This window comes from Pelodiscus sinensis, chromosome 9, assembly GCF_052426305.1.
Source record: "Pelodiscus sinensis isolate ZL-2025 chromosome 9, ASM5242630v1, whole genome shotgun sequence".
NCBI classification, from domain to species: domain Eukaryota; kingdom Metazoa; phylum Chordata; order Testudines; family Trionychidae; genus Pelodiscus; species Pelodiscus sinensis.
In genome coordinates, this window is record NC_143060.1 from 56,457,272 (window position 1) to 56,701,848 (window position 244,577).

At 43.9% G+C, this 244,577-nt stretch overlaps 2 protein-coding genes across 3 annotated transcripts; one reads left to right on the forward strand and one right to left on the reverse strand.

The window, feature by feature from the left end:
* Positions 1-38,999: 38,999 nt before the first annotated feature.
* Positions 39,000-158,359, reverse strand: PLA2G4A (phospholipase A2 group IVA). 2 transcript variants are annotated; one of them, XM_006110859.5, is made up of 18 exons: positions 158,253-158,359; positions 128,061-128,220; positions 121,198-121,279; positions 105,767-105,915; positions 96,941-97,054; positions 95,629-95,666; positions 93,256-93,397; positions 89,918-90,054; positions 84,403-84,625; positions 81,948-82,062; positions 76,935-77,072; positions 76,469-76,561; positions 72,504-72,575; positions 69,719-69,961; positions 59,976-60,160; positions 45,632-45,827; positions 45,225-45,382; positions 39,003-40,143 (listed from the first exon to the last, which is right to left on the reverse strand). In XM_006110859.5, exons 2-18 carry the CDS (start codon positions 128,091-128,093, stop codon positions 40,012-40,014), a joined length of 2,250 nt encoding a protein of 749 aa, XP_006110921.3. In that variant the 5' UTR covers positions 128,094-128,220; positions 158,253-158,359; the 3' UTR covers positions 39,003-40,011. The 2 variants fall into 2 exon arrangements, with proteins under 2 accessions (XP_006110922.3, XP_006110921.3); XM_006110860.5 differs by lacking the exon at positions 128,061-128,220 and having other exon boundaries at positions 39,000-40,143; positions 158,253-158,340.
* Positions 158,360-211,610: 53,251 nt separating this feature from the next.
* On the forward strand, positions 211,611-221,132 carry PTGS2 (prostaglandin-endoperoxide synthase 2). The gene is made up of 10 exons (XM_006110862.5): positions 211,611-211,877; positions 212,879-212,995; positions 213,130-213,273; positions 214,037-214,180; positions 214,726-214,907; positions 216,148-216,231; positions 216,507-216,753; positions 217,523-217,809; positions 218,500-218,647; positions 218,823-221,132. The coding sequence occupies exons 1-10, from the start codon at positions 211,664-211,666 to the stop codon at positions 219,230-219,232; spliced, it is 1,977 nt and encodes a 658-aa protein (XP_006110924.3). The 5' UTR covers positions 211,611-211,663; the 3' UTR covers positions 219,233-221,132.
* Positions 221,133-244,577: the final 23,445 nt, after the last annotated feature.

Genomic DNA, 244,577 nt, shown 5'->3' on the forward strand with positions numbered 1-244,577 from the left:
TGCATCTCATTGTATACACAGAGTCTATGCTGGGTCTGATTTTTATCTACACTTAGGCCATTTACACCATACATATAGTATAACGGGTTTTTAAGGGAGTTAAATTAACTTCTTTCAGCACTTATGTTGCCAGAGTAGCTTAAATGGGCCCTAGTTTAAAAAAGAATCAGCCCTACTATCTTTTGTGTACTAACTGACTCTTAACTTTTCAAGAGTATTCTGTGATATAGACAAGAAAATGAAACCAGCGATGTCAAACATATTTAGTTTCTGTTCTTTTCCCCATAAACAGATTAATAGATACCTCCTTCCTGAAGGGTGTCGGCTTATTCTCCATGTATAAAAAAAAGACAGTGATATTTTTCCTTGAAGTCTACCAGTGGGACAACAATGAACTTAAAAGAGACTCTCACAGGAGGCAATCGCCATGTGAGTAAGTTACAAATGGCGACATTTTTTTCAATGTTATTACACTGCTACAAATGGCTGGGCTTGAACTTTTGAGATGTATGTTTTTATCAGCAAGAGTCTGATTTAACTTGAAATACTGCAAAGAAAAGAATAAATTCATCCTCCCTGTGAAGCTTCACAATTGAGTGGGATTATTTATTTAAAAAATAATCTTTCATGCATAGATTAGTATGGCAAATGCTTATTAGGTTATTCCATTTCTGACTGCATGCTATTTAGAGCTAGTGTCTAGAATAACCTTAAGCTTTTATATTTGACGTGAGCTTCTGATCTGTAAGCAATCTGTGGAAATCCTTGTGAGTTTTTGTGCTATACGATCTTTTTGATAACCATGAATTACTTCCCATCTCCACCATGGGATATCTGAATATGTAAAAATTAAGCTTCAATACCACATAGAGTAGCACATTTATTATATCATCTATCAGGAAGTCTGGGTATGTCTACACTAGTCCCCTAGTTCGATCTAGGGAGGCTAACGAGGGCGACCAAAATTGCAAATGAAGTGGGGGATTTAAATATCCCGCGCTTCATTAGCATGTTCCCGACCGGTCGCCATTTTAGAAATTGACTAGCCCGAAGTAACTGCCCGTGTCTACACGCGGCAGTGAAACGGGATTCCGAATTAAAGCCCTAAATCAAATTAGGTGGTAAACCTCATTGTAGGAGGAATAACAGCTAATTCGATTTAGGACTTTAATTCAGAATCCTGTTTCACTGCCGTGTGTAGACACGGACAGTTACTTCAGGCCAGTCCATTTCTAAAATGGCAACTGGCCGAGAACATGCTAATAAAGCGCAGGATATTTAAATCCCCCGCTTCATTTGCAATTTCGGTCGCCATCATTAGCCTACCTAGATCGAACAAGGGGGCTAGTGTAGACCCCACTGAGTGGGATAACAGCTAAAAAGATTTCTTCAAAGGAATTATAGACTGACATTTGAATTTTAAAATAATATCAACCTACCTACACAACATTGCTACTTTTTCCATTTGTGGACCATTTTTTCCCACAGGGCTTATTAGGCAAGTGGGCCTAAATGCTATTAGTTGGGCTAGCAAAAAAGAAATGTGTCTGCTATATTAATCAATATGGAATATATGGGCTAAAGCTGTTAATGTAACTAGGACTGTCAAGTAACCCACGTTAACCCCTGCGATTAGTTCAGGACAGGATTAATTTGTTAATTTTTTAACATGTTAATTGTAGGTGCTAATGCTATGGTGCCCCTTTGAAGTGCCCCTCCAGTGCTTCAAAGGGGCTTTGCAACAGTGGAGCTGGGGATCAGCTGGGCATTTTGGAGCATTAGGAGCCAGGGGTCAACTGGAATGCCCAGCTGATCCCCGGCTCCATTTTTGCAAAACCCCTTTGAAGCACCAGAGTGGCACTTCGAAGGAGCTTTGCAACAGCAGAGTCAGGGATCAGCTGGAATCTCCAGCTGCACCTTCAAAACGCTGCACCTTTGAAATGCCTCTGCAGTTCTTCCAAGGGGCAGAGCTGCATGGAGCCCAGGGTTAGCTGGGGTATGTCTACACTACAGCACTAATTTGAACTAACTTAATTCAAACTAGTTTATTTGAACTAAGCTAATTCGAACTAGTGCATCTAGACCTAAAAACTAGCATGTTCACATTGAGTGGACCCTGAACCGAGATTAAGGATGGCCGGAAGCAGTGCCGGCAGGGCATCAGATTAGGACGTAGAGCGTGGAGCTTCTGTCTCAGGCTAGCCGAGGGTTGTGCTTAAAGGGACCCGACTCCCACCCCGGACAGACAGTTCTCAGGGTTCCCTGTTCGCTTGTCTACCTCGATGAGGGACAGCAAAGCAGTCCTGGCTTGGAGTGCCCTGAGTGCCCACACTTGGCACATCACAGCACTCAGCCATCAGCCCGGCTGCACTTGCTGCAGGCTTCCATCGGGGGGGGGGGTCAATCGGGGACTGCAGGAGAGCTTCCACCCCGAGAAGCCCGCAGAGCCACCCCAGTCCTCCCCATCGGGGGCTCGTACCCCATTCCTCCGTCACCTCCTTCCACTTACCCCTCCCTAGCCCCCCTTCCTGATGTACAAAATAAAGGACAATTGTGTTCAAAAATAGAAACTCTCTTTATTGAACAAAACTCGGTGAGACTGGAAAAAGGAGGTGGGAGAGGGGAAGAAAGAGGGTGGAAGAGGGGAGGGGGAAACCTGGGAGAAGGGAGCTGGAAGGGGGAAGCCAGGGGAAGAAGGAGGAGGGGAGGTATAAAACTATGGTACGCCACATCTTCAGTACTGTGTACAGATGTGATCTCCTCACCCCAGAAAAGACATTTTGGCCTTGGAAAAGGTTCAGAAAAGGGCAACTAAAATGATCAGGGGTTTGGAACAGGTGTTGTACCAAATAAAAGCAAGCAGAATCTTATGAGGGGGATAAGGCAAAAAGCCACATTTATTGTAAAGATAATAAAAAAAATAAAGAAAAGATAGAAGCAAACAACGTTGTTTAACTACTTATTCCTAACACTACTTAACCCTTATACACTTTTATATATATATATATATATATATATATATATATATATATATATATATAACCATTTATTTATACATCCATTTATTCAAGTTCTGTGTATAGTTACCAGCCTGGAAGTTGCTTGTGACAGAATACTGGCCAGGTATTCTGTACACAAGTGATGGTAGTGGGGAGCGAAGTCCTGATCAGATGCGCATCTGAAGCTCCTGGTGGGCTGGCAGCAGAACCTTGGACTCTGATTCCATAGTTTTTTAGTCCCGTTCTTATAGGAATTTCTTCCTATGCCAGTCTATGGAAATTGCTGCGTCATGCTGTTGTCTCCAGGGTGGCTGCCAGGTGCTCGTTAGTGATCTCATTGGGTGGACCTCCAGTACTTGGTTTTCTCCACTTGACACCTTTTGGTTGCACTGGCACCTGACGCCATCTTCAGCCCTTTGTTGCTGTATTCTCAGGCTGGCACCTCTCAGAACCATCATCCATCATCCATCAACCATCATCACTCATCATCCAAGCACTCTCTCTCTTACATACATTTCCTAATTAATGTTTCCCATACAATATTTTTGTATAATAATAACTTTACATATATCAGAGTTGTAGTTACAAAAGTTTCTGGGTGGTATTGCTTAAAACATTCTCTGAGTGCTGAGTAAAGTTACAATGTTTTAAAGAGAACAGGCGTCAATTAAGTAACAATGCCCTTAGTCAATTACAGGGCTTGGCTCCCATAGCAGAGTTAGTGGTTTGACAATGCATTGTTACAATGTATCTTTGCAATGTCAATTTCAAGCAGTCCCTTGCACAAACTTGAGCATGCCCTGGAGCACAGAGGGGGGGCTGTTTCTGGCTACATAGGATTATATTCTTAACAGTTCTAAGTTACATGACCTAATACATTATATTCTAAAGGGGCAATAATAATAATAAATCTAAACATTTAACAATCTTAACAAATAATAATAATAATAAGAAGAATTAATAATAAATCTAAACACTTTAAGTTGTGGGGAACAAATTATGGGGAGTCACTTCCATTTGGGGGAATCACATTTTTAATACATTTTAATACATTAATATGTTATCCCTACACAGGTCCCATATAAAGAGAGACTAAAGAGACTGGGACTTTTCAGCTTAGAAAAGAGGAGACTGAGGGGGGATATGATAGAAGTCTATAAAAGCATGAGTGGTGTGGAGAGGGTGCATTAAGAAAAGTTCTTCATTAGTTCCCATAATAGAAGAACTAGAGAACACCAAATGAAATGAATGGGTAGCAGGCTTCAAACTAATAACAGAAAGTTGTTCTTCACAAAGCAAATGGTCAACCTGTGGAACTCCTTGCTGCAGGAGGCTGTGAAGAGCACTTTCGAAAAAAGGCGTTCTTCCTCGTGAAATGAGGTTTTCCGCCCTCGAAAGAAAAGCCGTGTTCTTTCGATTTAATTTCAAAAGAACGTGGCTGTAGTCTAGACGCAGATGAAGTTTTTTCGAAAAAACCCTCGAGTCTGGACACAGCCTTAGATGGCAGCATACTGTCCTTTTGTAGAAAAAGGAAGTTACTTGTGATAGGTTTGTTGCTGCTGCTGTTGGTGAAAGTCCATTCTAGAAGGAAAAGCCTCCTTGTCTGACAGTCAAAGACGTTAACTGTTATCCCAGCTGGCATTTGGGACTCAGCTAGAGAAACCAGATGACAACACCATCCCCCTGTCTCTCAGGCCTATTCTGGTGAGCACATCCCTCATGATCAAGGTGATGAATTTGCCAATGGCTCAGTAAATGAGAGGATGACACTCACTCTGGTATCCTCTGCTCTTTCCATTCGTACATCCTTCATTGTTTCCCCCATAAAATCTCTTTTTTTTAAGGACCCAAAAAGAAAATGCTGGATGGACTAGCCTACTCACTCACTATTTGGTTGACTAATTAGGCCTAATATCATGGATAACAATTTTGGCTTTTTAACTTCTGGCTTCATAGCTCCTGTTTTTAACAAGCATAATTTTAACACAGTCCTTGAATTATACCAACTAGGCCTACACATTTAGACTGAGAAAGCAATTCTGTTTCCCTTTCAAATTGTTTCCCTCAACTTCTGTTAACAACTGTAACTTCTTACTAACTTTTATGTATTTTTCACAGTTGAGCTCGCCATTTGGACAAATTTGCAGACCCAATTATGTGTCTAAACCCAACTTATCAAACAGCACTCTCTCCTTTGATCCAAATTTTTATGTATAGAGACTTCTGCAACAAATTCTTCTTCGTTACAATGATTGGTTTGAAAACCAGGGTCAGCAAAGCTCCATTCAGCAAAGCATTTAAACATCTTTAAATCATTCCCTAATCAGCATGACATTTTAGTACATGCTTACATTTAATGTTTAAGTCCCATTGACTTCAGTGTAATTTAAGTACACACTTAGGTTAAGCTCAATGTGTAAGCGGTTTGCTGAACGTGACTCTTAGTTGGGTGCCTAAATGTGGAATTAAAAACCTACTTATAGGGCAACCACATATAAACATTTCTGGCCTTTTTTTAACTTTCAAACAATTTTCTAAAATTACTATTTTGTAGCTCAATTAAATGTAACTGGTTGTTAGCACTAGCCAATAAAACAATCGCTACGACAGTTCTCACTCATTTAATTTTTAATGTAATTAAAATTAATAAGTTACTTTTGTAGGATAAAATGATTTTTCAATTAATACTGAAGTCCTGCAATGTGCAGAGAATTTTAAAAACAGATGCGTATTATTTCTTAGATAAACATTCAAATGATAGTGTAGGTTGAACCTCTGTGGTCTGGGACTCAGTAGTCTGGCAACATCCTGAATGTTGCTGGGCCAGACAGCCCTAGTTTAAAGGTTGCCAGTGGCTAGATTAGGAGCTGGTGTGCGGGGCCAGTGGGGCAGTGGAGTTTGTGGGCCAGCGGGTCAGCAGAGCCTGCAGGGCTCCATAGTCCACTGGGATGCAGGGCCTGGAGTTGGCAGGGCTGCCAGAGCCGGCAGGGCCACAGAGCCAGCGGGGCTGCCAGAGTCAGTGGGAGCTGCTGTAGCCGCAGGGCTGGGGGCAGTGGAGCTCGGTCGCTGGGGAGAGGAGCTCAGAGGGGAGGCTGGTGCCTCTCCCTTAACCTCCTCTGTTCCAAAAAACTCCCTTGTCCAGGACTGGTTAGATCTTGAGGGTGCCAGACCATGTATAGACCAGACCTGTACAAAGACTGAGAAGTACAATTGGGAAGCAATAGTGGAGCAATTATTTAGTTTTAAATTACCCTTTACTGTGGCATTTTTCCATAGCGACACTGAAATCAGCTATATTCCTGTTTTTGCTTGTTTGCCATTTCCATCATAGGCATGTCCTGTAACAGCAAAGTCTCTGTTGCTGCAGTCAGCATTCAGCTGCAGCAACAAAAGACTAATTCCATAACAGCTCTGGGGGTTAGAAAGGAGCCTCTCACAGGCCATTCCCCCTATTGCTTGCAGGGTTGACTTTCTTATACTCAAAACTTCCTTGATCAACAGTCACTCTTGATTAGGTGTTGTTACTATTTCAGGTGACATTTATTCCAAACACTCTCGGAGGAATCTCATCCCAATGACTAACTGTTCTTCTAAGATAGCCTGTCCCACCACATTCCATCCTAGCTAGTGGTTTTTCCCAGGACCAGTCCAGGGTATTTGATCATTGCTCTCTATGATGAAACTAAGCCATAGAACCAGTTGCTTTGTGGAACATTTGACCAAATTCACTACATCCCACCAGGCATGTTGACAGATGTGCTGAAATATGTGACAAACTGGGAATTATGTGGCAACATTATTCTATACTGGACAATACAGCATTTCAGTACAGACAATTCTCATTTCTGCTGTGCACCCTGCAGACACCTTCTTCCTGAAAGATTCTAAGCCATGCAGAGTCTGAACCCCACAATGGCTCAGTAATAACAAATATACGTTTACAAGCCTATTGTTCCTGTTTTATTTGCCTTTGATAGCTTGCTTTCAAGTATCTTTTTGGTGCATCAATCTCCCTCCATTCCCAGCCCACATCGCTGTATGAAGTGATGTGATCGGTGAGGAGGGGCTGGTCTCCTGATACCACTGAAATACAAAGAATGCTAGTGAACAACAAAAGTGAGCGACTGGTTTCCTTTAAGTACTTTAATGCAAATAATTAAACTGTGGTACAACAGACCTGTACAAATCTGTCCACCGCACATACGTTGCACTGAGGACCTGATCCTAAGCTCACAGAAGTCAGTGGAGGTCCTTAGCTCTAGGATCCTAAACCTGATAACAAATATGAAGGTTATTTGGGATTCTCTTCCTATAGGTGGAAAATCTACAAAAATCCTAATCCAAATCAATGTCACTCTAATTACTTTCCAATAAAAAGGCAAAAAACTCACCTATACAAATTATTAAATATATATATATATACAGAGAGAGAGAAAGAGAGACATTTTCAACTTTACACATTCAGACATAAGTAATAAATAGTAACAACACATAAGCAGTATCTAATGTTGCTCTTTACTATTGAAAATGCTAGCAGGCAACTGAAACAACAAAGGGGAGTTAATAGCTTAATAACTGAATACTATTTTTAAGAAATGTGCATCTTACATTAATTCTGACTTGAAAGGCCACATCCTCAGCTGGTCTGAACTGAAACAGTTTTATTGAAGAAAACAGAACTATACTGACTCACATCAGCCACAGCAACTAAAACGGATTCAGAGCAACTGGCCTTTAGACTTCCCAGAAGCACAACAGTAAATTAAAAAAAAAAAATCAATGGTCAATAAAACCCCTCAGCTCAATGAGGAATCACTTAATGGGTTTTAACCATAGTTTACAACTTCATGTTAGCTATCGATATAGGCTACAGGCAGAATGTACCCAACTGGAGAGGTCTGGTAGAAGAGATTTTGAGTATTATTCAAGGTCAACTGTGACTTATTGATGGATAGCTTTGCAATGAGCCTCTGAATGTGAGTACATTTCTCCCCACATGACTCTCAATCCATGGTAACGTTAGAGTCCATAATGGAAGAGTTCTTGAAGCAAATACTAACCCATGCAAAGCACAAGATAAGACAGTCCTTCAACAAGCTACACACTGACATGGAAGAAACCCAAGATATGTGCAGATTTGGTTTGGGCATCACAATGGTTGAAATAACATATCAAATATAAGCACAAAATGTGAGTTATCTTTGATAAGTGCAGTCAGGGCCATCAGTCCATGCAAATACTGATTTAATTGTAATTGATTCCATGTGAAAGATGGTGCTGCCAGCTTTCTGTTTTAGCCTCCATTATGAAACTAACAGCAATTGTTTTCATGTGGCTATCCTTGCGCATAAAAGATAAGAGCTGACAACATTTCTATTAAGCTACCTACAGGGTACAACCAAGCAAGCAGCTTGAGATGTAAATTTTTTTGCATTGCATTGCAAATACAATCACTTCGGCTCCAAGACCATCTTGAGCAGCAGCCTACCACTGTGAGCAGCAATATGTGCCCTCTGTGGCTTGTGATAAAAGATAGGTCACACAGAGGCATTTTAGCCACTGTATTTGTAATGTTTTTTATAGGCAGAGCTACGGACTTCCCAAGAAGTCAATAATTCATCCTGTCCTAAAATATACCTCCCTTGCCACACATAAGCATGATTTCAGAAAAGCATCACCATTTCATTTCAAGCCCCTCTCTCTCTCTCTCTCTATCTATCTATCTATCTATCTATCTATCTATATAAGAAAACATGAAGGCAGAGTTCCATGTTCATTTTTACCTATGAACAATTTATGATTATTTTTCATTTGTACGTTGGTAGCTCCTAATGATCACAAAGAAGTGTGTGTGTGCGGGGGGGGCGGGGGACATTGTGAAAAGTGCTTTGCACTCACAGAACAATTAGACAGTTCTTACCCTTACCAGCTCAGAGTCTAAAAGGGTGTCAAACAATATAGTATGTTGCCCCACGTGTTTTACATGGTCATAGGGGAGAAACATTGAGAGAGTAAATAGAATCCAATAAACAATGTTCTGAGTACTATGGTGGCCGTCAGATAGCTAAGATGCCATCCCTTCTATGCGTTTACTGTTACATTGTGAAGTAGTAACATCAATCATTTGTTAAACTAAATGAACATGTCATATCTGGGGCTTTGCTTTCCTACTGAGTCTCCTCACATAGGAGAAAAGATCAGTAGCCACTTCAGGACTACACAATATGGAGAGTACTGGCCACCCAAGGGCCACCCTAGAATGGTCGGCATCACCCCATCACCAAATATGCTGATGTGGAAAAACCACTAGATCCACCAATCAGGGAAAGACTAGTGGTGACAGTCCCACATCCAAATGAGGAGTGAATTAGTGGCTTCTGAGGGACTTTTCACAACCTTTTTCTTCAACACCTTTGCAAATTAGAAGGGCTCTATTAGTAGTAAAGCTGGTCAAAATGTTCTGCTAAAACCAAAGGTGAAAGTAACCTACATTTCTATCAAACTGCTTCCCTTGGGAGGGGGAGCTTAGTGCAGGGGAGGGTGAGATACCTCAGTACTTATAAGAAATTGAAGTTGGACGGAGTGTGGGATGCTCTGGGCAAGAGTTGTAATGGAGGTGTGTGGGGGTGCTGGAGTCAGGGCAGGGGTTTGGGGTGTGGGGGCTCAGGGAGGCAGGCTGGCTGTGTGTGTGTGGTGGTGCAGGACTAAGGGTTTGGGGTGAGAAGGGGCTGAGGACAGGGGACTGGAAGCATGGGGGGGGTGCAGAAGAGTGTGGGGGCTGTAACCCCCGGAGATTCGAATCAGGATGCTGCTTGTGTAACCCACACACCTAAGCTAGGTCTACACTTGCGGCTTCTTGCTCAAGTATGGCCATTCTTGCACAAGAATAGGCAGAGCGTCCACATTGCCCGCCCACTCTTGTGCAAGGAAATTTACAGTATGGCATGGTAAGAGAGGGCTTCTTGCGCAAGAGCTATGCTCTTTTTTAACAGGTGTAAGCCCTCTTGAGCAGCAGGGGAGTGTGGACGTTCGGTAGAGATTTCTTGCGCAAGAAAGCCCTAGGGCTAAAATGGCCACCAGAGCTTTCTTGCGCAAGAGAGCGTCTACACTGCCATGGGCGCTCTTGCGCAAAAGCACTGGTCACACATGGTAGTGTGGATGTTTTCTTGCGCAAGAGTTCTTGCACAAGAACACTTGTGCAAGATGTTCTTGCGCAAGAAGCCGCGAATGTAGACATAACCCTAGTGTGGTTACTGAGCAATGCAGGGGGTGCCTAGACCATAACAACAGTTAAGACCAAGAGACCTCTACAGCACTGGCTGGGAAGCAACTGGCTTTTAGCTCAGAGGGTAGAGGCTCCTATGCTCAGCTCTAAACATCCCAGGTTCAAATCTACCTGGTGGTGATTATACTTGCTGTTGCCCTTTGTCACTGTCAGGAGCAAGAGGGAAGAAGGCAGCATGTTCCCCAAGAAGGGAGAGGAATTTACACACACTGTGGTGTTTCCTCTTGGATGCTGTTCCCCTTCTCTCAGAGAGGTTGCATCTAGACTGGCATGATTTTGCGGAAATACTTTTAATGGAAAAGTTTTTCCGTTAAAAGTATTCGTGCAAAATCATGCCAGCCCATGAGGAGTCTTTTTGCTAGTCCAGTGGAAGATGGAATACTTGCCAGTCCAGGTGGTGACTAAAGAGTTGAAATCACTAAGGCTACATCTACATTGGCATGATCTTGCGCAAATACTCTTGCAAGAGTTCTTGCGTTAAAGTATTTGTGCAAGAGAGCATCTACACTGGCATGTGCCTTTCCACAAGAGATGTGCTTTTGCGCAAGACAATCAGTGCCAGTGCAGATGCTCTCTTGCATAAGAAAGCTCCAATGGCACAAGAACATGTCTCCGGAAGAAATTCAGCCATGTCAAGAGGTCACCAGCAGCATCTGTGGGCATGCCTGGACCCCCACTGGGAAACGTACTTAAAGGGACTCCTGGATGGCCGTTTCCCTGTGGCTGCGTGCTCAGGCACCCTTTTCGAGGGAGTGAGAGCCACAACAGCGCCTGTCCTGTTAAGTGCCCCTAGGCATCCTCGCTGCCACCTTCACAGCCATGGAGCTGGAGGAAGACCCCAGCCAGCAATGTCCCCTCATGGCCATTATAGAGGCTGTGGAGCTCCTCCACCAGGGAGTCATATTGCTCCATCAGGAGCTGGAGACTGGGCAGCACATGCAGGACCTCACCACGGCTGCCGCTGGGCTCGGGCATCCACCCCCCACCACTGACAGGCGACTTTGGAGCTATGACACCAAAGGGGACTGATGGGAGCACCTGGTGTTGGGACAATGGGGTGACCAGCAATGGGTGCAGAACTTCCAGATGTGCAGGGGGACATTCCATGAGCTCTGCACCTGGCTCACCCCCGCGCTCCAGAGGCAGGACACCTGCCTGCGCCCCGCCATCCCCATGGAGAAGAGGGTCACAATTGCCGTATGGAAATTGGCCACCCCGGACAGCTACCGCTCTGTGGGGAACCAGTTCGGGGTGGGCAGGTCCACCATTGACACAGTCGTCTGGCAGATAAGGCCCTCCATGGACCATGGGCTCGTCCTGGGGGAGGGAAGGGGCCAGACTGGGTGGGAGGAGGCTGTAGGGGCAGGGAGAAGCCCCGCACCCAAGGGGTCATGCTGTCCCTCCTGCACATAGCCCCGCTGGTGGGGGGGAGGAATCCCGGGGGGCAGAGGGCCCTGGCCTGCGTGGTGGGAGAGGCCATCAAACGGAGGGTGAGCGCAATCCAGGGACCTATGTACACACTGGCTATGTCTAGACTGGCATGATTTTCCGCAAATGCTTTTAACTGAAAAGTTTTTCCGTTAAAAGCATTTGCAGAAAAGAGCGTCTAGATTGGCACGGACGCTTTTGCACAAAAGCACTTTTTGCGGAAAAGCATCCGTGCCAATCTAGATGCGGTTTTGCGCAAGAAAGCCCCGATCGCCATTTTCGCCATCGGGGCTTTTTTGCACAAAACAGTTTTTAGCTGTCTACACTGGCCCTCTTGCGCAAAAACATTTGCACAAGAGGGCTTTTTCCCGAGTGGGAGCAGCATAGTATTTGCGCAAGAACACTGACACACTTACATTAGATCGTCAGTGTTCTTGCGCAAATTCAAGCGGCCAGTGTAGACAGCTGGCAAGTTATTTCGCAAAAGCAAGTGCTTTTGCAGAAAATCTTGTCAGTCTAGACACAGCCAACGTGTCTCATTCCATGCATCCCCTGTGCTCTCATGTGCCCCTCTGTAGGTTGTCCACACCATCAATGTCATGCTGCTCCAGAGGGTGATTCGCCCCCGTGATGTGGACACCACCATTGCCAGCTTCGCCAGCCTCGGGTTCCCGAACTGTGGGGGAGCTGGAGATGGGACCCACATCCCCATCTGGGCACCAGAGCACTGAGCGGCCTGGTTCATAAACCGGAAGGGCTACTGCTCAGTGGTGCTCCAGGCACTAGTGGACCACCATAGCCTGTTCCAGGACATTTATGTGGGGTGGTCCAGCCAGGCCCATGACGCTCACATCTTCAGGCACTCAGGCCTGTGCCACAGACTAGAGGTGAGCACCTACTTTGCCCAGCGGGAATTTACCATTGGGGATGTCAGGATGCCGGTCTGCATTTTGGGGGATGCAGCCTACCCCCTGATGGTCTGGCTGATGTGGCCATACACCGGCCAACTGGACCACAGCCAGGCCACCTTTAGGCTTCTGAAGGCACGGTTCAGGTGACTCCTGACCAGCCTGGACATGGGGGTGCAGCACATCCCAGAGGTCATCTCGGCATGCTGCATGCTGCATAATGTTATTGAGGGGAAGGGGAAGGCCTTCCTCCCAGGGTAGATGGCAGGTGAGGACCAGGCCTACCAGCAGCCCCAAACGGCTGCCAGCTGGCAGACCAACCACCATGGGGTGCGGGTCCAGAAAGCCTTCTGGGTGATGCTGGACCAGGCCCCACAATAGGCCACCCCTACACCTCTGGACGCAGGGATGCCCCATGCCCCCACTTCCCACTCTCATCACCACCCCTTCCCGCCACCCTTCCCTCACCTCCCAATAAATTAAATGCACTTGCTTGATATAAGACACTTTTATTTACACGAGGAAGGGGGTGCACTGTGGGGAGGAGGGAGCCCTGAACTGGGAGGGCCTCATGGGTGTGAAGGGAGGCCTCTCCCACCCCCTTGGGTGCGGGGGCACCTCTGCCCCTCATGGCAGGTTGGGGCAGGCTGCACCAGGAGGTGCCGAGGGTGGGAAACCTCAGGAGGGGGCATGGGCAAGGCAGGGGGAGAAGCGGAGGGAGAGCTGGGGGTGGCAGAGGGGGGCCTGGCAGCATTGGGCTGCTGCACAGGGCCCATTTGGTCTGCAGTCATGCCCAGAATACTGCACACACAGTCGCAGAGCTCCAGGCACTGGCCCCACATCCACTTGCGCAATGCCATTATTCCTGAAAATAATCAGCATAGCGGCATTGCACAAGAGAGTTTTTCTTGTGCAAGAAGGGGCAGTGTAGATGCTCCTTCTGGTGCAAGAGCCTCTTCCGCAAAAATGGCGGCTCATTAGATATGCAAATGAGACTCAATGATATTCCACGCTTAGCCTCATTTGCATATCTCTGGAGCAAGATCATGCCAGTGTAGACATAGCCCTAGTGTGGTTATTGAGCAATACAAGTGGTACTTAGACCACATCAACCGTTAAGCCTAAGAGACCTCTACAGCAGGAGCTGAGAGGCAGCTGGCTTTCAGCTTAGAGGGTAGAGTCTCTCATAGTCAGCTCTCTAGGTCCCAGGTTCAAATCGGTCCAGTGGAGGTTCCATAAACACCCAGGATTTTCACCTCCTGAATTGGAAAACTCAGAAAATGTCAGACATTTTAGGTGTCCAGTATTTTCTGAATTTTTTTTACCAGACAGGAGGCAAAAATAGCAGACTGTCCAGGTCAATACCAGACACCTGGAAATCCTGCTCCCTGGCCAGAGACCCTGGCCCCCTCACCCCAGCCAGACACCCTGCTCCCAGCCTGTTCTTGTCCCCCTCTCCCCGGCCAGAAACCCTACTCCCAGCCTGCTCTTGCCCCCTTCCACTGGCCAGAGATCCTGGCCTGAGCTCACTTCTGTCCCCACCCCCCTGGCCAAACACCCTGCCTCCCCGCCCCCTCTCCCTGGCCAAACACCCTGCCCCCAGCCTGCCCTGCCCCCTTCTCCTGGCCAGACATCCTGCCCCCAGCCTGCACCTGTTCCTGCTCCTGCTCCCATCCCCCCAGCCAGACACCCTGCCCCCTCTCCTGCTCCTGCCCCTCCCCTGTGGCCAGACACCCTGCCTCCAGCTTGCTCCTGCACCCCACCTCTTGCCCAGATCCTGCACCCCCACCCCTATCCCACTCACTGGCCCACACACTGAACCACTGATTTTTGGCCCCACCCCAGAGCCTAGGGGGCCCACAAAATGGATCAATGGTCTCAAGTTGTGGTAGGAGAGGTCTAGGTTGGATATTAGGAAAAACTATTTCCTGAGGAGGATGGTGAAGCACTGGAATGGGTTACCTAGGGAGATGGTGGAGTCTCCATCCCTAGAGGTTTTTAAGTCTCGGCTTGACAAAGCCCTGGCTGGGTTGATTCAGTTGGGATTGGTCCTGCTTTGGGCAGAGGGCTGGACTTGATGACCTCCTGAGGTCTCTTCCAGCTCTATGATCCACTCACTCTGAAACTGCAGAAGAGTTAACCTGGCCTGAGGCCTTGAACCTCAGTCCTCTCCCCATCCCCTCCCCAAGTGAGGCGTTTCAGTTGGGGGCCACATCAGAGAGTGTTGGAAGTTTTTGGAGGGGCTTTTTTCCTTCTCACTTGTGTGGTCCCCAACTGATTCTGCTGAGGGTCAGTGGTTCCCTACGCCAGCCATAAATAAATGGAAACCTGGTTTCCTGTAGTTGCCATAAATAAAGACAACGATGAAACCTTTTTGTGTTGGACATAATATTTTACTTTATTTAAAATAAAGCCTGGCCAAGAAGGACCCAATTGGGTCCCAGTCCTCATTTGACCACAGCGTCCAGTCCCTGGTCTCCATCCTGGGGCAGGCCCCGCAGTCCAGCTGCCATCTGGCTACAGAAAGGGCTGGTGATGATCCCCCTCCTGCTATCTCCTCATGGATAGCAGGAGAGGCCACAATCCAGCTGTGGTGTTTGTGAGCAGGGGGCACAGTCTCCTAGTATGGGTCATTACCAGAAAGTTTTCATCTGACAAGGTTTAACATTTTGGTTTTATTTTAAAGATTTTTATTACTTGGATATTATCATATCATATGTCATGTCATATATCATACCAAAAGCAAAGTCAAAAGGAAATGCTTCCACTTTAATTAAACAAAGTCTTTGGGGAGATCAAATGAAATATTTTTTTTTCTAAACAACTCCCAAGATTTTGACTTTCCTTTCCAATTTGAAACAAAACCAAATTTTGAACTTTCACAACTTCTTGCAGGATTTATAGTCTCATTTTTTAACCAGCTCCAAATTATTAAAGCTCTATTGCTTTTCCCCAAGAGAACGAGAATTCTTTTATGCTCAATATTCATACATTTTGCCACCATGTTTCAATGTACAATAATGTAAGAATCAATTATATTTCACCATTTCAGGAGCATGAAAATTACAGATGGGACAAACCACCGAGTATGACAAGGCTTGAGAATAACTGCAAGCCCTCCACTTCATTCACTACCTACATTCCTCCACTTTTAATTAATGGGTTTTGGGGTCATCAAAACTAACATTCCCGTTTAGGTCTATTTTTGACAGGACACATTCTATCACTGTACAGACAGATTAAAGTGATTAGTAAGGGCCAAATCAAGATCAACTTCTGTGTGGTTATTTAAAGCAAAGGGCATAGATGTCACGTTCATCCCATTAAGCAGTTGTCTGCACCTGTCATTTATGATTCTCTTGCACCTGTCTGTCTACTGAGAGACACACCCAAGGAATTACATAGATGAGCTGTTCTATATACAGTTTGTTTACCTGCTCCACTCTTTTTTATCATCCTAATATATGTTTTTCAAACTAAAGCCTCCCAGACATCCAACCCCCTCCACAAACTCACCTTTTCCTACATCTGTGGCTGGGCCATCACACTTTGGTTTCATATTTCTCATGAGGACTCTCTCTGATAAGTAGTAGAATCACAGGATAGAATCATAGAACCATAGGGTTGGAAGAGACCTCGGGAGGTCACCAAATCCCAAAGTAGGACCAATCCCAACTGAATCAACCCAGCCAGGGCTTTTCCAAGCCGGGACTTAAACCTCTAGGGATGGAGATTGCACCACCTCCCTAGGGAACCCATCCCCGTGTTCCACACTGCTCCCTGTGAAATAGTTTTTCCTAATATCAAACCTAGATCTCACCTAGTGCTAACTTCCTGTTTGTCTTTTAAAGAGACAGGAAATAAATTGGCCCTACAGGTTTTTGTGTCCATACTTACATGAAATATGAAATAGTTACAGGATATAAAATCAGTGTTGACATAATAAAAACATTCGGTTAATCTTTCTACAGGATGTGGGCCTGGATTCTATAATATGTATTCCTTTCAGAGTAATGTTCATTACTGTGTATGTGGATCATGTTTTCTCTGTGGGGTTGATTCTGTTCTCACATATACTGAGGGTAAAAGTGGAACAAATCCATTGCTGTCAATATATGGGAAAGTACTTTTAAATTTGGAATCTTGTAACAGAAAAGGGTCACTTTGCAATTCAGTTGGGACCCTACAAGGAGCATGATAAAAAAACGCTAGAAAAATTAAAACTGCTTTAAAATCTCAGTGCAGGATTGTTGGTATGTTTCTAAAGAATGTTCAGAACATCATCAGTTTGGTAGTAGAGCGAGTGTCAGTACTGAACGGGTCTAAACATTAGCTTACTGAACTAATCAGTGCCACTAATTACTGCCACTAATCCCACACAGAATGAAATTCACATACTGTAAAATAAACCTTGTACTAACGCCTTACCCCATACAACCCCACTGAAGACACACAGATTGTGTGGACTGCTTATTGGTGCAGACTGGCCCTTTGCTGTTATTAGCAGAAGCTAATTAGTGCTGCAATTAGAGGGGTTATCTTTTATGATGTATAATATGCCAGACAATGTAGAACTAGAGATGCAGGGCCAGCCTCTGCCCTTAGTTACAGTGCATAAAATCTGGTGTAATAGACCAGAATTGATGGAGTTACTCTGGCTTAACCTGGCATAAAACAGATCCAAATGTCTATGTCTCAGACATTCTATAAAGCCTAAAAGCTAAACATTACGATTTCCTATAAGCATATCTGGTTAACATCTGCTCTTTTCACTGATTCATATCTCTCTGCTTAACTGCAATGAGTCAACCCAGCTCTAATTTACACTCCATGAAATTCAGATCACTTCAGTGAGCTATTCAGGTTACAGGGCCATATTTTCAGCCTGTGCAATTAGCTGCTATGTCAATAAAGTTACGCTGATTGACAGCAGCTGAGGATGTGACCTGCAGTCTACCTTTATCACCCAAGTACCAATTACTTTCTTTGTTTAACATGATGCAATCTGGCAGTGAGACAAAGTCGGTAACTAAATAACCCTTGTTAACCCATGAAAGCTGGTGACATAAGGCACCATAGCAGTAGTGCTAATGTACACTTCATTACGACCCACTCAAAGAGACTGCTGTTGCCTACATGGGGAGAATGCAAGGACCAGTTTCAGCCACGTTTTCAGGGCATGCCCAGATGGTGGGGATGAAATGAGAAAAGAGGGCCATCAAAGATGGCACTGTATTATTGTTTGTTTTTGGCAGCACCTGTAACCTCCTTTGTGCTAGGTGCTGTACAACACAGAACAAAACGCCTGCTTAGTCCCACTGTGTCTTGGGCTGCGCATAAAACACAATCCCTTCATGAATTTCTTATGGAGTGAGGAGTGATACACCATCTGCCATGACTCACGGCATTGACTATACGCCACACTATAGTCAAAACTATTTTCTCAGTTTTCCAGGCCAAAGGTTTTCAAAATCAGGTGCCTAGCATTGGACAAAATAAATGGGCTCATTTTTAAACACATGGAGAGCTCAGAAGTACGCTGAAAATTTTTGAAAATCTTGATCATACTCTTTTATTACACGTTTTCCCAGACACTAACAAAACAGAGCTGAAGTGCTCTCGTGTGTGTCTAATACCATCTGTACCAAAAGAACTGGGTTTCTGACCTGGAACTCTCCTCTCTCCTGTTTAGTCTTGTTATCATCATGTGGAAACAGGTTTCGAATTCTGCCTGTGTCACGCTGACACATAGCATGCTGTGTTTTTCATCTGATTGACTTGGAGTATGGTTCATTTGCCTCTAAATAAATGAGAGTTGAATAAACTGGGAAAAAATGTGAAACCAACTACACACTCATTTTCAGCTGGTAAATGGTGTTCATGAAACAGGCAGGGTGCAGCTAGAGAATCCCAAACAGCCGAGCTTCCAAACTTTTCTTCTTTACTATCTGGACTTGTAGACAGCTCAGTGCCTACAGTTGGCTGCCTTGCTGCTCTGGGCTTCCTGGTAAGAGACAGCCATTTTAGGCTACAGGCTTGCTGATACTATGGTAGTGCTTAAAGAAGCAGGGGGCATGTCTGGAAGGGGTCAGATGTAGGAGAAATGGAGACAGTCTTCTTCCTACTCTGCCCTCTTCTTTCATTCTAGTTTCTGTTGGAGAATTTAAATCAGGCAGCACTACAGAGAGGAGGGTAAGGGTCAGGTCGGTTGCACATCATCTGCCTCAGCCCTGTTGGATGTCTGCACAGGACATAATGCAGCCCTTCAAGAATGTCACTGAATAAGATTGAATAGTAATAGAGAGGTAGCTGTGTTAGTCTGATCTTGCTAAAACAAAAGGAAAAACTAGGTAGCACTAAAGACTAACAAGATGGTTTAATAGGTGATGAGCTTTCGTGGGCCAGACCCACTTCCTCCGATCATATTCTGGAAGAGAATTGACATGACCATATATACCAAAGGAATACAATGAAAAAAGTGAACACTTAATTAAACTGACAAATCAGATTTAGTACAGAAGGTGTGGTGAGGGAGAAGGAGGAACGGAATAGCTATTTGAGTCAATAAATGGCTAATCAGGGATGATAAGTAGAGAGCTTATCTTTGTAATGGTTAAGGTAATTAGCATCTTTGTTAAGGCCCATTCATAAAATGTCAAATTTAAGCATGAAAGAAAGTTCTGAAGTTTCCCTCTGTAATCTGGTGTTAAAGTCTCTTTGAAGTAAGATGCATATAGTAAGGTCGTTAAGACTATGTCCAGGTAGGCTGAAATGAAAAGCAACTGGTTTTTCCTTATGAAGCTGTCTGATGTCTGATTTGTGGGTATTAATTCTTTGGCAAAGTGTCTGAGAAGTCTGTCCTATATACATAGCAGAAGGACACTGTTGGCACATGATGGCATAAATTATATTTCTGGATGAACAGGAATATGTGTTCTTGGTCATATAACTGGCATGGTTAGGTCCAGTGATGGTATCACCAGAGTAAATATATGGACAAAGTTGGCAATGGGGTTTGTTGCAAGGGAAAGTTCTAGGGTTGGTATTAATGTGGTATGTCCTGTGGTTTTTGGTAAGAATCTTCCTGAGTTTGGGTGGTTGTCTATAGGAGACTATGGGTCTGTCCCCCAGAGCCTCTCTGAGGGTACGTCTAGACTACATGGCTCCGTCGACGGAGCCATGTAGATTTGTTTGTTTGGCAAAGGGAAATGAAGCCGCGATTTAAATAATCGCGGCTTCATTTAAATTTAAATGGCTGCCATTGAGCCGACAAACACCTGATCAGCTGTTTGTCGGCTCAGGGCGCTAGTCTGGACACTCCCCTGTCGACATGAAAGCCCTGTATAGACCTCCCCGGTAAACCTCATCCTACGAGGCATAACGGGGAAGTCGATACAGGGCTTTCAGGTTGGCGCGGGAGCGTCCAGACTAGCGTGCTGAGCTGACAAATGGCTAATCAGCTGTTTGTCGGCTCAGCGCGGCAGCCATTTAAATTTAAATGAAGCCGTGATTATTTAAATCGCGGCTTCATTTCCCTTTGCCGATCAGCCTAATCTACATGGCTCCTGAGTGTAGTATCCTGTTCCAGTATAGGTAGTAGGTTACTGATAATGCGTTGGAGGGGTTTAAGTTGGGGATGATAGGTGGTGAAAAGCAGTGTTCTACTGTTGTTTTTCTTGGACCTATCTTGAAGTAGATGGTTTCTGGGTATTCCTCTGGCTCATTCAATTTATTTTTTTATTTCCCCCGGTGGGTAATTGAGATTTACAAATGCGTGGTAGAGACCTTGAAGTTTCTGGTCTGGATCAGTGGGATTAGAGCAGATGCGGTTGTACCTAAGGGCTTGGAATTAAATGCATGGTCAAGTGCTTTGCTGAATTAGGGCTCTAATCTGCAGTAAGAGACAGAGCCTCGGGGTATAGCTCTTTGCTAGTAACCATTCATTACCCAAGACTGAGATACTGCCCCCAAATTCTAGCACTCCCTTACAAATTAATATCAGCATCTGACTCTATGACTCAGTCCAGCATAACACACTGCTCAGTGGTTTATTATTTGAGATTCTTTCATTGTCCCTGTCTTGAAATCTATATATAAAGCTTCATGTAATTAACTCAATACTAAAAATAACCCACATCTGTCCCCCTTCCGCTGCTACCCAGTGTTGTGTTTAGACAGACACTGTCAGGGTTTCTTTGATATCTCTCAGAATGTCTTACCAGATAATTTCAGCAAAAACATGAATCTTTTAATTTTGGAATTAGCAGACATGCATGAGGTACCTTGGGGTTTCTTGTGGGAAGAATTGTGCTGTGGCTTCCTCCTCTTTTTGTTAATCAGATTTGCTTGTGAGATCCAGAGTTCAATTAAATCTGCATTGCTGGACGCTAGCATTCGCATCACGTGTCAATCAGTGATACCTCCTAGTTAACCACTGTCTCCATCGCACTTCACTTACGCTTCTGTCAGTATCTCCTTTACTGTATTGCACCAAAAAGCATCATGGAGAGAAGAGATGATGCAGAAAAAACATCTCTCTTTAAAGGCATGAAAATGAGCCTAGTCAATGTTCATGAAAGGTAACAAACTGAGAAACCACTGAACCAAAGGAATCCCTTGACCACTCCATAGCGTAGCCAGTGGCTAAGCACACTCCTTCATCCTGAATGCTGCCGCTTAAACCTCTAAGGACCACTGGAGAGGCTAAATCAGCCTCCCATCCCCATTCATTGTTTGCTCCTTATGAGAGGGTGTTATGAAGAGCATCTAGAAGTGTGGGTGCTGATGTGGACACGAGCAAGCTTAGAAATGGACTCAGCCCCACAACTGGCTCAACATACCTCTACCATCAGCATTAAAGGTTATTAGTTTTTGGTCACAAACAGGCAGTGTAGATGAGAAAGACTGTAAATCAAACCCCTAACTGATCCAGGCCTCCTATAACCCAAGCATTATGGGCAGTCACGTTTTTAAGCCTCTTCTTGATATTGTTGTTAAGCAATGACAGTTTCCTTGGCTCTAAATAAGACATAAAGGAAGGAACAGAGCTTAGTACCTCCATCAACCCCAAAATGCCCTGGGATGTGCAGATGATGGGTCTGTCTTAGGAAAAAGTGACCTTTCTAGCTTAGCCAGAACCTAAAAATGGGGGGGGGGGGGAATCTCGTCAGAATAATCCTCGGAATGATTTCCAACCTCTAACATTGTTCTCGGTTGTGATGTGGCAAATGATAACCAGAGAGACTATCCGTTGTGTTTTGTTCTTTGCCCATTCTTTGTATGAAGATGGAGGCAGAGTTTGAAAGCAAGTTGGTATAAACAGGCAGGCAGTGCTTAAAATTGACAAGTAGTGACAGGGTTCCAGATCAAGGAGGGAAACCCAGTCCTTTTTTCAGAGGTGGGAAGATTTCTGGAGATCCCCAGTTACAGTTCCTTTGAGTGACTGAGGAATCATAGAACCCAAGGGCTGGAAGAGACCTCAGGAGGTCATCGAGTCCAGCCCCCTGTGCAAATCAGGACCAATCCCAACTAAATCAACCCAGCCAGGGCTTTGACAAGTCGAGAGTTAAAAACTTCTAGGGATGGAGATTCCATCCCCTCCCTAGGAAACCGACTCCAATGCTACACCACACTGCTAGGGAAATAGTTTTCCTAATATCCAACCTAGACCTTCCCCACAGCAACTTGAGGCCATTGCTCCTTGTTCTGCCATCCGTCACTACTGAGAACAGCCTCTCTCCATCCTCTTTGGAACCTCCCTTCAGGAAGTTGAAGGCTGCTATCAAATCCCCCCTCACTCTTCGCTTCTGCAGACTAAAGAAGCGCAGAACCCTCAGCCTCTCCTTGTAGGTCATGTGCTCCAGCCCCCTAATCATTTTGGTTGCCCTCCACTGGGCCTTCTTAAATGCGTCCACATCCTTTCTGTAGCGAGGAGCCCAGAACTGGACACAATACTCCAGATGGAGTTTAAGTCCATCAATGGCTATTAGCCAGTATGGGTAAGGAATGGTGTCCCTAGCCTCTGTTTGTCACAGGGTGCATATGGATGGCAGGAGAGAGATCGTTTGATCAATACTGGTTCGATTCACTCCCTCTGGGACACCTGGCATTGGCCACTGTCGGCAGACAGGCTACTGGGCTGGATGGACCTTTGGTCTGACCCAGTATGGCCATTCTTATGTTCTTATGTGGCCTCACCAGTGCTGAATAAAGTGGAATAATCACTTCTCTGGATCTGCTGGAATGCATCTCCTAATGCACCCTAATATGCCATTAGCCTTCTTGGCTACAAAGGCACCCTGGTGACTCATATCCAGCTTCTAATCCACTGTAATCCCGAGGGCCTTTTCTGTTAAACTGCTGCTTAGCCATTTGGTCCCCAGCCTGTAACAATGCTTAGGATTCTTCCATTCCATGTGCAGGACTCTACACTTGTCTTTGTTGAACCTCATCAGATTTCTTGCGGCCCAATCCTCCAATTTGTCTAGGTCACTCTGGACCCTATCTCTGCCCTCCAATATATTTACCTCTCTCCCTAGCTTAGTGGGGGAAGAAGCTGGCTCCAGAAAGCTCTCCTGCAAAGGAGCACCTTTGGACAGATTAAAACCCGCTAGCCACATCCTACCTATGGAAAGCCTTGTCCAATTTGCCCCTCTTCTTTCCTTAGGGACATGAAAGAAGGAGGAAGAAAAGAAAAAGCCAGCGGCATCAGAGGCAAGGGCTGAAGTAGGAGTGAGGCTAATACAGTGTGCTTTAAACCACAAATCTTTGCCTCTTTGTTTCCCAACAGGCAGAGCTACAATACCACAGTTGCTGGTTGCCTGAAGAGAGAGTGAGAGAAGAAGCAGAGTTTGAAGCCAAGGGAGTTTCTAGAGCAGAATGAAGTGGATGTTCTCCTGACAGGAGCAAAGAGGCCTAGGAGAGCAAGGCATAGAAGCCATAAAGCTCAGCATGAGAACCCAGATGTGGATGGGATGGGGGTACTACACTTAAAGCTGTAGAAGGGTATGAGAGCCCCAGAGCGCCAACCTGAGCCTGGAAGTCAACACTGCAATGAATCAGCCACCTGAAGGAGCCCTGTGAGCCCACATTGGTTGGCACCAGCCAGATATGAGATTTTCTTTGCTGTGTAAGAACATAAGAATGGCCATACTGGTTCAGACACATGGTCCATCTAGCCCAATATTCTGTCTGCTGACCGTGGCCAAAGCCAGGTGCCCCAGAGGGAATGAACAGAACAGCGAATCATTACGTGATCCCTCCCCTGTCACTCATTTCTGGCTTCTGGCAAACAGAGGCTAGCAGCACTTCAGAGCATGCTTTTTCATCCTTGGCTGATAGCCACTGACGGATCTATCCTCTTTTTTGAACCCTGTTATAGACTTGGCCTTCACAATATCTTCTAGCAAAGAGTTCCATAGGTTCCATTCGAGAGGGTCCAGTTGAGGGCAACAAAAATGATTAGGGGGTTGGAACACATGACCTACAGGGGAAGGCTGAAGGATTTGGGCTTGTTTAGTCTGCAGAAGAGAAGAGTGAGGGGGGATTTGGTAGCAGCCTCTAACTACCTGAAGGGAGGTTCCAAAGAGGATGGAGAGAGGTTGTTCTAAGTAGTGACAGATGGCAGAACAAGGAACAATGGTCTCAAGTTGCTGTGGGGAAGGTCTAGGTTGGATATTAGGAAAAACTATTTCCTGAGGAGGGTGATGAAGTGCTGGAATGGATTACTTAGGGAGGTGGTGGAATCTCCATCCCTAGAGTTTTTAAGTCCTGGCTTGACACAGCCCTGGCTGGGATGATTTAGTCAGGGTTGGTCCTGGTTTGGGCAGGGGGCTGGACTCAATGACCTCCTCAGGTTTCTTCCAGTTCTATGATTCCATGATTGACTTGTGTGAAAAAATACTTCCTTTTGTTTGTTTTAAACCTGCTGCCTATTAATTTCATTTGATCATTCTGGTGTTTTGAGAAGGAGTAAATAACACTTGATTATTACCTTTTCCCACTCCCATCATTATTTTATAGACCTCTGTCATATTCCCATTTGTCATCTCTTTTCTAAGCTGAAAAGTCCAGTCTTATTAATTTTTTCATGAAAGGTGTTGCATAATCCTAATTTTTTTCCATTTTTTAACCTTTTCCAATTCCAATGTATCTGCTTACAGCACTGAAGATGTGGGTGTACCATAGAGTTATATAGGTATTTCCTGTTTTATCTCCTCTCCCTTTTATAGTGATTCCAAACATTCGGTTTGCTGTTTTGACTGTGTCTGCATACTGAATGGATTTTTTCTAAATGGATTTTTTTTTTGAGTCCACGAGGACTCAAAGATCTTTTTCTAGAGTGGTAACAGCTACTTTAGACCCATATGTATAGACATACTCATAAATACATAATGAGTCTCTTATCCCACTAGATCAGCACTTATCAGCAGGTAACAGCACATCATGCTTGGAAAAAAACCCAGCCATAGAGGAAATGTGTTGAAGAAGTTGCATGGCAGCATCACTGAGTAGACTCTCCAGCTGGCTTTACTGGCTCATACAAAGGTGCATGTCATCACAAATGGGTAATGGGTTCACACTGTTTTGACAGTGACTTAATTTGCTTGTCCAGAATTTCTTTACAACACATTAGCATGTACATAGCACACAGAAAAATGGCTAGACTCAATCTTCTCAGCCATCCGTGGTGCGGGTATGTTTTCATGGTCTGCTATGAGTCTGAGTTTAGCACTAATATTTTAAACACAAGCTGTGCATTGTTATTGTGAGACAGACACATCCATATTGGCTCAGACAGCAGATTTCTGCCAGTAGGAGCTACTACCTCAGGGTATGTCTACACTACCTCGCTAGTTCGAACTAGCGGGGTAATGTAGGCATACCGCAATTGCAAATGAAGCCCGGGATTTGAATTTCCCGGGCTTCATTTGCATAAGCCACGCGCCGCCATTTTTAAATCCCGGCTGTTCGAACCCCGTGCCGCGCGGCTACACGCAGCATGAACTAGGTAGTTCGAACTAGAAAGCCTAGTTCGAACTACCTAGTTCGTGCCGCGTGTAGCCACGCGGCACGGGGTTCGAACCAGCCGGGATTTAAAAATGGCGGCGCCCGGCTTATGCAAATGAAGCCCGGGAAATTCAAATCCCGGGCTTCATTTGCAATTGCGGTATGCCTACATTACCCTCCTATTTCGAAATAGGAGGGTAGTGTAGACATACCCTCAAACACTGGAAAGGTGATTTTGGACAAGCCACATTATCCTCCTGCAACAGACTCACTCCCAACATTGCACCCCACAATAAAGAGATGCTATCTTGGCAAATTGGATCCTATCCATTTCTGCTGACTGCTAGTAGGGATGCATCATCATCATCACAGCATTTGGCAGAACTAGGAAATAGAATTCCCTTTTGCTAAGCCTCTGGATTAAAAGAAATTTAAAACAAGAGCAAATATTTATTTCAAATCTACAGCTGCAAAAAATCAGTCTCTCTGTTTTATATCTATTCATGCAAAATATTTGCTTCAATTTCACTTACTGCCATGTTGTTATTCTTTCTGTTTCCCATAGTCAACCCAACAGAACATCTTGGCAAAGCATGCGTTTAGCATATCTAGATGGTGAACTTCAGTTTTACATCTTCCTACTGAATGCAATGAAAAAACCTTCCCATTAACTGGCATATAAATCCATGTTGGGACATGTCTAACCTTCCTTAAAAAGCAGTTGGGCACCCACAGCCTTAGTCATTATTGTCTACAAAGCATCTGAGATCCTCAGATGAAGTGTCAAGTATTGTCACCATACAAGTGCAAAATGGCAAAGCTGGGAAGTGTTTAAAGCTTTTAGCATTAAAGTCATCCCACTTAGCACAAGCCATCTTTGAATAAAACCAGATCAATGGTTATAAGTTAAAGCTGCAACACTTTCATTCAGTTTTCTAAACTGATTCAAAACTAATGTTAGAACACTGAGTCATCCCTCCTTGAGATCTGATTAGTTCTTGGAGCATGTCACCCAGCTCAAATTCCGTATGTTTACAAACTCCATATGTTTACATCTCAAATGTAAGCATTCTGAAACTTCACACTATCAATTTTCCACAAATTTGGCTCATTTAGGAGAGCATATTAAGTTTAAAAAATATCAAACCAAACTTTGATCTGTATATGCTAAATTGCAACTGACTATAAGAAACACAAGAAATTCTAATTTCTACTATACAGAATGTGGTATTAACAAACACATAAATTGTATTTTTAAAATACTGTCTTTATAAACACAAAGGAGTAGAAATAAGGTCAAAGTTTTCACCCTTAAGACTGCATTTCTAGACTTCTAACAGATTGATTTATCAATCATTGCATTGACATAACTTTTTCACGTGGACTTTAGCCTATTTAATTCCTATGATTTATAGTCTTTTTTGTTGAATCACTATGAACTTCCCTTTTTTCCCTTGCGTGAGAAGGGCTAGTATACATATATAACTTAATTTGGTGACTCAGAAGATTAGTGTACACGTCTAACCCTTATGTAACTAAAAAAAGTAAGAGTGATGGTGAATCCACAGCTTCAGGAAATACCTACATGCTTTCAACTTGAGTGAGCAGCAGGGAAAGCATGTGTCATGTAAATTTGTTTGGTTGTATAACCTGTGTTGTTAACAGCAAATCTGTTTGTTGTTACAGACTGCTTTGAACATCATCCTCAAAAAGAATCCTTCCAGTGGCCTAAAAGCAGACAAATCCCTTGCCAACCTAGAATGCATTAGACAACAGCCTAGTGGTTTCCAATTCCTTTCATATTACTTAACATAAGAATGGCCGTACTGGGTCAGACCAAAGGTCCATCTAGCCCAGTAGACTGTCTGCCGATGGTGGCCAGCACCAGGTGCCCCAGAGAGGGTGGACCGAAGACAATGATCACGCGATTTGTCTCCTGCCATCCTTCTCCAGCCTCTGACAAACAGAGGTCAGGGACACCATTTCTATCCCCTGGCTAATAGCCTTTTATGGACCTAACCTCCATGAAATTATCTAGCTTCTCTTTAAACTCTGTTATAGTCCTAGCCTTCACAGCCTCCTCTGGCAAGGAGTTCCACAGGTTGACTATGCGCTGTGTGAAGAAAACTTTCTTTTATTAGTTTTAAACCTGCTACACATTAACTTCATTTGGTGTCCTCTAGTTCTTCTATTATGGGAACTAATAAATAACTTTTCTTTATTCACCCTCTCCACACCACTCATGATTTTATATACCTCTATCATATCCTCCCTTAGTCTCCTCTTTTCTAAACTGAAAAGTCCCAATCTTTTTAACCTCTCTTCATATGGGACCCATTCCAAACCCCTAATCATTTTAGTTGCCCTTTTCTGAACCCTTTCCAAGGCCAAAATATCTTTTTTGAGATGAGGAGACCACATCTGTATACAGTATTCAAGATGTGGGCATACCATAATTTTATACGGGGGCAGTAAGATATTCTGTGTCTTATTTTCTATCCCTTTCTTAATAATTCCTAGCATCCTATTTGCCTTTTTGACTGCCACTGCACACTGTGTGGAAGTTTTCAGTGAACTATCCATGATAACTCCAAGATCTCTTACCTGATTTGTCATAGCCAAATTAGCCCCCATTGTACTGTACGTATAGTTGGGATTATTTTTCCCAATGTGTATTACTTTACACTTATCCACATTAAATTTGTTGCCCATCACTCAATTTGGTGAGATCTTTTTGGAGTCCCTCATAGTCTGCTTCTGTCTTGAGTATCGTAAACAGTTTGGTATCATCCACAAACTTTACCACCTCACTGCTTACCCCTTTCTCCAGATCATTTATGAATAAGTTGAACAGGATTGGTCCCAGGACTGGCCCTTGGGGGACACCACTAATTACCCCTCTATTCTGAAAATTTACCATTTATTCCTACCCTTTGTTTCCTGTCTTTTAACCAGTTCTCAGCCCATGAAAGGACCTTCCCTCTTATCCCATGGCCATGTAATTTACACAAAAGCCTTTGGTGAGGGATCTTGTCAAAGGATTTCTGAAAATCTAAGTATACTATATCTACTGGATCCCCCTTGTCTGCATGTTTGTTAACCCCTTCAAAGAACTCTAAGAGATTAGTAAGACATGATTTCCCTTTACAGAAACCATGTTGACTTTTGTCCAACAAATTATGTTCTTCTACGTGCCTCACAATTTTATTCTTTACTATTGTTTCGACTAATTTGCCCAGTACTGAAGTTAGACTTATCGGTCTGTAATTGCCAGGATCACCTCTTGAGCCCTTTTTAAATATTGGTGTCACGTTAGCTACCTTCCAGTCATCAGGTACGGAAACCGATTTAAAGGATAGGTTACAAATCACAGATAATAGTTCAGCAATTTCCCATTTGAGTTCTTTTAGAACCTTTGGATGAATGCCATCCGGTCCCAGAGATTTGTTAACATTAATTTTTTCTATTTGTTCCAAAACCTCCTCTAACGACACTTCAATCTGGGACAGTTCCTCAGATTCATCACCCACAAAGGATGGTGCAGATTTGGGAATCTCCCTAACGTCCTCAGCCATGAAAACTGAAGCAAAGAAATCATTTAGTTTATCCGCAATAGCTTTATCGTCCTTGATTGTTCCTATTATATCTCGATCGTCATGGGGACCCACAGGTTTTTTACTTCTCAGAGTTTTCATCACACAGACAAAATACTTTAGGTCAAAGCAGGGATTTAGTGCTGTGATAATATTCTTGCTCCGCTGCAAAGAGTTAAATCTTGACATCAACATTTGTGTGGTTCCATTTCTCGTGCTTTCCAGATTAGTCAGAGTTCATCCCACAAAGCTGTTCTTGGCAAATAAGTGATACATAAATAATAAATAACAATAATGTAAATAGATATTTAATACATCTGATCTTCAAGCTGGAAATTCCACCATACATGGTCAGTATCATATCAACATGTCGAGACAAGGGATCTGAGAGATACCTCCAGGGATGCAAGTCACAGGGCCCAAACTCAGTAGGCCCTTCTGGCAACAGGGCAGTTGGTGGCTTAAAGCTGCCTTGAATTAGTGTTAGTTGACCCAGAGGGATTCCCTCCATGCATGGGGTAGCTAACGTAGCACCGAGCTGTTGTAGTGGCTCCTTAGTCCACTTCTGTTCCCTATGGATCATACTGAGGAAAGGCAACACAGCTGCACCAGCCCACAATCATTGTCATTAACAGCACTGATTTAAGAGGCTTCAGTCTTGCTGCTGGGGACCTGATTTGGTCTAGAAAACCTCCCTGACCAAAATGATGGGTGAGAAGGAAAGAAAATGGTGGCCCCTAGAGTGGGTATTTGGGGACGGGAGAGTATTTTGCTTGGAAACTGAGGAAATGTAATCTGAAAATCTGTGAGATACATGAATATTGATCTCTATAGTGCTATTTTCTTAAAGATACTTTTTATGGTAGAGCTACACTTCAACATTTAAACTTTCTGTTCTCAGCCCCAATCCTGAAAACAGGAGTTTGGTCCTGGACTTCAGTAGGAGCAGGCATTCACCATGAATTTTAATCAACAATCCAAATAAGACCAGTTTCCAGTAAATCCTAGAAAATTAAAAGCACAACCTGCCCCCCAAGCGTAGCTAGCTGCCAAGTGGAGCTTGTTGCAGAAAATGGCTTTTTTTAAATGTTTTCCTGCAGGTGGGTTTGTGGTTTTTGTTGTTGTTTTGTGTGTGTGTGCGGAGGGGGGGGGGGTTATTTATGTTTTTGTTAGGTTTTTCCTCCCAAAACTTTAAAGGATAACAACCCACTCTGGAGTTTGCTCGGGGAGAAAAAAGAGGCGTAGGTGAACATATGGGAGAAGGGACAGGCTCTTAATGTAGTCATTTTTTATTTATTTGAAAAATGTGGCCAAACTTTTATTTCATTTATTTCAGCCAGCTCGAAATGCAATTATTATGTTGTTAAACAAACAACCTACTTTCTTTCAAGAGGAATCACAACTAATAAACCATCTAAAGATTTTAAAAAATATTATGAATATTGTTGTGTGAATAACAATTAATTGGCTTGCTAGCAAATACAACCAAAAAAAAAAACTGTTTCGGATTGATCCAAAATTTAATATCCATGAGTTTTGGAGAATCAACACATAGAACAAAACCCATTTTGAGTAAAAACTGATATTAAAAGACATTTGAGAGCAAAAATAGTTTTGAATTAAAAAAAATTGGTGTTTCATTTCAAAACAAAACATTTTGGATTATTTGCCCCACCAAAAACAATTGAATTAACTCAACACCAGTCACAAAATATTTTAAGTTGATCCAAATCTGCAGGTTTCTGTCGAAACATTTTATCCAGCTGAAAGTATGAACCATGGGACTGGTTAATAATTGTTTTCTTCTTGGTTAAAGAAGAAAATAATTATTATTGGCTTCACGTCACTGTGAGGTGGGAGGAAGTTTACTTTTTTGTGGGCTACTGTTCATCTTTTATATAACTTCTTATATACGACCATTGGTTTAGCCTCTTGCGTGACAGCTGAACTGAATTAGGCTTGAATGCGTCACATTCTGAATGCACGCAGATAGATTTCCTCTTTTATATTAATGAATGTCAAATTATGAAAGATTTTCATTTGATTGCGGCAGCCAAGTGGAATAAACAAAACCAGACATCAATACACTAGCTAGAAAGACTGAGCCATGTCACATGTTTCTCTTGACAAAGAAACAGAGTATGCTTAAGTCCATTCAAGCGTTTAAAGATGACAGTGGGTTTTGTCCTAAAAGGGAGGGAAATAGCAGATATTCTGGGTCTGAACGGCTTGCTATTCATGCTGGCTCAAGAGCACTTGCAGCAGTAAGTATATTGAAAAGTTCTGCTCTGCACTCGTTCACGCCCTAAAATATTATTTAGCGTTTTGATGTGTCTAATATTTTGCTGCCCTATATAGGTTTCACCTCTATAAACCAGGACTCTCTGGATGTTCCAGGATCAGAGAGTCATGGTACCTTAAAGAAGTGTATTTGTGCAGGGAGGAAGCGGGGGCTCAGGAGCCTGACATGATGTGGGGGGTGGGGAGAGACAGAAGGCTGGCCCAATGCAGGGCAGGGGGGTGGGAGCCTGATGCATGGCCCAGCCGAACTACCATGGGGGCCAGAAGACAGGAAGCTGCTGGGCTGCCGGGAGGAGGGAAAAGAGCTGGAAAGGCCAGTGCACCCCAACACATGACCTGGCTGAGATGGCTAGCAGAGATGGTAGAGCACTATTGTGGGGAGCGGGAGGCAGACAGGAGGCCAGAAATGACCTCCCCATGTCCAGCAAAATCCCTTATCTGGTGCCACACCAGGGAGGTCCAACCTGTATGGATGGCCAATATCAGACTGCCAGCCTTGGTTGCCATACGGTAATACAGATTGAACCTCTCTACTCTAGAACTCTCTCATCTGGAAGCATCCATCATTATTTTAGTTAGCTGGATTTCCACTTTTCATGGGTGTAGCCAAGTTTCCTGCAATCCCATAAAGTTTGTTTACAACCCACAATCCTAGGTCTCAGTGTTGTGTTATTTACAACTAATTTACCCTTAAATGTCTTCTGACCACCCACTGCTTACTGGGCTTTGACAATGCTGCTAGACAATACTGACCTCCCATGGTCTGGAAAATTCTCTGGTTCAGAACCGGTCATGTCCCGAGTGTGCCAGACTAGAGAGGTTCAACCTGTAACATGATTCAAGTTCCTCGGGAAAAGATATACCACACTCAAAGGTTCCCTGCCCATTGGAAGAGTGAGTTGCCATGGATCCCCTGTGCTGGCAGCTCACCAGACTGCCGAGAAGGGATGCAGACACTGAAAACCTCAAATGTTTTAAACTTCCCAGGGTCACAGCAGAGTGCAGCTCTGTTTCCTCTCCAATACATTTTCTGGACCCCGATTCTTAGTCTATTATCCCTTCATAGAAAGGGAGCCCATTAGCCGCCTGCCTTTATCCCCCAGGATGAGGGCTGACTCCTCCTACAATTCCACCTGTGGTGTGAGCCTGAGAGGTACAGCACAGAATCTCCCCAGGGTGAAGTTTTAAAATCACTCTGAGACAGATACACGTGGGCCAGATCTATCCTTAGAAGTACTTGAAATTTTTCAAAAGTCAATTGAATTTCAACAAAAAATGACATTTTCGTTAACATTTTCACAAAAGCTACATCTTGGTATGGACCACCTGTACTTGCATGTCTTGCTCACATAAGTCCTATTGGTTTCCACTCTAATTAGTTCGGCACATCTGAGCCCACATCACGATGAATTATAAAGGACAGTGCAGTGTCTGAGGATTAGTGTGTGACTCCTGAAACAACGAATGCCACAACCAAGTTTTATTTATATATTGTCATCTGATAACATAATAATGTGGTAATATAAATCTTACAACGTGAGATACTTCTGTTGGTGTCACAAAATACATAGTATAAAATAAAATAATTATGTTAAACGAAAAAATATGTTTAGAGAAGAAAAATATTACAATATAGAGGTGGTACCAGCTTCTTCCTGTTTTCAATCATTTGCTGAAATTGTTTAAATTATGAATTGCTAGGATAAATTACCTTTATTTTCTCTTTTTATTTTAAACAAGTATTAACTCAAACATAAATAGAATCTGTTCCTCAATAAGGGTCACATCTGGAGTATTGCATCCATTACAGAAAGGATGTGGATGCAGTGGAGATAGTACAGTGGAGGGCAACCAAAATGATTAGAGGTCTGAAGTACTTGATTTATGAGGAGAGGTTAAGGGTACGTCTAAACTACATCCCTCTTTCGAAAGAGGGATGTAAATTAGACATATTGAAAGTGCAAATGAAGCCGGTATTTGGATGTCCCATACTTCATTTTCATAATGTCGGCCACGCGTTCTTTCAAAAACGGGTGTTTTGAAAGTGAAACCAGCATCTAGATGCGGGTTTTAATAAAAAAAAAAACCCCTTTTTCGAAAGATACTGTATGCCTCAAAAAACCCGTTTTCGAAAGAATGCACAGCTGCCATTATGCAAATGAAGCATGGGAAATTCATATCCCGGCTTCATTTGCAATTTTGATCTGCCTAATTTAGATCCCTCTTTAGAAAGGAGGATGTTGTATAGACATAGCCTGAGTGATTTGGACTGATTTAGTCTGCAGAAAAGAAGAGTTGATAGCAGCCTTTCCTTTAACTACCTGACAGGAGGTTCCAAAGAGAACGAGGAGAGGTTGTGCTCAGTAGTGACAGATGACAGAACAAGGAGAAGTGGTTTCAAGTTGCAGTGGGGGAGGACTAGGTTCGATATTAGGAAAAACTATTTTACCATAGGGAGGTGGTGGCATCTCCATGGGTATGTCCACACTACAGCGCTAATTCGAACTAACTTAGTTAATTCGAACTAAGCTAATTCGAACTAGTGAATCTAGACCTAAAAACTAGTTCGAATTAGCGTTTTGCTAATTCGAACTAACATGTCCACATTGAGTGGACCCTGAACCGGGGTTAAGGCTGGCCGGAAGCAGTGCCAGCAGGGCATCAGATTAGGTCTTAAGAATGTGGAGCTGCTGTCTCAGGCTAGCCGAGGGCTATGCTTAAAGGGACTCGACCCCCACCCTGGACAGACAGTTCTCAGGGGTCCCCGCTCGCTTGTCTAACTCGATGAGGGACATCAAAGCAGTCCTGGCTTGGAGTGCCCTGAATGCTCACACTCGGCAACATCACAGCACTCAGCCATCAGCCCGGCTGCACTTGCCGAAGGCTGCCATCCGTGGAGGTGGGTCAATCGGGGGGCTCCAGGAGAGGAGCCCGCATAGCCACCCCAGTCCTCCCCATTGGGGGCTCGTACTCCATTCCTCCCTTACCTCCTTCCACTTACCCCTCCCTAGCCCCCCTTCCTGATGTACAAAATAAAGGACACCTGTGTTCAAAAATAGAAACTCTCTTTATTTAACAAAACTCAGGGAGACTGGGAAAAGGAGGTGGGAGAGGGAAAGAGAGAAGGTGGGAGAGGGGAGGGCAACTAAAATGATCAGGGGTTTGGAACAGGTCCCATATGAAGAGAGGCTAAAGAGACTGGGACTTTTCAGCTTAGAAAAGAGGAGACTGAGGGGGGATAGGATAGAGGTCTATAAAAGCATGAGTGGTGTGGAGAGGGTGCATAAAGAAAAGTTCTTCATTAGTTCCCATAATAGAAGGACTAGAGGACACCAAATGAAATGAATGGGTAGCAGGCTTCAAACTAATACCAGAAAGTTCTTCTTCACAAACCAAATAGTCAACCTGTGGAACTCCTTGCTTCAGGAGGCTGTGAAGGCTAGAACTAGAACAGAGTTTAAAGAGAAGTTAGATCAATTCATGGAGGTTGGGTCCATTGAGTGCTATTAGCCAGGGGGTAGAAATGGTGTCCCTGGCCTCTGTTTGTGGAAGGCTGGAGATGGATGGCACGAGACAAATGGCTTGGTCATTGTCTTCGGTCCATCCCCCCCAGGGTACCTAGCGTTGGCCGCTGTCGGCAGACAGGCTACTGGGCTAGATGGACCTTTGGTCTGACCCAGGACGGCCATTCTAAGCTCAGGGCTCAGGGTCGGGGGTCTCAGTGGACCACCTTGATTTTCATGCAAACCTGCTCCTGGGTGGCCAGGCTGGCAGCTCTCCTGCCCTAGACGGCCACTTTCCTGTGCCTAGTGCGGACATAGTGGATGAGGTCCATGATGTCCACACTAGACTAGGCGGGCGCCCGCCTCTTGTGGACCTGGGCAGGCTCCCGGGAGCCGCCAGCCTGGTCCTGGGAAGAGGCGGAAGGCTGGGTGGCAGCGGGTGGCTGGCTCGAGCCGTGCCAGATGCAGGGTCTGCTGGCTGGGTGCTGGCAGGCTTGCACCTGGCAGGGGCACCGTAGCCAGCCCGTGCCCCTTTAAGGGCTCCGGGGCGGGGAGGGGGGCAGACGAGTTTCCTTGGTGGTGCCCAGAGTGGCCACCAGGGAAAGCTGGGGAGGGCTAGCCTCCCACTAGTTCGAATTAAGTGGCTACACAGCCCTTAATTCGAACTACTTAATTCGAACTAGGCGTTAGTCCTCGTGGAATGAGGTTTACCTAGTTCGAATTAAGCGCTCCGCTAGTTCGAATTAAGTTCGAACTAGCGGTTTGCCTGTGTAGCGCCTATCAAAGTTATTTCGAACTAACAGACTTTGTAGTGTAGACATACCCCATCTCTAGAGGTTTCTAGGTCCCGGCTTGACAAAGCCCTGGCTGGGATGATTTAGTTGGGTTTGGTCTTGCCTTGGGCAGAGGGCAGGATTCGATGGCCCCCTGAGGTCTCTTCTAACCCTGTGATTCTATGAAGCGAAGTGTTTATTAATCACCAAGTATCAGGAGCGGTCCGAGGCCAGCTGTGGCAGCTGGTGCCCCAGGTGGAAGGCGCGATCGGCGCCCCCCCCGCACGGTCGTCAATGGCCACAACGTAATCATCGGGCGCCTAGGCTCACAGGCCACCCCTGCCAAGTATTACATAAATTTAAGGAGGGACAATACAGTAATTATCAAAAAACATTCATTATAATTGCTTATTTCCTCCTGGGTATTAAAATCTTAGATATTTACAAATGTTGCTATATTTCACAATTAAAGGAACTGCCATTGTATTAACAGTAACCTCTTTCATAAATAAGCAGTGGCTGTAAAAATGTTTATTGTGAAAAAGTTTGAAATGAAGCTCCTTTCGGGATCTAATGTACTGTATTTTTGGCAAGGTCAGTCCGGCCGAAGAACAGCCGTGATTTGTTACCAAAAAACTGTTCCAGGGAAAGGTTACCTATAAAAAAGGTCTATAGGAAGAATCAACATTACTAGTCCTGTTAAGAACAACTAATGACAAACGGTATACATTAGAGCAGTGTTTCTTAAACTTTTTAAGACTGAGGAACACAAAGGATTTTTTTGTTTTTGTCAAGGGAGAGGAGGGGAGAAAAAAAAAGAGCCCCCAGGGAAAATTTGTGGAACAACAAAAACAACCCCAACCCAGTGGACCTGGGAGACCTGGGGGTCAAAATGCGTCACAGCCTCCCCAGAAAGACTGCCCTAATAACAGTCTGAAAATTAGACCACAAAAAAGTAAGGATTATAATAAACAAATGCTAAATAAGGTCATGTGGCTGGCCAGGAGGGAGGGTGCAGGAGGGAACTTGGGGCAGGGTGTAAGAGCAAGCTGGGAATGAGGGGTCTTGGCAGGCAGAGGAGAATGAGGGGGTTTGGATGCGGGGTCTGGGCATGAGGGGGGACGCTTACCTGGCTTCACACCCTGCTGCAGCAGGGAAAGCCTCCAGGGAGCATGCTCGTGTTCCTTGGAGGAGTGGGGGGGGGGGGGAAGAGCTCAGTTCCTCCCCCTCCCCGCCCATTCAGTGGGGAACCCAGCGCAGCTGTATCAGGCCAGGCTTCCCGCTGGCGGGGGGGGGAAAGCCCGACCGTGCCCACCAGATTAAACTCGGACACTTCCACAGCAGGCTGGGGAGGGGCGCGGGGGAGACAGAGCAGCAGCGCATGGGGGGCAGCAGAGCCCAAGTGCACCCCAGGTGGGGGGGGGATGGCAGAGCCTGAACCGGGTTCCCGGCAGGCGGCAGTTTTAAAATGCTGAGGTCTGGGAGCGGCTCCTTAGCTCCAGTCATCCCTCCCCGTCCCAGCAGCAGTGGCCACTGTAAAAGCAGCTGCTGCACACGTGGAGGAGGAGGAGGCTTAGCAGCACCGGAGGCCCCGTGGGACAGGGGCCGTCCTGCGGGCTGGGGTGGGGGGGAGGCAGCCACAGCAGGAGCGGTCTATGGGCTCTGCAGGGGCTGGGGGAGCAGATTTTGTTGTGTTCTCTCTGTGGCACACCTCTGACTGGAACATACTTGAAGAAACGCTGCATTACAGCGTAGGTTCCCAAACGGGGGGGCATGCCCCCCTGGGGGGCGTGAAGAAATTCCAGGAGGGGTGCGAGGCAACTCAGCCCCTCCTCCTCAATCCCTCCCCCAAGAAGGAGCCCAGTCCGTCCAGTGAACAAATTCAGAAAATACAGGACATGTGGAATGTCGGGTATTTTCTGTTTTTCATGGCTTGGGCATCCACCAGAACACGCGCAGCTCGGGCTGGCTGGGGTGGGGAGAGGATGGAGCATCCCAGGCAGACTTCAAAATGGCCACCTTAAAAAGGCAATGCCTGCTCTGCTCTTAAAAGGGCAAACTTTTTTTTTTTTCGCTCAACAAGTTTTGCTGCTATTTTTGGGTGGGGGCGTGAGGGTTTCTCAAAAATAAAAAAGGGGGTATGATGCCGAAAAGTTTGGGAACCACTACTGCATTAGAGGGACAGTTTGTCTCTGCAAGCTACCCATGCTCACAGCTCCCATTGACCAACTCCTGGCCAATGGGAGCTGTGAGGACAATGCCAGAGGGAGGGGCAGAGCATGGAGAGATGCTGTCCCTTTTCCTCAAGGGGAGCAAAGAGAAAAGCCTGGAACCAGCTGATTCTGGAAGCGGCATGGGACCACGGGAGGCAGGCAGCCTGTTTGAGCCCTGCTGTGCTGCTGGCCAGGAGCTGTTTATAATAAGTGCCTCCCAGCTGCAGCCTGCTCTTCATACATCCCTTGTACTTTTGTCCAGCCATGTCTCCACTCCCAGAGCCTGCACTGCACACCATCACCTGCACCCCAACCTGGGGCCCCCTCCTGCACCCCACACCCTGCCCCCCACACTCTGCCCCAGCCTGGAATCCCCTCCTGCTGTCAAACTGACTCTCAGAGCTTGCACCCCGAACTCCTTCCCACACTCGAACCCCTCAGCTCTGGCCCAGAGCCCACACCTCCTGCCCCGGCCCAGTGAAAGGGCGTGAGAGTGGAGGACAGCAAGTGATGGAAAGAGGGGGGGAATGGAGTGGGGAAGGGAAAGGGTAGATCCTGGGTTACCCTGCAATTGAAAAAGTGATCTTTGGTATAGAAAGGCTGGAGACCACAGACACACAGGGATCTGAGGGTATGTCTACACTACCACCCTAGTTCGAACTAGGGTGGTTAATGTAGTCAATCGAAGTTGCAAATGAAGCCCGGGATTTAAATATCCCGGGCTTCGTTTGCATCTTGCCGGGCGCCACCATTTTTAAATCCCCGGCAGTTCGGACTCCGTGCCCGCAGCTACATGCGGCACGGAGTAGGTAGTTCGAATTAGGCTTTCTAATTTGAACTACCGTTCCACCTCGTTCCATGAGGAGTAATGGTAGTTTGAATTAGAAAGGCTAATTCGAACTACCTACTCCGTTCTGCGTGTAGCCGCGGGCACGGAGTCCGAACTACCGGGGATTTAAAAAAGGCGGCGCCCGGCAATATGCAAACGAAGCCCGGGATATTTAAATCCTGGGCTTCATTTGCAACTTCGATCGACTACATTAACCACCCTAGTTCAAACTAGAGTGGTAGTGTAGACATACCCTGAGATATCTCCATTTTGCCTCTTTCCTTCCCTAATTATCTAGAATGGGAATTTATAGCTGAGCTCTGAACGGAGCACCGTCCAATGATTTGGAAGTTACAAGGCAGACTCCACAAGCCAGAGCCTACTCCACTACTGCGACAAACCTGACAAAGACTTTAAAAATATTTGTGTGTATGTGATCTATGAGCCATTTATAACTCTCCTTTGATTAATACAGCTTTCGTTTTTTTCCCAAGGATTGGCTGACCACATGGTATTTGGGTGAGATTCATATTGATCTGGGGATGCGTCTCATCGCTTGGGATTAGAAAGAACCTCACAACTGGGTTTTCAGTAACCCCGCACTGTACTGATTGGGTTTCCTGGCTGGGAGCCAAGCACTGGAACGCCTAACGGGGAGTTAATTTGACTTCCAGTTAACCAGTGTGCTACTGCAGAAGATCTTTTGTTACTACACTGATTAATCTAATTTTAGAATAAACCACCAGTGCCAGAGGACTGTCTGCCCTATGTCGTGTCGTCTGCCTTGCATGTGGCATTCTTGGGGTGGCCCTTCCAGGAATCCAAACACGCTCACCACTGTAACAAAATTTTAACCTGGCAAATATGCAGAGCAAATATTTGTGAAATTGGCAGAGGTTTTACAAAAATAGGAGCATTTTGAACTAAATTACTTTACACTCAATTCTGTATTTTTAAATAAAGGAATGGCAGTCTGTATTGGAGCTTTGTAAGTGTTTGTAGCTGCAAACCAAAAAATGCAAAAGAATACAAATCACAGTGAATCATGACATTTCACAATGTCAGTTTTGCATGGCTCCTTCACCTGAGCAATGATACGTTGCAACGTCTTGCGATCCAGTGACACTGATTTAGCAAATTTCCTGAAGGAGTGGCACCTGCAGTGCATATCCTATGTATGGTTACTGCTAGAAGAGTTCTTGTTAAAGTATTTCCTTGCCTCAATATTGCTGAGGGACACAGAACAGCGGGATGGATTCTGTCTTCTGTAGTCAATGCTTTCCACCACTGCTTGCTTGATCACCTGTAAAATAGAGACAAACAATGTATATTAAGGCCATTCTTTGAACTGGCACTGACCGTGGTTCTTTAACTCTTGGCAAAAAGCCACATCAGAATGAAGAAGTGGGTTTTGCCCATGACAGCTCACGATATTATAATATATATATATATATATATATATATATATATATATATATATTGTTAACCTCTAAGGTGCCACAGGATTACTCGTTTTTAACATTACAGACTAACACGGCTACCACTCTGAGACATCAGAATGTATCATTATTGCTTCCGTTACCAGAACCAAGCTAGTACGGCAGAGAAGAAAGGCTTTAAAAAAAGATAAACTGTTGAGATTTTTTAATAAAGAACATTGCTCCCCCTCCCAAGAAGGAACTCTACCTTCTTTTCAAGCTCTTATTGTCAGTTTGTAGTTTGCTTGTTTTTTTAAACAGCGGCATCTGATAAAATAGTTACAACAGGAAAGGTTGAAGAATTTGGAAATGAAAAGGCTGCATAATATGGTAGTTTATTATCCTAATACAGTGGCGGGTCTATCATGAGAACATCAAGACAAAAAGACTTGACAAAAACACTGAGGAAGTTTCTTACTTTGGGGCTCCATCCTAATAACTGACAACGGAAGAAGTTAGTATGTCCCAAGTACAAAGTCAGGAACTATTTTGTCGATTAATACCTAGGTCATCCCACCTCTACCCTCATTTGGTCACACACTAAGCCCAGGTCTACACTAGTGGATAAAGTCAAAGTAAGATACACAACTCCAGCTATGTGAATAGCAGTAGCTGGAGTCGACGTACCTTTGTTCCACAGCATCTCCTTTATAGCAGGTTGATGGGAGTAATTTTCCCAATGACTTCCCTTACTCCTCACCACCAAGTGGGGTACTACAGTTGACAGAGGCACAATCAGTGATTGATTTAGTGGGTCTTTGCTAGACCCGCTAAATCGACTCCTGGGAGATCTTCGCAGCATCAATCTTCTGGTAAATGGAGAAAAGAGCTAAAAGTCCCATATACCCTTGGGACTATGTTTTGGTCAAAAATACAACAACAAACTTAATGGCTGTGCAAACCCAACAGGGCTTACTAGTCAACAGCGGAATAGCCAGGACTGTCAGTAAAGAACGGTAAAGTTGGGGCAAATGTCCCATCTCAATTTAAAAAACAAATGAATGTATGTTGAAAGAGGACATTTGCCATGATACGCAAGAATCTGGAGAGACAAAAATGTCAGGTTTCTTTTGACTCTATATATCACTGCAAACTAAGTATTCAATCTGCGAAAAAAGGGAAGATTAGAACAGCAGCAGCTTAAAAGAAGAGAGAAAGCTAAATTCATCTACTTGATTTCATACTCTCTGGATGATCTAAAGAGCAGGTCTGCTCTGCTACCTGAATTAGTTGAAGAACCTTGTGAATACGTCATGTAAACTTTTCTCAACACCTATTTGAAGACCAGTGCTCCTGGGTATTCAGTTCTGCTGAGTAGATAATCTTGTTATGAAATAATGATCTAGGCCATCTATAGAAAAATATACAGTACAGAAGTGAAGAGAACGTCTTTAAAATGTTTATGTAAATATCCTAATTCTTTGATGTGATCAGTAAAATGCAATATAGCCGCTAGGTGGCAAACTTTGATCATGTACTTACAAGGATCTGAAATTTGCAGCAGAAAATATTTATAGCTGGTGAGTTAAATTGCTAGAACAAAAATATACTTGGGCTCTGTATCTGATCTTGTTTAAATTAATGTAAATCAGGTGTCATGACTGAAGTAAATGGAGAAAAGTCTCAGAGTGGTAATTGTGTTTGTTTATATCTGCAAAAAAATGAGGAGTCTTGTGGCACTTTAGGTGGTATCTAGATTGCAGAGTTTTTCAGGAATACTGGAGGTATCCTGGAAAAACTCTGCCGTGTCCAGGGAATGTATCTGCTTTTTCAGATCAGTTTCTGAAAAAAAAAACGGGTGCAATCTTTCAGAAGCCCCGTATTCCTCATTTTATGCTTTGGTCAAAAATACAACAAACCTCATTTTATGAGGAATAAGGGCTCTTCCAAAAGAGGAGGTTTTTCCAATATTTGGCCCTATGTAGATGGGCCAAATGTCAGAAAAGCCTCTGCAGAAAAAACAAGTGGAAAAAGGTATGCAAATAGCGGTTTGCAATTTACGCTATCTTTTTCCAAAAAACCCCGGCAGTATAGACATAGCCTTAGAGTCTCAGGGATTTTAGGGCTTATACTTTTGTGGGTAAAACCCATTTTATCAGATGAATTGGAGTGGAAACTGGAGTGGGAGCTTGGAATATATCTCATAGACGAAGGCCATCTGGTCCCCAGCAGCCCCCTCCTTCACATTGAACGCCCCCTTTGGATGATTGAGTTGGGGTCGGTCCTGCGTTGGACAGGGAGATGGACTCAATGACCTCCTGAGGTTTCTTCCAGCCCTAGGATTCTATTATTTATTTTTGTCTCTATCCCAGAGGCAAGGTGGCACCACAAAATCTACCAGCCCCAGAAGAGTTAATCCAAACTCCGACCCCCCAAAAGGTCCCAGGGTTTCCCCTTCCCTACTTCCCCCCAACCCGGATTAGATAATAATGCTTCTGAAAGGGATCTGGGATTATAAACTATGGAATAGGTTTACAAGAGAGGCTGTAGAATTCCAGAAGCCTCAGGGGTAGCTGAGTTAGTCTGTACAGGATAAACTTAAAAAACAACAAATGGTCTGGTAGCACTTTATAGATTAGCAAAACATGTAGATGGGATCATGAGTTTTAAAACTCTGGTCATTTGAAGAAGTGGGCTGTGCCCATGAAAGCTCATGATACCATTTACATGGTTTGTTAGTCTATAAAGTGCTACCGGACCATTTGTTGTAGAATCCCAGTCATTGGATGTTTTTAACAGGTTGGGCAAACACCTGCCAAGATGGTCTAGGCCTCCGCACAGTGGACAGGATTTAATAACTACTCAAAATACCTTCCAACCCTGTATTTCTATGGTTCTAGAGTTCCTGAAACATTCTTTGGCTGTTTTTTTTCAATGGAAAATATCTTGTAATTTCCGCAGCATGATTACCTCGATAATTAGAGTTACAGAAAGAGATTATCATGCATGACTATATTTACAGCAACTCTGGAATTCCAGACTTTTAAGAACAGATGCCAAAAGAAAGGGCAACATTCTCTCCCTGAATCTCATGGCTCATCTCATCCATCTCTTTCCCTGCTTTATACAGGACCCTATCAATGTAGTATCTAAGCAGCAAAATATAGAAACAACTACTTCTCTTCCTCCCTTCCCAGGCTGCAGGGGAAATAACTCCACCCAGTTCATAGTTTTCTGTGTGTAGGTGTGCATGGTAGGAAAGCACACGTTCATAAAGAACTTATCCACAAAAAACAAAATTTTCAATTAAAATGTAAGGGTTTGACCCAACTCCCAGTAAAATCAATGGCAGAATTTCCATTGATTTTTAATGGGCTTTGAGCCAGCCCTTAAAATGTGAAAGATTCGAAGTTAATTCCCTAGTCTTGTTCCAGCTGCTTCAGGGTTCAAGTGAAATGTGGCAACTGTGAAGCATCATGGTTCTGGAGGGTTTGTCAGTGAAGTGCTGCCATATCCCATGTGAGGGCTCTGAATATCAGGACAGAGACACCCGTCTGTATCTGGGGAGCCAGTAGAGAAGGGAGCGCTATTTGGTGTGTTACAGTTATCAGAGTTGTTAGGCAGATGGGATACTACTTAGTTATTCACTGGAGATTTTTCAGTGTGTGCCTTGCCACAGAATGCACTGAAATAAACAAGCTGGGAAGTAACAAATGAATAGATCACCAAGACCATACAATCAGCCACACATGGACACGGGCATTTTTGTCACCATGGCCAGTCTGTCTCTTTGCAGAACCCAAAAGATGCAGACAGATCCCATTAATAAAGGGAACCATAATGGAAAACGCAATCTATCTGCACCACTTGGTCTCATCAGTTGCCTTTAACAAGATGCTGATTTGACCACTTAGGGGGCGTCTACACTGCATTGTTATTTTGAGATAACGAATTTTATTTCAAAATAACAATGCGAGCATCTACACAGACATTAGGGAAAAGTTCCTAGCTGTCAGGGTAGTCAAACACTGGAATAAATTGTCCAGGGAGGTTGTGGAATCCCCATCTCTGGAGATATTTAAGAGCAGCTTAGTTAAATGTCTATCAGGGATGGTCTAGACAGAATTTGGTCCTGCCATGGGGGCAGGGGACTGGACTCGATGACCTCTCGAGGTCCCTTCCAGTCCTAGTATTCTATGATTCTATGATTGTGTTATTTCAAAATAATTTCAAATTAATGGGCAGTGTATTCTGAAATCTGTAAACCTCATTCTACGAAGAACAACACCTATTCCGAAATAGCTAATTTGAAATAAGGTGTGTGTAGATGCTTCATTTCTGTTATTTCAAAATAGCCCTTCAGCAGGGCCATTCTAAGTTATTCCTCCCTAGGGCCTCCTGGGGCTCTAAATCGAGATAGGACATCTACTTTAGGGAAACCTGCCTTGGACTAATTTTGAGGCTTCCCTAAGTGTAAACATGCTATTTCGAAATAAGTTATTTCGGAATAACTATGCCAGAATAGCTTATTTTGAAATAAGCGTGCAGTACAGACATACCCTATTAGTGAGGAAGCTGGGAAATGGTACTATTCACCTTCTCTGTGATAGGGAGTTGTCTTCATTCAAATTGATCTGTAGCACTTCCACTGAGATCCATGGGATTCTGCACACAAATCCAGGGCAGCATAGGATCCTTAAACAGTTAACTGGCTTTGTTTTTTGAAAACGAACTTTGCTATCGTACTAGTTGGGCTGTGCCATACAAATAAATGCAAAACCGCATAGCTAACTGCATATACAAATCTCTTTTTGAGCAAGCTTGTCACACAGGTAGGAAAAAAATCAAAGTTTTTAGCTAGTAAATTTAAGGATTTATTCTCATCTCTAGTTAATCCCATCACTATCTGGACTCCCTACATCACCTCTGAACTAGTGTAAATCAAATATTTTTATACTATACATACATCTAAGTTATTCAGAGTGTTGAACTCCATTAGGTCGTGAAGCCTTTTGAAAGCTTCATTGGAATATTGGAAGTTGAAGGTTGAGAATGGTGTATTAGGATCATCAAAAATATCGAAGTCAGCAAAGTCCTTCTCCTCCTGAGTTTGTCTTGGAACACCTACAGAGACAACGAAAGACAGAGGCAATATTTTTTCATTCTGAAAAAATAAAAAGGGAAGATTTAAGAGATGAAGTATCAAGTTCTATAATCATAACTTGCTTTTATATGGGTATTTGGAAATTCATGACCATTATGGAAAGATTTCTAGGTATTTCTGATACAAAGTATTCACCATGTAACAACTGATAGATTCATTTCTAGTTCCAGGAACACCAAGATTTAGTGTCTCAGCTATTATGAACTCACCTGGAGCTTTATATTCCCGGAAGTTGATGTTTGCCAGAACAAAATGGATGATTGTCGGACAGTCATTCTCTGTAGCAGTATTCTTTGGTTTGAAAACATAGCACTCCTTCAGGCCCTCTCGATCAAACACATGTGGATCTATTTTTGGAAAAGGAAGGTTGTTCATTTTGGCCCATTTTTCAGCAAGCAAAATTTCCTAAAAAAGGAAATAAAATTTAAAATGTTTACAACAGCCCTTGAATTTGGAGACTTTCTAATGAGGGTCTTGCAGATAAACAAAGATAACCAATGATAGGAACAATTTGAAAAACCATTGCTTTTTTACTTTAGTGAGAGTATTGGCATGATTTGCCAAACTGGTCTTGATGCTTAAATACAAACAATGAAGTGTAGGCTCTTCTTTAAAGACTGATCAATCCAAAATCCTTCAAGTGAAATTCCACTCTCACAAGAATCTCTCCAAATTTTATTTTCTTACGTAACTCAGTCCCCTGTTGTGCAGAGACTCATATCTGATGGTCTTACTTTAAAATGACATTTTTATTCTTCCAGGGCCAACTAGAAGGATCAAAATTGAATTCTACCTTCAGTATCATCATCAGAATTATTTCAAAAGCCACTTACACTTGTGTGAATATAGTGAAAATAAAAGGGATTTGCACAACTACAATTCAAGGCCCAATTTGGTCCACACAATCTTTATTACTCCTGATAATTTACAAAAAGGAGAGCACTCCTCTTGACTGTCAGATTTTAGGAGGAGTTTGTGTTGCTAACAGCTAAAAAAACCACACCCATAGTTTTATTTTTATATAGAGCACCACTGCTATGGAAACCAAAGAGATTTAAGCAACACTCATCCATGAACTGCTAAATTTACAGAATTTCTTCTCCGAGTAGAACTGCTTTTTAAATCATGCTACAGTAAGGATGGGAACCTGGAAAATAGTGTGTTGTTTTCTCACAACAGAAAAGTAAACAAAATAATTTGCAGACAATGACACAAAAGTACGTAATGTGGGTGTATTATTAGAGGGTAGGGATGACCAGTCTATATTTAACCATGCGTTAGCTAAATATAAGAGAATGAAATAGGATTTTCCTTTGGGAAACCATTTTGGACACACACGAGACTAAAAGGCAAGATATGAAATAATAAAGGGGGATTACAGTCATTATCTTCAGACGGCAGATTTCACTGTTTTGGACAGATGAGACCTATTTCAAATCTACTGCAAACCAAGGAGAAATTTTGCTGTGAAAAGCATGTCAGTGGGAGCTGCACAGCATGTACATGTTAGTGCAGAGTTTGGCTCGGGTCCTTTTTGGCAGAGGGAAAGTTGCTAGCAGAAAATTCATGCTTACAGATTATAGCTATTTGCTAGGTAGAAGAGTGCCTGTATTCAGTTACTCCTGGGGTAACTCTGTGCTGCTCATAATTAATGAGCTGTGAATACTTTTAATTTTTTGCACAGAAAACAGCTTTTGCTGGACTGTTGCTATAGAATCACCTCTTTGCCCACCCGAAAGTGCTGTGGTACTAAAACACGGCAGCAGCTCCAAACCAGCTAGGGAACAGAAAGAGCCTGAAGAGCTTTCTTAGCAGTGCCTGTCAGGACAGGTGAGGAGACTAAGTGAATTGCACTGGTGGGGGGTCATAAAGACTAGCAAGGGAAGACAGATTGGGGTAGGTGTGCAGGTGGGGGGAAGGTTTATAGAGCTACAGTGGGATGCAGGATAGCTGAGCAGGGGCACAGAAACAAATAGGGACAGGAAAGCAGAGCCACATAGGGCAGGGCAATGGCTTGGTGGGGGGCAGAGAGAGAGAGACACATGGGACTAGGAAGAGGGGTGCAGGGGTGCTGGGGATAGGAGAGGGAGTATCGAAGGTAGTGGGAGGGGGGAGTGGAGGGATACATGGGGATAGGCTGGATGTGCATGACTTGGTGGGAGAAGCTAGGGATAAGCCAGGGTCTGCATGGTGGAAGCACCCTAACAATCGTTCCCTGCCCCCCTCCCCAAACATGTTTCATACTTTTCCCACCCATATTTAACAACCCTCCAATTTCACACCCAGGCTCCTTCCCAATGACGAATCTCCTCTCCCTCAGCTTCTCCTGACTTCCCCTCAAGTCTTTGCATGACTTCTGAGGGAGGCAGGAAAGACAGTTCTGTATCATAATTTAAATAAAGTATTACTCTGAGTTCTGTATTAATATGCCTAGTAAGGGAGCTATTTGTCAAAAAACATTTTCTGGATCTTTTTTGTTGTCTATTTTGTTGCAGACATACTTTCTGACAAGATTTATAAAGAAATGACCAAAAATAATTGAATGTGGTGTGATGATAGAGTTATTTTGAGAAATAAAATAAGCAGAATTTTTCAAAATTTGAAAATATTGCGCACAGAATTTTTAATTTTTTGGCACAGAATTCCCCCACGAGAAAGTATTTCTATCAAATTCAGTGTTCACAATTATTAGCTTAGCCTTTTAAGAGATTCCTTTGAGACAAAATTGGATGCATTTTATTTTTGTTTTTTTCCAAGATTCTACCCTTCTGTCAAATGGTCTTCAGTGTTCTTGGGTTTTTTGATGGAATTTATATGAAGGTCTAAAAGTGCATGAAACCCTCTTGATATTTTTATTATTTTATGCTACTCCCAATCTTCCAGCCAAAAACCTACCAACAGAGAGAAACTCAATGCACAAAGAGCATTACAGGACTATGCCTTTAAAAGCTTGCACAGAGAACACTACTGGGAAAACATAAAAATGTAAGAAGTGTCTCAGTGGAGATGACATTACAAAGTCAATGATACTAGATGTTCACGGGAACGGATCCTGTGCTCCCTTAATGACAAAAAATGGGCCAAATCCGAAAGTGAATTTTGCCTAATTAAGACTTAGATTTCAGGATTCAGTCAGTTAAGTGGAGGTGGAGTGTTTATGAGGGAAAAATCTAAGAAGCATGACAAGTTCAGAAGTAGCCTGAGTTTGTTTAACTTTATTGTTAGAAATAGTACATGATAACTGGAGTCAAAAGAGAATAGAGAAGTGCTCTATTTTTTTCAGTTTGTTTACTCAGCAATTGTCTACAGATCTGTGGCGGGGTAGCCCCGCCCCTCCCGGAAACCGCCGGGACGCCGCGACTGCGGGGGGAAGGCTCACCCCCCGGAGGGGAGTGGATCACCGCCAGTTGTCCCCGAGCGGGGGGGCCGACACACCGGCCGGGTGACGAGCCGGGGCCGGCCGGCAGCGCAGAGAGGGGGCGGGGCCAAGCTGACGTAGTGATGACACCACGGGTAGGACGGTCCTGGGAGGGGCCGGAAGCCGACGAGGGGGGTGACATAATCTGCCTGCGACCGGCGGGTAGTTCAAAAGGTCGCAGTGGACCAGCCATAGGGGGGAACGCCGAGGAGACGCACCCCCCCCCGCGAACCGGCGAGTGGACGTTATTATTGGAGGCCCTGGGCAGGATCAGAGGAAGAGCCCAGGTGAGCCTATGGGTCCTGGGGGAAGAAGCAGCCCAGGGCAGGGACGCGGACCCTGAGGGCAGGGGAGTTTAGGGGTCTCGACCCCCCCTGCTAGGTGGGGGAGTCTTTTTCCCCGACCTTAGGGCCCTGGGCTGGGGACCGGAGTGAGGGCAGGCCCGGACCCCCTTCCCCCAACCGCCTAACAAAACCGAACGGAATCGGTCACTTCAAGGCGCCTATAATCAGAGAACTGAGGGGGGCGGACGTAAGCCCCTCCGCACAGGGGGAGAATCCCTACATGTGGTGGAGAATGTGGGAATAGTGGACCCCGAAACGGGGGTCCGGATAGGGGAAAGGGTTAACAAAGTCTTGATTGCCAGGAGACAATGGAGGCAAATAAAATTCTGGAGTGGTGGACGGAGACCCAGAAGGTGCAGCAGCAGCAACAGATGCAGGCGCTGCAACAGCTCCTCAACCAGTTCCAGGAGCGTCAGGAGCAGATGGCGTGAGGCGCACCAATGACGGTACCTGGGGCGGCAGCGGGGTCCGGAGGAGGAGAGGGGGTCGGCACCCAATTGCCCATATGGCTGACGAAACTAGGGCCGGAAGACGACCCTGAGGCATTCCTGGTTATGTTCGAGAGGGTGGCCGCCGCCGCAAAGTGGCCACCAGAGCATTGGGCTACCCTCCTCGCGCCCTACTTGTCGGGGCCGGCCCAGCTAGCATACCGAGGGATGTCCTCCAGCGATGCCTTATGTTATTATAAAGTTAAAGAGGCGATTCTGGACCAATTAGGGGTGACTCCAGAGACCCACCGCCGGCGGTTCAGAGAGGCCAGGTACGACTCCCGCGAGCGACCACGGGCGGTGGCGCAACGGGTTAAGGAAGCGGGGATGAGATGGCTTGAACCTGAGACTAAGACGGGGGCCCAGGTGGCGGATCTCGTGATACTTGAACAATACGTCAGCATCCTCCCCGCGGAAGGGCAGTGGTGGGTACGACGGCATCTTCCGGAGACCTTGGATGAAGCGGTGACCCTCATGGAACACTACTTAGCCGCAGAGGGGCCAGAGGGGAAAGGAGCTGCGGGGGCACCGAGAGAACCCCGAAGGAACGAGGCTGGGACGGGTAAGCCCGCGGGAGCCCAGCGGGCCGGGGAAGGCGCCGGGAGTTCCCTGGGCCCCCTCCCGACGAGGAGGCTGGCACCTCGGTGGAACCGGCCGATTGGTGAGGCCAGGGGAGATCGGGCGACCGAAACGAGGCCGGGCACCCCGCCACCCGAGGGAGCTCCGAAGGTGGTCTGCTATCAGTGCGGGCAGGAGGGTCATTACAAGAGGGACTGCACCCTGATGGACTGCACCTTTGGGCAGAGGCGCGCTGGGGGCACGGACAGGAAGGCAGCCAGCGCAGCTCAGGTAATTAAACGACTGTGGGTTAATGGGAACCCGGTGGAGGCTATTCTTGACTCGGGATGCGGGCAAACCATTGTCCGAAGGGACGTGATACTTCCGGGGCGGGCCCGGGGTGCCCCCATAGCCCTCCGGTGCGTCCACGGAGACATTCATTACTACCCTACGACCCGGGTACGGATAGGGGACGGGGAGTTGGAAGCGGAGTGTGTAGTCGCCGTCGGCCCTAAGTTAGCGTACCCCCTCCTGCTGGGACGGGATTGGCCCGGCCTGAAGCGACTCCTGGGACAGTGGGATAGCGGGAGACATCCTAAAAGGGAGCCAGAAACAGGGCAGGGGACCTTGGTAGCCCAAGGAGAGCAAGATGAGGGGGGGATTGTGCCAGCAAGGGCTCCGGACGCCGGGACACCGCCCACCGTCCGTCTCGACGTAGAAGAAGGGGACTTCCTCACTCAACACTACGGGAAGCCTGGGAGCAGGTGCGCACCACAAGCGAGCCACAGGAGGGGAACCCGCCCAATCAGCCGGATGGACCGCGATTTGAGGTAAAAGACGACCGCCTGTACCGAGTGTCTTCGGGGGAACTCCCTGGGGAGGAAAGATGGCAGCTGCTGGTCCCAAGACCGTACCGGTGGAAGGTCCTGGAATTGGCCCACGAACACCCGTGGGCCGGGCACCTGGGCAGGGAAAAAACTCAACAGAAGATACTCCAGAGATTCTATTGGCCCGGGGTGTACCAGGAGGTTAAGAATTTCTGTAACTCCTGCCCCCAGTGCCAAAGAACAGCCGGGGGCCGGGTCCCGCCGGCTCCCCTGGTGCCCCTGCCGGTGGTAGGGACCCCCTTTGAGAGGGTAGCATTAGACCTGGTAGGTCCGCTCGAGAAATCTGGGCGCGGACATAATTACATCCTGGTCATCGTAGACTACGCCACCCGTTGCCCAGAGGCGGTGCCCCTGAAAAGAGCCACCACCCCGGCCATAGCGGAGGCATTAGTCAAACTATTCTCATGGGTCAGGCTGCCCCGGGAGTTACTGACAGATCAGGGGACGAATCTAACGTCTAAGGTTATGACGGAACTGTGTAAGGTCTTGCAGATTAGGAAGCTCCGGACGTCGGCATATCACCCCCAAACCGATGGGCCGGTGGAGCGCTTCAACCGCACGTTGAAGGGGATGCTGCGGAAGTTCGCACAAGATGAACCCCGGGAATGGGATAAGCTGCTGCCTGCACTGATGTTCGCCGTCAGAGAGGTACCGCAGGCATCGCTCGGGTACTCCCCCTTCGAGCTGTTATACGGGCGGCGACCGCGGGGGATCCTGGATCTCGTAAAGGAGGGATGGGAAACGTCGGTTTCTCCCGCCTTGGGGGCCGCCCAGTACGTACAGAAACTGAGGTGAACCCTCCATGACCTAGCGGGCCGGGCCCGAGCGAACCTAGAGAAGGCGCAAGAAGGGCAGAAGGCCTACTATGATAGAAAGGCGCAGGTGAGGGAGTTCGAACCAGGTGAGCAGGTTCTACTATTGCTGCCTAGCGGGGAGTCCAAGCTCTTGGCCCACTGGCAGGGACCCTTCCGGGTAATCAGGAAACTTGGCCCGGTCGACTATGAGGTTCGGGTAGACGGTAACCGCCGGGCAACTCAAATTTACCATGTCAACCTCTTAAAGAAGTGGCATCCACGGGAGGCTCTCCTGATTGACCCTCGGGACACTGACATTGAGTTGGGTCCGTGGGGGGAGCCGGAGGTGAGGATCGAGGGCATACGTGTCGGAGAAGAGCTCCCGGGCCCAAAGCAAGAACAGTTGCACCACCTCCTCGACCAGTTCAGGACGGTACTAACCAGCCGACCCGGACAGACCTCGTTAGTACAACACAAGATCGAGACTGAACCCGGCAGAGTGGTAAGAGATAATATGCTCCCCCTTCCCCGAAAGTTATGGGGTACGGTGAAGGAAGAACTCCAAGCCATGTTGGAGTGGGGGGTCATACAAGAATCTCGTAGCGAATGGCGAAGCCCCATTGTTTTGGTGCCCAAAACAGATGGCTCAACGAGGTTCTGCATTGACTTCCGCAAAGTCAACGCGATCTCGCGATTTGATGCATACCCCATGCCGCGGATAGATGAGTTACTGGGACGCCTGGGGAGGGCCGCCTATTTGTCGACCCTCGATTTAACGAAAGGGTATTGGCAGATCCCACTCTCTCCCGAAGCCCAGGCGAAAACGGCGTTTGCCACCCCCTTTGGGTTGTACCAATTCAAAAACATGCCGTTCGGACTACACGGGGCCGCTGCGACCTTTCAGAGACTCATGAACCAGGTCTTAAGGGACCATCAGGACTACGCAGCGGCATACATTGACGATATTGTGATATTCAGTGAGTCCTGGGAGAAACACTTAGAGCACATTACAAGCGTATTAAGGGCGCTGAGGGAAGCGGGACTCACGGCCAACCCAAAGAAATGTCAATTCGGGAGGGCCGAAGTTTCGTATCTGGGGTACACTGTAGGGAGAGGAAAGCTGAAGCCCCTAGTAGATAAGGTCCAGGCTGTACGGGAACACCCCACCCCAACGACAAAGAGAAAAGTACGGCAGTTCCTGGGATTGGCGGGCTATTATAGACGGTTCATTCCGAATTTTTCCTCCGTGGCCGCGCCACTTACAGATCTCACAAGGAAAGGACAACCCGAGAGGGTGAGGTGGACCGCGGCGTGCGACGACGCGTTTCAGGAGCTGAAAGACCGGTGGGTCCGGGCCCCGGTGTTGGCCCAGCCCGACTTTAACAAACCTTTTACCTTGCAGACTGACGCGTCGGAGGTGGGGCTAGGGGCGGTACTGACGCAAGAGGAGGAGGGACAGGAGCACCCCATCCTCTGAGTCGTAAACTGTTTCCCCGGGAGAAGGGATATGCGACAATCGAAAAGGAGGCATTGGCCCTCAAGTGGGCTGTCGATTCACTAAGATACTTTCTTTTAGGCGATGAATTTACCGTGGTGACGGACCATGCCCCGCTGCAATGGATGCAGCAGATGAAGGACACTAACCCACGGATCTTGAGATGGTACCTCAGCTTGCAGCCATACAAATTCCGAGTCACACACCGCCCGGGGTCCACCAATGGGAATGCGGACTGGCTATCCCGTTTAGCGGAAAACCCAGAGACAGGAACGGCGAGTATGGTGCCAGACTTAAGGGGGAAGGTGTGTGGCGGGGTAGCCCCGCCCCTCCCGGAAACCGCCGGGACGCCGCGACCGCGGGGGGAAGGCTCACCCCCCGGAGGGGAGTGGATCACCGCCCGTTGTCCCCGAGCGGGGGGGCCGACATACCGGCCGGGTGACGAGCCGGGGCCGGCCGGCAGCGCAGAGAGGGGGCGGGGCCGAGCTGACGTAGCGATGACATCATGGGTAGGACGGTCCTGGGAGGGGCCGGAAGCCGACGAGGGGGGTGACGTAATCTGCCTGCGACCGGCGGGTAGTTCAAAAGGTCGCAGTGGACCAGCCATAGGGGGGAACGCCGAGGAGACGCACCCCCCCCCCCGCGAACCGGCGAGTGGACGTTATTATTGGAGGCCCTAGGCAGGATCAGAGGAAGAGCCCAGGTGAGCCTATGGGTCCTGGGGGAAGAAGCAGCCCAGGGCAGGGACGCGGACCCTGAGGGCAGGGGAGTTTAGGGGTCTCGACCCCCCCTGCTAGGTGGGGGAGTCTTTTCCCCGACCTTAGGGCCCTGGGCTGGGGTCCGGAGCGAGGGCGGGCCCGGACCCCCTTCCCCCAACCGCCTAACAAAACCGAACGGAATCGGTCACTTCACGGCGCCTATAATCAGAGAACTGAGGGGGGCGGACGTAAGCCCCTCCGCACAGGGGGAGAATCCCTACAAGGTCATATTACTGCTTCCTTATAAAGTCAGTGGTCAGTGTTGTTTGGGTGGCTCTTTTACATTGCAACAGAGATGAAAAAAAGCTTTCCTTTTTAATTGACAATGTGGCTGTAAAACCACAGTAATTTTCAGAAACAAGGTTCCCAAAACAGATGTATTCCTCGACATTACTTAAAACTCACTTTCGACAACTGACAAGAATTTCAAATTGATGGTGGCCCTTTAACTACTCCATGAATATTTCCTTGTGGTTACTGTTTTACCATTAGCTTTAACCATCGTTGGAAACATTAACCTTCCTTTGGTCTCTTAGAGCTATCTGCATGTTTTGTCGGTTTACACCAACAGGGCCCAATAAGCAGTCCCACGCTGCTTCCTGCAGCTCCCATTGGCTAGGAATGGCAAACCACGAAGAACGTGAGCTGCAAGCAATTATACCTTAGATTCTCAGGTAAATAAAGTGTTTGGCAGCCCACCAGAGGTTAACTCTGGAGAACCATGTCGGGCCCATGCACCGTTAATTGCCGACCCCTGGTTTAGATTGGGAAGCCAGTGGATCAGGGATTCTGCCTTCTACTCTTGCCACTTTTAAGAAATAATAAATGTCATTTAAACTTTAATGTGTACTATCCACTGTATTGCAGTGACTAAACACAGATAAATCTTTACCAGACAATGCAGAGACATTCCCTACGTCATATAATGGTGTTGCTCTATGAAGCTAGAGCATAAGAATTCTTATATTCATATTCCAGCTATTACATTTTTTCCAGCTACTAATGTGCATGTGTTTAATCTCAAGAATTCTTGTGCCAACTACACGGCAACCACCTTAAGTAGTTACAAATGCAGCGGTTATAAACTTGGATCTTTCTCATGCTATTTTTAGTCTGACCGAGACTGCGGCACAGTCAGACTGGCGTACACCTCTACTTGCTTTTCCCAAACACAAGTGTAGACTTCACCTAACTCCTACGTGAATACAAAGGTCCTGACTCTCATGTATATTGCAGCCACTTTACATCACTCTGGCAGAGTAAAGGGGCCTGAAAACGTATGTAAATGTAATGTACTGGAAAGCAGTGAAAAGGAAGATCAGGGCCCAACAATTTTCTAACTGCCATAATTCTCACTATGCAAACCCAACTATCAGCCTGGGCCACTTTCCTCACAGCACTTCCTAACAGAATATCAGATTCATTTTGGAATGACAGCATGCAATCCATTTTGTAGACTTCCTGTTACCTAATCATCATTATTGTAATGGATATGGCAATTTCCTCCACCATTTGAAGGAGTAATACTTACAGTACTAAGTCTGTGTATCATTGTGGGTCAGGGACTGTGCATCATTCTCTTGGGGCCAAGAACCTGGGAGGGAGGAGAATTAAGCAAATTCCCTCATCCCATATGAGAGCCCTGACCACTGGGAAACTGAGTTGTTAACTATGTATGTATATGCACATGCACGCAACCTCCAGCCTCATCGACCAGCCACCCCTCCTGCCAAATTCCCATCAGTCGGCCCTGGCTTTCCTCGGGGCAAAGTCTGATCCACTAGGTGTATTCTGAGCACTCCTGCTGGCCTTAATTCCCCTGCAGACAGTGTTAGATCAACAGAAGAGTCCATCTGTCAACCCAGCTATTGCCTCTTGAGAAAGCAAATTACTTCTGCAGATAAGAAACCAATCCTGTCAACATGGGTAGTCTATGCTGAAGTGCCACAGCTGTACTACTACAGCATTTCAAGTGTAGGCAAGCCCTGAGGAAGCTAGGGAATTTAGACAGTAGCTGGGTGAGGATTTGGGAGATCTCAATGTCACATAGATGCTGGGCCCAGCCACTTATGTCCCTTGGTGCATCCAGTCCTGAATGATCAGTCACGTCTGAAAATAAGACTGGGACTTCTGAAATTGTTACCCCTCTTAACTAATGTATTTACAACAACAATTTAGTAGTATTTAAACTAAGATTAACTTATGTTTACACTGTGCCACGAGATGGCCTATAAAAAGATATACACTGTGAAGCATGCACCAACGCAATGTGATCTAACTGCACTGTGGGAACATTACTGGCACAAAAATCAGTTCACGTTAGTGCACTCCTGTTTGAAAGAAGTTTACATTAATGTGAACTAGGAACCCTTTCATTTGGACCAGCAGCATCCATACAAGACAGTTAGACTGCAACTCTTAAATGTGTGCTGCATAGCTTGCACTGTGGTGCAGCATACACAAGCGCTAAGTATGCTGACATATATTCCATAGATGATCTAACACTGAGGTTCTGGCGAATAACAAAGAGTACAATTTTTCCTTTCTTACAATAAGAATGTATCTCATTGTGTTTTGTTTAACATGAGATACACATGACATCAAAAGAAGACAGGGGGTTGGGTCTGGAGCAGTCCAAATTCTGGGTGTTTTCTTATTGTTATTTTTCATATTATGGAAATTAGATATGGTATTTTCTGACATATATGTGGTTAGTAGTAATATTTTATAGTATAAATGCAAGTAACTTATTTGCTTGATATTATGGCTGTTGATTAATCATAGTTAACTCATGCAATTAACTCAAAGTTAACTGTGATTATAAAAAAATATTGCAATTCAATCACACTGTTAAGCAACAGAATATCAACTGAAATATTTGTAGATTATTTCTATATTTTCATTATTGATTTCAATTACAAAAAAGAATACAAAGTGTAAGTGCTCACTTTATATTGATATTACAAATATTTGCACTGCAAAAATGAGAAAAAAATATTTTTCAATTCACCTTATACAAGTACAGAAGTGCAATCTCTTCACTGTGAAAGTTGAATTTACAAGTGTAGATTTTTGGAGGGTTACATAACTGCATTCAAAAACAAAAGAATGTAAAACTTTAGCGCCTCGAAGCCCACTCAGTCCTACTTCTTGTTCAGCCAGTCGCTAAGACAAGAAGTTTGTTTATATTGATGAGAGATAATGCTGCCTGCTTCTTATTTACAATGTGTCACCAGAAAGTGAGAACGGGTATTTGCATGGGGCTTTTGTAGCCAGAGTTGCAAGATATTTATCGCCACATATCCTAAACATTCCTATGCTCCTTCATTCTTCAGCCACAATCCCAGAAGATATACTTCCATTTTGATGATGCGCTTTAAAAAATAATGAATTAATTAAATTTGTGACCGACTTCCTTTGGGGAGAATTATATGTCTCCTGCTCTGTTTTACCCATATATTTCATTTATAGCAGTCTCGGATGATAACTTAGCACATGTTTATTTTTAAGAACACTTTTACAGCAGATTTGACAAAGCACCAAGAAGATACCAATGTGAGAGTCCTAAAGACAGTTATAGTACTTGACCAAAGTTTAAGAATCTGAAGTTCTGTCCAAAATTTGAGTGGAATGAAATGTGGTGTGCGCTTTCAGAATTTTTAAAAGAGCAACATTCCAATGAGGAAAATACAGAACACAATCCATTAAAAAAAATATCAGCCTTCTGCTAATGTCATCTGACTCAGATGATAAAAGTGAACATGCACCAGTCCACAATGCTTTGGATCATTACCAAGCATAACCCATCATCACCATACATGTATGTCCTCTGAAATGGTGGTTGAACTATGGCCGTGTCCAGACTCAGGGGTTTTTTTGGGAAAAGTAGCCTTTTCCCGAAAAAACTTCCCCTGCATCCAGACTCAAGCCGCATTCTTTCGAAATTATTTCGAAAGAACGCGGCTTTTCTTTCGATGGTGGTAAACCTCGTTTCACGAGAAGAACGCCTTCTTTCGAAAGTTCCTCTTTCGAAAGAAGGCGTTCTTCAATGTAAAGAGGCCGTCTTCGAAAGAGAGCATCCAGACTCGCTGCTCTCTTTCGAAAAAGCGGATTTCTCTTTCGAAAGAAGCCTGCAGTCTAGACATAGCCTATGAAGGGACAGGTGAATCAAATCTGGCACATCACTATCCTGTAATGCCAGCTACATCAGTGCCATGTGAATGCCTGTTCTCGCTTTCAGGTGATATTGGAAACAAGAAGCAGGCAGCATTATCTTCTGAAAATTGTAACCAAATTTGTTTGTCTGAAAAAGTGACAAGGAGTCCTGTGGCACCTTATAGACTAACAGATGTATTGGAGCATAAGCTTTCATTGACAAAGACCCACTTTGTCAGATGCATGTCTGAGTGGCTGACCAAGAAGTAGGACTGAGTGGACTTGTAAGCTCTAAAATTTTACTTTTGAAGGCAGTTTTTTGGACATAAATCTATATTTGTAAGATCAGCTTTCATGATAAAGAGATTGCACAAAAGTATTTATATAAGATTATTGAAAAAATACTTTGTCTTTTACAATGCAAATATAAGGTAAATACTTAGTATTCTGTTTTGTAAATGAAATAAATATATATGAAATATTGAAAACATTAAAAAATTAAATAAATGGTATTTTATTATTGCTTAATAGTATGATTAATTGCACAATTAATTACAACTCGTTTTCAATTGTGATAAATTGCACAATTAAAAATAGTTTTGACTATTTGTGCAATAAACCATGATTCATTTTTAATTGCCAGACAGCCCTACTCAATACTGGTTATAAGCCTTTTTTTGCAAGAGGAGACAACAGATCATGAAATTTAGTTTCAATAAAAGATTTACATTCTTCTTAAAGGTCAAATTCTTCATATCATTGTGCAGGCAGGTTTTCCATAAAAGCCAGATAAGGAATTATTTCAAGTGACATTTTTGCTGAGGGTCAAATCCCACCACCTTCCTCATGGCAGCAGTCTTTTCTATTTCAGTGGAATTAATCTCCTGAGTAAAGTAAGTAGGATTGGGGGCAAAGTAGAAAACTGTTACCATGAAAGTCAATTACTGTAGATCTGGAGCCATCATGGCACCAAAGTAAGACTTTTGAATGGGAGGGCCTGGAATAGGGTGTAAGTGATTAGTTGATTATCCGATAAGAATAAGCTGAGGAAGCAAGGGGCAGGAGCTGGAGCCGGTGCTGGGGGAGCTGGCTTAAAAGCGTAGAGGGGAACTGGGCATGAGCTGGGAATCAGCTGATTCCCGGCTCACGCTGAGTCCCAGGCACCACGTCTCTGTTTTTTAAATGTATTAAAAGCCAGCAGGCTCTCACCACATTTAAAAAGCAGAAGTGCAGCGAGGGGAACCAGATGTGAGCCAGGAATCAGCTGTCCCAGTTCGCGCCTGGTCCCCACCACTGTGCTTCTGCTTTTTAAATGTGTTAGGAGCTAGCCAGCTCTTAATTCATTTAAAAACAAAGCTGCAACGAGGTTAGCTTCCAGGGCTAGGAGCTAACCACACTGCGACTCTGCAGTTTCCCCTGCTTATTGACTAATTGCTGGAAATTCCATCGACTAGTTGCTCAGTTGATTAAACACAATTTAACACCCCTCGCCTGGAAGCCACAAAAGAGTGGAATTTGCCACCAGCATGATGGGAGGATAAAAACGTACCGCCCAACTTCACAATGGGAGTTAGATGCCTACATACCTTTCAAGATCTGGGTCTAACCACCTTAAAACTGACAACACAAACTGAAGGAATGGCCTGGTTTACTTACTTTGAAAGGAGGACTGGAGTCACTTGGCCTCGCAGAGAAATCAAAGGAGATGATGAGATCAACGCCTCGCTGAGGTCTTAAGATAAGGGGATACGGCAGATTAAAGGTGAGCCCACTATCCACTATATGAATCTTTTTGCTCTTCACATCTAGTGGCTCATATATCCTCTCAAACTCATCGGGATCTAAGCAAAACCAAAACAAAAAACAAACCCCCAGATCCCCAATAGTTAGTAATTGAAATGATGAAGTACTAACGTAGAATCCCTCGGAGCTAAAGAAATGAGGTATGGATAACAATTGTATTAAGTAACTTACTAAATTTAAGCCTAATATGATCTACTCTAAGATAGGCAGTCTTAACAAAGAAAAAGTATTTGTGTTTTAAAAGTAATTACAGTAAGACGACTTGCAAAGTGACAGAAATTGCCTCCCCGGGGAGCCAAAGCAAATGATTATCTGAATCCAATATGACTGCAAAGTCATAAATGCTCCTTCAGTGTCAATCTGCACAGCCAAACACGGTTCCAAAATGCTAAGCATAATAGCACATTTTATTTCACATATGCAAGAGGGTCTCCCATCTCCAGGATGAGAATAAGCCAGTACTGACACCACTTGTACTAATCACATCCTGTATTGTTCTTAATGGGGTTATTCTTTATCTCGATCTCTCCATCTACATCAGCAAAAGCAACAGCTTCGAATGTTAAAATTGCTTCTTAAACAGCATCAACAATATAGGAAGAGGAAGAAGAGAGACTGTGATCTCTCTGATGCCTGGCAAAAGCAGTTACCCTTTGTACTCCTGTGCTGCTCTCCATCCAAGAGCTGGAGTAGGAACTGCTGGTTCAACTATTGTTTGGAACTTAAAGCAAGAGTGCCCAGGGTAACTGCTCTGTGCACTGCTGGCAGCCCTTGTAAGGTATGCTTTGTTATTCATCAGATGCTGACTGTTTCTGGGAAGCCACTGAAGTTTAGCCCCTGAAGGGCCTAATGTTTGGATCAGCTACAGCACTTGCCCCAAAGGCGTGGCATACCCAGCATGGATTTAGGGAGTATAAAGTCGCAAGGGACAATAAGATGATTTAGCTTGACCTCCTATGTTGCACAGGCCCTTGTACCAAGCTACCCCTATACTAAGCCCAGCCTACAGAATTATGTAGCACAGTGCAGTAACTCCATGAATTGGAGTCAATTACAGTATATTATAGGGAATTTTCACCTCTCAGCATTGGCCAGGGTGCCAGGTGAGATAGATCATTAGCTTACTCCATTTATGGCTGTTCCAGATCTTCTTTTAAAAAAACCCAAAAGTTTACATTCGTAGGAATTCTACATACTGTTCTCTGAAGGTACGTCTACACAGCAGCATTATTTCAGAATAACTAACGTTATTCCAAAATAAGAAAGAGTGCATCTACACCACAAGCCATTAATGTGAAATAATGTTGAGTTGGAGGACTTGTTACTTTGACTCCTGTAACTCTGATTTCACGAGGAGCAAGAGTGTTCCCTCCTTCACCTTCCTGCTGTGCAGACAGCACCAAAAGCCAAATTAAGCTATTTCAACTTCTGTTGCCCAATTGACGTAGCTGAAGTTGCATAGCTTAATTTTTCTTTTGCCCTGCTGTGTACACGTACCGAGAGAGGTAGGATAAAAATAGAAGTATTTATTACATGTGGATTCATCAAAGAAAGCTGCACCTTTCTTAAGAAATGCTCTTATCACATGAAATCTTTTTTATCAGTAAAACATAAAGAACAGTTAAAAATGAGCAGAATTGTGTGGGACCAGCACAGACTGACTATCTGATATATCGGAATTTGATTTAAAAGAAAGAATGTTTCAAGTATGGCTTATAAAACATGTTCTCATTTTTTATGTCCAGATGCTCCTTGTCACAGGGAGCAGCTTAAAAGGAAAGTGAGTGAGCTGTACAGGGCATTCACTACTGACGTGCATCTACTGTAAAATAGTTTCCATAAATATTGAAATAAGGAAACAAAGCCTATGAGATAATTTTTCCCCATTGTTATTCAGTTGGCATTTCCTCAAGAGTGTTTTAAAGGGTGTTGGAATGTCTCAGGAACAGAAATAGATCAACAGTGAGTCTTTATTATTCAGGAGTTTTCAAGCAGATTTGAGGTTATTTTTTAAAAACAAAAACAAAACATTTTGGACAAAGAATCAGATGGGAATTCTACTTAAAAAGAAAAGTGGAGCCCTCAAGCAGCACTACAGGACTGGATTCGGTGAAACTCCAGCCAGCGGAGGAAGCATATGTTTGAAAACAACAGAAATTGGATACAGAAGCCAGTCTGGAATTTTAAATGGAATAAAGCTCAAAGATTTTCAGCAGCTGAAATTCTTAATGGAAAAACAAGAAGAGACTCTGTGTGAGGACTTTCTGCTCCAAAGGGTTAGAGCCAAATATTGGTCTGTTTGAAGTCAGTGGCAACAGCCCCAGTGACTGACTTTAATAGTCCAGGACCAAGGTCTCTGAGAAGAGTTTGTTCTAGACAGGTAGCTCTTCCATGACCACGTGTGAGCAGGACATGAGCTCTTCACCCATCAGACTGCTGTGCTGGGGAGACTCCCTTTTTAACTCCACCAATTGGAACATGCTCGGGCCCAGAGTTGTCCTTGCTCCCCTGTCTCTCCAGATCATCAACTGCCTGGACTTTTGGCCTGCCAGGGAAAAATGTCCCAAAGAATGGCTCTCTTCCCAGTTAAATCTAGATGGTCTGAAGGAGCACAATACCACAGAGCAGGGGTCGGCAAGGTACAGCATGTGTGCCATAAGTGGCATGCAAGATGATTTTTTGTGGCCTGTGCAGCATGGTGTAGGGGCTGGGCAGCCGGGCAAGCGGAGCGTGCAGCACGACCCAGCGCTGGGCACTGTGTCCCTGCGGGTGTGTCTAGACTACAGGGTTTTGTCGACAGAAGTGGACTTTTGTCAACAAAACTATACCTGCGTCTACTGCTGCTGAGTTCGGTCGACATAATGTCAACAGAACTCAGCAGTTTTGTCGATGGCTGTAAACCTCATTCTATGAGAAATAACACCTTTTGTCGACAGAGTTCTGGTGACAGAAGGCGTTATTGCATCTGCACTGTCCTTTGTGTCTACACAGTCATGTTGACAAAGCGGCTTGCTTTGTTGACAGAACTGGATGTAGTCTAGACGCTCTTTGTCGACAGAAAGTTTGTCAACAGTATCTGTCGACAAAACTTCTGTTGACAAAAGCCTGTAGTCTAGACGTACCTTGGGTGTGCAGCTCCCAGGAGTTAAGGGGTTAACATCCCATCCCCTCGCTACAGGCTCTGCTTGCTGCTCCGGGAGGGGCCGGGGTTGAGGCTGCTCTGCAGATCAGGGTGGCATGGCCAGTCACACACTGCTGCCACCTCCGTGGGCTACCAGGGCCCAGGCTAAACTGCGGCAGGTTCCCACGAGCGGGGAGACTCTTCCCCAGCTCCCTGCTATGCCCGGCCAGGGGCTAGAGACAGCACTGGATAGCCCCGGGCTCTGACTGCCACAGCCCTGGAGCCACAGATGTCAGGTGAGGGGTGAGCCCCGGACAAAGGGCTGGGCTGGGAAGTGACCCTGTGCATCCCGGCTCCTCCTTGCCCCCGTGCTGCTCCTGGGGAGCTGCGAGTCCCAGTGTTGATGCCCTGCTGGTGTGCGCGCTTGGGGCACAGGGATGTGGGGAAAGGAAGGGGGAGGGGGGGGTGAAGAAGGATGCGGAACAGGATGGGAGGGGGCAAGGCCTGCACTGAGGGGAATGGGGAAAATTAAATCTTGGCACCCCTCTTCTGAAAAGTTGCCGACCCTTGACAGAGCATCTGTCCCTTTCTCTGCTCACACTCCTCTCTTGCTAGTCACTCCCAATAAAACCTACCTAGAAACAATGGCAGGAAGCAGCATTTGCAAGCCCACAAATGGGAAGGTAAAATATGTTGCTTGGCTGTTCTCCCAACCCCACCACTCTTCAGGGCTTATCAGTCAGATACGGCTTGTATTTAACAACATGATCCCTGCATGCCAGACAAGGGTAGGGAAAGAGGTAGAGACTCACATGATCCTCACTTGAAAATTTCTAACATACCTTGTGATTTAATGTGATTGTGTGTCTTCTGGTGTGTGGGGCTTTTATACATGTTTATATGTACTTTCAGGTAACTGTGTACATATAATACACTGCATGTGGTCATGGCTCCTTATTTCTTCTGCCAGCTGCTACTTTTAGCAGTAGCTTTAGAAGTCTGTACTTTGAGTGGGGCAGGTCCGGAGTTCAATGTTCACTGACGGCTGTCAAGTGCAATCAAGGCTCTATATGCGCACGATGACTTTATAGGTCTGCGAAGTGAGCAATGTGAGACGCACTACACTGTAATGTATGATCTGTTTCTAAGATGCCTTTATTTCTGGTGTTGTAGGCTTATATTAATAACCCAAACCAAACAATATTGCTATATTCTGGTCAAATTATACTAGATTTAAAATCATGGATAATAGCAACATAACTCGATGGTTAAAAAAAAAAAAAAAAGTCCAGTGCCTTGGTATAAAAGACATGAAAAATAATGTAATATTTTTCATTTATTTCAAAGGTTCCTTTGTAGCCTCTTCATTGGGCTCCTAGGCTCTTGTACTAATATAGACAAACCCATCACTATTACTGAAAATACTCTACTGAACAATTCATCTTAGTACTGCATATCCATTGATAGTTACTGTGGAGCAAAGTGCAGGGGTTACTTGTAATCATACACACTATGTTTGGTAGCTTGCAGGACTGGGTTGTAATCTTGTAATTTAAGCAAATAGTGAGAAGTGCAAAGATTTATCAACAGCAAAAAACTATTAGAACATGGCCATGGGAAAGTCCACATGACCCGTAGTCAAAAATTCCTCTAAAGCAGAAAATTTCTCCTTGTCTCTATGAGGTTGTTTCAATTGTTTCAATACAAAATAAAGCTCGGGGTGGGAGCGGGGGTATTGAGGATTGGATTTTATCTACTTTGTGCCTTTATAAAGCTCATTTTCATTACAAATCTACTAAGCACTTTACTGCCTGTTTTAGGCACTATAAATACCACTATAAATATTAAGATTACTCAGTTGTAAACACCTCTGAGCTGAAAAATAATATTTAGAAACTGGAGCACAGATGGAAGTTATGATAGAGCCAGTCAAAAAAGGATAGTTATGTTGACAAATACACAGTAGAGTCACTTTGTTACTTGTGCTTTTAAGTGACATCTGGTATTTACAATTCCATGACAAAAAGTTCAAACTTCCTTCTCCGATTACTAAAGAAAAGGAAAGTTGAGCAACTAAGATTATTATAAGAGTGGCTGGCAGTGCTACTTAAGAGTCTAGCATTGTTAATCAAGATTCATTACCATGGAAGGCCTCCATTTCTAGCTATGAACATAGAAACTGCAAACACTGCAATTCATATCACAGGGAGCCTACAAAGGGGTTTATTCAGGGCTGCTTCTCCACTTGGACACAATGTCCCCCAGGGGAGAAAGCTGCAACTTAGCTCAGTTTCCAGGATAGAATTGGTGCACATAAACAAAATGTATAAATGCCTAAAAATGTTCAGACACTAATGAATGGTTCTCTTTATACATCAAGCAAAAAACAAAAAAGGTATGTGACTAAGATAACTAGGCTCTATTATTTTCACAGACATCTTAGCTTTCACTGAAAAGTGTGAAAATTGGTATTTTCCCATGCAATTACAATTCTCTGAAATGAAAAATGTTTATTGGCTTTTTTGTTTCCTGCACACATATGGACTATCTCTGAAGTAAAGTGTGGGTACCCAATGAATTACTGATGCTGAGGTACAGGGAGTCCCCACTATCAGTCAACTAAAGTCATTGACATTTGTAGGAACTAATGCTTATAAGTCCTCCCATTCCCCGCTATAAGCTGTGAGAAACACTCCCCCCAATTTGCTTCAATGGAAGTCCGCTGCAGGAAAAAATTCCCCAATTTAAGTTGTTTTGCTATACGTCCACTTTTTTTGGAACATATCTTGGACTTATAGCGAGGGCGGCCTGTACAGCACAGAAAAGGTCCAACTAGCATAGTATCTTGTCTTCCAACAGTGGCCAATGGCAGGTGCCCCAGAGTGAATGAACAGAACAAGTAATCATTAAGTGATCCATCCTGTTAGCTTCGGGAAAACAGACGCATAGTGCATACCATCCTTGCCCATCGTGGCTCACAGTTATTCATGTATCAATTCTCCATGAACTTATCTAGTTTTTTAAATGCTGTTATAGTCCTGACCTTTACAACATCCTCTGGCAAGGAGTTCCACAGGTTGACTGTGCACTGTGTGAAAAAATACTTCCTTTTGTTTGTTTTAAATTGGCCACCTATTAATTTCATTTGGTAACAACCTTGTTTTGGTTTTTTTTTTTTTAGACGGAGCAACTAACACTTTCTTTTTATTTTCTCCACACCCATCATGATTTTATAGGCCTCTATCATATCTTTCCTTAGTCATCTTTTTTCCAAGTTGAAAACCTGGAATCTTATTAATCTCTCCCCATATGGAAGATGTTCCATGCCCTTTATAATTTTGTCGGCCTTTTCCAAACCTTTTCCAATTCTAGTATATCTCTTTTGAGATGGAGACCACATATGCACACAGTATTCAAGATGTGGGCATCCTATGGAGATAGAGAGAGAGGTAATATGATATTTTCTGTCTTGTAATATATATCCTTTTCTTAATCTCCAACATTCTATTGGTTTTTTGAATACTGCTGCACAGTGAGTGGATGTTTCAGAGAACTATCCACAATGACTCCAAGATCTCTCTTGAGTGGTACCAGCTAATTGGACCCCATGATTTTATATATATAGCTGAGATTACATTTCCAATGTGCATTACTTTTCACTTATTAACACTGAATTTCATCTGCCATTGTGTTGCCTAATCATCCAATTTTGTGAGATCCTTTTGTAACTTTTTGCAGTTGCTTGTGATTGAACTCTTGTTCACTCTCGTTGGTTTTCTTCAGAACTCTTAGCTGAATACTATCTGGTATTACTGTGAAGCTTATCAACTTGTTCCAAAACCTCCTCTAATGATATCTCAATCTGGAACTGTTCTTCAGATTTGTCACCTATAAAGAATGGCTCAAGTCTGCGAGTCTCTCTCAAATCCTCAGCCACAAAGACCAATGCACAGAAGTCATTTAGTTTCTCCACGACACATTATCGTTCTTGAAGTGCTCCTTTAGCATCTTGATCATCCAATGGCCCCACTGGTTGTTTATGCTTTTGATGCATTTTTTTAAATAATTTTAATTTTTGAGGTTTTGGCTAGCTGTTCTTCAAATTCTTTTTTGACCTTCCTAATTCTATTTTTATATTTCATTTGTCAGAGTTGATGTTCCTTTCTACTTTCCTCACTAGAATTTAACTTTCACTTTTTAAAGGATACCTTTTTGCCTCTCGCTGCTTCTTTTACTTTTCTGTTTAGCCACAGTGGCACTTTTTGGTTCTCTGTTTTTTAAATTTGGGTTATACATTTATGGTGAGCCTTTATTACGATCCCTTCAAAAAGTTTCCATGCAGCTTGCAGACATTTCACTTTTGGCACTGTACCTTTTAATCTCTGTTTAACTAACTTCCTAATTTTATATAGTTCCCCTTTCTGCAATTAAATGCTACAGGGTTGGACTGCTGCTGTATTAACCCCGCCATAGGTATGTTAAATTGAATTATATTATGGTCACTATTACCAAGTAGTCCAGATACATTTACCTCTGAGGCCAGATCCTGTGCTTCACTTGACTACATTAAGGATTGCTTCTTCTCTTGAGGGCTCCAAAAAGCAGTTATTTAAGGTGGCATGAAACTTTTATTTCTGCATCCCATCCTGAGGTGACATGTAGCTAGTCAGTCAATATAGGGATAGCTGAAATCCCTTTATTATGGAGAGGTTTTCTATATCCAATCTAATCTCCCTTAGCATTTCACAGTCACTATCAGCATCCTGATCAGGTGGTCACTAATATATCCCTACTGCTATATTCTTATTGTTAAAGCATGGAATTACTGCCCAATTTGGTCCATTTAAGATTTTTACTTCATTTGATTCTACACTTTTTTTCCCACATATAAGTGACATTCCCTCAACAGCGTGCCCAGTTCTGTCCTTCTAATATATTTTGTACCCTGATATTATTGTGTCCCACTTACTACCCTCATTCCACCACGTTTCTCGGATACCTATGATATGAGTATCTACATTAATGATAAGGCACTCTAGTTCACCCATTTCATTATTTAGACTTCTAGCATTTGTATAAAAACACTTCAAGCAATTTTCACTTCTTAGCCATCTGCCATTACATGAAGTAATTGAATGGGACTCTTCTTCATTTGATTGTTTCTCATCAGCTCCTTCCTATATTTTATCATCTTTCCTCCTCTCCTCCTTACAAGGACATAGGGAGCTCCATTAATAAAAGTTCCCCTAAAGGATGTCTGAATTCGAACTGTGAGCTCCGCCATACCGGTCAACCTTCCTCCAACCTTTAGTTTAAAAACTACTCTACAACATGGGAATTTTAATGAAGAGAATGGTGCATCTTAGTAGACTACCAGAGTAAGAATGTTCCACACAGGGGACAGTGTGGAGGAAACATCAGATACCTTGGAGAAAAATAGAAGAACAGGGCAGCAAGACTGGTATTAGCAATGCTTCAGAGGAGACATGGATGCAGGTCCTTAACAGAAAAAGAGGATGGAAGTAGGAAAAGAAACCATCTTGAAGGGCATCAGAGATGGATCTGGAGAAGAGGAACTCCAGGCAACTGTTGGTCAGATTTTGAGGGAAAGAGGAAAGTTGTGTGGCAACATTTAGAAAGGCAGAGGAGCAGGGGGAGGCTGAAGGACAATTCATTTTGAATGTGTGGAACATTCTTACTCTGGTAGTCTACTAAGATGCACCATTCTCTTCATTAAAATTCCCATGTTGTAGAGTAGTTTTTAAACTAAAGGTTGGAGGAAGGTGAGAGTACTATGAGAGCAGGAAGGAGATTGAGGCAGAAGTTGATACTTGGATTTCTGCAAATGAAAAATGCAGTGTGAGCTATCTGTTCTTGTTGCTGATCTACTATGAAAAATGCAATGTGGAGGAAGTTAATAAGGGACAGGGAATTGAAGAAGAAGCAATTAGGAAGGAACATCATGCTGTTTGGCAAGACTAATTGCTGACCCATGCTAATAAGAGAGGATGAAAAGAGTATGATGGGACGTGCCACATGCGTCTTTTGTAGGTCTTTCAAGAGAGCCAGGAGTGGCCAGGTATACAAATCACCTTAGTCTTCTCTACCAAGGAAAGAGCAACTCCTCTTCACCCTACCAGTAAGTATGTTGTTCTACTGAATCTGAAAGGCGGCCTTAGCAGTGGGCAACATATAGAACTAACACGATACTGCACTTCTGTGGAGTCAGTCCTGATTTAGCCAGACCTCACCTGGCCTCATTCAGGAATAATACATTGCACTTTATAGCACCAGTGATCTTTAGGATCTCAATGTGCTTGTAAATATTCAAGATTGCCCCCGTGCAAATGTGCTCTAGCTTTCAGAAGCGTTCAGCTATTACCATTCCAGTCTAATGATAGGTTCTCACAATTGCAATTCATGGTTTATTCTTTCACCAACAGAAAAGCAGTGCATGGATATTTTGTGAACCAACCTGCAACTGCTGCATCCATTTCATCCTCCTCCATAGATTCCTGAGTCCCTAGGCCCGATAGAGGGGAGAGCGGGTAACAGGTGTTGAGGTTCAAGCCCAGCATGAAGTTGTGTACTTTTCCAGCACGTCCTTCTCTGGTGTTGAAAAGGGAACTATCGCCCACCAAGGCCATCAGCATGCGTTGGACCCAACTTTCCTGGTTGCTATTTTGAAGTTCGTTTTCAGCCTCAGGATTTTCAGAGCCTGTGTGTAAAATAATGATCAGCGGTGAAACAGTTAACATGCAAAGTGTCAACATGAGGCCTCAGCTTCAACACCCCACTGAAGCGAAAGGCAGCTTTCCCATCTCATGTTAGGTAGGGACATGATGGAATCACCATCCTTAGAGGTTTATAAAGCCCAGGTTGACAAAGCCCTGGGTGGAATGATTTAAGTGGGTTGGTCTTGCTTTGACGAGATGGCCTCCTTACAACCCTAATATTTTCTGATTCTATGATCTCTCCAGGACCAACCCTGCTCTCGCACACAGAGCATTTAAGGGGAGCTGTAGGAATTCTCCCCTTTTGACTGCTGCTGCTAGTGCGACTTTGGAGATTTCAGGGATTCTGGATACCGTGGAGCCACATAATAGCAGATTCACTGGCCTCTCCAGTGCATCTCCCGGCCATGCCAAACCCCCGTGTTCCAAGGAGACCCCTGCCGCATGATCTAGACCCGGCTAGGTGGAACCATGTTGGTAGTGCTGCATTTTAGACTTCATATGCAGTTGAAGGGGTCAGCAGCATTTCACCTGTGTGAAAAGTCAGAGCTATATCTTCACAGCTCTAAGGGAGATACAGATATACATAAGGATGGAGCTACTGAGCTGAATCTTACATTCTACAAAGCGACGTAACAGAGAAAACTGAAAATTAAGTCACAAAAGTTTTTCTATTGATCTTGCTTTATTAAAAAATAATTCTTGAAAATCTAAATGTTAGGTCAAGATTGTACTGATAACCCACCCAAGTAAGCTATAAATGCAAGCAAAAAGCAGGGCTCCTATATATACGTAACCTGATGAACACCTCTAGCTTCCACTGAAACTTGCGAAAGGTCTTACTGCCTGTGGGGCATGAGCTGGAGCTCTCTGAATGCTCACCAGCTTCTACAGGTGTTTAGAGTGTTCAAGAAATTTAGGATCAGGCCTGATGTTCCAAGTCTAACGCTCTCATTTTTCTCTTTAATCCAGGCTCCACAAAGATGTGATTTCATTTAAATAGGAGTAGAGCAAGTGTCAGAATAGTCAGGAGGCTGATCTGCAGGTCCCATTGCACACCTGATCCTGGTCAAGTGGGAGAATCATGCCAAGCCCTGGTGTCTAGTGCCACAAATCAAGCGGCGTAAACCAATTAAAGACACACGTGGTGGTAAACAATTATTATTTTCTTTCTGCTGGTTACTGTGACACTGAAACAGGACATGTGCAAATAGACACAGAATTTGGTATCTTCCCTCTTCCCCACATTTCAAACCAAAGGAGAACTGATAAGCTTCCTTCTTGACTAGAGCTCTCATTCAAAGGTTGTGTTTTCTTCCTGCCAGCGCTGGCAGCATCATTAAACCCTAACCCAGTGCATGGGGCTGCATTCTCTTCATTGCTTTAGTTGTTAGCAGCAATGTCAATTCTTGTAGAAGAAATAGAGACACCCAAAACTATGATGAAGCAGGTGCGGGAAAGGATAAGGGATTTTACATAAGAATGTAACAACAGCAATCCTGGGTCAGACCAAAGATCCAGCTAGCCCAGTATCCTGCCTTCCAACAGCAACCTATGCCAGGTGGCCCAGAGGCAATGAACAGAACAAATAATCATCACGATCTCCCGTTGCCCATTCCCAGTTTCAACCGTTTCCAAGTATAAAAATAGAGACAAGCTATGTGGGCAAGATGGAGGTAATGGTTAAAATTTCAAAAGTGCTTAAGTGACTTAGGATCTAAATCCCATTTCCAGAAGTAACGCAGGCACATAGGAGCTGAAGCCCCACTGACTTTCAATTAGACTTATGTTCTTAAGTGTCAAAGGCACTTTGGGAAATGGTGCTTTGGAACATTTCACCCAATGTGTGGCATAGGGTCCAGAATGGCAATACCAACCCCACTCACACAGTCATCGGGAAGCACTGGAAAAGCTAATCAGAGACAGTGGACTCAAAGCGAGCCACACTCAGCAGAGCTTTTGATTAAGGACCCTTTGAAATCAACAGCTGACTGGGCGGATGACTTAGCCATACGCACTGGTGAATTTGCCAGCTCATCAACTTCAGCGTGCTGGGAAATGTGGCGTGAGGAGGTTACTGGCCCCACAACTCTCCTTTTCAAGGCTTAGGTGAAGACTTGGGCTTCAATGAGGATGATTAGAGCAGCACTGCCGGCTTTCTGAGCTAATGTTAAAGCATGAGTCTCTGAGAGATCATTTGTTTACCATCTTGAATAGTCTGGGCTGATATAAAGGGAAAGGCCTCTGCCAGGTCTATTGCCCTTTCTAAGCCAACACCAAGGCACAGATATTTTTAAGACAGCTGACTCAAGCACCAAACTTTTACCATGGGCATCAATGGGAATAATAAAGGACAACCTACATGGGTAAGGGTGTATCTATCTTACTGATAGCAAACAGAGGTCCCTTAATTTACTTTTGCCGTGACAATCACCTTGCTTTGCCTAGACATGCCAACATTAAACATTAAATTTTTAGACAGAAAGTGGAGTAGAGACATGTCCTAGACCATGGGGCTTTCCTTACCTTTTGGTGCCTGTGATTCATCTTCACTGTCTGAACTATCATTGCCCACAAGATGCTTTAGCCGAATATTTTCTGTTGGGGAAAAAACAAAATAAAATATCTTAAACTGGTAACTCTAACCTTAGAAAATAGTTTACTAGATCCAAAAAGTGACAAGGTGCATCACTGTGATAGATAAAAAGTGAAAACTAAGAAAGACCGCTGTAGTGTCTCAAATTATATTTGGACATAGCTGTGTGAGATCCAGCTTTGCCCTCTTTTGCAGGAATTCAGTATTACCCAATGGAATTCTCTTTGAAAGGCAAGAAATCCTCTGAAGAGCAGGTGGAATTTGAGGTGCAGGTCACGCATAAGCATGGGCGATGTTCACTAGGGATGTAAGGGACTAGTCGACTATCCGATAAGCATAAGCTTATTGAACAGTCGACTAGTCCCTTGACAAATCTCTTCTGACCCTCCCCCCACTTGCTGCGTCTATTAAAAGCCAGTCCACCCAGCACTGTCTCCGTAGGCGGCAGGGAAGGAAGAGGCGTAGCAGAGACCATGTACGAGCTGGAAATCAGCTGATTCCCGGCTTGCGCCCAGTCTCAGACACGGTGTCTGCTTTTTAAATGTATTAAAAGCCTGCTGGCTCTTAATATATTTAAAAAGCAGAAGCACAGCAGGGGGAGACCCAACACAAGCCAGGAATCAGCTGTCCTGGCTCACGTGCGGTCTCCCATGCTGTGCACCTGACTTTCAAACTTAAGAGCCAACAGGCTCTTAATGCATTTAAAAAGCAAAAGCACAGTGGGGTTAGTTCCCAGGGCCAAGAGCTAATTCCGCTGCAGCTCCCCCGCTTATTGACTAATCGATTAGTCGATGGAAATTCCATCAACTAGTTGATTAAACAAAATTTAACATCCCTAATGCACACTACCATCTGTTGCAAATTACAATTGCTTATCCTAGGGATGATTTCCCCAAGATATTCAGCAAACTAACAAAACTAATGATGGTTTTATAAGCCCACAAAATAAAACTACTTTAACCTGACCACATGGCCATATATTGTCCTCTGAATGTATGCCTCTAATTTGTGGTAATTGGAATACCATGCACATATCAAGACCTCTCCACTTTATGGGACATAACACAAAACAAGATAATTAAACAAATCGAATACAAATCAACTTGGGAGAGAAAAACAAAAAACCAGCAGTTAGGCCAAAGCAATTAATGTCAGTGGAGTAGCAGGCATTTCACATTTCACACCATAAATCAAGAGAATGAACACAAGATACCTATTTGGCAAAAATGTATTTTCCATCAGGATAACTTTTTGTACACAAAACACTCAAAACCAGCCTGAACCTGCAAATTACTTGGGATTTTCCCAAAACCACTAAAGAACATTGGGAAAAAAAAGTAAAGGATTCTTGAGAGCTGTGCAATTAAAGCAGTGATACATTTCACTGTCAGACCTAATAGCTCATAAAGGAGATTAATTTGTGTGCAAAAACTAATTTCTAAAGACTTAAATTGGGATTTTCAAAAGCTGTAAAAGGAAAGTAGCACCCAACTTCTATCTATGGGAATTTGGTGCCAGAGTCCTTTAAAAATTGCACCCTTAAAAATTCTTCCTCCCCAAGGTAGTCTGTACTAGAAATATGAAAACAAGTTATAAGTAACTGAAGCTGAAAGTTGAATGGATTCTCATAATTGTTTTGAACAGATACCATTAACCAAATGCCTTTTCCTAAAGAAAATCACCCATGTGTTTTATGACAAAGTAAATTTTTGTCACGGCAATAAAATGAAACAGTTCATTTTGGGCATAAAAATCTATGTTTGGGATTGGATAACAGACTTGATATAAATGGCAATCAAGGATAAAATCAACTAAACCATTAGGCAAGTAGAGACACTGTATTTCCAATACTTCTGCTGACTCAAAACAGAAAGTTTGGCTGGGAGAGATTCAGGCTAACAAAAGGCATGTGAAAATTTAATTTAAATGTGCTCTACATATAATGCTGTATCTATGTTGATTATGAGGACTAGCCCTTATAAAGTTAGATACTACTCTGCAGAAATCAATACACAAACACACAAGCCTTTGTCATTAGTTTTCCTCCTTAGATATTTTCACTCCTGAAAACCAAATATGCCATTTGGGCACTTTCTAAACTATCGTCAATGCTAAAATATGCAAAAAAGGCAAATGTACCAACGATGTCAAATAAAATCTGATAAGACAAAAATTATCAACAAAAAAAGGAAAATATTAAAAAACCACAGAGATTTTGGATGTTATTAATTTTCTTTACAAAAAAAAGATATGAGAACTAGGCTATTTAATTCTCATGTTAAGTGTGGCTTATATATTTTGGGTAAAATCTTGGTTCGACTGAAGTTTTGTCATTGATTTCAATAGGCCAGAACATTATCACAAAAGTTTTATGCTTTGGACACTATAATATAGTTCAGGTTTCATCACCTTTTCCATGATAAATTCTCACTTGAAACATCTCAAACCAAGAGCAAGGTCTGATCCCAAATATATTTTTCAATTTTTTTCATTGTAAGTATAAAAAACAGATACTCAAATCATGCTAAATCCCTATTCTAGTAAAGCATTTAGTACAGGTATAACTTAAAACAAAGTTAAGCATGCACTAGTTTGCTCTCTAATGCCTACATTTCTATGTTTCAATACCTTAATGTAATAAGTAATCTGGGTTCATTTTAACCAAATTACTTTTTCTTCATGAAGTGAGTTTTGCTGCTCATGACATATATCAGACAGAAAGCCCACTAGGCTGAATTCTTCTATTTGCCACAAGACAAGAGCAGCAGCAATAGTTCTAACCACTAGGTTGAAGAGATAGTTGAGTTTTTATTCCCAGCCAGCCCTCATCCTCACACCCATTCTATCAATCAAGGCACTAACTATTTCAGTTTATTCAGTGATTTAAATGCATTTCCATGTGTCCATAGTCTCTGGACACATTCAATATTTATTTGAATATCAACAACTTTTGCAAAACCCCAAACTAGCACTTTTGAAAGAGGTACCTCATAGCAACCATCAAGCTCCAACACTTCCCACCCTACAATGATGTGGGGAGTCCACTAGAAAGTAAATGGAGACCACTAAACTAAATTCACAGAAACTAAACCACCATCAGGCAGTAAAAATTTAGGGCACTCTAGAATGGAATGCAATGAAACTGGCAACCAAAAGGTGAAAAGCTCCATTAACCCTTTACCAATTACAGGGGCGGTCTCATCTTCCAAGACATTTTTTATAAGAGCACATAGCCCTAAGGGCAGGTTTTTAGACTGCTGGCTCCAGAAGTTGACCACATCAATCAGAAGAGCTTTTGGGGTATTTATATTTAAATCTTCACATTTTTAAAAAGTCTGCTTAAAGAATATTGATGTGTAAGAGCTCTTCTCCAGAGATCAGGTGTGGTGCCTATTCAAACTAGAAATAGATAGTAATGGGACATGTATTGAAAAAGTACAAAAATACTAATTCTATTCCCCGGCATTCCAACTTCTTGCTGGTGTCTATCAATATAAACTGGTGAAAGTAAGTTTCCCTGACTTTTGACATGCAAGAAAAGGTTGGCACAGTGCCTTATACCACAAACTAGAATGATAGCAATGTTTGAGTTGTTAATTCACTAAGGATACGTCTACACTGCAGGGTTTAAAACTCTGCCACATCAAGGGAATGCAACTGCTCTTCCGCAAAAAAAAAAAAAAAAAAAATGTGGAAGAGTAAACACGCTCTGTCAGAAGCCCCTGTATTCCTCGTTCCATAAAGAAGAAGGTATCCTCTGAAAGGGGGATTTTCTGAAGTTTGGCCCAGTGTAGACGGGCCAAATTTTGGAAAAGCCTCTTCCGAAAAAAAAAAATCAGAAAAAGCTGAAGTGTAACCCCAGCCTAAGAGGTTTATATTCGTTTTGTTACATTACCTAATTCTTCTTCCATGGTGGGACCTTTGTTATGAGAATTGGAAACTCCAAGTACTCTGTTGAATAAGATAGAAAATGCACTGCCCCAGACACCTGAAGGGGGAAGAAAATGAATAAATCAGTGGAAACGTACAGAACAAAAGGTATATGAAATTATTTACATAGATAATGTACTTTGAGAATGCACTGGAAGAACACAAACAATGAGATTTTTGAACAGTTCAGATCCTAAACTCGGATGTGCAGCTGTCACACTTTCATGACATTCCCAGCACTGAGTAGGGAACCATTCTTAGGGCTCCCACCTCACTCTTATCTATGACTTTTTGTACAGAGGTTACTGTTATGTCAGGCTATTTTCATTAAAGAAAGACTGAAATGTAAAAGCACTGGAGAAATGAGAACTGAAATGTCAGTTTTGTTTTATTTATTTATTTAAATGATTCACTTTCCATCATTCACTTACCCATTAAAAAGTGCAGGGGGTTTTCTTCATGCTTTTTCACCACTGTTCCCATAAAAAATTTACTTCCAAACAAATCAGGAGGCATAAATGTGCCATACTTCGCCATACCAATCTCATACGGACTGAATTCCACCCAATCTGCATGCATTACATAAAGGAATTAGCTGGCATTCGCCCTCTACACACAAGTACAGCATGAACAAAAACAATTCATCAGTAACACACACAAATAGCTGGCATCTTTCTCCAAGAAGAGCAAAAAGCATACAAGGAAATATACTTCATCGTAAATTGTCCCCTGTGCATCTGAAATAAAGTGCTGAAGATATAATTCAATGGAGACAGATTCTCCAGGATACATGTAATCTGGCTGTGAAGATAGGTCTAGGCCTCCTGGAAATGACTTCAACATAATTTGGAAGTCAAAACTCCCTTTCACATCAGTGGGAGTTTTGATCCTGAAGCTGAATAGGAAAACTCTCCCATTCCTACCATAACAAAATTTTCCAAAAAAAAAAAAAAAAAAAAGGCAAGCATTGAGGGCAGCGGGAGAGTGATTTTGGATTTGAAACAGACTGTACAACATCTGGGTTCTGTCTCATGCACCAGTGTGAATCACCAATATAAAGTCTGGCAGTGGCTGTGATCCTCAGAGATCACTGGATACACACAATTATGGGTTTATCTCTCTTTATTTTACTGAGTTTTCTGAAAATGTGAAGGATGGTGACATGTGTAGGGCAGATGAAATTGTTTTAAATTGCACAAAGCTTTGAAGAGATTCCAAAAGTAAAATCTGGATTTAACCAAAGACTAAGACTTATAATGAGATCCAATTAGAACAGACAGAGTAGGGAGCCAATTAAAACGTTTACTAACAGGAGCAGATGCAAAAACATTGTAACTGTAAATACAATTTCTTTTTTCTTTATAAAGTTTACATATACAAGGAGACTGTATATTTTCTGGATTGTACAACACTTATAAATTCATGGGGTAAACATTTCAAAAGCACCTGAATGATTTAGAATCTTAAGCACTATTTCCAAAAGAGATCTATGCACTTCAACATCTAAATCCCAAGGAGTTGCAGTAGTGGATGGACTCTGAATATCTCTTTTGAAAATGGAATTTAGAGGTTTTTGAAAATGTTACCCCAAATCCAGTGAAATGTACTCACAGGGCAGGATTCAGCTTTAAATCATGAATTAATAAAAGAAAAAAACATGAGTAGACAAAAACACAAGAAGTTGTAGAGAGTTTAATGAAATCCATAAGACTGGCAATATACCAGGAGAAGAAAGGAACACACACTGCTTGGCTAACAACATGCTGTCTGCAGATGTTATTTTTTAACTCATTCGAAAGAATTGATTCTTGCTTCTTAAAGATATGGCTTAGATTCCAGCAAAATACAAGATGTTATGCTTATTCTCAGATGCCGGCTAAAAAGAAAAGGCAACGGAAACATCTCTGTGTGAAAGGAAACATTTGATCATGACTATGGTCTTTCACACTTCAGAGACTGATGATTATGGGGGGTATGAGTTACCTGATCAAAGTACCATGCAGTATAGTCAAAGCAAATCACTTGAAATGCTTCACACATACAAGTACCGGCATGAGAGGAAACTTAAAAGAGCCAAAGACAGTAATTTGGAGGTTAATGCGCTTTAATAGTGTAACTAAATTAGGAACAGCATAGCCAGAAAACCAGCAAATTAAATCTATCTGTTATAGCCAAGACTTAGTATTTGCATAAAGGAAGATAATTTTTCTATTCAGACCCACAGCATAGGGAAATCATAGGATTTTCCCTCTATATTTAACTGATCTCACTTTTAGTCACTCATCTTGTGGGAGACAGGTGATGTCTCAGTGGCAGGACAGGACAGGACAAACGGTCCTGAGACACAAGCTTTGACGGGAAGAAGTTATCATAGTGTAAATAAGAACACTTCTATGTTCAGTACTCTTTGTAGTTGTATCAGTACCCTGGTAAGGCAATGAGCCCAGAGAAATCTTAAATATGGGATAACTGACCCCTTGTATTTTGTTCCTCTTATTGACTTCATAAATCTGATTTGATAATAATATAGCTGAAAATGGAATAGTCATTTGCCCCCTGTGGTGATTTGGTTTTGAGTACTTGTTACCTTTTTAAAGGCACTTATAGCACAATAAATTAGTTCTTCATTTGTGGCCTGATGCAAACATTACTGAAGTCACAGGAGGTATTCTGGCAATCTGGCCAATTATGATATGAAGAAGCAAACAGTGGGGAGTCCCATTGGATTCAGTGGGACTGCAGTAAGGAATGCGAAATTTAGCTTCTTGTATGTGATAATGCTGAGAAAGCAAGTGTGCCGAAAGAAAGCATTTCCAACTAAACCATGCAACGTGCACATTAATGCGAGGTAGTGCAAGCATGCACCTCCTTGTGTGTGAAATGCTGGTAACAATCATGGGTTTGCTATACTCAGTTTCAGGGGCAGCAGCTTGAAAAATCTACACTTGGATTGACCAAGCTTTAGTTCACTTTTTCTTTATGTTGCCATTTGTCTTTTATATGGGAAGAAATTTGGGAAATCCACCGAGGAGCTAGTACATATTTTGTGAACTCAAATGTGTCACCATAAGTAAATCTGTATAACTACAACTATGCAAGCTGGTGCTGTGAATCTGTCAGCTCTTACAAGGGTCCACTGTCTGACTTACTTTAGTAAAAATAGCTGGATAGGGATTTTTTTAACAAGTTATCTCAATAAAAACTTTCCTGAAATAAATCATATGAATTATGTTTAGTTAGTAATTATTACAGTTCTGGGCATGACCGGCGCCACTGGGGTCAGAAATAGTCTGAATAGATTGAACATTAAGAGCCTTGAGCATTAAAGTAGATAGCAGCTGCACGAAATCTTGTACCATCACCTTTCTGAGGAATGTTATCCTATACAATTAATGCACCTCAACAAGAAGGAACAAGACAGGATTTATCTTACATCCATACCCTAATAAGTAAAAAAGTGGAAGTATTTTTGTTCAACACCTACTGTACCTCAAGTCAAGACATGTTATACAATTCTATAAGGGGAAAGCTTAGAAAATTACTCTGAATGGAAAACTTCAAGACCAAGGTACACTAATATGCTGATAAGGATGACAGTCTTAAAAGAACACTATTAGTTAAAAATACTTAAAAGGAAAGATAGTCTTGCATTTCAGACACTAGCGTGCTATTTGTCAGTAGAGTTAATGGGAGACCTCCCTCACCTCTCTCCACTGGAAAAATTCAATTTGTCCTCCTCCCCCCCAAAAAAAACTCTGCTAAGAGCATCTTCAGTTTTCAGTGGAAAATGTTTCAATTTTCCATTGAATATAATATTTTCACAAAAACAGACACTTTCCACAAACATTACCATTTGGTTAAAAATCTAAATAATCTGGTTCATAGAATCATAGCACCTGAAAAGACCTTGGCTACGTCTACACTGGCATGATTTTCCAGAAATGCTTTTAACGGAAAAGTTTTCCGTTAAAAGCATTTTCGGAAAAGCGCGTCTAGATTAGCAGGATGCTTTTTCGCAAAAGCACTTTTTGTGGAAAAGGGTCCGTGGCCAATCTAGACGTGGTTTTCTGCAAAAAAGCCCCGATCGCCATTTTCACGATCGGGGCTTTTTTGTGGAAAACAGTACTGTGCTGTTTACGCTGGCCCTCTTGAGCAAATGATTTGCGCAAGAGAGCTGTTGCCCGAACAGGAGCAGCACAGTATTTCCACAAGAACACTGACGATCTTACATGAGATTTTCAGTGTTCTTGTGGAAATTCAAACGACCAGTGTAGTTTTTCCGCAAAAGCAGATGATTTTGCAGAAAAACTTGCCAGTCTAGACACAGCCCTTGAGAGGTCACCAAGTCTAGTCCCCTGCCCTCCTTCCAGGACCAAGCACCATCTAGACAAGTGTTTGTCTAACCTGCTCTTAAAATCGCCAATGATGGAGATTCCACAACCTCCTGAGGCAATTTATTCCAGTGTTTAATCACCCTGACATTGAGGAAGCTTTTCCTAATGTCCATACTAAACATGCTGCAATTTAAGTCCATTGCTTCTTGTCATATCCTTAGAGGTTAAGGAGAATACTTTTTCTCCCTACTCCTTATAACAACTTTTTAGATACTTGAAAACAGTGATCATGCCCCCTCTCTCAGTCTTCTCTTTTCCAGACTAAACAAACCCAATTCTTTCAATCTTCCCTCAGAGGACATGTTTTCTAGACCTTCAAACATTTTTGTTGCTCTTCTCGGACTTTCTCCAATTTGTTCACATCTTTCCTGAAAAGTGGTGTCTAGAATTGGCACTTACAACCCCTCCCAGCTTGATATCATCTGAAAATTTTATAAACAAACTCTCAATGCCGTTATCTCAATCACTGTTGAAGATACTGAACAGAACCAGTCCCAGAACTGATCGCTGTGGAACCCCACTCATTATGCCCTTCCAGCAGGACTATGAACCACTAGTAATCACTTTCTGGTGACTGTTATCCAACCAGTTAGGTACCCACCTAATAGTAGCTTCATCTAGATTGTATTTTCCTAGCTTGTTAATGAGAAGGTCATGCAAGACAATATCAAGAGAGTAATAAAGTCTAGATATACCACATCTACTGCTTCCCCCTATGCACAAGGCTTGTTACCCTGTCAAAAAAAGCTACATGATTTGTTCTTTACAAATCCATGCTGACTATTACTTATTACCTTATTATCTTCCAGATGTTTGCAAATTGATTCCTTAATTGGTTCAATTTCCATATAGTTATGAACTTTAATAGCTTTGACCATTGTTTAAAGTTAACCTAGTTTCTTTAGTAATTCTCACAATGGGACCAATAACTCAAGATTTAGCCAAGACATGGGATATAATTAGTCCCAAAAAGAATTAAGAAGAAGAGGGACTTTTTAAAAGGGGGGGACCCTTGCACATGACAACTAAATAAAGAGGTTGAAATAGTACCTGCAAACATAAGTTCTGACACGTCAGGTTTGACATGAAGGCAAGTAAAGAGTGGCAAAGCACATTGTGCCTCATTGATCTTCTCTTTCATTTTGCTCAGAGTAGTGTTCATCCTCTGCAGAAAAAAGAGAAGAGAGGTTGACTCAAAATCACCTGGAGATGGATGACCTGCTGCTAGGAAGACTTTTCATTTTGCTGAAATCAACACAAAAGAAAACCCCCCTGAAAAATCAGAATTCATCACCATAAAAGGAGCTAATCTCTATGAATTTGGACCATAAATATTAATCTACAGAAATTAAGGTAGTAAATCCAGTAGTAGGGGGATTCTAGTTCCCATGCTCACTGAACTATTTACCATGTTTGAGAGCAGGAGCAGACTTTTCAGGCCCTATTGGGTGTGTTTTGAGAATCTGGCAGATATATGAAGAGTAAAGGGTAAAGTTAATCTGGATTAAGAAAATTCAGAATATGCTACTCACAGTCCACTATAAGAACAACAACACATGAAGTTAATCAGGAATAGTTAATGTGGTTTAAATATATACCTGTCCTTATTTCAGATTAATTTTCCATGTGTAGACAAGCACCCAGAAAAGGTATCAAGAAAAATATCGCAGGGGGTTAGGAAGGTAATCAAAACCTTAATGCTTTCTCTTAGGCTGAACCACCATTTACTATAATATGATAGATATAAGAAATGTGATCTACTGCTTAGGACACAATCTTGGGAGCCAATAAACTTTGGTTTTATTTCCAGCTCTTTCAATGACTTCTTTCTTCAATCTGGATAGTTGTCTAAGTTCTCAGTGCTATTTTTATTCCTCTACATAAACAGGAGTGATTCTAACCACCATCACCCCTTTCTTTCAGGGAATATAGTATGCATATCACATTTCAAGAACCGTTTTGCCCTCCTCCCTGTTAATATTTCACAGCCATTAATCTCAGAATAAGTCAATATCGGTGTCGATCATTTGTACCCATGCACACTGCAGAGTATCAGATAAAACTATTATATATTATATTACTATATTTCAGCGTGTAAGTGCACTTTGCTTACTGTACATGATTAATGGCAAATCTTGTTCACATGATTCACTGGACTTCAACAAGTGTATTACATAAATTGGTCAGGTAGGATTTGCGTTTAATACTACAAAACAGATTTAACCTATGACATCTTTCAATTTTTGAAAGTTAGTGATAGGAAACTCATAGCATAAATAAACAAACAGATGGACAAACTAGATTTGGGCTACTACCTCATAACAGACATGATAGACAAATGCTGCCTCTTTTCTTACTCATGAAGGGTGTGTCTACACAGCAGTGTTATTTCAGAATAACTGGCATTATTCCAAAACAACACAGTCCGCATCTACACTACAAGTAGTTATTAGACATAATGTCAAAATAATGTCAAGCTGACGGACTTCTTACTCCAACATCTGTAACCCTTACTTTACAAGGAATAAGGGAAGTCAGAGGAAGAGTGCTCTCTCTTGGACTTCCTGCTGTGTAGACCATGCCAAAAGCCGAAATAAGCTATTTGGACTTAAGATATGCAATTGACGTCGCTCGAGATGCGTAGCTTATTTTGGCTTTAGCCCTGCTGTGTAGACTAAGGATGTTAAATATCGATTAATTTACTAGTTCCATCGACTACTCGACTAGTCATTAAGGAAGGGCGCTTAAAGTGCTCTCTTCCAGATCAGGCTGCATCTGAGTACAACTCCCAGCTGCTGCTCTGCACTCTTAAAGGGACAGAGAGGAGCCGGTATGCAAAGAAACCAGCTCATTCTCTGGTCCTTCGCTGGGTCTCAGGGCAACCCTCACGCTGCCACTCTGCATTTTTAAAAGGGATGCAGCAGCAGCAGCCACCCTCCTCACTCCCAACTCCCCTCATGCGATCCCTCTGCATTTTTAAAAGGGACACATGCAGTGGCACCCGGCTTGTGCTGAGACAGACAACTGGACAGGCTGCCGCTGTTGCGTCCCTTTTAAAAATGAAGAGTGGCAGCGTGAGGGTTGTTCCGAGACCCAGCAGGGGACCAGAGAGTAAGCCAGCATCTTTGCATGCTGGCTCCTCTCTGTCCCTTTAAGAGTGCAGGGGGGGGGGCGGCGGAGGAGGGGGGGTGCGGAGGGAGTGACTGAGTAGTCAATAGTGCTACCCAATAAGCTCCTGCTTATCCGGTAGTCAACTACTTGACTACTCCTTCACATCCTTAGTGTAGACATGCCCTAACTGTGCATAGATGACAATTTTCTTAATTTCAAATAACTAATCCATTCATTTGACAAATATTCCTGCTACTAAACGTGTTTGATAGTAGTACAAAACGTGTTTTGTGTCCTTTAGTGAGGACACAAAAAAAAGTCAGCTGAAATGAATATCTGCAGATGTTATTTTCTAATATTCTCCCAGTTCTAACAACCATAAAAACACACTTACATTGTGGATAAGCGTTTCCCCTATCAACATTCCGAAGATATCAGTGAACGTCACAGGCTGCCCAAAACGTTTCTTATTCCATAATGCTTCAATGTAGCGTTTGACTTTCTGAGGGGTGAGCAGCAGAAGTGGGTTATGACTGACACTGTTCATCAATTCTTTATTAATCTCCTTTGGTCCTTTTCTTGGGAAATCTGGATGAGAATACAAAGTTGACATGTACCTGTAAGGAAAATATAATGATCAATAGCCTTGTTAGTAAATACACAAGACACCCAGGTCCTGATTTTGCAGTTTGCAGAATAAAGGTCCAAATGAGCTAAATTACAACTGATGGACTATCAAAACGTTATATTTCATTCAGCTTAACAGATTTCCCCATTTTATGCCAAACTCAGGAGCTTTTAAGCAGGAAAAAGTGCCAAAGAGGGGCACTTGTTGTTTTATTCACTCCCTTTAAAACAGGAAGTATACCACAGGTAAAATTTTCCAAGTGTGCCCTTTTTTAAAAAAAATAGTACCTAGGTGCTTTTGAAAAAAAAAAAGTATAACATTTCTTTTTTGTATCACTGATATATTCAAGCATGTCCCTGATTTTGAGAAGAAGTAAAAAAAATTAAACTGAAGTGAAGACTGAAGAACTACCAATAACTCAAGTGGGGAAATAGAGGAGACTATTTTATTTTAAAAAGCCATGCATACAAATATAGCCCCTAAGCTAAATTTTAGAAAGACAGGAAAGTATAAATTGAGGTTAAACGTATATACAATACACATGCACGCACACACACAGAATTCAACATGAAAAGTTTTACTCATGATACAGTCTTGTTTTTAAAGGGTTTGTGCATGTATACATACAAACACACACAGAGTTATGCTTATTTAGCTCTTTTCAGGCTCCAAATTTATTATTTCTAATAGCATGAAACAGTTCTCCAAATCAAAATGTTACTATACATAAAAGCTCCAAATAATTGTTTTAATTGTATAATTAAGTATAATAATGTTAATAAAACTGCCAACTGCATTTGGTCTCGACAATTATCTTTCAGCAGCAAATCTTTATCCAGTCACAAAGGACTGAAGTCCTAACCCACTCCTTAATTTGGGCAAAACCTCTCTTGAAATAAATGGGCTTCCGAATAGAGCTCCCAAAATGCATGCATTTCAATTAGATGAAACTCATTTATGTACCTGTCTGTTTGAGGATTACAAAATTAAAAGCAAACAATGCAAAGGAAAAAAATATTCTTGTAATTCAGTCTGACCAGAGAATGATCAGCACATTTCTCAGAAAATCAGAGTCGTTAATATGTCACTTTTTTAAAATGTTCTGACCAGCATGTATGTGAACCACTTTCATCCATTATGTAGAGGCAGGTGGGCCAGATTTACAAAGGTATTTAGACTCTTAAAGATAGGGGTACTTAATTTGTAAAGAAAAAGGTGACTTGGCTCAAGCAATTAGGTGCTGGGGCTCAAGCAATTTTTTTTTAAACTTTCATAACGGATGTGGCCAGTCCAAAGCTGCCAGGACTGTGAACTGTCAAGCCTGGAGGTGCTGGGCTCAGCCCTGGAAAGACCGGGCACAAATTAAACCGAGGCCTGGCCTACACGACATTGGAAGTTCAAAGTCAGATACACATCGTCGACATATCTTACATTGTGTTTTCACACCGTCCACACAGCAGGAGGCTGACGGGACCAAATGCTCCTGTCAGCTTCCTTTTCTCCTCATAAAGAGGAATACTGGTGCCAATGGGGGCATCCTTTGAGTTTGATCTAGCTGGTCTGAACTACACCCACTAAATCGAACCCCAGATTGACTGTGGCAGCGTCAATCTTCCCTGTAGTGTAGACGTGCCCTGAGACAGGTGCTCAGGGGTATTTTCCAAAAGAAACTAAGCAGGTGAGACACTTAACCATAACTGATAATGCTGTTACCCTCTGGTGACAGGAAATGGAGAGTCTACATTATCTCAAGTTAGAAGACACCTGTGTTTTGGGAGTTTTCCCCCTCTGCATAGTGTTCCCTACCATTCATAAACCAATTTAAAAACTACAAATGTATAAATGTACAAACTGGAAACAACTCTCCTTCCAAGTGAACAGTACATTCTACATTTTAGGCCGTGACTCAGCAATGCACTTACACTCATACCTAACCTTAAACACCCAAGTAATCCCACTGTCATCAATGAGCATTCACATACTTAAAGAAAGGCATGCTGCAATCCAGCAAGGCATTACTGAGGTAATAAAACTTACGCTGATTCCCAGAAAAGCTTTAAAACAATAAAATGGAGAGCTGGAAAATAATTCAAAGCAAATATGCTGGTGATTAGAATCCCAGATTGGTCTGGCCAGCATTTACACAGCTTAGCCTTCAGCTCATAAATCAGCACTGAAGTGGAGAAAGTAAAGCAGTTGATTGCAAATATATTTTTGAATGAACAAGCAACCAGATACTCCATAATCATTTATAATGTAATTAAACAATTTTAACAGAGTTTATAGCAGCATCCAGCTATTTTTAACTAATCTTTTTAAGCGGTAAAGACAGAAACATCTAAGCTAAAATAGCACCTTTTAAATACATCACAGAAAATAAAGGTTTGATGATTGGAGGTTATATAAAAGGTACACAGGGCCCTCATGAAGTAACATGTACTCTCTCGACAGATCTTTCTCCAGTCCTCTCTTTTACTGGTGTCACTTAAATTTTTCACTTTTTATTAATGTCATTTGACAATTAATAAAAGTGTGGGTTTCCTGTTTACAGTTAAGCGACAGCAAAGGAGCCACATTTTAGATGTGGTTTACTGTGTTTAAAATAGACCAAATGGGCAAGAAACCTCTGGGTTCTGTCACTGCTTAGCCAAGGGATTTTAGATCAGTCATTTATTCTCACCAGGCTTCAGTATAATGAAACATATGCCCAGGTCTGATGCAAGATGTAGTTAGTGTCTGCAAAGTGCTCTGAGAATTAATGGAAGTGCAAAAGTATTAACATGGGTATCCGTCACAGGAGAAACAAATACACCAGCAAACTATAGTGTGTGAGAAACGAGCAAAATGGGATGCAGATCAGACTATGGTCAAGCAAGATAACTGGCACACGTAATGAGGCAGATACCCTCCCACAAGGGCAGGCATGCATCTTGGGGCACAGGCAGGAACCTGCCCTTTCTCTCGGGGGCAGGAACAGGGAATATTCCATCCTTCTGAAGGGAAGCACAACCCTGTTCCTGGGGGATAAAAGAAAAGAAAAGAAAAGAAAAGAAAAGAAAAGAAAAGAAAAGAAAAGAAAAGAAAAGAAAAGAAAAGAAAAGAAAAGAAAAGAAAAGAAAAGAAAAGAAAAGAAAAGAAAAGAAAAGAAAAGAAAAGAAAAGAAAAGAAGGATGTGGGTCAAAACCAGAATTTCTGTACATTACACAAAACAGTTCTGAACGGGTGTTATCACTCAGAGTTTACAGAATTATCTGTAAGCAAACAAGCTATTTTTCTGACCAAACCAGGTCAAAGAATTTCATTATTTTTATTTAAATTCTTTTATCTTCACATTGCTACAGCACAAAGGACTGAATTCTCTCCAGTGCTGTGTTTGTTTAAAACATAGCTCAGTGAGATCAGACCTCAGGCACAATCAACTCACAGTCTGACTAGTAAGTGGCTGATTCAATGAACTCAGCTGAAGGCAGGAAGGACCTCTCTCACCCTCCCAACACAGTCTACCAGGACTGGCTTGTAGAGGAGATAAAGGATTAGTATCAGTCCAATGCTGATTTCCTTACTGGTTTCAAATAGAGCAAAAAGCTGGAAACGACAGAGGCTCAGTACTCAATAAGCAAAGCACCACCAATACAGAGTTACTGCCACAACCTGGAGTCAGCATGAGCAAATCAGTCATTGGGCACAACATGCCCACTTTTCTGCAAGCACTTTTCCATTCTTCCCTGCTCTGACAAATGGTAAAAATGTTATGTGAGATCATCCATTATTAGTTCCTCCAGAGAAAACAGGATCACATCTCCAAAAGCCAACAGCTGGAAACACGGGCTTCTTTCTGGCACTATGTGTTCTCATCTTCTGATGTCCACATGGCAGCTGTGTACTTAGGACTTGGCACATACACTGGTTGCTATAAACACATCAATATCTCTTCCCCCATTGTGAAATTTTAACGGCCTTGATCCAGTTCCATAAGACCTTTCATTTGCAGGAAATCCAACACTTGCTGGAAGAGACCTCAGAAGGTCATCAAGACTACCATCTGCCCAAAGCATGACCAGCCCCAACTAAATCATCCCAGCCAGGGCTTTGTCTAGCCAGGACTTAAAAACCTCTAAGGATGAAGATTCCACCACCTCCCTAGGTAACCCACTCCAGTATTTCACTACCCTATTTTCTTAATATCCAACCTAGACCTACCTCACTGCAACTTGAGACCATTGTTCCTCATTCTCATCTGTCACTACTGAGAACAGCCTCTTTTCATCCTCTTTGGAACCTCTCATCAGGTAGTTAAAGGCTGCTATCAAATCCCTCCTCACTATTCTCTTCCACAGATTACATAAATCCAAATCTCTCAGCCTCTCCTCGTAGGTCATGTGCTCCAGCTCCCTAACCATTTTGGTTGCCCTCTGCTGGACCCTCTCCAATGCGTCCACATCCTTCCTGTAATGGGGGGCCCCAAACTGGATGCAATACTCTAGATGTGGTCTCACCAGTGCCGAATAAAGTGGAATAAACATTTCTCTAGATCTTCTGGCAATGCTCCTCCTAATGCACCCTAATATGCCATGAGTCTTCTTGGCTACAAGGACACACTGTTGACTCATATCCAGCTTCTCATCCACTGTAATGCCCAAGTCTGATGAGCTGCTGCTTATTCACATCCAGTTCTTTTCACAAAAAGTCTGATTTTCATTCCCACAAGCAAGGAAAAACCATCAACCTTCTTAAGGGCAGAGAGCTTCTGGCCAAATGTTCGTATAGCAGAAAGTCCACATGGCTATGGTGATGCCAAACTGTTATAACCTCTCTCATGTACAAGGTGGTCCACCAGCATGAAAAGTGAGGACACTGGTTGCATAGTGACGTGGTTATGGGAAATGGAAACTGTGTTAATTCATGCATGACATGCATCTGACGAAGTGGGTCTTTGCCCACGAAAGCTTATGCTCCTACACTTCAGTTAGTCTATAAAGTGCCACAGGACTCCTTGACGCTTTTGTGTTAATTCAGATCCTCATAAGCTCATGCTGACCAAGCTTCTATGCAATTCACCTGGAGTTGAAGCTGCCTACATCTGGGCAGATACTTTAAAATGGTAGCAGCTGAAAAACAGCAATATTGCCACTCTCCTGCACTAGATGGAAAATTCCTTCCTCCGGTGACAGTACCCTACATCATAAAATTCATTCATCCTCAGTGGGTCTCCCAGTCACCAGCGGAAAGTTTCCACTGCACTAAAACAAAGCAGAATGGGCAGAGGGCACATAAAGCTTACCATGTAGATCCAGACAGACCAGCAATATATGTTGCACAGTCTAAAATTCCTGATTCGTAGAGTGCTTTCATAACTCCAGAAAACCCAACCATGGCACGAAATCCACCACCTGAGCCCAATACCGCTATCACTGGCACCTGGGCAAATGAAAAAGACAGCACATAATAAGGTTGGCTTATAGGATGCATTTTAAAAAGCTAAATACATTTTTGCATCCATCAATCAGTGGCCAAAGACATCAGACTTGTGTAATTAATACAGCCACAATTCAACAGAGCCTCAAACCTGAATCCTGATATTCTTTAAGCACCAACAGGAAAGCCAAAAAAGTTCCACTTAACATTGGAACAGCTCTGTTTAAAATACATATTGTAGAAGAGTGATGAATATCCAGTTAAAATGGAGACCTTAAAAACTGAGGATAGGAAAGATGCCATGGCATTATTTATGAGTAATCTCCCGTCCAAACTTACCCTCTCTACCCATAATATGCAGCACACTGTGTATCATTTGATTGCTACAAACATCCCAAAGATTCAACATTCAAATAAATCAGCAATTAACCCTGCTTTTGCTTCTAATTACTAAAACATGCAGCCAGTCGAAATGGCTGCACCCAATAACTGCAAAAGTTTTGATATCATATTTGAGATTCCACTTCATAAAAAAAACTGCATTTTAATTCAGTAAAAAAAATTGATGATTAGTGTTTGGACAGCACTTTTCAGATATAATGCACTGTATGGCTATGTCTACGCTTGCGGCTTCTTGCACGAGAAATATGCAAATAAGGCTAAGTGTGGACTATCACCAATCCTTATTTGCATACCTAATGAGCCACCATTTTTGCAGAAGAGGCTCTTGTGCCAGAAGAAGCTCTCTACACTGCCCCTTCTTGCACAAGAAAAACCCTGTTGCGCAATGCCGTTATTCCTGAAAATAATCAGCGTAGCGGAATTGCACAACAGGGGTTTTCTTGCGCAAGAAGGGGCAGTATAGACAGCTGCTTCTGGCACAAGAGCCTCCTCTCCAAAATGGCGACTCATTAGGTATGCAAATGAGGCATGCCAATATTCCATGCTTAGCCTCATTTGCATATTTCTTGCACAAGAATCCACGAGTATAGACATAGCCTATAAGTTTAAGTATTAATAATTCCAACGCTGGGGATTTATTGGTATCATCCTCCTTTTTCATTCTATACAACAACATAGGGTTCTAAAAAACCCACAAAAGTAAAGTGAGGAATTTAGAACATGCCAGTTTTGCTAAGCCTACACCCCACTGATGGAGTGGTTGCTTTCAGCTGAAGAGCTATATTAATAATATTACTCAGTATTTACAATGCTACTCAGCACTTACAGTGCTTTACATTTTGAAAGCTCTTTACAATTATTAGCTAATTAATCTATAAAGGCAAATCTCAACAGGAGAAGCAGAGGGAAGTTCCAGGTGCAAGCCCAGAAGAGGAAAGGAATTTAAAATGCTCCCAAACTGAGACTAGTCAGCAAGTCTGTTAACAAATATAATGACAGGAACAGGAGGGAGGGGTTGAGGCTCTTTCAGGACACAACAAACTCCAAAAAGCCGCTCTTTCAAGTATTCAGCAAAGAAAAGAAGGGTCAGCATGTACATTTCCTCTGTATTTAAATCCACAGCCATGATAGGAATCACAGAATTCATGGCACAGAGCTAAATAAAGGCTTAAAAGGCAATATGCAAGGAATGTCCAGTGTTAAAAGCAGACAAGCCCAAATTGCAAGTTTTCAGCTAGATCTACAGAAGCAGATGCAGGACTTGAGGGTGGAAGGAGAAAAGCCTCTGCAAATGGTGAAGAGCAAAGTGACAGCAGCAATTGGGGACCATGTTTGACAGCAACCACAGAACTCAGAACAGTCAATCAAAAGTGCCCCAATTTCCCTGTCCATTGGATGTGAGGTGCTCTTCTTCCTGGGGAAGTGTACAGCAGGTTGGCCAAAAAAAAAAAAAACAGTCCCCTCCTTCCCCCCACTGGAAATTGTGAGATTTCACATTTTCGCTTCATCCTGATTTGAGGTGAAAACTCAAAAATTTGGGATTTTGCACAAAACTAAATATTCCAAAATATTTTTTTGATTTTATTAAAATGCTGCTTCTTTCAAAAAGTTGAAATATTTGCTTCCAGCTTTATCTTTTAACTTTTATATCTTACTTTAGAGAAATGTGTGTGTCTGTCTGTGGGTCCGTTTGTTCAAGCTCTCTTCCAAAACCGTAAGAGCTAGGACCAAATTCGATATACGACTTCCTCTTATAATATAGAGCAAAGTAAGGGGTTGGTTGTGCCATGACAATGGGATGTGCCTGGAATTAAACTGTTTCTCAAAAAATGGAATGGGAGAAGTCTGGCCAGGAAGGCGTTATACTGTGGAATGACGACAGGGGGGTAGCAAAGGACCAGAGATAAGGACCAAGACAGCTATAACCCCATTTGGCCAGGAGGGAACAGAGGTAGAGGAGTCACAGCTGGGGGGAGGCTTATTTGTTTCCCCTCCCCGCTGGGGGATAGACACAGAGACAAACTCTCAAATACATAGTAGACAACTGTCCCTTTCTCCACTCCTGCCAGCCTAATGGCCTTATAGCGATCCTCGTCCCCATCTCTGGCTACTTGCTACCCTCTTCTGGCCATTCTGCATTGTAACTGTCCCTCCTACTAGACCCCTCTCTTTCCATTTTATGAGAAACAAATCGAATTCCAGCTTCATTTCATTGTGCTGGTACAACCAACCCTTTTTCTTATGTTTCAGAGGGGTAGCCAAGCTAGTCTGTAAATGGAAAAATTCAAACAACAAATAGTTTGGTAGCACCTTAAAGACTAACAAAACATGTAGATGGTATCGTGAGCTTTCATGGGCACAACCCACTTCTTCATTTTCATGACTTCATCTGAAGAAGTGGGTTGTGCCCACGAAAGCTCATGATAGCATCTACATGTTTTGTTAGTCTAAGGTGATGTTAGACTATTCATTCCTCTTTTTTTATGTTAAGGAATTATAAGAAGAAGCTACATATCAACTTTGGTGGTTCTAGCTTTTACCACTTAGAAGGAGATAAATTGTGCAGGAGAAGGCTAACAATTTAACTCACAACTTTAAAAGATGGCAAAATGAGCCTCATCCCACATCGTGAATGTGCTGGGATTTAAGGATATTTATTAGTACTTGTACTAAACTTTGTATTATATCCTTCATCCGACTCTTTATTTTCATGTCTTTCAGAAAGACAGGAATAACGTTGCAAAGACAACACTGATCTGGCTACTCTGGATGTAATTATTTACAGAAGCATTTCAAACCTACATCACGGGAAGAAGTCAAGTTCTTGCTGTTTTCTGCTCCTAGGAGGTTTTTCATTTTGTGCATGATTTTCTCCTTCCGCTGCTGTCGAAATTTTTTCTCCTCATCGCACAGAGCCATACTGAACCGGAGATCAGTTGAAGAACTATTTTGCAAAACAGACAAACTGTGAAAACCAAAACTGATGAACGAAATTTCACCTACAGTCCCACAGACTTTAATGGAAACAGGAACAGGTGCTATTACCTTGCGTTGAAAGGAATAAAATACAATGTACTAGATAAATATCATAGTCATACTATAATGCACTACATTCTAGGAAGTTATTCAAAGGGAGTGTCACTTTAGCAAATATGAATTCCGCCTGAGCTCAACTTATTTTATCTGGCAGTATTGCATCTCACAGACTAATGAACACAAGGAAGAAAGACATAAAATATTCAGCTGTGGTCTTTTTTTAAAAAAAGTGATGTTAGCACTTAAAAATATGCTAGTTTCACAGCCCAAGAACTTGAATTCTCTGGTTAGCCACAGATCAAAGATGATCTGAATAAATGTAGTGAAAGCTTCTTTGCACAACCCCACCAGCAGTGGTTAATGTTGACGTTAGGAGGCTGTGACAAGGGGCATTTCATCTGTGACTTGACAGGCGATGGTTAAGACTCACTAGCCTTGTACAGCACAGTACTCCCTCCATACTTTATACTGCATGACTGTTTCATCAGTGCACATTACTGGAAAAGCCCCCATCCAGCCAGGCACTTTACTCAGAGTCAAAGTTAAGGGTATAGTAGTGGCACTGAATTCACATGCTGAAAGTTAAGCATGTCCTTAAATGTTTTGGTGCATCAAGGCCATAGACTGTATGTTGGGAAAGAAGGGGAAACCTTGAAAAAACATTTGCTATCATACAGCACACTGAAAGATGAGCTAAACAATTTGAGGTGTTTTGACAACTTAATTACTAGACAACACACCCAAGACTTCATTATGACACACACACACACACACACACACAACATGGCTATGAGGCTTGTGTTGAGTTAATTTCATAAATGTGAATTAAAACCACATTGTTGTGTCTGAATGTACAAGTCCTCTGAGTTTTAGGAGAGGTCTAATGGACCACACACGCAGACCCCTGTCTATTGGCATAAAGAAAACAATTAAACACCGGGGCCTGTTTTCCTCAGTCTGTTAGCCATTACTGAGTTATATTTTAAATAGTGATGATGCCTGCAGTTATTATTATGCTTACGATGAAAATTGGTCTATTTTTAAGTTCTCTGTTTTCAGTTATTCATAACTTTTGGATTTAATATTTTGGAGCCTGACCTATTCCTCAAGGTATATTGTTTCTCTGAGGAGAGGAGGAACCATATAGAATACAAATTTAGGGCAGGAACCACCTTTCTGTTCAGTGTTGGTGTTGCACCTAGTGCAATAGGGCCCTAGACAAGGATTAGGGCTCCTAGGTGCTACAGTAACACAAATAATTTTCCTTGGCTTTCAAAAAAATATTGTGACCACAATTTTCCTCGGAGGGATCATTCAAAAATAAATGAATCTATAAAACCAGGTATGAAAACAGCTTTGATTGAAGAGCTATTTTTTACTTTGTAATGTGTAGGGATAATTTAAAATAAAGATTTTCAGATGAAAGTTTGAAGTTGCACATAGAGCATTTCATTGTCTGTTGACCCTGCAAAGACTTATGCGCATGCTTAACTTTGCACACTGGGCTAAATCCTGGCCCCCGTGAAATCAATGACAGCTTTGCCATTCACTTTGGTGAGGCCATAGATTTGTTCACAGAGCATAGCCCCACTGAAGTTAGTTTCAGTGACTTCAATGAGAATATCTACCATGAGCCAAGTTAAGTATAAGCATACGTCTTTGCAGAACTAAGACTTTAAAGATTGATTTTATGAGCATGCATCTGCAGCTAGCTAGCTAAAAGCTGGTATTAAAGGAAAATTGCTGCAGAAGAATGGGTGATGACTGCAATATGGATAACTACTGAAGCTGGGGTCTACTGAGCTTCTAAAGTTCTGCACAGGAGAGCGAGGACCACTGAAAATGAGAGCAGGCCCAGGGACAAACATCTTACAAACTACAGACTTGCTCCCACAAACATTTAAACAAGTGAATAATTTTACTCCCATGAATGGTCCCAGACTCATATTGTGGGCATAATCTTCACTTTTGTATTGTTCAGAGTTTTCAAAGCTTGATATTTCAATAACATTAGTTATTTTTGCATTTCACTTTATATACTTTTGAAAAATGTTTTACAAGGAACAGCAAACACATAAATGGGCTGCCCATACAGTGAGTGCTGCAGAGCAGATTTGTTTGGTTAAGTGCAATACTTACCAGACTTCAAGAAACAATTCCAAAGTCATTTCTGTGACCTAAACAAGAAACATTTCAAGATGATTTCCTCTATAAATGATATAAAGAAAACATATGCACTTTGAACATACTCTCATTATGCTCCTGATAAGTTATAAACTCACTTTAAAAAGAGAAAACGGTTGACAAGATACATAAATGGGTTTCCTTTGTAAGAGAGAACATAGTGGGGTCACACACACAACAGAGACTACAGTTCTCAGTTAACTCAGGGAGCATGGGTTGTAACATTTTTACTCTAATTAGTCAAGCTCCATTAGCTGTGTCTTCCTTCATACACTGTTTTGTAAGTGAGTGTCACCCCTGACCAAAATATAATTTTAGTTTAATCCCCACATAATTAAAATCCTTGCCTCTCGCCTTGATCTGTTCTATGCAGCATCAATATGTACAGGCAGTCCCCGGGTTACATACAAGATAGGGACTGTAGGTTTGTTCTTAAGTTGAATTTGTATGTAAGTCGGAGCTGGCGTCCAGATTCAGCCGCTGTTGAAACTGATTAGCAGCGGCTGAATCTGGACGCCTGGGACAGAGCAGCTGGGGCGCTGCCGGGTACGTCCCCGCAGCGCTGCACCTCGGCGCTGCGGGGACCAACCCGGCAGCACCCCAGCTGCTCTACCCCAGGTGTCCCCAAGTCAGCCGCTGCTGAAACTGATCAGCGGCTGATTCCAAGAAGCCTGGGGCAGAGCAACTACCTCCCTCCTAGGGTTGTGTAGTAATTTCTGTTGTCAGGAGACGGTCATGGTGCAATGAAATTTGGGCACTCCTATCCTATTGAATTAAATTGTGCAGAGCTTTGCTCTACTGAGAAGTAGCTTGAAGTTAATGCACCACACAAAGTCTTCTTGCAGGAAGACGAATGTGTTTAAAAATAACTATTCAGTGTGTGCTATTGAGTTGTGGATGCTAGGAATGGGGATGTCCTTGGGGCTTCCATGTATCTCAGAGCAAGAACTCCTGTCAGTATGAAAGCAAGTAGAAACCATCTTCCAACCACACAATCTGAAGGTAACTCTGAATTGAAATCAGCATCAGAGAGGAGAAAGTGAAGCTCTTTTGGAAAAGTTGTCATGGTGTGATAGCTTCAATGTGATCCTGGAACAAGCAAAACTCCCAGGCTGTTACCCATCCAGAATACTGTGTGACTAAAGATAAGAAACCTGAAAAAAAAGACTTTTCTGACTTGCCATATACCAGATTTCAACTCAACCTTTATCATCAGGGTTTAAGGCCTTAGCAAAAAAAGACCAAGCTATAGAGATTTGCAACTTACTTCATTAAAAGTAAATGGAAGCACTTTCTTCTCCCCCAGTTTCAGAGAGGATACAAGAAACGTTGACGTGCCAAGCGTCTCATCCATGACGTAGTTAGCATCCATTAATGTAATCTACAACAGATACACGGATAGTTTAAAAACAAAACTACAGACCAGAGTAGAAATACACCTAAGCCATTCATTCTGTACTTACCCAGTGAGCAGACACAAGAAACAATAGTTTTTGGCACTTAATAGTTTTGTTTATGACTTAGTATAAGCATTTGAGGGTTTGCATTGTAGGGATATTAACCACTTACACAGTACCTTTCATCTGAGACTATGCCAGTGCTTTACAAACTCCACTCTGGTCACATTGTCGCTATTATATTCCTACTCCTGTACTCTTATTATTCAAGCATGGAATTTCTATCCAGATTGAGTCTACGTTACAGTTTGATTCATTAACTATAGTTGACTTTATGCTTTCTTTCATATAGCGAGCCACTCCCCCACCAGCACGACCAATTCTGTCATCCCTACATATTTTGTATCCTATGGTGAGTGAGTCCTATTAGCTACCCCATTTGACCAAGTTTCTGACATGTTATCATAGCAATATCCTCATTTAATACCAGGAACTCAAGTTCACCCATCTTAGTATTTCCTATACAACTCTCAGTTCCTTACTCTTTAATTACAGGATAACAGTAAACAATAATTACTTAGCATAATCACAGAAATTCCACACGTGTAAACCTCTACGCTATATCCAACCAAATTTAAATACTCATTGGTAGATATGCCATATCAGAGGGAACCACATGTTTTAGAATGTGGGCTATACAAATCAACAACTGAGATTCTGGAACATGATTTCCCATTCCTACTGCCATACCAGTTAGTCGACTAGTCCTTCACATCCCTATCTGATAAGCAAATGTTTATCGGATAGTCGACAAGATTGTCAACTAGTCGCTTCCCCCACCATTTTTTCTGATAGAAGCAGCGGGGGGGGGGGGGGGAGAGAGGGCTCCATCTGTGGTACTTTAAAGCGGCAGCACCACGTGGAGCCTAGGGCCAGACCCTGGGCTCCACGCAGCGCTGCCGCTTTGAAACGCCGCCATGGGAGTCCAGCGTCAGGCTCCTCCCAGCATTTCAAATCGGCAGCACTGCATGGAGCCCAGGGTAAGCCAGGGACTCCCCTGCTGACTCGGTGCTCCTGCAGCAGCATTTCAAAGTGGCAGCGCTGAGTCAGTGGGGAGTCCCCAGCTGATCACGGGCTCCATGTGGTGCTTTTGCCTTTAAAGTGTAGCAACAGCTCTAGCTAATAGCCACTTATGGACCTAACCTCCGAGACCTTTTCGAATTCTTTTTTAAACCCAATTATACTTTGACTTTCACAGCATCCCTTGGCAACAAGTTCAGAGGTTGATTGTGCACTTTCAAAGTACTTCCTTAAGTCTTGATTTTAAAATGTCCAGTCATGGAGAATCCACGTAAATTGTGTCAGTGGTTACATTATCCTCTTTGTTTAAAAACTAGGCCTTATTTATATTCTCAATTTGTCTAGCTTTAACTTCCGGCCACAGCATCTTGTTATAGCTTTGCCCGTAAAAATGAAAAGTCTTCTATTGTCAAATATTTTTTCCATGTACATACTTCTAGACTTTGATCAAGTCACCTCTAATCTTCACTTTGGTAAGGTAAACAGACCGAACTCCTTGAGCCTTTCAATGTAAGGCAGGTTTCCAAATTCTTTAATCATTCCATTCTCTGTGACCCTCTTTCACTCTTTCTCCAATGTTTCCAACATGCTTCTTGAAATGTGAACAGCAGAAGTGAGCATAACATTCCAGAAGAAAAAGCTTCAAGGGGTAGGTGAGTTAGTCACACCAGTGGAAAACGCAGACGCAATCTCCTCTACCTTTTTACTCTCGCTCTAGATTCCCCTGTTTATACATTAGCCCTTTTGGCCACAGTGGTCCCCGGGACACTCAGGTTCATCTGAATTTCCACCATGAAGTCCAAGTCGCTACTTCCCAGGATGAAGTCCCCTAGTCTGTATGGCCTGCATTCTTTCTTCCTAGATATGTAGCTTAGCAGCAGTGAAATACACACTGTTTGCTTGCATACAGTTTACCAAGAAATCTGGATTGCTCTTTATCAGTGACCTGTCCCCTACATTATTTACCGCTTCTCCAATCTTTTTGTTATCTGCCATCCCCAAGAACAATGATTTTATGGTTACTTCCAGGACACTGACAAAAACATTAAACTGCATCATTTAAAAAACTAATTCCTGTAGGGCCCTCTAAAATACACCCATTTACAATCACATTGATCTATCAGCCAGTTCTAGTTTCTTAATCAAAGTCCTATAGAGTATCAACTCAAATGACTTCTGGAAACCTAAGTATCTTTCATGAATACTATTACTATTACCAATTACATTTAATCAAAAATATATCAAGTTAGTTTAACAAGATTGAGTTGTCATAAATCTTTCTTGATGGATATTAATTATATTAATTTCCTTCAATTCATCCATTTGCTACTTTCAGCCATTTTATTATTTTACCTGGCATCAACATCAGGTTGAAAGATATAATTATATATTATAATTATTATTATAATATATGATGATATTATAATCATCCTATTTACCCTTATTAAATATTGGCCCATTAGCTTTCTTTCAGTCCTCTATATCTTCTCCACTGCTCAATGACTAATTAAAAGTCCACATTAACAGTTCAAAGAGCTCCTTGGCTGGGTTATTTAAAAGTCTGGGATGCAGGTTATCCAAATCTACTGATTTGAAAGTGTTTAACTTTAACAGTAACTGTTTAACATTCTCCAGAGCTACTGTTAGAATGGAGTTACTTTGCAATCTTCACGTGATATCAATATATCATTTAGTCTTTTCTCAAATATGGAACAGATGTTTACTGAATACTTCTGTTTTTCTGCATTATTATTGACAGTTTTACCTTTTCTATTCAGTACCATACATACTTACACACACCACTATTAGAATTCTTTCTGTTCCTAATTACTTGAAAAGATTGTCTTAGCTCTGCAAACCATAGATTTCTCCTTGTATCCTTTTGCTTCCCTTATCAAGTTTCTACAATTCCTAGATTCTAATTTATATTCATGATAATCAATACCCTCTCTCCTCAGCCCCCTCCCCTTATTTTTTTTAAGAGCAACTGCTTTCATAACAACTTGGCTTAGAGGAGAAGTTTTTAAACCAGTGTAACTTTCTCATATAGTGTTGTTAAACAATTCCAATTGTGTACATGTATCTGTTTAAATTCTCTCTCCCAGCTGATCTGACTCACTTTTGTGAAATTAGCAGTTTTAAAACAAGAAATATGTAAGTAATTTGAGTCTTTATTTCTATCAGCACATACAAGTATAACCAAGCCTTTATTACTTGCACTGAAGCAAGCACTAACTTTTAGTTCTGTGATTAATTCCTCCATCTCTCAAGATGACGTATGACATACTGTATATGACATATGACAATATACCCCATGTTGGATGCAACACCCTTGAAAGATGTACATTATGTTGGAATGGCATTCATTGTATTAATAATCATAGTTGCATTTTAATATCGATGTTAGGCCTGGACTACACAAGAGTGAAAGGTCGACCTAAGATACCTAACCCCAGCTATGTTAATTACATAGCTAGAGTTGATGTATCTTAAATCACTGTCCACACAGTGAGACGTTAATGGGAGCAAACTCTCCTGTTGGCTCCCCTTACTCCTCACAAGTAGCAGGAGTACGAGCACCAATGGGGGTGCTCTCTGAGTTCAATTTAGCACATCTTCACTAGACCCACTAAATCAAACCCCAAAAGATCGACTATAGCAGCATCGATCTTCTGTGTACTGCAGATATGGCCTTAGTGTTTTATACTGCCTCCCATCACCATAGGACCTAAATGCCTCTCAAAAAATCCACAATAGCAAATCCCACGCAGACTTTAATGGCATCTCTGGCACTTCTTGGGTTAGGATGTTTGTTTTGGTTTTGAGTGTCTTTATTATTTGTATCTAATATGCAATTTACCATTATTATGTCATGTCACTGACTTTGCAGGGCCAATTTTCAGAGCTCTATATTGACTCACATCATATTGCACTGGGTGTCAGCTTATAAAATATTATGCTTTTTAATGACTACATAAAATTATGATTAAAAAGAGTGAAAAACAGCTCATAAAATCAAAGCTGATTTACAAGACATGTTTTAGGAACTGTCTGGATTCTTACGACAGTGAGAAATCACTTAGTTAGACTATATCATAGAAAAAAGTGAGTAATTCAGACCACACCAAAAGTAGGAAATGACTGAGACCTCATGATAACCTGAATTAAATGGTTTGCTATTTTCCCAATTTCTTCTTGGCATCAGGATAGACACAAACATAGAACAGAAAGATGTATTATTGCTTTCAAGAAGGCAATTTGGATAAGCCATTAGACATTACAATTATAGTAAAACTCCAGTTGCCCGGCATCCAGTGGTCTGGCACTCCTGATAGTCGGGCACCACCTAGAACCCGGAAGTGCTCCAGGCAGCCAGACAATTGGTGCTGCTCTGCCCCAGGCTTCGCCGAGTCAGCCGCTGGTCAGTTTCAGCAGCGGCTGACTTGGGGATGCTGAAGCAGGGCAGCTGGGGTGCTGCCAGGTTGGTCCTGTAGCGCCACCCCTCGGTGCTGCAGGACCAACCTGGCAGCATCCCATCTGCTCTGCCCCAGACTTCCCAAGTCAGCCACTGCTGAAACTGACCAGTGGCTAACTCGGGAAAGCATGGGGCAGAGCAGCTGGGGTGCTGCCGGGTTGTTCCTGTCCCTCCATCCCCACACCTCACCCCAGACCCCTCATAGACCCCCCTTCCGATAGTCCGGCATATCTGATAATCCAGCACCCCCTGAGTCCTAAAGGTGCTGAATTATCGGAAGTTTACTATAGTTATTTTAATAGCCTACCTTTTGAAATCTTAAACAAATTTTTTATTCTGTGCATTCATGTGACCAGAGTGAAGTCTGTGAGTGTGTGAGCAGAATTTGATCTATGCTGTCCATTATGTCTATATTGACCCCATTCATCACTCCACTGATTTAAACACTGCGGGAACTATTGCAGCCTCTTTGCAGCATATCAGATCAATGGCTCCTGTTGGCCTTCTAAAACCCATAGTAGGTTGTGAGAATCTTACAATGAAAAATAATACAGGGAGCTAGGTATAGAGGTATAGCAAGGTATAGAGTCAGGTAAGTAGTAGTCTCTGACCTCAGTCAGTTCCCATGAAGAATGCATGAAATCTGCCAAGAACTCTTGTGACAGATTTTCCTTTGTCCCAGTGCTGAAGAAAGCACTCCTTTCTCACTTCCCACTGCCCTAAAATGTGTACTCTGTTCCCTGCTTCCTATGCATCTTAAACATTTTTAAATTGGGGATAGCCTAAAAAAACTCAAAAACAAAAGCCTTGTTAAGCCAGAGCTGAAGTTTACAGGAGTTAGTAATTTATAGGGGGAAAATACAAAACAAAACAAATGAGGTTTTAATTTTAAAATAAACCAAATATGTGAAATGCACATTTTAGGAATTCAAACAAACTTAACTCTGCCCTTGTTGTGACACTAGTTCCCATCTTCCTTTTTATGCCCCTTCAGCAGCTCTTTGGTACAATGCATTATACAGTAAAACTCCAATTGTCCGGCATCCAGTAGTCCGGCACTCCTGATAGTCCGGCACCAAATGAAACCCGGAAGTGCTCCGGCCAGCCGGATAATTGAAGCTGCTCTGCCCCCAGCTTCCCCAAGTCTGCCGCTGGTCAGTTTCACCAGCGGCAGACTTGGGGAAGCTGGAGGCAGAGCAGCTGCGGTGCTGCCGGGTTAGTTCCGCAGCACCGCCCTCTCCCATGCTGCACAGTTCCCTGCCGACACTCCCCCCCCAGACCTCTCATATCCCCCCTTCCGGTACTCTGGCATATCTGATAATCCAGCACCCCCTGGGTCCTAAAGGTGCCGGATTATCGGAAGTTTACTGTATTATAGATTTGCCTTTCTGCTGTAGTAGCTTGGCCTCTGTACACATAATGTAAGAATAAAATGAGACTATGTATACTGGCTCCTATACTATTTGAATTAGCCAACAACATGAACCAATATGGATATCCTGCAAATTACCAAAACAATGTGTAGCATAATTATTTGGAGACATGTGGAATTCTTCCCCAGCAGATAAATGTCATAGTCTAACTTATAAAGGTTGAAAACATGGTTAGTTTCTTCACACCAGCGAGATCTCTTATTGTATTCCTCGTTATAGTGAGATTAACTAAAATGATCGTGTGGCTCCCAGACAACAGGTTATGCTGATTGTCAAACTTGAAGTCATGGAGAATGGGCATAGGACACATTGGCCTCTTTATAATTTACTTTCTCTTCGCAACAAGGAAGTTGGAGAGATATCATGAAATAGCATCAGATGGGTGTAACACAATTTCCAGTATCTGCAGGAAAGGGATGGACCTAAATTCTGTTTTTCTTCTTCCTTGCTATTTCTACAAATACTTTCCAGTGAATGAAAGTGACTAACTCCATTCTTTGTGCTGATATCTATCTGGTATTTTTGTGACTACTACCGGAGACAAGGAGTTAGAACTTTCAGTTCTATTCTCAGATTTCAAGATTGTGTGTCCTGGGCAAGTCACTTAGGATACCTCTTCACTGTGTATGTATCTCAGGTGATAGGCACTCGGTTTGAGCAGCTGGATTGTCTTAGCCCAAGGGTGAGCATCCACACATAAGTTACTACAGCCTCTCACTGAGGCTGCCCACAGAGGACTTCAGAGGGCAGTATAAGCAGGTAAGCCAGTCTATGACCCTTTCCCAGCAAATAAGAGAGAACTTGTCTGTCCTTCGGCACACATAAGGAGAAACTGTAGAAATTCACTGAAGACTATCACTGGTTTAGCCCAACAGCTCTCAAACTTTTCAGACTACTTTCAGGAGTCTAATTTGTGTTGCCCAAATGTTAGCTCACTTAAAGAGTACAGGTCGAACCTTTCTAGTCCGGCACTCTCTTGTCCAGCAACATCCATGATCCGGTATGATTTTAGTTACCAGGGTGTCCACTTCTTATGGGTGTTGTCAAGTTTCCCACAGTCCCATAAAGTTTGTTTACAGCCATCAATGTTCTGTGCTGTTATTTAGCTCTAATTTACCCCTAAATGTCTTCTAGGAGCCCAGTAAGCAGTGAAGTGTAGGTAATGCTACTAGACAATACTGACCTCCCATGTTCAGCATCGGTCGGGTCCCGAGGGAGCCCGATTAGAGAGGTTTTTTGTAAGCAACCTGCATTTGCTTACAAAAATCAGACAAAAATACAAAAGTGTCACAGCATGTTTTTACTGAAAAACTGCTTATTTTCTTACTTTTACCATATACTTATAAAATAAATTAACCAGAATGTAAATATTGTATTTACATTTCAGCATACAGTATACAGAGCAGTACAAACAGGTCATTGTCTGTATGAAATTGTAGTTTATACTGACTTCACTAATGCTTTTATGAACCTTTTGTAAAACTTGGCAAATATCTAGGGGTATGTCTACACTACCCCGCTAGTTCGAACTAGCGGGGTAATGTAGGCATACCGCACTTGCAAATGAAGCCCGGGATTTGAATTTCCCGGGCTTCATTTGCATAAGCGGGGCGCCGCCATTTTTAAAACCCCGCTCGTTCGAACCCCATGCAGCGCGGCTACACGGGGCACGAACTAGGTAGTTCGAACTAGGCTTCCTAGTTCGAACTACTGTTACTCCTCATTCCACGAGGAGTAACGGTAGTTTGAACTAGGAAGCCTAGTTCGAACTACCTAGTTCGTGCCCCATGTAGCCGCACTGCATGGGGTTCGAACGAGCGGGGTTTTAAAAATGGCGGCGCCCCGCTTGTGCAAATGAAGCCCGGGAAATTCAAATCCCGGGCTTCATTTGCAAGTGCGGTATGCCTACATTACCCTCCTAGGTCGAACTAGGAGGGTAGTGTAGACATACCCTAGATGAGCTGATGTATCGCCTGGGAGAGCTCTGTGTACTGCCAGAAATACACAAACCCCTAGTTGAGAACCACTAGTTTAGTGGTTTAGTTTAGTTTGTTCTCTCTGCACAGTGGACAGGTTACAAATAAGAGCCAGGCTGAACTCTCAAATGAAAACATACTCTTAAATTCCAGATAGATTTAAAGGATTAGCCTAACTCTGACTTTTGAACACACCATGTTCTAATGCTTAGTTAATTAGGCATCAGTGGTGACATGGATTAGGTACCAGCACAGAGGAGTGACAGGTTCCTAATGCTCCTTGTGGGAGTTAGACTTAGGGTTCAAGCATACAGAAGTAAGCAGAGCTACTCTTCCAGTTACTCCTCCTTCTAGCTGGCAAGGAGAAATAGGGAATGTGCAGAGACTTTATTATACCCTCATCTACTCACAGGCCAAAAACGCCGAGCCTATGAAGGAGGAGAAAATAAAAGTTTACTAGTGCTATAAAGAACAGTAAATTACTACTCTCAGTAGCAAACAGGTAAGAAATTGTGACTCAGAAGTGTGCCAGTGTCACAATACCACTTAAAGCTGTCCAGTTTTTGCACCCACTCCTTGCTCAGAGCTGTGTAAAAAAGGCAAAACGTTAATGTTTAGAAAACTCTGAAATGCTCAGCTGACAGACGCTATGTAAGTGCAAAGTGTGGATATTTCAACCCTCCAGACACTGCTCAACTTCCACTTCCAGCTGTACTTCAGTGCATGATTTACCTCCAGAACGTTTTCCTGGTTGGGGTCCAAAATAAACTCAAAGGTCTCATTCCACACAGGGTTCACATTGTTATTGAAGTGTTTTGTTCTCTTTCTGCAGTCCGGGGCGGAGGGAATGAACAGCTCTACATATGGATCTGGCGTGTCAACTGCAGAGGAGCAAACAGAGGGTGACAGTTAGAATTTGTGTTTGGACAGCGTTAACCAAAACAAATTTAGGAAAGGACGAGTGTATGGCAGGTCATCTCATTACATACAGCAGTAAATGAAAAGCGCATATCCTGATCTTCCCCCCAGAAAGATCAAAGTAGCGATACCACTGATGTTAGGCCTTGCCTGAGAGTCAAGCACTGCGAGTAAGGATACATATTTAATGAAAATGGGCTACAATGTGGTTGCAGTTATTTAAAGAAGCATCCCCTGAACTCCACCGTTCCCCAAGCACTAAAACAGCAGCACCTGGTATCACAATAGCAGCAAGGACACCAAATGAAATGGTCCTCATTTACAAATTCAAGAAATCTATTTTGGATTCTGTTTTTTACCCTCTCTCACAAGAGACTCCTAACAATTTTGCAGGACTTGAAATACAATAATGAGCCATTTATGTACTCTCTTGTAATGATATCCATCTGGGCGCACTCCTGGGTGAAGCCAATGAAATCAAGGGTGGCGCTCAGGTCTACCCTTATGAATATCACTTTAGGACTGGGGCATTATTTACATATTCCATATAAATTGTGACTGCAAACAGGAATAGCTTACATTCTAACTACTTCATCCATATCCAGTGCAGAATAGGCACTCTGAGAAGTCTTAATTAAGGTTCTTTGATTATTACCATTTTATTACTAAAAACAAATACTATGCTATAAGCAGCCTTGCTAAATTCTACTTACCCATCCACTCAACCAAAGCAATTTTTTCCTCCACAGAAGTAAATAACCTGTTTTTACACTTCTTCATCCTCACCACCCTGATAGGAAGGGTGTATAGGTAAATTTTGAGAGTGAGCTAAAACTGCCATAACAATTTGCAAAGCTGCATTATACATGTGCCAACAAAATTTTTTTAAAGACACTGACGTGGCATTTTACTTAATTTTTAAAACTAAAACAGCACTTTGGTGGTAGACATTTTCTTATATCAGCTTTAAAGGAGAATGTCAGATATGCTGTGTTCACTTATCTTGTATAACTGATGTGTACAATAGATAATGGGCTATCGTAAGTACAAATATTATTGGTAGAAAGGTTGTACCAGTGGTTGATCAATATTTTTTAATTTAGTTCAACCTATTCAATCTGTTTTGTCTTCATACGGACAGTAGTTGATTCCATTTCTTATAACTTTAGTCTTGACAACCAAACTTTTACTGTAAATATTTGGTTTTGCAGGAATAGTCCTCTGATCCTGAAAAGGGACTTGCTAGTCTAGACCTTTATGTTCAGTCCCTTTGATTTCAGTGGGAATCTGGATTTGGACTGGTACATCCCCCTGCAAGATCAGGGTAACATTACAGAAGTATATGTGCATGCTGGTACAAGGGACTTTCTCCATATCTTCTTGACTTATCAGAAGTTAGACTCATTTGGTCTCAGGCCACAAAATGGATACACATCTTCAGAGGATCAAGCGTTTAGAAGTTGTTTTTTGTTTTTGCCCAGCAGCCTATTTCATGCAGCCAAATATGTGCAGTCATCTCAAATGACCATTTTCTCAAGGATCTCTCTTGGCCAAAAAGACACCACACTGTCAAATACATGTATTTTCATCAGTGTACACTGTTTCAGCAATGCCAAAACCTGTTGGATAGACATGTGGATTTCAACAATGCTTTTGCAGGAAGGTTTCTGAGGTCCAGGACTTTCTTCTCACTTATGACCAGAGAAAGAGATCTGAATTGAAAGCTTGATCTTTCGAGCAGAAAAATGGACATTTCACCATATCTGCACAGTCTTGATTTTGTTCCAGTGTGGAAAGAAAACAAATTTTAAAACCTCTGAGGGTGTCACAGAACAGAATATTTGTCCTACAGCCACCCCTAATGGAGGCCCAAGCCAAACTACAACTCAGGCACTCAAAGGCAATTTTGTTTAAATTTTTTTAACTTGTGAACAGATATTACTGTCAGAATTTTCATTGCATATACCAGAACTTTATATTTCTTGGGGAAGGAGAGTTTAGTGTGGAGGGAGGGGGGAGGGGCGGGGCAGTCTTTTTGGGGTATGTCTACACTGCCATGTATATCCAGGATTAGTAGATTCTGTGTTTGTCAACCTACTTGAACTTATAGCAAAACAACTTAAAGTGGGGAATTTTTTTCCCCCACTAACTTCCATTTGCTCAAAATGGTTCTTGTTTTGTTTTGTTTGTTTTTTTGTGCACTCAAGTGACTGTTCTATGATCACTCAGAGAGTTGCTATTTGGTCAGTGCAAGATCTCTTGCTTCGGAAGCCGGCTGTTCTTCTCTGAGCTGTCTATCAATTTCTTCAGACATTACTGGACCATTAATACACATATCAGTAAAAATGGGCAAGCTAAGTGAATGGCAGGATTTTCCATTTCTCCTTAGGCCAGACAAAAATACTCCCTCTGAGATACATCTTTATTCCCCAATAGAAACAAGTTAGCACTGCCCCTCTGACATAGTTAGCTACTGCCTCCTGACATGGTTAGTTATCACCCATCACCTTATACATGTTGATTCATTCAAAATATCTCTATTACATATGGTCATTCTGACCTTATCTTTTAGGAGGGGTCAGTGTGTTCCTTTTATCCTTGGGGACTGTTTCTATATATTCTTGATTTAGTTGTATTCTTGATATTGAGATGTTTTGGTACTACTTGTTATTGGGCTGTGTTTGTGTGACTGCTCTGCACTTAGCACTTCTAAGTGTGTATTTCTGCAATATCAGCTGTGCTCTTGACGGATTTTGTAACCACATCTGCCTCATATAGGCCTCTGTTACAAGGGCTCATGTCTAAGGCTCTCTATCTACTTCACTGCCATATCCCAGACTTCTGAATGCCCTCCCAAAAATGTGGCAACTATAGCCCTTTGTTCATGGTGGACTGTGAGAAAACTTGACTTTTGTCCAAAAATTCGGCGTGAGGGGTTACTTTCGGAAGACTCCATGGATGTATGCAGTGGGGATGTATCCACACTACAATGCAATAGGGCTTGAACCCTGTATTTGAACTCAAGCTCAAGTCCTGCCCCCCATCAGTCTACAGGTAAATCATGCTAACTAGGATCCAGAATCACAGACCTCAAAGTGGAGTAGAATCCATGTCTGAATCAAGCCAGCCAAATTCCTATTTATGCCAATTTTTAAAAAATGATTAATACAACTATTGGTCAACTTTCTGCATTTTAGCTCCTTGGATGAAAAGAAAATTTGCTTTAATGCAATGCAGACCTCTGGAAACTAAAATGCTGGATTCTGGATAGCCCTGGAAGGGTCTTCTACACAGCAGCTTGGTTTTGAATTTTTGCCAGGAGGTCTGCAGCACAAGCTAGGTCTTTCTCTTTCATTTCAGTTTTTATTAACTTGATTTTGCTCAACTCTAATTTTTGCTTATAATTGATACTCATTTTCATTCATGTTTTTTTAAGCTCACACTGCAAATAGATTTGTTTCTGTTGTCAAATTTTTGAAGTAAATCAAACCCACAAAACAGCACACTTCCATACATATGCCATGTTTATCTTGCCTGTCCAACTGACTTCAAGCCAGTCTCTGAAGCAGAAACAAATGCATTTTTATATAAACTTAAAAGCAGTTACTGTATGAATGACTGGGGGGAAGGGGATATTTAACTAGCTCAAAATCTCAATAGCAAACAAAACTGTGTAACAAAAATACTTCAGGTCAAGAGTTAATCAACTGTCCTTTCGAGTTTTAAATTTTATAACTAAGAAAATGAAAATCTGTTCCTTCAAGAATTTCTTCCATGGATGGAGATTAAAAATACAGAGAGCTTTCATGTGTTGATTAAGAGGAAGTTACTTACACCATGCAATAACTATGGTTTTTCAAGATGAGTGGCCCCATTCGTGTCCCACTATAGATGCATGTGCCTTCCGGTGCTTCTGATCAGAGATCTTTAGCAGCAGAATCTATTCAGCCACGAGTTCTCCACTTCTCACGCACTGCCTTGAGGTTAATGAGCGCTTTGCAAGGGAACTGCTCTGTTCTCTTTGAAATAGAGGGAAGGACAACGACAGGTCATGGGTTCATGGGGCCATCATCTCAAAGAACCATTGTTACCATGAAAGGTAACTTCCCCTTTTCTTTCAGAATTGTCCCTCTGGATTCTCCACTGTAGGAGACTCCGAGCAATAATCCCAGTGGGGAGTTGGAGCTCTGGAGTCACATCTGTTATTGCCAATAATACTGCAGAGCCAAAACTATTATTGGAATGAGAGTCTCCAGTGATGACATAGTGGTCTGTGAGGGTACGTACATACACCCAGGTGACTGCTCCACAGATTTCAGAGATAGGGATATTCTTGAGGCAAGTGACAGAAAAGGAATGGACCTCAGAATGTGTGCAAATTCCAAGTAGAGGTTTTATACTGTGAATATGAAAAAAAGGGCTTAATATACTTTGAGACCCATTTGGAGAGCCTCTGGGCTGATACTATTGTATGAAAGAGCTTAGATGGTTCCCTAGAACTTTGTCCTGTCCAAGAAGCAGGCCAGGGCCTTCCTAAAGACTAGTAAGTTCTATGTGGTCTCTGCTCTCATGATGAGGCTTCAGATAAAAGATTGGAAGGGGATTTGGTTGTTTCGTGAGAAAAGAGGTGCCCACTTTAGGAATATGCTTTGGGTGTAGCCAGATAGTTATCTTGTGAAAGAATACTGTAAAGCAGGGTGCACTACAAGGTCTATTTTCTTCACCAAGGCAATGACTGCCAGAAATGCTGTCTTCAATGACAGGTGTGCAAGCACACAAGATCTAGTCAGGCTCTTTAAAAGTAGATTTAGATCCCACATTGGAGTAGGGTGTTTGAGTTGGGGAAAGAGGTTCATTATGCCCTTAGGGACTCTCTTTGTAGTTGGGTGTGTATGTGCTGATGGAAAGTCGATATGGCCAGCAGGTGTACCTTGAGCAAACTAAGGGATAGCCCTGTCTGCTTATGAGCCAATACGTAACCTCACACCACTGAAAGTATGGCTCTGGATCTTTGAGTGTGTGGAGGGATGCTTTGGTCTTCTCAGCAAACAACTTAGAACCTTCAAATAGGAGGACCTCAGCAGTTGTTTGCACCTCCTTTGGGAAGCCCAGCAGATGCAACCATGAAGCTCACCATATCGTGACCACTACTAAGATGAACCAGGACACTGTACCAGCTACATCAAGTGCTGCCTGAAGTGCTATTTTAGCCACTAACTGTCCTGCATTGATAATTGCTCAAAACTGTTCCTGGGTTTTGGGATCCCGAAATGGGAGGATCCAAGAACCCAGGTCCCAGCTTGAGCCTGAAGGTCTATATTGTCCATTGTATGGCCCTGCAGTCAGAAATCCTTGAGCTAACATAGGCCGGCCATGGGTGATTTCCTTGGCTGGAAGCAGTTTCAATCTGTGCTTTTCTGTACTGACTGGACTAGTTAAAAGTTATGGCTCTCTGAACACACCACACCTAAGTTCCACTAAGCTGCATGCCTGGGTGACCACCCAGCAAGCTACAAGTGCAGTGCATGCCAGGTGCCTCCTCTTCCCCCACTGCCTTGCTACTCCTGTCCTCTGCCTTGGACTTGCTCTTGAAAGCCTCCTGCTTGCAATGCACAGTATGGGGGGTGTCACTGATGTCAGGGTAACCCCGTCCCAGTTCTCCTGTACCCCATCTCCACACAGCTTGGGGAATGACAGGACAGGACTGGGACAGAGGTAACTTGCCGGTGGCTGCTCTGAGTGCAGATCTGCAGAAAATGGCAACGTACAGCAGCAATTCACAGGAACGAAGAGAAAGAATAGCACTGCGGTTTTTAATAAGGCTCCAACATTTGGGCTGCATTTTCCCATCATCCGACATTCTGCACTTTAATTAAAACAATCCCTGTGTTTCTTTCTTTTTCCACTGTGTACACACACACACACACACACACACACACACACACACACACACACACTTACTTTAGACCAGCAGTCTGAGTCCAGCTTAGCCGCTATAAGGAGTGCCTGAGTTTCTTGGCTCTTATGGCAAAGATGTTCATTTGCAGAGCCACATGTTATTATATGAAAACAAAACTTTAGATTCAAGATTTGTTTTGATGCAAGTCTATTACCTTTCCATTTTATTTTAATTAAAAAGCTACTGAGCCTGTGCCTGTGCATTTCAGAATGTCAGCTCCACCATCAAAAGCCCTGCCAGCATTTGGTGAACAGTGAGGGTATGTCTACACTACAAAGTTAATTCGAACTAGTGGAGCGCTTAGTTCCAACTAAGTAAACCTTATTCCACGAGGACTAAGCCTAGTTCGAACTTACTAGTTCGAATTAAGGGTTGTGTAGCCCCTTAATTCGAACTAGTGGGAGGCTAGCCCTCCCCAGCTTGCCCTGGTGGCCACTCTGGCCAACACCAGGGAAACTCTATTGCCCCCCTCCCGGCCCCGGACCCCTTAACGGGGCACGGGCTGGCTACGATGCCCGTGCCAGGTGCAAGCCTGCCAGCAGCCAGCCAGCAGACCCTGCACCTGGCATGGCTCGAGCCAGCCACCCGATGCCCCCCAGCCCTCCCCCTCTTCCCAGGACCAGGCTGGCGGCTCCCGGGAGCTTGCCCAGCACCGCAAGAGGCGGGAACCCGCCTGGTCCAGTGCAGACATCGTGGACCTCGTCCACGACCTCCGCACTAGGCACAGAAAAGCAGCTGTCTAGGGCAGGAGAGCTGCCAGCCTGGCCACCCAGGAGCAGGTTTGCATGAAAATCAAGGTGATCCACTGAGACCCCCGACCCTGAGCCCTGAGCTTACAATGGCCGTACTGGGTCAGACCAAAGGTCCATCTAGCCCAGTAGCCTGTCTGCCGACAGCGGCCAACACTAGGAACCCTGGAGGGGATGGACCAAAGACAGTGACCAAGCCATTTGTCTCATGCCATCCATCTCCAACCTTCCACAAACTTCGGGCAGGGACACCACTCCTACCCCCTGGCTAATACCACTCCATGGACCCAACCTCCATGAATTGATCTCACTTCTCTTTAAACTCTGTTCTAGTTCTAGCCTTCACAGCCTCCTGCAGCAAGGAGTTCCACAGGTTGACTATTTGCTTTGTGAAGAAGAACTTTCTGTTATTAGTTTGAAGCCTGCTACCCATTCCTTTCCTTTGGTGTCCTCTAGTCCTTCTATTATGGGAACTAATGAAGAACTTTTCTGTATGCACCCTCTCCATCCCACTCGTGCTTTTATAGACCTCTGTCATATCCCCCCTCAGTCTCCTCTTTTCTAAGCTGAAAATTCCGTCTCTTTAGCCTCTCTTCATATGGGACCTGTTCCAAACCCCTCATCATTGTAGTTGCCCTCCCCTCTCCCACTCTCTCTCTTCCCCTCTCCCACCTCCTTTTCCCAGTCTCCCCGAGTTTTGTTCAATAAAGAGAGATTCTATTTTTGAACACAATTGTCCTTTATTTTGTACATCCGGAAGGGGGGCTAGGGAGGGGTAAGTGGAAAGAGGTGAGGGAGGAATGGGGTACGAGCCCTCGATGGGGAGGACTGGACTGGCTCTGTGGGCTTCTGGGGGTGGAACCTCTCCTGCAGCCCCCCGATTGACCCCTCTCCCCGGATGGCAGCCTGCGGCAAGTGCAGCCCGGTCTGATGGCCGAGTGCTGTGATGTGCCCAGTGTGGGTACTCCGGGCAATCCAAGCCAGGACTGCTTTGCAAGCGGGGCACCCCTGAGAACTGTCTGTCCGGGGTGGGGGTCGGGTCCCTTTAAGAACAGCCCTCGGCTAGCCTGAGACAGCAGCTCCACGCTCTAAGTCCTACTCTGATGCCCTGCCAGCACTGCTTCCAGCCATCCTTAACCTCTGTTCAGGGTCCACTCAATGTGGACATGCTAGTTTGAATTAGCAAAACACTAATTCGAACTAGTTTTTAGGTCTAGCTGCGCTAATTCGAATTAGCTTAGTTCGAATGAACTAATTCGAACTAAGTTAGTTCGAATTAGCACTGTAGTGTAGACATACCCTGACAGACTAAATGTCTCTGTGAACATATGTGCATAGTAGGGATGTGAAGGACCAGTCAAGTATCCGATACCAGTTAGGGATGTGAACAACCAGTTGACTATCTGATACACAAATGCTTACCAAACAGTCGCCAGAATAGTCACTTCCCTCCCCACTTGATTCCTCTATCACATGGAAGCAGCAAGGGAGCAGAGAAGAGGGGGGGTACTTCAAAGCGGCAGCACCTCACGGAGCCTAGGGTCAGACCCCAGGTTCCGTGTCGTGCTGGTGCTTTGAAATGCCACGTGGAGCCTGGAATCAGCTGGGGACTCCTCAGGCAACCCTGGGCTCCATGCGGCGCTGCCGCTTCGAATGCTGCAGGGAACCCAGCGTCAGGCTCCTCATGGCATTTCAAAGCGGCAGCGCTGCACAGAGCCCAGGGCAGGCAGGGAGTCCCCAGCTGACCCCAGGCTTCGGCGCTTTCACCTTTGAAGTGCAGCAAAAGCCCTAAGGCTTAAGTGCATCGACTATTCAATTAGTCAAGTATCCAATACTTAACATCCCTAGTGCACAGCAGTTTTAGCATTAATGACTGGTCAATGTACACTTATTTTTACATCTTGCACTGGACATCTTCAAGGCCAAATGCCACTCTGGTGAAGCTCGTCCAACAGTTATATCTCTAACCAACTGGGCTTGAACCTTTCAGCCACATTCATGGATCCAGTCAACTGCATGCTACAGAATTGAAGCTATGAGAGTATGGATGGCACAATTCCATATCTGAGCAGAATGTCACAGATCAGACCTGATGGTTGCATCACTCACCTACATGCGACAGGCCCTAAGGCACTTTTGGGTTGTACAATACCGAGATGAATGGACTTCCTATCTGTCTGTAAAATAACTCAGCAAAGACTCAATTAATACTTTGCAGTTTTGTAGTACCTTTGTTAGTACAAACGAACATTCTCTCACCACAAGACTCCTGTAAGGTAAGCATAACTGGATTTCCAATTTATATGTAAATTCTAAAAAAATGAACTAAGGAAAGCTTAAGTGACTTGCTTTAGGCATCACATCAGATCTATTAAGGACCAAGGGAGTTCAACACCACTGCACATCAGACACCAATAAGAAGTAATTGAATTAGCTAGCTGTCAGATGTTGATTGAACGGATACATCGTTCTGGGGGCTGCCATCTCAGCTTTCATTAAAAAAAACTTAAGTCTCTAGTTCTTAAGAAAAAAAAAGCTACAAATGTGAACATAGAGTGAAATGATATAATGCTGTCTGCTTGAATATGCAGATAATTTGAAACAAATCTCAAACCTCTAAACGTTTTCCAGTTCATCTCAATAGACTGCTAACGCTGAGGTTGAATGATGCTACCCCTCAATATTAAAGATTTCACTGCTGAGGAATGCACAAAAAGGATGGGGTAAACAGATTATGAAAATATCTTGATCAACTCAGAATCCTGATGTGGTAAACAACAACCACAACAACAAAAAACCCACCTTTTGTTTTATCTTTTTAACTCAGACAACCTCCCTGGACTGTAAACACCTAGGGTACTCAGAGACATGCAAAGTGGAACCAGATAGTAGCTAAGTTTAGGGTCAAGTCAATTGTGTCAGATAGTGGCCCCTATGAAAATACCACACAATTAAAGTGTCATACTTGAATTTTTTCTGTACTAACTCATCTGTCAATGTGGTTAGTGCAGGCATTCAGGCCAAGTTTTATTCTGATTGGTGAAGGCTTACTCATACAAATAATTTCATAAAGGTTAATGGGACTACTCATACGAGTAAACACTCAGTATCTGAATAAGTGTCACACTGTCTAGCCCAAAGTAAAGAGACTTTGCCTAGCTTTGGGACCAATTCTCTCAATACACATATTAGCCAGGTCAGTTAGAGTTGTCAGCCCTCTGTCTACAGGATACTTTTGCCACAGTGTTGTTGCTTTTTGCCAATACACTTCCCACAATTATTTCTCCTGGCAGACATGTTCCTGTGGGTTAATGGAGTTTTTCACGTCAGAAAGAAACCAGCAGCCAGAAGGATAATGTAGCATACATCCTATTTGCAGAAGCTCCTCTCTGACCAGAATTGCTCTCTCTTCTGACAAATATGACATGCTGCAAACCAGTTATGGAGATACACAAAAGGCTTCAACTTGAGTGAAAAATCAAGTTTTTGCCATTTTTTTCCTCTCTGTCTTTATGTAAAGGCAGAGAATTGTAATTTTGGCATCAAAACAAGTTTGTCAAAGGAAATGTCATTTTTTTCTGAATGATTTTCATACTCTTTTGAGTAACCACAGTTTTAACTTCCCAGCTATTCTTACAAGTGATGGACCAAGAAAGTAGTAATCAGAACTAGATCCTGACCAGGGATAGGTTGGCATTTGGATTTATAACCAACTCATGAATAGGTTTGGAGATTCCTAACTGAAAGGAATTGCCAGAACTGAAATCTTATGAGTTGCTCTCAATCATAATATTCATTAATTAAATTACAGTGTTGCATTTTGAATGCTAAATGAATGAAAAACATATTTAAAAAAAATGATGGCTAAACATGGTTCCTCTCCTTCTACCATGTAAAAACGTGGAAAGGGAAGGTCATAATGGAAAAGAACCATACATTGTAGACTCTCCTTTTGTATGAAAGCCAGAAGAGGTTGCAAACCATGTGGCCTAAAGAAAGACTAGTGATGAAAATATTAAAAGTGTATCCAAGCACTTCAGATGTTGAAGTGGGCATGGAGGTTGCCCCTACACATGTCTTTAGTCTCTCCAGCAGTTTGGCTCCAAGTGCACTCAGAGTTCGGCTGTGCACACTGGTTGCAACCGGACTTCCACTCCCTACTGTTCTGCATGAAGAACTGTGTTGCCAAATGGCAAGGTGGACACTTGGAATAGCCCAGCCATTGACACACGGAAAAGGAACAGAGGCAGCCAGATTTCCTCTTCCACACCTCTTTTCTGAATGTTTTCTCCTTGCCATACCACAGGTACAGCCCTAAGGGCTTATGTATTGCTACATGTCAATTATGGGATGCAGTGATGTAAAAGGCCAATATCCTTCTAGAGTCTATTGTGTATGGCATATGTAAGCATAGGCGTGTGCAGCACATTTCATTAGAGTGTGTACCCAGGTATTTTTTTTTTTTTAAAGGTGAACATTTATTGAATATTCAATCATAAAGAACATTTTTATTCATCAAACAAACTAAAGAAACTAAAACTTAACTAAACTTATTTTTTTTTAAATTACCAACTAAATTTTACTTAAAAAATACAAATTTAAGTATGGGATATTGTACTTCTTAGTTTGTTTTTTACATGTGCAATTCGGCGCTTATTGCATAATACAGCAATCCATACTTTAAAACTTAATCGCATGATACACTCTTTTAATTAAAACACATAGCCATTTTTTTGGAGACATTATAGGGTTACCAGGTAGTCTTAAAAAAAATACCGGACATACTTCATGGGAGGGGGGGGGGGGTGATAGGGACCGGCTGGAAGGGGAGCGAGGCTGGCCGGGAGGAAGGGGGAGGGTGCCGGGAAGCAGAGCTGGCGGTGGGGGGAAGGGGTTGGGGGCTGGCCGGGGAGATGAGGGGGGGCAGTCAATGGGAAGCAGAGCTGGTCGGTGGGGGGGGGGGGGGGAAGGAGTCGAGAGGAGTGGGGCTGACCAGGGGAGATCAGGTGGAAGCGGGGGGCAGCCAGCAGGAGCGGGGCTGGCCTGGGGGGCTCAGGAGGAGGAGGGGAGAACTGGCCACCGGAAGCAGTGATGGCGGGGGAATGCAACGGGGCTGGCTGGGGAAGATCAAGAGGAGGAACCAGCCAGCGGGAGGTAGTGCTGGCAGCGGGGGTTGGGTACAGCGGGGCTGGCCGGGGGAGATCAGGAGAGGAGGGGAGAACTGGCCACCGGAAGCAGGGCTGGCAGCGGGTGCAGCGGGGCTGGCCAGGGAAGATCGGGAGGAGAAGTGGGGCAGAACCAACCAACCAGCCGGCCAGGAGGAGCATATCAGCCGGTGGGGAGCGGGACTGACCCGGGCAGTCCAGATCCCAGGGCACTCCCGCCCTCTCTCCCCCCCGCTCCCCCCCGGTCCAGGCGAAGCGCGAGTCAGTCTGGCTGCGGCTCCACCACGCACTTGACCAGCGCACAGGAGCACGGACCGGGCTGCCCCTCCTCCTCACACACAAGCAGGGCTCCCAGCACCGATCACACCCGGTCTCCCAGCCACTCCCCCCGCCAGGCTTCTGGATGCCCAGTCAGAAAACCAGAAAATACCGGACAGTGCACATGTCCGGTATTTTCTGGATTTATTTTAACCGGACAGAGCCCAAAAAACGGGACTATCCGGTAGAAAACCAGACACCTGGCAACCCTAAGACATTAGGGTGTGCACACACCCTGTACACATGCCAGTGTATGTAAGCATGGGAGGTAATTGTCCCATTCTACTTGGCACTGGTGAGGCATCAACTGGAGTCCTCTGAGCACCACACTTTAGCAGAGAGGTGGACAAATTGGAGAGCATCCAGAGAAGAGCAACAAAAATGATAACAGGTTTAGAAAAAAAACCTGGGCATTTTTGAGAAAAGAAGACTGAGCAGAGGCCTGATAGCAATCTTCAGATATGTGAAGGGCTGTTCTAAAGAGGAGAGTGATCCTAAGTTCCCTGAAGGTGGGGCAAGAAGTAATGACCTTCATCTGCAGCCAGGCACATTTAGTTTAAATAGTAGGAAAAGCTTGCTAACTATAATAGAGTTACCATATTTGAACTTTCAAAAAAGAGGACACCCCTGAGAGGGAGTGTATCTGTATCTACCAACTCAGATTATAAGACATTAGTTTTTATATAAAACACATTAATACAAGGTGAGTTGGTAGAAACTGGTACAGCTACACTCCTTCTCGGGGATGTCCTCTTTTTTGAAAGTTCAAATATGGTAACTCTAAACTATAAGAAAAAATAAACCAGAAATGGTGGTAGACATTTACTCTCTACATCCTTTCAGTTACAGTGATCTTGGGTGTCACTGGGGATAACAGTGCAAAGAACACTGACAGGAAGACCCCAAGTACAGAGGGACTGCCACGGTTCCACTGCACAAGGAGGTAGGCTGCAAAGCTCCTGTGTAATTGGAGTTTACTGGAGCAGAGACAGCAACTTTGATCAAAACCCCCTGCGGAAGAGCAGCCCAGGAGTAGTCATCCCTGTAACCTGAAGGCTGCAGTAAAATCCAAGCACTGACCCTGCTGTGATCTTCAGGGGGCAGCAAGTGAAGGGAGGGAGCGAGGTGATAACAGCACAGTCATAGCCAAAGAAACAAGAACGAGAGACGCTGACACCCTTCTTTGGAATAAGCAGATACCGTATATACTTGATCATAAGCACACTCATTCTTAAGCTGACACGCCAAAGTTTTCAAAATAATTGTAAAAATCAGTGTCCTGTTCATAAGCTGACTCTATATCGGAGATTTGCAAACCTCCTTCCCAGCTGTCAACACAGCCACTGACATGTTGGGATGTTTTGTTTACCTGAAGCATCTGCAGGCACAGAGCCCCGCAGGTCCCATTGGCTGCTGTTCATTGTTTCCAGCCAATAGGAGCAGAGGGAAGCAGCACGAGCCAAGGAACCTGCTGGCTGCCACTTCCCATCACTCCTGTTGACCCGGAACAGAGAACAGCAGCCAAAGAGAGCTGAGGGGCTCCATGCCTGCAAACACTCCAGGTACATAAAACATCCCAGCACACCAGCATTTTGTCCTGATGGGCTGGGAATTGAAGTTTGCCGACCCCACCCAAACTAAAAAAATTGGCCAACCCCCGCTCTTTACTGCATTGTTTTGTACTAAAAACATTCAGCTTATGATCGACTACATATGGTATTTTCTGAAAACTGCTGATGTTTTTCATGGGTCATCCTTCCTAGTGGCTTCCTGTTCTGCAAACGCGTCTGTAGAAACACAGAGTAAGTGGCAATAATGTTGAGACCACAGATAACTCTACACAGCGCAAGTTGCTTCATTGCTCTGTGCTGAATCAGCAGGGCTTTGAGTTTCTCTTTTAAGTTTTTCACCAAACCACAACTTTCGGAAGGCACGGCAGCCTCCAATTTCCTTACACTGAGAACTCATTTCTGACTTGGCTTGACTTATTCTAGGTGCTGCTGGCACCATACAACTCATTCATTCATTTTTCTCTTTTTTTTTTTTCTTTTTTTTTTAAATCAATTGTTGGGGAAGAGCAAAAAGTGCCATGTGAACGGATATGAGTGAACAATGACAAGGCAAATGTTTAAACAGATGCTCCTTGGCATAAGCAAAACTAGAGAGAAAGCACAAATGCCACTACTAATACATAAGCTTAGAATGCCCCCGCATTGTGAGAAGAAACAGCTAATCCAGTGGTCACCAAGCAGTCGATCGGGATCTACTGGTAGATCTTGGAGCCTCCGACAGGTGATCCTGACTGGTTTGACCAAGTGGTTATCAAGTACCAGCACTTCAGCTGCCCCTTCCTCCCACCACTGCTCTTCTTCTTGGACCTGATCCCTCCCCAGGTGCCTCCTGCTTGCTGTGCAAGGAATGGGAGGGAAAGAAGGGGCGCTGACGTCAAGGTGCCCTCTCTCCCATCCTGTATCCTATCTCCACAGAGAAGAAGGGGGCACAATTGGATTTGGGATGGAGTTTGCTGGCTGCTTTTTGGGAGTGATGCAGGGCCAGGACAGAGGCAAGCTTGTCTTAGCCCGACTGCACCACCACCAGGAGCCACTTGAGGCAAGCAGTGACCAGCTGGTGCCCACATCCTGAACTCTTACCCCAGTCATGAACCCCCTCCTGTACCCCAAGCTCCTGCCTCGAGCACCCCTGCATCCAAACATCCTCCCAGAGCCTGCATCTAGAACTCCCTCTGGCACTCCAACTGCCCCAAGCCCCTCTCACACTCCAAATCCCTTCACCCAAGACCAGAGCCTGCACTCCAACCCTCTGCCCTAGCCTGGTGAAAGTGAGAGAGGACGGGGGAGGGAGAGAGGATGGAGTGAGCAGGGGTGGGGCCTCAGAGAAGGGGCACAAAGGTGACAGGGCAAGGATATTTGGTTTGAAGTACATCTTGGATTTCACTTAAATTCAAAAAGTGAGCTCATGCTTAAAAAGGTTGGAGACCACTGAGCTAATCAGGTGAGAAATGGAACATTGATGAATCAATAAAGCAATACTCACGCATATCCCCAAAAGCCCCTTTTGTAACATTTGTGGCTTTCAATACCGTCACAGTTAATTTGTGTGAATACTGGTGTTCCACCTAGAAATCAAAAGCATGTAGTTAAACAGGGTATAAAACTCCAAAAACAGAATGAAGTTATTAAAATAGCTTTCATTTGTCCAAGGAGCAGCAAAAAGAAGAGTCCTCTATTCAAAATGTAAACGAACTTGCATACAGGAAAGAACATCTTAAAGCTGATCTCAGGGCTGGCCCACAATGTTTTGGCACCTGAGGAGGGGAGATCAAATGACACCCTCATATGCACATATGCACCAGCAGCAGAAACAATTTTCTACACTCTGGGTCCTACTGGCGCCTCCCCACAATCTGGCACCTGAGGCGGCCACCTCAGTTCACCTCATGGTAAGGCCAGTCCTGGCTGATCTGCACTTTTTAATTTCTTGTAGCTTTACTGAAAGTGAATACAATGCATTACATACCCTGATGTCCCTTCAGCCACTCCTACACAACATGTTTTTCCCTCACAAACTTATTTTAATTTCCATGAATAACATGCTTCCTCTTCAAGATGGTACCTGCTATGAGGCATTTAGTTACTCACTCACAACTTACCAAGAAATGAAAAGCTATTTTGCAAGATGTTTTATTTGAGTTTGTGTTTAACTCCCTTTTAATAATAAAAATGACAGAATTATAGTTAATGTTGCTGAATATATATGTATACAGTACATATACTGTATGTGTACTGTTGTACATAGAAAGTGTATATGTCCACTATGTATCAAAATTCAGAGCAAAAGAGACCCTATAGAGTAGCGGCAAAGAGTGAATTACAAAAGTTCACTAATTCAGTTATGCTCGTAGAAGTTAGAATCTCGTGCAATCTCAAAACATCCCAATTTCTATCATTTCAAGAGAAATCTCTCTCGTGGCATTTCAGCATTCCCAATGCCACAGTGTTGAATGGAGCCAGGAAGTCTAGAAACATGAAAAAAGAAGGGAAAGTGACAGTCTTAATTGAACTTCGCTGAACCTCAGAATAGTTCTCAGGTCTATTCTTACTTCATTCACTAGACCTGTTATACTGTGGCACTGGAAATCCGTTCTGTATTATTATGAGCACTGTCACTGTGTATGACAATGTCCAGGCTGATGTAAATAATGTATAGCCCATAGGCATATTGCATGAGCGAGGTGACAAAGCACATGCCTGGGAGAGGGGAGACCTGAGTTCTGTTCCTGGCTCTGTGACTGACGCCTGTGTGACCTCACATAAATCACTTTCATTATTCCTGTTTTACAGATGGAAAGCTAAGTCATGGACATACGTGACACACACACCCTTGTGAGGTACATTGAGCACTATGGATGAACCACAGTACATACTGCCTTAGAGGGACAGCTGTGATAATCTATATCTGCAAAAAAACCAATGAGGAGTCCTGTGGCACCCTAACGACTAATAGATTTGAGCATAAGCTTTCATGGGCAAAACCCACGTCCTCAGACGCCTCTAATAAATAAATCCGTTAGTCTTTACTTTTTTATGTTTGTACACACTGCATAATTATTTACATTTATATGATGGTAGTGTTTGAAGACCACAACAAGGTTGGGCCCCTTTCTGCTAGGGACTGTACAAACATATGATAAACAAAAATCCTTGTGTAACCCACGTACCTAAGAAGGAGCTATCTCTTTAAGAGACCTGAGGGGGGAGGTAGAAGTGAGTAGTGCAGAGTGGGCAATAATTTTAGATGGGGGGCACTTCACTAAGTTTTGAAGTGGCCCCAAGCTGCCCTGGAAGGGGAGGGACTAGGACACTTGTGTGCTCCTTCTCCCACAGAGCCTGACTGGCCTGAGGGCGGGGATACACATGAAGTCTTTGCCTCTGCCCCTCCCACAAAAGAACTGCAGCTGTTCTAAACAGCTGGCGGTTCCCTCCAGGCACCTTCTGCAGGGCAAGAGGAGACTTTGCAAGTTCAAATCTTACTTTTGGTTTTCTTTTTATAAAATGGTTCTGTTATGCTGTAAAAATTAGATTGTTTCCTCAACGTAAGATTTTATGAAATTATTTAATTATATTTGTTTCTTTAGTTTTGTTTGGTACTTGAATGAAGAGAGGCTGACACTACAATTCTTGCTGAAACTCCTTAGACTGAACTCTGGGCTGCCAGTTACTTTGTATGGGAGTTGAGGAGTTTTCTTTATTTTAGACACTGGAGAAAAGAGCCTATTTTAGGGGCAGACCGCGACTGCATTTCAGCCTGACCTCCCAAATCCTTCCCCCCAGGTTTCCCTGGTTACTCCCTGACCCTCCTTTTTTCTTTCCCCTCTCCCCTCCACCGGCCTTCTGTCTGGTATTTTTTTTTAAACCATCTGGTTACCCTAGTGGAGAGCCAGGCGGTTGCCCAGGGCCGCCAATTGGTTAGGAGCAGCTCTGCTGGAGAACGGGCAGTGAAGTCTAGCTCAGCCAAAGATTACACTTGTGAACACTATTGTTAATTCTCTATGTTGATTTTTCTAGGTAGTGACTTCAGTCTGCAAAGCTGACTAGTGAATAACCAGATAACTGTGATGAAACAGGTAGAACAGACAAAAGCTCAGTAGCTGATCTCAATTCATGCTCCTCCCAGTACTACAAAGCTTTATACAATGTCTTACCAGACAAGACAAAATGAGGAAGCATTCGGAGTGACTCCAAGGGTATATCCTCACTAGACAGATAGCTCAGGATATCACCACCCAAATTTCAGGAGCCAACTTAGGCTCGCCTGGGTACAAGAAGTGACATCATAAAGCAATACCCAAATCGTTGCCTTCTCACCTGTGCTGCAGTAAGTTGATCTGCCCTACGATTCCTTGACAATGGACTGTGGAAAAACTAGTCTTCCTTCTAGGCACTTAGGGAATTGTGGGAGGCCATTGGAGGACCAGCTGGACTTGAGTGATTTAACCCACTGCCCTCACTGAAAAATGAGCTTACCAGCCAGAGTGGAAACAGAACCCTTCCCCCTCAATCCTGCCCTGAAGAATGACTCAGTGGTTTGAGCCTTGGCCTGCTAAACCCAGTGTTGTGAGTTCAATCCTTGCAGAGGCTATTTAGGGCAAAAATTCGTAAGGGATGGTACTTGTTCCTCCTGTGAAGGCAGGGGACTGGACTCAATGACCTTTCCCTTCCAGTTGAAGGAGATAGGCAAAACCCAGGTTCTAATTCACATCTCCAGCAGAGACTGAAAGCAACACCAAACTCAGAGGAGAGGAGCAAAGAGATATGGGATAACACCTATACAAGGGCAGAAGCTAAAGGCAGGAAAGATACACTCTAGAACTTTTAGCACACCCAATGCTTTTATTCCTCCTAGGCGCCAAGGCTTAAGAAAAAAAGGGGGGGGGGGAGAAGACTTCTCTTTGTAATTTCTCACTTAGTGAGGATAGAATTACCAAAAGGTAATTTAGAAGCCTAATTCCCATGTTCAAAGTGACATTTTTTTAAGATGCTAAATCTCCAAAATTACTTCGTGGTTTTTTGACAATTTTACTTCCATTCCTCTTTCTCCTGCAAAACTAAGTAAACCTCTCCACTGGAAAAGGAGGGAAGAAATCATTCAATCATACAAGCCATCTAGATGGATTATGAGTCACAGGAATTACTGCTTCTGATGGCACAATCCACTTTGTGTGCACACAAGCACAGAACGGTTGTGTGAACACACTCACAGCCATGACTTATCACCTCATTCCTCACATACAGACATTCCGCTCCCTTTCTTGCAACTCCTAGCTTACTCTTTCCCGTCTCATGTCTTAATGTCTTCCTGTCCTCAATAAAAGCTCTTTAGTTAAATGAGAGAGAGGAAGTAAGTTATCAGGCAGGTAAGTGACAACTGCTCACCAGTCTATTTTTTTTAAAAACTAGTTTGGTAACATTTCATTTTATGGTCATTATCCTGGGAATCACAACAGTGTGCTCAAATTTCACTTAAATCTTGTTGTAAAGTGAACTGAATAAAAACCTTCTGTGTCCATTGACAAATCGAAAAGGTTATTTTTTTATAAGTGCCTAACACCATTCACACATGGGAATGCTTAGTCACAATTTAATCTGAAGGCAAGATGCAACTTTGCACAAAAAAATACATCGAAGAGTTTTGACTTGCATCTATTGTGTAACATTTTTGCTTCCTTGCTACCAAATAGGAAATTTAAGCAGATAATTGGGCTAGGAGGGATTGGTTTTTTTAAAGAACTTTTAATAAAGTATGTTTCCTTCTTTTAAAGGGACACTGTACACTTTAAAAATCCATGCCTGAGGCTGAACATATTTTATCTATTATTCTTTTAATCAACACAAACATTAATATACTGTAATAAGAAAGATTACAGGGAAGAAATTTGTTTCTTCAACTTCCGAGTTTCTAACAGCACAGTAAGTTTCACTAACTTCCTGTATACTCAATTACTGGAGTCAATCAGTTTCCCCTTCTATTTGTGTGAAGCTTTCATGAAACAGAAGAGAACTTTAAAAAAATAATAATAATAATAATAATAATAAAAAAAAAAACCCTAGGAAAAGATTGCTCCCAAAATTCGGGATTTTGATTATGCCTGTGACATGTCATATTTCAACCAAAAGTCATGTAAATTATCTCATTTTAACTCTTATTAACTCTTTCATTGACAATGAACAGGAATACAACAGGACAAGAGCAATTTAACTACATTTGGTCATAAAAACTGCACTTTCCCTTTATATTTCTGTCCCATGACAGCCGTCCTATCAAACTTCTCTGAGCAAGTAAATTAAATATAATCCAATGCCCTGATTCAATGTGGTTCTAAAGCATGTGCTTAATTTTAAGCAGGAGTAATACCACTGACCTCAAGGAGCTACTCAGTTACTTTAAACTGGACCTGCTTTGTTGTGAATTTTCAAACTGCTGTGTCACAGATATCTGAACAGGTTTGACATTCCATCCAGGAGACCGTAATGATACATATTCATAAAACCCATCCCCTTACAAACCAAAGAAAACAACACTGGCTGCCAACCTGAGACTGGCATCACAACAGCCTTCACAAAGCTTCAGCATGGGGAAGAAAAAAAAAAAAAAAAAAAAAAAAAAAAAAAAACACTTGGCGTCCGTTGGCTGCTGCATACTCATTTAAGGAAGTGACAAATAGGAGGCAAAACCACGTAGTAGATAAGTGATCATTTCAAGGAATATGGATACTATATTTTTAGCAACTCAGAAGTTCAACATTATGACAAGTAAATGGTTACTACTTCGAAACACTCACTGCTTTTCCTGCTGTAATAGGTTTTCCAGACAGACTTACAAATAATTTGGGATCTTATGAACCCACCCTGTTTGTGTTAGGATTCCCTTCCAGACAGCATTTGTGATTCCACTCTTTAGTGTACAATGTTTTAATTATATATAGACTAAATTTGTAGACAAAGTGGGAGGATTCAGTAAGGGCCTTCCCTTGACTTCAACGGAATTTGGTTCAGGGATTGAATTATTTTCAATTTACCACACAGCTCAAGATCACTTTTAAGGGAAAATTAAATATATTTAGTGTTACATTTGTAGAAAATTGGTGAACTCTTCTGCTCACGGTTCTGACAATCAATTCAGGAGAATGTTAATAGGAGGAAATATAACTATCAAATTATCAAACACCGTATAATTAAACTGTTTATGAGTCTTGGCTCCAACAGACATTGAAATTATAATTTATAGATACACCTATGTTTTATGTATAATTATGTTTATGTATAGGAGAATATTTGAACAGTACCTATGTGACTTAGGAGCATAAGTACTATTTTGAAAGGTGAGTTAGATGCAGAGGCTCCTTTAGCCACCTGAGTTTGGACCCTCCCAGCCCTCTGGGCCTGGACTCAGGTAACAAGCCTGAGCCTTTACTGGTGTCACAACATCCATGCTGTTATTTGTAGCTGAAACAAAAACAGGACTATGTAGCACTCTAAAGACTAACAAGATGGTTTAGTAGGTGATGAACTTTCATGGGCCAGACCCACCCACTTTATTTGTAGAACACGAGTTCAATCCAAGCTAGTGCTCATCTGTCTAGCCAGACTGCAAGGTTCAGCCCCTGCTGCAGCGCAGACGTATCTTTAGGAGTGTTTGAAAATTTGATGAAAACATCAATGATCTCCATCAAATTTCATTTTAAATAAAATTTTCCCAAACCTAGTCTTAAGTCCTCCAAAGGAGAAAGCAAGCTGGTGCACACTCAGCTGGTCAGAGACTGGACGTCTGGAGGTAGGGCTCTGGAGGCTGCCACTCTCCTGGACGGCGTAGCCATATTGCACCCCGGATCTAGCCCCGATGCTTGGGTGGCTGGGCAGCATGGTCCCCATTGCCCTGGCCAGACCCAGGGATCGGGCAGCTTAGCAGTGTGATAGCTGTACTCCTAGCTCCGAGCTGTCCTCTCCCTTACACTGGCCCAATCCTTAGCCCTGACTCCTGGATTCCCCCTCATCCTGCCCTGACTCCCCCATACCACCAGCCTCCTGCCCTGACTCTTGCCCCCTCCCCCCCGACCTCCTTCCCTGAACCCCCGCACTCCATCCCACACTTAAATTTCTTACAGATACTGTCCTATCACAACCTCTCCCCCCCAGCCTCCTGCCCTGCTTCCCCACAAGGGGGATGGCTGGGATAAGATAGTATCTATAGGAAATTTAAGTTATTTTCATCCCTGAATTCACCCAAACTTATATGAAGAGTCTTTCAAGTTTCATGATGATATTAACAATATACGGTTATTGATTGTAACTGCTTACAGAAGACAATGCATCATGCATAGGAAAATCAAATGTACTCACTGTAATGTGTTGAAATGGATCTACAGTGGCCATTTTTGGTTCAGATCTTATATGCAGCTATAACAATCCCAGATCTTGTTCTTTATGGATCCAATTTCACAACGGACAAACTTCGATGTGTTTGCAAAGTGGACTGTAATACCACAGGCTCCTTTCATCACTGCATAACGAACAAGGACACAGGGTTACAAAAACCACTTTCCTTCCAACACACATTTTCTAATGTAGCAGAGTAATCAGCTAGGTTCAAAAGGCCCCATGTTTCAGACTTTTAACGAAGACCAGAATTTTGGGATAAGATGCAGCTATAAAGATTTTAACCCTGTCAAGCCTCCTGACAGGAGGCGGTGGGAGGGGAGGGGGGAGAAGGGAGAATGACAAAGGGTGAAGCTGCCCAGAGGCCTGTGTGATTTAAAAAGGCCTGGCCCTCCAGCAATCGCTGCTGTTGCAGGAGTGGCAGCTGGGGGCCCCAGACCCTTTCAAATCACTCAAGCATGGCAGCGAATGGAGTGCCCTATTGGGGAGCCTAGCCCCTGGCTCTGCCTCTTCTGCCTGGGCCCTCCTCAGCCACAAGACCCCCTACCTGGAGAAGCCCCAAGCCCCCCCTCAATCAGCCAGAGGCGTTCCCAGCCAGCTGCAGCCCCTTCCCCACTTGGAGGAGCCCTGGTCTGACATGCATGAAGGGCCTTGCAGCAAATTAGTGGAGCCCTGCAGGCTGGCTCTACTAATTAGATGCAGATGTTTCCTGGCCCCTGGGGTGGAAGTAAAGAATGTGAGGTGATGGGAGGAATAGGGGGCAGGTAGGAGGCAGTGAGGTGGGTGATGCACAACATGAAACTTGGAGGACTTTTCCTGTTTCTACATGGCTCTATTGCACGTACACGGCATGTGTCCAAAACACTCATTTAAAACACCCATCCCCATCCGCCTCATGTTTTGCTTCTCTTTGCATTGTCAGCGTTGTCTCTTGTTTGTGTCACTTTGTTGCTGATCTTTACTTTTCTCTGTGCGCAACATGTTAATCAAATTAAGAGCTGATGTCCCAGAAAAATGGTTCAGGCCTGAGCGAATGTCTGCTGAGGAACCAGGAAGCTGAATGTAGCACATACTGTCTCCAGAGCTGCCCAGAGCTAAGTATGTTCATAAACATATGCCAATGCTATAAATATTATTTGAGATACAGTTCAAGCATTTAGCTAACAGGTTTCTTACATGCTCTAATGCAAATTCTCGGTGGCTACTGTGTACACATTTGGTTCCTTATTAGAGGCCAGTTTTTGCCTAATGCAGATGCATACGGAGTGTGGGGAGAGGGAGAAGGATATATGCAGACCTTTGATTTGCACAAGGCTTGCACACCAAAGTGCCAAGGCATGCACACCACAAGGTACAAGTTGCTGCAAAAAGGACTGAGCAGAGCTGGCCAAAGAGATGGCAAAGCATAAACGGGTTTCCAGTGGTTCTGGATGTCCCATGAGGCACCACGACTCCTGAGGGGGCAGGGGCAGAAGAGGAAGGTGGAGATAGGTGCTGAAGAGCTAGCTTAGGATGTGGCCAGCAGGATGCCAGGATGTTTGCAGGGCAATGAATTCTGCAGTTCTTTGGAAGTAATAAGCAATTCCCATCAGGCAATTTTAATGTCCCTATCACCACCACCACCACATTTGCTTTTGGCAAGCTTCAGCTCAAAGTACACATTCCCAGGACTTCACATAACCACATCTAAAAAGAGAGAAGGAACGGCCAAAAATTCCTGGGTCATTGCAATGATTTAGCAGCTACCTTGGATAGCACAATACAGGCAGTCCCCGACTTACGCGGATCCGACTTATGTCGGATCCGCACTTACGAACGGGGCTCTCTCGCCCCGGAGGTCGGGGCGAGAAAGCCCCGTTCGTAAGCTGCTCCGGTGCCCCTGGTCTGCTGGAGACCGTCTCCAGCAGACCAGGGGCACCGGGCGGGTTCCCGCGCTTCTGAGGCTTTGCTCTGGAGAACACATAGGGTTGAAGGGCTAAATACCACCTCATAAGGCGGCTATTGGTGTCCCGCATAGTTTGTAGCCACTTTAGCGGGGCATGGTCTGTAAATAGAGTAAACTCACCCCCTAGCAGGTAGTACCTGAGGACTTCAACCGCCCATTTGATAGCCAGGGCCTCTCTTTCTATTACTGAGTACTGGCGTTCTCGGGGAAATAGCTTACGGCTGATAAAGACCACCGGGTGCTCTTCTCCATCGACCTCCTGGGAGAGTACGGCGCCCAGCGCCGTGGCGGAGACATCTGTCTGAAGACAAAAAGGTTTATCGAAGTCTGGGCTGAAAAAAACAGGCTCGCTACACAGGGCTTCTTTAAGTTGTTGAAAGGCCGAGTCACACTCTGAGGTCCACCTCACTCTCTGAGGTTTGTCCTTGGTGAGTAGAGAGGTGAGCGGCGCTGCTATGCCAGCAAATTGGGGAACAAATTGGCGGTAGTACCCTGCCAGTCCCAGAAATTGTCGGACCTTTCTTTTCGTGGTCGGTATGGGGTAACTTCGTATGGCCTCTACCTTCCCCACCAGGGGCCGGGCTAACCTGCGCCCCAACCGATAACCCAGATAGGTGGTCTCTTGCGCGCCGATTTTACACTTTTTGGGGTTGGCCGTGAGACCTGCGTCGCGGAGCGTTCGTAATACGGCCGCCACTTGGTTTATGTGTTCCTCCCAGTCGCGACCGTAGATGACCACGTCATCCAGGTAAGCTGCGGCATATTCCAGATGGGGGGTGAGCAGGCGATCCATCATCCGCTGAAAGGTGGCGGGTGCCCCATGGAGGCCGAATGGCATGCGCACGAAGTGGAAGAGCCCGGACGGGGTGGTGAAAGCTGTCTTCTCCTGGGTCTCCCGATCCAGCGGGATTTGCCAATAGCCCTTGGCAGGTCGAGGGTTGTTATGAACTTGGCTTTTCCCAGGCGCTCTAGCAGCTCATCCGTCCGGGGCATCGGATAGGCATCAAACTTCGATATAGCGTTCACCTTCCAAAAGTCGATGCAAAACCTAATGCTTCCATCCGGTTTAGGGACCAACACGACTGGGCTCCTCCATTCACTTCTGGATCGCTCGATCACTCCCAGCTCCAACATGGTGCGAACCTCTTGTTCCACTACGTTGCGCATCCATCGGGGAAGAGGTCTGTTTCCTTCCCGGACGACCTGTCCGGGCGGGGTTCGGATGTGGTGCATTATCGCTGAGGTTCGGCCCGGCCACGAGGTAAATGTCCTAGCGAACGCTTCGATGAGCACCTGGGCTATGCGCCATTGGTCCTTAGGGTGTCCCCGAGATGGGGTGTCTCCTCCTCCTTGGCGTCAGGTATCCTAGGACCTAACACGGGCTCCGACGGGTAGGGCGCGACCAGCATGCCCTCTCGCTCTCGCCAAGGTTTGAGGAGGTTCACATGATATATTTGGGTTTTTTTCCGCCGGTCCGGCTGATGAATTTCATATGTGACCGGGCCCAATCGTCAGGAGACCTCATACGGCCCCTGCCAGCGGGCCAGCAATTTTGACTCCTCGGAGGGGAGTAACAGCAGCACCCGATCTCCGGGTTCAAACACTCTTTCCTGGGCTCCCCGGTTATACCCTCGCTCCTGCGCTCCCTGGGCTGCCTGTACGCTTTCTTGAGCCAAGGCCCCCACCTGCGTGAGTCTCTCCTGAAGTCGGAGTACTTATTGCAGGAGCCCGACCGAGAAGGAGGGGGCCCGTTCCCAGGTCTCTCTGACCAGATCCAGGACGCCACGAGGTCGTCTGCCGTACAGGCGCTCGAAAGGGGAAAATGGCATGGAGGCCTGTGGCACCTCCCGCACCGCCATCAAGAGCAGAGGGATGAGCTGGTCCCAGTGCTTCATGTCCGCCGGTGGAAACCTTCTCAGCATCCCCTTTAGGGTGCGGTTAAACCGCTCTACCAGCCTGTCGGTTTGGGGGTGGTAGACGGAAGTCTGTAGCTTGTGAATGCCCAGAATGTCGCAGACCTGATGCAGCAACTGGGATGTAAAGTTCGTTCCTTGGTCTGTCAGTAGTTCCCGAGGTAGCCCCACCCAGGCAAAAATCCAAACCAACTCGTTCACGATCATGCGGGCATGGGTGTTTCGAAGGGGGATGGCCTCGGGGAACCGGGTGGCGTAGTCCATGATTGTTAGGATATATCGAAATCCAGCCGCGCTCCACGGAAAGGGCCCCACTATGTCCAAGGCAATCCTTTTGAAGGGGGTCCCCACCACGGGCAAAGGGACAAGGGGGGCCTTTGGCACCCCGGGGGCTGCGGCGAGCTGGCAGGCTGGACATGACTGGCAGTAGTCTTTGACCTCTTTATACACCCCGGGCCAGAAGAAGTGGGACAGGACTCGGGCCAGGGTCTTCTCGTGCCCGAGGTGCCCGGCGGCGGGAATGTCGTGCGCCAACCTCAGCACGGCTCGTCAATGGGCCCGGGGTACCAATAATTGGGCCTCTTCTTCCTGCGTCTGCGGGTTCCGCCCGACCCGGTAGAGCCGGTCGGCTCGTAACTCAAACCGGGGCCAGTGTGCTGCCCTCTGCGGATCCACCACCGTCCCGTCGACTCAGGCGAGCTGGACATAGGCCTCCCGCAGGGTGGGATCATCCCACTGGTCGCGGGGAAAATCCACCGAGTCCAGCGCAATCGGCACGTCCTCCGGGTCTGAGGGCCCCGGGTCGGTCAGATCAGGTGCGTTGCGCTCGGCGGGTCCCTCCCTGTCGAGTGACCCCTGCGGTCAGACAGCCTGGGGTTCCTCCCTCAGGAGTTCCACGTGGGGCTCGGTCGGCGCTGGTAGGTCTTTAATGAGGGCTGTAAGTCCCGGCCAATCGCGACCCAGCACCATGGGGTATGGCAAGTGCGCCACCACGCCCACTAGCATCATTTGGGTGACTCCGCGCACCGTCAAGGGGAGTCGGACCTGAGGATAGGTCTTCACATCCCCATGGACGCACCGCAGCTGCAGCTCCCCCTTGGGCGCCGCAGTGTCGGGGAGTGCATCGGAGCGGATAAGCGTCTGGCTGCATCCCGAGTCGAGGAGGGCAAGCACCGCGGGGTCCCCCGCAGGTCCCAGCGTGGGAAGGGATGGGGAGCTAGCCGGTGGAGTCGGGGCGGCCACCGTACCGGCCTGGTCCTGCTCCGCCACCTCATGTAGTAACTGGCGGTACTGGGCGTCCATCTGCTGCAACAGCCTCTGCTGTCGTTGGAGCTGCGCCGCCAATTGTTGAGCTCGAAGCTTCGATGGCTGCGGTCGCCCCGGGTCGGTCCTTCGGGCCTCGCCTCTCCTTCCATGGTCCTCACACCCGAACTCGCCGGGAGGAGGAGGGGAAGGGGACCCCGCAGATTTCTCTCTTTTTTTTTTTTTTTTTTTTTTTTAAAAGGGTCCACTGAGGCACACGCTGAGCCCTTACGTCAGGGCCGGGATCGCGTATCTTCAGGTGCCCACATTCTCCACCATCTGTGAGGGGGCCACTCACCACCGTAGCGGGGGTCCGTCATCAGTCCCCGGAATCAGTCCATTCCGCCCACATGGGCCTCCGCTCACGTGGGGTTTCCCCTCTGGAATCCTCCGGTCACGTCGTTCTCTTCGCCACACTGCCCTCCGGCAGTGCCCAAGTCACTCGCTCTGAGCCCCCCTTCTGGGGGTTGGTGTCTCTCCGGCAGGCCTTACTTCAGGCCTAGCAGGCTGGCAGTTTGTCTGTCCGAGCGCCCCTGGCCCCGCCTTGACTCTCCAGCCCTGCCCTGGCTCCAGGGAGCGTCCCTTCTCTGAAGCAGCCCTCCCCTTTTATGGCTCCCAGCTGGGCCTTAATTGGCCAATGCCGCCCAGCTGGGCTGAACTCCCCGGGCCTGCTCCAGGCTGGGGCTTGACTCTTAAAGGGCCAGTACAGGGCAGCTGCCCTGTTACACAAGTGATGAATTGCTTGCAATATTTTAGGTTATTCTAATTGCAGAATCAAGACCTGTATCTGTAATGAGTTGTGTTAGCAAACCCTTGTATTAGTGCACAGCTGAACTCAAGTCAATAGGGTGTCAAGTGGGTTATAAAACTCCTCCCCCTACCTATTAACATATTATTTACACAAGAGTACTGAATTGAACAATAGAAGCCTCTATAACGTTAATTTGCATAGTTAAAGATTGCCAAAAGCACTGAAAAATAAGAGTTTCATGCCTTCCAAAAGTCTGCATGTGTACTTTAATACTCACTGTAAGAATGCTGGACATTTATTTTGTTTATATAAATATTAATATTAAATCTCATTTATTCCTGTTAAATTCAATAACTTGTTGCAACAAATTCCACAATGCACTGTGTGAAAATTAAAGCCATCTAATCAGAAAGGGGTTAATGTAATTTCATCCATATTTTTAATGTTGAGGCAGCTCAATTCCTGGGAGAGAGAAAAATGCTCTCTCTCTCTAACTAAAAGAAAATATCTATTCACACTTGGAATGAAACTAAGGCTCTCAAAGTACAAATACAGATGTTTTCATATCCTCTTGGCTTAATTAACTGCAGCAGAAAGTTCATTTAATTCACTTTTTCATTCAGACCAGTCACATTTGTCACTCGCAGAGGTGGGCATTTAACTGAAATAGCACCCACCCATGCCAGCAATACATGGGGCCATGTTTCCTTCTGTAAGTCAGTTTATTTTTACCTTGGGTCCTACAATTAAATTGGGCAGTTGTAAATTTGTGTGTGATTAATAATAGCATAAATGAAACATTGTACTCAAAGACTATATTTAATGGGACTCCTCCTGCTGCATCTTTTCACACATTTCTTTGAGGATTACATCATAGCTGGTCAAATCCAACTTCATGTAGGCATTCAGGCTGCCTTCTGTCAAACTTATGGCAAGGGGCTGGGAGTGTGAGGGTGCAGGAGTAGGGGTTGGGGTGTATGAAGGGCTCAGGGGACACTAACCCACAGAAAAATCAGTCAGGGACCACACAAAAAAGCCCGCCAAACGCCCCACCCATCCACCCAAGTCCTCACTTATGTGTCCCCCAGCTGAAACATGGTGGGAGGAGGAGGAGCAGAGAGGACTAAGGTTCAAGGCCTCAGACCGGATTTACTCTTCTGAGATTCCAGGGTTAATGGATTTTGTGCCTCCCCTGCCCCCTCCCAGCCTCTGGGTTGGGACAAAAAATGAGTGGTTAAGTGTGCAGGACAGGGCTGCCAGTGAATGGGACAGGAATGGGGGTGCAAGATCTGGGCGGGAAGTGGGGTACAGGGGCAGGCTGGGGACAGCTGTTGCCAGAGGGGAGAGGGCAGAACTGGCTAGGGAGGCAGAGTGTCTGGCCAGGTGGCAGAAGTGGGCTGGCTGGGAGCAAGCTGTCTGGCCATGGGGCAGGAGTGGGCTTGGGGCAAGCTGTCTGCCCAAGGGTGGGAGTGAGGGGGTGGGAGTGAGGGGTCCAGGCATGAGATGGGGCGCCGTTTACTTGCTTTCATGCCAAATCACAGGCACCAAATAATACAACCTCCCGCTGCTCCCATTCACCAGAAGGAAACCTACAGGAAGTGTGTCCCGGAGGATGGAAAAGGGCAGTGTACAGAGCCATACTTGTTCCCTGCATGCTAGATCCAGCAGGGAGCTTTCTCCCTCCCCCCTCCCCCTTCCCTCACAGGAAACGGGCACTGGCGTTTCAATCTTGCAGGGAGACGTAGGCTCTAGAACCAGTGCTGGCTCACTCGTGCAGGAGGAGCTGAATTGGGACTCCAGAAGAACCATAGCTCCTTAGTGAGCCATATTTGGCTTGCGAGCCATGGGTTGCCAACCCCTACCCTAAAGTGATATTAAAGGTGAAGTTTCAATTGTTTATAATTTGGATAATCTTTCACTGTTCAGGGTCAAATGTTCTGTGCAGACTGTCTACCTCAAGTGGACGTGTTTTAGAAATGGCTGCCAAACTGTTCAGTCATTTCTGAGAAAGAGGCTAGTTTTGCCTATGGTCAAAACCTGAAAAGCTCTAATGCCCCCATCTTTTGGAGCAGGGATTTGAAGGTTGGAACTGAAGGGGTCACCTTTGTCTCTAGGATGTGCATTTTGCTATCCCCATAAAAATCTACTCAGACTTGACTAAGATAGAAACCTTTGAAAAACTGCTATTTTCTCATATACTAAGATGCTTTATACAGACTCCATACACATAAAGTTGCAAAGTCAAACATTCAAAGATGGAGAAATGCCAGAATTTAGGTTTCCTGTGAAGACTGCTGCCAACAGAAACAGTAGGTGTGAAACAATCATGATCTAAAGTTTTTACCACAGCACAGTTTACCTCAGAGAAAAGTAATATGTTCAAGGGTCTTTTCTTCACCTACACTTAATCTGTGAACTCTGTATTTTAATTATGGTTAAAATTGCTATTACATCACCAGTATAACAGTACATGAAGGGATATGGAATAAATCTGCAATTAAATTAAGCTTAATTTACTGATTGATATTCAATTCCTTGCTGTTTTATTGGTATTAATAAAATACATCCAATTGTATTAGTTACAACGACTACTCTGCCTTGGAGGATCATAAGTTAGTTTGTTAATTTCACGCAGATAAACCATCTTCTGATAAATTATTTTTCAGCATAATATCCATTTGTATGTCAAATATACTTTTACCAAGCCAAGGACCTTTTAAATTGCCAGGCCCTCGGGCAGCTACATCCCCTCACTTGGCAGCCCAGAGGGGGGAAGAGATCAATCATGTACATGTGTACACTTTCACATCCCTAGCCCATATCAGCCAGCTTTCACCTCTGATCTGTGGAGACCTAACCAAAAGTGATAATGCAAAAACAAAGTGGAGGCACATTACCTGGGATAAAGCTGGGGAAACTGGTATTTCCAATGCCCACCCTATATTACTTCTATTGAAAAAGGCAGGACTTTACGTTCAGTGACTAAACCCAGCATCTTGCAGGATGTCCGGTGACTTCGTGCTACTCTTATTCATGTTGAGCAGTAGTTTCCTCTGCATTTAGTCCATTGAAGAAATGATCTCAGAAAATAAATAAGGTGTAACTCAGTGTGCATATGGCTGGGAGAATACTGCCTTAGGAATAGAAGAAAATTGTAAAAGAAAACGAGACTGACTATCCCACGTTTATGGTAACTTATTTTTGTTTTGTTTTTTTTAAAGACATCAACGAAGAGAAACACTTGAAAACTGAAATAAAATGAATCAAGGTGACTAATAAAGTGTCACCGTCATTTATGAAAAATATGTCAAGATGATAACAGGAAAAACACAGTAGAGTTGATACTGACAGACTTCTGTTATGAATATCAAATGGTAATGAATGAATAAGTTAATGGTTGTATCTACATTTATCAAATCAGATGGCAGGATTTTATTTTCTCATGGATTATTAATGTGACTGTATAATAAACCATCTTGTTAGTCTGTAAAGTGCTACATAGTCCTGTTTTTTGTTTCAGCTACACCAGACTAACACGGCTACATTTCTATCACTATTCTGTATAATAAATAATTTGTTTCAGAGTGAATTTTCTAACAGTCCTGGGGCAAAACAATAAAGTGTTATTTCTTAACTTAGTTCTTTGGAGCAAGGACTATGTACATGCATAGCACCTAGCACAATGGGACTCTGATCTCACATGTGGACTCTAAGCCTTACCATTCACAAATTCTGTTTTTTCCTTTGTTTTTTCCTATCATTCCCAAAAAGTGAGGCTGTTGCCGGCACACAGTGCCCGAGGGGGGCAACAGCTGGATTCGTTGCCCGGTGTGCGTGCTCCAATAAACACACCGGTGTGGAGAAGCAAAAAAAAAGTTTATTTAAACGCTCAAATAGGTGCCAGGAGACTAGACCTCAGATCAAGCACACCAACGTAAGCAGTTTTCCCTCCTTATATACCCAGGTTGTTTACTTGCAGGAACATAGTGAACTGTAACAAGGTTCCCACACTGGGACATCCTCCCAGTCCCCCTCCTCCTCCCCTCTACAGAAACACATCTGAATTCTTCTTCTATACCACTGATAGTAACTAGGCAACTTCAAGGTCTTGCTGTTCCCAGCTGTTAGCGAGCTAGAGAAAAGTTATGTCTGGGGGAGGGAGGGGGCTTTTAGGGTGCTTGGGCCCAGAGCGGGGGGGTTTCATCGATCCTTGTGATCTTCCACTCCGAGTTACCTAGGATCATGCCCAGTGACCCCAACAATGCCTTGCAGACAAAGGAAAAGGAGTGGGAAGGAGGAGTTGGAGAGACAGCAGAGAAGCTCACTTTCCATACTACGTTTCTTGGGAGATGGCTTAGGGTGGAGTATGTGAGCGAAGAAGATGCAGCAAAAATAGATGCGGAGGAAGTTTTGTGGTCAGGGAGCTGGTTGTTGCTGAGTTCCACAAACTGGCAACAGTAAGAGTGACTGAGTGTGTGATATTTTTAGCAGATGAAACAGGTAAAGGGAAGTGGAGAGAAAAGGTAAGGGTGAGATTTGAAGAGGAGGTTTTATTGGGGCAGAGCTAGTGATGAAGATACTGGGCTGGAACTGAAGAAATAGGCAGGGTTGGGGCAAGTTATTTATGGTGTAAGAAAGCCAATGTATGGAGGGAAGTAATCAGACCAATGGTCCATATACAGCTTTCTTGTATCTTTTATAAAACCCTACCATACAGTACTCTCTCATGAAACAACAGACAATACTTGAAGGGTCAGAGGAAGTCAATAATCCCATAAAATACCTGATCACTTGCACAGAGCTAAATATAGAGGGAAACTATTTCTTCCTAACCTCAACAAGGAATTAATTTATACCCTGAAGATAAACCTGTGGATAACTATAATTTTATCTGAATAACTAGAAGGCATTTTTTATTTTCTCACATAAGTTTCTAATACATTTTCTCCCTTTTTCAGACAAATGTTTTTGTCCTGATGACTGGACACCATAAGGACAGGCTTGAAATAAGTTAATTGTTACAGTGACAAGGAGTCCTGTAGCACCTTACAGACTAACAAGTGTATTGGAGCATAAGCTTTCATGGGCAAAGACCCACTTCATCAGATGATATGCATCTGAGTCCCACAGTGGCAGCTGAACAAGTAAGTATTTCTATTGAAGGGATATTTTGTGGAATTCTCTCATACAAGTTGTATTTTTCAGTGCTGTATTTTTTACATTTATTCAACTTCTAAACCAACAGAAATAACAAAACTAGCTCCAAGGTAAAATGTTCACTTTTAAATATTTTTGGAATCTTTCATTTGAAGAAGATCTTGTCTAATCACACTGGAATCTGGACTGAATGAATGATATTTAGCTGGCAGAGATTTTAAGAACATGTAGGGGGAAACCCAAACAAAAATAGTTTCCAGTGTCCTGAGGGTATCCCTGAAGGCTTACATGACACATACAATCATTTATTTCTGCCAGCAATAAAAGCTCCCCTCAAAAAAAAAAAAAAAAAAAAAAAAAAAAAGAACTCAAAAAAACTAAAACTGAGTCATTGGGGAAAGGGAAACATTTGGGAATTACCCCAGCAACGACAATTATAAAACTTTTAAAAGCGGAAGTTCATTCCAAAGTGTGGAAAAGAGAAAGAACCATAAACCTCTGTAAAATGAAGTGTAAAAATGTAATTAGGAAAGCCGAAAAGGAATCTGAAGAACAGCTAGCCAAAAATTCAATAAGTAAGAGCAATTCTTTGCATCGTTGTTCTCGGCTGAGGATTTTAGGAAGATTCCCAAACCTGAGCCATTCTTTTTAGGTGACAAACCTGAGGAATTGATCTAGATTGAGGTATCATTAGAGGAGGTTTTGGAACAAATTATTAAACAGTAACAAGTCACTGGGACCAGATGGCATTCACCCAAGAGATCTCAAAGAACTCAAATGTGAAATTACAGAACTACTTAACTGTGGTTTCTAATCTATCCTTGAAATCAGCTTCTGTACCTAATTGACTGGAAGATAGATAGCCAGTCAATGTGAAACCATTTTTCAAAAAGGGTACTAGAGGTAATCCTGGCAAACTTCACTACCGGGCAAATCGGTTGAAACTATAAAAAACAGAATTGTCGGATACATAGATTAATATAATTTGTTGGGGAAAAGTCAGCACGGTTTCTGTAAAGGGAAATCCTGCTTCACTAATTTACTAGAATTCTTTGAACAAGGGGATTACATTATGTGGAGAAAGGGGCAAACAGTGACGTGTCAAAGTTTGCAGATGATACTAAATTGATCAAGACAGTTAAATCCGAAGCAGACTCTGAAGAGCTTCTAATGATCTCACAAAACTATGTGACTGGGCAACAAAATGGCAGATGAATTTTAATGTTGATAAATGCAAAGTAATGCATCTTAGAAAACAATCCCAACTATACATACAAAATGATGAGTGGTTATAGCTAATTTTGTCCCCGAGGCTAGGTCTAGACTGCAAGCCTCTTTCGAAAGAGGCTCTTTCGAAAGATACTTTCGAAAGAGCCTCTTTCGAAAGAGAGCGTCTAGACTGCACGCGGAACTTTCGAAAAAGCAAGCCGCTTTTTCGAAAGAAAGCACCCAGTGAGTCTGGATGCTCTCTTTCTAAAAAGCCTGTTTGCTTTCAAGAACGCCTTTTTTCGAAAGAGCACTTTCGAAAGAAGTCGTTCTTCCTCGTGGAATTAGGTTTACCGCCGTCGAAAGAAAAGCCGCGTTCTTTCGATTTAATTTCGAAAGAACGTGGCTGCAGTCTAGACGCAGGTGAAGTTTTTTCAAAAAAAGGCTACTTTTTTTGAAAAAACCCCTGAGTCTGGACACAGCCCAAGAGAGAGATCTTGGAGTCACTGTGGATAGTTCTCTGAAAATATCCACCCAATGTGCAGCAGCAATGAAAAAAGCAAACAATTTTAGGAATCATTTAAAAAGGAATAGAGAAAGAAAGAGACAGCCTCTATATAAATCCATGATACTCTTAAATACTATGAACAGATGTGGTCACCTCATCTGGAACAATTTCTTGTTGGCATTGAAAAAGTTCACGAAAGACAACTAAAATGATTAGAGGTTTGGAACGGCTGCCATATGAGGAAAGATTAATAAAGCTAGGACTTTTCATCTTAGAAAAGAAATTAAGAGGAGATATGATAGAGGTCTATAAAATCATGACTGGTGTGGAGAAAATATACAAGGAAAAGTCATTTACTTGTCCTCATAACACAAGAGCTAGTGGTCACCAAATAAGTAGCAGGTTTAAAACAAAGGGAAGCATTTCTTCATGCAATGCTCAGTCAACCTGTGGAACTCCTTGACAGAGGAAGTTTGTGAAGACCTGGACTTTAAAAGAGTTCAAAAAAAAGCTACTTAAATACATGGAGGATAGATCCATCAATGGCTTTTCACCAGGATGGATAGGAATGGTGTTCTTTGCCTCTGTTTGTCAGAAGCTGGAACTGAGTGATGGGAAGGGATCACTTGCTGATTACCTATTCGATTCATTCCCTCTGGGAGACCTGGCATTGGCCACTGTTGGCAGATAGGATAATGAGCTAGATGGACCTTTGGTCTGACCCAGCATGGCCATTCTTATGTAATTATAGCACAACATTCATGTTAATGGAGACTATACAGTAAGAATTTGCCCCAGTGTCTTTGGCCAGATATTCTACCTGAGTACTGTATGCTGTGCACTGCTGATGCCCTCTTCCCTGCATTGTAGAGAGTTTGCATATCACCACTAAAGCTAATGTTCTGCTATGGCTATTGCAGTGTAGGGGTGCATCTACAAAACACAAATTGCATATCTTCTCTCAAATCTTTCGAAATAACGCATTATTTTGAAATTTGGTGCAGCTACACAGTGCCAAATTTCAAAATAATGTGCTATTTCGAGCTATCCCTTATCCCTCGTGCAACTAGGTTTACTAGTATGGTGAAATAAAATATTTCAAAATAACAGGTGGCTTGTGTAGACGCAGGGTAGCTATTTCGAATACCTTGGTATTCTGAAATAGCCGTGAAGTGTAGACATACCCTAGGAGACTGAAATCTGCAGACAACTCATTTAAAAAACCTTAGAAGTAATTTCTAGTGCATTTTATAGGAAGGTCTTTTGGCTGGAGCACTGGACTTGTACTCAGGACATCCAGTTTCAGTTCCTGGTTCTGGCACAGACTTCCTGTGAGATGACAACTAAGTCACTTCAGTGCTCTGAACCTCAGTTCCCCCATCTGTAAAATGAAGTAATATTTACTGCCTCTCACCCTCTCTTGTGTTCTGAGGTTCTGAGCTCTTTGGGGCTTTCTTACTGTATGACTGAATAATGCACTTCATCCTGAAATGCACTACCGTAAATAATAAAGAGCAAGTGCTACTCAAATGCTAAGGATTAATAGTAGTGGATTTGGTACAATCAAAGTTTGGTGTGTCATACTCAAGGCTTGCACTAAATAGAACTATTTAAACCAAACCTACTCAAATGTTTCAGTTAAAACACTTTTGTGATATTTTATAACATTGACCTAATTCATGCAAAAGGTTAAAAGAATAAAAACGCACATTATATCCAAACATCCAAAATCTATTTTTATATATATCGTAGAGGAAATAGATTTACATGTTTCAGATACGGATTTGGTATTGGTTATTGCTGTCAAAACTACTATAACAGACCAGTGGCTTTAAGGGCCTTCATGGCGCAGTGCCCATAGAATCATAGAGCTGGAAGAGACCTCAGGAAATCATCAAGTCCAGCCCCCTGACCAAGGCAGGACCAATTCCAACTAAATCAACCTAGCCAGGACTGTGTCAAGCTGAGACTTAAAAACCTCTAGGGATGGAGATTCCACTGCCTCCTTTAGTAATCCATTCCAGTGCTTCACCACCGTCCTAGTGAAATAGTTTTTCCTAATATCTAACCTAGACCTCCCCCACTGTAACTTGAGACCATTGCTCTTTGCTCTGTCATCCGTCACTACTGTGAACAGCCTTTCTCCATCCTCTTTGGAACCTCCCTTCAGGAAGTTGAAGGCTGCTATCAAATCCCCCCTAATCTTCCCTTGTGCAGACTAAACAAAACCAAATCCCTCAGACTCTCCTCATAGGTCATGCGCTCCAGCTCCCTAATCATATTGGTTGCCCTCCACTGGACCCTCTCCAATGCCTCCACATCCTTTCTATAGTGGGGGGGGGGGGGGCAGAACTGGACACAATACTCCAGATGTGGCCTCACCAGAGCCAAATAAAGGGGAATAATTACTTCTCTAGCTCTGCTGGCAATGCTCCTCCTAATGCAACCTAATATGCCATCAGCCTTCTTGGCTGCAAGGGCACCCTGTTGACTCATATCCAGCTTCTCATCCACTGTAATCCCCAGGTCCTTTTCTGCAGAACTGCTACTTAGCCAGTCGGTCCCCAACTTGCAACAATGCTTGGGATTCTTCCGTCCCAAGTGCCGGGCTCTGCCCCAGCGGTGGATATAGGGCAGAGCGAGATGGGCGGCTGCCTCAGCCCCATGCTTCAAGAGGCCCCGCGCATGCACCATGTCAAGGGGGGGGGGGGCACCGCGAAATTGTGCTGCCTTGGGCCCCACAAAACCCTGCTCTGCCCAGTCTGAGACATGTCTCAGTTTTCAGAGGGTCTTTGTTTGCAGCACCCTGGCATGGGAAATGGTGCATTTAATGCTTAGGAAAGATTTCTCATTCACAGAAGCATTCAGTTTATGCCCAGACATTTCTCTACTCTGCACCATCAGTGTGATAATAGTTATGCAAACGCATATGTATTAGCATTGTCAAAATGGATGTTAAGTCTATAAGAATGTGGATAGTGTTTGCAAGTTAGGAAATTCTTATAAATCGCTGCATGCATGAATTTCACTTATAAAATCTGTATACTACGTCATTCAAGTGTTTGCTTTGTGACTAGAAAAGAGTTTGCTCTAACACTCAAAACCCCTGGCCTGACCCAGCTCCAGACTGCACTCCAGAAGTGGCCAAAAGGTCTAGCTCCTAGGTTGGAGAACCAAGAGGTTCTGCCCACTGCTTTCGCCCACAGACACTGTGCCTACAGCTCATATTAGCCACGGTCCTGAGCTAATGGGAGAGCCAGTGCTTGGGGCAGGAGCAGTGGATGGAGTCCTGTCCCCTTCACCTAGGAACTAGACCTTCTGATTTGATACTTGGTTGGTTAAATCTAATTATAGAAGAAAAGTCTGGCACCCGTGTTTGTGAACCACTTGCAGACAGACTGACAACAGGACATGGACATCTGTCCTGTGAGATTGAATGTCCTGATTTTGCACTACACCCCAGAAGGGCACAAAGATCCATTTGCATGAAACTCAATCTATCTCATTTCACACTAGGTATGTAAGTGTAGTCGATTAAAACTTATAGGTTAATGCTATAGTCTACACGCGTTCCCCCACCCCCTTGCCAATAAAATTTTTTAGCAGGCTGGCCTGCAACAGGTCTGGGACCTATCCCCGTTGAAGCTCTGAATTCAAAGCGTATTACGAGCCAGGCAGGCTCAGTTCTAGTTCGTGCTGGGTCTGGGAATTCAGACCCCTGCCCCCCACGCCAAACAAGGTCTGCTGCCTGCCTGTGCTGCTGACTATTAGAGGCAGCAGCAGAAGGCAACAAGCAGCCAGTTCACAAGGGGCGCTGGGTTTTAGATGGGCCCCCCTCACGGACCAGCTCCCACCTGGCACCCTGTGCTGCTGCCCCCCGATTTGGAGGTAGCAGTGCAGAGTGGCAGGGGCTCCTCGGGAATGAAGCATAATTGATAAGATTTCATGAGGTTACTTGATTATTCAATTAACCGATATTTAACATCCCTATTTCACACTAGCCAGACGATCAGCTGAGAAGCAAAGGAGAACTTTCAATCCAACATATGAACCTTTACAAAACAGCTTTTGGGGCTATTTATTGTTCTGGAAGCCCAGGGTCATGTCAGTATAGTACAGAAACTATTAACTGACATTCTGTATCTATTCCATTTAAATTAGTAAAAGAGCCTCTGCTGCCCTTGGCAGAGAGAAAGCCAAATCTGAAGGCTCCTGTCTCCCCAAAAACCTTCTTGTCCTCAGGGAGATACAGCACTGTTCTCCTGTCTGCCTTCAGGGCTTGTGTGGATGTGTTATACTCATTGCTGAGATAGTAGCATGCAAAAGCTTTCCAGAAGCAACTAGGATTTCTGATCCTCTAGGCCTCTCACAACCTCTTTTACTGCAGGGAATAATTCCAGCGGCTGAAACTGCTGCTGTTTCTCAAAGCTTAACCAGGCAGCAGTATTTAAATTCATGTTCTCTGTTACGCCCTTAGAATTCTGAACAACAGTGTGAAAATTCTGAACTGCGGCAAAGGCAATAGTGCAGTCCTTCTTCAGAGTTAAGAAAACAACGCTGTTTTTGCTCACACTTCCATTGTCTTTGAAAGATTATCTTCACATCCAAAAACATTAGTAAGAGCCAGATCCCCAGCGGTGTATATTGGCACAGCTCCACTGATCGACACTCATTTACACTGTCTGGCCCTCTAGCTAGTCTTCCCCACCCCCTCCCCCCCCATTAAAATTTGAATCGTACAGAAGTTGAGTAAAAATCATTACTGGTGAAGACATTCTGAGTGAGAGGATTTTTCAGGCCAGAAACTTTGTACAGACTGGTTTCAGAGCTGTAGCCGTGTTAGTCTGTTTCAGCAAAAACACCAGAGTCCAATGGCACTTTAAAGATGAACAAATATAATACCCTATAAAGCTGTTTGTCTTTAAAGTACCATCAGACTCCTTGCTGTTTTCCTATAGACTAAGGAAGAGATCCAAACTACACCACAGGTAACAACAAAAGAAACGAATATCTTAAAAGCAGTCCTAACTGACCTTGAGGAATGCAATACAACCAGTCCTACTCAATCACCAGTCACACAACTGATGACTCAGAGCCTCAATTAGGGTCAGTAAAAAACCCTTTATCTCATACACACTCCTTGAGACAGCATTTCACAATTAGGGAGTTTATTGGGATTGTCATGCTGTCTTCTGACAGCCTACAGTGGTCACTGTCAGAGACAGGACAGCAAATTAGACCATTCTCTTACATAATTTCCTGTGTTCTCAATCAAACTGTCCCTTAAGACATCAATTGCGTGGCTAGGTGCCAATTCAAACTAGCTTTTCGTATATTAAACATTTGTTAGTTTTGTTAACCAGCCTTAAAAGAGAAATGGGAAATGAAATTACATATTCATTAGAACTGAAAGGCAGACAGTTTTTCATTGGCTTTCATATAGTATCATCCTTTGTTATAAGTAGGCCCGTGTGAAAGTTCCACTTTTCAGTAGAGGAGGGATCAAGATGCAGAATTCAGGCAGGGTTTAGGCCTGTTTCTAATTTTCACTTTACATTCACCTGTTAAAATTACTTTTACTGCCACCAAGGCCCTTTTTTTCCCCTGCCCATATCACATTTCATAGAACACTAGAACTGGAAGGGACCATGAGAGGTCATCGAGTCCAGTCCCCTGCCCTCATGGCAGGACCCAATACCATCTAGACCCATCCCTGAAATTTCTTTTAAAAATAAATCTGCATTTTTTTCCCCCACATGGCTCAAACCTGTAAGAAGACCTGAGTGAAGCCTCAGGTATTCTCTGAGAAAAAAAACCAAACCAACTAACAAAGCCAGCCATATATCCAACTGTGATAATACTTAGTGAATTTGACGTTGGGGGAGAGAATACTCCCAATGCACTAACATTACAGTGGATGTTTTGCAGAATGTCATTGAGTTCTGGAAGGAGATTTATCTAAGAAGCAGGGAACTGAAGTTGTGTCTCTTGGCTTTTATACACGGTCCAATCACTAATTCACTACATGACACTAAGCCAGTGGTTCTCAACTCGTTTCAGTCCACGGACCACCAGGCTAATTAAAAAAATTTTCATGGACCACCTCCTCTTTGAGACATGATAAAAAAAAAAAAAAGCAACTGCTCAGCACGACGGTGGCAACTACACTGATGCTCAGAGCCTCAGCCGGAAGTTACTGGCAACACAATGAGGTTGTGTCCTAGATGATGCTACGAATGACACGCCACGTGCTTGTGAACACGGCATAAAACAGCCTAATGGTGGTGCCTGCTCACGCCGTGTGACTTTTGACAATCTTCCTGTGGACCACTGAAAAAGTCAACATGGATCACCAGTTGAGAACCACAGCACTAAGCAAACTACTTAACTTTTCTGTGTCTAAATTTACCACTGTACATTATTTTCATTTGACACTAAGTTTATAGGAATTGCAGGAAGCTTGATTAAAGTTTATAATGCACTTTGGTATCCTTGGACCAGAGAAACCTATATGCAGAGTATTATAGGTTGAGCCTCTCTAGCACCTCTCCTTTGGGACCTGACTGGTGCCAAACCAGAGAATTTGTGGGACCACAGGAGGCCACTATTATCTAGCAGCATTACCAACACTTCCCGTGCTTACTGGGACGTTAGGAGACATTTAGAGGTAAATTAGAGCTAAACAACAGTACAGAACACTCAGAGGCAGGACTGATGGCCATGAACAAACTATATGGGACTACGGGAAACTTGGCCACACCCATGATAAGTTTGGCTAACTAAAAATCATGCCAGACCACGGGTGTTACTGGAGCACAGACTAGAGAGATTCAACGTGTGTTAGAATTTGTGAGAACGGCAATTCACTAGCTTGTTTATCCATTGTATATATAAAGGACTGCAGGTTGGACCTCCCTGGTATGGCACCCTCAGGACCTGATTGGTCCCAGATGAAGGATTTTTCCAGACCAAGAGAGGTCATTTCAGACTCCCTGCTGCCGAGGCCCCCTCTTCCAGTCCCCCCTCCCCACTGGGCTTTCTGGCTCCGCCTGCCTGCCCCTGAGCTATACACCAGCTCCTGGCATCTCCAAACAACCTCACTGAGCCACACGCCAGCTCCTGGCACCCTCCCCCAGACCACTGCAGCCCAGCTGAGTGGTGCACCTGCTCCCACAGCCCAGTTGAGCTGTGCATCAAACGGCTTCCTTCCCTACCTCCCTTGCAGGCCAGCTGAGTCACACTCCAGCACCCAGTCCCCCTCCCCCAGCCCAACTGAGTTGCGTGCCAGCTCTCAGGCCCCCACCTCTCTTCAGCGCACCAGGACTCTCTGATCCTGGAACATCCATGGTCATGCTGGACCACAGATGTTGCCAGACCAGAAAATCCCAAATTTTAGAGGTACAACCTGTACTTGTATGAGTTACTGTTACTCAAGTGAATGAAGGATGCACAATTGGATCGTTGATATATAGTCACACAAATAGTTCCATGTGCATTTAAAGAATCTTTGAAATACAGAGCCATATAACTGAACAGCTGGGTCCTTTCCCATTTTTGCTACTACAAATTATCCCCGTGGGAATCTGTATGACATTTTTCACTAATGCCATCATTGACTCATGGTTGCAGTGCTTCAACTTTGAGAATAAAAGACGATTGTCCGGTTGATTGTTAAAAACAACAAACAATTCTAGTCCATGTTTATGTCTACAATTACTCTAGAGAAGTGTCAGCAACTTGGTGTCAAAACAGTATGAAAAGATAAGTACTAGCAGCTAATCAGAACTGACAAACAGCTGTAAATGCAAAAAAGTATTTTCAACATACTTGGAAGGAGAAGAGAGGAGGAGAAGAGAAGAGTGGATATTTGAATTACCCAGCAATATAAGAACGGTATCTACTGAACATCATAAAATCCAAAAGCAACCTGCAAACTGGATTCATGTTTTATACCCATAGTATATATGAAATACACAGGCAGTATAGTTGTAACTGTGTTGATCCTAACATATCTGAGGCTCAACATGAGTGAGATAGAAGAATTCTATGTGGCTCAAAAGCTGGTTCTTAGCACCCACAGAAACTGATTAAATAAAAGATATCACCTTACGCTATAGAACTCTAATACTGCATATGCGCCAAAAGTCATAAATGCTTCAGAACTAAGGCTATGACTGCTCTACCTCTTTTGTCCGTATATTTTAGGTCACTCAGGGATGTGAAAGAACGCCCTTCTGAGAGACCCATTTTACACTCACAAAAACACCAGTGCGCACAGCACTATGTCAGCTCTGTTTGTTGTGGATGGTTTAGTTATGCTGACAGAAGATCTCTCCCACTGGTGTGGCGCAGCAACGCGGGAGGTCTTTCCGTGGGGTAGCGGCCTCAGTACAGTCATGCTGCTGTAAGGTCTCCAGTGTATACATGGCCTAACTCATATATACACAACCCCATTTCAGAGATGCTGCCAGACAACATGCAGGGCTAAACCCCAGGCAGAACAAGATAGTTACACTGAAAAAGTTTTAGATAAGAAGCCTTCCTTTCCAACAAAATATTCTCAGTTCTGCTAGGACCACAGAGAAGACAATTGCTAAGCAACAGCAACTGATTTTGCATAGGGATCTAAACAGTTGCAAATCAGGTTCGTTTCATTGATACCCAATGTAAATCAACCATACAATGCTCTTATGCTTCTGTGCTACAACTGTCCACGAATCAGATCCCAAGCTCACTGAAATCAATTACTTCAATGATTCTCTGACTTCAATCTGCTTTGTACCTGGCCACATGTACACATGGGGAAGGAGCAGATTTTTATTTTTGCAAGTTATAATTAATAAAAAAACTAGGTTTAGTGTGTGGTAAACTGTTCCAAATAGTTAATCTCACTTCTGAAGCATATCATTTCGGCATGTTCATAGATCAGACCTAGCACAGCTTATGCAAAAGCTGGGTCTTCAGTATGCTAACAACTCAGGCAGATGGCAAATGGGGAATACTGATTGGTTGGAAATTAGATATACAACTAGTTTGTGCTAAAACATGCCTTTGTTTTTACTCTGCCCTCCCCACTTACCCTGCCTCGTGCCATTTCTTATCTACCTCTTATCTCAGGTCTTTCAGAGCACAGGGTTTTTGGGGTAGGAATTGCCGTATACTATATGGCTGCGTCTAGACTGGCACGATTTTGCACAAAAGCGGCCGCTTTTGCGCAAAATCTTGCTGCCTGTCTACACTGGCCGTCAGTATTTGCACAAGAACACAGACTTTGTAATTTACAAAATCAGTGGTTCTTGCGCAAATACTCCGACGCTCCCGCTCAGGGATAAGCCCTCTTGTGCAAATATTCTTGCACAAGAGGGCCAGTGTAGACATACACGTTAATTTCTTGCGCAAGAAAGCCCGATGGCTAAAATGGCCATCGGAGCTTTCTTGTGTAAGAGAGCATCGACACTGGCGCAGATGCTTTTGCACAAAAGCAAATCTTTTGCTCAAAGGCACATGCCAGTATAGATGCTCTCTTGCGCAAATACTTTTAACGGAAAAACTTTTCTGTTAAAAGTATTTGCGCAAAATCATGCCAGTCTAGACGCAGCCTATGACTGCGTTTTGGCTGAGGCCTGCAGGCACTATAACAATAAAAGTAACATGTGGTAGAAGAAATGCATGTTTCATTGATTTATGCTGAGACCACCCTTGGGGGAGAATGTGAGAAAAATGCTAGAGGTGGATCAGGTCTGGCAGCTGGACCGAATATTAGGTAACTATGGAAAAAGATGAATTTGACAGTAGGTGCAGTCTTCTTTTGTCCTCTTCTCTCTCTCCCTCAATGTAATATATTTAGATTTCCTGTGAGTTAATATTAGGTCAGAGATGACAAAAGAAGTTAATTGTAGGCTAGACTTTGCAAATATACTATGTAGCAAGATTTATGCTAACAAGCAACAGATGTATGCCTTAGAGTCATAGCACAGCACACTAGAACTGGAAGGGACCTCAAGAGATCGAGTCCAGTCCTCTGCCCTCATGGCAGGACTCAGTACCATCTAGATCAGTGGTCTCCAGCCTTTTTAAGCATGAGGTCACTTTTTGAATTTAAGTGCAATCCAAGATCTACCTCAAACCCAAATACCTTTGCCCTGCCTCCTTTGTGCCCCTTCTCTGAGGCCCCACTCCTGCTCACTCCATCCTCCCTCACTTTCACCAGGCACGGGCAGCGGGTATCTTTTAGATACCTGAAAACCCTATCCTGTCCCCTCTCAGTCTTCTCCTTTCCAAATTAAATAAGCCAATTCTTTCAGCCTTCCTTCACAGGTCATATTCTCTAGACCTTTAATCATTCTTGTTGCTCTTCCCTGGATCTTCTCCAATTTCTCCACATCTTCCTGGAAATGTGGTGCCCAGAACTGGACACAATACTCCAACTGAGGCCTAATCAGTGTAGAGTAGAACAGAAGAATGACTTCTCATGTCTTGCTCACGACACTCCCATTCATGCATCCCAGAACAACTGGGGATGCTGAACTTTGTGCTCTTGAGAATTGTAAGGGAAGCATTTTAGAAAATAGACAAGTCACAAAATAATGCTGCAGAAATATATCAAGCAAAGAGAATAATGTCTTGAAGTAGTTTGCCTTCTCATAGTATCATAGAGCTGGAAAAGACCTCAGGAGGTCATCAAGTCCAGCCCCCTGCCCAAGGCAGGACCAATCCCAACTAAATCAACCCAGCCAGGGTTCTGTCAAACCAAGACTTAAAAACCTCTAGGGATGGAAGATTCCACCACCTCCTTTAGTAATCCATTCCAGTGCTTCATCACCCTCCTAGTGAAATAGTTTTTCCTAATATCCAACCTAGACCTGTAAAAAAGTCATTCTCCTTGCCATTATCAGCACGAGCCTCTGCTGGAGAAGAGAATGTACCTCAATGGGCACATTTTCACCGGGCACATTTTCAACAAGACCTCTGCTCAGTAGCCTATGTTATATTAACTGCACTCGCAGTCCACTTCCTGGTGAAAACACCATAAAGGTCCAAAGTTACCACCATGAGCGCCAATATTGTTGGCAGTTTCAGCAGAAAGACAGAATCCTGTATAGATTAGGAATAGGGTTTGGAGTCTGCCCCACCATCGCCTACACAGCAGTAGTTGCTTCAAGTAAGGGTGCCTCACGAGGCACCATGGAAGAAACCAATGGACCTTTATCACCTCGTTTCAATAAACAGAGGAATTCAAACTCATCTTTTCAGCCGGATATATCACATGCCCACATTTTTTTTGTTATACTAATTATTTTGACTTTCACAGTGAATAGAACAGTTACCTATATTTGATATACCAAATGGCCCTTGCAGAATAAAACAGAAGCCACATAACTGTATACAGAGTAGGTAATTTAGTTATCAGCTGTAACACCTATAAACAGCAAAGGGAATAGAACTTAAGGGGAACAGAACCTGACTCCTGCTAAGTTTGTTTCCACCCTTCCACACTGATTTAAAGCTTGAGGGTATGTTGGAAAAAGGGGAAGGGCCAAGGCACTGCACACTAGTAAACCCTGGCTGTTGGAACACCACCCTAGACTGCAATTACTGCCTCATGTAACTTAGGTTGCTCAATGGTAACTCAAAAGTTGCTCAAATTTCTGCAGGGAAGCTGAATCAGCTCCCAAGATCTGAGATCCACACAAATTCACCTATTTAAGATACCAAAATTCAGGTTTAGATTGTACAGGGGAAAGTGTATATCTGTAAAATACGAATGACATTTACTCCGTTTTATTCAAAAAGCACCACAACCACACCCAAAAAATCATGTTGGGGCTAAGATCAAGCATGCAACATTCCAGCCCAAAGAAAAAGAATTAGCTAAGTTCATAGAAGATAAGACAACGACAGACCTTAGCCAAGATGACCTGGGTGCAACCTCATGCACTGGACATTAGGGATGCTAACACACTAGTGTAGCTGGAGGATCAGTGGTGGGACACCACAGCCAGGCACCGGGCCTAGGTTAAAATGGTTAACCGTTTTAACATCCTACTGGATGTCCCTGAAGGAAAAACTGGAGAAGCATCTGGCATTGGCCAATGCCAGAGACAGGATACTGAGCAAGGCGGACCTTTGGTCCACCAAAGTATGGTCATTCTTATTAATCATTTCAATGCTTTGTAACTTATAAATGGCTATTCTGGAGCCTAAACATTCCATTAGTTCCATGTAAGCTTCAGTAAGTCACGCTGAAGCCTTAGTAGCAGTTACACCTCTTACAAAGCCAGATAATTCCTCCCATGGGGAAAAGAAATGTGGGAGAATACGGCTTGTTCACAGAATTCACAGTTGTCAACCATATGCATTGACTGATACATCTTCCCCATTCTCCCAGTGGGAAACAGATCTGTAGAATCTCAAAACCGCACCTGGAACCCCCAAATTCAGAGGGGGGATTACATGGAGCTAGAGATCCTGATCCCACATCACAGCTCTCCCTCTTTTCCTGTTCTGACCGCATGGTTTCTTTATAAGACGCGTGGCAAGAGTTGCCCCCCAGCCCAGCCCTGGGAACAGAGAAATGCTCGCAAAAACTGTACTTCAGAAATCACTGCACACTTTGCCCACCATAAAAAATAATGTTTTCAATATGAATATCAGATAAGCTCTGTAGTATCAGTGCAACAGTTTGATCAGCTCCTGGCACAGGATAAAATGAATACTTCCCTCCTCTACGTCAATATGGTCTTTAGTCACTGCCACAAAACTCATCCTATTCCATAGAGTACGGGGAGCAGAGAATGCTGCTACTGTTTCACACCCTCTTCGTTCCGTAGGCTGTGCATCACACACATGGCCGGAGACTGGCCGAGCTCAGAAAATCACATAATATCTTTGAGGTACACGGCAAATGGAAGCTCTCGCGGAGGTCTCTGAAGAAATGAGGGTTTTGTCAAAACCATTCCTTTCCTGCATCAAGCTGTTTTAAGTCACACACCAGTGGTGGGCCCACTCCTCACTAAGGCTGTCTCTAGACTGCAGGGTTTTTTTCGGAAAAGTAGCCTTTTTTCGTAAAAACTTCACCTGCATCTAGACTACAGCGGCATTCTTTCGAAATTAAATCAAAAGAACGTGGCTTTTCTTTCGACAGCGGTACTCCTCATTTCATGAGGAATAACACCTTTTTTCAAAAGTGCTCTTTCGAAAAAAGGTGCCATGTAATGCAAACTGTGCTTTTTCGAAAGACAGCATCCAGTGGTTGCAGTCTAGACACTCTTTTTCGAAAGAGGCTTTTTTGAAAGTATCTTTCGGAAAAGCCTCTTTCGAAAGAGGCTTGCAGTCTAGACGTAGCCCAAATTGCTAATTACTAAGCCAGGTTTTGAAATTTGTTTTCCAGACTAGTATGAAAAGAATAAGGCTGCATCACTGAGCAATGGGAAATACACAATAGTTAGAACAGAACACATAGATAGAATTCATCCTGTCCTACAAAGGCAGGAGTTTATCAACAGTCTGTTGAAATCAATAGGAGTCTTTCCATTGACTTCAATCAGCTTTCCACTAGTCTCCTAATCACTCAAAGAGGGGATGTTAGAGCAAAAGCACTGGAATTCAATGCAGAGAGTCACATAAGGCCATGTCTAATTTTAAAGACATGAGTAGCCCTCTTGGCTTCATGAGCTTCAAGTTAACATGCTTATGTGTCTCTCTGAATCGTGCACTACAAATAAATCAATTCATGGAGAATAAATTGGTGGGACCCCAAAACTGCAATTATTTTAGTGCTTAAATCATGTGTGGACTCCTAAGCACCTAAATCTTTGCAATTCACCTGTCTTTCCGAGAAACACTGGAATATGAATCTTCCTGCCTCTCCAAGATGGAAGTTTGTTTTGGCTGCCTTTAGACTGTTCCCACACACCTCTTTCTGCTTGTCATTCTCCTCTTCCCATGTAGGTGTGTATCTGAAAGGCTGCCACACAGCCTAAACATTGTGGCATCAATTCAGATTTCCTCAGGCCAAAGCATTTAGACTAACCCCAAAATTATATTCAGCTGGCAACTTAGCATCCTGTTGTGACAGATCTTCCACACTCCAGCACTACTGGGGCTGTAGTTCAAGGGAGGAGAACATATGCCCCAGAAAGATTCCAAAAAAATGTGCTCATTGGCTTCTGGGGACCACACATAGGTGTTCCCCAGGAGGTTCAGGGTCAGTAGACTAGCCCAATGCCATCTCATACCCAGCTTCCAATGTATGCACCTGTCACAGGCAGAAAGCAGTGAGTCTTTCTTCAGAGCTTACCTACACAGGGCAATTGACCAGCACAGCTGCAGAAGAATTCCACTATTGCTACTCCATAATAAATCCCCACATGGGCCAAATATTCTGAATTAAACTAACTATTCAGAGCTTTAGGCTCACTTACTCCAATTTGGAAGAAGACGAATTAATCCAGAATAAAATTGCTTGTATTTCAGAACATACCACCTGAAGGTGATGGTGGGGGAGGGAGAGGGGGTTATTCCAGAATAGCCAATAAGGCAGTAGAGCACCACAGATGCTCAAGAAGAGAAAAACCACGTTAACTTTCAGATTCCAGGTTGAGTCTACGGTGTTGACTGTTGGAAAAGACACTGTCCGTTTCCAAATTCTGCACATTTGATCGGGAATCATTGACACAAAAACATGTGCTGGCAATGACTTTCAGCAAGCAGGTACAGTATTAGGAACTTGGCAAAACAGCACTGTTTAAAGTATTCCTGACTTTAATTAAAACCTTCCATCCCACCTCACAAAACCAAGCAGAGGACCTAGGCCAAAAGGGACCCCTGTGAAGCTGTTCAATTGGGGCGTAGCTTGTAAGGGCCAACAGCCTGCATACGTCCTTCTCCCTTCACCTACCTCCAGTAGCTGTTTTACCATTGAAAAGGTTGAAGCAGGGAGGTTTTTAAAAGAAAAATAGCAGTTACACCCGTTATTCTGTCTGAAATCTCTCTAAATCCAACATGGGGAGAATAAAGACTGAGCCTAAAACTGAGGGGAAAGAAAACTCACACACAAGCTCTTAGTGAGCCCAGTTTATCCTCCATGGAGATCCTCATCAGTACAGTGAGGTTGATTCCTTACACCAATCATTGACACTGGAGAACATCCCTCTATGTTCCTGGCAGACTAAACCCCAATGTCCTCAAAATATCCTAGTTAAAAAATACCTTGCCATTGTAGAAGTGGCAGCACTGTCTGAACGAGCCTAGTCCTCACTGAGGACTAAATCCATAGTAAGTTTCAGATCACAGCCTTTTTATGCACTAGCCTCATCTCTGGTTAAAATTATTAATAAATAGAAAGTGCACAGAAAGAGGCCTCACATTCTGAGTTCAAGCAGCTGAAGGGATTTCACTCAAAATGTTTCAGAGAAATAACACAACTGCTAATAGTGTTAACCATGCACTCCTAATAAGTAAAATATGGGAGCATATAGGAGCATCTGAAAAGAGTGAAGCAAAATGGATATGGTTTTGCGAACTCTGCTGTAATGTGCGCTAACTGATGACCATTATAAGTCAATAGCAACAGTAACATTAGCAGAATTTTATCTGCATTTATGTGCATACACACACACACAAATATACATATTTACCTACCCATGTGCGCACATAGAAAACATTTCCCTCAGAGGAAATTTGTAGAACTATTGCTTAACCCATTTGGCACATTACTTCTCTATATATTTCAAAATGAGTTGCTTCATTAATAATTGTTTAGCTATTATTAGGCAGGAGGGAATAATTTACAGCAAAGCAGAAAACAGAAATGGTGGAGTCTCTGTTCTTGGAGAGAGAAGAGCCAGTTGTCTTAGACCTACAGGGCAAACCTTGACAGACAAGTCTATGGTCCCATGGGTTGGGTAGCCAGGAGAGTTTATTTATTTTAAAGCTCTGTTTTGATTTGCTGTGAGGGCTGTTGTGGATGCATATCATTTTCATTCAAATATATTTTATAAATGCTCGCTCTCTCAAGAACTATCACCACCAGAGAATGTAAAAATTTGTCCATTCAGATAAAACTAATTTAGATTAAAACAGGGTGTGAATTTAAAGTTGATTAACCATTCCAGAACAATGCCAGTGTGGACACACACTTATTCTGGAATAAAAAGTGATTTCTTTCCGAATGTATTACAAATTAAGTTATTTCAGAATAAGGCATTTTTATTCCAGAATAAAATAATCCACACAGGGTTTGATCAAGAATAGCTATTTTGAAATAACTGCCCCCAAATTCAAATAGAACAGTAAATATTCTTCCAGAAGTATTAGCCTTTTCCTTTTAATTGTTAAAACTCTATTTTACTTAAGTAAAAATGTCTCTTTTTCAGGATATTTTAAAGTATTGTATTCATAGGAGATCAATAAGTCAGTTACAGAGGCCAAGAATATACATTTTTGTAGGTCACCAGTTGTTTTATCAAAAGAAGAAGCAACAATAAATCAAGTTTGGTATACAGCATGTCAAGGTCACAGATAAACTGCAGAATAGAAAGCATGGCAAAAAAAAAAATTTTTAAGAAAAGAGGGGGGGATAAAGGTGTGGATAGGGTTTTCCTAAATATCTGCAATTAGGAACAATTCTAACTACTCCAAAATCATTTTATATGTTTTGATTTTTCTGTCACCTCCCCCAGGGTCACAAAGCAGTTACTCTAGTCCAAGCACAAAGTTTAGCCACTACTGTGATTTGTTTTCCAGCATTTCTTTGTGATAGACATGTCAACTCAAAGACTTAATTAATATGAAAATCTATTATAAAGAACTATTATTGCTTCCTCCATCAATATACATTTAAGTTTTCACCCTAGCTCAAAATCACTGGGATAACTTTCACTGTTCAGGTTTCCTTCTCTGCTAGGTGCTATAGCTCTTGGAGCTGGTACCTGGCAACAAGTGGCAGGGAGAAAGAAAATAAGGCCATCCTGCTATAAACTTCAGAAAATAAAATTTCCCTGAGAAGGTGATTAATCCCAGCCTGAAGGAAGGATTTGGAATCGCGGGACCAGCAGCCCCTGGGTTACATAATCACGTGGAAATATTAAACTATTCCGATGTTCAAAAAGTTTTCCTTCATAATCAGGATCTGCCACACTCTCCTCTGGACTCTGCTGTAATATGGCAAAACAAGTTCCTTCTTCGTAATAAAAATCCCTTATCATGCTTCCTCGTTTCAAGCGGTAACACTTTAAAACTATATAAAACTGACCCATCGCATCTGTTCACTCCCCCCTCTGGCTAAGCTTTCTGCTCCCTTGCTACCCTGACAAAATAAGCAGCCCTTTAAAACAAAACACAAGAAAGACCAAAAATTAGTTGTATTGCTTACAGATTCAGTGTTACATTAGATCCTTCTGGCCACGTAAAATCCCACTTGCTTTCTAGGCAGGCTCCTTTTTTCATTGCTTGGATAGTAGTTTTCATTCGTAATAAAAGGGTGGAGCTCAAATGTCAGCTGATCCGCTACAGCCGTGTTTCTTTTAAGGTGGTACAAAGTGGTACAGCCGTATTTCTTTTAAGGTAAGTAGGCAGAGTTTTTTGGACTAATATTGATGCGCATTGTTTGATACTTTGCACGGAGAAAAATTGCAAGGATGAGATCACAGAGACATATTTCAGCACCGAGGACAAATGTTTGTGACCAACAGTGTTACATTAGACTGATCACATTTTACAATTACCCGGTGTTAACTTCTGTATATACATATTCAAACAGCGGGGGCGAGGGGGAACCCTTTGGGGATTGATGGGCATGATCCGAGGCAAAGAAGAAAAGCAAGATGAAGTTTCTAAGGTAGTCTTAAGGAAATGCGGTCAAATACAGAACGAATGCCTCAAACTCTGGTGATATTGCCTCATTTTTTATGGAGAGGATATTTTCAAACGATAATTGGCAGATACTCATTCACTAACTCTCAATAGAGATAGGAGTTAAATCATTCTATAAGCCTTACGGAAAACAAGCGTTTCCCTGGAAATGCTTTTTGTAAAACCTTTGACAAAACAATTTCTCTGCAGGCTTGTTGAAAGTTTCTTTTTGTTTATTTTTGGGTTCGTTGTTCTTTTTTAATCCGACCTATAGACTACTAGTGATACAGTTCTCTATCAAATTTTAATATGACTTTTCCATAAGAGGATGTAACAATGTTAGGGTGAAAGTTTAGTATCTGCTAAGATAGGACAGGCATAAAATAAATTAGAATTGCAAAACGCGGAGGCTTGTTTACACAGAACCTTGCATTAAAATACCTGATTTGTTTTCATTCAGACCATTTGTTACTTTATTGCAAGCCTGTGTGATAACACATTTCAAAATAAGTGTTCTATTTTTATTAATTTTTGTATCAGCCCAAATCATGAACTAGGACCACTATGCTAGCTACTGTACAAACAGAACAAAAATGGTCCTTGCCCCAAAGAATGAAATTACTGTTCAATTTGCAAGAAAATCCAAGTGATGTGCGCCTATGAGCTATGTCTCTTCAGCTTCTATTGGAAATCTCTCAGAATTCAAACAGCCACTTTAATAAGGGTTTCACCACTTGCCAGTGTTCATGTGGGGACATACATTTTCTGTCCCACCGCCTAACCACGGCCTTTGGCCTTGGATCACTCCCTCAGGAGATTTCTCAGACTTTGAGAACTGCATCCAAAAAGACCTGGCTACCAGCAACACCAGTGAACAAGCCAGATATTGACCCTTCTCACATTAAATGAAGTGGCACCTCAGTGATGTCTTTTATTCATGCACCAAAGTGAAGAGAGAGCAATAGAAATGGTGTGGGCAGGGCCATTCCTAGAAGTTTTGGTGCCCTATACAGCCCTCTGCTGGAGGGGGGTGCTCATGGCTGCAGAGGCAGGAGCTGTGCGGGGAGGGTGCAGAAGCAGGGCAGGGAGGCAGTGGGGATCAGGCCTGCTGCTAGACTCACCAACAGTAGCAAGAAGCAGAGTGACTCGGCCCCAGCCCACTAGTCCCCTAAGCCACATTGCTTGGGGGTGGAAAAAGATGAAGGGGTGGAAAGAGGCGGGGCAGAGGCAGAACAGTGACAAGGAGGTAGAAGAATGGGGGAAGTGGGGCGGAGCAGGGGTAAACCAAGGGCTGTCCAGGGACCCACACTTCCCTAGGGATAGCCCTGCTGGGTGCAGCTCATAGGAGGTGATGGGCCACTGGAGCTTGTGCCACCCCATATGCAGCTGCCTAGAGCACCACAGAATTTGGGGCAATATAGTAGCAATAAAGGTGTCTTATGTGGTTTTGCAAATTGGTAGGGACAACTCTGGGTGTGAAGATTTAATCATATGATCAGGAAAGTCTCTGGGGTTTTTGAGATACTATGCTAGGGCATTTATTACTTTCAAAAAGCAGCATTTGCTGTTTTAAGCTCAAGTTTCCAAGCAAACACAAAGCTTCTGTGCCGGTTTACATATGAAAATTATCACTGGTTTACTGTCTGTTACCCATTGTCAGCTGCTTGTATGCCATACAATGGAGTCTTATTAAGTACACCACTGCACCCGCCACCCAACCCTCATGTAATTCCACGGGCTCCCAGCTTGGTTCAAAATTCAGTTCACAGTTATGTCTTTAAACAGGTGTTAAAAATGGTTTTATTTTTGCAGTGTCACGACCATCAGAACCTTTTACTGGCTGGAGCCGTCCCAGGTGGTATGGTGGCACCTGAATAGGCCGAAAGCTGAGTGCACCATTCCAACCCTCAGAGTTTTCAGAAGGACTAAGTACCCATAACTGGGGCAGGTTCTCAAGAGCTTGGTTCTCATAAAGGCCCCAAAACAAAGAGCCTGACTTTCCAGACAGCTCAGCCTGTTGTATGCAGGGCTCAGTCGCCAGTCTGGCCAAGAGTTTGATAATGGGAGCTGCTGGATGTGGATTAAAGTCTGGCACTTATTTAGCTGCTAAATGAGAACCAAACTCCTTTGAAAATTTGGTCCCAAAGGGATGAGGATAACAAAAGGAGGATCAGTGAATAAAAAAATACATGACCCCACTAAGCACTGCAAACTAAAGAGAACATTCTCATAAGCCAAAAATAAATGCATGCACCCACCTTCTCCATCTGAGGTGCACAGAGACTTACAAAATTAGCAACATTATTAAATAACATGCAACGGATTCATCACCAGTCCTCTGTGTTTAGGAACACTGGGTTTCAGTGCCATCTCCCTGACACAACCGAGTTTTCCCATCTTGTATATCCCCAGATGCCTGTGATATGATAGGAGTCCAGGGAAACTCAGACTGCTATCTTTGAATTAGCTTTGGGTATTTCTACACTGAGGAGTTATTCCAAAATAACTCCCCATATTTCGAAATAGCAAGGCGAACGTCTACACTACTAGGCCTGTTATTTCAAAATAATGGGCTTGTTATTTCAAAGTAATAACTCCTGCTTGTGAAGAGGAATAAGCTTATTTCAAAATAGTTATTTCAGGAGATATTATTTCAAAATAACTTATTTCGAAATAACTGGGTGGTGTAGATGTAGCCTTTATGTCCAACCTGGAGAGTAAAAGCCTGCAGGGTGGACTGATTGCCAGTGAAGGGTGTGACTTCGCTTTAAAAGAACACCTCTTGGGCCTTCACTCAGCAAGCCATCACTGAGCTGGATGGCTCTAGCTTTCCATTTGTAAGGAATATTATGAGGAAAATTGCAGCCGAACATCTCCAGCATGAAGTATTATGGTTTAGGTCCCTTTGCCTCTTTCTACATGATTTTTAGCTGCAGATGTTGGTTTGGCTGGTGAGCTCCTTCAATAACTCTGGGCAGAAGATGTTTCTGGGCAGATGGTGTTTGTTGGGTTTGCTCTTGAGTGGCTTTACATTTTCCGCCTGAGCTGTGCCGAAAAGCTTGTCTTCATGTCCAGTGCTACAGCTGCTGTAGCACTTTAATGAACATGCTGTTATATGGACAGGAGAGCTTAGCTCCTTGAGAGACAATTGCTTTGTCATCAGGAAAGCTCTCCCTTCAGCACAGCACTATCTACATGGTCAGTATAAATTAGGGATGTAAAGGACTAGTCAACAGGATAGTCAACTAGTCGTTCACAGCCCTCCCTCCACTCCCCCGCCCCCGCCTTGCTGCCTCTATTAGATACAGGCAGCAAGGGGGGGGGGGAACCCGGGCTCCACTCTGTGCTGCCCCTTTGAAATGCCACGACGGCGTTTCTAAGGGGCAGCACTGTACCCCAGGCTCAGTGCGGTGCTGCCTCTTTGAAATGCCACTATGTCGTTTCAAAGCAGCAACGCTGCACAGAGTCCAGGATCAGCTGGGAACTCCCCAGCTGACTGTGGGCTCCATGTGGCACTGCCACTTTGAAATGCTGCGCAGCGCCTGGAATCAGCTGAGCGGTGCTGCCCCTTTGAAAAGCAGTGGCGATGTTTAAAAGGGGCAGTGCTGTCCTATCGACTAATCGAATAGTAGATGCAAAAATGTATCGACTACTCGATTAGTCAATTGCACGATACTTAACATCGTTAGTATAAATATGTCATTCGGGTGTGTGGATTTTTTGTCCCCCCTGAGCAATGTTGTTATACTGATATAGGCCTATGGTATAGACCAAGCCTAAGATTAGTATGGCAGGGCTAAGAGCAAAGCAGAGACATAAACTGTGATCTCAGCAGTCTCAGGCTTACACACGAAACATCCTGTCCAGAGTGTCCGATTTACTCAAACACAATTAGCAGTTTCTTAGCTAGATTTCTTTCATGCAGATTTGCCATCCCCAAGCGAATTTACAAATCAATAAACAAGGGTATGTCTACACTACAAAGTTAATTCGAACTAACAGCCGTTAGTTCGAATTAACTTTAATAGAGGCTATATATACAAACCGCTAGTTCAAATTTAAATCGAACTAGCAGAGCGCTTAATTTGAACTAGGTAAACCTCATTCTCAAGGAGTAACGCCTAGTTCGAATTAAGAAGTTTGAATTAAGGGCTATGTAGCCACTTAATTTGAACTAGTTGGAGGCTAGCCCTTCCCAGGTTGCCCTGGTGGCCACTCTGGGCCAAACCAGAGAAACTTTTCTGCCCCCCTCCCAGCCCCGGAGCCCTTAAAAGGTCACGGTCTGGCTACAGTGCTTGTGCCAGTTGCAAGCCTACCAGCACCCAATTAGCAGACCCTGCACCTGGCACAGCATGAGCCAGCCACCCGCTGCCACCCAGCCCTCCGCCTCTTCCCAGGACCAGGCTGGCGGCTCACAGGAGCCTGCCCGGGGCTGTAAGAGGCGGGCGCCCACCTGGTCTAGTGCAGAGATCGTGGACCTCATCGAGGTTTGGGGGGAGGCCTCCAATGTCCACGACCTCCGCACTAGGCACAGGAATGTGGACTTCTAGGGCAGTATAGCTGCCAGCCTGTCCACCAATGGCCACATGCGAACCCAGGAGCAGGTTTGCTTGAAAATCAAGTTGGTTCAGTGAGACCCCCGACCCTGAGCCCTGAGCTTAGAACATAAGAATATAAGAATGGCCGTACTGGATGAGACCAAAGGTCCATCTAGCCCAGTAGCCTGTCTGCCGACAGCAGACAGCACCAGGTACCCCGGAGGGGATGGACCGAAGACAATGACCAAGCAATTTGTCTTGTGCCATCCATCTCCAGCCTCCCACAAACAGAGGCCAGGGACACCATTCCTACCCCCTGGCTAATAGCACTCCATGGACCCAACCTCCATGAATTTATCTAACTTCTCTTTAAACTCTGTTATAGTTCTAGCCTTCACAGCCTCCTGTGGCAAGGAGTTCCACAGGTTGACTATGTGCTGTGTGAAAAATAAATTTCTTTTATTAGTTTTAAACCTGCTGTCCATTAATTTCATTTGGTGTCCTCTAATCCTTTTATTATAGGAACTAATGAAGAACTTTTCTTTACTCACCCTCTCCACACCACTCATGATTTTATAGACCTCTATCATATCCCCCCTCAGTCTCCTCTTTTCTAAGCTGAAAAGTCCCAGTCTCTTTAGCCTCTCTTCATATGGGACCTGTCCCAAACCCCTAATCATTTTAGTTGCCCTTTTCTGAACCCTTTCCAAGGCCAAAATATCTTTTTTGAGGTGAGGAGACCACATCTGTACACAGTACTGAAGATATGGGTGTACCATAGTTTTATACTTCCCCTCCTCCTTCTGCCCTTGGCTTCCCCCTTCCAGCTCCCTCCTCCCAGGTTTTCCCCTCCCCTCTCCCACCCTCTCGCTTCTCCCCTCTCCCACCTCCTTTTCCCAGTCTCCCCAGAGGTTAATCCTCCCCTCCCCTCCAGTTTTGTTAAATAAAGAGAGTTTCTATTTTTGAACACACGTGTCCTTTATTTTTTTATATCAGGTAGGGGGGCTAGGGAAGGGTAAGTGGAAGGAGGTGAGGGAGGAATGGGGCACGAGCCCCCGATGGGGAGGACTGGGGTGGCTCTGCAGGCTCTTTGGGATGGAAGCTCTCCTGCAGGGCCTCCTGAATCCTGACAGCCCCCCAATTGACCCCTCCGGATGGCAGCCTCTGGCAAGTGCAGCCGGGCTGATGGCCGAGTGCTGTGATGTGCCGAGTGTGGGCACTCAGGGCACTCCAAGCCAGGACTGCTTTGCTGTCCCACATCGAGTTAGACAAGCAAGTGGGGAACCCTGAGAACTGTCTGTCCAGGGTGGGGATCGGGTCCCTTTAAGCCCAGCACTCGGCTAGCCTGAGACAGCAGCTCCACGCTCTAAGTCCTAACCTGATGCTCTGCCGGCACTGCTTCCGGCCAGCCTTAACTTCGGTTCAGGGTCCACTCAATGTGGACATGCTATTTCAAATTAGCAAAACGCTAATTCGAATTAGTTTTTAGGTCTAGATGCACTAGTTCGAATTAGCTTAGTTGGAATTAACTAATTCGAATTAAGTTAGTTCGAATTAATGCTGTAGTGTAGACATACCCCAAGGTAGCTCTTACAAATCACCAATGCCTGTCCTCATTTACAGCCAGGACATCCTGACTTTGGTCCCCCACACACGTCTACGTGGAAGATTGATGCTCCAGAAATTGATCTTCTGGGGTCTGACTTAGGGGCTCAAGTATAAACCGTTAAATTGAATGCTGAGGGCAGCTCCAGCCAGCCTCTGGTACTCCTTCTTTGCTGAGGCGTAAGGGAAGTATTTGTGCCTGTCGGCCTCCCCCGCTGTGTGGATGGAGCGAAAATGTGTCTCTTATTTCAACCTTCCACTGTAGTACAGACCAAGGCCACAGTGCTAACTCTAAGTAGGGGTAAAATATCAGTTTTCACTTGTCTTTTGCTGCTTTGTGATGCACAAAGAACACCTGAGAGGGTTTTATTTCTGTTATAAATATGTTTTTATTTCTTCTTAATATATTAGAAATGCCAGATTTTTTTCTGCCTTGCTTCCTCTCTGAGACTGAAGAGCCAATAGATTTCAGTCAGGGCAAACAGGAAGCTAAGGTGACCAGCGTATCAAAATGACAAAGCCCCTCCCCCCCACACACACACCTTCACACCCAGTGCAGAGCTCATTCTCCCCACCTGCCCACAGTTCTTGCCTGCTGAGCGCCTGCTGCCACCAGCTGTTCCCTGCTATGACCACCTGGTGGGGCCAGTGCTGATGGCCAGCCACTACTTCCTATAGAGTTGGCTGGTGGTGCCAGTGTAACCCAATGGACAGTGGATGCTGTGTGTCCAGTTTTGTGCCCATTCCATAGAGGATATGGGTTTGGGACTGCTCTCGGTTTGGGAACTTGGTTCTTTAGTTCAAGCCATAGAGAGACTTGACAAAAATAAAGATTGCCCCAGCAAGCACAAACTTTGGTGGTGCTGGGCTGTTGTGGTTGCTGTTTCTGAGAGCTGGGAAGACTGAGGGAGGGGAGGTCTATGGGAATAGGTAGGCTAATCACCTCTACGGAGGCCCAGCCACCAGCGGGATATAAATCACAGAGCCTGGAAAAGTCCAGTTGGATCCCCATCTCCAGCCACATTCCCAAGTAGCAGCAGTTGTCAAAAGCACCTCTTATCATCTGCACTTGGCAGAACACATTGCATTCCTCTCCTTAGGATGCAGATACCACCCTGATTATCCATATCTTAATTACCTGCAACTACTCTGCTTGCTGTCAAACCTTCCCATACATCAAAAGATGCAGCAGGTTCATGAGTGGGACTGTTACATGGGATTTCTTACCTGTGCTGGTTACAGGTTGATTTGGGGTGTTTTGTTTTTACCTGCAAAGACCTTTATGATTTGGACCCTGATTATTCGAAAGACCGAGTTTCTTAATGCATTTCTACCTCACTGGAGGTCATCTGAGGAGCACTAGCTCCCCCCCCCACCACCACCACCACCACCACTACCACCACCACCACCACTTTGGTTTGGAGCCTTTTTCCCCTTCTAAGTGAGCCAGCCCAAACTCAGTCTCACAGCGTGCTTTATCTCTATTGCTTTAGCCTATTTCCCAGGGTGGGTGGGTGGCTGGGTTTGAAGATGGGAAAATTAAGGTAAGAGATGGGAGGCTGGAATGAGATTTAAAAGTTTGAGGTTGTGAAGAGGTCTCCAGAGTTCCCTCATGCTAGGGGCCTTGAAGCTGGGGTGTCATCCCTGGCAGGGTCTGGGATGACACCCATCCTACTAAGGAAGGCACAAAAACAGCCTTAGCAAGTACATAAGGGGCCGACACACATGCTCAGAGTGACATAAGGACTTTATTTACCGTGCTGGTTCAGAATTTTGCTGCTTGCTTGTGCCTCACAAGTCTAGTTCCCAGCTTGTTCCTCTCAGCCAACGTGTATGGCATCTCCTTTGACAAAGGAAAATGGAAAAGCCCAACATTTCCTGTTGGCTACTTCTCACTTTCTCACACACATTCATATGGCTTTTCTCACTGTTCAGAAACTAGACAACTATCATTTAAGGTTTTTTCAGTTATGTTTTGAATAAGGGATATAATCTAATGAACTCTGGGAGCCATGGGGCTCCAATATGCCAAAACTGTTCTTTTCCTAGTAGTCTGTCTTGGCAAGGCCCATCATTTTCTGTTCTTCCTTCCATCTATTTAATGGCTTTTTCATGATTGTGGCTATCTCAGCCATGGTACTTGATCAACTCATGGACATAGACACACAGAACGGCATAAGATTATGGATGCAGTCCTGAGAGCCAGAAGAATCATACACAGAACAGTCTGTGATACAGCAGGTTCCGTGAAATCTCCAAACAAAGAATGGGGATGGTTCCTATTCCTGTTACGCTTGACTCCCTCCTATGACCCCTTCTATGGTGCGCTAGGCCCATGTTTGATCTTGTGTTTAGCGACAGTGTAAGAGCTTTTGAGAATGGACATGACATACATCTTAGCACAGTAGGGCTCTGATCTTGAGCAGTGCCTCATGTTGCTAGTACACTACAAAATAACAATATCAAGGCCATAGGCCAGGGCTATGGCCACATGTGAGTGCTATCTTAGCACTTCTCTCTGCATTGCTCCCTTTGAGCACTATGGATTCTGACAAGCAGCAACCATCTGTCCAACCAATGAGGAGACAATCACGGTAGGCAGGGATGTGATAGGGCTTCGCTCTAGAGCAATGGACTTGGGTTCCTAGATCAGAGACTCTCACCATGGTGTCCAAAAATACACTTGGCAGCAAACATCAACACTGCTGCAGCAACTGAGTCAAAGGAAACCCCTGAACAATAGTAATTTTGTGAGATATCCCCATTCCATTGTCTCCCACTCTAATCCCCCAGTGCCATATTTGCAATGCAGCTAGAAGCAGAACAAGAATAGAAACATTGAGACACTCCAACCTCCCGCTTCGCAAATATAAATCAAAATGTAAGAAAAACACTGATTACTGGAAGGGCAGTTTCGCCTCTAAGATCAGTTGCCAGCTTGCCTGCTTTGGAATTCCCAGCAAACAATACCATCCTCTTTATTCTCTGTGTACTTAAAGAAAGAAATGATTCAGTGACCCATAAACAAACTGTTAGCAGTGGCCATTGTCTGGGACAATGGTGTTCATACTAAATATAGTACAACTAATACACTCCTAGCTCTGAGTGTTGTCATATTTAGGTCTACTATAATTCAGACCAGGAGTGGAGTTAGAAGAGACAAGCAAGCAGTTAAGACACGCTGATGTCCTTGGAATTGAAATGGATGGCTGAAACATGTGGTCAGCCTGGTATTTCATGATTTTTGATGCTAGGTGCTGCCTTTTCTCTGTGGATACGATGAGAATAGGCAGATGAATAGAATACAGACTGTATTTCCAATAGCTGCCCCTAGCTTCCATCTGTGCATGTACAAACATTTATGCTTCCAGCTTGAGTGCACTATATTTGAATGAAGGATGTTGCAGCTTATCCAAAGATATAAAGATCCCTTATTAGCATGGCTTGTCATATTTACTTACAGGATTTGTAGCCACTATTAACTGATGTGTTTGTAAGTGTCTCCCCTGATACAAGAGAGTCCTGACAATTTCTTTAGTACTTTGTATGGATTCGAGCCTGGAGCTTCCAGATCGCAGGCCGTGGTTCTCATGGGCAACTTTAATCACCCTGACATCTGTTGGAAGACCAATACAGCAGTACACAGACAATCCAGGAAGTTTTTGGAGAATGTTGAGGATAACTTCTTGGTACAAGAGCTGAAGGAACTGACCAGGGGCCATACACAGCTTGACCTGATGCTCACAAACAGGGAGGAACTAGTAAAGGAAGTAGAGGTGGGTGACAACCTGGGAAGCAGTAATCGCGAGATGCTAGATTTCAGGATCCTGACCAAAGGAAGAAAGGAAAGTAGCAAAATACACACCCTGGACTTCAGAAGAGCAGACTTTGACTCCCTCAGAGAACTGATGGGCAGGATCCCCTGGGATGCTTACATGAAGGGGAAAGGAGTCCAGGAGAACTGGCAATGTTTTAAAGAAGCCTTATTAAAGGCACAGGAAGAAACCATCCCGATGCGCAGCAAGAAAAGCAAATATGGTAAATGCCAAATTGGCTTTCCGGGGACATCCATGGTGAGCTTAAACAAAAAAAGGAAGCTTAAAGAAAGTGGGAACTTGGACTGATGTCTAGGGAGGAGACTATATATATTGCCCAAGAATGCAGGGGAGTTATCAGGAAGGTGAAAGCACAATTTGAATTACAGCTGGCAAGGGATGTGAAGGGTAACAAGAAAGGTTTCTACAGGCATGTTAGCAATAAGAGGGTGATCAGAGAGGGTGTGGGGCCCTTACTGGATGAGGGAGGTAACCTAGTGACAGATGATGTGTGGAAAGCTGAAGTATTCAATGTTTTCTTTGCCTCTATCTTCGCGGACAAGGTCAGCTCCCAGACAAATGCACTAGGCAACTCAGTAAGGGAAGGAGGTGGACAGCCCTTGGTGGGGAATGAACAAGTTAGGAACTATTTAGAAAAGCTAAACATAAACAAATCCATGGGCCCAGATTTAATGCATCCGAGGGTACTGAGAGAGTTGGCAAATGTCATTGCTGAGGCTTTGGCCATTATCTTTGAAAACTCGTGGAGATTGGGGGAGTGCCCAGATGGTTGGAAAAAGGCAAATGTAGTACCCATCTTTTAAAAAGGGAAGAAGGACAATCCAGGGGACTACAGACCAGACAGCCTTACCTTAGTCCCTGGAAAAATCATGGAGAGGATCCTCAAGGAATCCATTTTGAAGCACATGGAAGAGGGGAAAGTGATCAGGAATAGTCAACATGGATTCATAAAGGGCAAGTCTGAGTGCCTGACCAATGTGATTAGCTTCTATGATGAGATATGGGAAAGTCAGTGGATGTGATATACCTTGACTTTAGCAAAGCTTTTGATACGGTCTCCCACAATATTCTTGCCAGCAAGTTAAGGGAGTATGGATTGGATAAATGGACTGTAAGATGGATAGAAAGCTGGCTAGACTGTAGGGCCCAATGGGTAGTGATTAACAGTTTGATATCAGGTTGGCAGTCAGTTTCTAGAAGAGTGCCCCAAGGATAAGTTCTTGGACTAGTTTTGTTCAACATCTTTATTAATGACCTGGATGAAGGGATGGATTTCACCCTCAGCAAGTTTGCAGATGACACTAAGCTAGGGGGAGAGTTAATATGCTGGAGGGCAGTGGTAGGGTCCAGAGTGACCTGGACAGATTAGAGGATCAGGCCAAAAGAAATCTGAAGAGGTTCAACAAGGACAAGTGCAGAGTCCTGCACTTGGGACGGAAGAATCCCAAGCATTTTTACAGGCTGGGGACTGAATGGTTAAGCAGAAGTTCAGCAGAAAAAGACCTGAGGATTACAGTGGATGAGAAGCTGGATAGGAGTCAACAGTGTGCCCTTGTAGCCAAGAAGGCTAATGGTATATTAGGGTGCATTAGGAGGAGCATTGCCAGCAGATCTAGAGAAGTGATTATTCCCCTTTATTTGGCTCTGGTGAGGCCACATCTGGAATGTTGTGTCCAGTTCTGGGCCCCCCACTAGAGAAAGGATGTGGATGCATTGGAGAGGGTCCAGCGGAGGGCGACCAAAATGATTAGGGGGCTGGAGCACATGACCCATGAGGAAAGACTGAGGGATTTGGGTTTGTTTAGTCTGCAAGGGTATGTCTACACTACCCCGCTAGTTCGAACTAGCGGGGGTAATGTAGTCATCCGCACTTGCAAATGAAGCCCAGGATTTGAATTTCCCGGGCTTCATTTGCATGAAGCCGGCCGGCGCCATTTTTTAATGCCAGCTAGTTCGAACCCCGTGCTGCGCGGCTACATGCGGCACGGAGTAGCTAGTTCGGATTAGGCTTCATGCCTAGTTCGGATTAGGTGGAACGAGGTGTACAGATAGTTCGGATTAGGAAGCCTAATCCGAACTAGCTACTCCATACCGTGTGTAGCCGTGCGGCACGGGGTTCGAACTAGCCGGCATTTAAAAATGGCGCCGGCCGGCTTCATGCAAATGAAGCCCGGGAAATTAAATCCCAGGCTTCATTTGCAAGTGCAGATGACTACATTACCCCCGCTAGTTTGAACTAGCGGGATAGTGAAGACATACCCCAGAAGAGAAGAGTGAGGGGGGGATTTGATAGCAGCCTTCAACTTACTGAAGGGAGGATCCAAAGAGGACGGAGAAAGGCTGTTCACAGTAGTGACGGATGGCAGAACAAGGAGCAATGGTCTCAAGTTATGGTGGGAGAAGTCTAGGTTGGATATTAGGAAAAACAATTTCACTAGGAGGGTGGTGAAGCACTGGAATGAGTTAGACCTAGGACGGTGGTGAAATCTCCATCCCTAGAGGTATTTAAGTCTCGGCTTAACAAAGCCCTGGCTGGGTTGATTTAGTTGGGATTTATCCTGCCTAGAGCAGGGGGCTGGACTTGATGACCTCCTGAGGTCTCTTCCAGCTCTATGATTCTGTGATTCTATACGTAAGAAGTCAAAGATAAAGTGAAAAAACACTAGCTCATGAATAAGGGAAGTTACCTCTTAGGTTATGTGCTTGTCAGATCAGGCTCTCAGTCCCTGACCTGGAAAGCTATGTCTGCATTACAGAGTTTGTTTTGAAAAACGGCCTTTTTTCCGAAAAAACTCACGGAGCATCCACACCTCAAGCTCATTTTTGCACAAAAAAATTGAAAGACCAGAGGATTTTTTCTGGTGTAGGTATTCCTCATTCTACAAGGAAAAACGCCTTTTTCTGTGGATGGGAAGAGAGGTTTTTTGCGCAAAAAGAGGAAAGAGGAAAACGCACAGGTGCATTAGTGGCCATTCTGTGCATAACAATCAGAGCTTACTTTTGAGAGAGCATCCATGCAGTCTGGACGCTCTCTTTCGCAAAAGCACATTGCTTTTTCAATTCACTTTTGCAACGTGGATGCGCTCTTGCACAAGAAGTTTTAGTGGATGATCTCTTCTGATAAAAGCTTCTTGCTCAAGAAGCCTGCATTCTAGACATAGCCAAAGTGCTTTTTCAAACCATTCTTCCACCTCGGTCTATGAAATGAGCTGATCCTCCACACTTGTCCTGGTAGTCCATTATAATACCTCTCAAACATCTGGTAGTTTCAAAATAGGGTGAAAATCATTCTCATGCATAAGAGAGGCTAATACTTTCACTATACAGGGAGGCTACACTTATTTCTGGATGACATCCCATATCCAGTTTGGCAGGTCATATCTTGATAAGAACATAAGTTAACCTTGATATGTCTTTTTTGGTACAAACCAATATTACCCTTGTCCCAAGTGGCCAGCTTGGGATTTTCTTATTGAGGAAAGCCAGGGTAGCTGGTTCCTGTCCACCCAGAGGACAAGGGACTGCTACAAGTGACTGCTCTGATTTACAGTTGTGGCTGCAACATCCCACAGCAGCCCCGTGGATCACCTGAGCAAGAATCTGCAGCCCCCCTGCACACCACATCCCCACTCAAGCACAACTCAGCCGATCCCCAAGGATTGGGGCCATAGTGTAACTAAAATCTGAAACTTTCTCTTATAACCTTACCCTATGTTTAAAATGACCAAAACAAAATACTTTCCTGTGCAAAATCCCCTGTATATGTTACCAGGATATTGTATTTCCTCTATTCATCCAGTGCTTATCTTCATGGTGTGACTAATTTCGTAAACTGGTACATGATCAACAAAACGAAGTTAAATATAATGCTTTGGTTAACAAACGAGGGGGAAGGTTGCTGACTATTTTGTAGAATTAAGCAAATCTTATTCCAAGAATTTCCATGCCACTGATATGCAGCTCCAGCATAGACTTGGGTTTTTTCTTCATTACTTGATGTTTCATTATCATAGAGGAAAGTTCAGTGATTTTATAATGAGAATATTAAATACAATAATCCTGCGTCTCATTTACACTGAGGCTACTTCATACAATTCAGTCAGTGCAAAAGGGCCTTAATGTGATAGCAAATTAAATTTACACCCACATTCAGGCTGCGCCAGAGATTGATGTTTTGGTGTGTGATTTAGCAGGTTTGAATTAGACCCGTAAATTGAACACTCAGAGCAGCTCCAGTCACAAGGAGTAAGGGAAGCTGATGGGAGACCACTGGCCTTCTGCTGTGTGGACGCTGCCAAGCTTGGCTCAAGGTAAGCCGATTCCAGCTATGTATTCTACGTAGCTGGAGTCGTGTACCTTAAGCTGAGCTGCCTGGTCTAGAGTACACCTGGCCCTAGAATGGTGAGAAAATGTCCTTTGTGTAATTGAGAATCAAGCCCTCAAAGAGCAATTTTAGCTAGAGCATACACTGTGTATCAGGGATGTTAAATCTTGGTTAATTGAATAGTCAATTAACTTGACTATTCTATAGTCCCCGGGGGTGGAGCCAGCAGCCAGTGTGCTCTGGCCTCACTCCCGAGGAGCCCTTGCCACTCTGCACTGCTGCCTCTGTATCAGAAGCAGCAGCTTGGGGTGCCAGGCAGGAGCTGGTCTGCAAGAAAAGACAGTTTAAAAACCAGCTCCCTTCACAGATCAGCTGCCTGTCTCCCCATGCTGCTGCCTCTGATACAGAGGCAGCAGTGCAGGGTGGCAGCAGCCCCTGTCCATGGTGGGTCTGAGCTCCTGGACCTGGTGCGAGCTGGAACTGAGACGGGCTGCCTGCCTGCCTGGCTCCTAATACACTTTGAATGCAGAGCCACAGCAGGAGTACATCCCAGACCTGGCACAAGTCTGGACTGAGCTGGGCTGCTGGCCAGCCTGCTAAAAAATGTACTGGTCAGGGAAGGGGGAATGCGTGTCGTCTATAGCGTTAACAGATGAGCTTTTGCTTATCGGTTAATTGGCTATACTATTACATTCCTACTGTGTATCTTATATCAACATTTTAATGTTAGTTTTAAGGAATGCTAGTGGATAACCTAGAATTAATTCTTCCTAAGACTAATATGCAATTCTCCCTATATTTGTGCAGAGTGTGCATAGTTATTTTGCACTGATTTTGACTGTGCAATGTTCAAAGTCTAGGGAACTAACACTTCAAAGTTTAAACAGTGAATTTCATACTACAACCCTTTGTTAAGCTGGGCTGTCCCTCGGGGAATCTTGGGCCTGGGACAACCCTCCCCGTACCCAGGGAAACTCCCCTGCTGCAGGCCCTGCCTCTGCTCCAATCTGCACTGCTCCTGCTCCAATGCAGCCTGAGGGATTACAGGGCCTGGCATGGGGCAGCAGCAGGGGTCATCTCCCCCACCACATACTATGACAGCAGGGAGTCCAAGTGTCCTGGCAGGGCTGGCAGGGTGAAATGGAGCATGCTGCTGGGCCAATCTGGATCACATTGCTCTGGTGAGTAGGGAGGAGCAATTCCTGCTGCCATACCATGCCAGGATCCATAATCCCCTGGGTCCCTCCCATCCATAGGACAGTTGAGACAGCCACCATGGGGCCTCCCAAATTTGCATGGCTGGCCTGATTCACAAGGGAAACTAGCCACCCAAACTAAAATCAAAATCATATAAGTTGATATTTAAATATAAACGTAACATTGAGGGCATGCTTTTGCCTTCTGAGCACTGCCCCAAAATGGGGGCTTGTGTGAAGTTGCATAGCCCAGCTACTAAACAACTGATGATCCAAACCTTTGAAAGGCAAGGCAAGGCATGCCACGTATCTCAAAGGACAAGGCACCTGCAAGTCTGAGAGGAGCAGGGATTGTAACAGCAACAAGAGTCTGAATGTAGGAAACAGAAGGACTTCTTTCCCCATCTCCTATCCTCTTGCACCAACAGATAACATAGGATCTGATCTGACAAACCTTTACTCAGGACTGCCCTTACCATGAGGTGAACTGAGGCAGCCGCCTCAGGTGCCAGACTGTGGGGGGGTGCCACTAGGACCCAGAGTATAGAAAATTGTTTCTGCTGCTGGTGCATATGTATTCTCTCTGCTCTAGATGCACAGAGATGGGGGAGTGCCATGAGAGGAGTAGAACAGAAAGAAGGCAGAATTTAGACCTTTTAAAGTTTTGGCCCAACCGAGGGAACATGGGGGCATTATTTGAGCTCCCTGCCTCAGGTGCCAAAATGTTGTGGGCCAGCCCTGCCCTTACTCCAGGTCAGGGGCGGGAACTTTTTTTCACTCAGGAACCACTGAAAGATCAGTTGAAGGCCACAAAAAAGTGAGAAGCTGAAAACCAGACAAACAAATAACCCCCCTCAATGGGCTGGCTTCTAGCAAGCAAAAATCAAAAACAGACAAAGAAAAAAACACAGCAGAAGTTCCTGGTCTCACCACGATCCAGATCAAAGTAAGCCAGAAGTCAGATCTTCCCCACCCATACTCCAGGACAATGGAACTACTGATGCAAGTGTTTAAAGAACTGACCCCTTATAGCCTGAAAGATCTGTGTGAAATCTAAAAACCTCAATAGAATCTATTTTGTAGAAGCAAACCCTGCACATTAAAGTACATGGAGTTTCCCTAACCCCATCAGTTTGTGACTATACATTCCTGGAGATTTTTTAGGGTTCAACTCAACAGAAATGACCTATGGATAATTACGGTAGCTGATTACGCTAATAATAGTTTGTGAACTCAAGTAAAGCTGTGATATTCTGGGGAACAGGCATTACATTCGGGAGATAAAACATGACAAAAATGGATTGTATTGTGTGGACAACCTTGTTTGCCCTTTGGAAAATTATTGCATAATAAACCTTCTCTTGACACCTTATTATTTGCATCACAGGTCATTAGTTTCCTGAATACTCCAGTCAGCTCTTTCAAAGCTTGTATCACAGTTAAAGAGTAACAAAGTACGTATTCCCACTCCTCCTCCCCGGAAAGGGAGCCTTTCAATTACCATGTTTTTTTAATGGACTGAAAGCACTTTCACAACATTGCCTAACTCAGAAGTTAACTCTCTTTTCACTAGTACAAAGTACACCAGATACAGATATGCAAAGCCTCACTTTGGCATCAGTTTTATATTTAAAGCATTTCCCCTTTATGAAAAAATATTTAAAAGTATGTTTCACTGAAGCATTTAAATTACTAAGGTTTTTTTAAATATCTCCTACATTCAGATTGTTACAACTCCATCTATAACAGCATGATTAGTGCAGACAAAGAAGAAATGAAAATGCATACCACAACACTTCATCTGTATTCTCTTCAGCGAGTTATTTAGAACATAAGAACATATAAGAACATATTGTCTTCCTATGTTATTTAGAACATAAGAACATATAAGAACATTAGAAAGCCCATACTAGGTCAGACCAAAGTAGCCAATGCCAGGTGCCCCATTGAGTGAATCGAACAGGTAATGATCAAGCGATCTCTCTCCTGACATCCATCTCCATCCTCTGACAAACAGAGGCTAGGGACACCATTCCTTACCCATACTAGCTAATAGCCATTTATGGACCCAACCTCCATGAATTTATCTAGTTCTCTTTTAAACCCTGTTATAGGCCTAGCCTTCACAATCTCCTCAGGCAAGGAGTTCCACAGATTGACTATGCCCTGTGTGAAAAAGAACTTCTTTTTATTTGTTTTAAACTTGCTGCCCATTAGCTTCATTTGGTGGGCCCTAGTTCTTATATTATGGGAACAAGTAAATAACTTTTCCTTATTCACTTTCTCCACACCACTCATGATTTTATAGACCTCTATCATATCCCCCCTCAGTCTCCTCTTTTCCAAGCTGAAAAGTCCCAGTCTCCTCAGTCCCCTAATCATTTTAGTTGCCCTTTTTAAGTCCCAGTCTCCTCAGTCCCCTAATCATTTTAGTTGCCCTTTTTAACCCTATTTCTGAGAATCTGGATTCCTGTTCCACTTTCTGCTTCTATTCCACTGATGTCCATAGGAGTTTTGCTATTCATTTCAATGGCAGTAGGTTTAGGACTTATATCAGAAACAACATTAGAAGTCTGGAAATGTCAATAATCTGTTTGTTTTTCATCATTTCAGGCTGTCTGTTACAGCTGAGAGTAACCTTCGGAATGGGGCCTACTAATCCTGCTATCCTAGACATCATTCTAATATATAATCTTTGATAGACTTCCCACTATCTGAGGAAGCTTGGAATGGTGGCATAAGATGGAGGAGTAATGGTGAAACAACTGTACAGTTTAGTGTTCCCTGATTATCTGAAAATGCAATAGCAAACCCACTATACTAATTACTCCAGTTCTCTTTGTCTTCCCAGGCAATAATGGTGGCATTCATAAATTTGAACACAGTTGAATTCATACCAAAGAAAACCTCCTCAAAAATGAACATGAAGAAGCCATACTACAGGTTGGACCTCCTGGGTCCAGCACCCTCGGGACTTGACCAATCCCAGACAAAGGAGTTTTGCTGGACCAGGGATGTTCATTCCGGCCCCTCTGCTACCAGCTTGGGGGCTCTTCTGGGGGCCGCCAGCCTCCCAACTGGATTCCCCTCCAGGCTGCTGACCTCACTGCTGGGCCTGGCCACGGCCACAGGGCTCTGCTACAGGCCCTCGCTAGACATCCTGCCCCGGCCATGGTCTGGTTCCATTCACAACACCCCAGCCATTGAACCAGCTCTGCCTGAAGTCACATGGTAGGTGAGAGGTAAAGCTGGGAATAGAACCTACTATCCCAACTCCCTGGCTGTTACCCTAACAGTTTTAAAGACATGCATAGGCAAGAAATGTATTTGCCCCAAGATCCCAACCCTGCAATTCCAAAGGAGTACGGCATGTGGTGGGTCATAAGATGATTTTCTGCCATTGGCAGACCACAGACCAATAGCAGGATGGGAGCCACTGCTCTAGTGGGTAAGGCCTGGACAAAGATATGTTTGTCACCCCTGGAACTGTTGTACTGTTTTATACTCAGATGGGCTTCTGTCACAAAATTATAGCTGGATCGAGAACATCCCAATGTGTGGAAGGGTTTGAGCTCCAGATCTGAATCTTTGGTTTGCAGTGCCCTCTATTCTTACATTTATTTTAAAATGTATTTAATATGCACACCATCTTCCCTAGTATGTGCTAGATAACACAGGAGTAATTGAAGGTGCAGGTTAGCCCTAGAACTATGTTAATCAATATCATTTTTATTGATTTGGCATGGGATCTTTTTTTAAAGGATACCGGCCTTATAATTGGGTATGTTCCTGTGCTGGCCATTCTAAGAATGAGTCTTCAAGCTGTAGCCCCTAATGATATTAGTGTTACTTGCTTGTTCCTGCCTTCATCTGGTTTTAATCTGTCTTGCTGATTTCTCCCCTTGAGTTCCTGGAGATGGGTCTCTCTCCCCACAAGTAGGGCTTCTCACTCTCCTGGGTGGGCCAGTCAGTGATAAGACATACAGGGAACAGTTGTCAGTTCTTCAGAAGAGAAAGCAGAAGTTTTCTTTCTGGAAGTCAGGAAGACAAATGTTGCAAGCTTACATTCCAGTAAATACCTCCTGAATCTGATAGTCACTACTGACCACGCTGCAAACTCTTCAGCCTCGCAGCATTTCCTAGTGTACCAGTCATCCACTGAGAAGAGACGTGATAATAAACTTGCCTGGTTAAGTGAGATTTTATTCAGCCAGTATGCCCAGAGGACAGTATTTACTGCTGGATGTGCACTAAACCAAAAATGAGTATTAAAGGTGATTAATTAGTACAGCGAGCGGTAAAGCAGCTTGCTAAGTCTTGAAACAACAAGGCTTCTGAGCCTTCATTACACCACTGCATATTCCTGTGTTGGTCCCCTGTAACTCCACCTCTCACCTCCAAAGTACCTCGCAGTGTCCAGGTGCAATGCTGCAGAGGTTCTTTCAGTTCAACACCCTGTTTAGTTACTCTAATGCCACAACAGTCTGTTGTTGTATGAGGCCTAGCCTTCCAACCCACTCAAGGTTCAGCCCAGACCCCAAAAGGCTCAGATGGGTAACCCCAATGACTAATGGCGTTTGAGCCTAATGTTCAACCTTTGGCTGAAGCCTGTGATACTTGCCCTTTTCTCCATCTTCCCTTTTAATGGAGAAGGGTTGGGGAACCCAAGACAGACTTCTCTAGGTTACCATCCAGGGACCCTGATTTAGGTGAACGAGGACTCATTTTGTTTTGTTTTTTAAATCCCTCTGCCACTTCCCTGGGCTGTTCCTGCCTTCACCTGCTTGTCAACATCTTCACCAAGTCTCCGGATTCCACAGTCCCCAACTGAGTCTGTGATTCCTCACAGCTTCTCCTTAGCTAGCTACGAAGGCACTTACCCAATGACTGCTCCCAGACTTTCACTTGCAATACAGCCCCGTTGCTGTTGCAGAGTCCTTACTCTCTACCTGTTAGAGCAATCGGTATCTCCAGACTCCTGACAGGCATTCCTCCTCAGTCCACTCTCGGGAGCTGGGGCTTTTGTCTGCGGCCTCTTGCCATAGAACAGTTAGCTGCCAGGCTTGTGCCAGGTTCCATCAGCTAAAGCCCCTCTCCAACCAGCCTTCCATTTTGGAGGATCAGTTACCGCCTGACAAGTCTCCCTGCTATGAGGGAGGAGGAAGCAGCCTTTTGGCAGGTTCCCTTCATCCAATCCCTTCCCAGTTGAAGGAGCCTTGTCCTCTCTATTAAATTTTGGGCCCTTAAAAATCATTCAAAGCACCGTTCATTTTTTCACCACTGTTCACAATTGTGCTCTCTCCTTTTTCTCCCCATCCTTTTCTCTCCCTTCCAAACCCAGAAAGGGCCACATCACAACCCACCACTATGCTACTCTCCCACATGGCAAACTACTTCATCTCACCCCTTTAAGAGATGCTAACACCATGTTTTAAAAAAATATTTATAGCAAGCAATAAAAAAACCCACCCAGCTCAGCATGACAAACCATGCTAAGGACACACTTAGGACATGACAAACCATGCTAAGTCAATAGAACAGTAAACTGGTAGATTAATTTAAAGTTTTATAAAAGGCCCCAATTTAGAAACTATTGAAGAAACAAAGAATCCATGGGGTAAGAGATGAAATCTGATGCATTACAAACCAGTTAAGAGGCAGAAGACAGCAGAAATAAATGGCTGATTTTGACCACCAGAAAAGGATGGCAGTGAAGTTTTGCAATTTGATCCTGCAAACAGTGCTTGCCCTTCCTTTGTTCCATCTCTTGCAGACAGAGATTGTTTTATTAAAAAGAGAAAATGCCACTAAGACAAATCTAGAATCCCCAGTGCAGACTAATATGTTTCAGAGGTAATTGTGTTAGTCTCTTTCAGCAAAAGGAACACGGAGTCTAGTGGCACCTTAAAGACTAACAATTTCATTATGGTATAAGTTTTGGCGAGTCACAACTTACTTCATCAGATGCATGAACTGAAAGAAAAAGAAACAGATAGTAGGAATACAGAGTTGGGAGTGTTACATTAGAGCTAATTCAATCAGAGTGGCTATGGATAAGAAGGTGAGAATACCTAAAGTAGAAAATTACTTATTGTAGTGAGAGAGCCATTCTCAGTCCCTATTTAGACCCATTCTGATGAGTGTCAAATTTGCATATGAATTCTAGCTCAGCAGTTGAACTACAGTGTGTTTAATTACAGTTTAACTACAGTGAATTACAGTGTGATTTTGAAGTTTTTTTGCTTGAGGATGGCAACTTTCAAGTCTGTAACTGTGTCCAAGGAGGTTAAAATGTTCTCCCACCATTTTTGTATGTTCCCATTCTTGATATCTAATTCATGTCCATTTACTCTATTGTGTAGAGACAGTCCTGTTTGTCCAGTGTACATAGCAGAGGAGCATTGCTGGCCTATGATTAAAACATTGGGTTTTTTATAATAGACTTCTGAAAACCAGTTATTACAGGTTAATGATTAGTTTGGTACGTCTTTTGGTACTAAGCTTTGCCTCAGGCTGCAAACTGTTCATTCAGACCATTAATTGTTTCAGACAATCCATTTCCTCAGTATATTTCCTCAGAATTTATTATAATACCAACAGCAAGTAAAAGTCTGAAAAGCTAAAAAGTCTGCAGTAAGCTTTACTGCTTGATATTATTACCATATGTCACGGAGCCGCGGGGCCAGAACAGAGGAGCAGCCAAAGCAGCACCGTTCCTGCTGCGAATGGATCAGGGAGGGGCAGCGTTTTTCTGGCAAACCGCATCGGAACACGGCCGGGAGGTGCCACGGTGGTGCCCAGGACGGAGACTACTAGCAATGACGGCTGTGGGCGGGGCGTGATGGGAGGAACGTCCATGAACGCGGTGACGGGGCATGTAGGAAGGGGGGTACAAATGGCACGAGAAATGGAACCAGGGAAAGTGAAAGGAGAAGGAGGTGGAGAGGTGAGCCAAGCTAGGTGAAGGCATGGGGGAGAGGGGGAAGGAAGCAATCCAGGGTAGGGCTGAGTGGATGCCCGAGTGTTGGTGTGTTTAGGGGTAACACCCTGCCAACCGAGACGGAGAAGGATCCCTGTCCTTAGAGCCCTTGGTTGGGACCTGGAGAGTAGGTGGGCCCAGGTTCCCCTTCCGCCCAGGATCAGAGTTGCTGTACGGATACGGAAAAGCAGCTCGTGAGCTGGATGTAAAGGAATCATAGATTAATAAAAGACACGGGGGATTGAACTTGGTGTCGGGTACGGGTGATTGAGTGCACCAGGGATGCCTAAGAGAGGACACCCTGGAGCACAGGGTGTCACATCATACATGGTGCACCTTTCCTCTGATTTTCCTTCTTATGGTTCCTTAGATACTCATCACTATACACATCAATCCGTCTTAAGGTAAACTATGTAAATAACATAGCTGGAGTCAACATACTGTAAGCTGAGCTTGGAGTTGTCTTCACAACAGGAAGTTGATGGGAGCAAACAATCTCATCAGTGTCCCTTGCACCTTGCGAAACGAGGAGTGCTGGTGCCAAACGGGGGTGCCCTCAGTATTCAATTTAGCAGGTCTTTACTAGACCCGCTAAATCAAATGCTAGAAGATTAATCTCTGGCATAGCAAATGGAGAGGTGGCCTAAATCTAGCTGGAATATTTTCACATTTAAGAATACCACATGTTAGCAGTGTTACAAGGGGTAACAGACATTTCTGGTTCTGACAAATTTGATCAATACTTCACTCTTCAGAGTCTTAGTTGGAGGTCTCTAGTCCATCCTGGAACTCAGGTTCTCTTTAAAGACTGTGATCTATGCCGCTGCTTTGTCACCAGTTCACCTCCACACATACACAAAAAATAGTTAACTTCAGTGCTGACAGCTCTCCATTTGTTGTCATTCAGGTGGACAAAAATGTTTTAAATGGGGTCACTTGTATGTCAATTTTGCTCAAAATAGGTATTCGTCTTACACTAACGTATTTAGTGTTTAAATCAATGTATCAGGATCCCAGCAAGGGAAGACAGGGCAAAGATCACAACCAGGGCAAACCTGAAGTAAGGAGTAGCAAGACTTCATAGTCAGGTTCCAGACTTGGGTCAATACCAAGTATTGAGTCCAGGTCAGGAGGCATAGTCCAGGTCAACTTTAGGTAAAAGCCAGGATTGGTCACAGCAACCACAGAAGATGCACCTTGTTGCCTGGACACTTGTTGAAATACTCCTTTGATTTATATAGGATAGGCAGCCAATCAGACAACATGAGGCTACTGTCTGTCAAACCCTTGAGATGGAACTTTCCATGGTCCTGTGAATCACGGGGAAGGAGTACAAGCTAATTACAACCACTGTTGGGTGGTAGCCTGCTGATTTAGACTCTTTGGCCCTTACTCTATGTAATGCTTGGACAATGCTGCCTGTGTGCACTGATCTCATTTGCAATGTCTGTATTCCATGCCACAAGAAAATAGGTAAGTTTTGCTTTAAAACTTTCAAAATGTTTGCTCTGAACTTATGATCCCAAGCACAGAAATCATGCCCCACCTCCTGTTTTTCCTCCCTCCCCCCATCTAGTAGCTTTCAAAATCAGTTGGGCTATTAAGAAACAATGCAAGACAAAGAATTGGTTAATGGTCTATCACACTCATGGATGAGTATATGCAGAAAGCCTCATCACATCGCTTTTGAATGCTAAAAGGGAAATAAAAATGGATGATGTGATAATTTTTCACATTTTTCACCATTTGGACTCTGATAAGGCTAGAGCCACAAAACTGAAACCAGAAATCCCCAGGGATTACCCCTGAGTCCACCCTGAAATACACTTTGAATTGAAAAATCACTACAACTCTGTCCCTCTTTGGATTTAGATGATAACTCATTTGTGTGTATGTGTTTGCTTGCTTTAACTGTGAATAACTCTCATTTCTTTTTCCTGGTTAATAAACCTTTAGATGGTTCTTTATAGGCATTGTATTTGGGTCCCAAGATCTCAGATCCCAGTTGATCTGGGTAAGTAACTGGTCTCTAGGTTCTGGAACCAACTTGGTGTTATTTTTGGTGTAAGTGACCTTGAATCACCCAAAAAAATCTTTAAAAACAACAAATAGATTAGTAGTTCCTTAAAGACTAACAAAACATGTATATGGAATCATGAGCTTTCGTGAGCACAGCCCACTTCTTCAGATGACAGGAATGTTAGAAGTCCAGATCCAAGAATAAATATGGAAAGGAGGAAGGAGGCAGGGGGGAGGGATAGGGGGGAGAGATGGAGGGAAAAAAGAGAAAGAAAAAGAGAAAAAAAAGGAGGGGAGGAAGAAGAAAGAGAGACAGTAAGTAGATAAGCTTCAGAGAGGTGGCGGAGTTAACCTGTAACAGGAAAAACTTTATAAACAACAAATAGTCTAGTCCCACCTAAAAGACTAAATAGTTACAAGTGACTGATAAGAATAATTAGCGTCTCCATTGTTTGGTTGGTAGGTTAAGTCACAGGATGTGGAAGATAATGTGTGAGCCAGCTGATGTCCTTCATACCATTTGCATAAGAATTAAACTTGTAAATGAAGTTAAGTTCCAATTCTTCTCTGTGTATTTGACTTGTGGAATTTGCCTGAAACAAAACAGTGACTTGGCGATCCATTAATGAGTGTCCAGGTAGATTAAAGTGTTCTCCAACAGGTTTTTGTATATTGCCTTTACGTATATCTGATTTGTGTCCATTAATTAATTCCCCTAGGGACTGTCCAATTTGTCCAATATATATAGAAGTGGGGCATTGCTGGCATTGGATGGAATAGATCACATTAGTCAACATGCAATTAAATGAGCCTCTGATTTGGTGGCTAATGTGATTGGGTCCAAGGATGAAATTACTAGTGTAGATATGTGGGCAGTTGGCTCTGGGGCTGATTGCAGGGGCGGGTTCCTGGATGATTATGATGGAGTTGTGTTGCATGGTTATTGGAAAGAATTTGTTTGAGATTAGGGGGTTGTCTGTAAGCAAGGATTGGCCTTTCCCCCAAGGCCTCTGAGAGTGAGGGATCATTTTCCAGGATAGGTTGTAGATTGTTGATGATGCGTTGGAGGGGTTTAAGTTGTGGACTGTACATGATGACAAGTGGAATTCTGTTGTTTTCTCGTTTTGGCCTGTCTTGAAGTAGTTCATGTCTTGGTACTTTTTTGGCTCTATCAATCTGTTTTTTCACTTGATTTGTCTGTGAGCCAAAATAGACTGGAAAGTCTAAGGGGACTGTCTGTGACTTTACAAAACATGTAAAGTAACAGACAGTCCCCTTAGACAACCCACTACCACAAAAGCTCATGATACCATCTACATGTTTTGTTAGTCTTTAAAGTGCCACTAGACTATTTGTTGTTTTTTAAGTTTTTCCTGTTACAGGCTAACTTGGTTAGCCCCTGAGCTTGTGACTTTACAGTAAGATACTGCACACTCTACCTGTGGCACTCATTGTCAGGGGATGTTGTGAGGGCCAACAGTATTATGGGATTCAGAAAAGAATTAGGTAAGTTCAAGGAGGATCAATGTCTATCAGTCAGTGTGGCCAGGGATGTTTTCCTATGCTCTCAGGTGTCTCTAAGCCTCTGACTACCAGAAACTAGGACTAAATAACAGGGCATGAGTCACTCAATAAATTGCCTTGCACTGTTCTTTTCCTCTGACGCATCTTTGCATGGGGACCACTGTTCTAAATCAAGATAGTGCGCTAGACAGATAATTTGTCTGATCTAGCATGGTCATTCTATTTTTCCACATTAAATGTGACACTTTAATGTGATGCAACCATATGAAGGCTGTGCACTAATTGTCTGCTACATTAGCCTATGTATAAGGAGAGGAGAACTGAGTCAAATTAATCAATTATTCAGAGAAGATACTTGTTTAAAGACCTATAAATCAGCGAAGTTATACACCACTAATTTCCTCCCTAATTTGAAATGCTTCCAATGGCTCTTAAATCTAAACTTTAATCATGACAGAGAAGTTTCCACATCATTTTTTGTCAAGTTCAACTAAGCATAAATGCTGCCAAAACCCATCACGTAAACAATAAGAATATATGAGAGAAGAGGAATCCTTTTCTTTTAAATTAATCTGAGATGTTTACAACAGTAGGTTTCAAAAAATAACCAAACAACTGTGACTTTTTTTTAAACGTTGAAGTGTCTGTCCCAGGAGATGTCACAGCACTGCTGGCTTCTCTAAGGGAAACTGGACTTCAGCCTGACCTGGGACAAGGATTAGCTCACCTTCTTGGGTGGGGAAAAATGCATGAGGTCATGTAATTAATTCAGCCAGGCCTGGGGATATAAAGGAAGAAGGAACAAATTCCTAGGGAAAGGAGTTTTGAACCAGAGCCAAACAGTCCAGTTTGGCAGGCCTGGGAGTACCAGGCGGGACAGGATTGGAAATCTGCAGTTGTCCAGAAAAAGCAGCTGCAGATGACAGCTTCCGCATACAGGAGGTTCCTGCAGTGCCCCTTGCAAGCCAGGGGAGGACCAGTAGAGAGATTGCTCTGCTAAGCTACTGGAGCCAGAGGGTCGGACATGGCCAGCAAAGGACTCTATCTGGAAAGGGGTAAGAGTGACTTCATTTTGAGGATTGTTTTGATATTTTTGTTAATACGCCCAGGCCCCTTTGGGAGGTGTTATTGGACAAAAGGCGTTTCTGGACTATTTCTGGGAACCTGAGCAGAAAAAGAAACCAAGTCACAGTGCCACAGAGCCACCTTCGGCCATGAGGGGGCATTTGGGAGGTGATGCATGTGTTTCAGGAGACAACCATTTTATAGTCAGAGCTTCGGATACAGCAGTATCTGCCAAAGGTGGAACGCTCACTGTGCCTCTCACTTTAGCTCCACCACGCTCCAGATCCTGCAACTGCAGAAAGACTGGCCTCTTGCAGTGCTGCATTATCTACTCCAGCAATGGTCTGGGCTACACTACTGACTTGATCAATACAACTGCATCACTCAGCGGGGTGAAAAATCCATGAACCTGAGCAATGTAGTTACACTGACCTAGGCCCAGTGTGGACAGCATTTTATCAGCAGGAGCACTTCTCCAGTTGACACAGCTATCACCTCTTGTGGAGGTGGATTAACTATGCCAACAGGACAGTTGTTTCTATTGGCATACAGCATCTTTATTAAAGCTGTGCAGCTGTGCCAATGCAGGATTTTAAGTATAGACCTTTCCTAAGTCCTATAGGCAGTTCAGCAGCATCTTGTGGTTAACTTTATCAAAAGATGTAAGTAGCATGAATGCGAGATGTGGCCTCCATCCACAGCCACAAGGTGGTGGCACCGAACTGCATCTATGCATTGCTCTGGTCTGAAGCCTGATTGTAAAACATCCAGAATGTTAACAGCCTCAAAATGACTCCAGACCTTGTATGTCTCTGCTTTGGAAAGGATTTTGTCTGAGAATATGGGATTAAGGTCTAGGGAAATGTGGCCTGGATAAAATTACTATAAACTGGGTGCACAACTGGTTGAAAAATTGTACTCAAAGTAGTTATCAGTGTTTCATGGTTAAACTGAGAGGAGTTATCTAGTGGGATCTTGCAGGGGTCTGCCCTGGGTCTGGTCCCATTCAATGTTTTCATTAATAACTTGTAATGGAGTGGAAAGTATGCTTATAAAACGTGTGGATGACCACAAGCTGGGGAGGGTTGCTAGCATTCTAGAGGACCAGATTCAAAATTTAAAAAACTATGGCAAATTGGAGAATAGGTGTGAAATCCACAAGGTGACATTCAGTAAAAACAAATGCACATTATTACACCTAGGGAGGAAAAATTAAATGCACAAATATAAAATGGGAAATAACTAACTAGGTGGTAGAACTTACTATATCAAACTCACAGTGCACCCCCACCGGCATCCGGTATGCCTTCCTTTGGAGGACTAAGGGAAGTTGCCTGGGGCATTTGTTCCCGTCAGCCTCCCACTCTGATCAGTGTATGGGGAGAGGGATCTATGTCTGGCAGCCAGGAACTGCTCTCCACTGCTGTCAGCCATCACAAGTCTGAGCAACCCCTTTCTGGGGACCAGAAAGCAGGGGGGGTATGTCTACACTACCCCGCTAGTGCAAACTAGCGGGGTAATGTATGCATACCGAACGTGCAAATGAAGCCCGGGATTTGAATTTCCCGGGCTTTATTTGCATAAGCCGGCCGGCGCCATTTTTAAATGCCGGCTTGTTCGAACCCCGTGCCACGCGGCTACACGCGGCACGGGCTAGATAGTTCGGACTAGCAAGCTACTCCGAACTATCTGTACGCCAGCGTAGGACACCAGCCCGTGCCATTCAGCAATCCCTTGTGAAAGAACCAAAGTGGAACATGGGTGGGTTGCACATGGTTCAGGGCAAAAGCCACAAGCCTGGAGAAGCTGTGCCCTGTTTTCCTTGCTTAGCCTGTTCAAGGAGGTGTCTGCTAGGCTGATGCCCACCTCTGGAGAAGTGTGGCATAATGAGAACTATGTTCCTGCTAAGGGAATTTTCTGGAATGTCTTCTGCCCAGATGCACGGCCATGCCGCCCCCTTGCCAAGATGCAGGTTTGTGGCCAAAAGGCACTTTTCCTTGCTGGTGTAGACAAAGCCTTAGAGCAGGGCTCTGGCCTGCAGGGCTCAGGGCTCCATCCTCCCCCCAGTAGCAATGGCAAGGGGGCTGGAATGCATGCGCCATCTATTGCCCCCACCCGCACAGCTGGGAAATCCTGTGTCTGCAAGCCAGCCACTATGTGATACACATTTCCCAGAGTCATGGTCCTCTGCCACAGAACACGATTTATTTCCCTGAACACTTACAGCAAGACTGCCCCAGTGGTAGACCGCCCCACTGCAAACTGATTTGCAATCAGGAATCACCAGCTCCCACCCGACAACTGCCACATGCTTCTCCATCGACCGGACAGCTCTCATTTGGGTGTCCTTGCACCACAGTTCAGGGGCCAGCTCAGCACACAACTCCAGGAAGGTTGCTTTATGCCTCCTAAAGCTCTGAAGTCTCTGTTCTTCATCCCACACCTGCATGATGATGCGGTCCTACCACTTGGTGCTTGTTTTCCTAGTCAAAAAGTGCCACTCTACCCTTTATGGCTGCTCTGTGGTCGCCAAATGCAATATCAGGTTGCTACTGTCCATATCATACACACCATCAGGCTCCTCCGAGCCTCCGTCCTCTCTCAAAACAAGAGGAAGTCCTGAAAAGACTAAGGGTATGTCTACACTGCCACCCTAGTTCGAACTAGGGTGGCTAATGTAGGCATTCAAACTTGCAAATGAAGCCTGGGATTTAAATATCCCGGGCTTCATTTGCATGTTCCCGGGCGGGCGCCATTTTTAAGTGCCCGTAGTTCGAACTACCTGCCTGCGACTACACATTAAAGCTCCTAATTCGAACTACCTAGTCTGTGCCGCGTGTAGCCATGGGCAGGTAGTTGGAGCTACGGGCATTTAAAAATGGCGCCAGCCCGGGAACATGCAAATGAAACCCGGGATATTTAAATCCCAGGCTTCATTTGCAAGTTCGAATGTCTACATTAGCCACCCTAGTTTTAAATAGGGTGGCAGTGTAGACATACCCTAACAGATTTATTTGGCCATAAGCTTTCATGAGTAAAAACCACTTCATCAGATGCATCTGGCGAACGTCATCAGATGCATCTGTTTTTTAGCCATGAAGGCTTGTGCCCAAATATATCTGTTAGTCTTTAAGGTGCCACAGAACTCCTCATTGTGTTTGCAGACACAACTAACATGGCTACCCTTCTGAGACTTGCTCTGCCAGTAATTTCAAGATGATCTCCACTGCCATGCACAATGTCCTCGCAACAGTTAACAGAGCAAGTGAAAGAAATCAGGATCCTTTCTTCCGTGCTGCAAATGCTGAAGGGCACAGCAAAGAATGGCAACTGGAAAAAAAGGAGTGAAAGGACGACAGAAGCCCCTGAAACAAAGTGGCACCTGACGGGATGTTTTGTAATACCCCAAGATGCCTCATGCTCTGAATCAGGCAACCTGTCAAGATGCCTTCCAGCCCTAGATTTCTGTGATTTGAAGTGAATGGTGTAACAGCAGGAGTGGTCATCATAAAATCATAAAACACTAGAATAGGGATGTAATAGTATAGTTGATTAACTTATTAACTGATAAGTAAAAGCTATAGACTACACACATTTCCCTTCCCCCACCCTTACCAGTACATTTTTTAGCAGGCTGGCCAGCAGCCCAGCTCTGTTCTGACTCACAGTGGGTCCAGAACCTACTCCTGCTGTGGCTCTGCATTTAAAATCTATTAGGAGCCAGGCAGGCAGGCAGCCCAGCTCAGTTCCAGCTCATGCTAGGTCCAGGAGCTCAGACTCACCTTAGACAGAGGTTGCTGCCACCCTGTTCTGCTGCCTTTGGGCAATAGGCAGCTGGTCCAAAAAGGGAGCTGGTTTTTAAACTCATTCCCCTCATGAACTAGCTCCCTCCTGACACCCTGCACTGCTGCCTCTGATACAGCAGCTGCCAGCCCTGTGCCCGGGGACTATAGAATAGTTGACTAACCAATAAGAATTCGTGAGGTTACTTGACTATTAACTGATATTAAACATCCCTATACTAGAACTGGAAGGGACCTCGAGAGGTCATCGAGTCCAGTCCTCTGCCCTCATGACAGGACCAAGCACAATCTAGACCATCCCTGATAGATGTCTATCTAACTTCAAGTTACAGTGGGGGAGATCTAGGTTGGATATTAGGAAAAACTATTTCACTAGGCGGGTGTTGAAGTACTGGAAAGGGTTACCTAGGGAGGAGGTGGAATCTTCCATCCCTAGAGGTTTTTAAGTCTTGGCTTGACAAAGCCCTGGCTGGGTTGATTTAGTTGGGATTGGTCCTGCTTTGGGCAGGGGGTTGGACTTGATGACCTCCTGAGATCTCTTCCAGCTCTATGGTTCTATGAACCTGCTCTTAAATATCTCCAGAGATGGAGATTCCACAACCTCCCTGGGCAACTTATTCCAGTGTTTAACCACCCTTGACAGGAAGTTTTTCCTAATATCCCTTGCTTCAGTTTAAGCTAATTGCTTCTTGTCCTACCCTCAGAGGCCAAACAAAACAATTTTTCTCCCTCCTCTTTGTAACACTGTTTTAGGTACTTGAAAATCACTATCCTGAGTATTGGCTTTTTGAGGCTTAGGTTTACTATACTCAAATTATGTTTCATTTTAAAAGCTGTGAATAAATGTTTAAGTCTGTGTGCAACAGGAAGTCACACTCCAGGCAAGTGCTTAACCCAGCTCTGCTAATTCACTGTCATGCTGAGCTCAACCAGACTCAGCCTTCTTGGACAAAGAATGAGAAGAGGTTTCATAGTATAGAGTGACTTTATGGTGCGTAGAAAGAAGACAAGGTCACTAAGAGTTAGTCCAGTGCCCATTTTACTGCCCATCATAAGACAAGATTTAAACAACAATCCCCTGAGGTTGAAAACTACTTACCTAATCTTGTGTGCCATCTAATGACACTACGAGAACAAGAATATCCTGCCTTAGTAGAAGAAGAAAGTTACACCATAAAAATCTGCCACATTCCTGCCCCGGCTAGTGGTGGTGCACTAAAAAAGCAATGCATCGTTAACACAGCCAGGCACACACCAAAATGTCTTATATTAAATTAAAAACATCTCTCAATGTTTTTTCAAAGACTTTTGTTCATCAAATGTGCAACAACTAGATTGCAGAACACCACTTAGAACACAATAGAGTTTAGATCAATGTAAAAGGATGCACAATGAACCAATTACTAAGCAAAAGTCATAAATGCCTTTCAGTTCTTGAGTACCTTCATAATGATTAGTGATATACATTAAAACAGCACTGAGAGGCTCCTGTGACATGGGGGGCCCATGATACTGAATGCTGCACAAACACAAAGTATGCGATAGCCCCTGCCCTGATAACCTTACCATTTGAATAGACTAGAAAGATAAAGTATGGGGAAAAGGAATTATTATCCCTATTTTATAAACAGGGAACTGAGGCACAGAGAGTTTAAATGATTTACACAGCATCACATTGGAATTCTATTGCAGAGACATGAATTTAACTCAGACATCCAGTCATGGAGAGGGAAAAAAAGAGCCAAAAGTTGGCAGTTTTTTGTTTCTTTTGCTCTTGCTAGACTCACTTTTGACTAAATTATTCTAATACAAAGGTGTCATTAGTAAGGTTAATCTTTGCCTAGAAATTCCACCCACAGTCAGATCAGCACACACGCTATTCTTCAAAGCTCAATGAGGTAGATTTCATAGAATTATAGAGCTGGAAAAGACCTCAGAAGGTCAAGTCCAGCCCCCTGCTCTAGGCAGGACCAAGCCCAACTAAATCAACCCAGCCAAGGCTTTGTCAAGCCGAGACTTAAACACTTCTAGGGATGGAGACTCCACTACTTCCCTAGGTAACCCATTCCAGTGCTTCACTACACTCCTAGTGAAATAGTTTTTCCTAATATCCAACCTGGACCTCTCCCACTGCAACTTGAGACGATTGCTCCTTGTTCTGCTATCTGCAATCCATGTGCTCCTATCCTATTAACACAGAGATTCAGAATAATTTTGTTTTTAAGTAAATAAACTTGATCCTGTAGACACAAAGTAAATTCCCAGCCTGGGTGAAAGTATATATGTAAGTAAGTGAAGTTCCTACCTAGCTCAGACCGGAATACACATATAATGGAACTATAAATAATTTATGTCTGTCAAAGCTCTAGCATTAACAGCATTTTACCTCCTTTCTGTTCTTCCTTGAGGACACCCACTTAGGCTACGTCTACACTGCACGCATGTTCTTGCTCAAGTAAATTTACAGTACAGCGTCAGAAAAGAGGGCTTCTTGCGCAAGAGCTCTGACGCTCCATAGGAGGAAGAAGCCTTCTTGCACAAGCATTCCTGTGCAAGGGGGCAGTGTGGACGGGCAGCAAGGAGTTTTTGTGCAAGAACTGACCTCCCAGGAGAAATGCAGGTGGCCGCTTGGATGCTCCGTACCCGCACTCGCAGCTCGCTACTTCCTGCTTCTACCTCTGCCACCCTATCCCCAATTCCCTGTGCCTGGTCCTGACTGCCCCTCTGGACTGTCCCCCGAGAGTGACTTACCTCCATCAAGACGGCCCCGATGGTAGACTTCCCCACACCAAACTGATGCCCCACAGAGCGGTAGCTGTCGGGGGTGGCCAGCTTCCAGAGCGCAATGGCAACGCGCTTCTCCACAGAGATGGCAGGCCACAAGTGGGTGTCCTGGCATTGCAGGGCAGGGGTGAGCCAGGTACAGAGCTCCCGGAAGGTGGCCTTCCTCATCCGGAAGTTTCTGAGCCACTGATCATCGTCCCACTGCTGCAGCACTAGCCGGTCCCACCAGTCCGAACTGGTGTCCAGCCTCCAAACCCGCCTCTCCAGGAAAAAGTTGGGGGGCAAGGGCAGCAGGGCTGCAGTTGGATCCTGAGCGAGGGGCTCAAAGCTGGGCTCAGGATCCAGCTCTGCTGCTAAGGTCATCATGCTCTCCTGAGCATGAAGCAGAGCTTCCAGCAGCACAGCATGGGGCCATCGCCTGCCCAGGGGCAGCTCAGGCTCCATGGCAAAAAAAGCCAAAATAACACACAAACAAAAGAACAAAACAAACAAACCAAAAACCAAAAAAGTCAAAACCCAAGCAAACAAACAAGCAAACACACAAACAAACAGACAAACCAGATAATACACAGCTGTGGTGTCCGACAAAGCAAGGCAACCAGAGCCAGGAAAACTTTGCTTTCCCTATAAAGGTTGGCAAGCTAGAAGCAGGAGCAGAGGAACGGCTATCCAGGAGTATCCCTTTAAGCATGCTCTGAGGAGAGCATGCAGCAGTGCCAGGGCTTTATGGCTGCCCCTGTGACCTTTAAGAAGCACTTCCAGGTGCCTTCTTCTGTCGACAGAGCGTCCTGCAGTCTGGACACTCTTATGTCGACAAAGCTGATCGCTTTGGCGACAAAGCGATGTAGTCTGGATGCTCTATGTCGACAGAAGTTTTGTCGACAGAATCTGTCGACAAAACTTATGTCGAGAAAACTCTGTAGTCTAGACACACCCTTAGTTACAAGTTCATTTCAGGTTCTAGATCAGGAACGAGGCCTAAAGTGGACAGTTCAGCTATTTCTTTATATAGCTCAGATCTTTGATCTCCAGTGCTTTATAACCTTTCAATAGCTGTCTCCTCAGGACATAGCTTCAAAAGGCTAGGTTACTGGCATTTGCATTAACCACTCCCAGAGAATTGCTAGGAAATCCAGTTACTATTTACTGCCCTGGGAGTCCAGGACATTTCAATACAATTGTTTGTACGCCTTGCAATCCCCAGATCTCCCATCTGTCACAACACCCCTTGAGGATATGAGTCACTACATTACAATTCATACTTACTCCTTCCTTGTGTTTGACTTTAATAGTAATGCAAATGAAAACTTCAGACTTAACTTTCTGCATCAGCTCCTACTTTACTTAGCCAGAGTGTGGTACTCCAACTCCTTTTATATCAGCTAGAGTGAACAACATCCACCAGCCAAAGTAAGTCAGCATAAATTTCTCTGCATTGTTATACAATATTTAGTAGCCAAGTTAGGGGTCACTCTGCAAGGAAGCCAGGCGCCCCTTTCAAGGCTTTTAGGCTATGTCTAGACTGCAAGCCTCTTTCGAAAGAGGTTCTTTCGAAAGATACTTTCAAAAGAGCCTCTTTCGAAAGAGAGCGTCTAGACTGCACGCGGAACTTTCGAAAGAGCAAGCTGCTTTTTCAAAAGAAAGCACCCAGTGAGTCTGGATACTCTCTTTCGAAGAAGCCCTATTTACATTCAAGAACGCCTTCTTTCGAAAGAAGCACTTTCGAAAGAAGGCGTTCTTCCTCGTGAAATGAGGTTTACCGCCGTCGAAAGAAAAGCCGCGTTCTTTCGATTTAATTTTGAAAGAATGCGGCTGCAGTCTAGACGCAGGTGAAGTTTTTTCGGAAAAAGGCTACTTTTCCCGAAAAAAACCCTGAGTCTGGACACAGCCTTAGATATGGCCCACTCTGATGCAATGTGGAATTCTTCATGGGATTTTTTGCCCATCATATCATTATACACACATGAGTGTAAGAGGCCTGTGCATGGTTCCCTCAATGTAGTCCTTTATTTGACATGCTTAAATTAAAGTACTTTTCAAGCACAATCACACAATATCCCTGTCATTCACCTTTTAAAGATCAATACAATGATAGTGAAAGAATAAGTGACCTCTTAAAAACTGCCATGAAACAGACAGAAATTACCCTCAAAATAGTGATACTAGGAATAAAAGATTTTTGACAGAATTAAAGTTTAACATTTCATCTACATTTTATGCTAAAATGCTGCTCCAAGTTCAACTGCTTGTACCACAATATAAAGGGAAGTTAAGTATCAATCAGTAGAATAAAGAATTATGTCTTTTGGGGCATGGAGGAATGCATGTGTGAGGTATGTTTTCCTATTATTTCAGGTCTAGTTTTTTTACTAGATTTCATTTTTAAAAATTAAATTTAATTAAATCTTTTGTAGGGTGTAATGAGGCAGGTGTGGCCTGCCTCTGAGACTGCCAGGGAAGGACCACAACCAGACCCTGGTCAGAAGAGCCAAGAAAGCCCTGCCACTCCTGACAGAATCAGAAGTGTGGGACAGGAATTAGAAGTATGAAAGACAAGCCTTGCAGCTCAGTTAGGCTGGAATTGCTGAGGACCACACACGTACTTCAGGTACTGCTGGAACCAGATCAGGATCTCAACCAGCAGGGCGCTGGTGTGGTCTTACTCCAAGGTGCCACTCTCTTTGTCTGAGTGGGCAGAGCCAGACTGCACTTATTCTGCCCCTAGAAGTCGAGGAGTGGACCCTGTATTAGAAAAGGAGAGGCCCTTAGCTCAGTCGAGGCCGCACCAGGGAAGAAAGCTGATGTGCCCTGCTTGCTGCCGCCTGCCAATCCTGCTGCCGAGCCAGGCACTGTCGTGGATCTAGAAAAGGCTGAGGAGAAGTTGAAACTGGTGGGACTGCTGGTGGCAGAATATCCAAACAAGCCTGAGGAGTTGGAGCTCTTGGGGCAGCCGGTGGTCAAGGACCTGGACAAACATGAAGCGCCTGATCTGGAACTTGGGTAGGAAGTAGCCCTGGGGTTTTAAGTTGACAGTTTTGTGGCTTAACACAGGGTCAGTATGTTATGAGAGGACCCCCACTGACTTGGTAGAGGGATACCGTGCCAGTCTTAGGGCCCTCGACTGCAACACAGTGAAGTTGCACGGGCCTACGTTCCCCTACTCTTGCCACCCCAACCTCGGGTGGCAGCCTCCCCACCATTTGTGCTGATAACTAAACAAGACTCCTGCCTTTCAAAATATTAGCTCTAGCTTGTAAAGAATAGTTGGATTATCTGATGTGGTTAATCAACCATATTGATTCTTTTCTTTATTTTCTACTCATGCTGGAAAGTTTCTCATTATTTAGCCAAAGTGACAACGCTAAACAAAGAACGCTACAATATGTGGCATAAGAGAAACCAGAGTAGGGCCCGTTCAGTTTCCTTCGAGGGAACACTTTTGCAATTCTATTTCTGTCCCTATGAGTGAAGTGTGAAATATTGTGACAACAAAGTAGCTCTGAAGTGTTGTAACAAAGTAGCTCTGAAGTGTAATTTATAATTGAACTATGAGTTCTTTCGAATGGAAAAAAAACAAAACAAATGCAAAGCATTTTGCAAATTAAAGGAATTATTCATTGGCTCAGAACAATGTCTCCTTCACATTTGTACTATACAGTGTATCCAAAGATGAAAGTAAACTGGTGTGTCTCAGTGTGGCGTACCGGTAAAAGTGGCCAATTAAGGGTGGGGCTCTAATCCAGCCCCTTTACTCCTGTCCTCCCCCACTAAGTCTGGGAGCAAAGCCCCTGGTACTCAGAGCCAGCAGGAGAGCTCTAGGTGTGCAGGGGAGCAGCTGAGACCCTGGTGTGTGGGGTCAGCAAGAGAACCCTGGATGCATGGGGCCAGCAGCTAGGACCCCAGGCACTGGGCCAGGAGCCTGGGAGTCCTGAAGCACTCCCCATATGCCTAGTTCTCTCCCCATGCCTACGGCCATACCCCCATAACTGCCATTTGGCCAGGAACAGAAGCAGTGTGGGGAAAGGTCACCAACCAGGGCTGCCCCAGCCGTGAGCCTCTTTCACACTCCACCACCCTACTCACACCCCCTCCGCCAGTGCAATAATGGCATCTCATTAAGTATGCAAATGAGGCATGGCGATATTCATCACCGCGTCTCATTTGCATATGTTCTTGTGCAAGACTGCGCAATGTAAATGTAGCCTATGAAAGGAGAAGTGAATGAAGTTCTGGAACAGCCTTCTAAGGTGAATAGTGGGGACCTAACTTGTTTTAAGACTGAGCTTGATACGTTTATGGAGGGGATGGTATGATGTGGGAGACTGCCTACAATAACCTATGGCCCATCGTAAACTGCATTAGTAAGTACCTCCAACATCCTGAGATAAGAGACTAGATGAAAGGGCTCTTAGTTTGAAAGAGAAGACTTTCCCAAAAGGCTTCCTGGTTGGTGTCACCCACATCTTCAGTATCTAAATGATCTACCATATCCAGAGGCAGAAAGACATTACCTCCCCAGCACCATATTTCCACATTGCTCCTTGTACTATCATCAGAGGTTAAGGAGAAAATTTTTTCTCCCTCCTGCTTTTACCTTTTAGGTACTTGAAAGCTGTTATCATGTCTCCTCTCAGTCTTCTCTTGCCAGATTAAATAAATCAAAATATTTTAATCTTACCTCATAGGTCATGTTTTCCAGATCTTTAATCCTTTCCGTTGCTCTTCTCTGGACTTTCTCCGGTTTGTCCGCATCTTTCCTGAAATGTGGTGTACAGAATTGGACACAATATTCCCGTTTAGGCCTAATCAGTGCAGAATAGAACAGAAGAATTACTTGTCATGTCTTGCTTACAACACTTCTGCTAATGCAGACCAAAATGATATTTGCTTTTTTTTCTCAACAGTGCAGCACTATTGATTCATATTTAGCTTGTGGTCCATTATGACCTTTAGATAAATATTGAATGTCTGTGGGGATTTTTGTATTTTAGGGTATGTCTACACTACAAAGTTAATTCGAACTAACAGCTGTTAGTTCAAATTAACTTTAATAGTGGCTATACATGCAAACCGCTATTTCGAATTTAATTCAAAATAGCGGAGCACTTAATTTGAACTAGAAAAACTTCATTCTACGAGGATTAACGCCTAGTTCGAATTAAGTAGTTCGAATTAAGGGCTGTGTAGCCACTTAATTCAAACTAGCTGGAGGCTAGCCCTTCCCAGGTTGTCCTGGTGGCCACTCTGGGCCATACCAGGGAAACTCTTCTGCCCCCTCCCGGCCCCGGAGCCCTTAAAGGGGCACGGTCTGACTACAGTGCTTGTGCCAGTTGCAAGCCTGCCAGCACCCAGCCAGCAGACCCTGCACCTGGCACGGGATGAACCAGCCACCCGCTGCCACCCAGCCCTCCACCTCTTCCCAGGACCAGGCTGGCGGCTCCCAGGAGCCTGCCCGGGGCCGCAAGAGGCAGGCGCCCACCTGGTCTAGTGTGGAGATCATGAACCTCATCAAGATTTGGGGGAAGGTCTCCAACGTCCACGATCTCCACACTAGGCACAGGAATGCAGCTGTCCACAGCCACATGGTTCCCAGTCTGGACACCAGAGGCCACATGCAGACCCAGGAACAGGTCCACTGAAAATTAAGGACCTGCGGCAGGCCTACTCCAGGGCCTCCCAACCGGTGGCCGACCCAGAGGCCTCACTTTGAGACCCTGGACTGCATCCTGGGGGCTCACGCAGTCCGTGCCCCCTGGGTGGTGGTCGACCCCGGGGCAGAAACGGAGGAAGAGGAGGACTTTGAGAGCCAGGAGCCGCAGGAGCCTGCAGGGAGCCTGCCCAGAACCCAGGACCCCTGAATCATCCTACAGAGTACATCTGCTGTGTCATCTGAGGCCAGGGAGGGCTCCACATGTGAGTGCCATCATGCTCCCCTTTTGTGTATGGGGGGAGGGGTGGAGAGGGAGCCCAGGGACCGTGCGCCTGGGCCTTGCCCACCATGGAGCAGCAGCTGGGTGTCATGAAGGGCCCTGGCCCGTTCCCCACACACCGACCTCACCTTGCAGAGGGGGGGCTGTGTTTCACCTACTGTGTCCCCAGGGATAACTGACCACTGCTCTTGTTTCACCACAGCCACAGCACCTGGGACTGCAGGGCGCACCACCACGTCTGCAACAGCCACCCACACCTGTGAGGGGGAAATCTCGCTCCCCTGGGGTACAGAGCCCCCAGAAGGGTCCAAGGCCGGAGGTCAAATCAGTGAGGCAGGAGAGAAATCTAGAAGGAAAAACTTTATGATGCATGCATGCAGGCTGTCACACCAAGAGTGAAAGCAGCAGCAATGAGAGACAGATTCAGGTATCCTATATACAGAATGCTTAGACAGTTCAGTTGTTGATTGTTCTTCTTTAACATATCAAAGTCTCAGCAGAAGTACTCTGAGACTTCTGTTCACCCCAGGAGTGCTAGAAGTAAGTTTTTACAGTGCACAAAGCCACATGAGAACTTGAGTGGAGGAGTCTACAAGGCAAACTGTGACAAATATAAGGGTTTACATGACAAATTGTGACAGACTAGGAGTATCCATGAACTTGAGATAGGAGGCATTGTAAGGGTCTTGATTAGAGCTAATTTGATTTCTCTGTTACAGGGAGAGAGGCCTGGAAAACTTTTTAACCCTTACAGCAGTTTTCTTTTAGAGAGTTTTGATTTCCTGCACAGTCCCCCCCTTTAGACACAATTGGAGTTATTTGATTTTTCTCCCACACCTGGGCCAGCAGGCACACCAGGAACCTAGAGGACTACCAGCGGTGGCACCTGCAGCTACTGGGGCAGCAGCTCCGCACCCAGGAGCACTGGGTCCGGGAGGACCTGCGGCTGTGGCAACAGAGCTTGGAGGCATTGGAGGATCAGGGCCGTGCCCTCAGAGGTCACCTCCAGACCCTGGTGGACAGGTTCCTGCCTCCTCCTGCTCCAGCCCCTGAGGCCGCCCCAGATCTCGCTCCTCCTCCCACCCCTGCTCCCTCTCCCACTTCCTCTGCACTCCCCGTCCCTCCTGCCCCACCCTCCACACCCACTCCCCCCTCCCGATGCCTCTGTACCCACAGTGCTGCGAGATGGGAGAGCCAGCAAGACCCCCAAGCCTGAGCTTTCCCTTCCCTTCCTCCCCTTCCACCCACTTCCATCTCCCTCCTCCCAGGTTTCCCCTCCCCTCTTCCACCCTCAATCCTCCCTCCCTCCACCCCAGTTATGTAAAATAAAAAGAGAATTTTTTTTTGCCAAAACAGGTGTCTTTATTTGACATTAGGAAGGGGGGTTAGGGAGGGGAAAGGGGAAGGAAGGGAGGGTGGAAGAAGGCCCCAGTGGGGCATGCAGGGAGAGTTCAGTCCTCCTCCATGGGGAAGCTCTCCCGCAGGGCTTTCCGGATCTGGACGGCCCCCCGCTGGGCCTCCTGGATGACGGCGGTGCAGAGCTGTGTGTACTGGCCAGTCATGCGGTCAGCCTCAGCCATCCAGGCTGGCAGGAAAGCCTCCCCCTTCCGCTCACATAAATTGTGCAGCATACAACATGCTGCCACCATGGGAGGGATATTGTGCTTGGCGAGGTTGAGGCAGGTAAGGAAGCACCTAAACCATGCTTTCAGGCGTCCGAAGGCCCCCTCCACCACGATGTGGGCACTGGTGATCCTGGCATTGAAGGCCTGCCGGGAGGGGTTGAGGTGTCCCATGTAGGGCTTCATTAGCCAGGGCTATCGGGGTAGGCCACATCTCCCACCAGGCAGATGAGCATGTCCACGTCCCTGACCCTGATGTGGTGGTTGGGGAAGAAGGTCCAGCCTCCAGCACATGGAGGAGTTCCGGAACACCCTGGTGTCGTGTGCCTTGTCGGACCAGCCCACATTAATGTCCGTGAACTGGCCCCGGTGGTCAGACACGGCCTGCAGGAGGACGGAGTTGATATACTCAGGCCCTTGCAATTGATATACTCAGAGGCCTGGTATTCTGGGGTACGGATGGGGATGTGCGTCCCATCGATGGCCCCTCCCCGCAATTGGGGAAGCCGAGGGTCCCGAAACCCTGGATTAACGTGTCCGGGTCGGCGAGGCGGACCACCCTGCAGAACAGCACCCGGTTGATGGCCTGACCACCTGCAGAGAGACACACCAAACCATGAATCACTGGGGTGCCCAGGTAGCCGGGAGTGTTCGTTCCCTGGCACTGCCCAGCATCCCACTCCCAGAAGCAACCCCCGCTGTGATCCTGGCCACCGCGGGCGGCATGTAGTACAGCCAGGACATACCGAGCCCTCCCGGGCGGGGCACTGTCACCTTCTCCCCCCCCCCCGCCATTTTCCGTGGGGTGGCCCATCTCCTCCTTACAGCCCTCCTCCGCCCCCCAGCCCACTGGCCAGTGAGTGCCGTACCTGCATGAGCACTGCTCCGACGGTGGATTTCCCCACGCCGAACTGGTTCTCGACTGATTGGTAGCTGTCCGGCATGGAGAGCTTCCAAAGGGCGATGGCCACACACTTCTGGAGGGGGATGGCAGGCCTCATGCGAGTGTCCCGTCACTGCAGAGCAGGGGCGAGCCATTCTCAGAGCTCCAGGAAGGTGTCCTTCTTCATCCTAAAGTTCTGCGTCCACTGTTGTCTCCCCAGCGCTCCAGGATGATGCGGTGCCAACAGTCGCTGCTGGTGTCCAGATGCCAGATGCAGTGGGGCACGCTTGCATCTGGGTGCTGCTGCGGCTCCTCCATGGCCCCGAGGGAGGCCAGAGGGAGGGGCAGGGGGCTGATGTGCACCAGATGGTGCCAGACAGCCTCCAGCCATTGCTGGCAGGCTTGCAGCAGCAAGTCCAAAAACTGGAGCAGAATGCCCAGGGCAAACTCTGGCTCCATAGTGCCAAGTGCGGCAGTGTCCCCAATGGGAACCACCGACACAAACAGGAAGAGAGGAAAATGCTTTGCTGTTCCTCAGCGAGGTAGGTAAGCAAGTGAAGAAGCTGAGAACTGGCTGTCCAGGGGGGTCCCTTTAAGCACGAGCCTCAGATAGCCTCAGACAGCAGCCACACAAAGCAACTACTGACCTGATGCCCTGCTGGAACCGGTTTCAGCTGCCCTTAAATGCAACCCAGCATCCAATCAGTGTGGACGCGCTATTTCGAATTAGCAAAATGCTCATTCGAATTAGTTTTTGGGTCTAGATGCGTTATTTCGAATTAGCTTATTTCGAAATAACTAATTCAAAATAAGTTAGTTTGAATTTGTGCTGTAGTGTAGACATACCCTAATAGAGATAAATGTCTAGAGTCCTTCAACTGGTGATAGATACATCCACCGATCTTACACCCAGGTTTTGACATTGAGACTTAAGCAACATAGGAAAATCCTTCAGCAAGGCCTGTTTAATAATATTTTAGAGGGTTTGTGAGATTCATCTGTTGCTTACATGCAGTTTCAGCCTATTAAACCAAGTCTTAGAAAACCTTACAAAATCTGAGTGAGAGAGAGAGATAGTAGAGAATGCAGTAGTTTTTGCACTGTTACAAATTGATCCACCAGTTTTTACTCTTTTAGAACAGGAACATATTATTCATTCTCTGAAAAATGATTGAAAAAATTATATATGATTAAAAGTTTAAGCTCCTCACTTCCTAAACAGATATTTTAAGTAAAAGTGGAAGAAGGCATTAAGCTGAAACATTCTTCTAGTCAATATAAATTATTGTACTTAATTTTATTCAGATTGATGACAGGGGATTTTTAAGTGACGGAAAGTTACAAACTAAACAACAAAGTCTGGAGGAAATCTGAGAAAGGATAAAAGCATCTATTCACAATTAAACAGGAAGTACTTATAAAGGGATTTGCAGTAATTGGACCAAGAAAGAGAATGTATGAGTGTCATTCTTTTGGGATTAATGTTCTCACACCTGCTGTTTCCTTATAAACCAAAATACTTCCACTACATAATAGCCTGATACTTTAATGATTTTTTAAAATGTGTGGTGTAATGGACACCACAAAGATGTAGTTTATCTAATGTAAACAATAAAAATCTCTTTCCTAAGAAAAATGAAAGAAAGCAAATGATACGTCAGCCACTTTATACAAATAGGTTACAAAATCATATGATGCATTTTTCACAAGAAATGCTGATCAAATGACAACATAGGAAAAATAAGCAACCTTTTAGAGCATCGGTTCTCAAACTTGGGGAGCGTGCCCTCTGGAGGGGGACATGAAGAAATACCAAGGGCGGGCGAGGCAACCCAGCTCCCCTCCCCTCCCACCTCACTGGTCATCCCCTCTAAGAAAGAGCCTGTGCTGGCACTACCTCCTGCAAAAGTTGAGGTAGTGCCGGCTTCCTGTGGTGTGGAGGGGGGCGGGGAGTCCTGCAGCTGCATGCCAGATCCAGCATCTCAGGAAGCACGTGCACTACTTCCCCTCTTCCAAACAGCTGGAGCGTTTCCTGAAATGCCGTCTCTGTCATGCTGCCAGGGACTTCCTTCCCCCTGCTTCCTGCCTGTGCAGGGGGGAGGCAGGACAAGGCTGGGGGTAAGTAGGAGTCCCAGGACCATGCCATCTCCAACTGTTCAGGCAGTGCGTGGCTGCCGTGGGGAGCAGAGGAGCAGGGCACGCACTGCCTGAGCAGTTGGAGCTGGTGCGGTCCCGGGACTCTTCCCCCTTTCCCTCCTTCCCCCTCCCCCCACATGCAGGAAGGCAGCAGGGGGACGGAATTCCCCAGCAGTATGACAGACCTGGCTGTTCAGGAAACGTTCTGGCTGTTTGGGGAGGGGGAAAGCAGCGCACATGCTTCCTGAGACCTGGACCTGGTGCACAGCTATGGGACCCTCATGTACTGTAACTAGCCAAGCTGTCCCTGTCCTCTCCCCCTGCCCAGACCCCCAAGAGTACCTGCCCCTCTGCTCCCGCTGTCCAGATCCCCATGAGTACCTTGCCCAGACCCCCACCAGCACTCTGCCCCCTGCCCAGTGCCCCACCTGCACCCTTCTCCTGCCCCCCAGCCAGAACCTACCCAGCACCCTGCCCAGACACCACCAGCACCCTGCCTCTGCCTCGGGGTCAGACACCCACCAGCACTCTGCTCCTGCCCCTTCTGTCCTGGCCAGACACCTACCCAAGCTTGCTCCTGAACCCTATTTTCCACCCAGATTCTGCACCCCATCCATATCCCACTCACTGGCACACTGGATCCCCTGTCCCACACGCTAGATTCCTCATTTTTGGCTCCACCTCAGAGTGTATAGGGGCCCACAAATTCCACGAACCCTGGAATCCCAAAAGAGTTAATCTGGCCTGAGGCCTTGAATTTTAGTCCTACCTATCCTCCCTTCATGGGACTGGGGTGCCAGGGGAGGGAGGTGTCTTAGTTCGGGCCACATCAATGAGGCGTGGCGGGGTTTGAAGGGCTTGTTTTTTTGCATCTCACTTGTGTGGTCCATGACCTATTTTTTGTGTGGGTCAGTGTCTTCTGACCCAAAACAGATTGCCTGCCCCTCCCATAAATAAAAACAATGCTGAAACGTTCGTGATGGACATATTTTACTTAAAAATGAAGCCTGGCCAACAAGCCCCCTATTGGAGCCAACCCCCCATCTGGCCGCAGCATCATAACACCGCTAAACACACCCCAACCCTGAGCCTATCATACACCAGAATCTCCTGTCCCGAGCCTCTCACATCCCCAGTCTTCTGCCACATCACTACTGCACAATCAATGCCAAGACTTATCAGTTAATCCTATCGATTACACATACTCCTCCCTTCCTGCCTCTGTATCAGTGGCAGCAAAGGGGAGGGAACAGGAGCCGGTGCCCATGAGAAGTTGCCTTTAAACAGGCTCGCCATGAGCACCAGATCTACTGATGCCTCTCACTGGCCAGGTCCCTGCATGTATCAGCTCCCTAAAGGAAGCCAAATAAAAAAGAATACAAAGTTTATGTTTTAGCTCAAGATTGTTAAACCCTTTTCATGGGTAGCTTGGCTCATAACTTTTGAATGTTGGATTACTAGTGATAGCTAGTGATTACCATTTGATTTTTTTCTCTGAATAACATATACCAAACCGTACTATAGTTCACTATCTGTAGTAATGTCCTTGCCACTTTTCAGCAGTAAATATTTTAGCCATGCAGGACACATTATCTGACATATCTATACAAGTGTCATGGGATAAACTGTTTGCATGTATTTGAGGACTGAATCAGCTTTTTCACTGTTCTTTTTTTTCAACACATCAAGAAATAATTAGAACAAGTGTTTGCCATAAATCCATTTTTAATGGTTGCAGTTTGGTATTTGAGCAGCACAAAAAACATCAGAAAGCAAAGTTCATGTTGCAGAGAGCAGCCGGATGCCTTCCTTTTTATATAGGTGGTGTGTTTTTAATTATTTGTTTAATTGTGTGATTTAAAAAAAATTAAATAAGACTTGAATGTGTAAAGTTTTACCCTTGGACACGTTTTGTGCCATGCCCTGTGTACACCTGCATTAAAATGCAGACAAAATCTAAAATAAAATAGCAAATTATCTGCTCTTACCATTCTTTAGGCATATGTGGTCACACAGTAGAAAGCAAACATCTAGCAGAAGAGGGCAGTAAAGCTCAATAAATTTGTCCTCATGTCAGCTGCAAGATTAAGTTAGATTCTATTGCTTCAAGTTATACTTAATACAACTTCCAATGTACAAACACATGCCATCTCACAAAAAACAAGCAAAAATCGCTCTTCAGATGTAATTCTTATGACTCCCAGGGACAAGCCACTTTGGATCATCAATCATGAACCAGAACTCCACTGTGCTGGGTGCTCTGCTAACACAGACGAAAAAAAGACAGACCTTGCCCCAGGGAGATGTCAAAACTTACTGGGAAGACTGAGTTATCAAGAGGAAGCAAATCCCCGATAGTCAGGGTAATCAGTCCAAACCTCCCACCAATTTAGTGGCACAATTGTAACAAGAATGTCCCAGGACCTTCTTCAAGTGTCCTCTAGGACTAATGTACAGCAATTGCTATATCCAGTTGCCTTTTCTTCTAAAAGCAATATCCCAGCTTTAACACCAATATCACCCTTTGCCATTTGATAGCAGATGTCTGGGGCTTTCTTGGTCTATTTCCCAAAGGAGGAGTCTGGATGTATTTTAACCGTAACATGTTTTATTCACACAGCTACACCAGTCCTGGAATAGCAACAATCAGATAGTGCTCAGGCAATTCCCACTTCCAGAAACGTCAGCCCTTCCAGAAACATCAGTTCCTAGGTTGCAGGAATTTATACTAACCCAAAAAATGCTTCTAGATATCTTCCACGGCTTCTCCCAAAGGACGGCCACATAAACTAATGATAATACATCATTTCTTCAAAGAATAAAAACTTGATCACATGCTAAGAAAAATCTTTTAACAAAATATGTACAATGCCACATGTCATTAAGCTCCTTACTTTTAGATGTCATTTTCCTTAATCATAATACTGCAGGTTCTCCCCTTGGAGCTCTGCTTGGTTAGGGTTGCCAGATGGTTTCAACAAAAATACCAGACACACTTGATATTACATATCAATCTACATTACATTTTATTTAGAAAATACTGGACATTTATATTTTCTCAATTTGTTTCCCAAACAGAAAACCCATATACTGTACTGTCCAGTTCAAAACCAGACACCTGGCGACCCTATTCATGGTGGAGGGAAGAAGAGGCCCTTCAGGAAAACAGATCCTCTGCCCATGTAAGAGCAATCGAGCAGTTGCTTAACTTACACCAGTAATGTAGGTCCCAAAGCAACACTACGCCAATGGAAGACATGTGTAAGGTACTTCTACTGTGTCTCTCCCCAAATCTACTCATGTAAAGCCACCAATAAGTCCCCCACATGCTCTCTAACTCAAGGGTGTTCAGGTAGGCTGGCAAGAAGTTTCTGTCAGTTTTGCATGAGAAGAGAATACTGATATTCAAAGGGGCATTCCCTTTGGATACCTGTGATTATAACAAACTGGAGCACAATACTCTTCTTGAATTCACACTTCACGGCTACGTCTACACTGGCCCCTCTTCCGGAAGGGGCATGTAAATTTCAAGAGTCGTCGTAGGGAAATCCACGGGGGATTTAAATATCCCCCGCGGCATTTAAATAAAAATGTCCGCCGCTTTTTTCCGGCTTTTAAAAAAGCCGGAAAAGAGCGTCTAGACTGGCCCCGATCCTCCGGAAAAAGTGCCCTTTTCCGGAGGCTCTTATTCTTACTTTGAAGTAAGAATAAGACCCTCCGGAAAAGGGCGCTTTTTCCGGAGGATCGGGGCCAGTCTAGACGCTCTTTTCCGGCTTTTTTAAAAGCCGGAAAAAAGCGGCGGACATTTTTATTTAAATGCCGCGGGGGATATTTAAATCCCCCGCGGATTTCCCTACGACGACTCTTGAAATTTACATGCCCCTTACGGAAGAGGGGCTAGTGTAGACGTAGCCCACATGTTTACAATAATTCAGTTTCACAAAATGGATGAAAAAATTGGCTATTCTATATGCCCCAGAACCATAAGTGGCGTGTGTAATTCTATTGAAGAATGCTATAACAATACGTAACTATGAGATAAGTCTCCAGCTACAGAAACACTATGTGTCTATTTCCATAATATTCCCACTTTGCCAACTTGGAATATCCTGTCCTAGTAAGAAACTTTGCAATATTTCACGTTTTTGCATTTTTTCTATGTTTATTTTTAAAAATACTTCTAATTTAGTGCTTTTACAAATTTATAAAATCACAGTCATGCTGCAGAGAAACCATGCATAAAAGTCTATCAAGAAGCACCCCAAAGCAGCACTGGTATACTGATCACTAAAATGGCTTTCTATTTTTCTAGCTTCCATCTAAGCCCCTCAATGCATTTCACAAACACAAATTTAGCTCATAAAATCCCCAGAGAAGTAGGGCTATATTCTCATTTTACAGCTGAAGGTATTGAAGAAAAGAAGTTACGTGACTTACTGAAGATCACACGGGAAGTCTGTGGTTCACACTGAACTCATTCCGATCACTTGACCCATCTTTTGCTCTCATTAGGAAACCAAATTCAGCACTGTAGGCTTTTGATTAATATTTTAGGCAATCGTCTCTGTGCTAGGGTTCAAACCACTAACTCAGCGGTTCTCATACTATGAGCTGGGACCCCAAAAAGGATCACAACCCCATTTTAATGGGGCGTAGACTTCATAGGACTTTAGGCCAAAGCCCAAGCCCAAGCCCCACTGCCGAAGACTGAATCCAAAACCTGAGGGCCTCAGCCCTGAGAACTGGGCTCAGGTTGCAGGCCCCTACCCTGGGGCTGAGGTTTTTGGGGTTCAATTTTGGCTTCCATGCCTGGGGCAATGGGACTCACATTTGGCTTTTGGGCCTCCTGACCCAGAGTGGTACTGTTTGGGAAGGCTCAGGCTTTGGTCCCCTCTCCTGGGGTCGGTCATGTAGTAATTTTTGTTGTTAGAAAGGGGTCTGAGCACAATGAAGTTTGAGAACTCCTGACTAACCAATTGAGGTTAGAGGAAAAACATCTCCGGTGACAGATTAGAGTTGCCCACTAGGCATACTTCTACACTGTGAGAAACAAACCAGAACAATCCCGTGGCAGAGTCTCAAAGTCTGAGTCAGCTGGCTCAACTTTTCGAGGCCATGCTCAATAGCAGGGTAGACGTTTAAGCTCATTTCCAAGACTCTCCCTTCTCACTGCATTTCCGAGATCAGCTCTAGCCTGAGCTCTGCTATCTTTAGCCCCCACAAGAGGAGGCTAAGTCACTTGAACATGGTCCTGGAACTCAATGCCATGGGTTTTTTGGTTATTGATTTTTGTTGGCATGTAGACATACTGGGGGCTGGGTGGTGTTTGAGAATATTAGGGCGGTTTGTCTTAAATATGCAACTATGCCCCCCCCCCCCATCCCTCAAAAATCCCCATTTTTCCCACTTGCTATCTGGTCAGCCCAAAACAAATCCTAAGGAGTTTATTGCACTTTCCTCTGAAACATCCAGAACTGACCGCTAATGGATTAAATAAACCTTTAACCTGAGTCATATTGCCATTTCAAATGCATTCTTTTAGTTAACTTATATAAAATAAAGGTAAACCATTACCTAGGACTTATATGTATTCTGTAAGAGATGTATGGTGGAGGGAAGATTAAACAACTGTTAGCAGAGAAAAGGTTATATTATCATTTCTGAATAAAATATGTGAAACCAAAGCTTATCATGGACAGAACAGCTGACAATGCCTCTGCAGACATAAAATGAAATATTTTCTGAACTCTTTTACCTATTTTCTTTAATCATAAAGACCAAATGGATTCACTTAAAACATGTAAATTAGCTCTTTCTCCTTACAGAATCATAGAATACTAGAACTGGAAGAGACCTTGAGAAGTTATCAAATCCGGTCCCCACCCTCATGGCAGGACCAAGCACCATCTAGACCAGTGTTTCTCAATCAGTGGTAAGAGTACCCTTAGGGGTACTCAAGAGAAGTCTGGGGGGTACATCAACATAGCTGAAATTTGGAGAAAAGTGAATTTTTGTTTTTAGTTTTACAGCATTTTATTATTTTTGTACTTTTTACACCCAAAAATTACATCGCCCACCAGACAATGATTAAGTTGTTTACACAAATGTGTTGCAACAGTAGAAAAAAATGGTGCATTTGAAAACTGTAGGTACTGGGGGCACTTTTAACTTTTTTAAAGGGGTACTTTATACAAAAAAGGTTGAGAAACACTGGACCTAATAAATGGTTGTCAAACCTGTTCTTAAATGTACCCAGTGATGGAGATTCCACAACCTCCCTAGACAATTTATTCCAACCTAAAGCTCCCTTTCTACAATTTAAGCTGATTGCTTCTTGTCCTATCATCAGAGGCTAAGAAGAGTAATTTTTCTTCCTCCTCCTTGTGATACCCTTTTAGGTATTTGAAGACTGCAATCATGTCCCCTCTCAATCATCTTTTTTTCCAGACTGTGTCTTCCTTCATAGGACATGTTTTCTAGAGCTTTAATCATTTTCATTGCTCTTCTCTTTACCCTCTCCAATTTCTCCACATCTATTCTGATATGTGGAGCCCAGATCTGGACACAGTGCTCCAAATGAAGCCTGATGAGCACAGAATAGAATTATTTCTCGTGTCTTTCTCACAACATTCTTGTTTTAATGCAACATTCTTGTTTTAATGCATCCCAGAATAGTGTTTGACTCATATTTAATTTGTGTTCTACTATGACCTGCTCCTTTTCTGCAGTACTCCTTCCTAAACAGTCATTTCCTATTCTATATATGTGAAACAGATTATTACTTCCTAAGTAGAGTCCTTTGCATTTCTCCTGATTAAATTTCATCCTATTTACCTCAGACCATTTCTTCAGTTTGTCCAGATCATTTTGAATTATGACCCTACCTTCCAAAGCACTTGCAACACCTCCCAGCTTGGTATCATCTGCAAACTTTATGAGCGTATTTTCTATGGTGCCATTATATAAGTTGTTGATTAATATATTGAATAGAACCAGTCTCAAAATTGACTCCTGAGGAGCCCCACTTGTTATGCCCTTCCAGCATGACTGTGAACCATTGATGATTACTCTCTGAGAATGGTTAGCCACCCAGTTATGTATCCACCTTATAGCAGCCCCATCTAGGTTGTATTTTATTATTTTATTAGAAGGCTATGCAAGACCATATAAAATGCTTTACTAAAGTCTAGGTGTACTATGTCTACCGCTTCCTTCTTATCCACAAGGCTTGTTAGCCTATCAAAGAAAGTTATCTGATTGGTTTGATATGATTTGTTCTTTACGGATCCATGCTGGTTGTTACCTATCTCCTTATTCTCTTCCAAATGTTTGCAGATGAATTCCTTCATTATTTGCTCCATTATCTTTCCTGGCACAGAAGTTAAGCTGACTGGTCTGTAGTTTCCTGGGTAGTCCTTATTTCCCTTTTTATAAATAGGCACTATATTTGCCCTTTTCAAGTCTTATGGAATCTCTCCCAACTTCCATTTTTCAAAGATGATAGCTATTGGTTCAGATACCTCCTCTATCAGCTCCTTGAATATTCTAGAATGCATTTCATCAGGCATTATTTGAAGACATCTAATTTTTGTAAGTCATTTTAACTCATTCTTTTCCTATTTTAACTTCTGAACCTATCCTATTACCACTAGCCTTCACTACGTTAGTCACCAATCTTCTTGGTGAAAACTGAAACAACAAAGTCATTTAGCACCTCGGCCATTTCTGTTTTCTGTTATTGTTTCTCCCTCTTCCCTGAGCAATGGGCCTACCCTGTCCTTGGTCTTCCTCTTGTTTCTAACATATTTGTAATATATTCAAATATATTTGTAGAATGCTTTCTTGTTACCCTTTATATTTAAACTAATTGTATTCATGAATAATAGTGATACGGCATAATGATTTTATTAACATTTTAATTAACAACACTTTACAAAGACAACCAAGACTAATGGATTTAGGGGGGGAGTGAAGGAGAATGGTCCCAGCTTTCCTGGAAGGTGTTAGCTGTTTGTGTTGAGCAGCACCACAGAACCCAGTGGTGACTGGAGCTTTCGGATGCTACATGGCTGTAAATGTTTGAGAGTCGCCTTCATTCTGAAAAAGTCAGCCAGGGCATGGTGCAGTCCCAAACCAGAGGGGTGCAGACAAGACAAACCAGGCTCCCCAAAGACGTTCTCTGAGCGCCCCTGGGGTGGAGCATATCGTATTCTACGGGGAGACCTGAGCAATTATAGGGGGTACGGTACATTATTCCGGCCGGGGCCGGTTCTTCTGCGTGGGGGCTAATTCTGAGGCGGCATCTTATGCTTTGTGGCCGCTCACTGCGGAGGCTGGAAGAAGTCAGGGGGCGCGTGGCGACGGCACGAGGGAAAACAACGCCAAGACGCTGCCGCTTGGTTCTCTCTTTGGAGAGGATTCAAGCCCGAGGGCGCGCGAGAGGGGGGGGGGCCCTCGCCGCACCTCACGCGACCAGCCTCCCAAACCCGGGATGGGGAGGGGCTTGGGAAACTGGCCTGGGGGAAGGGGTGGAGAAGGGATTCACCGACCCCGAATTGAAGGCGCGTGGGGGGCGTCTGGCTTTGCACACGCTGCAGGAAATTCCCATGTTTGTGCAGCGGGGGGGGAGGGGGGGCTCGGGGCGGAGAGAAGCTAATTCCCGCAAATGACTCAGTAGCGTAGCCATAAATGCAGAGCAGCGAGCGCTGGCCGCAGAACAGATCCTTGAGCACGGGCAGCAGCAGCAGCAACTCCGGCTCCTTCTCCTCCCCGGGAAGTGACCGGCCCCGCCAGCGCCAGCACCTGACCAGCTCTCGGCGTGCGACTCCCGCCTGCGAAGAACCGCGGGCTATGATTGTGTCCTGCGCGCTAGTCCTGGCGCTCCTGCGCGTCGGCCAAGCAGGTTAGTGCCCGACCTCTCCTTGCACGGCTCGAAGCAGCAGCTCGCTGACAGCTGCCTGGCGTTGTGCACAGCACGACAGCCCCGGGGCTGCCCAGGAGCCAGATGCACCCTGTGCTGGGGGCATCCCTAGCCTCTGGCTCCAGAGCCGCTGATGGGATGGATCGCTCAATGCACAGAAGACTGGGTACTGGACTTGAAGGACCATTGCTGGGATCTAGTTTGCTATTAATTATTATTATTACTAAAACTACCACGTTGTCTTAACCTAATCTTTCCTATTTACCAGCCAAAGAAAAAGCACAAAATGCTGTTTTCTAATGTTCCCAGATGCTTTGGTTAAAAGTTGCTTTTGATATTATTAGTAAAGATAGGCGCCAAATGCTAATGTTCAGCCAACATTCAGGTTTCCCAATGTACTGGGACGTTGAGCATGAGGCAAGTGCACACAAAATGCAAGCTGACCTAGGAAACTGGAAAATCCAGTTAAAGGAGTTAATGAAGACATGGTAGCTCATTATGCTCACTTATTAGTTAACCCAATTTTCATTGAATTCTGAGACGAGAATTAGGTCTAGAGAACTTACGATTTTTCATTTTCCCTCCATTTACTTCGGGTAGCTGTGTTAGTCTGTATCTGCAAAAAAAAAAAAAAACCAAGGAGGACACAGGTCTCTTCATTGTTACAGCTTGTGGTCATTGTATGTAGTTGAAAGTAATTATCTCATATATGGGATATTGAGAGTTACATGAACGTTCTGAGAGGGGTCATCAGTTTTCTAATAACGCCTCCCCTATACAATATCGACTGCAAATGAATCACTCATCATGTAAAAAGAAAAAAATATTGTTCAGTAGCTTTTAACAAGATCAGTATAGGGCTTAGTCTTAACTGGACCTACCTACAGTTTGACTATTTTCTGCCTTAATTCTCAGAAAATGGCTTGTGGAGAAGAAAACATCCAAATACTATTTTATTAACATTACTCTCATTTTCATTACAGCTAATCCTTGCTGTTCAAACCCATGTCAGAACAGAGGAGAGTGTATGACGATAGGTTTTGACCGATATGAATGTGACTGTACAAGGACAGGATTTTATGGGGAAAATTGTACTACACGTAAGTATCTGAAAGTTTTGCTTTAATAATGACACTTGAAAGCTGCAAACCATTGGTCAAGTATTTTACTTCTATGGTATTTAATCCTCATAGCTAAATCATATATTCTTAATCTTTCCCCTTAATGCTCACAGCTGAATTCTTGACCTGGCTGAAACTGACATTGAAACCTACTCCAAACACTGTCCACTACATCCTCACTCATTTCAAAGGCGTCTGGAATATAATAAATAGCATTCCCTTCTTCCGTGATTCCATCATGAAATATGTATTGACATGTAAGTATCCTCTCCTTTCACTATTACCCTTCAGTTGCAGATGTTGGGCACAAGACTTTAAGAGAATATTCTGTTTCTTAGTTATTTTATATGCAGACATACATTTTCTACCTCATACCTATCTCAAGTATGTGTGTGTGTATCTTGGGACAGGAAATGTAGAAAGCAGAAGCAAGGCATATGTTTCACTCCATAATAAGGAGGCAACCACTAGGAGTGAGAGAACAGATAGGAGAGATTTTCTTTTATGCGGAGGTCCAACACTGATCAAAATTGACACATTTATAAAGCATGTAATTGGTTGAACTCTGTAATTGAATTCAGTAATTCAAACATTATATATACACACCATTTTCCCTCTAAATGAGGTTTTAGTACTAGGAAGTACCACACTGTAAATTTGCTCTTAAATAAGGACAGCTCCAAACAAAAAGTCTGGATCTCAATGTACTTCAAAATGGGAAGTGGTTCAGACTCAAACTGAAACTTCATAGCTTGCTTTTTATCACTGTATAGAGTGAAATAAAACACTATACTCCCATATCAGCAAATTTTGGTAACATTTATCTGAATCCAAACTTCGAGCCTCACCCCATTTCTGCTATAAAATAATCAAAATATTTTCACCTTACTAACTTATGTGATGCTATAGAAATCAATGGGACTATTCACAAAAAAGGTAGAAAGGATTTGGCTTTGTAGCTTATTTCTTAGAATTAAATTTACTTTTTAAGACCAACCTTATTTTTTTTTATTATTTTAGCAAGGTCACATTTGATTGACAGTCCACCAACATACAACAGCCAGTATCATTACAAAAACTGGGAAGCCTATTCCAACCTTTCCTTCTACACTAGAGCCCTTCCACCAGTGTCACCAGATTGCCCAACACCCATGGGTGTTAAAGGTAAGGAATTAAAGAGATTTACAGTGTTTAAGAAGTGTGGGAGAGTCAATTTATTTTGCCCTCTTGGAAAACATTTAACAGACTTTTTTTAGAGAGCTACACTTTGAAATCTGTAACAGCATATTATAAAATAGTTGTGTATTGTATATGTTGTATTGGTTTGGATATACTGCACAAAAAGCTAAACTCTCAGTAATGATTTACAGACTCCGATTTTCATTTTTGAACAAAAATGCTAGAAATAAAAGAAAGAAATTGAAAAGACTGAGTTGCAGATTTAGCATAGCAGAAATGAAGATATATAGCAAACAACTTGTATTTTATACTAAAATCAAGTGAGTAAGATTTGTAAAAGTTATAGCTAAGTTGTCAGGAATAAATCGATGAGCTCGACTGAGTTTGTGGAGCTTTGCTAGTTTATACCAGCTGAGGGTCTAGCTCATAAGATTGATAATTGTTCTAAGAAGAAAATGACATAGTTGGATTGAATGAATCATTTTCTCAAAATATAAAGGAAAATAAACTGATATGATTTTAAATTTCAGGTAAGAAGGAGCTCCCAGATTCCACAATGGTTGTGGAGAAATTTCTGCTGAGACAAAAATTTATTCCCGACCCACAAGGCTCAAATGTTATGTTCACGTTTTTTGCTCAACATTTCACCCACCAGTACTTTAAGACAGATCACCGCAGAGGGCCAGCCTTCACCAAAGCTCTTGGCCATGGGGTAAGTTGTGTCAAAGTTGTGACTCACTGAAAAGTTCTGCAAAGTTTATCAATCTTTGTGTCAAGAATGACATTCTTCAGAATCTCAGAGGGGTAGCCATGTTAGTCCGTAATATTAAAAACTATAAGCAATCCTGTGGCACTTTAGAGACTAACAAAAATATATAGTACCATGAACTTTCATGGGCAAAACCCACTAGACTAGAGGAGCCTAAATAATTCCATTACAAATATTGAGTGATTTAATTCCTTTATCTGCATAGACTGAGTTTTCCAAATGCAGTGTTATTGTAGTCTCAGAATGCCAGCCAAATTTACTGAGACACCAAAAGTTTTTTCTATTGGACTCTTTCTATCAGACATAAGGACTACGTCTAGACTGGCATGATTTTCCGGAAATGCTTTTAATGGAAAAGTTTTCCGTTAAAAGCATTTTCGGAAAAGATCGTCTAGATTGGCAGGATGCTTTTCCGCAAAAGCACTTTTTGCGGAAAAGCGTCCGTGGCCAATCTAGACGCGCTTTTCTGCAAAAAAGCCCCGATCGCCATTTTCGCAATCAGGGCTTTTTTGCGGAAAACAAATCTCTGCTGTCTACACTGGCCCTTTTGCGCAAATGTTTTTTGGAAAAGGACTTTTGCCCGAACGGGAGCAGCATACTATTTCCGCAGAAGCACTGACAATCTTACATGAGATCATCAGTGCTTTTGTGGAAATTCAGACGGCCAGTGTAGACAGCTGGCAAGTTTTTCCGGAAAAGCGCCTGCTTTTCCAGAAAAAGTGGCCAGTCTAGACACAGCCCAGGAGGCATGTACAGTGCTGTAAAATAGTTGTCATATGCTACCCTTTTATAAAAGAGACTTTGCTGTTGAAAAGCAGCTATTTCGCATATCATCAATTATTTATCTGAAATCAGTTACAGTATTATATTATATAGTTTTCAGGCTGTCCATTCTTTTTAGACACAAAATCCACTACTTACGTGTTTGAAGCAAAGTCCTTTTGAATTGATTGAGAATTTAAAAATTCATTGTTATGCATAGTTTGATCCAGTTTTAACAAAGAAGCGTACTTTATTTTTACATATTTTTGTAAGGTATTTATAGGGTGCCAATCATAGTATCCTTAATATGCAAACATTTAAGTCCTAATCCAACTCCCAGTGACTTAAATAAGAATAGGATCCATCCTAAAATAGCCAGAAATGTAGCTTGACTTCATATTTCAAATTTTGTATTTTATAGGTTGACTTGAGCCACATCTACGGAGAGACTTTGGAGAGACAGCTTAAGTTGCGGCTACTTAAGGATGGAAAGCTAAAGTTTCAGGTGTGTTTTTCTTTAAAATTCCTACTGGAGAACAATGGAATTTTATAATTCACATTGTTAATAATATGAAGCCTTGTTAAAACACAGAGGACCAAATTCCACCATGGTGTTAATAGGTCCTATATACGTCAATGGGTGCTATACCCCTAAATGCAAAGGCAGATTTGATCCACAGTCTGTATTTTTAGAATGTGAAAAATAAAATACTGAAGAATTTCTATATATTATCAATGACTCTTAGTGTTTCTCTCTTATGGGTTTTTTTTAAACTGCAGATGATTAATGGAGAAATGTACCCTCCCACTGTGAAGGACACACAAGCAGAAATGATCTACCCTCCTCATATTCCTGAGCACCTGCGATTTTCTGTAGGCCAGGAGGTGTTTGGTTTGGTCCCAGGTTTAATGATGTATGCCACAATATGGCTCAGAGAGCATAACCGAGTCTGTGACATCCTTAAGCAGGTGCATCCAGAGTGGGATGATGAGCAGCTGTTCCAAACTACCAGACTCATATTGATAGGTAAGAAAATCAGACTTTCCTTATTCAACTATTTTATGCAGATACAGAACACAGTGTCAAGGGACTGCATTCTCAAGAATGATTTTGGGTGCCTCTATTATGAGAAGCCAACTTAAAATCTCTTAAAAGCATTTTCCGAGGATAAGGAGATCAAAGCTTTCTGAAAACACATCTCTTTAAGATGTCTTAAGCTAGGCACCCAAAAACAGAGACACACAAAATTACTAGCCACTCTTGAAAATAGAGGGCCAGTTGCTTTTTTTTCTTTAAAAAAAAATAGCTATTAAGTATGTAGAACATAAAAATGTTCTCAATATGTTACAATGACCTGGGAGATTTTTTTTCCTCCCAAACAACTTCACCAGGTTTAATAATAGAATAAATTTTTTTGGCTTGTTAAATCACAAGGACATTTTTTAAAAGTTTTATGACCATTTGAGAGTTCATGGAAAAAATAGTCCACTGTAATCAATATCTTAAATGCTAAGCTATGGAGGAAATTCCTAAATCAAGTGGCCTTCTGGTTTTTTAAATGAAGGAAAATAGAACTATGAGGTACATTGTGGAAAAGCAGGAACGTGGGTTTAAGGCTATATCTACACTAGCACTTACGTCAGCAAAACTTTTGTCATTCAGGGAGATGGAAAAGACCACCTCCCTGAGCAACATAAGTTTAGCAGGCATAAGCGCAAGTGTGAACAGCTGGCCGAACATTCAGAATTGTTCAAGCAAATAAAATTATCTTTTTCCTGTTTCACTGAACTAACAGGAGAGACCATCAAGATTGTCATTGAAGACTATGTGCAGCACTTGAGTGGCTACCACTTCAAGCTGAAGTTTGATCCTGAACTTCTGTTTAACCAACAATTTCAATATCAGAATCGAATTGCAGCTGAATTCAACACACTGTACCACTGGCACCCACTCCTCCCTGACAGCTTTCACGTCCATGACCAGGAGTACACTTTCGAGCAGTTTCTCTACAACAACTCCATCATGGTGGAACATGGCCTTTCTCACATGGTGAAATCCTTCTCCAAGCAAATTGCTGGCAGGGTAAGTAGTCCTACTCTTAAGATTTTTAGCTCATTGACATGGTCTAGTTTTTTGGGTTTTTTTTTATCCAATTAGCATAAACCAGTGACTAGGCCAAAAGTTTACAGAGAGCTTACTCTGTGAAAAAGAAATATACCTGATAATTCAAATAGTCAAATATAATTCTTATCAGTATTGGAGTTACAAAAGACAAACCAATTTAAAATGTTATTGTGCAGGAGTCCAGATGCTAGTACTGACAGAGCTCCCACTAATTTCAGTGGGACCTAAATTGTAAGAAGGCTTCAGGGTCAAGTTAAAAAATGGTCTTTTAATATTTCAAATATCCTCTTCCAAAGCTTGATATAATTTTGCAAAAAAATCATTTAGTAGTGAATTCCAGTTGTAAAGTTAAAATCCTACCAATCCTGGGCCTCAACAAATGCATCTCTCAGAAATGTAATGCAATAGCTCTAGAGTCTCAATTGAGCTGTTCCATAGTTGTTGAATTCCCCTGATGTTAATGGGAAATGTAGGACTAAAAACCAAAAGGGGGATCATTTTCCTTACTCAGAAGAACCTCCATTCATGCCAATGGAAATGGTTCCTGAGGAAGGAAAGCAGCATTCCACCCAAAATTTATACACACTATACAATTTTTAAGAGTTTGCCCAGAGTTCTTATTATTCTTTGTATCCTTTTTTGCCATAGGTTGCTGGGGGTAAGAACGTTCCTTTTGCAGTAAAGAAAGTAGCCAAGGCTTCAATTGACCAAAGCAGGCAGATGAGATACCAATCCTTGAATGAGTACCGAAAACGCTTCCTACTGAAACCTTTCAAGTCATTTGAGGAACTTACAGGTAAGCGCTATTCTTTCTTATAAAAGATGGGGCCTTTTCTTACAAATGATTAATATGGTAGAAAGGTCATTGTTTGTTTGTTTCCAGGCTTATATAAAGTAGTGGGAGTGGGAAGCAGGATTAACAACCAAAGAAAGAATGCTAAAAGGTACACTAATTTATTAATTTATTACAGGAGAAAAAGAAATGGCAGCTGAATTAGAAGAGCTTTATGGAGACATTGATGCTATGGAGCTGTACCCTGGCCTTCTAGTAGAGAGGCCTCGTCCTGGTGCCATTTTTGGTGAGACCATGGTGGAACTTGGCGCACCATTCTCTTTGAAAGGCCTTATGGGAAATGCTATTTGTTCTCCTCAATACTGGAAGCCTAGCACCTTTGGTGGAAAAGTGGGCTTTGAAATAATCAATACTGCCTCGCTACAAAAGCTCATCTGCAATAATGTGAAGGGTTGTCCCATCACTGCCTTCCATGTCCTAAACTCTGAGGCCACAGAAAAGGCCACCATTAATATCAGTTCCTCAAGCTCCACAATAGAGGATATCAACCCCACGTTATTAATGAAAGAGAGATCCGCTGAACTGTAGTACATCTCTATTTATTTATTTATGTAATTATATAAATTATTATATTTAAAATTGTTTTTAAAAATGAAATCCAGGCAGTTTCTGCTACGTCTTACAAAGACGATGGTTCCCCATTTCAAGGCAGACTACTGTTTTTAAAGGTTTGCAACACTGGATCTGTTGTTAAACATCTTCTGTAACAGAAAGTAGTATTCCATAGTGGATGGGAAATAGTCCAATGTTTTTTATATGGTGTTTTCTTATTAAACTTGACAGTACTTCCTTTTTTTTTTTTTGTCACTTGGCAACATAACGCTACAAGTTATTTTGCCAACGGATATTTTAATTTGAAAATGTATCATCAGAAAACAAGAAAATGTTATAAATGTAAACTGCAGAAATTACTGAATTACAGGACCATAAATAGTAAATTAATGTAAAACAAAAATTATGCAACTTTAAAGGTTTGCATAAAGTCAGCAAAAGAAAAAGTTTAAGTTTCTCACATATACTACCTCACTATCTTTGCACATGCTTTATATCAACATTTAATGAAGAGCCTAACTTTTATTTTCTGACTTTGGATGTTGAAACCTATGCATAATCCTTCCACTAATATTCTTTTTAAAATTAAAATTTATATTATACAAATATATAATTGGCGTTTAAATCCGATTTTGGCATTTGCACAAGTGAATAAGTTGGAGGGAAACATTTGCTGCTGTTTAGCTAAAAGTAGTTATTTGTCAGGCTGGGATAACAGGGCATTTATATTTTGATAGCTGTGTTTTATATTGCAAGAAATCAAAACAAGAAAATATGCAAATATTTTTAGACTAGCACTTTAAATTTTTACATGAAACCACCATTTCATTATTTATAAGTGTGTATAAAATGGCATTTTCTAACTACCGGGGAGATTTAGGTAGAAAAAATACAATTATTCAGGCTGGAATTGATCTGAAAGCACTTTTTTTGGAGTGGGATGAATTAATGGCCAGGGAGCCTTGTGGACAAGCCTTCAGTTTCAAATCACTTCTGAAAAATATAGACTCCCCAGTGCTGTGTCTACTGCATTTATAATATAGGATAGAAATGTGTTAGCATCAATATGGTCCTGTTAGAATTTCACTGTGACTTTCCCTAAATTTCTAGTTACTTGTTTTTACACTTTGATTATTTTAATTAGGCTGCTTATTTAATGAGATGATAAATTATTTTAAATGCTGAAAACTGAAAGAGGAACGTGTATGATGATGGAAGGTTTTGTACTGATATGTTTGGGGATATTTTTATGTATTTATTTTTTACTATGCAGTGCACAAAATGGAGAAAGCACACTGTATGCGAACAGATGTTGAGGTTTCTTATACTCAGAATTCTAATGTTCATGAATGGAAGACTATTCAGGAGGTCGTCTGAGATGTTAAATAGATCAGAACATGTAATTCAGGTTCATTTACCTCTTAATTGAGAACATACCCAAAACTTCCCAACATTAATTTATTCTAGAAAAACAATTATTTATTTTAAAATCTGCACCATCTTGTTGTCCTCTCTATCATAATCCCGAACTAAGTTAGTTTTCAGAAGTAGAGCCTAATTCTTGTAGTTCTTTGTATCTGGAAACTCTAACATTGTGAATTTAATGCAATTTAAATGTAGACCATAAGCTGCATGGGAAATATAGGTCTTCCTCTATTTTGTGCAATGCAAACTCAATGTCATCAGCATTCAAATAAGTTAGGGTTAAATATTATTAATTAATATCTGGGAGAATTGATATGATTATCATGGAATTGACAACCTTAGATTATTTATTTGTAATGTTTTATAATATGAATGGGTTTTTCATGTTTATTTTTCTACAAAAATACATGTTTAAAATGAAATTGTTAAAATAAATAATTTGAGAATGTTATCTGTGTGTACTGGTATTTGATACATGATTTCAGTAGCTCACTTTTAGTTTCACCACAATAGTATCACAAGGATACCAGATCCCCTCCCATCCAAGAATTCACCATAGAACATCCATTAAATGTATTAATAATGCAAGATTAGGGTAAATCAAGATCTAGAATTTGTATCTTTGCATTAGGACTTCCAAAACTGTATTTAAAATTTGTGTCAGAAAAGTGTTTCTGGGTTTTTTGTAGAAGATGAGGGGGTGTAAATGAAAACTTCCCAACCAGCTCTCTTTGCTATGTATCAAATTGGAGATAGGGGGAGGGAAGCAGCACTGCCCTTCCCTCCCAGTCTTCTTTAAGAGAAGACTTGAGTGGGGGATATTTGAAACAAGGTGAATGGTCTGGGTCTGAGAAAAGGGAAAGTAGAGTCAGGATGGGGGACAAGTTTATCAAATATAATTACAAACATCAATCTAATGAACAAAGAATAGCTCTTGAAACAAGAGGTCATCACAGTTGATCTCTCAACCATAGGCTGACCATAGAACAAGCAATAAGTAAGAGAATATATGATCCACCCTTTCAGGCACCTAGCAACCAAAGGTGATATTCCATCTTCTCCCATTGCAGCTAGCTGCTGAAATGTGCCGGAAAGCAAGACACAGACTCTGCAATGGTGTTTGTGTTTGAAAAAACATATTTTACTGAACACGATTCAGAATACAAATCCACATGGTTCCCAGCACCCACAGAATATTACTGACAATTACAACAGGACATAGTATTAACTTCCTATTCACATCTCTTTCTAACCAATCATGGAGAGGAACTCCAGAATGTGAAATCCCTGAAGAAACCAACCACTTATGTTCATTTTGTCCACCAAAGGAAAGATTCCCTCAGTGCCTCACCTCTCCACCCCCCTCCCCATCCAGCATCCTGGGGGGTTTGTCCCATGGAAACTGAACAACAGTGTTCCAAAGACATCAAAGCCCATTTCCCTTGCTCTCTCCTACTCCACAGATGTGCTAAAGGCTTCACAAATAAGAGCTGACCATTTCAACGTAGCAGGTTTCAGCAATTGAGGAACAATCCTTTTTGTAGGGATCAGAGAGTCAGTGAAAGGTACACTTCATATTGCAGCCTGGTCAGCCATTCAAGTCAGACCACAACATCTCTGAAGTAGATTGGCCCCAACACCTGTCACAGCCATTTCCTGAATAGAAGGCGCTGCCATCACCACTTTTCTGTGCAATAACATAGGACCCTGCTGCAAGGCTAACTATGGGAACCACATGATCTGTATGCTTCACAGATCCATAGGGGCAGCAAACACACCATGTGATTGTAGTGCTGTCTCTATGCTTCCCCATGCAGACCAAAGGGCAGCTGAAGTCCATGCCATTCCTCATTAAAGGTACACAGAAAAGGCAGTGCCCAGCTTTGTGCATGGCAAGCCCAGCACACTGAGGTTGAGAGTGTGCTACTTCTCTCGGAGAGAAGCTACTTGCCTACTGCTTCTGCCCATATAGCCACGGAAGAGACAGCTAGAACAGCCACTCGGCTTGTAGAATGTGGCAGAGGCGGAGGGAGGATCACCTAGTCCCACCCCCAGTGCATATGCCTTTGATGCCATGGAGGGGGGGGGGAGGGAAAGCAATCAGGGTACCTCTTTGCTCCGGGGGCACGGACGAGAGACCTATGCTTTTGCTGAATGACCCTAGTCAGTTGACTTCTTGTGGGTGGAGTAGGGGTGATAACAGGATCTAGTCAGGTGAAGCAGTGGGGAAGATGATCCTGGCTGCTTCCCACTGCTTCACTGGGCAGTCACACAGAAGATGTCTCTACCACCCTAATTAGGGTAGGGCCGTGCAGGGTGGATTCTCTGCAAGCTTAATAGCATCGGGGATCCACCTTCCCTCTGAGCATAGACAAGTCTGGGATGACACAAAAGACAAGAATGTTCCCCGGTGCAACCTGCCCTGGGGAATATTTGCCATCAGCAAAGTAATTCTTTTGCCCAACGTGGGATGAAGCATAAGCCCTGATTTTTAAAGCCCTGCGTGGATACAAAAATGTGGATCTGCATGTGATCCATATCCGCCAGACTCAACTCCTCATCCAGTCTGCAACTCGTGATCTGGATTTTACTTCCATCTGCATTCGCACAGCAAGCCATCTGCAGGGGATGGGAGAAGGAGCACAGATGAGTGAGGAGGGGGCAGAGTTGTATAAGGAAGAGGCCGGCAGCACGAAAGCAGGGACTGGGGGTAGGAGGCAACAGGGATCTGGGCCAGGACCAACACTCAGCCCCTCCTGCAGAGAGATTTAGGACAGAGTTGGTTGCACCTTTTCCCTGATAGCAGCACAGGGGGCCTGCCCTGGCTTCCCTCCTCCCCTTTGCCTGAAGCGGGGAGAGCCCTGCATGGGTAATTGCTCCATTATCTGCGGATATGCAAGTCTCTACTGATTTTATGGCCCAATGCTTAAGGAGGTGCGGATCTTTGTAAGGGTTTATTGTATGAATATGCCACTTCCTTAGGGAGAAGAAAAAGGGGAGAAAGATAGAAAGAGCTAATAATATTTGGCAGTCAGAAAGGAAATGAGAGTAGTAAACAACAGCCAAATATTTTAGCAATGCACCTCTTTTCCAAATGTAAAGGGCCAATAGAAAAGGCTATTGCTGACTATGGCTATCCGAAGGGAAACCCTTACAAGGCAGCATTTCAGTAGTGCATGGTCAATATAAAGAAAGTAGCCCCGGAAAGGATCTGATCTTTCATTGTATAGATCCAGAGATATAGCTAGAACCATCTGAAGATTTTGATGCAAGAGCCTTCTATTGTTGCATCTTTATAATCTTTCTTGATATTATATTTGTGTTATACAAATAGAAATGGTCAGTGGATGCCAGCTACTTCCTGTGCTTAAAAAGATGGACTCTGCAAGATCAGATTAATATGTAGGCTGACTTTACATCCCATTTTGGCCAAGACACTCCCTTTTTAAGCCCCGTTGTGGCCATTCCTACTTTTTTTTTTTTTGCAAAAGTAGTTTTTTGTCCCATTTGCTTTTGCCCATTTGATTGGTTAGGGAGAGCAAACAGGATAAATGCCCACCTTTTTAAAAAGAGTGAGGTGTGAAGGAAAGAGCAGGTGGCAGCCCTGTGTAGGCGGAAGGAGGGGGGAGACAGGTCTGGAGTAGAGGGAAGACAGAGCTTGCATGAGCAGCAATGCCAGCTCCAGCCTCACACAAGGGGCAGGCAAGATTCAGGTGAGCAGTGACCCCAGCCCCACAAAAAGAGGGGGCTTGAATGAGTGGCTCAGGCCAGGGAGTAGGGCTCTAGAGCTGACTGATTTAGCCAGTTGCACTGGGAGGGGGCTAATTTTTCCTTTGTGGATATGGTCACCCTATTGCTATGGACAGTTAAAGACATGTCACAATCAAAAAGAACTCCTTATTTGCAATACAAATGTAAGAAATAAACTGGATCTCAAGACAGGGGAGAGGATGACACTAAAAAAAATCAATAAAAGTCACATTTCTGAGATGTTCAGATTAATCTTAGGAGTTTAGATACGTAGGTTGGAAGATGTGTCTAAATTTACTAGACTGATTTGAAATTCTCAGTCCTTGTTTATATCCATTCCATGCAACACAGGGAAATGCTGGTGTATCCAACATTCGCTATCTGACCAGCTTTGAGTAACAGAAGGAATATTAAAAGGTAAAATAGGAAATGAAAAGCTGAACACTGTCAACACAAATGATAACAAAACCTGAAAGACCTTGTCAACATATGGGGGGAGAGCAAAGGGGGGCAAAGTAAAACACCCAGGACTGAGCCCTGATGATTACATGCTAATAAGTTATATGAACGTATCAGATCAACAAAATGAGATTGATTAAACAGAAAATAAATCTGTGAACCCAAAAGACAGGGAAAAGATGATGAGAGTAGGAAGGCAATTGACTCTGAGACTTTTGCTTTCTGGGTTTTCTCAAACTTGCTGCCAATGTGGAACTTCCTAGATACATGAATATGTGTCAATAGCTATAAAATAATATATTTCTATTTCAAAATCAGAGATGTTATAACAGAATACAAGATAATTGGGCAGAATGGGAAAGATGATGGCAGCATTTTATAGGAAAATGGCTGAACTTCCAGTGAAGTGAAATACTTTTTCTATATTTTAAAAACTAAATTGATTAGATCTCCAATTATCCAACCTCTGTCCCTAACTAAGCTTCCTCTCTGAAGCACATTAATGGACTGTGCTACAGTTGTGTAGACTCTCTTTCATCCACACATATATATCATATCATCCAGGTAGTTTAGATCATTGTGATACTACTGTACTTCTGAATTCCCAATTATCATACTTGAACTTTGTGCATCTTACCATCAAATGGGAATTGATGGTATACTGTATACAGTCATGTTTTACGTGATCTGTCTGGCAGCCTAATTATAAAAGGACAAATCTCAGGGTTATACTTTCACTTTCATTATAAAGATACCACTGTGAAACAGTTCAAATGGGATGATATTTAAACAAAGGAGCTAGACAATCACCCATATAATCAAACTATGAGGGAATTTCAAACAATGGATAATATAACCTTCCACAAACAATTTCTGTATAAAAATCAGCACAGATACTTATTGATTCTCTTGGGACAGTGTCCCCCTGTCCCATTACTTCTTAGCATCCTTTCATGGGGCCAGATACCTACTGCTTCTGGATACTTCTGGTCCTGCTATGAACAAAAGTGTTTTAAGTACAAACAACCAAATCTGTCAATAATTTGTTTTTTTTTTCCACTTAAGAGACACCAAGACTTGTTTTTTTCTCTTCCTCTTCAAAAATCCTAGGTCAGAACCTTTTGTGATCTAAACTGACAGAGCCCATGCAAGTCAATGGAACTACCCTAATCAACATGGGCGATGACTGCCCAATTCATAGTAAGAACAGTGCTACACAGAAGTGAAGCTTGTATTATTTATCCCAAGCTGTCAGTGAAGCTAAAATTTGAAAACTCAAACTCTGTTAATGTTTCAGTCCTCTTCTCCTGTGTGTGTCTTTATGACATCTAATGTATATAACACCCAACTCCACTCTCTGTTATACAACCAAGATATGTCAGTATCCTGGAATCCTGGAAAGGTATGTAACTGCATACCTTTCAGTCCTGTATCATAACTAGGGATGGTCAAATTTTGTGTAAGCTTTTTTTTTTTTTTTTTTTTTGACAATGTTTTTGTGGGGTTTTTTTGTTCTTTTGTTGTTGTTTTTTTGAAAAAAGTACCTGCTTTCCTTGAAAAATGTCAGTTTTTCCACCCTAGAAATATGTATGGTTGGGATTTTGGTCAAAATCTTTGTCGTGGCTGTAATGGTAGTTGGTTTTGGTTGGTTTTACATGCAGAGGAAAGGTTGGACAATATTTAAAAATTTCCACCTAACGTTTCAAAGAAACAAAAAAAAATGTAGTTTTCTCAAAATTTTCTACAAAAAAGATATTTTCCAATTAACTAACACTGCTGCAACATTCTTTTGCTGTTATTCAGTATCTGTTCCCATTGATACAATAAAAGAATACAGGCAGCAGTATAACCAGCAGCATCTTGGAAAGGGATGCCTGACACTTCTATTTTACATAGCAGCATTTGCTCATATTTCCGTGCAAGAATACATGAACTATAAATTGGGAGGGAGGATAAGTACAGGAAATGCATTTCAACTTAAAATGAAAAAGTCTCCTTTCAGCACTTTGGCTAACATTCATTCATTTTCCTGTTCTGTTGTTTAAGAATATTTATTCCACTGGTAACGAGGCGTATCTCGTTATTTTACCTTTATACCGTTGTGCATATAGGTGTGTGCTGCCTCCCTGTTCAGACCTGCCCTGCTGACAAATAATTTGAACAACCATTCCTTTTCTGCATTTTTATTGTATTTGTGGTAGTCTTTCCTGTGAGCCTGCACCCTTTTGCTCGCAATGAAGGAACATACCTTCATTGCAGCTGTCTGGGACAAAATGGGGACAATGAAGTTAAAAAGTAGAGGAAAGAAACACCACGGTAAGGAGCAACAGTGCGAGGGAATGAATTTTCATTATATACCAGTTTATGCCCCAATCATCTTATTTCCCATTGTAGTCTGAAGATCCACCCAAGGAAAACATTTGTATGAGTACTCACTTAGAAGCAGTTCTACAAGCCTTTCCTTTTTGCCTCAGGGTAAAACTGTGAAGCCTAGGTGCTGAAAAGAATACATCTAGAGGTATGCTGGTGGGATCCCTTGACTTCAAATGCGGGGTGATTAAAGTTTTGAAATAGAACACACTCTGATGCTAAAAAAATACTATAGATTTGGATAGGCATCAAATATTCTCTGTGCAGCCTTAGGGCTACAGAAGTTTCAGTTAATAGTAATGTAACACCAAAAATGGTCACAAGCAGTGATGTTAATTCTAAAAGAGGCTTCTTTGGCTATTGGGTCTTCAAAGTCGCCTACTTCTGTTACCTGGACAAAATCCATTAATTCTGTTTAACAAACAAAATGAGAGTTGCTATGTACCTATCAAAGGTAATAATTAGACAAAAACTATTTAGAGCTTATTCCCCTCCAAAAGACAGCATAACTGCAAACCATCTGACCTTATTTTACTTACAGCTATTAACGAAAGCATTAATTCACCTGGAAAAATAATTTTGTCCTGTATAAATCATAACTGAGATGTTCAAAGCAATCTAGAGGATTTAAATATACATCTGCCACTGCAAAATTAATGGAAGTGTATGTAAACCCTATAGACTGCTTTGAAAATCTCAACCCAAATGTTTAAATAATTAAAATAATCTTCTGTCTGTATCCACTATGAATTTCATATCCCATGGTATATTACTCTCCAGTTTAAAGACAAATTTGCTGACCATCTGATTTATAGAAAAATCAGAATATTCACTTGTATTAATTGCACCCACTCAAAACACTTAGGCTGTGTCTAGACTGCATCCCTTTTCCGTAAAAGGGATGCAAATTAGACACAAGCCAATTGCAAACGAAGCAGGGATTTAAATCCCCCCCACTTCATTTGCATAAACATGGCTGCCGCTTTTTTCCGGCTCGGAGCTTTGCCGGAAAAAAGTGCCAGTCTAGACGCAGATCTTTCGGAAAATAAAGCCTTTTCCGAAAGATCCCTTATTCCTTATTTTAAGAGGAATAAGGGATCTTTCGGAAAAGGCTTTATTTTCCGAAAGATCCGCGTCTAGACTGGAGCTTTTTCCGGCAAAGCTCTGAGCCGGAAAAAAGCGGCAGCCTTGTTTATGCAAGTGAAGCGGGGGGGATTTAAATCCATGCTTCGTTTGCAATTGCGATGTGTCTAATTTGCATCCCTTTTACGGAAAAGGGATGCAGTCTAGACACAGCCTTAAAGCATAATGCCAGTTTTTAAAGGGAGCCTAGAGGATTCCATCTGTTTAAAGGAAATCAGTTGGTTTTGCTTTTCTCAAAGTTCATAGCGATTAATTCACTTGAAGCTATATAAACTTGTTAACAGAGTAAGGGCCATTTAAGTCCAATAGTCTTAAAATTCCTTAAAACTCTCAATCCCCAAATAACCTCTGTAACATCTTTCACAGTAAAGGCATTGGGTCAATCCATGTGCTTAAAATTATGTACATGCTTAAATGTTATACTGGATCAGTGCTGAAGAGCAAAACCAATGTGTAGTTCCATGGAAGGCAAAGTGAATTGTTAGTCACTCAATATCTTTGAAAATAAGGCCACTTTAATTGGGGATCAAATATGGATTCAGAAATGTTTTTTAAACTTTAACACTCACATTTGAAAATCTGAGCTACATATTTTTCTTTCCTAAAGGAAAAATACCACAAATCATGTAATACGTCCTAGGACAACAGTATAACAGGGTTCAAAAAAGAATTAAATAAATTCCTGGAGAATAGGCTCATCAATGGCTATTAACCAACACAGTCAGGGAAGCAACCCCATGTTTTAGGAGTCCTTAACAGAGTCCTGCACAGATACAAAATTGGTGTTCGCTTCCACATCTGTATCTGGAAAAATGAGCTGCTGATATCCACACTGACATCCGCAGATGTGGATACCCGTGGATATGAAGTGGATATCTACAGATTTGCAGGGCTCTATCCATAAGTAACTGACTCCCAAAAGCAGGGACTGGATGACAGAGGATGGGTGACTCCGTTTTGTTCCGTTCTGCTCAGTTTTGTTCAGTCCCTCTGAAGCATCTGGCACCAGCCACTGTTGAAAGACGGGATTCTGGTCTCACCCAGTCTGGTTGTTCTTGTGGTCCCTATTTTGAATGTATTTTTTCATTGCCAATACTGGCGGTATAATAGTTATCTTTTAACATACCTCAAAGCACAGATTTTGGTTTTAATTTGCTTTCAAAAGAAGAAGAGAAATCTGAATTTGCTTTCAGAATATTTGAACTTCAAAAACTATGGAAAGTAAACCATTTGGATCCCTTTCTTATTATCTGATGTGTGTGCAGCTAAACCTCTGAGAAAACATGCTGTCTGTGCAGCTATGCATTAACACCACCTACATGTGGTCATGCCATGACCTCTTTATTTTAAAGCATTTTATTTTATTTCCTTGCTTTACTACTGAGCTTACAAGAAACTCTTAGGCTACCTCTCGACTGGCATGATTTTCCGCAAATGCTTTTAATGGAAAAGTTTTTCCGTTAAAAGTATTTGTGGAAAAGCACGTCTAGACTGGCACAGAGTTATCGTTATAACGATGTGCTTTTGCGCAAACGTGCGTCTACATTGGTGGTACGCTTTTGCGCAAAAGCAGAAGCCCAGAACCATTTTGAACAGGGCAAAAGGGCACCAGCCCTTTCTGGGGTGGGGGCTGGAGCTACTTTCAGACACGTGCTTAAAGGGGGTCTTGCCGGATGGCCGTTTGTCTCCTGGTCCATGCGTTAGGACCTCTTGCAGGGACTGACAGCCATAGCAGGTTTGGTGGTTGCCCTCTGCCTTTTGGACACCGCTGCCTTTTGCCACCTAGTGCTTTTTCCTGTTTTTTTTTTCTTTTGTCTGCCATGGAGCCAGGGGTGGCCATGTGCCTGCTCTGGCCACTGCCGGCCATTTTGCAGTGCCTGCAGCTGCTGCTCCAGGCTGGTGCCCTGCTCTTCCAGGACATGGAGGCACAGATCGCTTTGGACTCCCTCACCAGGGAGGCCATGGCGTCCCTGTGGCACCCCCACCCCAGGGTGGAGAGGCCACTGTGAAGACTGGACACCAGCACTGACTGGTGGGACCGGCTGGTCCTGAGGCAATGGGGCGACCAGCAATGGCTCCGGAACTTCCGCATGTGAAAGCGGATGTTCCTGGAGCTGTGCGCCTGGCTCGCCCCTGCGCTCCAGAGAGCCACCACCCGGCTGATGGCACCCATCCCCATCGACAAGAAGGTCGCCATTGCACTATGGAAGCTGGCCACCCAGGACACCTACCGATCGGTAGCACACCAGTTCGGGGCAGGAAGATCCACTGTCGGTGTCGTCGTGATGGAGTACAGGGGGAGTGGGGAGTGGGGTGGAGGGAGGGTACTGCACTCCATGCCCAGGGGCAGCCAAGACTCCAGGCTGGGTCACCCAGGGGTTTGAGCCATCCCTCCCTTGCACAGGCCTGCTGGGGGGAGACGGGAGGGCCGTGCGGTGAGGGGGCCCTGGTGTGTGTGTGTGTATGTGTGTGTGTGTGCATGCGTGTGTGTGTGTGCGTGAGGACAGAGGGAATCATGGGGAGGGGGCCAAGGGAGTGCACACTCACCCCTGCCTTATGTGATGTGTTCCCCTGTGTTTCTCTGCACCCTTCTGCAGGTCGTCCATGCCATCAATGACATCCTGCTCCCCAGAGTGATCCGCCTGCGGGACGTGGACACTACCATTGCCGGCTTCGCTGCCCTCGGGTTCCCCAACTGCAGGGGAACCCTGGATACAACCCACATCCCCGTCTGGGCCCCGGAGCATTGAGCAGCTCATTTCACGAACAGCAAGGGGTACTGCTCCATTGTTCTCCAGGCCCTTGTGGACCACAAGGGCTGCTTCCTGGATGTCTATGTGGGCTGGTCTTGCAGGGCACATGACGCCCGCATCCTCAGCAACTCCGGCATGTTTCACAGGCTGGAGGTGAGCACCTACTTCCCCCGGCGGGAGTTGACTGTCAGGGATGTGCCTATGCCCATCTAAATCATCAGGGACGCGGCCTACCCCCTGCTGACCTGGCTAATGCGGCCCTACACGGGGCGGACGGACCAGAACCGGGCCCAGTTCAACGACCACCTCAACCGGGCCCGGAATCAAGTGGAGTGCGCCTTCGGCCGCTTAAAAGCCCACTTCCATTGTTTGCTCACCCGTCTCGAGATGGGTGAGCAGAATGCAACAGAGGTAGTGGCTGCGTGCTGCGTGCTCCACAACATTGTGGAGTGGAATGGGGAGGCCTTCCTCCCCGCATGGATGGCAGCCGAGGCACAGACTTATGAACAGCCTCACACAGCTGCCATCCGCCAGGCACACCAGGATGGGGTGCGCATCCGAGAGGCCCTGAGAGGCATGTTCACACAGGCCCCATAGTAGGGTCGCCTCGGTCTCCCCATACAACTCCCTCCCATCCTCTACCCTTCTCCCTCCCCTCCCCTTACCTCCTAATTGTACATTTACTGCATTCAACAAACCAACCTTGGTTATTCTTGTTTAGTTAGGTTTAGTTAAATTAGCTATCATCGTCATGACTGTTTGTCAGGCAGCGTCGGCCGTCATCGTGCATGTTCATCGGGTGCGTTGGACGTAGCTAGGGTTTTTCTTTTAGTTTAGGCTAGGTTTTAGGCCACCATTGCCTGTTCGAGCTGTCCCGAAGAACAGGAAAAGGATTCCTGGTTCGTGCGGAAGGCTCGAGTCAGCGTACCTGATTCCAGTCGTCTTCGAGGGATCTCCTGGCTGTTCCTCTCCCGAGGCCCAAAAGGACCAAAGGACTGAGGTCGCCAGCAACACGACAATCGTCCCTGCATCTAGACTATGTACATATTCTTTGTGTTCATGTTTTAACCTTTCTTGCTTGTTTGTTATCTATGTTAATATAGTCTTATGGTTTAAATTTTGCTTACAAGTGTCAGTATTTATTTATGCGCCGCAAACCAATGACCGATTAAAGGAACGACCGGTGATAGATACGGTATTTGGTGTCCACATTTTGTAATCATCTTACATTTAATTGGCTAATTAGCATCTCAAATCAATTATTTAAGTTACCTCGAGTAACACAATAACAAACACAGTTTTGTTTTCAGCAGAAAAAAACGTGTATGTTTTTATTTACAAGGGGGAGAGGGGGAAGACCTTGAACTGGGAGAGGAAGGGGGAGAGGGAGGAGACCTTCAACCGGGAGGGGGAGGAGTTACTCCTCGGAGGGATGGCCCCTGCGACCGCTCCTGTGGGGGCGGACCTGGACATGGGGGGCAGGCTGCATCGGGGTAGGCTGCACAGGGAAGTGGGCAGGAGGAGCAGGAGCAGGAGGGGCAGGCTGCACAGGGGCAGGAGCAGGAGGGGCAGGGACAGGAACAGGAGGAGCAGGGACAGGAGCAGGAGGGGCCATTGCAGGAGGGGGCAGGGGCAGTGCTAGGGGAGGGATGGCGGGGGCATGGGGCAAGGCCATGCCATAATGGATGGCATTGCCAATATGGGCGGTGAGGGTGGCGATGGAGTCGGCCATCCTCGTGCATTGGGCCTGGAAGGCGCCCCAGGTCTCCTGGTGCCACTGCAGGTCCCCCTCGATGCGTTGAATAATCACAGCCTCGATGCGCTCGACGGCCTGCACGTGGCGCCGAAGGAGCTGGTCCCGGTGGCGGAGCCTCTGCCTCGGTGGTTGGGCAGCCGGGGGTGCCGCTGCTGCCACTGAACTGGAGGGTCCCCGGCTTGTGCTTGGTCCCGCTGCAGGGAAGAGAAGAAAGGACGGGTCAGTCTGGCAGCCCGGCCACTGTCCCCACACCTCGTGCCTCCACCCCTGAGCCCAGGTGACACCACAGTAGTGTGGCTTGGGCCCACTCGGTTCCCCCCTGAACCCCATGTTGTATGTTTGCAAGGAGGACCGCCCCTGGAATAGGGTCCTCCTCCATGTATTGGAACCACCGGTCTGTGTCCTGGCCCCGTGGAGGGCTGGAGGGTGCTTGTGTTGTGTTAACCTGTGGAACTCCCTGCCGGTGGAGGCTGTGAGGGTTTGGGCTAAGCACTGGTGTTTGAGAGGGAGCAAGATGAATCCCCACACAGTGCCTGGGAGCACGTCTGGCAGACGTGGTCTGTGCTCTCAGATCCCCATCGCGTGGGATATCTCCTGGATGGAACCAGGAGAGTGACTGGGGAGTGTCCCGTCCTTGCAGCAAAACTCAGGCGGCCCTAGGGGTGGCCCGAGCGCTTCCCCCCCTTCTCCCTCCCACTATCCCTCACACACGTAGCCCAGGGACATGTGTGGCCGCAGTGGGGACTTCCCTCGGGGAGCCAGCCAAGGCACCGGGAGCAGGCGAGGGGCTCGGTGGGGGCCACGCTCACAGGGCTGTGATGCTGCGGTTTTCCCAGGAGCAGCTGGCTGTGCCTCACAGCCAGGCATGGGACAGTGTTGCCGTTCTCCGTGCTGCACCCTTACGGAGGTGTAGGCTCTGGCCTGAGTCCCTGGGGCCCTGGCCGGTTCCAGCCGGCATCCACCCTTCCCCCCGGGTCCTGCCGGATGTGTGTGAGCAGCTCGGTCCCAGGCGTTCCCTGGAGCTGCCTGCCACGGCCACGTGCCACTCGGTCACCAGGCTGCACGTGCTGCTTCCTGCCTAATGCTACACAGCGTGCAGCTCACGTGGCCTGAGTGACATGCTCTCCCTCTTCCCCCTCCGGGCACCTGGCTCCCACCCGCTCCCCCCACCCTTGTGAGTGCAAAGTGCAAGACTCACCAGTGGATCCTTCCCCAGCCTCCAAGGATGCGCGGGAGACGTCGGGGCTGCCGGAGCGGGCCTGCAGGGTGGCAGTGCTGGCCTCGTCCTCCGACGCACTGCTGTCATCTCCTTCCCCCGCCTCGGTGGTCCTGGTGATGGGGGGGCGCACACTGTCGACCGGGACCTCCAGAGCTTGTGGGGCTGGCTGGCCCAGGATGGTGTGGAGCCGGTCGTAGTCGGGGCAGGTGTCTGCTCCTGCCCTCTGGCCCTCGCTGGCCCGCCCATAGCTCAGGCACAGCTCCTTTACTTTAGCCCGGACTTGCTCGAGGGTCCGGGCTGGATGGCCCTGCTGGGCCTGGGCCATGCAGGTGAAGAAGTCGGTGTTCCAGCGCCGGGAGTGGGTTTCGTGGAGGCCCTCCACCTCCTGCCAGAGGTCGAGCAGGCTGTCCAGCTCCCCTGGGGACCAGGATCGGGCCCTTCGTTTGCAGCCCCTGGGGGTGAGGGTGGCTGATCCCCCCTGGAGCTGCCATCCTGCTGCGGGATGGCTGTTGAGGACGGCAGGGGCCACGTGGCAGACCTCAGCCCAGAGGTCCGGGAAGGGTCCTGCCTGGTGACCTCAGCAGCCTGCGTCTGCTTTAAGGAGGATCGGGTTACCAGGAAGTCCGAGAGCTGACCCTGGCTACGGAGCCTCAGAGCGCCCATAGGGCTTTTTTCCATTTAGCCTGCTTTTGTGCAAAACGTCTTAGCTGCCTGTCTACACTGGCCCTTTTGTGCAAAAGCATTTCCGCAAGAGGGCTTTTGCCCGAACGGGAACGTCAAAGCATTTCCGCAAGAAGCACTGATTTCGGACAGTAGATCGTCAGTGCTTTTGCGCAAAATCAAGCAGCCAGTGATTGCTTTTGCGGAAAAACTTGCCAGTCTAGACACAGCCTTACAGTGCTTATAACTCACATAGACAGAATGACAGAAAGATTGGGACTTCCACCATTTCTGCTAGGAGATGGTTCTTCAACCTAACAGATCTCATCATTAGGTCTCTGAATTACTGTTCAGCCTAAATGTATCTTTTCTGTCTCTTAGTGCTCCTAATTGTGTACCTTTGTGCAAACCCTAAACTAAACTAACTCTCTCATTTCTTGGCATCTACATCTTTCTAGTAGTTGTTGAGAGTTCTGGGGCCATTTAGATTCTTCATTATCCATCCTCATGGATGCCATTAGTCTAGTCCCAGCACTGGAAGCTCAAAGCCAATTATAATTTGTTTGCTCAAAACAGCTGACTACTTGGGGGAAAGGGTTGGGGAGAGGATACTGCTTTGTTTACTTTCTAAATTCCTTCCTAACAACAGTTTCAATGCTTCCTTCATTTAATAAACTCCATTGCACATCCCTCCCTTTCTAAACTGCCTCTAGGAGAACATATTCACTGTTTATACTTTGGTTGCTGATTAAACATATACACGCTTCCAGAAGGCAGTTGGTTGTAACATGTGAGAAGTGGATTTTGGCACTACCCTCTAAAACTTAATAGACCGTCTTTTCTAAAATGTATTAACGTGTGCTTTAAATGGTCTCTCTCCCTGTCCTCACTGGCAGGCGCCAGGCAGCAGTGCTCTACCCTTTGAATCCATAGCAATGTTTAGAATGACAGGACAATGGACCTCCGTGATTACTGTTGTAAAACAGAGAAGATCCTCAAGAGAAGATCTTGTCACTGAGGGAGACAAAGGGAGCTAAAGAAATTTGCTTTTAGTGAATAGCTAGGGAATATACCATAGGCTGACCTGTCAAAGGGTATGGGGGTAAGCCATAACAATTACAATATCTACAGAAGAAAACAACTTTACCCAGAGGGAGGAGTTTGCAATTGATCTCCTCAGACAGTATATTAAGTCATATTGATCCCTTGTATGTGTACCTGAGCTTACTGGACTATTGCATGCAACATTTGTTTTAGTAACTTCTGTAAAACTGTGGATGACCAAAGAGACCTCAAGCAATAAATATTATACATATTTGTATGTGAATCTGTATTGTCTCCTCCACATATTCGTCTCCATCTCTCTCCTCACCAACTCCACTCTTTCACTGCTGTGCCTGGGGGGGATAAGGCGTACACCTAACACAGAAGATTCACCATGAACTGCTCATGGACCAGACACTGTCTTCCCTGCCTCATCTCGCTTTTAATGATGTAGCCAGTTTCTGCTGGCTTAGTGAGTAAATGATGGAATTGGACTTTGAAGGTAATTGTCCTGCATGTCAGGGACCTGTATTGGGGATGAGTCACTTGGACACAAAAATCTACTTTCTAAACCCTCTATCAAAATACCTTAGTGCAGCTATCATATTTGTTGTTTAAGTCAACAGATAGGACTTTGCACCCACACACTGGATAGAACTCAAGATTAAGGGGGGACATGATAGCGGTTTTCAAATATCTAAAAGGGTGTCACAAGGAGGAAGGAGAAAATTTGTTCCTCTTGGTTTCTGAGGACAGGACAAGGAGTAATGGGCTTAAAGTGCAGCAGGGGAGGTTTAGATTGGACATTAGAAAAAAATTCCTAACTGTCAGGGTGGTCAATTATTGGAATAAATTGCCAAGGGAGGTGGTGGAATCTCCCTCTCTGGAGATATTTAAGAACAGGTTGGATAGACATCTGTCAGGGATGGTGTAGATGGAGCTTGGTCCTGCCTTGAGGGCGGGGGGCTGGACTCGATGACCTCTTGAGGTCCCTTCCAGTCCTATGATTCTATGATTCTATGATCACTTTTCAAACTATAATAGTGCTTTTAATAACATGTATACAAATTGGGGCAGCCAATGAAGGTATATGGAGACGGAACTGGGGTATTACAGAGAAGTGTTAAAACAAAACAAAAAGCAAGCGAGCTACCCAGTTCTCAGAAAAAGACCTAATGAACACTCTGATAAAATTCCCCAGTTGCCTTTTTTGGGGGGAAGAAGGACAGCTTCCTCTTAAGAATTACTGTCTAAACAAACAATACATTTAACCCCACTACAAGAAGTGTGCATAGTAAGGACTGTTACCAGTGTCTTCTTGGAAAATTCTCGTTCCTACAATAGGACCTGCAGGTCTGCTTTGTCTATTAAAGTCTTTGAAATTGCTGGAGTTGCTCAACTAAAAATAAATTTGCAAAGGTTGCTGTCCTTTCCTAGAAACTCAGAGCATACACCATATAGCACATTCCAGACTCCATATGCAGTGGAGAGTGGAAGAAAACAAATCATGTAAGGAAATGGCTAAGGGACTTAAAAAATAGCAGGCATTTAGCACCAATCAGCCTTTAGCTATACTGGGGTCACAACAGAAAAAAATTAAATTGTTTTCTACCATTGCATAGCAAAAGCATTAGGTGCTTAGTCAAAGCTTATTTGAGAGTCCTGACTCTGCACATATGGGCTGAAAAACTCTCACCAAAAAAAGCTTACATATAACTTCTCGGTACTTTTGCTTATAATGAGGAACCAGAAACATCACAAAAATAGTTTCCCTGAGTTTTGATGCTTCACTTCCCCTGGGGGCTAGGAACCAGAGTTCAGAGAAAAGATTTGCACATTTCTCTAACGGTTTGAAGAAAAAAATGAACAGGTTTTGAGAAAAAGAGGAGAATGTTTTTATCTTTCACTATAATCTCATTGTCCCATCCTTAGCCATTAACATAAAATGGCTATAGTGGATCAGACCAATGGTCCATCTAGCCAGCACCCTGTCTTCCAGTAGCAGCCAGTGCCAGCTGTTTCATGGGAATGAACAGATTAGGGCTTTCTTATTATAAGTACTTCCTTACGTTAGTTTTAAACCTGCTTTCAATTTCATTGTATGCTCCTTGTGAAGGGGCAAATAACATTTCCCTATTCGCTTTCTCCACCCAGTTCATGATTTTATAGATCTTTATTCAATTCCCTCTCAGTTGTCACTTTGCCAAGATGAACAGTCTTTTCATCTCGTCTTATATCGAGGATGTGCCATACCTCTAATCATCTTTATTATCCTTCTCTATACCTTTTTCAGTTCTAATTATTTTTAAGATGAAGTGACCACAACTGCACACAGTAGAGGTTTGGGCATTCCATGGATTTATATAATGGCATTATAATATTTTCGAATAGTTTATAACATAGTTAGCTTTTTTAGAATGCTGCTGCACATTGAACAGTTTTTTTCAGAGAACTATCCAGGATTTTTATAAGATCTTTTTCTTTAGCAGTAACAGTTAATTTAGACCCTTTTATTTTGTATGTATAATTAGGATTAGGTTTTCCAATGTATATAACATTGGAATTCTGAAGTGTATTGGGAAGAGAGCTGGCAAATACTTAAGAAGTTAAATACAGTTGCTCATTTGCTTGTTTACAGTTCAGGCTACAAAGGAAACATATTTCTTCAAATAATTACCTATGATTCAGGAGTATGAATGAGACAGGTGGGATATGAGATTACAAATAAGGTATTTGCCTTTCAGATTACATTGTCATAAAAGCATCCACTTGACTAATTCTCTAAGAAAGCAATCTATCATCAGAGTTTAAACTAGTCTAGATTTGTTAGACAGAGGCACAAATCCAGATATAGCATGTAAATAGAAAAAAGAGTCTACTGTTGCTATGGATTGTACCTTCTTTTTATTGGTCAGACTCTCATTGCTTTGTTTTATAATGGTTAAATAAAAGCAAATTATTTGTTAAATACAAGTTCTTCACGCTTTTATAAGAACACTTTCATCCTTCCAAAGCACTTATAGGGTGTATCTAGACTACATGGTTTTGTCGACAAAAGTGGACATTTGTCGACAAAACTATACCTGAATCTACACTACCTCCGAGTTCTGTCGACATAACATCGACAGAACTCAGCAGTTTTGTCGACGGCGGTAAACCTCATTCTACAAGGAATAACGCCTTTTGTCAACAGAGTTCTGTCGGCAGAAGGCATTATTGCATCTACACTGTCCTTTGTGTCTACACACTCATGTCGACAAAGCAGCTTGCTTTGTCGACAGAACTGGATGTAGTCTAGATGCTCTTTGTCGACAGAAACTTTGTGGACAGTATTTGTCAACAAAAGCCTGTAGTCTAGACATACCCATACACAGTTCTCTATAATCATGGCCTTGAGAATTCAGTTGCTAACATGGCGAGTGTTGTTGATTGCGTATAAAATTGAACAGTAAGTTTTCTAAATCTGATTTTCTAAACATTTTCCTTTCCAGAACATCCCATCCCAGATTTACTATTATCACTTGGGTATCAGGGTGCTACCAGATATGGTCCTTGCCACTGTTTATCACACCTTTGTTAGAGAGAGATCATACTATTGTCGTGCACTTTGCAAAGGACTAACCTTTAAAACAGTTCAGTCAGAAGCTCATACAGAATTCAGTGAATTTAGAAGCTCATACAGAATTCAGGCCATGTCTATACTGGAAGACTATTTCAAAATTACAAAATTTGATTTAAGAACTCCCGATTTAACAAATTCGAACTAGAGTGTCCTCATTATGGGGAAGCATTGAAATGAGTCTGAGGCAGGCGCCGTTAATGTGGATACGCTACCTCGGACTTAGAGCTACAGGAAGCGGGAGGCCTCCTGTAGGCCAATTAGTTTGAATTAGCAGCACCAGAGCATCCACATGAATGTTATTTCAAAATTACTAATTTGGAATTAGTTATGCCTCATGAAAAGCAGGAGTACAGAGTTTGAATTCCAAGGCCCATTATTTCGAAATAACAGGCTTGGTAGCATGGATGCACCACTTATAAATTCAAACTTGGGGGGTTATTTCAGACTAATATCCTAGTGTAGACCAGGGCTCACTGGAACACCCAATGGGAAACTATGAGTTAGACATATTGGTTTTCACCTATGCATGGCTTATCCCATAGATCACCTCTCTTCCTATGCCATACTGCCACAGCCATAGTGAGCAGAGGTGTCTGAGCTGGATTTCCTCTAGATCTAGAAGAGGGGAGTCATAGCAGACCATGACCTTTGAGAGCTCAGATTTTGGAACTTATTCCTACACTCTCTCCAACCTCAAGGAAATTAAATTTGGTGACTTTCCACACATACTTCAAAAGACATCTTTTTGACAGAGTTTTTTAAAAGGGCTTCCCACAGTGGGAAAGGAGTGAAAAGGAACAGGCTGACAAAGTTCTTTTGAAAACCTTAATGATGCTAAAAGACTAATAGGCTAAAGTCATTTCTATAAAAATAAAAAGCAGCCAAATGTCATGTCAGTACTGCTGTAAGGATCAGAATGCTGAGGTAGGAGGAAAACTCATGAATGAAATATCAGACAGAATAAATAAACTGGCTGAGAGGAATATTGAAAGTCTCAGGACAGCAGAAATTTTTTTTAAAAACAAAGAAATAATACTGTTAGGGCACACCTACACAGCAGGGCCAAAGTGGACTTAAGCTATGCAAGTTGAGCAACATCAATTGCGTAGCTGAAGTCAAAATAGCTTAATTCGGCTTATGACGCTATCTACACAGCAGGAAGTCGAAGGAAGAACACCCTTCCATTGACTTGCCGTACTCCTCTTAAAATGAGAATTACAGGAATCAGAGTAAGAAGTTCTTCAGCTTGCCATTATTTCAAAATAAAGGCTTGCAGTGTAGACACGCTCTTTGTTATTTCCAAATAACATCAGTTATTATTATAACGTTGTTATTCCAACGAGGAGTACAGGTAGTTCGGAATAGGAAGCCTAGTCCGAACTACCTAGTTCGTGCCGCGTGTAGCCGCGGGGCACGGAGTCCAAACTAGTGGACATTTAAAAATGGCGGCGCCCGGCAACATGCAAATGAAGCCCGGGAAATTCAAATCCTGGGCTTCATTTGCAACTCCGGTTGACTACATTACCACCCTAGTTCAAACTAGGGTGGTAGTGTAGACATACCCTTAGAGATTATTAAAGACAGATGACTGAGATGGATTGGTCATATGTCAAGAACAGAACCAGGAGGGATACCATATAGTGGTATACCCCAGAGTACAAATAGAGGAAGACCAAGTATTTGTAAGATAGACACAGTGAAGATGAAAAGTCACAAAGCTGGAACAAGATAGACTATTAAAAGACTTTGTTAAGCCCCATTCTCACTGTTGAGTTGAAAGACAGGAAATCAAAGAATAAAAAGATTGCTGCTCAAGTTTTGTTGTAATAGTTGCCATAGGGTAGGGTAGCTTCAGCCTTGTATAGACACATTTTTACTATTCAGATAAATAAATAAATTTAGCATGACACAGCAAATTCAACACCTTTTTAAGTTGCTGTTGGTGTTATTTTTAACAGGTTGTGGGGAATTTTGCTGTTGCTATTATTTTACAGGATACCTGCTAATATTTTACTATAATTGCAAACACTTGCCATTCCTGTGGTTTACAGGTACTTTTTTGGCAGTGAATAACCACAATGGTATCATTATAAAGTTGCTGTGTGAAACGTCAAATATTGAACAAGCATTAACAATGTTATAATGATATTATCTACACCATATATGGTGAGAGATTGCTGCTGTCTCAAAACTATTTGGGATGGTGTGCCAAGCTATCTAGTTACTTGAGGAGACTCGGGCCAATTAACTCAAAAACTCAACTTTTGCAAATACAGTTTTTAAGAGAAAAAATAAGAGACATTTAATACATAAAGATAGCAAACATTATGGAGGTAGCAATAACACCTCAGTGGTTAAGGTGGTGTTGGTTTTTTTCTCTCAAAGGAGGGATTCCAAACTCTGCTGTATATGACAAATCCAGCATACTCTCCCCCAAAATCCCAGCACTTATTCTTTGAATAATTTGAATTTGCTCAGAGTTTACAAATTCATTAGTTTAGGGATTACAATTAATTTAAAATTGGTCCTTTAAGAAGCGGTGCCCAAAGTCCGACCTTTTTCTGCCTCTAATAATCTCAGTAACTGAATACCAATTTCTTCAAAGTTTCCATATAGTTAAATGAAATCTTAAATCACTGAAATCTTATATGTAGGCTACACTAAGTTTTAATGGTAATTCTTCCCAGTTATGCTTCATAACTGAAATATTTTCTTGCATTGATCTGTCTAATGAAATGGTTTACTACAAAGAATTCCACAAAAATGTGCCTCTTTCAAAATGGCTGCTATCTCCCATTGTTCTTGGTGATACTCAAGTCTCAGCTGTCTTCTGTTGATAGCCATTTTGCGTCTGTGTCTGTTTTGTTACTCTCAGCGTGAGTAACAAAACTCTTTGCTTCTTCTTGGGTATGTATATGATGCAGCCAAAGGTCAGAATGCAGTGTGTATAGGCTGCATACCCAAACTAGCTTTGATCTGGCTAACCTGAATGATAGCAATGAAGCCATGTGGCTAAGAGAGGCCTGTAACTAACCTTGTCACTTCCTTTTATTTCCTGTTCCTAATTAGCCATGCAGGGGACTCTTTGGCTGTTTGGGAAGTTTCTGCAGTATAGGAGTATGCTGAGTCAGCTCTATGAGCTTCCTCTTGTCACAGCAAGATGTGAGAAGCCCCACAGCTTCCTAAATCTCTCCATGGCACCTTGCATTGTGTCTGGAGTTCTCTATGGCTGTGAAAAATAGAAACAATTATTCCTACAAAAAGATATGAAAGGGTTCACTGGTGTCAGTCTTCACCCCATGTTTCTATTATCTCCTATATGGCTTGCTTTTTAACAAAGCACCAGTTAGTAACAATGGCTAGACATGACACTGCAATACATCAAAGAGAGCCCAGAATACCCCTGTACTATGAGCAAGTGCCTCAGCTTGTATAAATGGGCATCTGGCCCTAGGTGTTTACTTCAGTCTACAGCTAACATTCATTAAACTCACTTAGGCGTGGAATTCTCCAACAGTCTAATACCTGCAGCTCTGATCATTTCTCGTATGTTAATGTGTAACTCATGGAATTTAATGGCAGTCTTAAGCAGCTAATGCCTTCACAATAGTACTAAAAATCTCTGTAAAAGCCTTTCATTAATGGCTGTATATGTTCCCAAATGTCAGTCCTTGTCGTCAACCCACCTGCCTCTTCCGTATGTGCAGCGCTTCATTAATTATTATTTAACATGTCCTAGTACCCAGAGTCCTCGGGCAGGAACAAAATCTCTTAGCACAGCATGGTGTACAAGCAGAGAGTGAAAGACCATCCCTTCCCTGAACAGCTTTCTCTCAAACAGATAAGGTGGAGAAATGGATTTTCTAAGCATGACGGTCAGGGCAAAGACTGGAATCATGATCTGATTAGTTTTGCTTCTCTTTTAGTTATCTGTTTGTGTTTTCTATAATGGGGCCGGGGATGAAATGAGTGGGGGTGGTAGGAGAAAAGAGAAGCAAGGGTGTGGGAAGAAGCATGATAAAGAGATTAAGAAAGGAGGAAGTTGGGTTAAGAAAGAAGGGGCAGGAGTAAGGCTGGCTATGGAAGGACTGCTAAGGAGAGGAGTATCAATGATAAATGGAGAGGAGAATGAATGGGAGGCAGGGTGGGAAGGAGCAAACAACCAATCAGCAAACAGAAAAAGCCCAGCCTTCAAATTGCAACATTCAAATTGTGTAACACGTGCTTAGGGGTTGTGAAGGATTGCGTGTTTGCGGAGAAGAGAGCAGAAGCCTCTGTCTCAAGGAAGATGATGATTGGGACATATTGTTCACTTGGGACATTTGTGTGTTACAATTACAGTGGCTTGCTGAACCTTTACCCTTGAGATCTGCCTCCCCCTTTTTTTACCTACTCTTCTGTTCACCCCGTGCACTTTATTTTCACATCTATTTCTTCTCTTTTCTTTCTTTTTTTCCCTCTTCCATCTTCTCTCCCCCCTAGCCTGTTTCATTCATTCTTTACAGCTTAACAGGTCGGCCAGGTCTCTTCCATGAGCTCCCAGGGTGCCAGTTCAGCCTGAAACCAGAAAGATTGAAAGTGAGGGCCTTTGCTGGACAAGTTAGCAGTGATTTTCCAAGTAGTAGAGAGTCAGAACCCCTCGATTTCTAAGGAACCAATGTTGCACTTAGAGAAGTAGAACTACAGGTCACACCTCTATAACCCAGAACTGTTTGGTCTGGCAACACGTTCCAGGATCAGAGACTCCCAGTGTGATGCAGGGAGTAGGGGGGCTGGGAGTTCGGTACAATGCGGTGGGGAGGGAGCCTGGCGCACAGCTCAGCTGGGTGCGGGGGAGGGGCAGAAGCTAGGAAGGCTGGCATGTGGCTCAGCTGAGCTGCGAGAGGGGGGCGGGGAGGGGCAGCATGCATGACGCAGCTGGGCTGACCAGGGGAGCCTGATGCACAGCTCAGCAGGGCTGCAGTGGGAAGAGCCAGGAAGGCCAGTGCTCAGTAGGGCTGGTAGCTGGTCACTGAGGCTATGTCTAGACTACAGGGTATCCCAGAAAAACTCCGCTGCATCCAGGGAATGTGTCTGCTCTTCTGCTTTTTTTTTTTTTTTTTTTCAGAAGAGCAGATGCA

Coding starts and splice junctions, on each gene's coding strand:
- PTGS2 (XM_006110862.5), top strand. CDS start 211,664: ATGCAGAGCAGCGAGCGCTGGCCGCAGAACAGATCCTTGAGCACGGGC. Junction 212,996..213,129: donor TGGGGAAAATTGTACTACAC/GTAAGTATCTGA, acceptor TAATGCTCACAG/CTGAATTCTTGACCTGGCTG. Junction 213,274..214,036: donor CATGAAATATGTATTGACAT/GTAAGTATCCTC, acceptor TTATTATTTTAG/CAAGGTCACATTTGATTGAC.
- PLA2G4A (XM_006110859.5), bottom strand. CDS start 128,093: ATGGCCACTGTAGATCCATTTCAACACATTACA. Junction 105,916..121,197: donor AGGGGCTTTTGGGGATATGC/GTGAGTATTGCT, acceptor GCTCCTCTGCAG/TTGACACGCCAGATCCATAT. Junction 45,828..59,975: donor ACTCCAGTCCTCCTTTCAAA/GTAAGTAAACCA, acceptor TTCCTTTTTTAG/GAAATTTTGCTTGCTGAAAA.